The following is a 217829-nucleotide window of genomic DNA, read 5'->3' as shown; positions in this document are numbered from 1 at the left end:
GGCACTGCTCAGACCCACTGTTTACCCTCTGGGTGGAGCAGAGGGCAGCCAGGCAGTTGTAACAGGAGTCAGTGGTGGCCAGAGAGAAGTGGCTTTTGTCTTCTTCACTTTCTACTCCTCCAGTTCTCAAGCACACCAGTCCCACTGCTGTGGTGGCTGCAAAGTGCTGCTGGGGTCGAATTTACTAGATGGTGAGAGGCTGGTGAGGGAGGCTGGTCAGACCATAGGGACAGTATTTGGGACCTGCAGTGGTCTTGGTTCTTGAGAAACAGAGGGAGGGGGTTATTAGTATTTATTATCTGCTGGGCAGAGAATAATTTCCTTGGGTTAAACTCTGTGAGGCCATTTACTCTACCTCAAGACTTCTCTCCTTACTGAAGGTCAGAAAAAGAAAGATCCAGTTGAGTTTTCATTTGGGATGGGTCAGGGTGGCACAGCAGCCTCTACTTCTTGTCTTCATCTTCTACCTCACTTTCTTTGCTGGTTATTCCATGGGCCTCTTTCCTCCATTCAATTAGAGCAAAATCTTTCTTTGTCCGGTGCTCAAATGTCTTGTCTGTGTAAACATCGACCTCATGCAGCTGCCATGAGAATGAAATGAAATAAATTAAATAATCAAAGGACTTAATACAAGCTCTGCAGGCTTCCGTCTCAGGACTGAGGTTGTGTGTGTATGACCTGGGCCTTTGCACAGGGATTCAGGCTTCGAAGAGCCGATACTTGATTTAATACACTGCTGTCACTCGGGAAATTCTTAATAATTCCTGAACACGGGCCCCTCATTTTTGTTTTGCACTGAGGCCCACATAACCCATCTTGGCTCCTGTTTGGCTGTAAAGAGGCCAGACAGACCATGCTCTTCCCTTAGTACCATCCTTTAATGCAATCTTTGTTGCTGAGGATAACACGACACTTCATATTCTAAACCTTTGCCTTTGTGAAGGTGTTAGGACACCAGCCTTTCTTTCCCTCTGTTGCCACTCTAAGAAGGCTAAAAATTGGTTGCACAGGTGGTGGGCTTAAGGCTTACTATATACTACAAAGAAATTTGGGCTTAAGGCTTTCACATACTACAAAGAAATTTGACCTCTTAGGGGATTTACAGCATTTTCAGAAAGCACACCACCAGCTTTCACCTGCTTTTCTGATTTCTGGGACAAAGGAAATTCTGGAGAGAAGCAGTGAGTTCCTGTTCTCATGTTACAGAAAGAACCTTTGTGGAGTGTCATCTTTAGTCATGAATCCATAAATCCCACAAATATGTCCATGGTGCCTATGAGGTGCAAGACACTCTCTTACTCACCATGCACATGACAGACCTGGCCCCAGCCTCCTCTGAACTCCCGGTCTAGTGGGAGAGATCAGATTTACAAGTGCTGTGTATCAGTACAGGAGGAGGCTAAGTCAAGTCGGGAACAGTGGCGGGGGGGGCGGTTCTGGAGGAGGGGGACTGCTAAGTTGATAGCTGAGGGATGAAAGAAGAGGAATATGATCCCGTTTGAGCTGACTTTAGGGCTGGGTAGCTCAGGGATGAGAGACCTTGTATAGGTAGATCTACACTAGGGATGGCTTTCAGGTCAGGTTGAGCTGAGTTTGAGTGTTCTTGCTGTTGCTAACTAGCTGTGTCACCTCGGAAAAGCTACTTGACTTCTCTGAGCCTTCATTTATGAAATGGGGTTAATTATGGGACCTACTTCACCTGGCTGTGATAAAGATTAAGGAGTTGATTTCTCCCAAATCTAACACAGTGCTTGGCAAGGCTAAGTGTTAAACAAATACGGGCTATACTATTGCAAGACACATTAGCTGTTTTCCCACTTAAGACGTGAATTTCTGAAGTAACACCACAGAGACCGATTTAATAATAAGCCTGGTTTCTTGTCATTTACAGCGTGGCCACATACTCATTGCTTTTCGGGCCTCACTGTACCTGAGCAGCCTTTCCCCTCAGGAGAGGAAGGAGCTTTCTCTCGTCAGTGTGGAAACACAGCAGCCAGGTTCCTCAGAGAGGGTCCGTCAAGACATGGGATTTGCTGTGGTGGGGGAGCTGGAGAGAAATCCCAGCCATGTGTTCAGCCAAGTTACAAACAGGAAATGATGTGGTCAATCTCATAGGATTAAAACCAGGGATCCTTATTAACATGGATACTCGAGATGTTGAAGTCATGGCCCTGAGGAAGGAACTGGGAACCCCTGTAACTGGTTATATGCAGTTTATTTGTGGTTATAGCAGATACCATCTAGAGGATGCTGAACACATAAACCTCAGTACTCACCCCATCACTTGTCTCCTAATTACTGCCATCTGTTCTCCCACTGAGTTCCCAGTGACAGTCTATTTGCTCCGCGATGGCCCAACCCGGTCAGCCTGCACAACAGCAAAAACCATGAATGTTGTTTGTGGCTCCTGGCCTAACAGTCCACTCATCAGAGTCAGTTTCCTCTCAGAAACAGGATGCAGGACTGGTTTTTCTGGCCTAAGGTTTAAAGACGTTCTGAGTGTGAGGCCAGGGGCCCCTGGCTCTGATTTGGATCATCTACCTTGCAGAATTCATTCTGAAATACTGGTTTCTTAAAGCGCTTTGGATTTCCTGTCCATAGCTTCCCCCGCCCCCTCTCATTTATCCATTGACAAATAATCACAACCTCTGTGCAAAGCACTTTGGAAAAAGGCAGCTCTAGTTTCTGTCATCAAGGAGTTACAGTCTGACTGCAGAGATGGAGTGAGCTCATATGAAAGCTAGGTTTGTGCATCTGTGTCTGATATGTGGGGCATTAAATCTCTCAGTTAATGAAATAGAGGATGGGGGGCACCAGGGTGGCTCAGTTGGTTAGGCATCTATCTTTGGTTCAGGTCCTGATCTCAAGGTCCCGGGATCGAGCCCTATCTCTGGCTCCCTGCTCAGCAGTGAGTCTGCTTGTCCCTCTGCCATCCCCCCTACTTGTGCTCACTTGCACTCTCTCTCTCAAATGAATAAATAAAATCTGTAAAAAATAAAAATAAAATGAAGGATGGTATTCATGCCACAGCTTTGATTAACATATGTAATCCTAAGGTATCAATGGCCTAGAATCCAAGATTCTAATGGAAAAACCTGATTCACCACGTTGCTAAGTGTAAGTGAGTACTTAACAATGTGGATGATGATGACATGTAGGCTATCTGGTCTTTACACAGTGCACATCTCAGATATTATACATGTAATCTTCCCAGCAACACAGACGCAATTAGTCCTTTTCACAGGTGAAAATCTCAGAAAGATTGAGAGTTTTACCCAACATCACACAGCAAGAAAGTGTCAAAGCCAGTGTTGGAACTCATGTCAACCAGTGATTCGTGAAATGTGTTGCTTCTTCTCTGTGTGATGTGCATGTTGCAGACATTTTGAAGCTTGCATTCCTTCTGTAAGATGAGATAAAAAGATAATTGGGTTTACTAGAAGGATTAAAAAAAATCGATAGATTTAAACAGGCATAGAAAACTGTGGAGTTCTATTAATGTTTAATACGATAGAGAAAACTTATGGGTAATTACCCAAACTCATCTTGGGCTGTTTTATGGCAAAGCAGGCCTGGCCTCTCTATATTAGAACTGGCTGGTCACACAGGTCTCCACACGTTCAACAACTTTTGTTATATTTGCCACCACATTTGACTGGGTCACTCATTTAAGAAACATTTCTTTTTTTTTTTTTTTTTTAAATAAATTTTTATTTATTTATGATAGTCACAGAGAGAGAGAGAGGCAGAGACACAGGCAGAGGGAGAAGCAGGCTCCATGCACCAGGAGCCCGACGTGGGATTCGATCCCAGGTCTCCAGGATCGCGCCCTGGGCCAAAGGCAGGCGCCAAACCGCTGCGCCACCCAGGGATCCCTAAGAAACATTTCTTGAGCTCATTTGTGTGTCAACAAAATGCTGGGTCCTCCCTATATGACAGGACATATGTAGTCATGACAGCCACCTTCGTGGAAGCTCCTTGGAGGAGACTAGGTTAAAAACATAAAAACATAAACAAACAAAACAATACATAATTGAAAATTTTGATGCATGTTCTAAGAGGGGAAAATGTTATTATAAGAGGAAACCAAGAGGGCAGGCATAATTAAAATGGGCCAGGAAGTAACTTTTGAGGAAATAATTTGTAAACTGAAGATGAGGGGGCAGTTAATTGGTTTTGGTGAAGTCAGAATGCTCCAGGCATAAGAAAGAGCAAAATTTAAGGCCCAGAGCAAAGAAATAATAATATTACTTAATTATAGTAATTATAAAAGCTAACATTTAGTGAACTCTTATTATGTGCCAGCAACTATACTAAGTATTTTACCGGTATTATCCCATTTTATCCTCAGATGCCCTCTGGAATAGATGCTTTTTTTATTCCTCAACTATAAATGAGATCACTGAGGCTAGGGAGATTAAATAATTAAACTAAGGTCATATAGCATGGAAGTGCTGGAACCGGGCTTCAAATTCAGCCAGGATGATTCAATACTCACATTCTAAACTGCAATCTTGGTTCAACTAAATAACTAAAAGTTGGTCAGTCCATCTGTGAAGTTTCAGTTGCCAACAACTGGAACCTCCTTAGCTAGTTTAAGGAAGAAGAGATTTATCAGGTAGTCAGTGGTTTAAAGAGTGCGGAAGGAACCAGAGTGAGGCTCTTGGGCATATGGTCCAGGCAGAGCTTCCAGAGACAGTGTCCTGCTCCCAGAAACACGTTGTTTCTTCTATGACTGGGAAACCACTATTGGCTACAGGAAACCACCAAATCTGGAAGCCAGGGACTTCAGAACCGTGCTGATTCTAGCCCAGTCTGCACCAGCCAAATTGATGCCTCATCCTCTGCCTCTCCCCTCCTCAACTGAGGCCCAAAGTCAAGCGCTTGTGATTGAAAGGATGAAACCATATGCTGGTCTCTCGCTGCAAGGGGGGCAAAAGGGGAAAATGTAGTTCTTAGCTTTCCTGTCATGCAAGGCAGATGAGATGGGCATGGGTAGATGGTCCCCAGACTCCAACTGACTCAATGGGGCTGGAGTGCAGGGAGTGACAGGGAGGGGAGAGATGTAGTCAGGACCACATCAAGAGGGCCATATGGCCATGTTAAGGGATTTATATTCTATCTAGAATACAATGGGAAACAAGGCACCAGCACAGTCCAATGTTTTTAAAAGAAGATTAAAATGGCCGGAGCACATGGGTGGCTCAGTGGTTGAGTGTCTGCCTTTGGCTCAGGGCATGATCCTGGGGTCCTGGGTTGGAGTCCCATAACAGGCTCCCTGCATGGAGCCTGCTTCTCCCTCTGCCCGTGTTTCTGCCTCTCTCTCTCTCTCTCTCTGTGTCTCTCATGAATAAATAAATCAAAAAGGAAAATAAAATGGCTGACGTGTGGGAAGGAGGTTGGAGAAGACAGGAGTGGATGCAGGAAGACCATTTATAGCCTATAAGATGTAAAGAATTTGACAATTTTTTTTCAAAGATTTATTTATTTGAGAGAGAAAGAGAGAAGGAGGGGGGGAGAGAGAGCGAGAGAGCTAGTGGGGAGAGGGGCGGAGGGAGATAATCTCCAAGCCGACTCTCCGCCGGGCACCGAGCTGGCAGAGAGGCTCGATCTCATGACCCATGAGATCATGACCTGATCTGAAACCAAGAGTTGGATGCTTAACACACTGAGCCACTCAGGTGCCCCAAGAATTTGACAGGTTTTAAATATATTTTGGATATTGAAAATCAATATGATATGATGTTCTGTTATGGGAATTTGTGAAAGAAAGATGTCAAGGATGACTCAGGTGTCAGGCTTGAGAAACTGGAAAGATGGGGAAACATTTATTGAGGACTGGGGAGTGACTTGGTTGTGTGGGTCCTGGGGGAAGAAGAGGAAAACCAAGAGTTCTGTTTTGTAGATCTCAAGTTTGAGATATGTCTCAGACATGCCAGTGGGCGTGTTAAGTGGGCAGTTGTAGATGACTCCGGGGTGTGGAGAATCAGGACCAGAGGTAGAAATGTAGGAGTTGTCAGCAGATTTCTTTGAAGTCAAGAGACAGGGTGGGATCACCTCTGCATGGGCTGCAGTGGAGGAAGAGTAGAGGCATAGACTGAGCACCGAGCCACTCGGATGAGCAGGTGGGACCAGCAAAGAGGACTAAGCAAGAACCAGAGAGTCAGGAGAGAAACACAAGCGAGTTCGAGGAGGGAAAGGAGAGTATTTCATGAAGGAGAAGGTGGCCTTCTTAAGATAATGGTTGAGTGGACTAGAATGAGGGATGCTTTGGTGACTTGGTGTCGTGGAGAGGGCTGATGCCCAGAAAAGGTCTGTAGGCAGCGTTTCTGAGTCTTAGCTGAGAAGGAGAACAGCTGATAGCTGTAGGGGGCTGTGACGTCAAGGGCTGTGTTTTCAACTAGATGATACTAGAGCCTCTACAATGCTCCTGGGAGTGGTCCTGTGGAAGGGAAAGTGGAGGACTCTGCCAGAGGAGGAGCCGCCAAGTGAAGGACTGAAGTTTCTGCGAGAGACAGAGGGGACAGAGTCCTGGCCCAGAGTGCGAAGTTGCCTTTGACACTCTCTCACCAGGGAGGAGTTAATGAAGGGGAGTCACAGCCACAGCCGGCCTGGGGATTTGGTGGTCAAAGCATGTTTGGAGGCTTGTCTGTCGGTTTCTGTTTTCCCACTGAAGCTTGAGGCAAGGCTGGGGTAGCAGTGACCGGAGGAAGATATCACAGTCTGTCTGTCTGAAGAGTCAGAGCCTGGAGCTGCTAACATCCCCGCCCCCCCCCCCCAACCAGAATAACGTGCATCCTTTTGTTTAATGTTTAGGTAACGAACGGACTATTCTGATGCTTGACCCCCATACAAGGCTTTTCTATACTGACATGAGTTATCCTTTCCATCTCTGGAAACCAGAATCACCCAGCAAAACCCAAACAGTCATTTCCTTGCCATGATAAAGGAATTTAAGTTCTCTTCACTGGGCACACCAGTACACACGTGACATGTATTCACTATGAACTCCGTGTGCTCCCATTTGGGCGGAGAGAAATAGGCATGAACACAACAGCGCTAAACAGAGTGAGATGGACAGTCCTGGGGCAGGAGGCGGTGAACGTCAGCACCTAGATAATAAGGAGCCCGTTTATTCACTAGTGTATTTTGCCCCCAGTTTCTGTGTTCTTTCTGAAATCTCCAGCTGCATTATTCACAGCTTCCTTCTTCTTTCCTGCTGGGTAGAGTTACTCACTAATGAGAAATATTAGAATATTCAGAGCAGAAGGCAAGCCTCACAGAGCATCTCCTCGCAGTGGGTCCTAATAGGATGGCAGGCGGTGTCTCAACGTGGAGAAGAAAAATATCACATCCCTGAAGGCAATGAAAAGGAAACGGAGCAAGTAGCTAGCTACATAGGGCAGGGGACCCGTATCCTGGCCCCAGACAAGATGTCCGAGTGACTGTTTCCAATTGGAGGTTTCCAAGAAACTGTGATTTAGCGCTTGTTAAAAGGCCCGTGTGAGTTGTGATTGAATATGAAATGCGACACATGGTTTGCTTTATAATCCATCTGAAGCCCTTACAAAGGCCAAATGTTTTGGGAGGAAGTTTAACATTCTGGTGAAGGTCATAAAGCTCTAATGGGCAGGAAACTCAGGCAAACTTTATTAAAATATCTGTTGTTATTTCGTTCCCTGAACTAAAAGAAACCGTGGAAGCAAGAATGGGAGGAACCCAGGTAATTACATTTCACTGCTTTTCCCATTCTTTTTCTTTGATTTAGTAGTCAGTCCTTCGTAGGAATTGCTTCTGCTATGATGTTAGCATGTGGCTTGTTCACTTAGCAATCGGTGGGGGGGAAGACACGGCACCTGATGCGGTCTCCTTTTGGATGGTTTCTTGAGTTTCCCTCCCCCCCCACCTCTCTGCAACATTTGGCATCAACTTCTCTGCCACTTTGCAGAAGATTTGTCATTGTTGGTATGTGGATTTGGAAGAAAAAAACATTCCTTTTTTCTTTCTTTTTTTTTTAGTGTTTCCTTCCTTCTGTGTTTCTAATTATTGGTGTCAGACATCAATCTGGGATTCCTATTTTTGCATTTTCCTCCTTTGTAATTCACCTTGTGTAGGTTTCTGAAATCCTCAGAAACTAGAGTAGAGGAAGATTACTTTTTTACTGTTCTTTTCAAGGCCACTATTTAGTCCTTCTTTTAGCTTGTTCTAATAGGTCCAACTTGGTTTCAAATACTCTGAACATTTCTCTGAGGGTCTATCAGCCACCTTTTGCCATCAACTGAATTTATTTTAGCAACAAGAACCAAGGGGCTTTGACTATCAAGGTGTTATCCATTGGTATAGATATTACCTTTTGTGAGCCAAAGGATTTTCTAGAATCCTCCTTGAAGGCTAATCAGGACTTTAACTTGGGACAGTGCACATTGGACAGGATTCCCTTTTCCAAGGTACCTCCTCAGTGGGGAGAATTCATGGTTGAGTTCAGAATTTGCTTCATGACCCTGTTCCCACGCCTTGCCATGTGCATCCCAGGGCCCTGCTCAACAATATCCCTCAAACCCCTTCCCCACAGGAGCTCACCCGGCTCGGTATCCATTGGAAAGTGGCTCGGTTTTGTAACATGCAAAAAGGTACTGTTGGCAGGAAAATTCTTTCTCATAATCATTTCAGATAGGGACTGTCTTCTGGCAGATGGGAGGAGGGGCAAGGTGACCCGGCCGTAAGACATTCTTCTGTTCTTGTCTCTTGTGGTGTCTGAAGAGTGGCCCAACTGCTACTCGAAGGTCTGTGGAAACTTCCTTGCCATGCTGTGAACAGCATGTGCCCCCTTCTACTCCACGTTTGCTCTGCCTTTCCTTTGGCCTCCTCCTGTCCCTGGTGTGAAACCACAAACAGAGGGGGGAGTTTTTCATTTCCCTGCTGTTCTAAAACCTGTCACATGGAGAAAGGACGGTGAGGTGACAGTCAGCGTTACCTTTTCATTAATTCTAAAGTGAGAATTGGGGAGCAGTGCTTGTTTCCCCAGCCTCAACCAGGAATGGAAGAGGGTTTGGGGGCAGGTGGAAGCTCTCCACCAACAGGCTCAGGGTTGTTGGAGGTTTCTTCTTGCTATTCTGAACTCAGGCCTTCATATCCCAAACTTCCAGTTTAGTTTTTAGGGTATGTGAGGTTTTCTGGGGGCTGAGTCGGTAACTCTGGGTGTATAACCACACCTACTCCACCCCATAGATGTGTAACATTCAGAATGTTGAGGGAGTAGAGGAATGATATAGCTCCTGGGGTCTGGTTTTGTTTTGTTTTTAAATATTTTAGATACAGAGAGAGAGAGAGGCAGAGACATAGGCAGAGGGAGAAGCAGGCTCCCTGTGGGGAGCCTGACACAGGACTCAATCCCAGGACCCTGGGATCATGACCTGAGCGGAAGGCAGACACTCAACCACTGAGCCAACCAGGTGCCCCTAGGCTCTGGTCTTTATTGAATTTTCCCATTGCTTGAAACTGTGAATGTTTATAAGGTAGGATATTTGTGCATGTGTTTATCTTTTTATAATAGCAGTATTATAATCACAAATTTTGAAAACGGGATTATCTTCAGAGATACACATGAAGGAACAGAGTGGATGCCACTGTCAGACTTCCTCCCTGGCTCTGGTCGCCTTCGAGAAGCCAAAGCTGCCTCCCAGTAGGAGCTGAAACAGAACCTTGTTTTCTCTAGGCCTGAGCTCCTGGAACTCCCTAAATCTTCCCCCAAACATACCACAGATGGAAGAAACAAGAAGACAACGATAGAATGAAAGTAACCAATGCGAGTTAGGGGAAACAGAGACTGCCCCTCTTCAGAGGGTGTGGTAATGTGAGAACTAATTTATTTTCCCTAATTGAATTCCTTGGAGAGAAATTTTGCTAGAGGTAGTGGGTGGAGCAGAATTTTCTGGCTGATCAGAGGAAACACACCTCCCGTGACAGAGTCTGGGGCTCTGGGGATCATGGCCTGATGGCTGGGGCATCTCTGGTCTGGGCTTCAAGGCCTAGCTGCGGGCATAAGCTCCTGGGGAGCACAGAGGAGGTCCATTCAAACATAGCTGCTTATTTAGAATTGTGCAGTTGTTTTGGGTTTTCTGAGTTTCTCTGTGACCCGTATATTAATGCTTAGGGTATTCAGGGTAAGCAGAGCCTGCTTGAAGGCTGGGATGAGGTCCTCAGCCCTAACCCTACTGAGGGGAGAAAGCAGTGCTGTCACTAAGGAATTTGTATATTGGCTCTTCCAGGTCCTTGAGTACCTCCTCGAGTAGACTCCCTGTCTTCACGTGAGCTCCATGCACAAGCCTGTTTCTTTCTTAGGATCTGGCCAGTGATGGGCTTGTTTGTGAGTTTCAATATTCCCTCTGTCCAGAGAGGCAACTCTAATATCAATATCTAATGGACCTTGGGCTCTGCATAGAGGTGGACATTGTTTAGGCTTTGAGCCTTAGATCTGCTTGTCCCTTCTCTTTTTTCCAGGGATGAAGCTTCTGTAGCAGATGCCACTGCTATTTTAAAATTTGCTCTTTGATGGAAACTCTGGCAGGACCTGGGCATCAGGTGGGGCTTTCTTTGTTACATGCCTCTTCTTGAGGACCTCTGCTTTCTGAGATTCTGCTCTAGGAACTGATATCCTTGGCCCTACTGGCCCTGGGACCTCATGGAGAGGAGAGATGAATGTTAACCCTTTTGGCACTGGGAGTTGAATAGTAGAACCTTTCCTTTTCCAGCTCTCACTTTATCCCTCCTGCCTCTAAACTGATGCTGAGAGGTAAGAACAATGGGAGTCTGGGACCCATTTTTCACTCTCCTCTTTCTAAGCAAGTTGAAGGTATTCATTATTGAATGAATTATGTGACTTTCTGCATTGATTTAATTGTGATCTCTATTCTTTCCATGTTATCCATTGTTAATGGGGGATGGATGTATTTTCTACTGATCCTTCCTGGAAAACTCAAAGAAGCATTTTCTGTATGTGATCCTCATTGATAGTTTAGACAGTGGTCCTCTGTTGAAGAAGGACGCAGAATCTCAGATCTCTAGGAACATCTATGCTCCATTCTATGGGCTTCTGCTTTCTTAGGAGAGATGGAGTGGTATCTGATCAGAGGTTTTCAGGAGCTCAGCATTGCTCATAGATAAGTCCTAACAAAATGGGGAGGTATGGCCTAGTGACACCTGAGATGGGAAGACAGCTGATGAGTGATGCTGAGGACCTGTTTATTTCATGCTTCCACACTGAAGCATGGAGTTTGGAGGTTACTCTGGAGTCCTCTACCAGGTAACCTTCTTACAGGTAGATGGTCTGTGAGCTTTGGAGAGAAGTCCTGATCCCCCTTGCCCTGCCCAAGCTGTTCTCCTAGCCTAGATACCCTAATCTTTCCCTGGAGTTCCCATTCCTGGAGTATATCTGTTTCAATAATTGATTTAGAGAAATGGGAAGGCAAAGAAAAAGAAAAGACAAGAGTCAATCTCTTCTGTGAGCTGGATCTAGAACTCCCCTACCTGATTGATATCATGGTCTTTTTTAAGTATTGGATTCTACTTGAGGTGGTAACAAGACAGAAAGAAGACCCCAGCCCCACACAGATTATAGAAGATAGAACCAAAGCCACTGGACCCACTAAAAGGCAGAACTCAGCCAATGTTCTCCACCATCTGAAGCTCACTCCTGTCTCAGGCATATGGGCCTCAGGGATTACATGCTCCAGTCTAGGATGCCAGGTCCCCATCAGAGGATTGTGGGACAGCCACAAAGGGCCCTTGAGCACAGATGAGGGACAAAAAAAGGACAGTGAACCCACAAGCTCTCTCTTACCATCCAGTCAAGCAGGATCTACCACCAGCTCATGGCCCCTAGATCTCTCCCCTCTCCTGGTCTTTCTTATTTTCCTCAGTATATCATAAGTATATCATATATATATGATATACTTATGATATACATATATATATCTTAGTGTAATTACCAGCACCCCCCCCCCCCCCCCCACTGACCCAGATATTAGCTGCTTCCCTTTTACTTCTTAGAGATACAGACTTGGACTCCACCACTTCCACAGCTTTTGGTGACCTGAGGTGCTCTCAGGAGTTTTTACGAATCCCCAGGGAATTCTTTTAAAATTCTTAATCATGGAATCATAGAATCTATAGTGTATTTACTTGGAAACTGATCCGACTCATTAAATTTGTAAGGGTCTTATATCCATATTAATGGCTCTTTTTAATTTCCCAATTTCTTCAAAGTGTCTTTCTTCTACCATAGCCAACATCTCCAACATCCCCCACCTCTCCAGACTTTTCCTTTATATGCATTTCTTTAATTAGAAAGACAAACCATTTTCTTCTAAGAGAGTAAATTTCCAGAAGATGTAGATATTATTGTTACATTTCCCTGGGTTGGGGAATAGAAGTAAATATTTGCAGGTTGTGGAATAGAACTAGGAACGAATTGCTTTGTACAGATGGAGAAATGTCAAGGATGCATTCAGTTTTTTCTGGAAGAAGGTGGACGTGCATATGCACATACATAAATACATATTGAGCGAAGTGGGGATATCTGGCAAGTCGACATTTTCCTTTCTATGTTTTCTAACTCTGTTAGTTCACAGACTCTGTTTTGTAATGACAAGTATCCACCCAGATCCCATCAGAAACGAGCAGTTCTGAGCGCTCCTCAAACTCCACTTACTACATGAAATTATGTGGGATGGGAAAGACTGGGTATCTCTCATTCAGGTGTTCAGTTGATATACCCTGGTTAAGGCTTTTAAAAAAAAATTTTTTTAGATGGTATCCTTTATCACTGAGTGACAAAACAATTAGGAGTATATAAGCTCCTAGAAGCAGTGAAACCCTGTAAGTCATGAAGAAGACTATGAATCAAGATCAAATCCATCATCGTGGGTAAAAGGTCTTTGATACTGCCTGTGTAATTATGTACCTGACTAGAGTTTATGATATACAGGTATCAAATTACAGTCCTAGGCTACATGCTTAATAGAGTTTTTGTTGTTGTCTGCACCAGAAAGAAATGTTCAAGATTGTTATTTGAATACTACGTATTTCATAAATTCCACTATGGATTTTTTTTTTTCAAGTTGTGTGCAGAACCAGCTCTAACTGACTAAACGCTTGTTTCTGCTCCTGTTGCTTTGTATTTGTTAGAATAGGCAATTGTAACTAGCTTAACTCCAAGAAGAATAATTTCATTTGTATTGCAGGAAAAATATTGACTGGTTTCTAGTTTTATTATGGTATGTTTTCCAGTAAAAATTATTAAAACCTGTAGATAATGCTTGCCAGTGGTAATTGAATGGGTGAAATTCACTGTTAGGATTACCATCACGCCAGGGATCTCTCAGTTTATTGAACAGTTTTGGAAGCTGCCACTCTATTCTAGAAGCTCTCTAGCCAGTCATGGGTGTCGTAATGGACTGGTGCTGTAGAAAAGAGTATGTGCAAACTTGTGTGAAAGAATAATGTCAAGGGCAAACAAAAGCTCAGAAAGTTAGCAGGGCTCTGATGAACCCATAGAAATTGTGTTGGCTTTTTCAGGGATTCTTCTACTGATGACATTTTAAAAAAGAAACATACAACAAGACAGACAAACCACCCAAATCCCCCAAAGAGAAAACAAAACTAATAAAACAAAACCTTTCTGCACATTCCCACCCCCACAGGAGATGAGGCACTCTTCCACTGGAGGCTACCTAATCCCAGTGTGTCTGTGGTCACATCACCTGCTCCTCTTTTTGTCACAGCTCACTTTGCTTCCTTTATATAAGAGCATTTGTGCTTGAATTTAGGACCCATCTGGATGATCCAGATAATCTCTCTATTTCAGAATTCTTAATTTAATGACACTTGTAAAGTCCCTGTTCTCGTATCAGACAACATTCACAGGTTCCAGGAGTTAAGACCAAAATATCTTTGTGGGCCAGTATTCAATCTATCTTTGTTCTCTCTTTCTCAAATACAAGTTGGATCAACTCTCTACTTATTTTTTAAAAAATTTTTTTTTGATTTTATTTATTTATTTGAGAGAGAGAGGGAGGGAGCACAAGTTACGGGGAGGGGCAGGGGAGAGGGACGGGGACAAGCAGACTCCCTGCTGAGTGAGAAGCCTGATGATACCACAGGGCTCAATCTCAGGACTCTGAGATCCTGACCTGAGCCGAAGTCAGACTCTTAACTGACTGAGCTACCCAGGCGTCCCTCTACTTTTGTTCTCTCTCCTATTTTCCTCCTCTATTTTTTCTTCTCAATTGTATTTGTAAAACTTCTTTTGAAATTTTATTTTATTTTTAAAAATATTTATTTATTTATTTATTTTAGAAAGTGAAAGGAAGCGTGGGGGCGGGGAGAGGGAGAAAGAGAGAAAATGAATCTCCAGTAGACTGCCCGATGAGTGAGGAACCCAGTGTGGGGCTTGACTCCATGACCCTAAGATCATGATCTGAAGGGAAATCAAGAGTGGGACGCTTAACTGACCAAGGCGCCCAGGTGCCCCATCTTTTGAAATTTTAATTTCTCTTGTCATATATTTAGTTTCCCAATATTACTTCTTGCTTTCTTAATACTCTCCAAAATATAGCATTTTGTTCTTATTTCATGGGTGTATTATTTCCTCAAAAGTCTTGAGGCTATCAGTTTCCTTCATATTTAGGAGTGAGGCATCTAATGGTCACTTATGTGTAGGCCTGTTGACAGAGAAGAATGTACTGAGACTTTATGACTAGTTATTATTTTTTTTCTCAGCTGTTAATTTTCCCTGGAGAAGAAACCTCCAATATCCCACATGTAAGTTTTCATTTACTCTGCTCTGGGCATCAATTGCCATTCCTCCATTTGTTTGCCATCGTCTAGATTTTGTATTCATCTCTCACTTGGTGTTGTCCTTTTTGATAAATTGAGATAAGATTCACATAATATCAAAATAATCCTTAAAAATGTTTAATTAAAAAAAAGTTTAATTCAGGGGCATTCAATACATTCACAATGTTGTGCTCTATCTAGTTCTGAAACTTTTAAAAAATATATTTTTAAAATTTATTTGACATAGAGAGAGAAGAGAGACAGAGAGAGAGAGAGAGGGAGAGAGCGCACATGCACGAGTTGGGAGAGAGGCAGAGGGAGAGGGAGAAGCAGACTCCCCACTGAGCAGGGAGCCTGATGTGGGACTTGACACCAGGACCCTGGGATCATGACCTGAGCCAAAGACAGATGCTTAATCAACTGAGCCATCCAGGTGCCCCTAAACTTGGCTTTTCAAGTGGTCCCTTTTAAGTATTTGATTCTTATTTCTTTATTTTTTATTATTTAATTTTATTTAATTGTATATTATGTCACAATTAACTCTTAAATTAGAAAGAGTTGCCTCTAAAAATTCATCCCATCCAAGAAATCTCAGGTCCTAAGAGTATCAGACTAATTTAACAGCCCTACTATCCATCCAGTATGATTTTAGATGGTTTAATAGGGTGGGTCCTAGATACAAACTATTAGATTCATTTCATTCGGAATGTAATGTTTGATGATTTTAAAGAATTCATGCTTATTGAGTCCTTTATGATTTATTGTCTAGATAATATTATAACAATAATAATGGATTTTGAATACCAAAAAATCATTCTACAATTCCTTAATTAAAACAAATTAGGAGTTTTATTTTTTATTTTTAAAGATTTTATTTATTTATTCATGAGAGACACAGAGAGAGAGAGACAGAGACAGAGAGAGAGAGAGACAGACACAGGCAGAGGGAGAAGCAGGCTCCATGCAGGGAGCCTGATGTGGGACTTGATCCCAGGACTCCAGGACCATGCCCTGGGCTGAAGGCAGGCACTAAACCGCTGAGCCATCCAGGGATCCACAAATTAGGAGTTTTAAAATGTTTATATCTAATCCTTAAAGATTTGCATTTCTAATGCATACATGGTTATAATCATTTAGGTAGGTACAATTCATTATTCTGCTTTATTTCACATACATTGGATAATTAGCCTTTATTTTTTATGCTGTAAAATCTGCACGATCATCATGCAGTGGCTGCACTCTATTTCATTGTGTGGGCATACCATAACACACTTAATCATCCTTCTGAGGTTAAGGTTAAGAATTTGGGCTGTTTTTGGTTCTGTTGGGTCACTGTGATACTTGAATGGGGACAGGTGGCATGGAATCACACAGCATGTGCTCTTTTGGGTCTGTCTTGTTTCGTTTGGTGAAATGTCTTTGAAATTCATCCACATTGTTGTGTATATCAGTTTGGAAATTTGTTCTTTTTAGTAGCTGAGTAGTATTGCGTGGTGTGGATATTTCACAATTTGTTTATCCTTTGTATTGTTTCTACTTCTGGGCTATTATGAATAGAATTGCAACAGCTGCTGTAAATGTTTTTGCATAAGTCTTTTTTCGACATTGGCACTCAGTTCTCTTGGGAGTGTATCTAGGAGTAGAATTGCTGTGTTATAATGTAAGTGTAATTGTAAGGTTGATAAATGTGAGCAACATGGTGCTTCACGGTACTGAGTGGGATGGAAAGTATGTCAAGACCTGAGTTGAATAAATCTTTTAATTTTTCTGAACCTAATTTCATGAATCTAAAGTCAAAATTATAGTATCTACCCTGAAGAGTTTCTGTAAAGATTAGAATATGTAAAAAGTATAAAGTTCTTGGCATCAGATCTAGGGCCTGGTAGGGTATTCACTAAGTCGGAACTGTGATGATGGCCGTGGTGTTGATGAAGATGATGATTATGGTAATATAATCTTCCTATATGCACTGACGGGTTGACTTGTTGAGTTAAAAATTATAGACCTAACCTCTTTCTTTTATCCTTGAAAGAATATTTGAAAACTTCCAATAAGATCCCTTTTGTACGGTGCGTGGATAGACCTATGCTTCCCAACAGGATTCCAGCATCCTATCCCTGAAATTCGGATTTAATTTCAGATGGGGTCCAGGCATCTATTTACTTTAAGTGTGCCTCTGGTGATGTTAATCTGTGAGAGCTGAGAGCTGCTGCTTAGCAGAAGAATCCATTTACCTCTCCTCTTTTCCGACTTGGCCATTCTTTAGTTCTCCAAGGTAGCAGATTGGTTGCCTTCTTCTATATCCTTCTCTGTGCCGAGAGCTTTGTCTTAGACCCTGAAACCATCTCTGCGATTTCTGTCTTACTGGTGAGTGTCCTGTTTTCCTTTCCTCTTGTTTCTCTAACGAATCACAAGCCTTTGATTGTAAAGGCTTGCTCCCTTGTGCCTATGCTCCCCCTTGGCTGCAGGGTTTCAGTACGCCGTCTCAGTCTTCTCGAATGTCACCTTATCAATATTTTCTTCTTGTGCCTCCCTCTGTTGTTACTTTTTTATTTAAAATAAACACAAATATGGCAAACTCCTACAGCCTCTGACAGCTGGCAGCCTACATGCTTGGCTGCTTCCACCTTCGGGGTGCCGATCACTCTGGCAGACTGTTGAAAGTTGTTGTGACTTAGGGAGCAGCTGGTTTTTCTTCTCTTCCTTTCTTCCTTTTTTTTTTTTTTTTTTTAACTTTAGTGCATTTTCTCTCTTAATTATCAAGGTAAATAGATGTTTACTGTGAGAGATTTGAAGAGTTAAGTCTAAAGATCCAAAACCAACAACAAACATTTTTCATGCAATTTTCTCCTTATGTGGTCAGTTTCAGCTCCAGCAATTCTTCGTGTGTAACCTTGGGTTACTTGTCTGTTGCCTCATATGTTAAAGAGGGATGGTGGACGCCTGGGTGGCTCAGCAGTTGAGCGTCTCCCTTGGGCTCAGGTTGTGATGCTGGAGTCCCAGGATTGAGTCCCACATCAGGATCCCTGTGGAGGAGCCTATGCCTATGTCTCTGCCTCTCTCTCTTTCTGTGTCTCTCATGAATAAATAAATGAAATCTTTAAAAAAAATAAAGAGGGATGGTAACAAAAACTTGATAGTACAATGGGCAAAAGATGTGAACGATGACTCACCAAGAAGAGATTTAAATGGCCATTAAACATATAAAAAATATTCAAGTTCACCTGTCAGAAAAATGCAAATTAATGGCAAAGATTTTAAAGCTGGACAATACACTTTGTTTGTGAGGCGGGAGAACAAGCAGGCGTTCTCATATGCTGCTCAGGAGAGTGCAGAATGGCTCTCCCTTAGAGGGGGATTTGGCAATTTCCAGATGACTTCTATGTTTACAATTCGATCCCACAATCCCACTTCAAGGAATTTACTCTGAAAATGTATCTCAACAATATGAAGATAGATATGCATGAGATTACTCATGGGAGCATTATTCATAATTGCAAAACACTGAAAATAACTTAAATCTCTTAATACAGGAAATATTTATTGAATAAACTATGGAGTATTCACATCAAGGAAAATTATGCAACTGTAAGAAAGAAGGAAAAATAGCTCCATAGACCAAAATGGAGTAATTTTCTATAAAATAAAAGCAAAAGTCAAAGTAGTATATATATAACCCACTATTTTTTGTGCAAGAGGTGAGGTCAATAAGAGACTATTTATTGCAAACAGACACACACACACACACACACACAAAAATAGAATTTTGGTTTTTAAATATCATACCACAATAAAAAGAGGTATTGCTGCTTGAATTAATAATGGCTGATTCCAGGGCCAGGGAAGAGAAAAACCCAGAGGAGCCTGGAATATCTTGGATAAAAGGCAGAATGTACTTTAAAAATAATGAGAGGGTGCCTGGATGGCTCAGTTGGTTGGGGATCTGATTTTTTATTTCAGCTTGGATCATGATCTTAGGGTGGTGGGATTGAGCCCCACATTGAGCTCTGAGCTTGGTACAGTCTTCTTGAGCTTCTCTTTCTCCCTTTCCCTGCTCATGCACTCACTCATTCTCTTTTTCTAAATAAATAAATTAAATCTTTAGAAAAAATAATAATGGGAAACTGTATTAGGATTCTCCAGAGAAACAGAAACAATAGGAGATAGATAGATACACAGATAGATAAATATAGATATCTAGGACACAATACCACATACATAGTGTTCTTGCTAAAAATGAAGACAAACACAAATTGAAGAGAAATCAAATAAATATATATTTGTATATAATATAAAAACTGTATATTATAAGGAACTTAAGAATATATTTATTATACTGGATTGGTTCACGTTATTATGGTGACTAGCAAGTCCCAAGATCTGCAAGATGAGTCAGGGAGCTGTATATCCAAAGAACCAATGTTGTTCCAGTCTGAATCCGAGGCTTGAGAACCAGGAAACCTGGTTGTGTTCCAGTCCAAAGACTGGTAGGCTTGAGACCCAGGATGTGTGAATGTTTTGGTTCAAATCCAAAGGAAGAAAAATGCTGATATCCCAGTTGGAAGACTATCAGGCAAGAATATTTCACCTTACTTGGGAGAGTCAGCATTTTGTTCCATCAAGTCTTCAACTGATTGGATATGGCCCACCCATATGGAGGGCAATCTGCTTTACTCAGTCTGCTGACTTAAATGTTAACTGCACCCAAAACACCCTCACAGAAACATCCACAATAATGTTTAACAAAATATGTGGACACCCCATGGCCCAATCAAGTTGACATGTACAGTTTGACCATCAGAGGGCCTATGAATAAAATAGGAATTGTGCATCCATAGAGATAATAAATCAAGAAAGGATAAATAAGTAAAAGGAAATCTCTTCCTTAAAGGAGAAAACCAGGAACGATACTTCAGCATTTTATGACCTTTATAGTAATAGCCGATATAGACAGCTATCTATAAATAGGACAATAGTAAATGAAGGTTTGATGAAGTGAAGCAGCTATCCACACTTTTAAGGAACGCAAAAAATTAATAAATAAATAAAAAAGGTAACTTCACAGTGGAGAAAGCTGACATTACCTAATGGCTTTGGCCACATTTAACACACCGATAATGTGACAAACTAACATCATGTGCCTACTGATGTGATGCGCTGAGAGGGACACAATATTGCCTACATAGTGTTCTTGCCAAAATTGGAAACAAACACTAAAGGAGGGGAAATCTGCAAAATGCATGGCGTATTAACTTAAAGACATCAACATCATGAAAAGCTGAGGAACTCTTTCAGATTAAAGGAAACTAAAGAGATATAACATCTGAATGCAATGAATGGTCCTGGATTAGATTCTGAATCTGAAAAAAAGTTGCTATTTAGGACATTACTGGAACAATATAGTCTATAAAATGTTAGTGCAGAAGCATGAGATTTCCTGATTTGATCATTATACTGTGGTTACATAACAGAACACCCTTGTTTTAAGGAAATACACAGTGAGGTACTTAGGTGTTAAGGGTTATGATGTAGGCAGTTTACTCCAATTGCTCAGAAAATATATGTGCATGTCAAGAGAGAAAGACACAAAGAGATAGAAAGAGAGAAAGATAAAGTAAATATGGCAAAATATTAATTAAAATATAATTTAATTTACATTAAAATGTTAATATAAATTAATTAATTTATATTAACATAAATCCAAGTGATGATAGAGAAGAATTCTTTGTAGTGTTCTTGCAAGTTTTCTGTAAGTGAGAAGTTAGGTCAAAATAGTTTTAAAAATTAAAAAGAGGTCCCCAGGTGGCTCAGTCGCTTAAGTGTCTGACTCTTGGTTTCAGCTCAGGTCATGATCTCTCAGGTGGTGAGATCAAGCCCTGACTTGGGTGCCGTCTGTGCTCATCGCAGAGTTTGTTTAAGATTCCCTCCTTCTGCCCCACCCCCGACTGATGCATGGGTGTGTTCTCTCCCACAGAAAGTAAATTATCTGGGAAGTTAAAAGTTGTCCTGGGATTTGGATCTATAACTAACATGACTGTAGTGTAATGAATGGAATCAAGGGTGTGCAAGTCAAATAACCACATCCTAAATGCTTGATTACGTTCCTACCCTTGCCCAGAAGGCCACCAAAGAACAGCTTCCCACTGATTAGATGTTAAGCTAAGACATTTAGATAGAAGAGCCTTCATTTGAGTTGATCCTGAAAGTTACAAAATCAAGTTTTGTTTGTTATATAAAAATGCTGTAAAATGGTAGTTAGTTATTGATGAATCAGACATGTTTGAAAAGATGTGGCCATTTCAAATTTCTTTAAATCAGTTTTTGTCTTGGGGGCAGGTTGAAAAAAATATGTAATATAGCCTGTAACCAAAAGATCTTTTAACAGAGTGATCCTGTATTTGTGAGTGGCTAGAAAGGAAATACATTTTCCCCAGCATTAAGTTATCATTGTAAAACCAGATCATTAGTTGTAAAAGTGCTGTTAGTTTAAGGTTTAAAGGAATCGATATTGAAAAATTAAGTTTTTTGCCCCTATTTATCTCTCCAGGAAACAGTCATCATAAAATGTATTCCCTTGCCTCTTGATAGTTAGCAGATGCTACTACATCCCCATAAAACAGAGCCTAAGATGTCTAATCCTATGGGGCAGAATTTGCCATAAATGTCTGAAGTTATTTACTTGGCCAAGATTTATGTTATACATTGAAATTAAGTCTAATCTTAAAAGAAATAACCCATGTAATTAATACTTAGGCATACTAGTGAATAATTTGAAAGCATATGTTACAAATTTCTGATATAGAGTGGTAAGACAACATGCTAAAATCATGCACTGATGCATAGAAATAAAGCTCAGATGGAAGAAAGACAAAATTCCAACCCTCTTTGGAAAGTGCCATTTTTCCAAATTCCCATTTCAGTCTGTGGAGTAAGGGCCATTAATTTACATCAAAGATAACTTTTTAATTCTGAGATAAACTTGGTGATGCCTGAAAAAAAAAAAAAAAAACAGTGTGAAGGGTCTTTTTTTGCAGGCGTCTATGAAAAGGGGTGGGGAATTTCTTCAGCTCCTCTGGTGAAATTGTTTTTCCTCACTCTCCAGCTGTCCAGGACTGTTTTGTTGTGGCAGTGGTTTGGGGAGTGTGCAAAAAGCACGGTTAGTCATATTTTCAAAGCTTGCTTTATTTTGGATGATCAAGTGGCCAAATCTGTAGCTGTGAAGGTTGGCCTTTTAAGAAAGGATTTAGAATTATTTTTGCTAAAGCTCAATTGTGGCTGAAATGTCATGATTTGTTTAGGAGAAAGTCCAACTTGATGTTGATTTGCCATTCTCTTGCCATCCAAGGGCACTTCATTTAGAGATTGAGGGATTTTTCCCTTCCCACTGTCTTGTTTTGTTCTATCATTCTCTTATAAAAACAGCTCAAAAAAAAAAAAAAAAAAAAAAACCAGCTCAAAAGCATCAGCATTTGGCCAATTTGTGATCTTCTATTTTAATCATGATAGGGTGGCTTAGGATTCCCTAGTCAGATTTAAGAAGGTAGTTTCAAAAGAAAAATTCTTACTCTCTCTTTCAGCTCTCAAATCCTCCTCCTCCTTCCTAATTCCACATAGTTTTAATTATAATAAAAAATAACTAATAACATCTGAATTTTTTCAAATATAAAAGTTGGAATCTCATGCTTCAAACGTCCAATATTTATTTGGAGAAGTAAAACAAAACAAAACAAAACAAAACCTCCTTTTTGGTCCAAGGCATTGATGTATTTTAAAAAGTGTTTGATTATTCATTAATAAATATTAACATTCTTTCATATTTATGAATATTTGCAGTCTTCCTTACAACCATGCTGTTTATCTATGTTAAAGATGCTTCTAAATACCTAGTTCAATCACTTCAATTTACTGGTACTCCTGTGAACATAGAGATAACAGAACTTGCCTTCATGATTTAAATCTCTCATTTAGCTACCTCCAAATTAAAACTAAGATCCTTCTCTGCTTAAAACTAGATCACTTTATTTAGCAAAGAGGATTAAAATTTTACATCTTTATGTCATTTTTAATTGATTCCTTAAATTAAAAGTTAGCATGCCATTAGTCTCAAGCAGATATGGAAATGTCAGGCATCACTTAATCATCAATTTAAGAAATTAATCATGTTGTGGAGAAAACCCATCATATTGTGCAAAGCTTTAAAGAAAAACATGAGATTATCAGTAAATCACAAAATAGCCATTCAACATCTGATCCTAGGAAACAATACAAAATCTATCTTTTTAAATTTAAAAACTTACCTGGTTCTCATAAGGTATTTAACTATTACAAGTTTGCTGTGTTAAAGATAGCTTCTAATCCTTTTATGGGTTACATAAGCTTACCCCTTAGTTCTGTCCCAGCAGGTATATTTGCTTCTAACCTAGATTAGACCATGCTTACTCTTAGTGACTGCAAAGACAAAATGGATATCTGATATTTTTATTCTTGAAAGAAAAAGTTGCTTCCAGAAAATTAGCCTCTCTTATATTACTTACAGTTTGGAGAATGTTAGATTTTAGAGAAAAGATGCTCTTGATTTTTTTGAAGGAAAAAATGTCAGGGGAATTATATTAAGAATCACGGGTTTGGTGGCACGTGGGTGGCTTAGTCAGTTAAGCGTCGGATTCATGATTTTAGCTCAGGTCATGATATCATGGGCCATGAGATCACGCCCTGCAGTGGGCTCCGTGCTCAGCAGGGAGTCTGCTTGAGATTCTTTTCCTCTCTCCCTGTCCTCCCCCACCCAAATCAGTCAATCAAAAAAAAAAAAAAAAAAAGAAAGAAGAAAGAAAGAAAGAAAGAAAGAAAGAAAGAAAGAAAGAAAGATAGAAAGAGAAAGAAAGAAGAAAGAAAGAAAGAAAGAAAGAAAGAAAGAAAGAAAGAAAGAAAGAAAAAGAAAGAAAGAAAGAAAGGAGGAAGGAAGGAAGGAAGGAAGGAAGGAAGGAAGGAAGGAAGGAAGGAAGAAAATCGTGGTGTTAAGGGCTCCTGGGTGGCTCAGGACATGGGACTCTTGTTTTCGGCTCAGGTCATGATCTCAGGTTTGTGAGTTGGAGCCCCAGATCTGGTTGAGAGTCTTTCCTCCTCCCTCCCCCTCCGCTCCTCCTCCTGCTCCCACTCTCTCTCTCAAATAAATAAAATCTTTAAAAAAATCATGGGGTTATAAAATTCTCAGATTCAAAGTTCATATATAGAATATTTAGATATAGTACTTTCATTCTGCTACAATGGAAACCACACTAGACAGGTAGTTACAAACATCTATGCTTCAATCCCAGTCCAGCCATTTGGACTTGTGGTCATGGATCAATCATGTAACTTCTTTAGGTCAATTTCCTCATCTATAAAATCTGAAAGATAATGTCTTTTCTATTTAAGGATTAAATAAAACCACGAATGTAAATATGGAATATGAACTATGACACTATTTGTAGAGACATAAAAAAAAGCATATGCCCAATATTCTTTGAGGAGAAAGGATTAGCCCTACATTCTTTAATTCAATTTTTGGCTTTCATAAGCCCTATTTTCTTTGATTCAATCTTGGGATAATGTTATTATGACTAAAGTCAGATTGTTGAACTGGGATTTGTTACATAAGGAGATTGAGAATGTTTGCAACACATTTGCTTAGATCAGTAGTTCTCAAAGTTTTTGGTTTCAGAGTTGCTTTGCACTCTCAAAATATTTCCTCCTAGCCTGTGATTTGTGTTTTCATTCTCCTCCTCTCAAAGAGTGTAAGTTCTTAATTTTGACGAAGTCCAATATATTAAATTTGTTTTAGGCTGCTTTTGGTATTGTGTGTAAGAAATCTTTGCCTAATACAAGATCACAAAGATCTTCTCCTATGTTTTACTTTTACATGTTTTATAGTTTTGCTTTTACATTTAGGTCTATGATTCATTTTTAGCTAATTTTTTTATATAATGCAAAATATGGTTTCAATTTAAATATTCTGTACTTGGAGATCTAATTGTTCCATGGTAATTTATTGAAATGATTATTCTTTCTTCATTGAATTGACTTTGAGTCTTTGTGAAAGTTTATTTGAATATATGCATACAATTTCTGGATTTTCTATTCTACTACATTGCTCTGTTTGTCTACCATATTGTCATGATACCATAGCCATATAATTGTAGTGTAGGTGCTCCAAATTTGTCAGTTTCTATAAGGTACCTGGTAGGATTTTGATTTCATTGCATCAACTCTATGTATCAATGTGGATGAAGTGACACATTGCCAATATTAAGACTTCCAACAATTAATATGGTATCTTTCCCAATTTGTTTGGATCTTTAATTACTCTCATAAATGTTCTATAGTTTACAGTGAACAGGTCTTACATATATTCTACCAGACTTATACCTAATTTTTCATATTTTTTCTGTTAGTATTTTATCTCAATATGCAATTGTTTGTTACTAGTATTTAGAAATACAACTTTTTTATATTTATGTTGCATCCTAAAATTTTCCCAAACTCATCGGTTCTAGCAGCTTTCTTGTAAATTCCATGGGAATTTCTCCATAGACTATTATGCCAGGTGTGAATAAAGAAAGTTTCGTTTTTCTTTAAAAAAAGTATTGAAGACCCTAAAAATCTTTTGTGTATTTGAGTTACATTTATCTATATTTAGAGTACTATAAATTAAAATGGAAAAATATTAAAATATTTATTTATTTCAAAGGAGTAGCAATAAATTTATGCATGTTAACATAATAATGTTGGTGAAAAATAATCATAATTTTGAAAATGAGAAAATAATTTTAAAAGTAGTGTTGTTTTACATTTTTGCAAATCTCTTTAATGTCTGACTAAATGGAAAACAGCTGGATTTTCACTTCTGCTTCTGCATTCAATCTCTTGCAATACCACATGTCATGTAGCCTCTGAAAAACTACGTTCTATACTCAGGAGAGGATATGAATGAATAAGGGGAAAAAATCTTAATATTATTACAAAAATAATTTGACCACCTGGAGCTCCTGAAATGGTCTTGGGGCCCCCATGTATTCCTAAGTATTCTGAGGACTGCTGACTTAGAAGTTACTAAAGACGTACATTGCATCTTGTGTTGTGATGAAGGTACATTCTATCAGAATGATACCTAAATCTGATTTAGTAATCATAAAAATCTTTCTAGGCTGTTGTTTAAAGACCTGATGAGTTAATAATAATCTCCTATGAACTTAACAGTTATTCTGTTTTTTAAAGAATGGAGGTATAATTAAGATATAACATTGTGTAAGTTTAAGGTGTACAATGTGTTGATTTGATATGTGTTGTGATGTGATTACCACCATAGTGGTAGCTAAATTTAACAATTATTCTTATAGCTAAACATACTAATTTGCTTTCAGAGGAACTGAATTTTCTCTACTTCCCTTGTATAGGAAGGGATTAAAAATGTCTTTTTACAGTCAAAAAAATAACAGGACTCCTCTGATTAATTTCTCTATTGGCTTATTTGTATAATTGGTGACTAGATTACAAACTTATTTCTTCAGAGAACTTAAGAGGAACAATTTAGACACAAGTGTAAGATGTTACTATCCCACAAGCAGAGAGAGGGGCAGTGGTAGAGGGAGAGAACCTCAAGCAGATTCCCCACTGAGCACAGAGCCAGACTTGGGGCTGGATCTCATGACCCTGAGATCATGACCTGAGCTGAAATCAAGAGTCAGACACTTAACTGATTGAGCCACCCAGCTGCCCCTCAAAATATGTTTTCAAAGTATCCTAAAGCAAAAAAAAATAATAATAATACCCTAAAGCTAGTACTTTTTCTAGAAAATATTTTGAATCTGCATTGTGGAGGAAAATTTACTGTACTTAATTTTTTCATAAGTGTCTGTTTCTACATAAATGGTATGATTAATATTGATAGCTAACATTTACGGCAAATTTCTTTTTTTAAAAAAATATTTTGTTTATTTATTTGAGAGAGAGAGAGCTACAGAGAAAGAGCACAAGCAGGGGGAATGGAAGAAGCAGGCTCTCCACCAAGCAGGGAGCTGGATTCAGGGCTCAATCCCAGGACCCTGGGATCATGATCCAAATTGAGGGCAGACACTTAACCGACTGAGCCACCCAGACACCCCTGTGGCAAATTTCTTATACTGTACTTACCATGTGAGTGCTTTACATGCATTAGCTAACCTAATGGCATTTGCTCATCACTTCAGAGGTCACAGAGGACTTTTTGAGCATATTGTTCCAAAAATCCTTGTCAATTCCTGGAAGTGTCTAAAGGGTTAATCTTCATTTTATACAGCAGGTAATTGAGGATACTTCACCAAGGTCACACTGCTAGTTAATGCCAACGCTTTCCTGCTATCCTTGATTCCACTTGCATGGCTAAGCCATGCTGTTGTTCTTTTATAGATCTATTGTATAACACTAAACTGGTGAATTCAAAATATCAGCCTTCTTGGAGGTGCTTCAATAGTGAAAACGTGACATTTTATGTTGAAGTTGGAGCTTTGAATGTGAGAGTCAATAGCAGGAGTAGTTAGATCTGGGCTGGGCAGTGTACCCATTTTTCAGCATATTGGAGCAGTAGGGACCCCAACATACTGAAGACTACCCAAAACTACTCCAGATGGAAATGCTGAGACTGGTGAGCTATTCCTGCTTGTCTTCTTACAGGGGAATGAAAAGTTATGGGGTATATTGCAAAGGCACAAGCTACGTAATATGGAATCCTGGCTTGGATTCAAAGGACCTGAATTCATGGTTCATTTCCATCATGAGTTCTGGAAACTTGGGCATATCTTTGGGTTCATCTCTGTCATCCCTTGAAACTCTGTGAATACTTTCTGTAACTAGAAGCCTCAGAGACAGTCTCTTGCTAGAGAAGCACAACTAAATGTCATTGATTTTTCTGTGAGATGGACAGAATAATATCAAAGTTACAGTGTTTAAAATGCTCAAACAAGTTGATATCTATAAATTAGCTCTGGAACTGGAAGAAGCCTCCAAAACATTGCATTATGTGTATTATTTGCCATATTTAGTTAGAGTAATTAATGCTAATCTGAAGTCAGCCACATTGGAGTAAGTTAGAACATTCACATCTTTTTTTCTTTTCATGTGCTAAAAGTGATGCCCTTTGGATGCTGCAGTTTATGCATTTGAAACTCTAAGTTGGGGTAACTATAAGAACCCAGGGTTACAATACACTTGATATAATATACTTTCTATTAAAGACAGTAAAGAATCAATTCCAGAGATGTCACTATTTAAGAGGATGAAAACGTTTGACAAATATTCCCTTTGTTCTAAGATGCCTTTGCAGAAGTTGAGCAAGATAATAGATCAATGGGAAAGCCTGGACCAGGTAGGTAATAAATTCCTACTCCATTCACTGTGGCAATGAGCACTTGTTTTGCTGAAGTGTGACTGGCCAGATGTTTCATGAACAGAGTGCATTGGGGTGCCTGGGTGGCTCAGTCAGTTAAGCATCTGACTTTGGCTCAGGTCATGATCCCAGCCTCCTGGGATCAAGCTCCGAGTTGGACTCCCTCTCTGCAGGGAACCTGCTTCTCCCTTTTCCTCTGCTTACCACTTCCCCTGCATGTGCTCTCTTTTTCTCTGTCAATAAATAAATAAAATCTTAAAAAAAGGGAAAAGAGTGTGTTGAAGAATAAATTTAGGTTTTGAGTTTTTTTCTAGGTTGGCATTTCTGGGATCCATTCAGGTCTTTTTGATCCTGGTAAGCATAATTGTGACAGATCTAGATCCCATTTGGAAATAATAAAATATCTAGAGTATGTTTTAGGTTCAAACAATTACTGGTGATGTCTAGCTAAATGTCCCAGTAGATCAAAGCCCAAGGATTCTAGAAAGACTTAACATTCCCATTCCTCATAAACAAATGATTAAAAATTTTCTCATAAAAATAAATGATCAAAAAATACTTTTCATCCATGATTAGAAATAGTATTAGTGTTTGCTCCAGGCATCCAGTGCCTCCATCAACAACACTTAGCTGAAATGATCTGGAGGCACCACAATAAGAGAAACAGAAGACATCTGGATATTCTCTGTCATTTTTCAGTGATAGCATTTGTGAGAGTAGGAAATCAGATGATGGGAAGATACTGAACTGGATACCTTTATTATTGACTGTTAAAACCCCAGGGAACAGGATAAAACTACTCTGAAGACAGTGGTGTTGGTAAGTAGACTCCAGGAACCACACAGGGTGCCTACTGCAGACTCGGGCTGAATGCGAGAGTGACAGTACATTGACCAAGGCTGAGAGGAGCAAGCAGCCCTGCTGGATTATCCAAGAAACATTCAGGAGGCTGGTTGATGGCAACCGCATATACTGAGTGTTTGTAGTATGTCATCAGGGATTGGAGGGGACTGTTGAGGACCTGGTGTATCAAACCAAAATCACGACACTGAGCCAGAGACATGGGTCCCTTCCTGTGTAGAAGGATCTAGCCAATGCAAATCCAAGGTTTGTTTAAACCCTCCAGGGGCTCCCCAGTGTCCATAGTGCAAAGCCCACGCTCCCTGGCAAGACATAGAAGGCTCTCCAAACTCTAGGCCTTGCCTGCCCATCATACTTCAGCTCCCATTTCCCTGGGCTTCATGCTTAAGCTCCCCTGACGCCCAGCCTCTTTTACTTTTCTCCTCGCAGCACCCTGCTCGCATCTTCATGCCTTTGATCTTGCAGAGACTTCTTGTCAAAATGATCTCCACCTCTTTCTGTATCTGCCCTGTCCTTTTCATCCTTTGAGAGTCAGCCCTGGCACTTAGGTCCTCTGAGAAGGCTTCTCTGAATGTTCTTCTTCCGCATCTTGGTTCAGAGCATGTCCTTGATTCTCCCATAGTATCTTGTATACATCTACTATCATTTTACCCTCCACCTTCAACTATTATTATTTTTTTTTTCAACTATTATTATCATTTTGACATTTGTAGTGCCTCTTTTAGATTCGAAGTTTCTTGAGAGTAGGGACTGTGCTTTGGGGAGATAATTCTCCATGAGTGTCTTGTTTCTGCATGTCCCATCAGCAAAGGTACTGACTATCTTTGTTTTGTGTTTTGTACTACCCTTTCAAGGTTGTTTGAGCAAAAAGCCTTTCATGGTAGGTGCAGTGTCTTCCTCCAGAGCAGAGGACAGGTTTGATTATTGTCCAGTATAGTAAAGATATTGTCTTCTTCCAGGAAGAAGGGCAGGCAGGCTTATTGCCCATAATAAAATATTTAGGTTCTCTAAGTTCAAGGTTCCTCTTTTATAATGTACATCGCTGTAGATGCAAGTATCATATGACCCTCCTTACATTATCTTGTGGGTACAAATGTTCATGCATTGGCTATAGCTATTGTTGTAAGTAATAGACTATCTTTTGCCTCAGACCCATGAGTGGTTTGTCTTCCACCAGCATCCCTGAAATTGTGGCAGTCTAACTTGTTAGCTTTCAGGGAGGATAAAAATCGCAGATTCTTTATAATTGTTTACATGTGTTATATTCATTGTTATACTCCCAGCACTGAGACAGTACCCAGCATATGGTAAGTGCCTGATAAGTGTTAGATGAGTGCATGAGCTGACCTCATGCTAGAGAAAAAAAGCAAAAAAGGGAAGCACAAGGTGATCATTCCACTCAGACCCTATCTTTGTAACTACATCTCTGCTTTCTGCTTTGCCATCTCCATCATGTCTGCAATGGACTTCCCAGATGGCTCCCAGAATGTTTCCTAATTGCATTTTTGTTAATGCCAGGAGAGAGTGTGTGGACCCTTCTGTGATACTGTTTTGGAGCATGTACCCAAGCCATTGTCATCAATGCCATCTCACATGCTTACTGGGGCAAGATACAGTGATAAGTTTCATATAATTGAAGTTAAATACTCATATTTGAATTATTGGTCCTAAAATAGACAGTATAAAAAGTGTTTGTATTAAACATCTCTGCAAACCACAGAATTGTACACCATAGGGATTCAACTAAGAAGGCCATAACTAAATACTCTTAGCTTCTTGTGAACAAGGCTGGATGTATGTCATTTATGTCAAATATGCTGGAATGACTTTCTGAAAATGTGTGTTCTTATCTCATTCCCACATAGTATGGAAAATTTAGTCAAGAGTTTAGGAGGTGAAAAAGGATGAGTGAAGGCAAGTGTTCATAGCTAAGGAACCAGAGAAAGCATTGGTAGACTTCAGAAAGGCTAACTTATAATTTTTTATCTCTTATTTGAAGCCAAGTTTATTCTGTACACTTGAATGTCATATTTGCTCTTAAATATTACCACTTTATGTACAAAAATTTTGAGAAGTGTATTGATCTTACTTCAGAGAAGACCCCCAAAAGATTCCTAGACATAGGGAAATGTTTCTAATTTAAAAAAAGTAATTTTAGGAAAAGTTTAAGTAAGGAAGGGCTATTAATCCTGAGATTCAGAAGAGATAATTTGAAATTTTGAACAATGGAAACTTTAGGAAAAACAACTTTTCATTATATCCTTTCCCCCATCTCAAATGAATTTGGTTGGGTGAGTTGATTGTAAGCAGGTTGGGAACCTATAATTGTACTTGTCAGTAAAGACATGAGGTTTTCTAAATAATAATAAAGAATGCTCATCGCATGATTAGCCAGTCTTTAAATTATGCTAGATTCTTAGTGATTTCAGGCTTGTGGATAAGATTTGCCACTGGATTTTTTTTAAATCTTCAAATATTGTTATTTTCTTTTTAAAAAACCATCTTAACCATTTTTTGAGTATACAGTTCAGTGGTGTTAAGTATATTTACATTGTTGTGAAACAGATCTCCAGAACTTTTTCATCTTACATATATGAATTTCTTTATCCATTAAATAGAAACTCCTCACTTTCTCCTTCCCCCAGCTCCTGGAAACCATCACTTTCCTTTGTCCCTTTATGAATCTGACTACTTTAGATAACCTCATATAAGTAGAATCCTACAGCATTTGTCCTTCTGTGTCTGGCTTATTTCACTTAGCATAATGTCCTCAAGTTTCATTTATGTTTTAGTATATGACAGGATTCCCTTCCTTTTTAAGGCTGAATAATATTCCGTTGCATGCATATGCCACATTTTGTTTACCCATTCATCTGTTGATGAACATTTTGTTGTTTCTACCTTCTGGCAACTGTGATATGAAATACATGTATGCAGGTGTATTTTTAAGACCCTGCTTTGTAGGATTGCTGGATCGTATGTTAATTCTATGTTTAATTTAATTTTTATTTTTTTATTATTATTTTTTTAGGAAACTTCATGTCGTTTTCTATAGTGGTTGCACCATTTTCTGATCCCACCAACAGTACATAAGGGTACTGGTTTCTCTGTGTGGAGTACTTAAAGACTGTCTTTCCTCTTTGAGAGATACCGTTGCTTTTTTTTTTTTTTTAGCTTTTGAATTAAAAAAAATTATTAGACTATTTTTTAGAGCAGTTTTAGGTTCACAGCAAAACTGAGTGGAAGGATATAGAGATTTCCCTCATACCCCCTGCCTCCACACATGAATAGCCTTCCCATTATCAATATTCCCCATTAGAGTGGTACATTTATTAAAGTTGATGAACCTATATTGACACGTCTGTATCACCCAGAGTCTATAGTATACTTTGTTTTTAAAAGAATTTTATGTATGTATGTATGTATCTAGAACGTGTGAGTAGGGGAGGAGCAGAGGGAGAGGGACAAACAGACTGCTGAATTCAGAGCCCTATGTAGGGCTCAATGTCATGACCCTGAGATCATGACCTGAGCTGAAATCAAGCGTCAGATGCTTAACCAACTGAGTCACTCAGGTGCCCCATCTGTAGTTTATTTTAAAATTCACTCTTGCTTTTGTACGTTCTGGGGATTTGAACAAATTTATAAAGACATGTATCTATCATTAAAGTATCATACAGAGTAGTTTTATTGCTCTAAAAATTCTCTATGCTCCATCTATTCATCTCTCCCTGCCTTCAACTTTTGATATCTTACCGTCTCCATAGTTTTGTCTTCTCCAGAATGTCATATGGTTGTACTAATATAGTATGTAGACTTCTCAGAATGGCTTCTTTGACTTAGTAATATGTACTTGAATTTCCTCCATGTCTTTTCACGACTTGATAGTTCACTTCTTTAAGCTTTAGAGATCTAATGTGCACTGTAAGGACTGTGGACAATATTATATTATAATCATTGAACTTGCTAAGGATTAGAACTTAATTATTCCAAACACTAAAAAGAAAAGATAATTATGTAACATGATAGAGGTGCTAATTATCACCCAATGGTAATAATATTGCAATATGTAAATGTATCAAATCAACATATTGTACACCTTAAATTTACAGTGTTTTATGTCCAATATATTTCAATTAAAACACAATTCCAGTGGCTCCCTACTGCTTCAGAGGCTGAACTAGACATCTCTACTGGTGCCTAATGGTCCTGCCCAGTTGCTTTCCCATCTCCTTCCCCTATTCTTATTTGAAAAATATTTCCTCACTCCACATTGTCCTGATGTATCAACCATCTAAAACCCCTACTTCTTCCTCAGTTTTACTGCTAAAACTGATATGGAAGATTACACTCTTCTTTTTGGATTGCAAGCCATAGGAATGTAGGTCTGGGCTTCTGGCTGTCTTTTTTCCCTTAAAAAAGCCTATACAACTACACTGATCATGGTGAGCATTATATATATATATATACATATATATATATATGAAGACTGTCTATATATATATAGACATATATTTTTTTTTTCCCTTGGCCATCAGCTTCGAACCCTAACATCTTTCCTACATCAGTAACAAATGCAAGTAATTCATGTAAAGAATACCTTTAATTAATATTAAACCATATAAATTAGTGCTTTTAAAACATTCATGATGCACTAATAGCAGAAATTTAAATAAAGAAAAGAAAGGACCCCCCCCCCCTTGAAAGTTCCTGTGAGTTTTCAAGGGGGAGCAGGGCATATATGACATTTTGGTAAATTCTGTTCAAATTCTTACACAAGAAAATGGAAATATCTGACCTAAATGTCTTCGATGCTCGTGCACAACACTACCTTTTCTCGTTAAGAGTACAGTCAAGAGGAGATCCTAGGAAAGACATTTCACTAACCAAAAGTATATATATATATATATATATATATATATATATATATATATATATATAAAACCACTATTTTGTACACCTGAAACCAATATGATATTATATGTCAACTATACTTCAGTAAAAAAGAAAAAAAAAAGGAAATAAAAATTTAAAAAAGCAAAAGGAAAAGCTTGTATTTACCAGGAGAAAATAAGGTTAATATACAGAGTGAAACAAAGCAGAGCTGGTCAATGGAAGGAGAGACAACTGATGCTATGGTTTGAGCTCTTAGATCCACTCATGATATTAGAGTTGTCAGGATTAAATGAGTTAATAAATGCATGTAGGTGACCATATACATAAGGGGGTACATGTTCAATAATTGTTGGCTATCCTTAATTGCATCTCAATATACAATATTTCTCTATATATTCTTATCTTCTCCGATTGTATTGTAAGATTTTTGAGAGCAGGAAGTAGGTCTTACTCATCCCTGTCCCTCCCATGGCCTGTGCAGAGCCTAGCTTACACTAAGGTTCAGTAACCCTTGTTGCAGAGAATTTAATAGATCAGCTCATTCTGATTCCTGCAAGACCTGTACAGTATGTGATTTCAGCCTCATATTTCTAAACAAGTCTGGGATTTTGTTAGTAGATATGTGCCATTTATTTCTAAGATGTGAAAAGTATCTTTTGCCTGTGGGTTTGTTGTTTCTTTCAGAGTTCAGTATCCAGACTTGGCCTAGGTTGCCATGATTTTTTTTTTTTTTTAAATAAAGGTAACAACTATTTTTATTTGGATTTTTTCTGATATAAAATTCATTATCTTTTGAAGGAGCTGAAATTAGGAGATTTTTCTGGAGTAAAAAATACATGAAAACTCCTAACTCCTTATGTTATGTATGCTTGGAAAGATAAAATTGTTCCTGGTGCTAAGCTATGAAAGACCAAATCACTCCCAAATCTCACAGATAGCTGAAATGTAAAACATCGTAAAATTAAGTTGTTTATGTTGCCTTTGATGCATTTTTCCTTTTCCTATAAAAGATGGATATAAAAAGGATTCCTGATGATTTTTTCATGTTTTTAATGCGTGTACAGACATCCTAATGTCTGTTTACTTTAATGCTGGCATTTGAAGCTGTGTTCAAGTTAATTATTAATGAGAAAAATGCACTGCCACCAGTATTTTCAATTGTGAGGGCATGGTGAAATGGAATGTTTGTTTTCATTTCCTGCTGGAATTCAGTGGACAAATGTGGACTTGATAATGTGATAAGTAGAATTTTTAGTTTGAAATTCCCATTTCCACAATCAATAGCCTTGAAATGGAGGATGGGAGACATTGTTCTAATTGATTCAATAAAGTATATGATTTGAATATCAGCCATCATAAAATGACAGGACCTAAATTATTAATTGTTTCAGGTCTCCAGCTGGACCATTGGTTCCTGACATAAAATAAGTGCCCGGAGAAGGATCCTTTGTTAACAAGTGCATTACTTAGTGTTTGCTTGGGAAAGTCTGTCCCTTTAGTATCTCTTCCATCAGGAGCACCTTCTTCCAGCACTCTCATTGAGGTGATTTTAAAAATATATTTTACAGAGAGACTCATATCTTTTTACAAATAATAGGGTTATTTTCCTCCTTTCCAATCATCCTGCCTTATTTTTTATTCTTGATTTATGGCATTGGCTAAGATCTCTTATCCAATGTTGAATTGTGGGCAATGTAACAGGGATTTTTGTTCTGTTCCTTCTTTAGTTGTTACTAAAACTTTACCATTAAGTGCAAGATTTCTGATAGATATCTCTGATTGTATGGAAAGACTTCTATTCTATTCCTAGTTGGCTAGTAATGGTTTTACTGAATAGTGCTTTTCTGCATTTATGAAGACAATTGTGTGTGTGTTTTTTCTTCTCCTTTAAAAGACAAAACTGCTAGATGTGTTCATTTTGAACCATCCTTGCCATCCAAAAATTTGATAGATACTAGATATTGGTCCTAGTATCTATCAAAATAGGTGTAGATTTGTAAATATGTTATTTAGGATTTTGCACTTATGTTTAAGAGTGATATCAGTCTACACTCTTCTGATTTTGAGCAGAGCACACCACTCTTCTTCCTGCCTCTCTCAGGACTTATTTCATTCCCTATACACCTTGTCAGCTCCCAACCTCGAGCTCAGCAAGCCTCTGCCTCCAATACTCTTGCTGGGTTGTATTTCTGTTCTTTTCTTGCTGTATGGGGTATTTTATTTTACTTTTATGTTGCTTACTTTTTGTTTTTGTTTTAAGTTGATCTATTTAGAGTGTGACCACTTCCACTCCCTGTTGCAGCCTTGCTCCCTGTGGTCATCAGGTTTTATAGACTCAGGGGAAAACCATTTTCACAGGGCAATGTGCTCGGTGCCATCAGCAGTATTTAATAGGTGCACTCCTAATTCGCTTATGGGGGGTATTTGGTGAAGATGTTGGCGGTGCTTCTCAGAAACTGCTATATTCTATAACTGTTCAGTAAAAATTATACATGCTACAATCCAAAAGAGAATGCTAATCTTCAACACATGCTAATCTCCAAAACATTTTATGTCTTTCACATCACTCCAACCCTTCAGTTGGAAACAGAATGATTTCTTTAAAATGTAGTTTGTTTCAGCACAACAGCATATGCTTTTAGGGGCAGGATCCTTTGTTGTTCCTTTGCTTGTTTTTTTTTTTTTTTTAACATTTGGCTTTGAATTTCAACTTGTTCAAGGAGCACATTATAGAAGTTGATAATTGTCTGACTTTAACAGCCCTCATCCATTTGTGGGAGATGTAAGAGAGAGAGTGTGACTTATTTGTGTAAGCAAGTACTTCCGATTTCAAGATGTTTTGGCTAACCTAACTCTATCTTTGTCTCTCCTAGAATATGTCCAGCATAATGCTAGGCCAAGCATCATACATATACTAATTAACTCAAAGAAAATTATATTTCCTGCAGAAATTTTGAACTACATTTCAATCTAAGTTTGTTTGTTATTTTTTGCTTAGATGCTGGATGTATTTTTCTTTCTCACAGAAGTGATGGAAAACATTTATTTCTGTTTCTCGACTAATCCATACACTTTATTTAGCCCAGATGTTAGGAGAAGCACATGGACGCAACTTCCTACTATCATTCCTCTTATCAAATGGACTTCGGGTCTCAACTAATAGTATCTATGATCTTTTTCATTTCTTTGTCATTAAGATATTCACAAGCTGATAAATTTTTAAATTCAGTCTGAGAACAAAATCATCTATCACATTGTGTTGCCTAACTGTATCACTAAGGCTTTATTTCTTGCCCTTTTGACATTAGCACAGGAGTCACACAGTGTCACTGTATTTTGTTTACTAATAATTGTGTTTAGCCAACAGTGTTTGTTTACTTATAGAGAGCTTCATGTTTCTTTAAGAAGTTTCATTAATTTATTTTTTATTTTTTATTTTTTTATTTTTTTAAATTTTTTTATTTTTATTTTTTTATTTATGGTAGTCACACACAGAGAGAGAGAGAGAGAGGCAGAGACACAGGCAGAGGGAGAAGCAGGCTCCATGCACCAGGAGCCCGACGTGGGACTCGATTCCGGGTCTCCAGGATCGCGCCCTGGGCCAAAGGCAGGCGCCAAACCGCTGCGCCACCCAGGGATCCCTCATTAATTTATTATCAGAGCAAATGGGGTGAATCAAGAGATTCTAGAAGATCTTAAATTTCTGGTGATTTTGAGTAAGTATACCTAAAGTACCCATAAAGCATGTCGTAAAATAAAATAATTGTTTTCTCTCTTTTGCTTGCTTCCTAGCTTTCTTTCTTTCTTTCCTTCCTCCCTGGTGCAATTTTCTTTCCTTTTCAATTTCCTTCTCTCTTCTCATTGTTTCCAAGGAAGGGGGTATGGCATGGCAAGCTCCTGAAGGGGAACCCCATCTTGAGTGAACTGGATTTGCAGTTTGAAGCCTTGTGCTTTTGGCTAAAGTTTGGAACAACCAGACATGTCTCAATATAAACATTTCGTCCAGAGTGAGATGATACTTCGACTTCTCTATTTAGCGTCAATTTAAAAGTCAGGACAGATGGTGTGCCATTACTTTTATTCTCTGGTGGAGATGAAATACAGGAAAGTATTTTATTATGCAGTTGTTAGGGATCCAGACTTTCACCCGCCCACTGAACCCTGACATGTTTAATGACATGGATTTCTTGGGGGGGGGGTGGCGGTTTCTTGACCTGTGATATCTGAATTGGTGGGGTCACGCACTCTATGTAAATGAGACTTTTGGTGACTTTTTAAAGAGACTCAAGCACGCAACAAGCCTTGCACACTGAACAGCTAAAGTGGGGCTTGGGAACAGAAGCTCCTCTTTTGCTTTAAAGGCCGCGACGAAAGTTAAAAGGGGCCAGTTCCCCTTCCTCCTCCTTTCGGAAACGCTGAGCATCTTGTCTGAATTGGAATAGAAACCTCTCCGGGGAGGAATCTGGTTCGAAGAAAAGAGGTTCAGGAGGAGGGGAAAAGGAAAAAAAAAAAGTGTTTGAAGAGTTGGAGGGTCCAGGAGGAAAGTGTGTGAGTACGCACGCGTGGGTGCCAGCGCGCGTGCATGCCTGGGGGTGGGGGAAGCGCGCGTGTACCTGTGTGCGGCATGTGTGCGTGTGCACACACGTGCGTGGGGGTGTGGCCGCGCGCGCGCCTGCGAGTGTGTGCGGGGCGCCCGTGGGCGCCCGTGCGCGTGAGTCGGGGTCGGCGGAGCTGCAGCGCGCGTGTGCCCGGGCGCGGCGGGCGGGACAGGCGGCGCGGGCTCAGCGGTGGCGGAGCGCGGCGGCCCGAAGTGAGGCGCCTCGGCGGAGCCCGCGACCTCAGAGCGACGCCCGGGCGCGGCCGGCGGAGGGGAGCGGCCGGCAGCGGTCTCGGCCCGGCCCGGGGCCCCGCAGTCCGCGAGTGTGCGCGGCCGCCGCCGCCGCCGCCGCCGCCGCCGCCCGGGAGGGGCCCCGCAAGGACCGTGCAGTGAGTATGGGGACCTCAAGGCTCTGTTTCCCTGTGGCGTGGGGCTAAAGGCGTCTTGGTGCAAAGAAAGCGAGGACTCAGCTGACCCGAAAGACGGGAACGCCGGCTCCCGCTCCTTTCCCGGGTTGCCCTTCCTCCCGCTGCCTCCCGAAGCCCTCGCACCCGAGACGACCGGGCCGGTGACTCCCCCGCTTCCCCGGGCCCAGGGCTGCTAGCTTTGGAGCTCGGACAGGGACAGCACTACCTGTCGGCGTGTGCTTTGCGTCCTTGCTCTCCTCTGGGGTGCGAAGGTTCCGGTAGCGCCGTGCCCCAGGCTTGCCGGGGAGCCTCGGCCTCCAGGCTCCCTGCAAGAAGTGCGGAGTCCGCTTGCAAAAGTTTAATTCTCACGTCAACTCAGAGGGTGGCAGTTTGCACTGTTTAAAGAAAACCCATATGCCCACCGCAGGAGTCTCTTTATTATGTAACACGGTTTAGGAGTCTCTTCCGAAGCCATCCCCGTGGCACCCCACCGAGGAGATCACCGTTTTCAATTGTGTAATCCACCCTCTCCAGCCCAGATCAGAAGGTTTCTTCTCAGCTACGGGAAATGGTGAAAAACTTGACACCACAGATAATATCCTCCTGGTAGGAAGAAATCGAAATTTGCAGGAGGGCTGGATACCTGGCTTTGGTTTACTTCTATTTAGATATGTATTTTTAAGAGCCCGGTTTCTATTTTTATGAGGATGAGAAGGAGCGTTGGAGGGGCAAAGAAATCATTTAGTTCTCAAGTTTGAGGCTGATTTTTTTAAGTTCTTGCTGCGCATTACCCAGATTCTTTGGTGCTGTAGTGAGTAGTTTCTTTTAGTTTTCATCTGGGTCACAGAAATAATTTTCAAGGCATTTAATTTTCTTTTCTGCCTTTTTTTTTTTTTTTTTTTTTTCTTCGACTCTTGTGCTCAGTCCTGTTGCCTGGTGTGAATTACACAGCTTAAAAAGAGCATTTCCGGGGGCTGGTTGGAGTTTATGACCTGGGAATCTTGCTGGAGAGATTAACCTCTTCACGGCTGCTTCGCAGACCAGACTTAGTGATCCAAAGCCTCCTCGGGTTTCTGCTCTGGAAAACTGACACCACCATTCCTGGCTCTATTTAAAGCTTGAAGAATTACTTCCCAGTTCCCTGCCCACACTTGATAAAAGTGCCTTCAGCATGATTCTAGGAAAATGTTAACTACCTTTGCTCTCTCTCTCTCAGGGATTCTCAACACTTAGTGTGCTTAGGAACCTCTTGGGTGCTTGCTGAAAGTCAGGTGCCCAGGCCACACCCCCCAGAGGATTTTAGGCCTGGGGAGGGGCCGAGAGTATACCCAGGTGATTCCAAAGGAGATGAGATCTACATTTGGAAAAGCACTGCTCTGCGTTGTCCTTGGCAATTAAATTCTTGTCACATACTTGGTTAATATCATAATAAACTTGAATTTCAGCTGATGTTGAACATAAGTTATATGGAACATGGCTTTGCATGCTTGGCTGATACACCAGGGCTTTTAAGCAGCATTCCCACCAACTTCATCTTTGTTTCCTTGCTCTTCTTTCCATCTTTGCCTTTCCATTCCCGTGAGTGAGGAGGAGTTGGGCAAAGCTGCTTGCATGCCATGTCTTCCCCTCCCCCGTGTGTTGGGATGACCTGACCCCATATGGCCAAGCAGTGTTTGTCTTAGAAACTTTCAACCCACGGCTGTTCTCTTTATCAGCCTCCCAGGGATACTCAGCTTCTGGGGATGGGCTAGGCTGAAGGGGGCTGAGCTAAGCTGAATTATTTCTTGGGACTGTTCAGGAGGAGCCTAATTCCAAGAAACTGAGTTTCAATTAGACCAACCCATGGGATTGGGAGAAACAGGAAGTGATTCCTCCATTATGCTGAGGTCCTCGTTTGACAACATACCAAAGTAAGAACTCAGCCTCCCTCCTCATCTCCAATGACATTATATGCCGTTGTATATTTGTAGGGAAAAGAAAATAGGTGTGGTCATCAGTGTCCCTTCCTTTTTTCCCCTCTCCTCACCCCAAATGTTTGCAAGTGCCCACTATGTGCCAGGCTCCATGCTACTTTTGGAGGACTGCAGAAAGATCTGTGTGTTTGCGCACAGAGCCCTGGTCCTCAGGGTGTTTCAAGTCTTAACTGTTGCTGACCAGTCTTGGATGAGCCAGCTAATCTCTCTAAACTTCACTTCCTCTGTCAAGAAACTCCGTTGAGTTAAATGAATTTGAGTATCTTTCCAGCTCTGAAATTCTGACATTGGTGGACACGGCTGGTTTAGTCTTCTAAACACAGATAAGGGGGAATGGGAGCTTTTTAGCATTTGCTTTGAAAACAGGCCCAAAGACTTGGCTTATTGCTCTTCTGAAAATTTTTCAAAAATATCTTTTAACTTTTCTTTCTCTCATAAGAAACTGAGACCACCGGTAGAGTGAGTTAGGCAAATCCTACCTTTGCAGAGCACACAGTCATTCCTCACAACGGGGTCCTGTAACTCTCCAGAAAGGCTGTCTCTGTGGGCCAGGTTACATAGGACAGCAGCCTCTTATCTTGTCTGAATCTGGTGTCGCTAGTGCTTTGGAGAGCTGGGTGGTCTGAACAGGGCTTGACGGCTTCCATACTTGCACAGCTTGCAACCTGACCCTTTCATTCAAGTGATTTAATAGCTTTTGTGCTACCAGGTGAGAGACTCAAACGGGGACCTTTGAGGGTCTGGGGAAAAAAAAATAAAACAAAAAAACAACTCCCTAATGAAATCCGCATTTTGTCTGTACTATAGTTTCTCTCACTGCCATGACTGCAACATTTCAAAGGGTTCTAAAGCTTGGCCATCCAGATAAGGAAATATAGCTGTGATTTGTGCACTCTTCTGACAAATGTAGCTTCCAGCTGTCTGAAGATATTATGTTTGGGTGGGAAGCTACTCACTAGACGACAGAGTACAGGGATATTGCAAAGTTGGATATTTTTGACAAAAAGCTCTTGGCCTCTTGTTGGTAGGTTTACAGGAAGTGCCAAAAGAGTCTCTGGTTTCACTCTTATCCCTCCCTATTTATGGGTTGCTGATATGATGTCAAAAATAATCCTTTTATGCATCATGCAGAGGCTTCTAAGATTGTATGTCACTCTTCACTCTCAGTTTTATCCTGGAAACTTTCATATCTGGCTTCTTTAGAGCTATCTCCGTGCAGAGAACACTGGAGGACCCACTGAGCTCCGCATCCTTCCATCGGTGTTCCACATCCCTGGGATCCTATCTCTGCATTCTGCCAAGTGTTATCAGCTGCTCAGGACTTACAAATGCTCCCTAAATTCTTCGTACAATAAATGAGCCAGGACTTGATCTCATGAAGTTGTACTCCATGCCATGGGATTTTCATTCCAGGGTCTGCATTTCCTGTTGGTTTAAAAATTCTTCATTTTGTAAATGCTAAGTCCAAACCATTGTGAAGTTGGGAGAATTTCAGAAAGGATTGAAATTCCTAGAAGTGAATTCATCCAAATGTTTAAACGTTGTTGGGTATTTCCTATCAAATCTCTTTCGTAGCCCAGATTTGTTTTTCCCATTAAAATGATTCTCCTCCTTGGAAAGGCAACATGGCAGCACACAACAGTAACACTTGGATTCTGTTTTATGTAAATCTTCCTTTTTGTTGTAACGTGGTGGGATAATTCTATTTCATTCAATAAGCCTTAGTGATTATTTTGAAACCCAAAAAGTAGTATTAAATGGAGAACTAAAATGTTAAATTGGAGTGGTGTAATAGAAAAAAAAGAAAAAGAAGAAGACTCTTTGAATAAATTTCAGCTGGGTTCCAGTCCTGGGCTGCAATATTCTTTGGTTCTGTAATGCTGGCTGAGTTACTTACTAAGTTTCCTCTGAGTAAAGTGAAGATATGGACACTTAGCAGATGCTCATGAGAGCTAAAGGATATTTGGAAAGCACCTAGCATGGTCCATGATATATGACGAGTGCTCAATGAGTATTTCTTCTCTGGAAGAGCGCTAACACAGGTGTGAAGGCTGGCAAGGATCACACATGTGGCAAGCCCCTCAATTTATAGGTGAAAAGAGAAGAGAAATGGGAAATTAAGCTTTCTTCCAGATTTCATTGACGAAACAGACTAGATGTCAGCCCACCACTTCTCTGGCCTTGGTCCCACTGATTCCTTCTCCCAGATGGAACAGACTCAACAAGCTTTCGACTCTCAAAGCAATTAGTACAGAGAGCAAGGGCCAATGTTAAAACCATTCTGTCCTCATTTCTTCCTGACCCTCCAGAATGGAAGACTTTTATAGCTATTTCAGATAAATACATCAGGAAAGAAATCATTTTATTTTTTTTTGGCTGGGAGGATTTTGCTCCTTTGTAGCCAGGGGCCCAACTTCTGGGGGAAATGTTTGTTTGAGAATTTGAAACTCTGGGCTCTCCCCGTGGGCAGCCTGTGAACTATCACCAGACGAAACGACAGGCATTCAAACATGCAGTGCTCCCCCTGCTTTGCCCCCTGGTCTTTTTTTGTCTTCCACTAATTTTTTTCTTATAGGTCCAGTGTTTGCACTGTGATAAGTAAGTCACTCAACTAATATTTACTAAGCTTCTCTGTGCCAGAGCTGATGACCAGGGCAGGAGAGACTTGAGTGAGCAAAACAATCATAGTTATTATCTTCAAGAAGCTTACAGACTATGGTAAAAGGCAGACTTTTAATAAAATGACTACAAATAAACAATTAAAATGCCACTTGTGGTAAGGGTATCGCAGGATTCTATGCAAGCAGATAACACTGGTCTGGGAGGTTAAGACCTGAAGGATGCATAGAATTTGGCCAGGGGAACGAGAGTTTGGTAGAAATAGGGGAAGGGCATTCATGGCAGATGGAATAGCCGTGTATGTGTAAAACATATAAAGGCTCAGAGTGGGCAGGGTAGTGAGTTTAAGAAGGAAGAGCTGTGTGAGTAGCTTGTCAGGGGCAAGGAGGAGAATCCTGTGAGAAGAGACTGGAGAGATGGGCAGAGGACAATCACGCAGGGAAATGTAGTGTCACAGTTAAAGGAGACCTCAGAAAGCACCTAATCCACACTCTCTCCCTTCCTCTGTCTATATCTCAGCCCGTGCCATTATTGGACAACTCTAAAGGAAAATTCCTCCTAAAAGTAGAGTGCAGGGCACCTGGGTGGTGTGGTTGGTTGAGGGTCTGACTCTTGGTTTCAGCTCATGTGATCTCAGGGTCATGAGATCGAGCCTTGTGTGGGGCTCCACAGTCAACGCAGAGTTGGTTTGAGATTCTCTCCCTCTTCCCCTGCCCCTCTCATTCATGCTCTTGTTTTTTTTCTCAGGTAAGTAAATAAATCTTAAAAAAAAAAAAAAGTAGGGTACAATTCCACCTATCCAAGGTTCTGCACCCTGGACCCAGAGAGTAAAGTTATTCCTTTTTCAAATAGTTCGAAGACAGACTCTTTTTTTTCATAAATTACTGCCAAAGTAGGTCTATTCTTTCCCATTCACATGCAGTTGATTTTTTGGGAATGTAGTCTTACATTCCCAAACGTGAACTTACTAGCTTCAGTCCATTATTCCAGCCTCCGATTGTTGAGACCAACAACAATCGGTCTTGATTGTGTTCCCAGTGATAACAGTTACACTTTTGAATTTGTGCTGTTTGTTCATTGGATAAGCTTGTCTTCTCTATATTGGTTTAGGAATTTGGAAAATGATTTAGCCAGAGGAGGCCAAAAATGGAGCTATGGGCACCACTCAAGATGTTTCTTTTAAGAGAAAGGATGTCTCTAACCTCTTTTTTCCTTTTTTCTTTTTAGAGGGAAAACTAGACACATCTCTATAACCCAGACTCACAGAAATATTCAAGTTTAAATGAGAAGAGTTCAAAGATGTCAGTGTGTGAAGGCATAGTTCAACTGTATTTGCTGCTTTCATTTACTGAGACGTGTTGAGCATATATCACATGCAATAGATGCTTTGTTCTCCTGCCTTCAAAACACTTAGATGAATAGCTACTCCATCAGGTAGGATGTGATAAATGCCCCGTGATGGATTTAAATAAAATTCGATTCTTCTGAAAAGCAGGAAAGAAATATTTCCAAATGGAATGATCATATCTTAGGACATCTTGAAGGAAGTATTTCATGAGGCCTTAATACATAAGGATTTTATTTTATTTTATTATTTTTTATTTATTTATTTTTAAGATTTTATTTATTTATTCATGAGACACACAGAGAGAGAGGCAGAGACATAGGCAGAGAGAGAAACAGGATCCTGTGGGGAGCCTAATGTGGAACGTGATCCCAGGACCTCAGGATCATGACCTGAGCCAAAGGCAGATGCTCAACCACTGAGCCACCCAGGTGCCCCAATACATAAAGATTTTAATAAGGATGGAAGCAAAGACATTCCAGGCAAGGAGCAGACATGAACAGGGACATAGAGATGGGAAGGGTCCAGCAGGTCATTGTGAATGTGTAACTGGAGGCTATGGGAGAGGGTAGGACTGTGGTTTGGGAACGCATAAGTCTACAGGTGTTAGCCAAAGGCTGTGAGAGCGGAGGTGAGAAGCCAGCGGAGCTCGAAGTTTTAAGAAATGCTACATTTTTAGCAGTGCAGTGTGACCCAAAGGAGATAAAAACAAAGAGGGAAGAAATAGAATGGAGAGCAAATAAAAGAGAAAAAGGCAGTGGTTAGGTAGAAAGAGAACCGGGAGTATATTGAGGTATAGAACCCAGGAAAGAAGCAATTACCCAGAAAGTGGGTAGAGGGCACTGTTAGGTGCTCAAGATCAGAGAGGATTGTTGGAGAAAATTTCAAGTTGATATATCAATTAGCAGGTCACTGGCAGCCTTTGAGATAGCTATTTCAGTAGACTTGTGGTGGCAATCAAAATCAAGTGGTCTTAGGGAATGCAAAGTGGTGAGGGGTGAGTAGAGACTGGGATGTAGGCTAGTTGGTCAAGATGAGGCCTATGGTGGGAAAGGAGAAAAGAATATGTTTGATGAGTAGTAGGAGTAATAGTAGTGGTAGTGGTAGTGATGGTAGTAGCAGTGATCAGAACACTAACATTTATTGAACACCCACTGAGTTCTAATGTCTACATACGTATTTCTGCATTTGATTCTCACAACACAACCATAGGTTGGTGTTTCAGTCCTTTTTTTTTTTTACTGCTAAGACAACTGAGACTAAGAGAACTTAATTTGGCCAAGATGATGTCACCGGTAGGCAGCAGGACCAGCATCCAAATCTAAGGTCACCACGTCCTCAAGACTCACTGGTGTGGCTGCTCTTCTGTTTCAGGCTTGCCTTCTCCTATGGGGAGGGCCACTGGCTGCCGATTAAAGCCCATTTATCAAAGGGATAACAACAATAAAAACAAACAAGGATGGCGACGCACCTGAAGAATTGATTTCTACCAAGTATAGAATACATTTCTGGCTCATTTCTAAAATACAATATAACCTTTTTAATGTAAAGTCATTGAGTGTAGGACATGTTTATGGTTGGGGTGACTTGGTGCACCAGCAGTTCATTGTAAATTCCAGACACAAGGGCCTTTTCTCTTCCTTTCCTCTCCGGTTACTCTTCTTTCTTTCTTCTCCTTTTCTTTCAATATTTGCCTCCTCTTAAGAAAATCAGACTCCTGCTACCCACCTGTCACAGCTTGTTACTTTGATCTCTTTCTTCACTGTGGCCTCTGCTCAGGCCCATTGGCTTTCACATAGTAGATCTGCAGGAAACATCACAGCATTTTATAAGAATAATTTTGCTCGGGGATCCCTGGGTGGCTCAGTGATTTAGCGCCTGCCTTTGGCCCAGGGCGCAATCCTGGAGTCCCGGGATTGGGTCCTGTGTCGGGCTCCCTGCGCGGAGCCTGCTTCTCCCTCTGCCTGTGTCTCTGCCTCTCTCTCTCTATGTCTATCATGAATAAATAAATAAAATCTTAAAAAAAGAATAATTTTGCTCGAATATTGGAGAATAGTTGATGCCTTAAGCCCTTTGCATTCTTGGAACAATTAAAAATAACCACTGCTGGAGTTCCTGATTGGTGATTAAGAGGTCACTGGAGGTGACTTTTCAGTGCAAAAGGAACAGCAGTTGAGTGGCTATTGGACTATATTAAGTAGCTACCCAAAGACTTTCACACTGGTTTTTGTATCCTCTTCATATCTTGTTTACCATATGTATGAATTTCCTAGGGCTGCCATAACACTGGACTACAGATTTGGTGGCTTAAACAACAGAAATTTATTTTCTCACAATTCTAAAAGCTAGAAGTTTAAGAACCAGGTGTCAATAGGGTTGATCCTCCTGAGACATCTCTCCTTGGCTTGTAGAATTGATTTCTTCTCCCAGTGTCTTCACATGGTCTTCCTTCTGTCCCCATCTGTGTCTTAATTTTTTCTTTTTATAAGGACACTAATTATATTGGATTAAGAGCCACCCTAATGGCCTCATTTTAGCTTAATTACCTTGTTAAAGACTATCTCTAAATATAGTCACATTCTAGGTACTAGGGGTTAGGACTTCAATATATGTATTTGGGGAGAACAAAATTCAGCCCATAAATAATACCATGCTACCATGTCAAGGCCTCTACCTGGTATTAGTTAGCTGATCTTCCAAATTCTGAGGACATTATTACTCAGAAGGAAATAAAATAAAACCTGTGGACTTATAAATTCACATTTAGAAATCCATTTGAGTGGCTCAGTTGGTTAAGCATCTGCCTTCAGCTCTGGTCATGATTCCAGGGTCTTGGGATCAAGCTCCACATTGGGCTGTCTACTCAGGGGGGAGCCTGCTTCTCCCTCTCCCTCTGCTGCTCCCCCTGCTTGTGCACTCTCTTGCTTGCTCTCTCTCAAAAAATAAATAAAATCTTAAAAAAAGATTTGTAATACACTCTGGATTTAGAGCTTGGCTTCAGGATAAGGTGACAAGGAAACTTACTCAGGCAGGACTAGCTTTGCACTTTTAAAAATTCTTGATGAAACCCATTTTATTTTTCTCATTTGGCTACAAAACCTGCACAATGCCAGTTCAACTCTTCAGGCTAGGAGAGAGCAATGTGCTCTGTGTACTATTTTGCATTGTAGATGCTATGAGGCCTCCTACATTGATTGTTGCTGGATTGCTATATTGGAAACTCCTGGCCTTTATTTACTCTCTGATACAGAGACATTTCCTTGTCTGTAACTTTGTCAGTTGCTTTGGTGCTAGGATCCTTGTAGTTCATGGACGTCACAGGCTATGAGATGCATTGGTAGGAAGGCTCAGGTCCTCATCTGTTGTTTCCCCCACTGAAGTGTTTGCATTAAGAATGGCAAATGATGGGGTGCCTCTTCTGGCTCAGTTAGTTAAGCATCCAACTCTTGATTTCGACCCAGGTCATGATCTCAGGGTTGTGAGATCGAGCCTTGCATTGGGCTCCATGCTGAGCGTGGAGCCTGTCTTAAGATCGTCTCTTTCTCTCTCCCTCTGCCCCTCATTCCCTCCCCTCTTTTAAAAAATACGGCAAATGATGACAACCTCTTAAGCTAATAAAGATATTTTCCGAGATCATATTGGTGTTGCACAGCAGGCTTGCTGTCAAGAACAGCCTGGGGCTTGCACGCGTCATGTCTGAATAGTTAGTTCTGTGGCCAGAGAGATCCGACACCAGAACTTTAAGGTCTAAGACCTAGACTTTTCAGACTTTTAAGATTAAGACTAAGGACTTTAAGACAATGACATGGCAAGGAGCACATGTGCCCATAATGTGAGGGCAGCTGAATTTGTTAATTAACAACAATGACAACAAACACAATCTCTACAGTAACCTTGTGAAATCAGTGTTGTGGATCCTGACTGTACAGATAATGAAAACAAGTCTGAGAAGGTATAAGTAACATATTTATTTTAAGGTTGAGGTTCTTTTGCACCTTCAAAGGATTCAAAAAGTGAATGGCTTAGTCAAAGTACTTAACCCTTAGTTCAAAGGCTTAATTGAGGTCTGCCTACAAAGAGATGTGTGAACTGAAGAACATGACATAAATGTCATGCATTACTATCTGACTTTCTCTTTATATAAGAAGAAAAAAACCAGTTATTTCCTTCAAAAAACTGATCCTTGTGTTTTTTTTTTTTTTTAATTGAGTAGAAAAAGACAAATTGTATATCCAAGCAGAAGACTGGAGGTAGTGAGATGGGCTCTAGTGGACAAGATTGAAAGTCACGATTGTGGTAACAAATGTTATAAGAGGCATGAAATAATGGCCACTGTTCCATTGAGGAACTGACAAGAAAGAAACTGATACATTAGGAACACAAAAGGGAATTAGACTTTGGGATCACGCGAGAGATTTTTAATTTACAGACCAGAAGGTCTGAATGTTTGTGCTTTGCAGCAGATGATTAAGCTGACAGCCTCAAATCCCTTTCTAATCTGATCAATAATGACTTTGTAAGTAATGATTTTAGGGAGACCTATTACTTCCTGCCTAAACCCAAAAGATTATTTCCATCACGGTATGATATATCATACTATAAAAAAAAACATGGAAAAATATTAGCCTTGTGGGCAATAAAATTTGTGGTTGCAATACATGTATTTAACTGTGTCTTTAAAGAGTCACAGTGAGGGAAAAGTTGGAATGCAATGGAAACTAGTGCTAGCATAAAATTTTACTGGCTAAACTTTATGTTAATTTCTTTTATTTTAGACTGTTTCCTTTCTAACGAGTTTGCTAATTTGGGAAGCCACTGCCTCATGTCTGTACTTGTCACACATGTGACTAGCTTCCTAGGAATGGCCTCCCAGCTAGGCTGTCAGGGAGTTTCCTTCATTTCCTCTCTGTCTGGGGCCATCCTGTCTCCCTCTCCTCTTCCACTTTGCTCCCCAGTCACCTTCAAGCTGGATCTGGCTTTCAGCCTCTTCCTGGTACTGGTCTAGGTGGCACCCCAGCCCTACACCCACCACTTCATCACACCCTGATAATTTTCAGACATGCCAAAAAACCTGCCTTCAGTGTTTGGGCCCTAAAGCCCCTTTTGCCTCTTCTACTTGGAGGAGAAGAAAATAAAGTGCTGTAGTTTATTGCAGAGAACTTTTGATTTCAGATGGCTGGACCGCACCCAGACAAATCAAATCTGAAATTTGAGATGATATGTGAGTGATCTTGATAAGAAGCCAGAAATGGGACCCTGCTGGTTAGGAGTGACATTAAGGCAACTCTTTCACCTTGGTGTATTTCTGGAATATTGTCAACGATGAAGACCATCATCAGCCCTCACAAAGCCTATTTACTTCCTTCCAACAATGAAATAGGGCCGAAGCCATGAGAGTGAAGTCTCTTTCGTAGCCACTACTTTTCCTCAGGCCTCAGGAGACATGGGGTCAGCCCCCACCCTGCATAACTCTGGGGGCGCCTTTTACTTTTTGGTCTGTGAAAACAGCACCCTAGCACCCTTGGAGCATGGTTACAACACAAATAGTGCCCTGTAATTTTGGTGTACGAAACTGAAAACACCCCTTAAAGGAGTCTCAGCTCCTTTGGCCAATACTTTAGAGAACAGGTATGTTAGTGTGGTTTCCCCAGAAATATCTTCCACCATGATGAGTTTACATACTGTGCAGTGACATCACAGTGTGTACTGCATTTGTCAGCTAGTCTGGATGCTCTGCCCATGGTAAATATGTTCTCACTTCTAGACAAATGATTTGCAAGCCCACTTAAAAAAAAAAAGTCTATTTGTATCTTGGGGACTCTAAAACAGTGTTTAAACCAAGACCACTTGTGTGCGCCCTATTTGTCTTTCTTTTTAAAGAATTAATTAATTAATTAATTAATTCGTGTATTTATGAGAGAGCAGGAGGAGGGGCAGAGGGAGAGAGAGAGGGAGAGAAGCAGACTCTGTGCTGATGTGCTGAGGGCAGACAACAGGCTTGATCTCCGGATCCTGAGATCATGAAATGAGCCAAAACCAAGAGTCAGACACTTAATTGACTGAGCCACCCAGTTGCACCTATCTCTTTATTAAAACATTTCTCTGACTTGGTGGTGTCTATAATTGTTATGTGATGCCATTCTTATACATTGCTATATTCTTGCACACACATGTACTCAACAATAAGTCATCAAATCAGACATTCAGATACTTTTTATTTGCAGCCTGTAATGTTTATGGAGATTTTGTTTTTAAAGTAGTACTGAAGCATTTTTAATCTCATTGCCTAAGAGCACTCTCCCACCCTCCCACTCACCACAGCCCACCCCAAATTCTGCCAAAGTAAGCAGATTAAGTTTCCACTCATCTTAATGCAATTAAGTTCAGCGGACCACAGAGGCATCAGGGACTCATGCGTGTGCCGGAGAACTAATACTGGAGCTGGGTTAACATATGGGACCTCAGTGTGGGAGTGTCCTGTGGCCCGCAAGCCTTGCTGGCACTTGAGTAGCTGGAGATCCTGAGGAAGAACAGAGCTATACAATGTGGATAAAATCATGCTCAATTCTGAACATCAGGAAGTGCAAGGAGCAAGAAGTCACTGTGGTTTGGCTTGCTCCTTTTTTGTTGCTAATGGCACTATACTGCTCTTAAGAAAAATTTCTAGCTCTGTTGGGTGTGACTGGAGAGTCAGTTCAACATAAATCATGGAACAGGTCAAGGATGGCTCAAATAATAATTTTTTTTAATTTATAAAACTTAGTTTCTGAGCAGATTTTGGTTTACAGAAGAATTGAACAGAGTTCTCACATACACCCCATCTCCCCAGTTTCCCCAGTTACTAACATCTTGTATCAGTATGGTGTACTACCATTGATAAGCCAATTGATGAGTGAGTTATGATTATCTAAAGCTCATGGTTTCATCCAGGTTCATATGTGATGTTGTATATTCTATGAGTTTTGATGACTGTTTAATGACATGTATCCATTACAGTGGTAACTTTTCCAACAAGTTTTAGGAAAAAAAAACTGATTGGCCTGGGCAAAAAGGACTGAGTTTCCTTCAGACAGCCTGCTCTCTGTGTGGGTGCGCATGTGCATGCACCCTGGGGACTTTGGTTGAGTGGTAAGTAATACATTTACATACATTATCACATTTAACTACTTTAATGGCCCTGCAAGGTATCAATTATCGTATAGGAGAGGAGCAGAGGCCAAGGAAGAATAATGACCTTGTTCAAGGAAATAGTGGAACGGGGAGAGAGCTGGTAGATCTGATTTATAGTCTGGCCTCTGTGCCTATTACTGTTGCATTTCTTTTCTCTTGAACTGTGATCCTAGAGCAGAGCATTAAACTCCCCTTGCTTCCTCCTCCTCCTTGTCTTGTACATCCTTTCAAAGTTATTTATAAAAAGCAAATATTTGTGAAACAAACAAATATTTGTTAAATAAAGTGATGTGTAGGTCACAGCTGAACATCAGAATTGTGCTAAGATCCTCAGCAGAGAAGAAAGGAAAGCCTCTCATTAGAGTTCTCATAAGTTTAATTGTTCGTTGGTTTTAAGAATTGCCATTTTTTAAGGGTTCATTTTCTTGTAGTGACACTCATCTCCTTAAAGGGCAGGTACAGGCAGCTAGGTGATGGCAAGAGATGTTCACTTGGCAAATCTTGCTGGGATTGAAGGCTTTGCCCATGTTCTGGAAGGCCTGCTCCCAGGAAAAGTACTCTCAAACAATTGTCTGGGTCTCCTTACTGCCAGGATCCATGTATACCACTTGTAGGTTTTTTTTTTTTTTAACTTTACTACAGTACTTGATATTATGATGTGCTTTCCATAATCTGCTTGTATAAGTGAATAAAGCAGCAGGCCAAGCAATTCTTTAACCTTTGGCAAATCACTCAGCCCCTTAAGGCCACTACTTCCTCACCTTGACCTCTATGTGTGTGCTGGAGTGTAGAGCATGGGGTTCAGGAACATGGGCTTTTGGAGCCTGTCTGCTGGGATTGGAATGCCAGCTCAATCATTTATTAGTATTTGCCTTGGACAAATTATTTACCTTAGAATCAGAATCCTTAGAATAGAATCCACTCCAAAGGTGGTTGTGAAACAGGCTCAGATGCAAAGTAAATGCATAACACCTGATGATGATAATGCTGGTTTAAGTAAAATTTGGAGGAGAAGCTCCTTTCAACCCTAGAATTCTGTGATTTTCTATGTACTGTGACTTAATCTCAAGCAACATTTCATTTTTTTTTTTATCATTTATCACCTGGTTTCTTAAGTCATCAAAAGCATTTCTAATACAACTCAAAACCACTATAAGATACCATTTCACATCAGTGAGAATGGCTAAAATTAACAAGTCAGGAAACAACAAATGTTGACAAGGATGCAGAGAAAGGGGAACCCTTGTACACTGCTGGTGGGAATGCAAGCTGGTGCAGCCACTCTGGAAAACAGTATGGAGGTTCCCCAAAAAGTTAAAATAGAGCTACCTTATGACCCAGCAATTAGACTACTAGATATTTGCCCCAAAGATCAGATGTAATGATCCGAAGGGCACCTGAACCCCAATGTTTATAGCAGCAATATCCACAATAGTCAAACTATGGAAAGAGCCCAAATGTCCATTGACAGATGAATGGATAAAGAAGATGTGGTGTACACGCACACACACACACACACACACACACACACACACAGTGGAAGACTATTCAGCCATCAAAAAAGAAATCTTGCCATTTGCAATGACGTGGATGAAACTAGAAGGTATTATGCTAGGTGAAATAAGTCAATCAGAGAAAGACAATTATATAATTTCACTCTTATGTGGAATTTAAGAAACAAAACAGAGCAGCACAGGGGAAGGGAGGGAAAACTAAAGGCAAAATCAGAGAGAGAGACAAACCATCAGAGACTTTAATCATAGGAGACAAACTGAGGCTTGCTGGAGGTGAGGTGGTAGGGGGAAGGTTTACCTGGGTGATAGACATTAAGGAGGGCACATGATGTAATGAGCACTGGTGTTATATACAACTGATGAAACACTGAACTCTACCCTGAAACTAATAATACACTATATGTTAATTAATTGAATTTAAATTAAAAACAGAGTCTATAACTATCCGTAGAAGAAAGAAGACTGAATATTAACAGTATTGTCTCTGCATGTTAGAATTTTGGATAGTTTTTATTTTCTTCTGTTTATTTCTCAGATTTTCTTTTTTTTTTTTAAGATTTTATTTATTTATTCATGAGAATACACCGAGAGGAGAGAGAGAGAGGCAGAGACACAGGCAGAGGGAGGAGCAGGCTCCATGCAGGGAGCCTGACATGGGATTCGATCCCCGGTCTCCAGGATCAGGCCCTGGGCTGTAGGCGGCGCTAAACTGCTGAGCCACCAGGGCTGCCCTATTTCTCAGATTTTCTACAATGAACTTGTACTATTTTAAAAATTGAGAAAATAAATATTATTTTTACAAAACTTCAGGTGTACTATGGGTTTACCTGGTCATTTCCTTATTGTTAGACATTTGGGTTTACCAGTTTGGGGTAATGAGTATCTTTGTTCATAAAGTATTTTCCAAATTCATACTTATTTCCTTAAAAATATTGCCTTTAAAAAAAAGCATTTCCATTTCAGCAGATTTTTTAACAGGACTATTTGTGATGGTTGGCCTCTTTTCTGCACCAGACATCTGTGATTTTGGATTTTATCATTAGCTATGGCATGCAAGTAAGATGGTCTGCGTTATTGTAGCATCGCTCAAGGAGCTATGCTTGGTAGGTTTTGTTTTTTTTTTTTTGTTTTTTTTCTTAAGATTTATTTATTTGAGAGATGGCAAGAGAGAGCAGCAGGGAAGGGGCAGAGGGAAAGGGAGAGAGAATCTCAGCCAGACTCTACTCTGAGTGTGGAGCCTAACTCGGGGCTTGATCCCACAACCCTGAGATCACAACCTGAGCTGAAATCAAGAGTCAGACCCTTAACCACACTGTACCACCCAGACATCACACTGGGTAGTTTTCTGAATGTTGAGCAATCCTATTCACCATAAAGTAGTTCATCTTGAAAAGTACAAGTTCTTTAAGTGTAAACTGCTGAGTTTGATGAACTCATTAGAGCATTTTGCTCATATGCCATTGTAGCAATATCATTTTGTATTGTAAAGTATTTGATTAGGAATCTCTTGCAGACCTCAATTTCTCAAAGGTAGGGGCTATACCTTAGTGAACTGACACAAGTCAGCTACCTCTCCACTCATTTACACAAAAAACATGTTTCTGACATAACATCTGCTTGTTGGTTCTCTGATTCTTTCTCTTCATCTTCAACCATGCCCCTTTCGCCTTTCTAAATAAATCCTGTTTGTTCTAATCCAGCTCTCTCCCCTTGTAGGAGACCTCCCCTCTGCCCAGTCTGAGTCAAATGTCACCCTCCTATTTACTCCTGTAGCACACAATGCATTCCACCATTAGAGCACTACCCACTCTTTTTTAATTCATAGTTTGTATGTCTGTCCTTCTCCATTACACTATAAACTCTCTAAGAGCAAGATTTTTTTTTTGTCTTTGTAATCCTAGCCCTTATAGCCCTCGTCACAAAGTGGGTATTCTACAACTGCTTATGCCTTACTTAGAAGAACAAGTGAATTTGTCCTATTCAAACAGAGAACCAGGTATTCTAAAAAGGGGATTGTTTCCAGAAGATGAACTTCTGAACATGACTTCCTGTGAATTGAAACAGAATCTCACTTCTGGACAACTTGGTATTTGATAGTGAGTTAGAAGATGCAGAATTGGGGATCCCTGGGTGGCGCAGCGGTTTAGCGCCTGCCTTTGGCCCAGGGCGCGATCCTGGAGACCTGGGATCGAATCCCACTTCGGGCTCCTGGTGCATGGAGCCTGCTTCTCCCTCTGCTTGTGTCTCTGCCTCTCTCTCTCCCTCTCTGTGTGACTATCATAAAAAAAAAAAAAGAAGAAGATGCAAAATTCACTCAAGAAGAGGAAAACCAATTTTGATAGGGTGACTCTGGGTGGGAAGGTCCTAAGTGTAAGAAGTCTGGGTGTGTACACATGGTTAGTACCAGTTACAGTCAACCAGAGTGAATGTGAATGGTTTTCATTCTGTTTAAGTTATTCAATTAAAACAAGCTGTTGTGAAAGTTTGTCTGATACATCCCTCTGGCTAAAAGCAAAGTGAATGTAAATTATGGCCATTCCTAATCTTCAAGGAAATGCCTTTGATGGTTAAAGAAACTTCAATAGTCATTAAAAACAACTGTAAATCGAGGGCACAAAACCATTATCCTCTCTGCCATCCATTTTCTCTACCTTTGAAGGGAGTTTTAGTGGAAGATCTTTGTAGAGAAAGGCCAGATGTCTGGTTTCCAAAGAGTGGTCTGGAATTTGGATTTCTGATGTAGACTTCATTAAGTATGATTTTATCAGGTGTGACCAGAAATTTTGAGATACCGTGTTGCCATTCTATATTTCAGTCATTTTTAACTCTTCAACCTAGTGTTTCTTGAGTGATGTTTCAAAGAACCTGGGTTTTGTATGGGGGTGGGGCGGGTTTTCTGTTCATTTGCAAACTTCAGGCTGAAAGTTTTTCTTTACTCAGGACTTCTTAGAGCCTCTGATATGCTCATATCGCATTGTGAACCTTAAATAAAAAACTTCAGCATTCTGTGCTTCAGATAGATTTGGATATAGAAGACATTTATTTTTGTGTGAAAAACTTTTAACTTCCCCCAAATGTGTATTTTAATAAACACAATTTGCAAAATGTGGCCTCTGCTGGTTGGATAGGCATTGAACTGTTGAAAAATCTGAGAATGGTAACCTTCTAATGAATTTGTGTGGTGGTCAAAGATCCATCTTTGCAACCTTGGTCTTGACAGAATAGCCTGAGGGAAGGCTTTCTCTCCTTAGTTTTGGGAGTCTGTCAGGACTTGCTGAATTCAGGGAAGAAAGAGTACTGAAAGGGATGTTTCTGGACCAAGCATCTGTGATTTAAGCGAGCTGCATGGATAGTGGACATTGCTGTGGTCTGGATGTTATGAGAACTAAGTTTCCAAACCAGGCTTGGTCTCCAGATACCTATGTAATCTTTATGTTGAGAAACAGATTAAAGGAGACAATTTAGGTGACACAAACAAACTTTATTTAACACTTTATGAAGTGGACGGTCTCAGAGAACTGCAGAATGGGGGCAGAAGGCAAGAAGTTTTTATAGGATAAAGAATAAAGAACAAGGAAGAAACAATTAGAGAATATCTGACTGGGTGGGGCCACACCGCCAACCTTGTTTGGAGTGAGAAGTCTCAGAGTTGGCTTGGTGTTTGGGGATTGGAAGATTGAATAGACTGTGTGTCTGGTCAAGCAGAGCATTTACAGGGATATGAAAATTATCTAAATTTTGGTTTGCTGATGTGGTATGCTAGGTAGGATTGCCTAGATATGTATTTCATCTTGTGCCTAGAAATGTATTTCAGCATTGGTAAAGTCATTTAACTGCCACAGGACTTTCTTCTGTAAAATGAAGGGGCTTCTAGAAGAGAAAGTACAAATGATTGTTGCAAAAACCTAAATCTCAAGTAAGCAAAGGAATGCAAGTTAAAATAGTGACAGGATACAACATTTCACTTGGGAAGTGAGTAAAGATTAAAGGGATGATGTGGAATGTGGGCAAGACTAGTAAGGATGTCCAATTAGCACCATCTTTCTAGAAAGCATGCATATCAGGGAGCCTCAAAATAAATTGATACTCTTTGATCCTGTAGTTCCACAGCTAGAAAACTATGAAAAGGAAAGAAATAGGAAAATCAACTAATGTATAGCTAAGGGGTTTTCATCACAATCCACTGATATGGTAAGTGCTTCAACATAACAATAGAATGATGGTAGAAATCATAGTATATTCATGTCTTGGATAGAATGCACAAATGAAAAGTAAGATCACAAGGAATATTTAATAATATGGAGGATGCTTAAACTAGAATGTTACGTTACTAGGAAAGGATGGTCCATGCTCTTTTTATAGTATGATTTTAATTAACTTTAAAAATTGTATATACATACACATAAGGATGTTTTCTTTGGGTTTTAGGAAAGTGTATTTTTTCCCCTTTCTTTATGTTTCTTTATTTTTATCCTTTAGCATGTATTTCTTTTATATGCATAATGAACATGTATTTCTTCAATATACATAAAGGGGTTTATTTTCATAAAAGCAAATAAATTGATGAAAAAAATGAAGGATATGGGCTATTTGATTTCTAAAGTTTCTCCCAAACCATACATTCTGTGATTTAGATTGCATTTTAGAAAAAAATTGCAGAGTGGAGGAAACACAGTGTTATAAACAGAATCAACACATATTTTATTGATTTAATAGACTGGAATTTTGAGGAGGCCTGTTTGCCTTGAGGCCTTTAAATTGTGCTGCTAGTGTGATGAGTTGGAACGCTATGAGATTCAAGATTTGCTTAGTTGGGGCATCTGCATTAATTATCTCCTCTTAAAGTAACAGCCACTTCTTTGAGAGAGCATTGCCTTCAGTGAAACTTTAACTAGGCAAGAGTCATTAGTTGCTGTCGGGAACTCTAAAGAAAATCTCTAAGGGTAAACAGGCTTCAAGAAAATGACCCCGGGGGATTGGGTAGTGAAGCCATTGCAAGGAGTCTAAGATTTTTGTGGTGATGTGAAGCAGTATAATGTAGCGTGGTTAAGTGCCTGGGTCCTGGAGTCAGACAAAACTAAGTTGCAGTAACAAGGACACAGACTCTGGAGTCAAGCTGATGACCTGATGACTGCGGGCAAGTTACTTACCGTCTTTGCATCTCATTTTCCAAACCTGTAAAATCACCATCTACCTCCTAAAACTGTTGCAGAAATTAAACAAAGATAATATATTTGAAGTACTTTAAATGATGCCTGCCCCTCAGTAAGCAGTTAGTAAATGTTAATTCTAATTAGGATTATTTTGTCATTTCAGAACAATAGTAGAAAATGCTTTGTAGGGTTTGTTGTGAGAAATAAATGAAAACATACACATAAAAATAGAGCCTAGTGCCTGTTTATAGCAGGTAATCAAAAAATGAAGAAAGGAAGACACAAATTATTTGTTAAAGAAAAAACAATCTTAGAAGTCACAAGCTATTTCTTCTGCATGATTCTATTCTCCCTATTTGAGAGAAATCTCTGGAAATCCTGAGTTGGGCAAGATTGCAGAAGATTTTCATTCTTGGCGGGGGGGGGGGGGGGGGGGAGGAGGTCATTGAACAGTTGAAGCTCCATAAGAGGTTATGAGTTTCTCAAAGAGAAGAACCATTTTTATGACTGTGTCTTCCCAGTGCTTCTTTTTGTAGTCTATATGGTTCAACTGTTCTCTGTTGGAGAGAATAGAATGAGACAGCCAGCGTACAGGAGAAAAAAGCCCTTTGCTGGGACTCCAAGACCCACTTCCCCCAGGCTCTGCTGCTTCTGGCTATGACCTCGGGGAGGTCTTAGAATGTTGATTCCCTTTTGCCTAAAACAAGGAGCAACTAGACTTCTCTGTCCCTCTCTCAGAGGTGCTAAGGTCAGAGGGGGCAGTGCATCTGAAGTCTTTGGTAAAGTCTAAGTCTTAATTTCCTCAACTAGAACAAAGAAGAGAACCACTTGGTCTGAGTGTGGATAGCTAGTCCTTTTCAAGATACAGTTGCCCTGATTGTCAGCTAATTGCTCCTTAGTGAATCAGTTTATGTCATATATGGTTTGGAGTCAATTCAGTTGTCCCATGGATAATTCTAACTACAAGTTTATGCTTTAAATTTTTACATTTGATTTATAGGAATTACTTGGAAACTTGGTTTGGGTGAAAATAATGATGATTTTAAAAATCCATCAAAAATTCTACGATAGTATTATAAGATTCTAATGTGAAGGAGAAGTTAGAAAACTCTTACTGGCTTTCTTCGTCGTTCTAGGCAAAATCTCTCTATGTTTGGGTGGGTGGGAATGGGTTGATTCTGAGTTGGTCATTTTTAATTTAAATCCACTTTATTAAAAAAAATAAAAAAATAAAAAAATAAATAAATCCACTTTATTTTCACCCCCCATTTTCAGATTTGTGTATTTATATTTAAATTGAAGTATAATTAACATCCGCATTGTATTAGTGTCATCTGTACAAAATGATTCAACGTTTCTGTGCATTACTCAGTGCTCATCACAATAAGTGTACTCTTAATCCTCTTTACCTCTTTTATCCATTCCTCCACCGATCTTCCATCTGGCAACCACCAGTTTGTTCTTTATATTTAAGAGCCTACTTTTTTGTTTATCTTTTTTTATTTGGTCCATTTGTTTTGTTTTTTAAATTCCACATAGGAGTGAAATCAAATTGTATTTGTCTTTCCTTGACTTATTTCACTTACCATAACTGTCTAACACCATCCATGTTGTTGCAAATGGCAAGATCTCATTCTTTTTTATAGCTAGTAATGTTCCATTTTTTAAATTTTTAAAAAATTTTTAAAAAAATTAAAAAAATTTTTTCTTTTTCTTTTTTATTTATTTTATTTTATTTTTTATTTTTTGTAATGTTCCATTGTAGTTATATACATCTTTATCCATTCATCATCTATCAATGGGCCCTTGGATTGCTTCCATATTTTGGCTACTGTAAATAATGCTGCAGTAAACATATGGGTGCACATATCATAGGGTCAATTCTTTCAGGTTTATTTTCATTTTTAAAGACTTGAGGGTACTTGTAAAACAGAGAAGATAAAAGGTTCCATTGTTTATATCATCTTCCCTTGATTGGTAACAATGATCTGGATCACAGGAGAAGAGTATCAGGCTACATATGTGAGTCCTGCACACAGCAAAGCAAGCCAGCAAAGAGCTATGATAGATTATTGTGCTGGCACAAGAGGGGGAAGGTACATTCCTTGCATTGCATAGCTACCACTGCAGCATTTTAGAAAAGAATAGTAGTAAATACGATTCTTATCAGGGTACATCATTACCATTGATCATTGAAAATTTCTATTGCAGAGAGAGCCTGGGAGTACAGCTAGGGTCCATTCTTTTATTGATGTGTACAGAATATCCTAGATAAGTGACAGGAGGATCATGTTTTTATTAACATAAAGAATACATGCTCCTAAGGTTAAGCCAAATATGTAATTATGAAGTAAATACTAGCTCATATTCCTTAACCCCCTTTGCACCAGGAAATGTTACTAAATTACTTTCTTCTGTTCAGGAAATTTACCAAGAAAGAAAAGTTGATTAGAGAAACATTTTTGAAATTTATGAGGAAAAACTCAAAGCAGAGTGGTTTACCACTGTTCAGAACATCTTTTCACTCATTTTTATTGCCTTGTATAGATATTACTTAGGATACCGAATTTCCACAAGAAGGAAAAAGGCAATGGCAAGAACGTGTTCTGTAAGAACAGAACTGCCTCTGTGGCTGTGACATGAGGATTTTGAAATGCCGAGAAGTAGCTGAACCACAGGCAAGCAGAGACAGGATTTGTTTCTATTACAAGGTCAGATTAAATCTACAGTGGCTAAAAGTCAGTTTATAAGCTTCCTTGAAGAATTTAGTCACCTTTATGCTTGCACATCTGAGTGCTCCAGCTGATTCTGCCGACCCTGGGGGATGCCCACATGAGCAATCTGAGTGAGCTGTGAGCAGATGGATTCTGAGGATCTGACTGGGCTCTATGCTGGGGACCAGGCAACAGACTTCTCAAGATGAGCTATAACAGGGTATTGTCAAGTAAATGTTGGTTACCTCTAGACATCATAATTTTGTATCAGAGAGGACAGTTACTACCATTTAATTTAAGGGGGATAGATAAAAGACCCATCATCATCTATGAAATTTTATGTGATTCAAAGCCTCAATTTCCTTGGCTATTCTGTGGTTTTTGTTTGTTTGTTCAGTCTTTTCTTCTCCACTTGTTCATCCAAATCCTTCTCTTTCTCCCTTCCTTTGCTGCCTTCTTCAAGTGAAAAATCAGAGCAATATTTTCCATGGAATGTCCACATACCTGGTATTCCTCAACACCAAGAGAAAAATACAAGAGCAAAGTCTGAATGTAAATAGAACACAAATACAACGTACTCTTTTTAATCTTCACTGAGCTTAATTTTGCAGACTTCACCTAGGCCTCACTGACTAAAGGATGTTTGGTTTTGAGTTTAGAAATTGTTGCTCCTGGACCCTTCTTTTCCTTCCAGTTGTATTGCTTCAAGTTGTTTCTGAAATACTGAAATTCAGTTTTTACTACTACGGCCTGTCTTAAGATTATGAGGAAGAAAGAGTAAATGAGAATAGAAATTGAACACACTCTGACTTGTACTGAACCTGATTCTGCCACCGTCACCAAGACCCAAGTCCTGCTGCTCTGTTTTTCTCAAGACAAGCTTTATTCTTATTCCTTTCGTATATTTTGTAATAATAATGCTACATTTGTATGGGGCTTTATAATAGAATATTTCTACATGGATTATTTCATTTAGTCTCACAGAGAAACTGGAAGTGGGAGGATGGATAGCTCTGTTTTATTTATTTATTTATTTATTTATTTATTTATCTATTTATTTATTTATTTACTTATTTATTTATGATAGAGAGAGAGAGAGGCAGAGGGAGAAGCAGGCTCCATGCCGGGAGCCTGAGGTGGGACTCGATCCCGGGACTCCAGGATCGCGCCCTGGGCCAAAGGCAGGCGTGAAACCGCTGAGCCACCCAGGGATCCCCGATAGCTCTGTTTTTAAAAGAGGAAATCAATGTTCATAAGAATCAAGATTCAGATCTGGACTTTCAGAATTCGGATCCACTCTTTTCACATCAGTGGGGCTCAGGGAGCCACAGAAATAGATTTCCTCCTCTTTCTCTCATGTCTCTTCCTTGTGGATAAACATTAGGATCTTGGTCTGTGTACTTATCTGCTGATTAAGAACTTATTATGAAAAAAAAAGAACTTATTATGATACAATTAGAGCATGAGCTATTGCCCCATATGCTATTAGGTAAGAAGGTACACTAGTTGATTAGTGATTAAACTAAATTAAGTTAATAGAAAAACTTGAAGAATAAGGTGATGATTGAAACTATAGTTACAGTTCAGTCAGGGGTACCCAGATAAACCCCAAATAACAGTGGGTTAAACAAGAAAGACGTTTACATTCTCTGCCATGTAAAATTCTGGAAGAATGGGCTGGTATAATGACTCTACTTTTGAAATGTTCCAGAGACTCAGGGCCCTTCTAGCTCAGAGCTCTGCCAGCCCATGGTGTGGTCCTGGGCGACAAGATGGAGAGAATCATAAAGATAAATCCATGAATAAAAAAGATGAAAATTCTCACCTTTATGAGGGGGACAGTAACAAATGATATAAACAGGTAACTGTATTATTAGGTAGTTATAAGGACTAAGGTTGAAATCAAACCAGAAAAGGATGCTGGAGATGGGAGTGTCAAAATTATAAGGGGGTGGTTAGGTGTGGTACATTGCAGATGTGACATTTGATAGGAAACTGGCAGCCAGTGAGGTGAGAAGAAGGATATCCAAGGGAATAATGTGCCAGAGTAAGTGCGGGTGGGGTAGAGTGGGTGTGTGTTCGGGACGATTGCAAGAGCAGAAGGCTAATCTTTGATATGTTTTAGGAAAAGCAAAGATGCTAGTAGGGCTAGAGCAGAGGAAGTGAAAGGAAGACAAGCAGAAGAGGAGGTGAGAGAAGTAAGGGAGAAACACATCACATACACGGTTGCCTTATGGCTTTTACTCTAAGATGAGAAGCCATTGGAGTTTTGGGGTGTGGAAGGGACCTAAGTAGTATTTAATAGGAGCCTTGGCTGCCATGCTGAAGAGTTCCTAGGAGTAAGGCAAAAGGAGAAGCAGGGTGGTCAAATAGGTTGCTATTTGCAATCATCCAGCAGAGAGTTGACAGAGGCTTGCACTTTGGTAACAATAATGGAAGTGAGAAGTGGTTAGAGTCTGGATACGTTTTGAAAAAGAGTGCATTCAATTGATACTGCCATGTAAGCAAATTACTGCAAACTTAGTGGCTTAAAGCAACACAAATTCCTTACCTGACAGTTGACGTTGGTCGGGAGTCTGGGCACAGCTTACCTGGATTCCCTACTTCAGCCTGTAATCAAGGCATCAGCTGGATGCCAGTCTTATCCAGAGGCTTGATTTAGGATGAATCTTCTTCCAAGCTCATTTGGGCTGTAGGCAGAATTCATTTTCTTTTGACACTGGAACTTATGGAGGCTTGCCTCTTCAAGTTCAGCAGGAGAGCTGGCAGCAGGCACCTCCCCCCCCCCCCCACATCCCAGCCAGTGCCACATCCTCTGCAGGTGGAGTCATCAGCCTCCCATCCCCACATGTCCTCCCTGTTGGCACTGCTCAGGCCAGAGGGCAGAGCACAGAGGTTTCCCTACACTCTACCTCCCTTCGCAGAACACTCCCAGGCTTGGAATTTTTCTATAGGTTTGGAGTGGGGAGGGTTCCAGGGAGGGTACCCGGACAATAAAGAGATTAGATCCCCCTCCCCAAAAATTAACGCTCTCCAGAGCCCCAGTCTGCTAAGAGAGATTCTTACATTACATAGTGTAACCATGGGAACGACATCTCATCACCTGTTCCTTATTCTGTTGGTTGGGAGCCTCACAGGTTCTGCTGTCACTCAAGGGGAGGGAATTTCTGGGTGCCAGGAGGCTGGAATTATTGGAGGTCACTGTAAGGTGTGTCCACTGCAATGAACAAGCAGAATTTTGTTGCTGTTGTTTAGCTGTAGACCAAACACTGAGACAAAGGAGAGAACAGCTGAAAAGTTCGATGCCATTAACTGAAATTGGGGAGAGAGAGGGAGGGAAGACCAAGAGCACAAATTTGGCAACATAAAGAATGAGATGCCCATTAAATACCCCCAGGGAGATGTTGCAGAGACAGTGGCATATGGAATCCAGAGTTAAGGAAGGAGGTTTGAGATATAAATTTGGGACTCATTAGTATATAAATGGTATTTAAAGCAAAGGAATGAGATCACTAGGGAGTGAGGGTAGACGAAAAACAGGTCCAAGGACTGGGCCCTAGGTTCCCCACATTAAAAAGTCGGATCTAGGAAGAAGCAGTAAAGGAGAAGGAAAGTAATAGTGAGATAAGAGGGGTGCATGAGCATGTGCCACCCTTACAGCCTTTACAGGTTGACTTAGTTCTTTAAAAATCTCAGAAAGCAAAGTTTCTTCCCCTTATCTCTCTGTTTTGGGAAACACTTAGCCACCCTTTTCTCTCTGAATGTGCTGCCTTTTTTGAGTGGTCTTAGATGCCAAATGTGAATGGAAAAACCAGGTTTGACCTTGTTGTGTAGGTTCAACAACCAGGTTTGCTTTTCTGCCCAAATAAACCAACTCAATTCAGCCAGAACGTGGATGACACTGTCAGTGGGAGTGTGGGAACTGTTTTAGTTTGAGATTGACACCAAAAAAAAAAAAAAAAAAAGGCTGCTTGATATCGGGTGACACATGGCATGTACTACCTCAAAAGTAAGTGGTTTCAAACAATGACAAGAGAATGAGTCTTTCCTTGATGTATTAGATGTGAATACTGGAGGCATTTTTGTGTACGCCCTTTGGTCAAACATTTATTTGAGTACCCATTGATTATGCACAGAAATTTATTGAAATCATTAAAATGTAAAGACTTCCTATGGGCGTAATAAACCACCATTTGTCCACCCAACCATACCCTGCACTTAAGGATTTATTGCAATACAGTTTACTTTGCAGAGTCATTTCTGTTAGTATGGAACCCAGAGCAATAATCTTGAAATTCTAAGTGGTTAAAGTAGAAACAAAGACCCCATTTGTTCAAATTCAGTACATCATAATGTAATTAGCGTCATCGATAATGCAAATATGTACGTATACCTCGACTCATTAGCTGTGTCTACTGAAGCTATGTGACTTGATTCTTAGTCCCTTTGACATATAACTGAGAACTCCCAATGTTCACTTAGAAAAATATCTGTTCTCCAATGTCCACTCAAGTGTTTCACAGGTGTCTTAGTTGCTCAGCAAAGTCAGAGCTGTGCTCACGGAACAAATTATGAAGCTCGTTTCTTAGTTGGGCCATGATTTTGAATTAATCAGCTTTTGAAACAGTGTACACATAGTTCTGTCAGCTGTCTTATACAAATTAGGTTATAGTCCCCATTTCACAGATGAGGAAACAGAAGAAGAGCCCAACTCCCTATGAACACAGCCGTCCAAATGCTGCACTTGGGCACTTGGTCAGCGAGGCTGGTGGGCTCCTGTGGGACCACACAAGTGACATCCCAATGGGGGCATGTTGAGCCCGGAAACGGGAATCGCAAGCAGGCTAATGAAATGGCTTCATTGCCTTTCAGACAGGCCTGGAGGTCAAATTAGTTTATTTGTTTTTAATTTAGCTGAAATTATAGGCTGGTTGAAAGATTCTTTTGCCTGCAGGGATCTTTTGAATAGCCATACAAACCTTTTGGTCTCTCTCTCTCGCTCACTTTCCTCCTCTCCTCTCATTTGCAGGATTAGAAAAGCACTTGGGAGGCACATTCATCTTGCCGGCGTTGTCAGGAGTGATCAGCGAGTTTTATTAAAAGCCCTGGGGTTGCCTGAAAAGCCTCCTTGTCTGAGTTGGAAATGAAAGGGACATGTTAAGATCTTGGGGCACATTGTCAGGACCCCTTGCCCTGCCCCTTGGACTATGAGCTAACATCCCTGGAGGAAGCACAGAAACCCTCCTTTGTTGAAGGGATTTCACTGGTGGACAAACCGAGTTGGCCCCTGACAGCATGAGCTCTCCGAATTGGAGTGGGCACAGTGCCTTGCTGTTGTTGCTGCTGCTGCTTCTCCTAAACTGGGCCAGTCCCTCCTTCATCAGCCTTAACCGTGGGGTCAGGGTGATGAAGGGCAGCTCTGCCTTCCTGTTGGGAGATGATCTGAAGTTTGCCATCCCCAAAGAAAAAGATGCTTGCAAAGTGGAAGTTGTGATGAACGAGCCAATGACCCAAAGGGTCGGGAAACTCACTCCACAGGTAGGTCATACCTGAGATTTTTCTATTCAGTCATGTGTATGAATGTGAGTGAGTGAGTGAGTGAGTGAGTGACTGTGTGTGTGTGTGTGTGTGTGTGTGTGAGAGAGAGAGAGAGAGAGAGAGAGAGAGAGAGAGAAAGAAAAAAAACAGAACAGGGACAGCCTTCCAAGGGCTGGAGCGGGCTATCTCCTGTGTGATGTGATAAGGTCAGTCTTTATGGGATTATTCCTGCCCCAAATGATCTCATCCATTGCTGGTCAGAGTGCCTTTGAAGAAGATCTCAAGATTTCAAGATGTGTTTTAGACTGTTCTTGTGATCACAGAGTAGCAAAAGTAAAATGTGAAGACATTTTCATCTGTTTCCATCACTGGAACATTCCGTTGAGTGAGAGGAGAGATATGGAAAAAGGGGTGAAAATACTTCACCTTAAATACTCATTGTTCTTCAAAAATGTCTAGAAAATTTTAGTCAAAATCTTGGAGACCTTGTCGTTTGAGAGTATTCTATGCGCAGTCCTCTCATAGGATGAAGTTACCTTGTAAGTCATGGGTTAAAAAAAAAAAAGTCCGTATTATCACATATTGTCTTTGCTTGAAGTAGGAGTTTATCTTTATACAAAATAGGAAATTGGTTCTGGTTTTATGACTTGTCTCTGCTGTGGTTTAACTTCCTCCCAAAGCAGGCAATTCTGAGAATGTTTAGCATTGGTTGCTGCTGCTGCTGTTTCTGGAAAAATGCACCGTTATTTGTGAACTGTGAAATGTTAATTTTCTTCTTCTCCATTTGGCTAAAGAAACTTATTCCAGGAAGTTACTCAACAGAAGTATCAGACAATGTAGAGACAAACTAAAGAGACTAAGATGCTAACTCACGTGGTTATCGCCAGCCGCCCCATTTACTGCATGCAGAGTCCAGTCCAGTTCTGAAACACATCGCAATTCTATGGTGGGCTCTCACTTAGGGAGTATTCCTGATGTGATAGCAACCAAATGTCTCTCTCCAGTTTCCCATGAGATTTTCTTTTGTCAGCTAGAGCTTCTGATGGGCACCTGTAAACGGTCTGAATATAATAATGGCCCCAGCTCCTAAGGGGCCATATTCCCAAGTGCTTGGGAATTGCAACATCTTCACACTTCCCTCCCAACACGATTTGCACTGCAAAAGTGTGGGTGTGTTTTAAGATTTTGTTTATTTATTTGAGAGACAGAGAGAGCATGAGCAGGGGGAGGGGCAAGCGGACTCCCTGCTGAGCTTGGAGCCCAACACTGGGCTCTATCCCAGCACCTTGAGATCATGACCTGAGTCCAAGTCAGATACTTAGTGACTGAGCCACATCAGTGACAGTGTGTTTGATTGAACTTACCCAGTCAGGGAAAGAGGAGAGACCTGGGATAGCTCATACCTGGAACCCAGATGCGCTAAATGCAATGAGTAGATGACATGAAAAAGATTAGCTGCAGAAAATGAAGTCCTAACTAGGTGTGCATTTGTTAAAAGCAAATCCTTGGCATTTGGGGAAGCAATAGAGGACCCTAATCCTAAACAGTGGGGTCATGGCTCCACTGATATGTGTGGGTGCCTTATAAAGTTGTGAACTCATCATTTGGTACCCCTTCCAATCAATATTATTTTTAAAAAATTGTCTAACATTTATTTAGAAGTGAGATTATTTTGGAGGGGAAGAGAAAAAAAATTCTCCCTCATGTACACTGGGGCAACCTATGGTCCAGGTGTATTATCTCTGGCTCTAAGCAAGCAAAACAAAAGCCCCATTCTTCAGCAGATTCTCCCTCCTTAGAAAGTAATTTGGGGAGAATAAACTTTTCCTTAAGTCATCCTTGAGTAGTAACCTCTCCCCATCCCAAATAGCCTATGACTTATAAGCATATGTATAGTAGTTTCTCTACAAGAAACAAAGTTGTTTCCATTGTATATTTTTGGTGATGTTTTAATGGTCTTCACCATCTGGCTGGCTCTGAGATGCTAGAGAGCAAATGGGGATCCAAGTGACTACAACGAGGTAAAACACTTATTTGGGGATCAAGGGTTGTAAGAGATCTCCAAGTCATCTCCATTCCAAACTTCCTTTGATTTTAAAGCAAAAATCCAGTTACTAGAAGAATATGGGGGCGGGGGGGAGGCACCTGGGTGGCTCAGTCAGTTAAGCTTCTGCCTTTGGTTCAGGTCATGATCCCAGGGTCTTGGGATTGAGTCCTGCATCAGGCTCCCTGCTCAGCCAGTAGCCTGCTTTTCCTTCTGCTTGCCACTCCCCCTGCCTGTGCTCACTCTTTCTCTGACACATAAACAAATAAATAAAATATTTTTTTAAAAGAAAGAATATGAACAAAAAAATCAATAAAAGAAAGAATATGGAGCAGAAACAACATGATTTAGGGAGGTCTCTACCGGTAGGCCAGGGATGGGGCTTCAAAGTCTCAACTGGTCCTTTCGCGTGCTGTGGCTTAGTGCAAGAAGATGTTCAGTGAGCACATTTCTGGAGGTTGATGTGGCATCACAAGTGGATTTATATGGTCTAAAGTAAATATGGGACTTGTATTTTCTAAAATTTATTGTGTGAAAAAAGGAGGCAGTTGAACTGTGGAGTTTCATTATCTTTCTGTCAGATATTTGTACCGTAAGAAAATCTATGCATCCAGAAAACTTTGTTTCTCAAACTTCCAGATGATCTTCCTAGTTTATTATGATAATTTCAACAGAAGCCAGATTCCTAAGTAAAGTCTGGTTTTGGGGGGAATGTGTGCTTATTTTTAAGTCAACCCTCCCCCAAGGATGTATTTCTTATGGCATTTTTGAAATTAAGCATAGCCAAATGCACACATACACACAAAGTGTAAACATTATTCTTTAATAGCACTTACCAGTAAGTTGAAAGCAAGGCTTATGTGAACCCATTTCTAGCGAGATGACTGTATTAACAGCACCCTGCTGTGTAATGAACAGTTTTATTTGATTTGCACAGAAAATGTTTTGTTTAACATCTGTTCAATTAGTGTTTTCATTTCATTACTGAAGTTTGTCTTAGAACCAACAGGTTCATTTTCCTATTGGATATTTGGAAAGGGATTTCAATTGGCGCACACCAGTACCTTCTGTTTAGATAACCCTCTTGATATAGTCAATTAGATAAGGTCGGTGGCAATATGTTTTCCTCATGTTTTAGGACAAGACTTCCTCACACACAGCACTTCTCACACCTGTTTCAAAGCAAGAAATTTCCTGGGTGGAAAAGCACCTCAGTTTAGAGCTGAGCTTGCTTTTTTGAATCGGAAATACAGCCGTAAGAAAACATCTCTAACTTGAACCCCGTTTACTGTCATTAAAGTGAGTAATGAGTTAGGAATGTGTGACAATTTAATTATAAATTGTAATTGAAAAGCAGTTGAAGTGGAAAAAAACCAAGGCTAGACAGTAATTAGAAAAGGATTTAGCTCTCCTTTGTTTTAGTTAGTAAATTTATGGACAATTATGGTTGTCGCCTTTTATAAAAGGAAAACATATTACAAAACATAAAACAGATGTTTCTTTTAACAAAGCAGATTGTCTCTTTATCACCATGACTATTTGTCAATGATATGGGGAAGGTCTTTCCTTTATCTCCTTCCTTGTTGTCAATTAAAAAGAGGAACCGACGATGTCTGTGGGAAAAGAAGATCATTTGTATTAGTAATAAAGTCTTCTCAGAGAGGACAAAGTTGCCTGTAAATGATTGAGCCTGTGACAAAGTATATGCTAAACACCATGAGCTCAACAGTGACAGTGTGCAAATACCTCAAGGCTATTTCTTAACACTGTTCCAAGTCAGGTTGTGTAGAATGAAGGTCATGCTGTGGTTGGGAGAGAAAATTCTTCTTTCAAGAATTAGGGTTCCCAAAATACGACACTTAGCAATTTCCTTAATTGTTCTGAGTGAGGTGACTCAGTTAATTATAATTTTGTTTGAATAGAAGAAATTACCATTAGCATGCTATTTGTCTCATCAACCATTCCTCCTATGACTAACCAGTAGCGCAGTCTTTTGCAAGTGTATGAGAAGCAACTGCCAAGTCATGTTTGGCTCTGATCAGCCACAATAGTGTCCATAGTCAGTAGCTTCATTCTTGAATGTAAAAATGCTATTTGGAAAAGAAAGAAATAAAAGGAGAAGAAAAAGATATATAATATATAGTGTGTTTGTGTGAGGGGTAATGCACACCTTTTCATGCATACACACAAGTAGACCTCTCTAACTCAATTACTATGAACGATGAAGGGTGTGGGTGTATGATACTTTGATAAATTGAATGATATTTTAAATGTACTATTGACTGTAAACAAATAATCATTTCAAGAGATAATTGCTCCTTAATATATCTGCTTGATCTGCTTGGATTTTCATAGTTTAGGTATTCTCAAAATAAGACACAACTATGTAAGCAGGATGGTGAGTGGGCACGGGGGTTGGGTGGAGGTGGTGGTGGGTACAATATACACATGCGCATGTACACACACACGTAGATGCCCCCAACTAACAGACCATAATTACCCCAGGCGGTACTCTACTGCCAGAAAAATCAAATCTTGTACCATTATTTTTCACAAATATTTATTCATTTCTTCACATGAACTAGGTCTTTGACTGCCATTTCCTTCCCAATGAAGTAAAGTATATTCACAATGGTTGCCCGATTCTTGATGAAGATACAGTGAAGCTTAGACTTTACAGGTAAGCAGCACACATAACCATTCTATGTTACTTCTTAGGGCTTTTCCTCTTGATAGGCATTATCATGAGACTAGTTACTAGATTCCAAACAAGAAAATAATCAGTAGAAATTGGGGACCTAAGTAGATGAGGCAAGAACTGAGGTCCACTTTCAACTATATTTGTATCATCTTCCTGGGGGCTTTTCTGTGACAAATTTCAGTCCTGTTCCCCTTTACAGTTGTTGTGCAGATCCACCCTCCTACTTATGATGAAAAATGAAAATTACAAAATACAAATTCTTAGTGAGAACTAGGAAAATATATTCCAAAATTGAATGATATTCTTCATTTTGATTATCAGCTGCTTGGTTAATAAGAAGTAGAGTATCTTCTAAGTGTAAACATATTAAATGATAAAATTGTTTAAAAAGTCAATTACAGAGTTAAGTACAGAGTGATCGTGTAAGCTAGCAGTTCTACTCTTAAATATATACATAAGGGAAATAAAAACATTTATTTCCACAAAAACTTACAGACAGATATTCATGCAGCATTATTCATAATAGCTAAAACGTTGAAACAACCCAACCAGTGAATGTATAAACAAAAGATGGTGTATCCATACAATGGAATGTTATTCAGCCATAAAACAGAATGAAGTACTGATAGATGCTACTACAGCATGGATGAACCTTGAAACCATCATGCTAAATAAAAGATGCCAGACACAAAAGGTCACATACCTTTTCTGGAAAAGGCAAACCCGTAATATGCAGAAAGCAGATTAGCAGTTGCCAGGGCTAGGGGAAGGGCAAATGGGGAGTGATTGCTAGTGGATATGGATTTCTTGTTGAGTTGATAAAATTTTCTGGGATTGGGTGGTTGTGATGGTTGCATAACCTTGTGAATATACTAAAAACCACTGAGTCATGTACTTTAAAAAGGTGAATTTTATAGTATGTGAATTATATCTCAATAAAAATTAGTTTAAAAATTAAGCTCATGGTTATGGTATTGCTCACTTCGTAGAGGTAACTGACAATGCTGTAGGTGGAGTAGGCTTTTAGATAGATTTTTACTTGGTTTTATTGCTGTTATGACTATATGGCTAAAATATCTTAGTGTGAATTTCCCTTGGGTACTATACTATTGCGAAGAGTTTTGTGGAAGACACTGGGACAGTGACTCATTCTATAGAGAGTTATGATCACCTACTATCACCGAGCATAGGAAGCACAAAGGCAAGGATGCATAGGTTTTTGGTGCTCATAATCTGATGCAGAATATGGGCAGATAATTAATAACACAAAAAGTGCTGAAAGGTGTGAACAAAGCACTGTGCTCAAAACATGAAATAGTGTCCAAGGATTCCTTATCACCAGCATATTGGCTGTTTGGTCTTTCTAAGACTTTAGAGTTAAAAAACGAACTTTGGACAGCTTGCCTGGAAGGGCTGAAAAAGCTGGTGGATTGTGGATCCTCCTACTTCTTTCTTGAGTTTTGAAGGCACAGCCAGGGTAGAGTAGCAGGCGAGAAAGGCTGACGCAGAGGAGCTGTGGTTCCTCTTGGTCTCGAGGACATTTGATATAGAATACTCAGAGAAGTCGGAGGCAGAAAATCAGAAAACATGCTTTCCCCGCCTTGCCTCCTCTTCAGCCCTTTTGGTGAGCAGTTCCCCCTCTGTAACATGGAATTACCAGTGTCTCTCATAGGTTTCTGAAGAACAGAAAGATGTTGATGCTTCAGAAACGCCTCACCCTTTCACTCCTGAATCAAAACTCAATCCATAAATTACACAGGCTTGGTACTCTTAAATTATACATGTGCTAGAAGTGAGATTCTGAGCTCCCGGCTGTCATTACATATCAGCATGGCTGATGGATTTGCAAGAAGGTGTTGAAAGAAAGCTCATTGGCCAGGGAGATGGCAGAAAAAAGAATTGACCCCAAGATGAGGAGAGGAAAGGAAAAGAACAGAGATTGGGGGTACGGTATATAGCAGAATCCAAACTCTCCCCCTTACGCACATTTTGTAAAGGTCAATCCTTGGATACCGGAAGTACCTGAGCGCTAGTAAATATGGCCTTTGCTGTGTTCTCTCCACAGATTTACTGAGACAGATACCTTCACGGAAACCTTTATCCTGAGGGTCTATCTCCTGGAACCAGACTGTAACATCATCCGTAAGAGTAACAATGTACTGGAGGTGTCAGAATTCTACGGCCTGTCCGGAGCCATTGATAAGAACCTGCTCAGATTTGATTACGAGAGGACGGCTGGCCTGGAGTGTACGGTCAGGCTGGATCCCGTGGGGAGCCGGCTGCCAGCCCACGGTCAGGTGGTCCTGCTGGAGCCTCGGCCAGAGAAACCTCGGGGAGATCAGCCACACAGTTTTTTCCCCAAGTCTCGTATGTATGTTTTAATACATATCTGAACGTTGCTAGGCCTGACAAAAACTTCTGTAAATAGTCAGTTTCCACTGCGACAAAAAATTTTTGCTTGATATAAGGATTTGTCGCTGGTTGAAAACTGTAGGCTCGTGGCTAAGAGTACAGACTTTGGAATCAGTAAGACTTGAGTTTCAAACCTCCTCTGCTCTTTATTTCCTGGGGTGATTTTAGTTAAGTTACTTAACCTGGCTAAGCCTCCATGAAATGGGCTAGGATAGCTCTCCACAGGGTTGAGGCAAGATGGAGTAAATGAGATCCCATGCACAAAGTGTGCTTCACATGGTGTTGGGCTCTTGGCAGGTGCTCAGTGACCGTCAGCTGTTGTTATTCATAGTAACAATGACAACGGTCGTAAGAGTAATTGGTGCATTTATTAAGTATGATTTGATTACAAATAAGTTTGAGGTAGAGCAGGTGGGCAGTTAGCTATGGTTTAAATCAGGAGAAGTTAATAGATAACGTTCCTTCTGCTATTCATTTAATCAGTATATTTTGGGCACCTCCTCTGTGCTTAATAATGCTCTAGGCACTATATGAAGACAATCACAGTCATAGGAATACTTGCATTTGGGCAATAATTTACAGCTAAGGACGTGATTATGCATGAGTCTTCTCATTTAGTGTTCACAACTGTCTGGTTAAGAAATAGAATACTGATTTTGTACATCAAGGAAATGTACAAAAGCCCACTCGAAAAATACGTGGCCTGTGGGTGTCACCCCACAACAGTGAAATGAAGCTGGGCAGAGATACACTATTGCAGAGATGATTGTGGTCTTTAGTGGGAGAGAGCAGGTTGGTTCAGGTGGTCAAAGCATACTTAAAAGAGGGTTTAGTAAAAAGACTAAGGGGACCTGGAAAGGTATCAGGACTCAGGGGTGTGATGAGCACAGTGGGAAGAGAATTTGAGTGAGTAGAACAGCATTGGAGTGAGATCATGACAGACCCCTGGATGTGGATGCTGTGATGGAAGGCTGGCAGTGGAGTATGGAAGGCCAGTCATGATCCATTGGCCTATGTGTCAGGAATATTCAGTCATCAGAACACATATTTTATTACTTTTCTCTCAGTGTAACTTTTGGTGGGCAGGGAGCTCAGGAGACAACTGGTCAAACATTCTTCTCAGGAAAAGAAATTCAGGGGTTGTAGAGTAATGCCAACCCCCTCCTTGAATGATTAGAGGGTATGTGTGGGTATTCTTGAGGCAGTGAGAGGGAGTCAGTATCCATGGAGGGAGGATTGGTTTTTTAATTTTACAATCATGCTCTAGTGACTGTCTCAACTCAGTTGCTGAACATTCTAGAACTGGGAACAGAGCTGAGGTGTCCAGGTGGAAGCTGTGCCCTGGGACTGAAGAAAATGGGAAGTGTCAATGTGAGCTGTGAGGAGTTCCTGTTGATGGGGCTTCATTATCAACACACAGATCCCCCTTCTCCCAACATCGACTACATCTCCATCCAGGTGGACCTCACAGATGGCAGGAGCAAAATCGTATACAAGGTAGAACTGGGGGTTATGTGTCTGTGTCCTAGGATGACCTACCTGCTGCAAGAGAGCCACTTCCATGGTGGTGCTCATGTTGGCTGCCATGCCACGGACAGTTTCTCCCCTATTATGGGTGGGACTCCCCTTAATAGAACTAGAACTTCAGGCTTGTTGATTTTGCCAGCAAGTGCTTAACCCCAGAGCTATGTGCAGAATATCAGTGTATGATTTCTTGTCGCTGGCTCTCTTCTAGCTTTGCCAACACTAAGGCAATGGAGGAAGGGCTGGGGCCAACCATGCTATCCTTCTTTCTCCTCTCCTTCAGTCTTCTTTAGCTTGTCATATGGTCTTTTGTAGCACCCTCTCTTTGAGGTTTCATTCGCTCCTTCTTTGTTTGAACCTCTTTTCACCGTTAGAAGAAATCATGGGGCCCACACGTCAACCAGCAAGGCCACAGGAAACAGGGAGCAAGGAGAGGCTCAGTTTCATTATTATGGGCATAGCAGATTATATCCTTTTCCCTCTTCCAGGCTCTGAGATGGAAGACCAGGTCATCAAGGAGACAGGTCCCCTACAGCCTTCTCTATCTTTCAGTTTCAGTTAAATTGTCCTCCTGCCCTTTCCTCTTGTTAATCTCTTCACACTGAAATGAAGGTAGAAGATGAAATCAGTTTATATGAAATATTTAACACGCTACTCAACTGATTTATACACTGTATAATTTGTTTATTTGGGTGAGTGGGGCAACTATGTACCAGCTGAAACAGCTTGGATTTTGTGCTGGTATAAAATGATCCAAGATTACATTCATGAGGGCAGCCTGGGTGGCTCAGCGGTTTAGCGCCTGCCTTCGGCCCAGGGCATGATCCTGGAGTCCTGGGATCTAGTCCCACATTGGGCTCCCTGTGTGGAGCCTGCTTCTCTCTCTGCCTGTGTCTCTGCGTCTCTCTCCGTGTGTCTCTCATGAGTAAATAAATAAAATCTTAAAAAAAAAAAAAGATTACATTCATGAAAGACCTCCATCTTTCAAAATTTGGCTTCTCACAGGATTTCTCCCAAGAAACTCAGATTAGGGAACACTGTCACTCCCACAGAATTGATAAGATAAAACATGATAAGAAAATGACAAGACAGGATCAGAGAATTTTAGAGTTGAGATGAAAAAAAAACCAACTTTGAGATGGTCTGGTCAAATTGATTAGGCAAATCACTTGATGAATTTTAAAGGATAGATTTCTGAGCCTAACATCGACAGCTAAGAGCATGAACACTGGGCCCAGTTTGCCTGGGCTCAAATGTCTGATTAACTAGCTTTTGACCATGAATTTTATGCCTCATTTAAAAAATCTTAAGATGGAGATAATAGAATCTACTTCTTAGGGTAATTGAGAGAAATAAATGAGATAATACTTATAAAGCACTTGTCATGAAGCCTGGTACATAGTTAGTACTGTGCATATTTTGCTAGCTAAAAAAGTGACCTAGGAAAAAATGGATCATCAGCTATGTTTGGGAATAACTGGCCTAGCCCAAACGTCTTGTGTGGTGGTGGTCAGAGAAAGTGCATACTGTGCCTGTACATACACGGCCGTTTTATGACTGAGTCAAGACTAAATTCTAGGTCTAACTATTAGTAGATGTCTTCTCATCTTTTTGACACAAAAATATTTTTTAATTTAATTTATTTTATTTTGAGAGAGAGGGAGAGAGTGGGGGAGTGTGGGACCACAGAGAACAAAAGCGACAATCTCAAGCAGGCTCCATGCTCAGTGCAGAGTCTGCCTGATGCAGGGCTCAATCTCAGGACCTGAGATCACAATTCAAGCCAAAATCGAGTCAGATGCTTAACTGACTGAGCCACCCAGAAGCCCCAAAACTTCACTTTTATTGCTATCTTACCTCCATTAAAAAATTAGGCTCATTTTTCTTCCTGAACAGATTTTTCTTTTTTACCTCTCTATACTGAGTTAGGGTTTTATTTGTTTCTATTTTTAGATCAGTTTGCCATTTTACCCCTTAAAATGACCTTCTTGTTTTATTAATTAACCCACTCCATAGTCAATTTGGCATGCCATAAAACACATTCTTTTATGGATATCAAAGTAATATGTTCACTGTGGAGAATACTTTTTTAAAAAGTCAGAAAGCAAAATAGGTTCTATTTCTTCCACTTTATGCACACACACATACACACACTCATGGTAAGGAGTCGTTTGCACCAGTGTTGGATCTGCTTTATGGATCTGAACTTATACTATATTTGAAGTTTTAAAATATTGTCATTTTATTATTTTTTTGCTTGTACAGTCCAGCCTCATCAAGTGACTAAATGACTATTTCATCCATGATTTCTTCTAGATTCTTAAGGTTTTCTTGTTTACATTAGCCTTTTAAATCAATCTGAAATGAATTTTAGCATACTGTGAAACACGGAACAGGTTTTTTTTTCTCAAATAGCCAAAATTTTCAGCACTATTTGTTGAATAAGGATTTCTGTTTCTCATTGATTTTTGTTGCTTCTATTGTATAGAAAGGTGTTAACGTATACGATTTCAAGTCTAGCTCTTTTGTTCCTTAGATTTACCACCTTATTCCTGTGCCAGTATCAGTTATCCTAAATCTAAAAGGTCAATAATACACTTTAATATTTTACAGGCAAGTTCTTCCTTATTACTTATCTTCAACGTTTTCTTATCCATTCTCACCTAATCTTAGTTCTCAATAAAGAATTAATCCATTTATATTCATTAAAGAAAAGGCCTTAAGTATTTTTTTATCAGAATTGGGTCATAACTATAAAGTATTTTGGAAATAATTGGAATATTAGAGCATTTACCATATTGAGCCTTCTCATCCAGAAATGAGGGGCCTCACTTCATCTAAGCAAACATTCTTTGATATGTTTCTGTAAAATTTGCAGTTTTCTTCATGTAAGTTGAGCATACCTAATAAGTCCAGTCCTAGGCAGTTTGCTTTTGGGAAATTACTGTGAATAAACACTTTCCACCTTCATTTTATCTTCTCATTGGTTACTGATGATAAATGGGAAAACTATTTTTTGGTATAATTTTCTTTTATCTGGCTTCTTTCTTGAATTCAATTATTCTAAGAATTTTTAAGTTCTTTGAGCCTTTGAAGACCTAATTATATCTCTCAGTAATGATGATAATTTTGTCCTTTCTTTTTCAGGAATTAGTCCTCTTATTTTTGCTCTATTCCCCACTAGTTTGGCCAGTATAATATTAAGTATAATGCTTCTTATAATAATCTTTGTCATATATTTTATCATTTAACTACCCACACTGTTCTTTTTTAATGTTTTTTTGCCATGATTCATCTTTCTTTGAAAGTACTATGGTCACATCTGCTTTTTTCTTTACATGATAACTTTTGATCAACCTTTTACTTTTAATCTTTGTATGTAATTTTATTTTAAATGTCTCTCCTATAAGACACATGTAATTAGAGGTATAATTTCAGAATATTTGTCTTGAACATGGGAATATAAGCTATAGTTTTACAATGGATATGTATTTTTTTCTATCATCTTTTTATTTTTTAAACATTTTATTTATTTGAGAGAGAGAGAGAGAGGAATGAGAGCGTGAGCACAAGTTGGGGGAGGGACAGAGGGAGAAACAGACTCCTCACTGAGCAGGGAGCCCAACGCGGAGCTCAGTCCCAGGACCCTGGGATCATGACCTGAACTGAAGGCAGATGCTTAACCAATGGAGCCACCGAGGTGCCCCTATTATCTTGTTTTATGCTTTCTGGCTAATAAAAAAAAATCATCTTACAATAGAGATTATATTTTCTATGCCTTTTCCTTCACTCATCTGAGAGTCTTTTATCCCACTTTATGTTTTACTGGGATTTATTTCCAAAACTTAAAGCATTGTTTAACTTGTTTTTTTAACACTTAAGATAAAAAAATGAAACGAGGTCCCTTAGGTCCTTCCTATATATGATGAGGAGTGATCCTATTTATCCTTTCTCCTGGTGATTGCCCACCTTCCAGGCTTTGTTTATACAATCTGCAATTTTAGCTCTGGCATTTGGTTGTTATCCCTGTTATTTCTTTTTTAAAATATTTATTTATTTATTCATGAGAGACACAGAGAGAGGCAGAGACACAGGCAGAGGGAGAGGCAGGCTCCCTGCGGGGAGCCCGATGTGGGACTCAATCCCAGGACCCTGGATCAGATGTTCAACCATTGAGCCATCCAGGTGTCCCATACCTGTTATTTTTTAAATCATCTATCTTTTATTTCAAATAAGCTCTTTTGACACTTCTCTCCATTTTGTTAAGATGTTTAAAATAACATCTTTCTTTAGGCTTAACTCTAGGCTTAAATGGTCTTGCTGTTCAGCACCAGTCCTTACATACAGTGATTTTCCCATTCTTGAAATTTCAAAATTATTACTCTTTAAATAATTTCTTTTTAAGTAGGCTCCACATCCAGCATGGAGCCCAATCTAGGGCTTGAACTCATGACCCTGAGATCAAGACCTGAGCTGAGACCAAGAGCTGAACTGAGATCAAGAGTCTGATGCTTAACTGAGCCACCTAGGCACCCCTTTAAATGTTTTTTTTTTTTTAAATGGCATGTAAAGAATAGATACTTTAAACACTGAGATGTCTCAGCATATCATTAATTTGTCTTCATTAAGCATGCAGTGGGAGAGGAGAGGAGTTGATTTCCTTTTCTCTTTGTTCCTCTTCTCTCTTCTGAGTTTTGCTGGCTAGTTTCAGAACTTATGGTCTTGGGATGGGTGCTTTGTGGGGAGCATTGGGGAGAGAGGGTTTTGATCAGAAACTGATAGAATATGACGTCATGCTGTATAATTCTGGCAAGTGTTTCCAGCTGATTCTTTGTCTCCAGAACAAATTTTGATTTCTCTGGGGATTCCCCCATCCTGGAGGTCTCTTTCTGGTGGATCTCATTTCCTGAGAAATGATCTCATTGCATTTCTTGCCTGAATATTCACTTGCAATTCCTCCCACAGCTCTAGGATGATTTCCACCTTCAGCGGCCTGCTGCTGGGATTCTTTGGCTTCTCATGGATGTACCCAAAAGGTCAGAGTCCAGGATGACTCCAGACCAATCCTCTGTCCCACTTGCCCATATCTGGGAACTCTCATATATTTTCTTCTGCCACAAACAAGGACTATAGGGAGATCCCAGAAGAAGCACCATTATTCTTCTGTGTCTGGCTACTTAGCTTACTCCTATAAGAGCCCAGCATCAGTCCCTTGTGTTCTTATCTGTGAAAGATACATTGTAAGGCTGGCCTTAAGGAAACTTCTCTCCTGACAAGTGAGACAGAGGTAGCATTGCCCACCTTTCCCCTCCATGGGGGTATGTGAGGTTGGGGATGGAGGGAGTAACTCAGCATAGCAAAGCGGTCTTCTTTACAAATAGATTTTTCTCTTACCCTTCTCAACCCTTTTCTGTTCTTCTAGTGGGTGAGAGGGTTCTAGACCAGTTCCAGACAGTTTGCGTTTATAAATTCTTCCTAGAGTATTGGTATCACATTCACTTTGATATCTGATATTTCTTTCATTGGAACTTAAGTTGAGACTGAGCCAAAAAAAATTCCATTTTCAACATTTTGTTATATATAGATTACAACTTCTAGTCCAATGTCCAGTGTTCAGGATATTGGATGTGACTTTTATCATTTAGTGTTGTTCTTAACAGTCCCATGATAACCAGCATCTTCTGCTCTGAGGATTCTTTCTCATAGCGCCTGTTGACACCTCAGATCCCAAGATGCAATTTCCTGGTTTCTCTGGAGATCCTCATTACTGGGGCCTTTTGCTCATAGCTCTCTCATTTGAGGAGGATGCATTTCTAGCCTGACTGGTAACTTTTTTAAATTACCTACTCCTCACTTGGGGACTCAGGGTCTTAACTAACTAGACAACCGAGCCACCATCCTTCAGTTGCATGAGTACTGAGTTATAGAGACATTTCCCTTCATCTTGCCTTAGCCATCTTTAAAACCATATGACAGGAAGTGGGTACAGCAGCCAGAGGAGGTTGGTAGCATGTGCCAGGCACTGCTGAGTGCTTTACTTTGGCTATCTCACTTAATCCTTGGGGGTTAATCCTTGGGGGTTCACTATTTCCATGTTACAAATGGGGGGAAAATATTTAGGAGTTAAATATCCTGTTTAAATAAAATCACACAAATCATAAGTGCTAGAGATAGTGTCAAAGGGCAGTTACTTCCTTTTTTCTTTTTTAAAGATTTTGTTAGAGAGAAAGAGCAGGGGCAGAGGGAGAAGCAACCCCCCCCCCCCACCATGGAGCAGGGACCCCAATTTGTGGCTCCATCCCAGGACCCTGGGATCATGACCTGAGCCAAAGGCAGGCGCTTAACTGACTGAGCCACCTAAGCATCCCAGGACAGCTCCTTCTGATGCCAAAATGAATATCCCTTTTCAACCCTGGCTACATATTAGACTCACCGGAGAACTTTAAAAATACCAATTTTCTGGTCCCTTTTGGGGAACAATTAAATTAGAACCTGCAGAGATGAAAAAAAAAAAAAAAAAAAAAGAACCTGCAGAGATGGAGCTTCGGCATCAGTATATGTTTAAAACTCTGCAATGATTCTAATGTGCAGCCAGGCTTCAAGTCATTTCCGGACACACCATACTATTAACCATGTATGTGATAGCTTCATTCATATTACTTCCCCTTTGTATTTTCTTTCCCCTTCAAAAGTCAGAGAGCACGTGGTTGCCCGTCTATATCAGACCTGGCATTCCTAATCAGATTCCAAGGGCTGCGTTCATGGCCATGTTTACTCTGGAAGTGGATCAGTTCATCCTGACCTCTTTGACTACATCTGTTCTGGATTGTGAAGAGGACGAGACCCCGAAGTCCTTGCTGGTGTTTAACATTACTAAAGCGCCACTCCAGGGCTACGTGACTCATCTCTGGGATCACACCAGACCGGTCTCCTCATTCACCTGGAAAGATCTCAGTGACCTGCAGATAGCCTATCAACCACCGAATAGCAGCCATTCTGTGCGGAGACATTACGAGGTAAGAAAAAAAGGAGACAGAGCGTCAGCCTATTTGGTTTCCAGAGTTATTGGAGAGGGAGGCCACTTCCCCTCACCTTCAGTCTAGTTTGTAGGGTCAGTGCCTCAGAGGAGAATCAATCACTGTAAATCTGGGCCACACTCAGATGCCAAGAGGAGCCAGGTGATGCAAATTAATAAACCCACGGGTTAGGGGGTGGGGAACGGAGACTGTGGGGGAGCAGAAGAAAGAGCTGCAGCTTCGGAGGCAGCTGCACCCAAGCTCAGGTGATTGCTGCCCTGTTTGAAAACAAATATGGACACACCCAGGGTAGCCTTAGCTCTTGTTCTTTCAGAGGAGTTGGAAATCTGTAAGTTTTTTTGTGAAAATGTTTCAATTTCTAAATATGGAATACATATTAAAAGTTCTAAAACAAACAAACAAAAAGTTCTAAAACATACTGTGGCAGCTACAAAATTGTATGTCTGAGGGCCACATTTGGCCCAGAGCTCACCAGTTTGAGAACTCTTGTGTCCTTAATGTCCTTTCTACAATACATAGACCATGGAAGTTAGAGATGACTCTGTCCACAATCCTTTCACTAACAAACTCTGTTTTAAAAAAATATTTATTCATTTGAGAGAGAGAGCACAAGTTGGAGGAGTAGGGAGAGGGAGAGGGAGAGAGAATCTCAAGCAGACCTCATGCTGAGTGTGGAGTCCAATTTGGAGCTCGATCCCATGAACCCAAGATTATGACCTGAGCTGAGCTCAGGTCACTCAACCCCCTGTGCCACCCAAGTGCCCCTCATTAATAAATTCTATTCCCTCTTGTTTGGAGGAGTGTTTTACTGGGATCCTAAATTTTAATGAGTAACACTGACTCCAGGTAGGAGATTCTATAATCTCTTTGGAGAACTAATTTCCCTATCAAACACTTTCCTGTCAGAAAAGTCCTCTTTCTGTCTAACCTAAGTACTTTCTGCTGCTATTCCAGGCTCTTTCATCTTTGTTTTGGTTGGGAGTTGAGAACAGCTGGTTACAGTCTGTGCGTAATAACCCTTACCAAACTTACCTACCAGCAAGTTGATTTGAACATGAACAGGATGGAAAGTTTAAATGAGCAGATTGATACAGACTTGACTTCAGGTTTATTAAGGAAAATGAGTGTCCCTGGGGTTCCAAATTGTCCTCCATCTAATTTAGGCATTTTCAGCATTTAGCCTCCAGGGCAGACAAAAGACTTCAGGCTGTAAATGACATGCTTTGCCCTTTGCTTTTTTTTTTTTTTTTTTTTTCATAATAGTAAGTGACAGCTGTTTTTTTCTTTCTTGCTCTCACTTCTCATTCCTTCCATATTATAAAGTAATTTCTCTTTAGACGTCTGGTTTTACCCTGAACTCATAAATAAAGCACAGCTACTCAGGCCGCTTCATGTGTCTTTTCCAGCATTGTATAATGTAATCTTAAAGCAGAACCTGTCCAAATATGTGATTTTGTTGTTGTTGTTGTTAGAAGGTGACTTTTTAATTTTCTCAGTGGCGATTAGATGCTTTGCAGATTATGTGGGTTGGAAGCCCTCGGCTCTTTCAGCCACCTGGAGTGGGACCGCTGAGAGCAGAACAATGGCCAACCCTTCCGAGGACTGTAATGCCAAGGTGGTCCGTTCTTTCAGCCATGAAAATTCAAACTCATTTTATTAGGTACTCTGTTGGTTTGAGAACAGTGTTTCTTAGTGAGCATGTGACATATGATTTTATATGGCTCGACCTAATAGATATTTACATTACATCTCCAAAAGACATCTCCACCTGGGTATGGTTTCATTTTCAGTCTGTTACTTTGGCAGTCTTGAATCTCTTTCTTTTGTTGGTAGTATTTGCTGATATGTTGCCATTTGATCATTTATCCTCTCTGATGACCAAATGGACATCATTGTCAAATGGACATTTTTCAAAAGTAGGCATATGCCTTCCATTTCTGTGTTATACGTTATCCTCCCATGTCAGCATCTCATGCAATGTGTGCATAACACATAATAAGGTTCAAAACTTCTCTTCCTTCTGCCCCTCACTCCCTGCCTCCCCTCAACCCCTGCTCGGGCTCTCTCTCTCAAATAAATAAATAAATAAATAAATAAATAAATAAATAAATAAATAAATAAAATCTTTAAAAATACCATATCATATAGCACCATTTATTACTGATGGATTTCATGGAGGCAAATAAAATCTGGATATTTAAAACTATATTTGGAGAGATAGATGCCTCTGGACCAGGGTCTCTTACAGGCAGTACATTGGCATTTTGCACTGGATAATTCTATATTGTGGGGTCTGTCCTGTGCATGGAGCATCCCTGGCCTCTATCCACTATTAGTGGTCAGTAGTACCACCCACCATGAATACCCACTTTTGAGACCAGAAATGTCTCCAGCTATTCCCAAATGTCTCCTGGGGTGGGGGTGGGGGGAACAAAGTCTCCCTCAGTTAAAATCCACTGCTCTAGACCCTATGCCTTTGCAAGAGCTGGATTGGTCTGATGCTGGTCTCCTGAGCAATTGCAGGAATCTTTCTCCAGCATATTTGCTTTCAGGTTAAAAGCTTCTTTTATGGAAAGGAAAATTTAAAAATACTGTTAACTAAGGAATAAGATCTAGAGCCTGAAATTGTGAGCTCAGGTTGCCAAAAATGAGATCAGGTGGGGCACCTGGGTGGTTCAGTCCATTAAGCATCTAACTCTTGATTTCAGCTCAGGTCATGATCTCAGGGTTGTGAGATGGAGCCCTGTGTTGGGCTCCATACTCAGCGGGGAGTCTGCTTCTCTCCCCCCACATCCCCTCCCCCTGCTCTCTCTCTCTTTCTTTCTCTCTCTCTCTCACTCTCTGTCTCTAAAATAAATAAGTAAATTGTTTAAAAAGAGGGATCAGGCAACAGCAGAAACCTAAATCTGTTTTGCCTCCATCTGTGGTGTATAGTGTATACCCCAGGGAATAATGGTATTTTATGCTATAAATTGTCAATGTGTGATTCTTATGCAACTGTTTGTTTACAGGTGGAGGTGGAGGTTTACGACTTCTTCTTTGAAAGGAGTGCGCCTATTACGGTCCACATCTCCATCAGAACAGCAGATACAAATGCCCCGAGAGTGTCCTGGAACACAGGTGAAACTCAGTATAGGGCGTCAAGCAACATAGCCCTGAAGGGAAGGCAGGAAAGTTTATGGGTTGGGAAAGTAAGGTTGTTTTCTTCCCATTTCACACATGAAGCAACTGAAACCCAGACAAGTTAAGGGAATCAGATGGTTGTTTTTGTTTTGTTTTGTTTTTCCTACTGGCAGGGTGAGAAATTTAAATCCAGGATTCCTGTGTGGTGAAGCCAAGTCTTTCCTTTGTAGGAAATAAGCCAGAAGGACACCTTTCAACTGAATGAGGCAAAAAAGTGACTCTTTGTGATATTAAACTATAGTTGGACATAGAGAGAAAAAGTCTCCAACTCTGACTATTCAGAGGAAAGAAAGGAAGCTGTAGACTAATTCATTGTCCTGTTTTTAGGACATGCAAGGATGCCATAATACATGAATAAGAGCTTTAACTGCTTTGTTTTAAAAGAAGGTCACTTGTGAGTGGTCTTATAATGCAATGTGTATATTTAGATCAGATGTAAATGGGGAATGTGAATGAAGATTTTCTCCTTTCCCACTGATCCCATTGATAGCATTCAAAACATACTTATAAGTGATGGTGGTAGGCTCTGTTAAGGGGAAAATATTTGTGTCTGATTTAAGTCCCCAGGTTGTGGCTTACACACACACACACACACTCACTCACATGCCCTTGCACGAGGGTACCCACACACATGTTTGTATGTGTGTGAGCTTCAGGTGTGTGGAGAACATGGATTGAGCAGTCTTGCAGATTCTACGTCCCATTCTACCTCTGTAAGAGGGATAATGAAAGAAAAGAAGGAATTGATAACATGAAGTTTAGTAATGATCACATATTAAGTGGATTACTGCTTGAACATAAAGATTTAATACTCTGTATTATCTGTAAAACTCAAGCTGGTTAAGAGAGCTCAAAATCTGGTTTTGGCTATTTGGATATGAGAATCTTTTTTAAAATGAATTTTTACCTATTATGAACTTAATATATGTTCGTCATTGAAAACTTGGAAAGTGGGGATCCCTGGGTGGCGCAGCGGTTTGGCGCCTGCCTTTGGCCCAGGGCGCGATCCTGGAGACCCAGGATCGAATCCCATGTCGGGCTCCCGGTGCATGGATCCTGCTTCTCCTTCTGCCTATGTCTCTGTCTCTCTCTCTCTCTCTGTGTGACTATCATAAATAAATAAAAATTAAAAAAAAAAAAAAAGAAAACTTGGAAAGTGTATTAAGCAATAGGAATGAATGAATGGGTAATAATAATAATGATGGTAACAATGATGAATGGATAGTAATGAGTAAATGAATGAAACAGTAATGAATCAATAAAATCATTTATTACCACCATGAAGACAGAACCACTGTTAATATTTTGCTGTATATACTTCTAGTCTTCTTGTTTGCTCTTCTGCTGTCTCCCATGATGCCTGGTACTGTGCTGTGCCATACACTCTTGGCTTCAAAACCCTTATTACCAGTCACAGTCATAGAGATTCTTTTTTTTTTTTTTTTTTAATTTTTAAGTAGGCTCCACACCCAGCATGGAGCCCAGTGTGGGGCTTGAACTCATGACCCTGAGGTCAAGACCTGAACCAAGACAAAGAGTAATAAGATGCTTCACCAATTGAGGCACCCAGGCGCCCTTAACAGAAATTATTTATAAGTGCTTGTCCTTTCTCCCTTCTTTCCTCCCTTCTTTCTTTCTTTTCTTCCTCCATCCCTTCTTCCCCCCCTTTTCTTTCTCTCTCTCTCCTTCTTCATACTATATGTCCTATCCCAAGTTCCCTAGCCAGCAGTCCTTGAGGCAGGTCATATGCACTAACCCTATACTGAAAACAAGAAGAGGAAAAGGAAATTGTGGGGAACAAATAAAAAGGTGGCATGACAAAGTTTATGAGAAAGTGAAGTTGATTGTTAGCCATGCTGGTGTCTCCAGAAGGAGATGGAACCACTGTGTGTGGTCAGTCAGGGGTGGGATGGGGGAGGGGTGAATAGTCTCTCTCTTAGCTGCTTTCCATCTCCTGTCTCACTGTGGTCAGTTTGCCTCAATGGATGTCGACTCGCCACATGTCCATGATGTGCTACCTGGCCCCTCTTTGTGACTACTATACAAACTCCCTGTGTCCCTTGGTGTAGGACCTGGCCATGGTCACAAGGGTAAGTCATGCCAAAACCTGGCCCTTGCCCAAGAGAATGGTTGAGCCAACCAGCCATATCAGTAGATGAGGCAAAGGTGGCAGCCAGAACTTTATAATTGTGGGGACTCTGGGGACCCTTGTGGGCCTGCTGCTGCAGGAAAGGGGGCACATGGTCACAGCCAGGGAGGCAGGGAAAGCTGGGCAGGTTTGAAAGGGAGTGTAACCCAGTCCATCCATACACTGCCTCTAAGTTTTATCTACTTGGTTCCTTAAGAAGCTTTGCTCCCTTTTAAGATTCTTTGCAATCTGACAACTCCCGGATCTACTGAATAATGGGAATGGTTGGTGATGCTCAGCTCCCTGTTTTAACTGGAGTGTTCCAGCCAGGATCTGTATTCTTGCTGCTCTGAGTAGCAATTACCCTCCAGCATGCTGGGTCCAAGGAGAAGATTTTATTGCATTTCCTTTAGTTAAATTCAGTCCTCATTGCAAAGTGTCAGACACTTCATGTCTAATACCCTTAAACACTCCCCTAGCGTAGTAGCTCCATATTTGCACATTTAACCACTTTACATTCTCTGTCCTGTGAGCTACTCTTGTACTCTTAACTCACATGTAAAAGCTCTTCTGATTCTTTTGCTCGCTAAAATTACCTGGATGCCATCTTCGAAAAATTTCTTGTGGACATTTTTGAATGAGAGAACACTGAGAACATCTATTCTTTCCTTTAATATTTATATTCTGGCATCACCATGCCTCCAATGGATATATAAGGAACCAGTTGTCAGATTGGAGTTAATAGTATGAAAAGTATATTTTCCTGCACCTGGGTGGTGCAGTTGGTTAAATGTCTGACTCTTGGCTTCAGCTCAGGTCATGATCTCAGGGTCATGAGATTGAGCCCCACATAGGGCTCTATGCTGAGTGTGGAGTTGGCTGGAGTTTCCCTCTCCCTCTACTTCTCCTTCTGGTTCTCCCTTCTGCACTCTTTCTCTCAAATAAATAAACAAACAAATAAATAAATAAATAAATCTTAGAAAAAGAAAATATTACCAAAAATAAAAGCTAAATTCCAATTTCTTGAAAAGCTTTCAAAGATACAATTTTCAGCTAGTTTTGTGAGTGAAAATTCATTAATCTTGTCTTAAAATAGGCATGTTGGCATGTCATAGAACTTTCAGGACAGTTTTCTATTTTCTCTTGTAGGTCTGAGTCTTCTAGAGGGGCAATCTCGGGCCATCACTTGGGAACAGTTTCAGATTGTCGACAATGATGACATCCATGCTGTCCAGCTGGTCACCGTGGGCGGCCTGCAGCATGGACAACTTACACTCAGAGGTGAAATATCAGCCTCTCTAATCTAGAAGAGAACCCAAGAAATAGTCTCTCCAAAGGCAAATCATATTTAACAGGATGTACATAGCATCTTTTGGTCCTCATTTCTTTCTCTTTTTTTCTCCCAAGTTTTAATTTAAATTCTAGTTGATTAACATATAGTGTAATATTGGTTTAGAAGTAGAATTTAATGATTCATTAATTACATATAACATCCAGTGCTCATCACAAGTGTCTTCCTTAATACCATCCTCCACCTACCTCCCCTCCATTAACCCTCAGTTTGTTCTCTATAGTTAAGAGTTTCTTAATGTTTCCTTCCCTCTCTTTTTCCCCCCTCCCTCTATGTTCATGTTTTGTTTCTTATATTCCACATGTGAGTGAAATCATATGGTATTTGTCTTTCTCTGATTGACTTATTTTGCTTAGCATAATATACTCTAGCTCCATCCATGTCATTGCGAATGGCAAGATGTCATTCTTGCCAAGATGGCTGAGTATTATTCCAGTGTGTGTGTGTGTGTGTGTGTGTGTATACCACACCATTGTGTGTACACAACTTCTTTATCCATCAGTCGGTGGACATTTGGGCTCTTTCCATAATTTGGCTATAGTTGACAATACTGCTATAAACATCGGAGTGTATATACCCTTTTGAATCAGTATTTTTTTTCTTTTTTTTTTTTTAAATCAGTATTTTTGTATACATTGAGTAAATACCTCGTAGTGCAATTGCTGGGTCATGGGTAGTTCTATTTTTAACTTTTTGGGGAAACTTAATACTGTTTTCCAGAGTGGTTACACCAGTTTGTATTCCCACCAACAGTGCAAGAGGGTCCCCCTTTATCCACATCCTCGCCAACATCTACTGTTTCTTATGTTGTTCATTTTAGCCATTTTGACAGGTATGGAGTGGTATCTCTTCATAGTTTTGATTTGTATTTCCCTGATGTTGAGTGATGTTGAGCATCTTTTCATGTGTCTGTTGGCCATCTGTGGATCTTCTTTGGAAAAATGTCTATTCATGTCTTATGCCTATTTGTTAAGTGGATTATTTGTTTTTTGGGTGTCAAGTTTGTTATATATATTAGATACTAACCCTTTATCAGATATGTCATTTGCAAATATTTTCTCCCTTTCTGTAGATTGCCTTTTAGTTTTGTGGATTGTTTCCTTCACTGTGCAGAAGCTTTTTGTCTTGATGAAGTCCTAATAGTTCATTTTTGCTTTTGTTTCCTTTGCCTCTGGAGATGCGTCTAGTAAGAAGTTACTGTGACTGAAGTTAAAAAGATTGTTGCTTGTGTTCTCCTCTAGGATTTTGATTGTTTCTTGTATCACATTTAGGTCTTTCATCCATTTTGAATTGATTTTTGTGTATGGTATAAGAAAGTGGTCCATTTTCATCCTTTTGTATGTTACTGTCCAATTTTCCCAACACCAATTGTTGAAAAGACTATCTTTTTTCTATTGGATATTCTTTTCTGTTTTGTTAAAGATTAGCTGACCATAGAGTTGAGGGTCCATTTATGTGTTTTCTATTCTATTCCATTGATCTGTGTGTCTGTTTTTGTGCTAGTACCATACTGTCTTGATGATTACAGCTTTGTAATACAGCTTGAAGTCAGGAATTGTGACGCCTCCAGTTTTGCTTTTCTCTTTCAAGATTGTTTTAGTAATTCAGGGTCTTCTGTGGTTCTATACAAATTTTAGAATTGTTTGTTCTAGCTCTGGGAAAAATGCTAGTGGTATTTTGATGGAGATTGCATCAAATATGTTGATTGCTTTGGGTAGCATAGATATTTTAATATTTGTTCTTCCAGTCCATAAGCATGGAACATTTTTCCATTTCTTTGTGTTATCTTCAATCTCTTTCATAAGTGTTCTGTAGTTTTCAGAGTACAGATCTTGTACCTCTTTCGTAGGTTTATTCTTAGATATCTTAGGGTTTTTTTGCAATTGTAAATGGGATTGATTCCTTGATTTCTCTTTCTGCTGCTTCATTATCGGTGTATAGAAATTCAACAGATTTCTGTACCTTGATTTTGTATCCTACAACTTTGCTAAATTCATCTGTCAGTTCTAACAATATTTTGGTGGAAACTTTTGAGTTTTCTCCATGGAACCATCTGCAAATAGTGAAAATTTGACTTCTTCCTTGATAATTTGGGTGCCTTTTATTTCTTGTTGTCTGATTGCTGAAGCTAGGACTTCCAGTACTGTGTTAAATAACAATGGTCAGAGTGGACATCCTTGTCTTGTTCCTGATCGTAGAGGAAAAGCTTTTAGTTTTTCCCCATTAGGGATGATACTTGCTGTGAGTCTTTTGTATATGGTCTTTATGATATTGAGGTATGTTCCCTCTATCCCTACTTTGTTGAGTATATTTATCAAGAATGAATGCTGTATTTTGTCAAATCTTTTTCTGAACCTATTGGGAGGATCATATGATTCTTATCCTTTCTTTTATTAATGTGGCATATTATGTTGACTAATTTGCAAATGTTGAACCACCAGTGCAGCCTAGGAATAAATCTCACTTAATCATGGTGACTGATTCTTCTAATGTACTGTTGGATTTGACTTGCTAGTGTCTTGTTGAGAATTTTTGCATCATCAGGGATATTGGCCTGTAATTCTCTTTTTTAGTGCAGTCGTTATCTGGTTTTGGAATCAAGGTAATTCTAGTCTTATAGAAGGAGTTTGGAAGTTTTCTTACCATTCCTACTTTTTGGCACAATTTGAGAAGAATAGGTATTAACTCTAATTTAAAAGTCTGATAGAATTCCCCTGGGAAGCCATCTTGCCCTGGACTTTTATTTGTTGGGAGATGTTTTATTACTAATTCAATTTCTTTGCTGGTTATGGGTCTGTTCAAATTTTCTATTTCTTTCTGTTTCAGTTTTGGCAGTTTGTATGTTTCTAGGAATTTGTCCATTTCTTCCAGATTGCTGTTTGTTGGCATGTAATTTTTCATAATATTCTCTTTTGATTACTTGTATTTCTGTGGTGTTGGTTATGATCACTCCTCTCTAATTTGTGATTTTATTTATTTGTGTACTTTCTATTTTCTTTTTTAATAAGTCTGGCAAGGGGCTTAACAATTTTATTAATTCTTTCAAAGAACCAGCTCCTGGTTTCGTTGATCTGTTTTACAGTGGATTTTTTGTTTGTTTGTTTCTATATCATTTATTTCCATTCTTCTACTGGCTTTAGTTGCTCTTTTAGGTTATGTATTTGAGACTTTTCTTGTTTCTTGAGAAAGGCTTATATTGTTAGATACTTCCCTCTTTTAACCACTTTCATTGCATTTCAGGCTTTAGACTGTTGTGTTTTCATTTTCACTTCTTTCCATATATTTATTTCTTCCTTAATTTCCTGTTTAACCCATTCATTCTTCAAAGGGATGTTTTTATCTCTCCATGTATTTGTAGTTTTTCTAAATTTTTTCTTGTGGTTGACTTCAAATTTCATAGTGTTGTGGTCTGAAAATATACATGATATGATCTCAATACTTTTGTAATTGTTGAGGCTGATTTGTGATCCAGTCTGTGATTTGCTCTGGAGAATGTTCCATGTGCACTCAAAAGGAATGCATATTCTGCTGCTTTAGGATGAAATGTTCTGAATATATCTGTTAAGTCCATCCAGTCCAGTATGTCATTCAAAGCCATTGTTTCCTTGTTGATTTTCTGCTTGGGTGATCTGTCCATTGCTGTAAATGGGGTATTAAAGTCCCCTATTATTATTATATTATTATCAATGAGTTTCTTTATGTTATTAACTGATTTATGTATTTAGGTGCTTCCAAGTTGGGGGCATAAATATTTACAGTTGTTAGATCATCTTGTTGGATAGAGCCCTTAATGATGATATAGTATCCTTCTTCATCTCTTGTTACAGTCATTAATTTAAAATCTAGTTTTTCTGATGTAAGTATGGCTACTCCGGTTTCTTTTAACATCCATTAGCATGATAGATGGTTCTCCAAGATCTCACTTTCAATCTGCAGGTTACTTTTGGTCTAAAATGAGTCTCTTGTAGGCAGCATATAGGTGGATCTTGTTTTTTTTGTTTTTTTTTTTTAGATTTTATTTATTTATTAATGAGAGACACAGAGAGAGAGAGAAAGAGAGAGAGAGAGGCAGAGACACAGGCACAGGGAGAAGCAGGCTCCATGCAGGGAGCCCGATGTGGGACCCATCCCGTGTCTCCAGGATCACACCCTGGGCCAAAGGCAGTGCTAAACCGCTGAGCCACCTGGGCTGCCCGGATATTGTTTTTTTAATACATTCTGATACCCTGTGTCTTCTGATTGGAGCATTTAGTCCATTTATATTCAGAGTGGTTTTTGATAGATTTGAATTTATTTATATTTATATTGTATTATAAATCCATTGTATTACCTGTACAATTGGTGTTTCTGGAGATTGTCTCTATTCCTTTCTAGTCTTTGTTGCTTTTGGTCATTCTTTCTAACTCAAAGAGTCCCCTTTAGTATTTCTTGCAGGGTTGGTTTAGTGGTCATGAACTCCCATAGTTTTTGTTTGTCTGGGAAACTCTATCTCTCCTCTATTCTGAATGACAGCTTTGCTGGATAAAGTATTCTTGGCTGCATATTTTTCTCATTCAGGATGTTGAATATATCATGATACTTTATTCTGGCCTGCCAGATTTCTGTGGAGAGATCTGCTGTGAACCTGATTTGTCTTCTCTTATAGTTAGGGATTTCTTTTCCCTTGCTGCTTTCAGGATTCTTTTCTTATCTCTGTATTTTGCAGATTTTAGATGATATATCTTGGTGTTGGCTTGCTTTTGTTGATTTTGATGGGAGTTTTGGTACCTCCTGGATTTGGATATCTCTTTCCTCCCCCAGATTAGGGAAGTTTTTAGCTATAATTTGTTCAAATTAGCCTTCTGTCTTAGGCCTCATTTCTAAATGAATTGTCATGTCTAGAAAATCTGGGGATCTTGAAGGCATTAGCGTCTGTGTTAGGATGCTCACATCAGTGGATGACTATTTATTTATTTATTGAAGGGGCAGGGGGAGAGGGAGAAAGAGAACCTCAGGCAGACTCCCCACTGAATGTGAGTCCATTGCAGGGCTCAATCCCAGGACCTTGAGATCCTCATCTGAATCAAAATCAAGTGTCAGACTCTTAACTGACTCAGCTATCCAGATGCCTCTGGATGACCTTTTATGAGTAGCATCTCGTGCTTGGCTCATCGTTTAAATCTCAGATCTCCTTCTAAATATATGCTTAAACTGATGATCTTATCCCAGTTGGAAGACAAAATATTTCCCTGATTCACAAAATTGTGATGAGAAACAGAAAAACTTTGCTTTTTTAATACTTGGTAATCATTCTGATATTATATTGTTAGTAGCATTGTGTTATTATGTTAACTGTGTTATAATTATAAGGATGGTAGTTAACAAGGTATTAGCCCTAATAAAAATAATATTCATATCATATGATAATATAGTCCATTTCTTGTAGTGAGCTTAGAGGAATTAATTCAATTATACTCTTGGTATTCCTAAGTATAAAACAGAAAGAGAGCTCTTATTTATTATCATTTGTAATTGGGAATTCTGAAATAAAAAATAAAATGATAAATTCTCTTGCCCAATCCCAGGAAAGTAGGAGGTCAGCATAAGCCTGGGTGTATCAATTAGGGTGGATATTCAGCTGCATGGAATGGAAACCCATTTTCCATTTTAAATAACCCAGTTATTTAAAAATTCAAGAGTTATTTTCCTCATGTGACAAATTTGCCCAGAGGTAGGCATTCTAGATCCATGATTCCAGGACCTCTTTCTGCTCTGACAGTGGTCACCGGTTGGTGCCTATATCTCCAGACTTTGGGTCTGCATTCTAGGAAGGAAGAAGGAGAAGGGACAAGTTACGTCAATTAATTTACTTTCTTTAATAACTTTTTGCTGGAACCTGATACGTGGGTTCCACTTAAATCTACCAAGTCACGTACTACCCCCTAGATGGAATGAAGTGTGGGAACCTGAGTATTTTTAAATGATCATAATGCTATTCCAAATAAAACTAGATTCTGATACTGGTGAAAAATCAGAAAGTGACTACTGAGCAAGTAACCTGTAGTATCTATTATACAAATGTTTAATCACTTATTCCAGTGAGGGCTTTAAAACAGTATGAGGAGTATACTGGGGCACCTGCCATCAAGAATTGTAATCATTTATGCAGAGTGAAGCAATGTTTATTAATACTGTAGAAATGAAGAGTAGAGTGGTAGCCCATGATGATGTTGTGGCTCAGAGGAGGTAGAAAATAGTACTAATATTTTTTTTCTTTGTCCTAGATACTGTACAAAGCATTATACATACTCTACCTTATATTAGCTTTATGAAATGAGGTACAGTTATTATTCCCACTTTACAAATGGAGAACTTGAGATTTAGATAACTTGACCTGTCTAAGGTGATGTACCTAAAAAGTGACTGAACTGGGATTTGAACCTGGGCCATTTGATATCAGAGCTCTAGCTCTTGGTCAATAAGCAAGTGATTCTCAAACTTTAGCATGTGTTAGACTCTTCAGGAGGTTTGGTAAAATACAGATTGCTGGGGCTCACCTCCAGAACTTGGCATTTCTAATGACTTCCCAGATGGTACTGCTGCTCCTGGTTCGAAATTGCCCATCTAAGTAGTGCTGCCTTGTAGGATGATAACAATGAGTTTGATAATAATTAACATATTTTGTAGGCTTACTGTTCTTTAGGTTCTCTCATCCTTACTAGGGAATATGAGATATGTATGATTGTCCCTGTTTTATAGATGCTTTCACTACAGCTGCTCCTTCTGCACCCCTCATTCAGTCAGCTCCATCTCTGCTCTCTCCATCAGGCGGCAAAGGATTTCTCTTCACTGTGGCTGACCTTCAGGCTGGAGTTGTTCGCTATCATCATGATGATAGTGACTCCACCAAAGATTTTGTGATCTTCAGGATATTCGATGGCCATCACAGCATCCGCCATAAGTTTCCCATCAACATTTTGCCCAAAGATGACAGTCCCCCATTTCTCATAAGCAATGTTGTGATTGAACTGGAGGAAGGGCAGACCATACTGATCCAGAGTTCTATGCTGAGAGCATCAGACATGGACTCCAGTGATGACTACATCTATTTTAATATCACGAAACCTCCTCAGGCTGGAGAGATCATGAAGAAGCCAGGGCCAGGACTGATAGGTAAGTTTTGAATAAAGAATTTTGGTGTCAGAATTTGTACAAGGGTGGACATCAAGTTTATGAGGTAAGATATTCCCATTTTATGGATGGGAAGCCTGATACTTAGAAAAGTTAAACTGATCTATTCAAATTTGTGCATCTAGCAAGTTCCAGAGCTGAACCTCAAGGTAACCATTACCCTATGAAAAATTAAGTCTGCCAAGCACGATGATAGAACAAATAAGTTTGAAGAGAAGTGTTTGGCCTCTTCTAAATTATTGATAAAATAATTTCACAAATAACATTTGTTTATGCTTTATTAGAATAATTTCATAGCGTAATTTCAAGACTACTTGAAGTAGTCAGGAATAACAAAATAGGTATCAAGTATTAGTGTTATTTAAGAATGTTTCTTAAAAATATTTTTGTAATGCTAATTTTTCTACCTTTTTTAAGGCAGGTGTAGCAACTTTAATTTTTCTACTTATTATTTATAAGCTTTGTTAGAAGTATTTATGAAGATTTCTGGGATACATACACCATGGTAGGCAGAGAACCCTTTGGAAACAGGTCCAGTATCTTTTTACCCCAATATCTGAAAGATTGTTACAAAAGTATGTGGTGTTTTGTGGACCCAATAGGCTATCCTGTCCCTGGCTTCCTTCAGAGGGATCTATTTAATGGCATCATTTACTATCGTCACTTTGGTGGAGAGGTCTTTGAAGACTCTTTTGAATTTGTCCTGTGGGACAGCCATGAACCTCCAAATTTCTCAGTGCCACAGGTAAGAGGCCATCTCTGAATACTATCCTTAAGTATTATCCACAGATGTCCATTCTGGGAGGTGTCTTTTTTTTTCATTCTGGGAGGTGTCTTTTTTTTCATTCTGGGAGGTGTTATTAGAAACTACATAAAAGCAGGTTTTGAGGTTCAAAGTTGAGAAGCAATGGATTCAACAAGATTAAGTCAATTTCTTTGCAACAAGACTTCTCTACCATTTTCTTTCCTAATAAGTCTTGTCAATTATTGTACTTGTAAATTATTGTATTTGTAAATATTGCATTTGTAAGTTCTTTGTCAAAACTCCATGTATGCAATTTCTCAAAATCATTTCACCATGGGGCTCTTTTATACAGAATAGACTCCCAGAATTTGCTGACCTTATAACATGAAGAAAACACTGGCATTTTGTGTGTAGTGGTTGCAGTATAGTCTCTGAAGTTACACTGCCCGTGTTTCTCTCCTGTCCTTGACCCTAGCTAACTGATTGACCTGTTCCTCAGTTTCCTCATCCTTAAAATAGATAAGAATACAACTTCCTTATAGAACAATTGTGAGGGTAAGTGAGATAATCACATATAAAGTACTGAGAAGTTTCTGGCACATGGCAAGTGCTCAATAGATAAATGAGCTTTTGAAGAACTGTAAGTTTTGTTGATTCTGAAAAACTAGAAGTTTTACCACCACTCAAGTATATCATATACGTATATAGGATGCAGAAATAAGTATAAGGAGGCATTCTCATATAGAAATTACAAATTACAGAATATGGAGTTAGCATTGGATCTGGACAACTATAAACTATAAAAGAGTAGGCTCCATGCAAAGAGAGGATGACTGGTGGTAGGGATGGAAAAAGACAGTTGAAAATAAGTGATCACTTACTATACATGGTTCTTTTTGCTAGGCATTTTATACCTATGATCTTGGAAGGTGGCATGTATAGAGACCTAAGCAAATCTAGGACCAGCCCTAGAATGATTTTTTTAAAAGATTTGTTTGTTTATTTTAGAGCGGGAGAGGGCTAAAGGGAGAGGGAGAAGGAGGAAGCAAACTCCCCGCTGGGTGGGGAGCCTGATGCAGGGCTCCATCTCACGACCTTGAGATCATGACTTGAACTGAAGTCAAGAGTCAGAGGTTTAGGGGGATCCCTGGGTGGCTCAGGGCGTGATCCTAGAGTTCCAAGATCGAGTCCCACATCGGGCTCCCTGCATGGAGCCTGCTTCTCCCTCCGCCTGTGTCTCTGCCCCTCTCTTTCTCTTTATCTCTCTGTCTCTGTCTCTGTGTCTCTCATGAATAAAAAAAAAAAAAAAAAAACTTAAAAAAAAAAGAGTCGGAGGTTTAACAGACCAAGCCACTCAGGTGCCCCTCTAAAATGATTTCTTAAAGCATGTATCCCTATTGGGTATATAATGCTTCTCATAATATCACAGTCACCCACATTAGCTGCTACATAGGTTATTGAGCTATTTTTATCTGTTTGCCAAAACAAAGAGATACAAAAAAGGACAGTCAGGAAGAATCACACCAGAGAACACAGAAACTAAAGGAACTAGGTGATCCCTGGAAAGAGAATGGAGAATGAATGAGAAAATTCTTAATTCATCTGCATATTGAATTGATTCTTTTACGAATAACAACTCTCTTTTTTCATCAATGTATTATTGCCATTTCTAGATTGCATTTTTGCTTGAGACCTTAGTTGACTTGATAATCGCAAATGGCTACTACTAACAGGATTTATTTTTAAAATCTCCTATTGTATCTATACAAACTGATCTGTTTCTTTTTTTTTTTTTTAACTGATCTGTTTCTGACTAGAATACCATATCACTTTTAGCAGACTATGTGTCCTTTAAAAAACTGAAAGCTCAGGACTTCTTTTTCCTTTTCTGCTATTATCTATTTTATACATCATAGGTATAGATTTACTTATATTTATCTCATATTTATAGATCAAATGGAGATGTGAAATCTTTCTATAATAAGATAATGAAAACCTTATTGAATGAGAATATTTCTAAATCTTGGCAAATAAGTCAGACCAAACTCTCTAGATACAGTTACAAGTTTATTCCCTATGATGGATGGATTTCTAAAGAAAAGGTCATAATTATGTTTTTTTTTCCTTTGGTTTCATCTTCATAATCTGTGTTGAGAAAGAGATACAGAGAGAGACAGAATCTATGAATTTGCTGTAAGAATCAAAGAGTCAGCCACATTCTTGTAACTGAGGATAATTAAAACCTGTTAATACAGTGGCAGAGTGTTTGGTGGCATTCCTCTGGCATCCATCCCCTCCCCCCCCACTTCTGATTAGTGACAGCTTTAGCTTAGTCCTTGTCCAGACTATGAACCTACTTTTAGCTATAACATCACTTGTTCCAGGAATCCTTCTCCGATGCCCCTCATTCCATAACTCCCCCAGGCTGGGTCAGGTTGCCCTTTAATATGATCCAATATCAAATAACCATAATGTGAGGCCATTCATTATTTGTCTTATTGGATCAGCTGTGAGCTTATTGATGGCAGGAATCACAAATTATCTCTGCATCTTCAGACTTTGGTATCAGACTCAAAGTAGAACCTCAAGAATTGTTTTTTTGTGTGTGTGCCAAAATGAACTCTGATTCTTTCCATTTTTATCAAAAGTAAGAGAATATAAGAAGATTGAAACATTTGGTAGGAACTGGGGAGGGAGTAACATAGGGAGGGAATAAGTATAAAGCTTTATTCTTCAGAGTTTCTAGGAATTAGTATGTGCACAGCAACAAAACAAGTATTTTGTGTATGTGTGCTGGTAAATGTTTTTGTATTGTAAACCCCCAATATCATCATCAAAATTCTAATTTTTAAGAAACTTACATGATCAAAATTTAGTCTACTTGATGATTTCATCTTCAATTTGTACAAGTATGTAGTCATGTCTTACAGATAAAAATTCAGCAAAACCTGTAAAATAGTCAACAAAATCTGCAATCCACCATTAACTGAAAGTCCAGATAAAAAAGGTTGCATGATGGGAGCTTTTGTGATCAGAAGGTACTGTGCTCACCAACAATTAAAGTAGGGCCCGAGATTGCTTAAGCCACACTGTTGGAAAACTTTGTTTTACAGAGACAGAAAGCAAAGATATCCTCAGGTGAGACACAATGCACATAAAGCAGGAAAGAAGTTATGTAAGCAGAGATGCCCTTTCCGTCCTCTCATCCTCTACTGAGCACTCTTCTATGAGGTTGACTGACACACCAACAGTATATCTACACATTAGCAGGAAAACCTTTCCCTCTTTCTATTTTGGTTGTCATTACTGTCATCAAATAAAGCCTCACGCACTCAATGTTTTTTGAAAAATATTCTCTTCTTTCTCTTTCTTACTAGAGGCCTTTATAGGGTTTAAGTTGTAAGAGATCTTAAACCAGGAGAAAGTGATATTAGAAGTAAAGTGGGATGGATGAAGGGATGGGTGAACTAGGTGATGGGGATTAAGGAGTGTACGTGTTGTGATGAGCACCAGATGATTAAAATAAAAACTTAAAAACAAAGTAAAATGGAGAATGCAAAATAAGGATAGATGAGAGAAACAGAAAGAGCACTAAGAAACTGGGGAAGAAAGGAAGCGGGTACCACAAAGTCCTGTGAGTCAAGTGAAAGGAAGCAACTGGATGTGACTAGATGAGAGAACAGGCACGCAGGGCAAGGGCATTTGTCAGAAGTCAGACTGGAAAATGAGGTGGGTAAAACTAACATTGATAGTAGTTCCTGGGACTGAGAAATAGCACTGGATAATCTCAACAGAAGATACAAGATAAAAGAATCAGGCAAGAATCAAAACTGAGACAAAAAGATCAAAAACCCAGTCTTGTAAGAAAGTCAGATACTAGCTGTTGGAGTACCATATATTGAGTCTGATTCTGAGGGTCAAGGTCAGGCTTTGTTATTTTGTATACTGATTTATCACTTTATTTTTTTTTTTTTTTTTTTTTTTTTTTTTTTTTTTAATTTTTATTTATTTATGATAGTCACATAGAGAGAGAGAGGCAGAGACACAGGCAGAGGAAGAAGCAGGCTCCATGCACCGGGAGCCCGACGTGGGATTCGATCCTGAGTCTCCAGGATCGCGCCCTGGGCCAAAGGCAGGCGCCAAACCGATGCGCCACCCAGGGATCCCTGATTTATCACTTTATATTCAAATTCTCTCTAAGACTATTTGCAGGTGCCTATGGCCATAAATAGACTGGAGGGATGTAGGAGCCAGCAGCAAGAGCTGAGCGGTTGGACACTAGTTTTTCACTGTTTGGGAATGGGTGTTCAATAATGTCTTTTTTATAACCAAATTTCAGTACAATGAGAATTCTTTATTTCTCTATGGAGCTTGTTAAAATAGGATTTTTCTTACCCACAGACACACATACAATAATTGTTTAAACATGCATAAATATGTAAAGATACATCAACTTAAGTGATCATAAAGCATGTTGAAAAATGTGCCCACCAAGAATTACTACAGGGGTATAAAAAAGCATGCTTGTACATTCTTTTTACACAAAGAACACATTGGAGAATAAATTAGCATGGAAAATGGTCTCTTTGAAGGCACAATAACTATTGTTTCCATATTAAATCCAGTTTTTCAATTAAGTGGAGCCTCGCTGATGCACACTATGGCTGGGAGGTCCCATAGAGAATTTCTGAACTTTGTAGATTAGCAAAAAACTATAATTGGAAAAAAATTGTGACACAGACTCCAGGAGACTGGAGAAATGACTGTCATTGTGTTCTTTTATTTTAATAACTGGTTCTAGTTTTTAATTATCGAAATACTTCATAATGGAGTAGTAAATATTTTGTGTGCTTTTGTAGCAGTAAAGAAGGATGAAGACAGGGAATTAATTAATTGAGCACCTACTACCAGGTATTTATTCACTGTGCTACTAGAGAGAAAAACTCAGCTCCAAAGGAGTTAAATTATTTGCCTGATGGTGCATAGCTTGTCAGTGGCTGAGCTGATGTCCCAGGCTTTATCATTGCAAGAGCTTAACCATGTTTTAGTTATTGCTTTGTACATAAATTTAAAAAGGAATTTTCTTCATTTTCAAATTAAGTATTGTGAACACCATTATTGTAGAAAAACTGGCATTGCTGATGTGTGCTTTGGTAACAATATTAAAATAATTAGAAGCAGGGTAAGAATACTCTTATGCATCAAGCTGTGCACAGATCCATGATGCCAAACAAACGTCCCATTTTGAGAGAGAGTTAGTAATTGCTTTCTCACAACCAGTCATGGATTATTGTAAAAAAAAAAAAAAAAGATAAATGTGATGATAAAATCTGTTTGGCAAAGTTGCCGTATCCTCTTACATGATCCCAAACCTGTGAGCATGATTTTAAGAATTTTAGAAGTCACAGATAGGGCATGTTGGCTGAGTTAGCAAACATGGATGAAGTATCTTCTCCTTACAAAATACCATGCCAGTTGTTGTATAGCAACCAAAATTAACATAATATTTATTGAGCACCTACTGTGTGCCAGACATTTTATCCATATAGTGATATTTGACCCTCATAACAACTCTGCGGTGGTTGTTACACTTAACTACCCAATAAAATCGACACTCAAAAAAGTTGAGTGACTTGTTCAAGGTTAAGAGCTACTAAGTGGTATACTCTGCATTTCAACTGTCTGTCCACTGACAAATCCCACATGGTTTGCAGTATACTATGATTCTCCCTTTGTGGACGTTTCAGCCTAGAAGAGACAGACATGTGAACTACTAATACTACCAGACAATGAAATAATAATATTTGTTGAGGGATAAACAAAATTCAGAAACAATTCCAACTGAGAAATTGAGCAAAGTTGTTTTTTTAAAGATTCATTTATTTTAGAGAGAGAGGGAGAGGAGGTGGGGGGAGAGAGAGAGCACACATGCATGCATGTGTGTGAGGAGGGGAGGATGAGGCATGGAGGGAGACTCAAGCAGACTCCCCATTGAGCATGGAGCCTGATGTGGGGCTCAGTCTCATGACCTGGAAACCATGATCTGAGCTGAAATCAAGAGTCTGAGGTGTAACGCACTGAGCCACTCAGGTGCCCTGAGAAATTGGGCAAAGTTTTAAGAGCCCTGAAAGGTAAGAGAGCCTCAAGTTTTGGGAGAAAGCAGGAGAAAAGCTTTGCAGATTGAAGAAACAGCATGGTCCAGATCATAGAGGCCTGCTTGAGAACTACAACCTGATACCTTATGTGCATCTAGACTCCTGGGTTAGCATCAGAAGGTGGTAAAAGATGAAGTTGAAAAATGAGTGTGTCTAAACTGTGGAGGTCCCAGGTGCTATGCTGAGGAGTTTGAACAATTTAATCCTTCCTGAGTGGTGGCTTAGGCTTTTGAGGAGATGAATGACTGATTTGACTTGCAATTTTCTTTTAAAAGAGAACACTAGAGGTATGTAAAGTCTAGATTCGGTCTGGGAGTTAGGGTTCACAGGAAGGTGTTGCAATAACGTAGGGAAGAAATGACGAGAGCTGGAGCTAGACCAGTAAGAGTGGGAATGACAGTTGTGGAGGGAGCAGAAAGTGGTCATGGTATAGGAAATTTTGTTAGCAGACACTCTGGGCCTTGGAGATGTGTTATGGGTCAGTGGAGAAGGAGGAACCAAAAGTTATGACAAGGATTCTAGGATCAATGACTGAGTGGAAGGTGGTAGCAAAAGAAAGCACAGTTTGTTGGTAGGAGGGAGAAATAGAAGTAAAATCGGGACCCTGTTATGTGCCTGTTCCCTAGCATTAGTGACTGCATTAACTGTAGTTGTGATAATTATATTCTTAAAACATAACACAAAATGGGTAAGAATGTTCTATTTTTGGACCATGTTCTTATTAGCTCCTGAATCATTTCAGGGGAAGTATATTATAAATGGGAGTTTTTGAAAAGCATCTTCACCATGACTGGGTGATTGTGGGGTGTTTTCTTTGGTGTCCTTTGGTATTTCAAATTAATGGCACAGATCATTTCTTTCCAGGTGGTGACCATCCATATCACTCCAGTGGATGACCAACTTCCAAAGGAGGCTCCTGGAGTTTCTCGGCATTTGGTTGTCAAGGAAACTGAGGTGGCCTACATAACTAAGAAACATCTACATTTTATAGATACAGAATATAACAGGGAGCTTCTCTACACGATAACGACACCTCCGTTTTTCTCTTTCGGCCACAGGTATCTCTTGAGAAGTCATCACCTGGGCTATTTGTTGAGGGTTGTGTCCAAGGATTGAGTCGCAAGTGTCCATATACAGTACTGTGATTAAATTGCTCTGTTGATCAGACATGAATTTGTGTTCAATTCCACATTTACTGTAATCTCAAACTTATCTCATACCTCCCTTCAAAAGCTGTATTAATTGGTAAGTGACCTGCCACTTGTAGTGTCTTCAGCTTAGGTAAGCTTAAAGCAATCTTTAATCTTTTTTTCATACAACATTTCTTTCTTTTGTAAAGAGCATGTTATTTTTGTCTTTTTAATAAAATTTATTGAATCTTCATAACACTATTTTCAGATATTACAGGCCACAAAATGGTCATATTCTCTAATCTCAATTAGAAAAGTGGCATGAATATACCTGAGGCTTGTGTCATGTACATGATAGCAAGGAAACATTTTTTTTTTTTAGGATGAGAAGAAGCAAGGAAACATTTTTTAGGCTGAGAAGAACAATTTCTTTTCATGAGATCAAAGTAGAAAATTCTGTACATACTTTCTGCAGTCATGAGAATGACATTGATGATTCTGGACTGAAGGCTAGAACCCCCCCCCCAACAGGAAAGGAGAATATGAAGATTTTGATTTTCTCTTACAATGGGCTTTTTTAGCTTTAGAAAATTTGGTTGTGGGCTATTTGACTTAATGTTTCTTGCTTGGAAAATTAGCTGATGTGTCCTTCTGTATTTCTCTCTAGACATCTGGATGCTGGGAAATTAATTATGGTGGATAGCATTTCAAAGCTAACTAAAAATTCTGCAGCCCGAGGGCTGAGATCATTCACTCAGGTATGATGCTATGCTAAAATCTTGACAAACGTGATGGAGGTGTCTTCTGAGAGAAGGGATGGCACTCCTAGTGTTGCACTTGAGAATGTTGGCCTTTGACATCTGTCAAAAGCATCAAATGCCTCATGTCTACTTCTTCCTGCTTCCATATATTTGTTAAGCATGTGATATCTATTTGAAAATGCTTCATTGCATTGGATATGATTTCCAAATCTTATTATAACTCAACACAGCCTTTGGCTTCGTTTTATCAGCAGCAGGGCTCTGATTAACGGATCTGGTGGTGCCTAGGTTTTATTCCATCACATTCAGGTCACTCAAGATCCACTGTATTAGTTTCCTAGTGCTGCCGTAGATACTACAAACTGGGTGGCTTACAACAACAGAGATTTACTGTCTCAAAGTTCTGGAGCCTGGATGTCTGAAATCAAGGTGTCTGCAGGGCCACCTTGAAACCCTGTAGTGAAAGCCTTCCTTGTCTCCTCCTTAGACTTTTGGATCACCACCCCAGTCTGCTTCTGTTATCCTATGGCCATCTTTTCTCTGTGTGTCTCTCTCTTCTTCTGTGGACACGAGTTACATTCCATGAAGGGCTCACCCTTCCGTGTGACCTTATCTTAACTACTTACAGCTGCAATAACCCCATTCCCAAATAAGGTCATATTCTGAGGTACTAGAGGTTAGGACTTTAACATATCTTTTTTTTTAAAAAAAGATTTTATTTATTTATTCATGAAAGACACATGAGAAACACAGGCAGTGAGAGAAGCAGGCTCCATGCAGGGAGCCTGATGTGGAACGTGATCCCGGGACTCCAGGATCACGCCCTGGGCTGAAGGCGGCGCTAAACCACTGAGCCGCTCAGGGATTCCCTAACAAACCTTTTTTTTTTTTTTTTGAGGGGAACTACTACCTTCCAAAATCCTTCACTAACCTTCTCCCTGTTCCTGTGGACTGTACCCTGAATACTCCCCCGAGAGTCACAGTAATGGTGATGAATACTTAGGCAGCAGCTACCCCTGCCCAGAGGGTTAATTCTGCCTAATTTCACTGTAGTTAGATGTTGCAAATAAGTGTGTAAACCCCATGTGCTCAGTACTAGTATTTTATTATTTTATTTATTTTAGTGATAAAGAATCGAGGCCTTGCAAGTTTAAGTACTTTGACCAATATCACACAGCTAATTTATTGCAAAGCTGGGTTGAAATTCACATCCGCGGTCTTTTATAGAGTTGGCTGGCTTCAAGCGCTTGACATATTTACTTAATTCCTTTGTTCTTTTCCGTCCTGGTTTTAGAAAATGTGATTTCTAAAACAGAGCTTTTTGGGATCTTCAAATTGATGATGTTGGCACTTCCAATGTTCTGTGTCAATGTGATGGCTCTTGGAGACCTAGTTCTCTGAAAGTCTCTGATCCTTGCAGATGGGTGCCCACATTTCCATCTCGATTTTCTTTGCAGCATGCTGTAAACCACATGAAAGTGGCCTACAAGCCACCCATGCAAGATATGGGCCTCAATCCAGGATATGTTCAGTTTGCATTTTCCATCAGTAACCAGCATGGAGGCACTTTGCATGGGATCTGCTTTAACATCACAATTCTTCCAGTGGACAATCAAGTTCCTAAGGTATGTACGATGTTTGATGTGAAAGACAAAAAGGAGGGAAGACCTAAAGAAAGAAAAGAAGACTCCAAGACTTATTGGAAATGCTAACTTTTCATTAGCTATTTTATAGAACTATTTAATTTTCCAGCTACAGTGTAGGAAAAAAAGCTTTTACCTCCCCATGGGACTTTCAGTCTAAAAGGTGAGATTTTCCAGTTGCTGAATTTGGCATTATTTTCAAAGCTTTATCAAAACCTCTTTCATTTCATTTCCTTTCTGCTAAGTCTCACATGCTGATCAGGGGAAGGGGATTAAGTTATGGGTCTCTTAGCAACTGGAAGGACTTATTTGTTCTCTTTGCAGGCCAACTATATGCTCACTAATCTAAATAAGCTTTTTAATTTTTCAAATGAATTAAGATGAGTCCTTCCATCCTCTCCTATCTCAGCCTTAGTGTTGACATAAGCATTCAAGCGTTTGGGTATCTCATTAAAACTGAACTACAAAGGCGATGCTACTTTCTGCATCTGATCTGTGAGGCTGGACTTCATATTGACAGTTTGTTTCAAACCCCATTAGAGGGCTAGACTTCATTCATGTGGCTATTCCTGGACTCATTTTCCCCTCAGGAGTGGCAAGACAAAGTAAGATTACCTATATATCAGGAACAAGAGAGATGACAACCCATACATGTCTCACCCCTCTGGAAAGATGTCACCTTCCAAGTACCTACCTGGAAGACAGCCAGGAGTCCTGAGGCTCCCTTTCCGGGTCTCTCCTCCCCATCTCTACACCTGCCCAAAGCTGGAGGCTAGAGGTCTCACTCTGAAGACCAAGGGGCTTACCCAACCCATAGAACTGTTCTGATAGAGCCAAATGATACTTTTAATTAGTGAGTTGCCAACATTTACACATCAGGAAGTTTCACATCAAGTCTGAATTTCTAGCTTCACTTGAAAATTTGGAAGCTCTAGCAGCAGTGAACTCACTTGCCCCCAGCAGCAGTTGCCAGGGCTTGCTCTCCAGTCTCAAAAGGCCCCACGTAGCCCAGTGCACTCATTTACATCACTGACCTGCCCCCTCAGGCCTCTGAACTTGCAACTTTTGGCAAAAGATGCACTAAAGGTCTTACACAGAAGACAAAAGAATCCGAACTATATTCTTTGATTCCTTCCCTGTCAGGGACCAGATCACATTCCCTGTGGAGGGAGTAGTTTATTATGTCTGTTAATTTGATTAGATTTTATTCAGACCATTCTTTCTGTATATGAGATACATGCCCTGAACTAGCCCAGCATCTAAAGAAGCCAAAGCTTTTTCTAAAACAGTCATGGAGAGAAATAGTGCTTTATGCAAAGCAATCCAAACCTCTTGCTAGAGAAAAATGATTTATGGAGAGAATTAGAAATGATGAAAGGAACAGTTATCTTCCTCTTTTGAAGGTAGATGGAATAGTTATGAGGACTCAGGGCTAATGTGGCATAGTGGTTTCTTTTTCCTATAGTGTATGGGACAAATGAAATCATACCTTAGAGAACTGAGAATATTATAAATAAAGTTAAATGAGTAGCTGCAGTGAAACCAGTCATGAGTGATTGGTTTCCTGGTGTGAAATACCTGCAGATAGCTGAGTTGAGTGATAACCACTAGGTGATCATAATATGATGCTAGCAGGAAGACCCCCAAAACCTAAGCACTGGGTTTAGGCAGAGACAGAAAAGTTAGTGATGAATGAGTTGGAGCAAATTAGCATTATGCTTTTATTTTTTGAAAGTTGACCTAAAATACATTTATAATTTAAAACCACAGAATATAGCAGAATATATCCCTTGAAATATTAGCATCTTGGAGTATTAATTGATGCAACTAGAGAATCAATGAAGCTGGCAGACATGGACCTTGTTTAAAAATAATGCTCCTCTTTTAATAACAGGAGTATTATTTCTTTCTTTCTCCTCCAAACAGTAAAAATATAGGAGTAAGGCATGTGGGAAGGATGGGGGTGAAGGTAGTTGTAGGGAAAGAAGGCTCTTGTTTTATGTTTTCCTTTGCTAGTAGAAGTAATGTATTGAAGAATAGAAAGCAACTGTCTCAGGGTGGTTGGTCTCAGAATTTTCGTGAGCAGGGGCTGCTTTGGGGCAGCTGTGACCTGGTGGGCAGGAGGATAGAGCAGGTCTCCAAGTGAAGGCTATGACTTCTCCTTGCTCACTTCCATTTCCTCTGCCCATCTCCTCACACCCTGCCCTTTTTATTTAATGAGCTCTGTCTTCAGTGATAGCTCATAGAACAAGGCTTCGAATGTTTTCTTCCTTCTTTTTAGGTGTTTACCAACCCCCTAAGAGTGGCTGAGGGAGCTCAATGTGTCATCAGCACAGAAGATGTTCTGATTTCTGATGTGGATACCAAACTGGACAGCATCTACCTCTCCCTACAAAGACTGCCTCAGTGTGGAAGAGTGGAGCTGGATGGATTTCCTCTAAACATAGGAGACATATTTTCTTGGGGAGACCTCCATGCCTTAAAAGTTAGGTTAGAACATTTCCTGGATCTCTTTTTTGATATGCTTTGGCATTCATCTGGATCAGTTGTGAGGCAAAGTAAGGGAAAGAAGTTTGTTCCATTTTTTCAGGGGTACCAGCATGCCAATTAATACTTTCAAGGTTTGGTTGAAAATTAGAAATGACAATCTTTTAATTTCTCTCCAGACATTTTCTTTCCATCTGGCTTTCTCTATCGGTGGGAATTATTTTTTGAATATTTGAACAACAGGAATTAATTACTATGAATATTAATTTGCTGTAACTATACATGTCACAAGAGGTAATAGCCAAACTGAATGAATGTAGACTAAAATAATCTATATGGCTAAGCTACATAGTTGAACTCAGCTTTAAAGAAGGTCAGTTTCACAACCCTGGAAATTCTGGGATAAAAATCTGTTGATCAACATCTTTAGTGTAAATTTTTATCTCATTCTACTGAGAATGGACTTGCAAGCAAACATGTAGGGTAGGCTAGGGAGGTAGGGCATGGAGTAGTACTTGGGTCTTTGGCAGTCAAAAATAGAACAATTCACTTTTTATGGTCCAACAGCAGTTCCCCTCACCTTGAGGTTTTTCATTTCTTCTATCTACTGCAGTTCTGTAAAAAACGTTCCTACAAAATCTAGTAAAATGCCTTCTCTATAAAACAATGGAAAATACTCAAAAGCAAAGGTCAGGTAGAGATATATTAGTTGACTTATCATTTATAAGTTCAAGTTGTAAATGGGAATTTTGATCCTTCCCAAAGTATTCGGCATCAAATGCTTAATTCCACACTTGGAAGTTGACTAGGAGTTCAGATTTGTACATAGGAAGATCAATTTCATCTGAGATTTAGTTTAGTTTAGCATTGTTTATTTACAGTCTCCAGTATCTTGACCTCTTTTCACTACTCACTTCTATCCTTATTAAAATTTCATTTTTTAAGAGATCTCAGGTTTTAGCTACATGTTAGAACAAGAAGTCTGTTTAGGTAATTCTTACTAGGGAGTGAATGATGGATGGAAGAAAAAGTACTAGTATTTGCCAGCAAGGATTCTTCCATAGACTTGCATTTATGTTTTTTCCCCTAATTAATCTTTACAGTAATCAAGCCTGACATGGGAGATGGTTGTATTCTCATATTATAATTGAAGAAACTAAGAGGTTGAGGTCACTCAGTATATGGAGGAGTCTGGTTTTGTTCTGTATGACAACATAGCCATACCTTTGGATATGTATTCCTATATCCACTTGGTCCTTTTAGGGGTATTAGCATGGTAAGATAGGATTAGTACATTATCACATATCTATTTTTGATGAAAATATCAGGGATCATAGGAGGCAGTGTGTGGGAGGATACTGGGGATGGGAGGTGGACTTTCTTTGCCATTGGAATGAAATCTCAAACCTGAGTCCCTACCCAGTGTATGGGTGGGTCTAGCCCTGAGTAAAACACCTTTTAGACCTGGGATTTTTTCATATGTAAGTGTTATACATGTTTGATATACTATATTTCTTTTTTTAGATTTATCTGTTTGAGAGAGGGAGAGTATGTGTACATGAGCAGGGGGAGGAGCAGAGGGAAAAGGATAGAGAGAACCTCAGGCAGACTCCCCACTGAGTGCGAGCCCAATGCAAGGCTCAAGCCAAGAACCTTGAGATCCATGACCTGAGCTGAAATGAAGAGTCAGATGCTCAACCACTGGGCCACAAGGGCGCCCCTCAGTATACTATTTTTATGTAACTTTAAATTTCATTTCCTAGCGCTTATTTCCTATTGTGAACAAATCACTGATAAGCTAAAAATTTGGCTCAGTTCAACAGCTATTTAGAACTTACCATGTATCACTACAGTGGCTGGAGAGTAGATGAAAAGTCTTGAATTAGATAATTCCGTTATAAAGCTTGACTGAGAATTAAAGGAAAATAGGGCTAATGCTAAGCCAAGGAAAAATATTTTTAAGTCTGGAGAGATTAGAAAATCTTTATAGATTGAGTGGAAGAGAGCTAGTAAATAGAAAAGGGAAAATGGAGGGAGAGAGGCAATAAGTAATTCATAGATTAGAGTTTTAGAGAAGAGCTGGGTAGATTGAAAGCACAAGCAGAAAGATTAGTAGGCATAAGAGGAGGGGAGAAGGGGGCTCATCGAGATTCATAGAGTGTCTTACTCTTACCTGTCTGATGTCTTCTCAGTAACCCCTGACACCAGCCTTGTTTTACATAAGTAAGCATAACTACACCAACTGGTTCCCATTGCCATGGTGGCAACTTGAAGGGAAGGTTTTGGATTTGGGGACAAATTATGAATGCATATAACACATTCTTCCAGGGTGGAGCCATTTTTACATTCAGGGATACTTGGGTAGTTAAGTATGTGACTTCATGATTAAGCTATGTTTTTTGTTATTCATTTATTGACCATGTGGCAAAGCCATGGAAGAGCTTTTGTGTCAGGCATGCCCTACTGTCACAGTGGCCATGAGGGGATAATGGCACATATCATCCCTACAGGTATCAGCATGATGGATCTGAGATACTTCAGGATGACATATTCTTGGAGGTCACAGATGGCACGAATTCAGCAGAATTTATTCTACACATTGAGGTGGGTAGAACGTTTACTCCCTGGTTCATATAGAAATGAACCATCTGGTTTGGAAGCCTCTTTTATGGAGGGGAGAGAGAGCACATGTATGCGAGTAGGGTGGGGAGGAATAGAGGGAAAGGGAGAGAATCTTAAGCACAGGACTTGATCCCATGACTCTAAGATCATGATCTGAGCCAAAATCAAGAGTTGGATACCCAAATGACTGAGCCACCAGGTACCCCTGGTTTGGAAGTTTCTTTTTTTTTTTTTTAAAGATTTTATTTATTTATGCATGAGAGAGAGGGGCAGAGACATAGGCAGAGAGACAAGCAGGCTCCCTGTGGGGAGCCTGATGTAGGGCTCGATCCCAGGACCCCAGGAACATGACCTGAGCCGAAGGCAGACACTCAATCACTGAGCCACCCAGGTGCCCCTATTTGGAAGTCTCTTAAGAGTTCCTGATAGAACTTGAAACATGTCGACTCCAAACAAAAGTATACTTGTTTACATCTGAATGTCTCAGGACAGGCAATAGACAACAAAATTATACTGGTGAAAAGGGCATAATACTTTTTCTTTCTAATCCATTTAAAGATTAAACCACTCTGATCTCAAACCTAGATACTTAATTTAAAAAGATGTGGTATATATATATATATATATATATATATATATATATATATATATATATATATATAATGGAATACTACTCAGCCATCAAAAATGACATATTGCCGTTTGCAACCATGTGGATAGAACTATAGGGTATTACACTAAGTAAAATAAATTGTTCAGAGAAAGACAGTTATCATATGATCTCACTCATATGTGGAATTTAAGAAACAAAACAGAGGATCATAGGGGAAGGGAGAAAAAAAACAAAATCAGAGAGGGAGAAAAACCATAAGAGACTCTTAATCATAGGAAACAAACTGAAGGTTGCTAGAGGGAAAGGGGGTATGAGGTAACTGGGTGATGGAAATTAAGGACATGTGATTTAATAAGCATTGGGTATTATATAAGACTGATGAATCATTAACCTCTACCTCAGAAACTAGTAATGTATTATATGTTAACTAATTGAATTTAAATAAAACCCCCAATTGGTTCTATGCATAAATTGATTCTAATATTTTTGAGCTATAACACTCAGAAATATTTATTTAGCAACTGGCTGGATTAGGCTAGCATCACTGGGCTTTTCCTTCTTGTGTGGAAGAAGCCATGTATGTAGTGCCCCTTTGTGAATTCCTGTACCATATACTCCTTTCTGAGATATATTCGAAATGATTTTTCCCCCTTTTGACAAATGATGAAAAATTTGCACATAAATGTTGATGGGAATCCCTGCATGTCTCTGTTGAGTGACCACTTAAATCCATAAACAAAATTCATAGGATTTGCAAGTATTTATAGTTAGTGACAAAGGAAGGTATGCTGAAAGAATTATCATGCCCCAGAAAGAACCACTAATGACTTTTATCTACCAAATATTTCTGTTTGAAATTTGTCAGATCTTTGTGATATGAAATTATTATTAGTGGTAATAATGTGTTTGTATGGTATTTTATGGTTAGTAATTAATTTAGGTTGATTATATCCATCTATTATTTTTAAGTAGATGAAGAAGAAATTATCTCCATTTTAAGGCAAGGAAACTTAAGTTCAAGAAGTTTCCATGACTTTCCCCAAATCATTCGACTATGTAAGCAGTCTGTTTATTGTGAATTTTTAGACAAAAAGGGCCATGCCCTTGGAAGCCAATTAGAAGTACAGGTAACTTTTGGACAATTATGTGTGATTGTTTTCTATCCAGGAAGAATGTTAAATTCTGTTGCCTTTGGGCTTTATTATCCTTTGAAAACTGAGGCTATTATGTGTTTTGTAAGGTGGTCATCATGGATGTATTGGTGCCATTCATAGATAGAGTCAGGAACAGTAATAAAGAGGGTCCTTAATGAATCCACTCAGAGGACTTGAACAAAGATATTGTTCCCTAATAAGCCAATAGAAAATAGAATACAGTATTGCATACTTTTTTTACCTTTGATTAAATAAATAAATCTGAGTTTTTATTACCCCATCTACCCTTTAAAGGAAAATATGAAAATAATTTCATATATACTTATTGTAGAGTTGTTAGCCTGTTTAAATAACAGGGTATCCAGAGCATAAATACATATTTACCTTCATTCATTTATTTACTCTATAAATATTTAAGAAATGCTTTCTATATGCCAGTGCCTATGATAGATGCTTGAGATACGATGATGAACATGACAAAGAAAGTCTCTGTTCAGTTAGAGATTATAGGCAGGGGGTGAAGGCAGACATTAAGTAGATTATCACTGAAATAATTAAAATATGGATATATCTACAAGTAAATGAGGTGCTAAAAGAGAGTAAATGGTAGAAGTCCCTAAATGAGTCTGAGTTGTCTAAGAAGTTTTCCATGAAGAATCCAAATGTAATCTGAAGGAGAGGGTAGGCAAGCCAGGAGCTGAGGCAGGGTCTACAGAGCCACAGGGCAGAGAGAGCATGCAGAGATGGTGCAAAGACCCAAGATGGGAGGAACTCAGTGTCTTTGGGTGAAAAGGCAGTGGGGTGGCAAAGGCCCGCAATTACATGAAGTGAGGCCTAATACATTCCTAATACAGTCCTAGGAAGCTGCTGCTTGTCCCCATATGGCAGTGACTTGATGAAAGCCACATTTTAAAAGGTGAAAGATATACACAATCTAAAGAGAAACAGAGTTATGAAAGCCACATTTTAAAAAGATCACCATGGCTCAAGTGAAGGGGCCTGAAATGTGGGATTGAGAGTATCTGCAGGTTGGACTTGATAACTAAATGTGTAGCAGATACACCAAGTTGAGACCATGAACTCAGAGGCAGAAAGTCCTTCATTCTTGCCTTTTTGGGGTCCCTGGGTGGCTCAGTCAGTTCAGCTTCTGACTCTTGATTTTAGCTTAGGTCATAATCTCAGGGTCAGGAGATCAAGCCCTGTGTCAGCCTCCATGCTTAGCACAGAGTCTGCTTGAGATTCTCTCTCCTTCTTCCTCTGTCCCTCCCCCCAGTCATGCTCTCTCTCTTTCTCAAATAAATAAATTTTTTAAAACATTTTAAAAAAATAAAGGACTTGCCTTTTCAAGTGTCTGGGTGATTCCTTTAGATTCAGAGAGCCAGAGTGATTCCATATTGCTCTTCTTTCCTTTCTACTTAGAGCTTTATTTTCATACAGTGAGAGAAAAATGTTTCATCAAGTTGAAGTCTGGGATTGATTTAATGGTTATGGAGTTTCAGAGTTAACTCAAAATATTTGAAATAAGCTGTTGCTTATTATAAGTTTAGAGAAACTTCCTGGGTGGCAGGAAGTTGAGGGTGGAGGAAAGCTTTGTAATTGCCAAATAATTTGAAATATAAATAACTCTGATGTGGTAAATGTAAATGCATCAGACCACAAGGACCAGATTTCCTCTAGAATATGTGTGAATTTAACGAAGGAGGATAGGGACTTCAGTGAAGACTGATTTGTATTACATTTATATTTTGTCTGTCTAGAAATAAATGAGAGCTTTGAGTCCCAAACCATAACCATACTCTTCCATTTCTACCTAAAATGTCTCTCATGTTGGCCATTTCTTGCAAGATGGTTCATATGGGGAAAAGACACAGCCTGCTTGGCCAAATTCCACGGTTATTGTTTCATGTGTCTGGAAGATTGAAAATGCCTGTCATTCCAACTATGAGCTATGGTTTAACAGTTGGGCAATTTGTCATTGCTTTCTTTTTCTTGAAAACATGCATTCCCCCCAACCAGGTATTCCCTGTAAATGATGAGCTACCAATCCTAAAGACTGACCTCATTCCCATGATGCATTGCTCAGAGGGCGAAGAGGTAGTCATCACCTCTGAATACATTTTTGCTACTGATGTGGACAGTGATGACTTGAAACTGATGTTTGTGATTGCTCAAAAGCCTCAACATGGGGTGGTGAGGAAGGCTGGAGTCACAGTGGATCAGTTCTCTCAGGGAGATGTCATCTCGGGGGCTGTGACGTACAAACACACGGGTAAGTGACCACACGGCGACTAGTGTGTGAGCGGATGCAAGCACCACAACAGTCATAACGCTCCTTTTTGCTGGGGGCTCTGATAATCTAAAAGTCTTAACGCTTGTTTCTGTTAAAAAAAGCAACAACAGTAGCAGCAGCCTGTAACCCATTTTATAAGCATAATCACCATATTTAGAAGGATTTCTGATCTCAGTAACATAGTGAATTTCCAAGAGTGGAGAAGGAGCACCTATTATTGCTGTTTTGTTCCTGATGCTTCTACTGAGACCTTTAATTCACCCTGGGTCGTTTGCATTCCCTTTTTGGTCAATTCAAAAAAGACTTCATTTGACCATCACAGCTTTGGGATCCATAAATCATAGCAGAAATGCTTGAAGTAAGCACCCTAAGATAATTATATTGCTAATTTTAATAGGCATCTGGCTGGCTTGATCCATAGAGCATGGGACTCTTGATCTTGGAGTTATAGGTTCGAGCCCCATTTTGGGCACTGAGATTACTTAATAAAAAAGATTTTTTAAAAAACACAAGTTTACTTGATTACCATCAAGTTCCTAAGGAGTAACTTTTTTGTCTTTTGAATTCCTGAAAAGCAAAGGTGATATCTTATGGTTTTGAATAATCCCACAGCATTAGACAGCAATGAACACAGAGTAATGATACAGTAAAAGCTTGTTTATTAGCATTGTTCTTTCATTTCTGGCATCACATTATATTGTTACCCAGATGGCATTTGTCTGCATGTCAAATGTACAAATAAGAAAAATATTAACTTAGCATCTGTTATCTGCAAGACACACTACTGGGCACTGTGGGCTACAAAGGAGTATAATCCAGACTCAGCTGCAAAGGACTTTCAATTTAAATGGGTAGACAGACTCACTCACGTGTCACATATCTGTACCTCATCAGTCTTTGCCTCTTGCACGTCTTCTGATCTCTGGTTTGAGTGCACTTCCTCGGTAATAATACTGTATACTTCCTCTAAACACTTTTTATTGCCACTCGATTACAGTTTCATGTGTACTCATCCATATGCTGTTCTCGTGTGTAGATTCCATGGGAAGCAGGATGGGGATAGAAGGCCAGGTAGGGCACAGGGAATAAGAGGTTTCAGAACTCAAATCACTTCCTTATTTGAAAACACATGGAGAATACAAGCAGTCAGTGTGAGAGCCTTGAGGAACCCAGAGTAGGGAGAGTGAGATAGAAAAGGCTTAATTGGAAATGGGGAGGGGGCATAGTGTGAAATAGTATTTTTATCTGTACTTTGGAAAACCATGATTTAGTAAGATACCAGTTGTTTTATGGCCAGTTAGTTAGTATGGCACATTTTAATCACTGTGCCGGACATCTCTTGAAAAAATGGTATCCCTTTATCTTCCTAAGTGTGTTTAGTCTTAGGAAGGGTTTCACTGGTTATTGCCCTGTCCTGGGGAGCAGAGTCCACTTGCCCGATGTCTTTCAAGGGTCCACACCTGGGTGCCTCATTCGGATTTCCTCAATAGGTCTCAGATAGACTGGCAGAAAAGGGGTGTAGCCCGATAACTGTTGGTTTTCATATAAATTTAACATCGGTGGCAGGCTAAAGCAGCATAGATAAATTGGGGGTGAGATGAATCTGTCTTCTCTTCCAGTGCTTTGCTCCAAGTGCTAAACAGCAGGTGTCCATCTTTATATCTCTTCCAGCGTGATGGCCACATAAGGAAGTATGAACTAATTTTTTTAGAACACTAGGCAAATTACTTGAGATAGATGGGTATTTTGTTGTTGTTGTGTTACTATATTAGCAGAAATACTTCCAATTCAGAAGATGGTTTGTTATTTGAATGATGTGTTTCCTTGTAATGTTCTAGTAATTACTCAATTGGTAATTATTTAGCATTGCCTGGGAGAGAGTATAAGGACCACACAGTACTGGAGGACCTAAAGTTTTAGTGGCTCTGCTTTACCTTTATGTGTTGATTATAAAGGCTACCTGAGAATAATTTTGTCACCATTATTTTTTTTGCTTTCCATGATGATAAAAATAATACTACATGCCATTAAAAAAAAACTTGGAAAGCATGGAAAATAATAATGAAGTTTTGAAAAATCACCTATCTACCTCTCAAAACTGGTCACTGTTGACATTTCAGTATTACAGTACTTTGTTTTCTTTCTTCTGATCATAAGTTTTTACATAGTTGCCTATCATGTATGTGCAGTTTTGTTAATTACTTTTTTCATTGAGCTTGTGAGCTAAAAATTTATTAAGATATTTATTAAATGTTATGAAGTTCTTGTAAATGTAAGTTTTAATAATTGAATAATATTTGATGATGTAAAGTTACATCATCAGAGAATCTGCTCTTCTCCCAACATTAAACATGAAGTCATTCCAACAAAAATTTTTAAATAACATTGTGGTCAACCATTTTAAATATAAATCACACGCTAAGACTATTCCATTTGAGGCAGAGAATTCTCCACCCATGATGCTCAGCCTGGCTTTTCTGTAAATGTATCCAACACTTCATTATATTTGAAATTACAGTTACGGAAGGCACTATGTTTGCTTTTTTTTTTTTTTTTTTCTTTAAAAAAGCTGTTTATTCTTCCTTGGAATGATTTTTCCACTTCTCTTCTTGGCTCTCTCTCCTTGCAGATTCTCCTTTCTCCATCCCAGTTCTCTCCTTCATCTGCCTGGTAAAGTACTCATCACTTAATGCTCAGGATAAAGCCAGCAGAGCCATCTGGAAAGACTTCTTAGACTTTCTCTGCCATGTGTGCCCTGCCCCCACACCCCTGTCCGCCAGAACTTTCATCTTTCTTCACTTGCAGCTCCGTGTACATAGTCAGGCTGAGATATAGGAATTTTCCATTTAATTAGTAAAAAAATGAGTTCATGGTGGCAATTTCACATGGTTCCTCTTAATACATACATACACCTGTGATACTCTAACAAGCTGCTTTTCTTTCTTTGCCATGAGATTGTGTCAGTGCCTGGCCCATAATAGGTCTTTTGGCATTTGACATTCTTTTGAACTGATTTTGATGCTTTCAAAATGTCTGCCTGATTCTCTGCTGAAGAACCCAGAACACTAATTATCACACAAGAACCGTTAAATATATATTTATCAAATGAATGAGGAATAAATAGGCTTTATTCCAATTTATTTTTAAATAAATATGAATAAATGAGAGGCATCTTATAATTGTTACTACTCCTAAACTTAAAGGCAGATTATTTAATTCTAATTCTCTCCACTTCAACTTTATTTTTTCTTACAAGCCCAGTTTTCTCATTCTTCAATCATTGGTTGCTCCGTAATATCATCTCTTGATTTTCCTTGTCATTATTTTAAGTGGGTAGAATAATGCCAAGAACAGTACAGTGTATATTTGACCAATGTGTCTTGTGAAAAGACCAATGACATCCCTGATCTCTTGTGCTCTGGTCTCATCAAAATTCCAAACGAAATTGCTTCCTTCTTGGCACTTTCAATGTTATGCATGAGAAGTACCAAAAGCGCATCTGCAGAACATTTCTGTTCCCTGGATCTTCTACCTCTGTGCTGTTAGTTAACCAAGAGCAGATTGGCTGGTTTGCTGATAAACTATCTAATCCTCACATTTTTTTCCCTTCTACCTCTTGCTGCTTCAGTTGGGGCCATATTAAATCCCACATGCATACCCCTAAAGAGTAAAAGGAAAACAAAAATAAATGCCACCTTTTTCCCCATGTCCTGTTGCCCTTTTGTTAATGTCTTGGCTATTATTTAATAAGGAAAATATTGAAACGAATGACAAAAATGTGGCTCATCTTTCTATTTCACCTTCCCAGCTTCTTCCGTTGCTCCTAACTGTGGTGGCATGGTTGATGGTTGTTCGTTTAAGGTAGTTGATGTAAATGGGAAGACAATCCAGTTGGAAGGACAAGGGTGCCTTCTGCTCTCCCTGAGGTTGGTCCTAACACTAGACAATCAGGAAGGAAGAATGAAACCATCACTAGTCAAGCTTTTTGCCTCTCCTTGTTCATTTGTGAACTGTCAGACCCTTGTTAGCCTCTTTTTTGCCCCTCCATATGGTGAGAGATGGCTGGCCAGGATTTCACCAGAGGCAACAGATGGGCAAGCATTTTTTCATTATTTTCACAACTATTTCCTTTCATAGAGATAAAATTGAATTTTGCAGGTTACCCACCTAGATTTCCTTCCTTGCCATTGTACACATGTAGTAGAGAGGTAAGTTGGTTTCATCTTAGTATTCTATATTTTTATAGAGTCAGTTTTCAACTGTAGTTGTGTCTTCCAGGTGGTGAGATTGGCCTGGTGCCTTGTTTTGATACCATTACATTGGTGGTTTCGGATGAAGAAGCTGGCCCTTTTGTGAATGGCTGTTGCTACAATGGGCCTCATCCATCTATTCCTCTTCATGAGTCCTTTCCAGTGTATGACCTCAACATCACAGTACATCCAGTGGACAACCAGTCACCTTCAATCGCAATAGGTGACAATGTTTTTTTTCTACTAATGTTCCATCATCTCATCTGTGTCATACCTGTGGTTTAGTGAAGAATTGAACTTGAATTATAGTTAAAATAGGAAACTACCATGCAGAATTGTCTGAGAATTGCCTCAACACAAATTTGCAGAAAACTCCATATGTTTAAAAGATTACAAGGCAAAAGAATTTATTTGTTTAAAAATATGGATAATTCTGTATGGAGAGAGAATGTGTGTTAGTGAGTGAGTGTGTGTGTGTGTGTGTGTGTGTGTGTGTGTGGGAGGGGATGAGGACAACATTGGAATCCTCAAATACTCTGGTTTTATTTCACGTGGGAAAATATCATTTGCCTGCTAGAGAGGGAGTAATTTATTTTATCCATAATAATTTCTATTAGAGTAGAATGAAAATACCAGAGAGACCATTTATATACATTTAACCTTATTTGCTTTTTAGAAAGTCATCGCTTCATAGGCATTATGTATATGTTTTGTCTCTTAGAAAAAAAATACAAGCATATGTATGGATGTTATTGTAATTTGCAAACTATCTCCCAAGCAATGTTCTGGAAAGGAAGCATTATCCCTGCAGAATAATTAAGCACCAAGGCATGAAAAAATGTTCGTTATGAGCAATTCATAATAGCTCGCAGGCAATTAACGCTCTGACAAACAGAGGTAACAACTGATCTTGAGGAGTACATAAACTACATTTAGTGGCTTATCATTAAAACAGTTTGGCAGTTCTTATTTTCATTTGTCACTTCTATAGACACACAAGGGAAATCAGAGTTCCTTGAGAATGACTAAAGGGCTGTACTAGAGCATTTAGTATTTCTGCTGTCTTTCCATTATTGTTTGGCTTGCTTGTCCAAGAAAAAAAATATAATTCCACAAGTCAAATTAAATTCCACCCATTACCCCCGAATATTTTCACTGTAAGGAGAAATTATGCCAAAGGAAATGAACAACTCCCATGGAAGTATATTTGCATATGGGAGGCTTCTCTGAATTGGAATTGCAATCACTCCCTTTTGTCTTCACTATTCTGATTAGAGGATTTCACGCTAAGTCATAATTGCGTTGTTATTTGCATGCAGGTACCATGTTTGTGGTAGATGAGGGTTTCTCCGCAGCCGTTACCATTAACCATTTGTCCGCCACTGACCCTGACACTGCAACAGATGACTTGGAATTTGTTTTGGTTTCTCCTCCCCAGTTTGGCTACCTTGAAAACACACTTCCTTCTGCAGGTTTTGAAAAAAGCAATATGGGCATAAGCATAGGTAAGTCATTACTTTGTGACCAGAGATAACCCACCTATGTCTACAGATCTCACTGGCCAGATCATGCTCAATGACTGGGTAGGAACTTAAAAATGTTCAAAACATTATGTACACTCAAGATATTATTATTATTATAGTGGATACTTTTGAATATTATTGTTTCTCATTTTGATTTTCAATTTGAATTGCCCCATGTATGTGAGTTACTTCAAAATAAGTGGAGATTTCACTTATGAAAACTCTAAGAATAAATATGGAAGAAAGAATGTTTTAAAAGACCTTCATTGCAACACGAAATACTGTAATAGAATTTAGATTTATCTTGAAGTTGGATTTATCTTTGATAGATTTATTCTATCAAATCTGGTGGGAGCTCATAAGTCTCCTTCTCTCAATCTTTTAGCATTTTTAATAGACATTGGTAGAAAAGATTAGGACATGTATCATGGGTGTAACAGAGAGAGAGCCTGAAATGTTGAAGGTGATGGCTTTAATTTTGAAACTAAAATGTGTCTCAGATATTTATTTTTATTTTTAAAGATTTTATTTATTTATTTGAGAGAGTTCAGAGCTAGAGAGAAAGAAAGAACACAAGCAAGTGGAGCAGGAGAGGAAGAAGCAGACTCACCACTGAGCAGGGACCCAGTGTGGGGCTCGATGCCAGGACCCCCGGATCATGACCCAAGCCGAAGGCAGACTCTTAACCAACCGAGCCATCCAGGAGCCCTGTGTATCAGATATTTAAATAGCTCTTGTATTTCAGGCAATAACAACCAAAACAAAAACAGACATCAAAACCAAAACTATTCAAATACAACACCATTTATTTATTCAAAGACAACACTTTAGAAATAAATGAACTAAACTATTCTTTAAGTACCTTTGAGGCATATCCAGTTTAAATATGAGAGAGGCTAGTTTTACGATTAATTGCACTAATAGAATGACTGACTGCATAGGAAAAAAAAGATCCAACTACATGCTGCCTACAAGAGACTAACTTCAGCTTCAAGGGCACACAGGCTCAAAATGAAGGGATGGAAACAATATTCCATGCAAATGGAAACCAATAGAGAGAAGGGGTACTTATAACCGATAAAATAGACCTTCAGTCAAAACTGAAACAAGAGACAAAGGTCACTGTAAAATGATAAAGGGGTCATTTCATCAAGTGAATATAATAATTGTAAATTTATGTGCATACAACACTGGAGCACCCTATATTTAAAAATATACCAACAGATCTGAAGGAAGTAATGGCAATAATGCAGTAATAGTAGGGGACTTCAGTACTCTACTTTCAACAATGGATAGATCATCTGGACAGAAAATCAATAGGGAAACAGTGGAATTAAACTGTACATTAGACCAAATGAACCCAGTGGACAAATACAGTAGTACATTCCATCCAACAGAAGCATAATGCACAGTTTTCTCAAGCATGTATGGAACATTCTCCAGGATAGATTATATGAAGTGTCACAAAACAAGTCTTAGCAAATTTTAAAAGATTGAAATCATACCAAATATTTTTTCTGACCATAATAGTATGAAATTAAAATCAATAAAAGGAGGAAAAGTAGAAAATTCACAAATATGTGTAAATTAAGATACTGCTGAACAACCAATGAATGGGTCAAAGATGAAATTTTCTACAAGTCCTGAGTTCTGATCACAAGGGAAATTTTTTTTCTTTTTTTTCTTTCTCTTTTAATTGTATCTATATGAGAAGACGGATGTTAGCAAAACCTTTGTGGCAATCATTTCACAATACATGTAAACCAAACCATCATGCTCTACACAGTGATGTATGCCAATTATTTCTTAATAAAACTGGGAAAAAGAAATTTTAAAAATTTTGAAACAAAATGCAAGCACAACACACCAAAATATCTGAAATTCAGCAAAAGCAGTGTTAAAAGGGAAGTTTATAGTGATAAGTACTTAAATTAAAAAAAAAACAAAAAACAACAACTCAAATAAACAACCTAACTTTATAACTCAAAGAACTAGAAAAATATAAACAAAATAAGTCGGGACGCCTGGGTGACTCAACAGTTTAGCGCCTGCCTTCGGCCCAGGGCATGATCCTGGAGTCCTAGGATCAAGTCCTGCATCGGGTTCGTTCCCTGCATGGAGCCTGCTTCTCCCTCTGCCTGTGTCTCTGCCTCTCTCTCTCTCTCTCTGTCTTTCATGAATAAATAAATACAATCTTTTTAAAAATCTTTAAAAATAAAAAGAACAAAATAAGTCCAAAGTTGGCAGAAAGAAGGAGACAACAAAGATTATGGTAAAAGTAAGTGAAATAGAGATTAAAAAAACAATAGAAAAGATTAATGAAACTAGGACATGGTCTTTCAGAAGCATAAACAAAACCTCAAAAGCAAAAGCAAACCTTCACCTAGACTTACCATGAAACAGAGACAACTCAAATAAAATTTGAAATGAAAGAAGAGATATTACAGCTGATACCACAGATATACAAAGGATCGTAAAGAGACTACTATGAACAATTATACATCAACAAATTAGACAACCTAAAAGAAAAAGATTAATTCCTAGGAACAGACAACCTACCAAGTCTGAATCATGAAGAACTAGAAACCTTGAAAAGACTGATAACAAATAAAGAGATTTAATCAGTAATCCAAAACAACCTAACAAAGAAAATCCCAGAACCAGATATTTTTACAGGTTCTATCAAAATTTTAAAGAAAAATTAACAGTATTCTCAAATTCTTGCAAAAAATTGAATAGAAGGGAAAACTCCCAAACTCATTTTATAAGACCAGCATTACCCTGATACCAAAACCAGGTAAGGATACCATTAAAAAAACCACAAACCAACAATATCCCTGAAGAATATAGATGTAAAAATTTCTCCCAAAATATTAACAAACTGAATTCAGTAGCACATTAAAAGAATCATACACCATGATCAAAAGGAAATTATACCTAAGATAGTAAGGATAGTCAACATATGCAAAGCAATAAATATGATACACCAAATTGATAGGAAGATACAAATTCTATGATGATCTCTATAGATGCTGAAAAGGCATTTGATAAAATTCAACAATGTTTTATGATAAAAACTCTCAACAAATTGGGTATAGAAGGAACATACCTAAACATAATAAAGGCCATATGTGATAAATTCACAACTAGCATCATACTTAGCAGTGAAAGGTTAAAAACTTTCTAAGATGACCAAAACAAGTGTGCCCATGCTTACTGTTCCTATTCAACATAGTACTGAAAGTCCCAGCCAGAGTAATTAGGCAAGAAAAAGAAATAAAAAGCATCAAAATAAAAGGGAGAAGTAAAATTGGCTCTGTTTGTGAATGATATTATATGGAAAATTTTTAAAGATTTTACCAAAAACCTGTTAGAACAACTCAGCAAATTAAGTAGTTTTAGGATACAAAATCAGGGATCCCTGGGTGCGCAGTGGTTTGGCGCCTGCCTTTGGCCCAGGGCGCGATCCTGGAGACCCGGGATCGAATCCCACGTCGGGCTCCCGGTGCGTGGAGCCTGCTTCTCCCTCTGCCCATGTCTCTGCCTCTCTCTCTCTCTCTGGGTGTGTGACTATCATAAATAAATTTAAAAAAATTAAAAAAAAAAGGATACAAAATCAACAGAAAAAGATCAGTTGTATTCTATACATCAATGATGAACTATCTGAAAAAGAAATAGAGAAAACAATTTCATTTACAATAGCATAGAAAACAATAAAATGCTTAGGAATAAGTTTAACCAAGAAACTGAAAGACTTATACACCAAAAACTTTAAGACAGAGTTGATATCCTGATGGAAGAAATTGTAAAAGGCATAAACAAATGGAAAGATATATTCATGAATTGAACGTGTTAATGTTAAAAAGTCCATACTACCCAAAGCCATCTATAGATTCAAGGCAGTCACTACCAAAATTCAAATGACATTTTTCACAGAAGTAGAACAATCGATCCTAAAAGTCTTTTGAACCACAAAAGATCTTAAATTGCCAAAGCAATTTTGAGAAAGAACAAAGCTGAAGTCATCATGTTTTCTGATTTCAAACTGAATTACAAAGCTATAGTGATCAAAACAGGATGGCATTGACATAAAAACAGGCACATAGATCAATAGAACAGTATAGAGAACTCAGAAGTAAAACGACTCATATTTGGTCATTTAATTTACATCAAAGGAGCCAAGAATATACACTGGGAAAAGGACAATAAATGGTGTTGGGAAAATTGGACAGCCACACACAAAGGAATGAAAATGACCAACCAATGACTTACACTGTACAAAAAATTATCTCAAAATAGATTAAAGACTTCAAACCTGAGATTGTAAAACTCCTAGAAGAAAACATACGTGGTAAGTTCCTTGACATAGGGCTTGGCAATGTTTTTTTGGATTCAACACCAAAAGCAAAGGCAACAAATGCAAAAATCAACAAAGAAAGACCACATCAAACTAACAGACTTCTGCAGAGCAAAAGAAACATTCAACAAAATGGAAAGGCAACCTGCAGAATGGGAGAAAATATTTGTACGCCATATATCTGATAAGGGATTTATGCCTAAAATGTATAAGGTACTCAGGCAACTCAATAGCAAAGGAGCCCAAATAATCTGATTTTAAAATGGGCAGAAGACTTGAGTAGACATCTCTCCGAAGAAGACAGACAAATGGCAAACAAGTATGCGAAAATGTGCTCAGCATCACTCATCATCAGGGAAATGTCAGTCTAAACCACAATGAGACGTCACCTCCCACCCGTTAGAATAGCTTTTATCAAAAAGACAAGAGATAACAAATGATGGTGAGGATGTGGAGAAAGGTAACACTTGTGCACTGTTGGTAGGAATGTAAATTAGTACAGCCACTATGGAGATTTCTCAAAAAATTAAGAATGGAACTGCCATGTGATCCAGCAATTCCATTTCTGGGTATATATCGAAAGGAAATGAAAATGGGGTATCAAAGAGATATCTATACTCCCATGTTCATTGCAACATTATTCACAATAGCCAACACATGAAAACAACCTAAGTGATCAGTGATGGATGAATGGATAAAGAAAATGTGATCTTGGGGCAGCCCAAGTGGCTGAGCGGTTTAGCACTGCCTTCAGCCCAGGGCCTGATCCTGGAGACCTGGGATCGAGTCCCACGTCGGGCTCCCTGCATGGAGCCTTCTTCTCCCTCTGCCTGTGTCTCTGCCTCTCTCTCTATCTCTCATGAATAAATAAATAAAATCTTTTTTTTTTTTTTTAAAGAAAATGTGATCTAAACACATAATAGAATAGTATTCTGCTGTAACAAGAAGGAAATCCTGTCATTCTCAACAACACACATGGACCTTGCGGGCATTATGCTAAGTGAAATACATTAGGGAAAGACAAATACCATATGATCTCACTTATATGTGGAATCTAAGACCATTAAACTCAAAGAAACAGTAGAATAGTGGTTACCAGGGGCTGAAGGGTGGGGGAAATGGAGAGATGTTGATTAAAAGGTGCAAATTTATGTAAAATCCAGGGATTTGAGGTACAGCATGGTGACTATAGTTAATACTCTATTATATACTTGAAAGGTGATTTGAAAGTAGAGTTTTAATGTTCTCACTATGACAACAACAAAATGGTAATCACATGAAGTGAATGATGTGTTAACTAAACTTATTGTGGTAACATTTTATAGTATGTGTATATCAAATCATGACATTGTAAAACTTAAACTTACAATGTCATATGTCAGTTATATCTCAGTAAAGCTGGGAGAAGAGATTTATTGCATTAAAGGTATGCAATTTGGCCTGCGACCTAATGCTCAACCTAGAGCATTTTTCTCTTTTGATTTAAGGTAATGTCAAAATACCAAAACAGCTAATTCCATTCAATCCAACCTGTTGCTTGACATCAATTAGGCAAGTGATTGACTGACTCTTGTTTTGCGTTTACATGAAAGAGAGAGTCTCTTTCTTATTCAAGTATTATAAGAACTCTTCATATAGGAGCAGTGGTTTTAATCAAGGGAAGGTCTCTCTTACATTCGTTCCAACTATATAAAGAACAGTCATGAAGTCCCTACACATCCTGCTTAGCAGTTATCGGCCTTCTGTTCTCCATGCAAATTTTATTCCTTCCTTATGGTTTATGGATATCTGTTTTTATGTTGATGGCTGACAGACATTATAGCAGCTCCTGATAGCTAATTCTGAAGTCAGCCGTGATGATCTCTTATTTGCTTTTCTGAGAAATAGGCTATTGGGTTAAGGATTAAGAGCCAGTTGCTTGGGAAAAAATGTTTTTCTTATTTACCTGCTCCCTGTTGATGTGCTCTAGCTTCGTTCCCGTGGAGAGACATGAAGGCTTTGCACATTAACTATGTGCAGGCTAGGCATCTAAGGATGGAACCGACGGCTGACCAGTTCATGGTGTATGTCACAGATGGGAAGCAACGCTCCTTGGAGATACCATTTTACATTATAATCAACCCCATGAATGATGAAGCTCCTGACTTTGTAGTGCAGAATATTACTGTAAGAAAGATAACAGAATTTTCCATTTCTTTTTTTTTTATCATTTTCTGATTTTATTATGCACTTAATACATTAAGTTGATAAGGAATGGGGAGAGCAGTAATCTATATTATATAATGCAATTACTTGAAAAATATTATCCTAATAATAATGATGGTATGATTATAAGTGCTAACATATAGAATTGCATGGATGCAATTAAGTTGCATATATATAGGATGGAGTACTTACTAGGTTGTAGGTACTATTTCAAGTCCTTTACATGTGCTTGTTTTTAATACTTACAAGGTTTTTAGGATGATGGTATTATTATGCCTTTTAGTAGCTAAAAAAAAAAAATGAGGCACAATGAGGTTAATTTATTGGCCAAAGATCACAGAACTTGGAAATAAGTGGCATATAGGGAATGGTACATAGGGGATTTGCACCCAGGCAGTTTGATTCCATAGCATGGCCTCTTAACCAAAGGACTCTTAATTCACATATATAAGGCATCTTTTTATATAGCTACTTTTTAAAAGATTTATTTATTTTGCTAGAAAAGGAGAGAGAGAGAGAGAGAATATGAGTGGGAGAGGCAGAGGGAGAGAGGCAGGGAGAGAATCCTCAATCAGACTCTGCTGAGCTTGGAGCCTGACACAGGGCTCCATCTCACTACTCTGAGATCAGGGCCTGACCCGAAAGCAAGAAACCACCTGTGCACCCCTTTATATAGCTATTTATAAAGATATATGGAATGAAAAAATTCAATTTGAATCATTTTTTATGTAGTTTTAAAGCTATCTTTCTATGATGTTTGTTTTATTTAAAAATTCAGATAGTTAAAATGGCCATGATATCACTTCTCAGATAACACCCGTTGTCCTAATTCACATGTATTAAAGCATATTTTTATGTAGCTGTTTTCTAAAAGCTATTTTTATACTGCCTTTAAAAATATAATAATATGGGCAGCCTGGGTGGCTCAGGGGCTTAGCCCCGCCTTCAGCCCCAGAGCCTGATCCTGGAGATCTGGGATTGAGTCCCATGTCGGGCTCCTTGTATGGAGCCTGCTTCTCCCTCTGCCTGTGTCTGCCTCTCTCTCTCTCTCTCCTGAATAAATAAAGTATAAAATAAAATAAAAGTATAATAATAAAAATACATGGTCATGCAATTTAGAATAGTGAAAAACATATGCAATGAAATATGGCAGTCTCTCTCTTCTGTAGCCTCTACCTACAGCCACTCCCATTGATTGAGTTTTAGTAATTCTTCAAAAATAACTTGTGCACATGCCAGTGATTTGTGTGTATGTGTGTGTGTGTATAATATATATGCAATTTTTCTGTATTTACTTATAAATCAGGGATCCTATTATGCCTACTATTCTGCTTTTAAAAAATCTAATTAGGGAATCCGTGGGTGGCTCAGTGATTTAGCGCCTGCCTTCAGCCCAGGGCGTGATCCTGGAGTCCCGGGATCGAGTCCCACATCAGGCTCCCTGCATGGAGCCTGCTTCTCCCTCTGCCTGTGTTTTGTCTCTGCCTCACTGTCTTTCTGTGTCTCTCATGAATAAATAAGTAAAATCTTTTTTAAAAAATCTATTTAAATATATTGGAAACCTTTTCATATCAGCATAATAATCTTTTAAAACAATTCTATTTTTTACATATGATTAATTAAGACATGTGTACCACAAATCTTGGTTAAACGGATCAGCATAGGCTTTGGAGTAAGAGGGACTTGGGTGCTGCCGTTTACTGGTTGTAGGGTCCTGGATAAATTATTTCTCTCTATCTTTCTGTTTCCTTATCTGCAAACTGTGTATCAAATCCTTAAGGGGTACCTATGATGATCAATGTCGTCAGGCTCATACTAGACCCTTAATAAATAGGTACTGTTTGTATTATTGCTGTTATGTTGGGCATCTTTTTTCGGACATTTACCAAAGCAAATATTATCTATTTTGAAACCATTATCTAGTCTTATTTGTCACTAAATATTATCAAATTCTAAATACAAAAGGCTTCATTTGATCTGAATTTTCTACTGTCTCTTCATGGTATATGAGAGTCATCTCATGAAGAGATTTAAGAGCCAGCTCCTATACTTCCTCTTCTGTTGGCACATGAGTTTCTCTAGAGAGCACTTCAGTAATTACGAGAGAGAGGAAAAACTCTACAAATGAGTCTTCTATACCTACCTCTATTGTCACGCATCTATCAAGAGTTGGAGTTTCTGAAATAATTAGGCCACTGGGAAATTGTCCCTTGCTCTTCTTGGAAAGTAATCATACTTATATTACCTGTTCACTCCTTAGGGAAGCTGTTGAAGAGTAACAAATATGGAGGCCCATGTATTACTGGCAGAGCTGACTTTCATCTTTAAATGATTTTTAAAAATAGTCATATTTAGCTTGCTTTTTTGGGGAAAAGTGTATTTCTTGTAGACAGTTGAGCTTCCATCAAGTTGGGCTGCAACTTGCAAAAAACGATGAGGTTTTAGTTTAAGATATTATAATCCATTTCAAACTGCTCTTCTAGTGAGTTGCTGCATTTTGTGTATATTGATCTAAACCTTTCATTTGTGATCTCAATAGATTCATTGTGCAAAAAAGAATCCCAATTTTTCCAATGAAATGTCCCAGTTATATTGTAAAGTAATTTACCATTTTCTAAAGAAGAAAGCCATATATATAGTGAGCCCAAGTCCTAAGCTTGATTGAAAAGCTTGATATTTTAGGTTGCTTTATTAAAATTCTTGGAGAAAAAGGCAAGTCACCATCAAAGATGATTTCACAATTACATCATTGCACATTAAATTATGATGCCATCTTAGTCCTCAGTAAGGACTAAGATACAAGAAACCAGCATCATTTTAGCCCAAGTATCAGAATGGCAAGTGATTCTTCTTCACTTCACTAGACACTGGTAGCAGGAAGGCTGTCTCAGTAAGAGAGGCTGCAGAGAAAGGGCATTTTCACAAATCTAACCAATATGTATCCTTTAAGGCTACATGCCCACTCTACCATGAAGACATCTCTGGTCTTCTCCACCCTTTTGCACTTCTTGTTTGTCTATATTTAGTAGCCCTAAATAATTTTCTTCCTTGCATTATAATTATTGATGGACAGGCCTTCATGGTTTCATCTGACTTTGATTCTTTAGAATCTTCTTATTCCCCACAGCATGAGACCCAGTGCATTGCAGATTACCGATAAGCATCTGTTAAGTGTATACACTCTGATTGTTTAGATCTTGCTATGTTTCAAAAGAGGAAACAAGTATTTCTTTGTTCTCTTTATTCTTGCCATGAGAAAAAGATTGAGACAGCTAAGTACCATGTCAAGTTATAAATGGCTAGATCCCACCCGAAATGAAAATAGTCAGTTCTCTTTGTCCTTAAAGGATTATAAAACCTGAGGTGGGGGATAGGGGTGGGAGGAGTTATTTCAGGAAAATTGAGGCATAAGGACTGTGGAGAGGTGCGGGACCCAGAATTAAACTAAACACTATTATGTATCCAGAAGCATCCTTCTCAATTATTGTTGATTACAATTGAAATACAGAAGGTTTTCCTGCAATGGCAAAATAGAAACATAAAATACCCCTGGTGCACAGAACACACATTCGTACCATTTCTAATGCAGAAAAGAGAATTGTGAAAGCAACATGGTTCAGGAAGTTAAAATAACAGATTAGGATCTGAAGGTGAAGGGTCCACATTTAGTTTTACAGTTGAACTCTTGACTTCCGGAAAGCAAGCATTCTTTTGATTGCTTTTCCCCTGATTTTTGAATTATCAGGAAAAAAGGTGTGTGTGTGTGTCCTTAATGGTAATGAATAAACTGCTTTGAAATCTTCAGAGAAAACCTGAGAGAGATTAATAGATTTATCCTTTTCTTCTAAGCTCATGTTAAACAAGCTATTTCTTTTTATGACTCATTACACATAAATTTCAGAGAAAATTTGCAGTAGGATATCTTAAACTTATTTCTTTTGAGCAATTTGCTAAAAGAAAGACAAATTTTAGTTCTACACAACTGACTTTCTGACTTGCTTTTGCTTAGGTGTGTGAGGGTCAGATGAAAGAACTGGAATCCTCCACCATCAATGCAGCTGACCTGGATGTTCCCAAAGACCCCTTGCTGTTCAGCATCACTCATAAACCACGCCATGGCCTCCTCATCAACAGGGTGCTTAGCAAAGACTTTCCTCAAAATAAGCAGTCTGTCAACCCTGGCCAGAAGCACGAACTTGTTCAGAACTTTTCCTTGGAACTTCTCAAGAAAGGTAGATTATGTTCTATTTATATTCATTTATTTTTGTTGATTTAATAATGTTGTCCATAAAAGATAATAATAAATCTTATATATAGGAAGTGAAGAAATAGCATTCAACTGCTTTATTCATTTATCCCTCAAGGGTTTTCTCTGGGCTCTGGGTTAATATAGGGCATGAAGCCTCAGAGATAGTGGGTAGTTGAAAAGGAGATATGTTTTCTTTCACTTTGGGAGCATCACTAAAAATGATATTTGTGGGGCACTGGGATGGCTCAGTCAGTTAAGTGTCTGACCCTTGATTTTGGCTCAGGTCATGATCTTGTGGTTGTGGGATTGCGCCCTACATTGGGCTCTATGCTCAGTGGGGAGTCGGCTTGAGATTCTCTCTTTCCTCTCCCTCTACCCCTTCCCCTGCTCATGCTCTCCCTCTCTCTCAAGGAAATAAATAAATCTTTAAAGAAAATGACATTTGTGCATTTGTGATTTTGGGTATTTTAGCTCCAACTTTTTCATGTTGTAATAAAAAATTCCTTTTTAAAACTACTGAGATCATGGAACCTAAATTTGAAGAGATTTGTCGGCCAAAATTTCTATGTTTGAAACAAATATAGAACCACATATAATAGCTCATTATTCTCTGTGGAGATAATTTGTTCTTTAAGGAAGTGACACATTGGAATAGCAGCCTGAATTATTTTTTAATTACTCTTTTTAAAAAATCAATTTTATCCCATTTTCCAAATATAAACATACTTTTAGATGTAGGAGAAAAGGGTGGTTCTAGAATCACTGCCTACTTTCACTCTCCTTCCTGCCTTTACATATTGTTTCCCCAATCTGAACCCTGTTTGCTAGGCTAACCAACACCATGCCTTCAGAACCAGGTAACTTCTGACCTCCCCGTGGAGCCTCCCCCTACACCAGGCTTTCTAGACCATCTCTTTCCCATGCTGGCTCCATCCAGCACTGGTTCAGCACTTTTTAAATTTTTCCATTCCCCAGCCAGGGCAAGCTCTCTGCCCCAAAGTTTATTTTGTAATAGTTGTACAGTGTCCTGGCACGTTTGAATTTGAAAAGTTAATTCATATATTTCTCAGTTTTTATCAATTGCAAAGAAAGAAATTCTGGGGCTTAAGAGATGATATTACCGAATCAACAACCGTGTGTATCAAATAATACAATATGTTTTTACAGTGGTTATTTTTTTTCAAATTTGACAAAGGAAAATGAATAATCAAATTTTACTCTCAAGAAAGCCTGCTTTTAATTGGATATTATTATTTAAATATTATATTATTTGGTTAATAAGCATGCATATTGGTAAAGTTTGCAATATACAATGATTTTGAAGAAAAAATGGTTTACATAAATTAATACTTTGGTCAATAGCTTGGTAACATTCTCAGAGATTAGATTTTTGTCTTCATTTTATTTTTGATTCATTTATGGTTACATTTTTAAAAAAACTTTAATATATTCTCACATACATCCTCCCATGCCAAACATACAGAACTTATAAAACTGCCACCACATTATGTAATGTTTTTTTCTTATCAACTATAATAAACTTCTTACCTTTTAGATGCTAATTGAAAAGATGGTTTGTAATAACTAGCTTTTCATTGTATAGGAGAACTACACTGTAATTTTATATATCTTCTATTTTTAAATGTGCAGATAGCTTTTCATTTCTTGATATTACAGGTTATACATAAACGTATTTTACATATGTTTTTGTAATATAAATCTTAGACCATATCTCTTAGAATTTTTTGGCATAAATTTTTATAATGAAATTACTTGGTAAAAAAAAGGTGACCATTTATAATATTTTTAGGGGAAAATTGCCATTGCATGATATACATGGGCATGCCTATTTTCCTAATCAAGAGAGGATATTTTTTAAAACTTTTGCATGTTTGATAGTCAATAACAGTCTCTCACTGTTATCTTAATTTGAAATTTTTAGATTATGAGTAATATTTACCAAACTTTTGTATTTATTGACCATCTATGTTTCACCTTTTGTAAAATGCTTGATAATGTCCTTTGCTCATTTTTCCATTGATTTATATCAACTTATAAGAGATGATTAAATATTAATGTTTCGGTTTTTTGTCACATGTTACAGATATGTTTTTCTCTATTTTATTTGCCTTTTAATTCATAGTCTTAAGTACAGAACTCATAAATTATGAGTGGTGTAATTCATCATTATTTTTCTTTCCTTTTTTTTGTTTTTGTATTAGGAAGATGTTCTACATTCAGAAATAAGATATTTACTTGTGTTTTCTTCCAAATATTTTAAAACATCTTTATTGAGATATAATTCACATGCCATAATATCCACCCATTTAAAGTCTACAATTCAGAGGTTCTTTTAGATATTCATCATCATGATCATTTAGAGAACACTTTTATCATCCCCCAAAAGAAATACTATACTCATTAGCAGTTATTCTCATCCTTTTCTTCGTCAACCCTTGGCAACCAGTAACCTATTTTTTATCTTTATAGATTTGTTTATTCTGACATTTCAGAATCATATAAATAGAATATATGACCTTTTATAAGGGTCTCTTTTATTTAACATAATGTTTTCAAGATTCATTCACATTGCAGCATGAGTCACTACTGTGCCATTCCTTGTTACTGCTAAATAATATTTCATTGTATGGACATACTGCATTTATTTAATCCATTCATCAGTTGATGGATATTTGGGTCTATTCTGTTTTTGCTGTTAACCTTCATGTATACATTTTTGTATGGGTATATACTTAGATTTCTCTTAGGTCTGTATCTAGGAGTAGAACTGCTGGGTCATATGATAACTCTATGTTTAACATTTTGAGGAACTGCTAGACTGTTTTCCAAATTAGTGGCATCAGTTAACATTTCTACCAGTAATGTAAGAGAGTTCCAATTTCTCTGTATCCTCACCAATGTTTGTTACTATCTATCTTTTTATGATAGCCATTCCGGTGGGTGAGAGATAGTATCTCATTGTGATTTTGATTTCATTTCCCTAATAGCTAATAGTGTTCGGTATCTTTTCATGAGTTTATTGGCTATTTGTCTATGTTCTTATATCTTCTTTGGAAAAAGGTCTACTCAAATCTTTTGCCAATTTTATAATTGCGTTGTTTTTTTAATCACTGAGTTATAAGAGTTCTTCATATATTTGGGATACTAGACCCTCCCTTATCAGGTATATGATTTGTAAATATTTTCTCCAGTGCTGTGGGCTGTTGTTTTGCTTTCTTGATAGTGTCATTTTAATTTTGATGAGATCTAAATTATCTGCCTTTTTTGGTTTTGTTTTGGTCACTTGTGCTTTTGGTGTCTTATCTAGAAACCATTGCCTAACTCAGAGTCACAAAAGATTTACTCTTAGGTTTTCTTCCAACAGTTTTTCTGGTTTAGCTCTCATATTTAGGTCTATTATCCATTTGGAGTTCATTTTTGTATGTAATGTGAGGTAGAGATCCAACTTCGTTCTATTGTCTGTGGCTTTTTAGTTGTCCCAGCATGATTTATTTGAAAAGGCCACTTTTTTCCCCTTGAATAGTTTTTGTACCCTTGATGAGAATAAGTTGCGTGTAATGTATGGATTCATTTGTGGACTCTCTTCTGTTAGATTAGTCTATATCTATTCTATGCCAGTTCCACATTGTCTTGATTACTGTAGTTTTGTAGTAAGTTTTGAAAATGGGAAATGTGAGTCTCCAACTTTGTTCTTTTTCAAGATTGTTTTGGCTATTCTGGGTCTCTTACATTTTCATATGAATGCTGTTTGGTTTTTAAAAAGTAGTTTTATATTTAAGTTTTGATTCATCTAGAATTTATTTTGGTTATTGGCTTGAAGTAGGTATCAAACTATAATTTTCCCTAAGTAATGAACCACTGTTCTCATACAGTTTATTAAATAATATATGCTTTCCTCACTGATTTCTAAATAAGATCCTTATCAAATACTAAAGTATTTAAATATGAATTTTTAACAAATTAAAAGGCTAGTCTTGCTTCATAAAAGTTTAATTTTATCCTATTACGCTGATTAGTGAACTCTTGCTGCTGATACCAATACCTTGGAAATTAAAAGATTAAGTGTGTTTTGGAATGGTTTAATCATAAGAAAGATTTACTTTCTCTCTTTTTCCCCCTTCTTCCAGGAATGAAGTTGATGTATGTGCATGATGACTCAGAGACTCTTGCTGATGACTTTACAATCCAGTTGTCAGATGGGAAACATAAGATATTAAAAACCATTTCAGTAGAGATCACCCCAGTTAATGATGAGAAACCAATGCTGAGCAAGTAAGCTACCCGAAAAGAGTCCCTTTCAGATGTTCTAGAAAATTCTGTGGTCCGGAAGACTAGGTACAAATGTAATATGTGTCTTCCAGAGAAAAACAAGTCTTTGACAGTTCCCGTCTATCACAACTTGTCCCACCTGCTCAGGCACCTAGAACTTTTGGTACAAATGGTAGTTAATGTAACAACTCCTTAGCAGTTGTTAAATTCACCCTTTAATTATTTGATTTTCCTCTAAAAATTCCAGTTAGCTTTAAATAATTAAGAATGACTCCACCTTCTGTGTGGAATGAATAGTGTACTGAGTAAACACATGTGTACATACACACCAAAGTGTAATAGATGTATAGACTTAACTAAAGTGTGATAATATTAACTGCAGACAGTCCTCCCTGTGGATTTGACCAAACTTTTAACTAAGAGTGGCTGAGGGAAACATATAAATGCCATTTCTTTCATCATCTTGGTATTTCATGATCCACCACTCCTCTGTGTTCCTTATGGATTGGTACTACCTTGCTACCTGATAGCAAAATGATCACTCATGTGATCTTTTAAAAGTTCTGAGCTAATATTAATTGCAAATCGTCTCAGTGTCTCCCTCTGTAGTTGATCACCTTGATCAGAGAGTGCAGAGTCTCCCATCAGTTATATTTCTGTAGCTCCAGCTATTTCTCTTATTACTGGCAACTGTACATATCTATATGAGGGTAAACCTTGAGAAGGCCCAGCTCTCTGGTGCTAGGTGCAGAGATGTGTCTGCTTCTTGGGACCTCTTTGACTGCTTCATCTCTGTATTCAATGGCACAGCAGTGAGAGGCATTGAGCAGACAGTCTGAGTTTTTATCAGGGAGCCAACAGCTTCCTGAAGGTGTGTAAACCCCCAAAGCCTCCTCTACTTTGCAGGAAAGACACAAACAAGTCCCTTCTGATCCTGCCATTTTTCATGGGCCACCAGTATGTGAAATACTGATGATAGTTTTTTGGAGGGTTGCATCACAGACATCAGTTCCACAAAAAAGATGCAGCAGGTTCTGCTTTCTGCTCTACTTTCTATTGTCTAGTTAGAATGTTGGACTGGTATGACCATAATTTGTAAAATGAAACTATGAAGAGTATTGCAGTATTAAGTAACCTCTTTCTGATGACCTCACTGTATCTAAGAGGAAGGGAGAGAAGTGTAAACTGGTGTCTATTAAGTGCTCACTCTGTGACAGACACTGTTTTGAATCCTTTTACAGATATTTCCTTAAATTTCCACTAAAATTATGGGAAATAAGTGTTGTTATCCTTACTGAGAAAACTGAGACCAGACAGGTCACATAATGGGGCACTTACTCAACTCTGATCTCCTGTTTCTTGCTATGCTCTTGCTATTAAACTGCCTGACATAGTTTTATCTACAGAATCACCAAATCTCCTTTGCTCTGTTTCCAGATCCCCTCTTTTTCTTTCTTTTCTTTTTTCACTCTCTCCTATAGAGGGGAAGTTCTATTGCTTCTTCTTTCGTTTCCACGTGTGTCCTTGGGTAGATCACCTCTTGCCTCCTCCCAGAATGTGCTCCATGATTTTCTTCTCTTAGATCTCTAGTCCCTGCCTTCTCATTCCTTCTGTTAACAAGACAAGGGTCATAGTTAGTGGTGAAGAGAGCAGATTCTGGAGCCAGACTGCCTTGGTTCAGCTGCTAACCAGTTGTGTGGCCTTGAAAATGTCACTTCACCTCTCTCTACCTTTTAATCAACTTATTTGTTGGTGGAGAGTATAACAGTATCCTCTTCATAGGGTCTTTGCAGGGATTAAATGAATTAAAATATGTAAAAGCACGTGAAAGACTGGCTAATATACAGAAAGCACTCCTAAGTGCTAGTTATTACCATTATTAACAGGTATTCTCATTCTAAAACCACAAAGATGACCCAGTTCCTCATTTATTTTAGTGCCAAACTATTTGGAGGAATAGCTTGTGCTTCATCCATTTCTGCCCAACCTCCCCCACTTTATTAAAACTACTCCCTTAAACATTACCTTTGACCTTCCTACTGAATTGAATGGTTCATCTTACCTTGCTGGTCCCTGTTAGATTTTGACACCATTTCTTTGGTGTTCCTTTTGATGCTATGGTAGATGCTTTTGGTTCTCTGAGTCATGCTCCCTTAGTCCCCCCTCTGATTGTAATTGCTCTTGTGGAACACACTATGCACACTCTCAGGGTTCCATTACCAGTGCCTCAGTGCATCGCTCCCCTTCTTGTGTGGCTTAGGGCTTTCTCTGAAGTAGCACTGACCCATTTGGCTCATGTCCAGAAACAGCAGAAGACACTCTGATGGTAGCTCCCAACCTATGAGATAAATAAATGTCCTGTACTCCCATCCTTCAGAAGCACAATTTGAAGCATATTCTATATGATTCTTCAAAAGATCCCCAGCAGCATTGAGTGCCATAGTAGTAAAAACACCTTTTGTTACCTTATTCCTTCTGCCTCTGTCTCGTTCCTCACTTCTCTCTCTTGCTTCCTGGGATCACTTCCCAAATAAATTACCTTCACCATAGTCCTTGTCCCACGGTCTCTTTCAACATAAGTCAGACTATGACATACTTTCTTCTCCTTTGGCCCCTCTGTTATCTCATTCTGACACTTTCCCTCCTCCCAGACTCCTTATCTTCTTCCTCACATTGGCTTCCTTCCTGTTTTGATTAATCTGGTTCTATTAATGGCACCACTAATCTCCATAGTCAACCAGTCAACTGATTCATTAACCTTCTAGAGTAATGGGATTAGTATTTTCTAAGAATGAGGTGGGCAAAAATCACCTTCTACTGCCAGGGAAGATGTCAGTCCTGGAGAGGCAATAAAGTCACCAGGTAAAAGAGGTTACAACTGACATGCCTGGGCTCTGAATTGTCAACAGGAGCATGGAAGGTTATTGGAATGCCAGTTGATGCTACTTAAATGTCCTTCATTATCTGCATCCCAAGGAAACTTCACCAGTTTTTATCAGAAACCAAACTGTCCAGTTAGACAGCGTTTGGCCATGTGTGGTGACCAAAACTGAAGGCTAGAAACCGGTGGAAAGAAATCCCTTCCCCACCTTGGTTAGACCAAGGAAAATGGCTCTATTGGCTGGGAAAGGAGTAGCAGCATAGAGGAACTGCAAAGTCATGGTAGCAGCATTTATGGTAGAAGCAGCAGCTACTCATCCCAGCTTTGTCGTCAGGATGCCAGGGGCAAACCTGGTAGCTGTAACACTTGGGAAAGATCAGTCACTGTGAAGAGAATGCTCGCTACCTAGAAGTGTTACCAGGGCAAGGAAGAATAACGTAGAGGGCCATGGATTGCCTAAGTATCTCCAGATTCATAATGGTATTTCATAAAGGGTACCAGGACACCAGTGGCTAAGCCATTGAATTTCTTTAAGTAAGTTTTTGTAAATTTAGAATATAAATTAGAAGGTAAAATTAGAATGATAGTATCTTGCTTACTTATGGCATGGAGATATTGTACCAAGCGAAATATTGGAAATAAAATCATTTTATGAAATAAATTACAACATAAAATGGTAAAGTTCAATGAATAGAAGCAATGAGAATTATTTACTTCACACCATACTTGTTGGTAATTATCTTTTAGACTTTCATGTGTAAAGTGAAATGAGAGAGCCTATTTCTCAAGTCCAACTCATCATTTTCAGTACTTTGGATAGGGATTACATTCCCTAATTGTTGAAGAGTCAGAACTGTAATAGTCATTGTGAATGACCATCCTATCAACCTAGACATCTTCCTTTTTACAGGAAGGCTGAAATTACAATGAAAATGGGTGAAACTCGAATTATTTCTAGTGCTGTTCTTTCAGCCATAGATAAAGACTCACCCAGGGAGAAGATTTACTATTTATTTGAAAGGCTTCCACAAAATGGGCAACTTCAACTTAAGGTTAGTAGCCTTTTTACTTTTACTTTTCAAAACTCATGTAGCAGGTATAAATTTTCTTGATACACTGACTTCTATAACTGAATCTATCCTCTAATAGCTGTATTTTGCCCAGAGGTAGAAAATTTAATTTTGTTAGTTTGAGGTGAATTCACACCATTCTAAATTTTCTTACTCAACTCAGGCCAAATTCGACCAATATTAGGGTTCTTTGTTGTTCCTGCTCCCCTGGGATTGTACCTAAATTTTTGAGAGAGGGGCTGGCGAGGGTAAAGCAAATTGTCTAATGGCTGATGAGAACCAGGAGATATCTTAATTATCACCAGATTTTTAAAAAATTTCTTTTTTTAAAGGATTATATTTATTTATTCATGAGAGATACACAGAGAGAGACACAGGCAGTAGGAGAAGCAGGCTTCCCTCAGGGAGCCTAATGTGGGACTTGATCCCAGGACTCCGAGATCAAAACCTCAACCACTGAGGCACCCAGGCATCCCTTAAAAATTTTTTTCAAACAGACTTTGCAGAGCTGTTGTTGTGGATATTAACAATCTGATTCTCAAGTTTATATGGAGAGGCAAAATGCACAAAATAGTAAACAAAAAGGAGAAAAAAATTAAAGGAATAGGACTTACTATAAAGTCGCTTTAATTTAGTTAGCGTGGATTTGGTGAAAGAACAGACAACTAAATCAGTGGAACAGAACAGAGAGCCCAGACGTAGACCATTATAAAAATATAGTCAACAGATCTTTGGCAAAAGAGCAGAGGCAATAGAATGGAGAAAAGATAGTCTTTTAACAAATGGTGCTCACCAGTCTGATTCAGACTGTGTGCATGATGCCCAAGGAATAGCCCAACACAAATTATAGATCAGTCACTTGAAAAGATCCCTTGAGTAATCCATCAAAATGTTTGTTTGAATGATGGATTAAGGCTAGCAACAACAACCACCAACCATCCCCAATGTGATTATTTGACTGAATGCTTAACTTTTAATGTAATGGAGACAGTCCTAGAAGAGCAGCGAGGATTCATTCTGCCTGGAACAGCTTGATTGTCTTAGATCGTAGGCACCATAGAGAATCAGAGTGAAGAGCAATCACTGATTTAAATTGAGGTACAGCTGTGTCCTTATTTCATTTCAAAGGGTAATGAAGCAGAAATGCAGTGAGAGCTCACACATTTGGGTAGCATGGGAAGCGAAGTGTTTTGGGTATGTGAAAATCCAGATGGGTCCAGGTTCCCAGGATGGCACCACATAGTTCTCTCCCAGCTCCCTTGGGCTTTGCCAAATCTCTCCAAGACGATGAATCAGGATTCTAGGACTCCTGGACTTTCTCAAGGGTTCTTGTGTTCTTGTTGGCTTTCCTTATTTTGCTCCACCTTGAGTCTGACTCTTATTTTCTTCTCCTTTGGGGCTTGCAAATGATTTTGTTAAGTCAGAGCTGGCATTGGGAGTGCAAATGGGGAATTGCATGGAGATGAGAGATAGGAAAAGATATATTCTTTTGTATTTACTTTCTCAGAAAAGATTATTAAAGAAAAAAGTTAAATAGAATTGCAGGCTATGCAGTTTAAAACCCGAAAGAGACTGTTTTGAAAACTAAATCTGCAAATAGATCATATGATAGAAACACATAATGACCTTAATTATTACAATGTAACTAACTTTTACTTACTGAGGCAGAAAATACCTCTGTACAAACATCAGATGAGCAGAAATTTTAAAGAGGTAGAAACTTTGTAAAATAGGTCTAAAAGGAAGCGGTAACACAATGAGAGGAGGAGAGGGCAAAGCATTTTTGTCAGGAACTGGGAGTCTGGAATAATCTGTCAAAGGAAAGAAAAATAACACAAGGATTTAAATTTTTATTTTAGTCTCTTAAGCCAAACAAGGAAAAATACAAGATAATATCGTAGAGTAAATTTGTAAGATGACATTCTTCTTGAATTATGTCAAATGACTTTTATGAGCTATTCTTAGGGAAAGCTATTGTATCTTCAGAGAAAAACAAGAAAAAATTATAAATCCGATAGAGATTTATCATTATTATCAAGAACTCTCAGTTGTCAGTTCCCCCTAGCATAAGAACCTTTTTAAATTGAGAACACCATAATTTCTGCACTGAGTTCAGTATATATTTTTTAAAGATTTTATTTATTTATTCATGGGAGACAGAGAGAGAGAGAGAGAGAGAGAGAGAGAGAGAGAGAGGCATAGAGACAGGCAGAGGAAGAAGCAGGCTCCATGCAGGGAGCCCGACGTGGGACTCGATCCCAGGTCTCCAGGATCACACCCTGGGCTGAAGGCGGCGCTAAACTGCTGAGCCACCCGGGCTGCCCCCAAGTTCAATATAGAATATATGGTTAGTCGATGTTAGCTGGTTTTTAGAAGATTCTGATAAAAAAAAAATAATATGTGATATTTTCAGTTATTTTTTGCTGACTTAAGACATACAGAGAGGGAATGATTGGGATTTTGATCATTTTCTTTGAGCTTCAGTAAGGCTGGAAAAATGTGGCAGGAGTCAATACATCTGTTTTTGTTTTATCTATTTCAGATAAGTCCAGTGATAAGCCAGCTTGAAAAAATAGTTTGATTAATTATATAATGATAGGAACTAAAAAAAAAAAGGAAACCCCTCAAATGAAACATATTTAATTTTTAAAGAATCAATTTCAGCAGCTCGATTACCCACCTGCTCTCATTAATTGGAATATTTAATCAGCTATGATTGCTTATGATAAATACCTTGGAAGTAGCACTGCTGTTGAATTGCCACAGAACTGTCAAAAATCCTTTGGTGGAAGGTAGTTTTTCCCCCAAGGTTTTAATTTGTTTCAATTTATTTCTTTGAAAGGAAAAAATATAAGGTAAAATTGCAAAAAAAAAAAAAAAAAAAAAAAGCATCTGGAGTTTCCCTGAAATATCACTTATATTGGAGGTTTACAGGGGTATGGAAAATGTCCACTAACATAGCTTGGAAAGAAAAAACCGTGAGCAGCTGACTAACTCTGCCACCTTTCAGACAGGGAGGGACTGGGTCCCTCTCTACCCTGGCATGAAGTGCACTCAGGAAGAAGTGGATTTGAACTTGCTGAGATACACACACACCGGGGCAATGGATTCCCAGGACCAAGACAGCTTTACCTTCTACCTCTGGGATGGTGACAACAGATCACCGGCATTTGACTGTCACATCACCATCAAGGATATGGGAAAAGGTAAAATATCCCTCTCCAGGTTTATTGGGACTATGTTATATAACCAGAAGTGAGCTCATGTAAGCACTCAAAGGATTTCAACTAACTCCTTTCTTTCCTTCCTTCCTTCCTTCCTTCCTTCCTTCCTTCCTTCCTTCCTTCCTTCCTTCCTTCCTTCCTTCCTTTCTTCCTTCTCCCTTTCTACCTCCCTCTCCTTTTGCTTTTCTTCCTTCCATCCTTTGTACCTGAAATTCCATCATGTATGATTTGCTTCTCTGACTCCCCACCTGTTCTCCCGGGAAGCTGTAAGCTTCATGAGAATAGCCCATTCTACTTGTTGTTTTTAGTATTTCAGAAAGCCTATTGGAAATCCAGCCTTACTCACAATGTGGCGGCACAGGCTGCTTTAAGAGTCAGGGATTTCTGCTCTAAGTAAAATTTTACCAAATCAATGTGATAACTAATTTTATTCACAGGAAGTGAAATATTACTTGAAAATGAAGTTTCAGAGGAAAAACTTTTCCAATATAATAATACAAAGAAATAAAAACATATTTTAAAATTTAAAAATCATAAAAAGGAAGGTGGTCATTAAAAAGGTTAGACCGTTGCTCTCTTCACTTTGAAAGCACTAATACCGACTCTTCTAGGGACAAGAGAGAACACAAGGAGATACTAAGCTTCTCTTGAATTAGCAGACCCTTTGTATAGTAGGACTCAGGAACCTCAGTAGCATATAAATGGTAGAAGGAGGAGGGTGAAAAAAATACTGGGAAGGAAGCACAACCAACAGTTGGACAGTTGATGCCCAATTGTCACTGCCCCATAATTTTTCTTGGAGTTTATGTGAGGAAGGTATGTTCATTTCTTGTTCATCCATATGGTCCCAAAATCTCTATATTCCTAGGCCCATGCATATTCTTGAATCTTCAGTGCATCCCTGATTGACAGAATGCTTCCTTTTTCACCTTGCTGCCAGGAAGCTCAGAATGGCAGTACAACTCTTACATCAAGGGTGTCATAGAATTACAATTGTTTTGAATCTTTCTCTTTTTAATTTCAGTCAGCATGATAGATTTTGAGATGTTTATTTGGGGCTCTAAAATAACTATTTTATTATTTGCTTGTTTCTGGTTGTAAAATATCTTCCTTGAAGATGTCTAATAATAAGTGACCCTTAGAGAAGCTAATTATTACCATACCATACCTCTTACTTTCTGCAAAAGTAAGACTACTGTGGTTATCATCAACATATGTCCAGACAGGGGCACCTGGGTGGCTCAGTGGTTGAGCGTCTGCCTTCAGCTCAGGTCATGATCCCGGGATCCTGGGATTGAGTCCCGCATGGGGCTCCCCGCGGGAAGTCTGCTTCTCCCATCTGCCTGTGTCTCTGTCTCTTTCTCTGCATCTCTCATGAATAATATATATATATCCCCAGGCAAAATGTAATGCAAGTCCTATATTAGTGCAGACAGCTAATGTATTAGGATAGACTGCCCTTGGCTAAGCACAGAACATTCACTGAAGTGGAGGAGATATCTGTTCTATATAGCCATCTTGGGATTTTTTCCAACTAGAGGTCCTTCATCTCCGAAGGCCTTGGAGTCACTCCAGAAGTGAAACATAGAGGAAAATAAGAGGATGCCTGGCCTGGGCTTAGAGGCACTTGTCTTCTGCACATCCGGGTGGCTGAATCATAGTCCCAAGCGATATTAAGGGCGGGTGGGTAGTGGAAACTATAGTGGTATGCCCAGGAAGTGAGGTTGGTGAGTCCCTGGCCAGTCTCTGTGACAACTGACATGGGATTCTTTTCCAAAAGGATTTGTGAACACTTATATTAAACAGATACATTAACTGACTAGCATTTTCAGAAGTTCCAAATTCCTTCTTTGTTCCTTTTTACATCATGGTTTATATCTATACAATGTTGAACTTAAAAAAAAAATCTTAGTGTGAATCTTCTCAGATTGTAGCATAATTTTATAACTGTCGGTCATCTCTGAGGAAAACTACACTGAATAATTAAAGCATAATCCTAATATTGAGCATTTGGGTTATCTCCATTTGAGAGCAATTATGAATAACATCAGGCCTTCTGATTGTTCCATGTCTTGTGATTTGCACACTGGCAAAAATGATGTGGAGCTCTTTGAGAGAAGCTTAAAAGGACATGGTTTGTAGTTGACGTTGAACCATACTCTGCTGTCACAGTGCTGAAAGACTGCATTGAGGGAAAGCCCAGATGCTCTTCCTCCCTCAGATCTATCTTCTGCTCCTGATGAAGCATTCTGTGGATGATTTTGAATCCTCAGCTTTGTTCATTCCTCTTACTCCCTTGGTGTATTGACTCCCAGGAGGCAAGCCCCATCTGGGGCTCAGGTTTTGATTTAAAGTTAGGATGATCTTTGATTCTCCATTGCACTTAAGTTGGATAGCATTTTGAGTTAAAAGCACCAATAATCTACCAAAAAGACCAATTCGATCATCTGAAGCAGAGTTTCTCAGTCTTAGCACTATTGATATTTTGGGATAGATCCCAAATAGAATAGTTCATATTCTTTGTTGTAATGGACTTTCTTTTGCATTATAGAATGTTTAGAAGCATCTCTGGCCTCTAGCTATTAGAAGACTATAGGAACTCCCAGATAAAACCACCAAAAATGTCTCCAGACAATGCCAAATGTCCCCAGGGCACTAAAGTTGCCACTCATTGAGAACCACTGGTCTAGTGGTATCTCCTTGATATTTTATTTTTTTGTTTCCTCATGGGACTGAATGTCTTCTCAAATTTTATTGACAATTTGTATTTTTTACATTTAGAAATAGCTCGGCATTTACTTCACACATATTTCCTCTTGGATATTTATTCTTTTTGCATTGATATTTAAGAGCTCTGATGTATTACAGAGAAGCAACAAAATAATCTAGTGTAGATTATTAGTAGAAACTCAATATTGGAGTTATGATCATTTTTTAAATGAATGATGTGAACAAAATTGGACTATAATTTTTAGTTTGTAAAACTGTGCCATTAGTCCACATGTGACCCACTTCTCCTTCACTCACTTAAGCAATTCATACACTCATTCATTTACTCTCTTTTAAATACATAATACACACCTGTGCCACCACCATACAATTCAAGGACTGGAATGTTGACAGTAATAAACATCTACCTCTGTGCTCTTCCCATACTTCAGAGAGAACCATCATCCTGAATTTTGTGTTCATATTCTTACTCTTGTTTATTATTTTCTGGGACTTGCTCAGGCAAAGAGCAAAGGTTAACAAGCTGCATCTGTGTTGCTGCATATAGTTCTAGTTCATTTTGCTGCCATATAAAATTCAGTTGGACCACAGTTTGTTTACGTATTTACCTTTAGGGTTGTCTCCAGCATTTTCAATTACAGTAGTGCTGTAGTGACCATTCTGGTACCCATCTCCTGGGCGTCACTGTACGTTTCTCTCTAGCACACAGCTGGAGTGGAATCTCGGGGTCAAGAAGTATGTGAATATTCTACTCTTTATAGAATAATGCCAAATCATGTGCCAGTTTACATTCCTACCAGAATTGTATGCGAGATTCTACATCCTCTTCAACACTTGTTGTCATAAGATACTAATTTTTTGCAGATCAGAGAGTTACAAGATGGTTATAACTTCTTGCCATCTTGATTTGTGTTTCCACTGATTATTAATAATATTGAGCATCTTTTTGGATTTTTATTGGCCATATGTGTTTCCCCCGCTGTATCATAACTGGTCCTGTGTTTTGCCTAATTCTTTTATTAGCCGTAATTATATCAACCTTTCTATAGCATATTAGTTTTTATTTCTGCAGTTTCGACTTTGGTTTTTTTTATCTATATCTTGGACTTTTTTTTTTTTTTAATTTGGGTCTTGACCACAAGTTCTTCTGCTACACAGGTGATATTGTCATCCTTGTGAAACCGCTGGTGGTGTCTAAAGGTGATCGAGGTTTCTTGACGACCACCACTCTCCTTGCTGTGGATGGAACAGACAAACCTGAGGAACTACTCTATGTCATCACCTCCCCTCCGCGGTATGGCCAGGTCCAGTATGTCCGCTATCCTGGAGTTCCCATTACAAGCTTCAGCCAAATGGACATAGCAGGACAGACAGTCTGCTATGTACATAAGAGTAAGGCAGCTGTCTCCCGTGACACCTTCAGGTGAGCTCCAAAGAAACTTTTCAGAACCCCCTTCCCTGGATTAATGCTTAGATAGATAAAAGGAGGCAGAAAATGAGTTCTTTTCCAACTCTGATATAGGAATGATCTAATACTGCCTAGATGTATGAAAGGTGGAGGTGTACAATTAATTGGACAACAGCAAAGCAATAAATTAGAGCCTGTTGTTTAAAAATAGAGCATATCTAAATGCCAGCTGTTCTAGGGGGAGGAATATAAACACCTGAGAGTCCCAGCTAAGGAGAGACGTAGAAAACTAACTCACCGCTTTTTGGGGGATATCTTTATCTGTCTGAGGAAAGGTATTTCCTCATTTGGCACAAACATTTGGCACAAACAGACACTGCCTTTTGACACAACATATTCCAGGAACTATATCATAAATCATGTTGTCATAAAGTGGATCATGTTTCCCCATAGAAACAATGTTATAATTGGAGGCTGTGTACCTGTTTATGAATTCTGTATCAAATAAATCATTGGGATGAATAACAATCTGGTGAGAAGACAAAGGTATGACATTAATGAAAGTCTGCATTCATTTAAAATACTGAAATCTGTTTCCAGTCATAAAAAGCAAGACAAACTCTAGAGGAGCTACCAACCATTTAGCAATTCTTAAAGCTGGCTGATCTTGAGGTCTTTAATAGAAATCCAGATCCCCAGGGCTGGGATACGAATCTTGGAGGGGCCCTAAATGGCTCTATTGGTTGAACATCCAACTCTTATTTCAGCTCAGGTCATGATCTCAGGTTTGTGAGATGGAGCCTCGTATTGGGCTCCACACTGGGCATGGAACCTGTTTAAGATTCTCTCTCCCGATCTCCCTCTGCCATGCCCTCACTCCCACCTGGCTTGTGCTTGCTCACTCTCTCTCTCTGTCAGAAAAATAAAAATAATCTAAGAAATCTCAGTTGGACTAGCCCTTGGGAGAATCATCGTACATACACAGTCCTGTATTTTACCAATTAACATGGAGGCCCTGAGACCATTGGTTCATTTGACATATTTGAAGAGCTTCTGACTCCCAGTACCATTTTCACCATGTCAGAATACAACTTCCAATGGAGTTTCTGGCTGGCTCAGCCAGAAGAGCGTGCAACTCTTGATCTTGGGGTCATGAATTTGAACCCCACGTTGGGTGTAGAGATTACTTACAAATAAAATCTTAAAAAAAGAATATAACCTTCAAAAGAGCACTATAAACTAATGTAGATGCAGAATGCTCCTCTATTATTTTTTGGGTTCCCAAGAATTATCAAGTGCACTGACACACTCATGTTCAAATACCATTCTCCTCTATCCTACATCTTCTCTCTCTAAATTCAGTATGTCTGCCGTGATAAACATTATTTAAATGTCAGCAAAGATGATTTTGCTTGCCTTATGGATTTATGATTTGGAAAGATGATTGGGACCATCAACTGTTAAAAAATTGAGGGGAAGTTTGAACTAATATATTCTTTTTTTTTCTCTTGACAAATGTCCTTAACAAGTAGATAATCATTTGATTGATCAATATCTAAATAACAATTCAGTGCTTGATAATGCTGGGCATTAACTAAAATGTCAGATGTGTGGATTCCTTTTCATGCTGATTCTTTTGCTCCAGAAGTGGTCCAGTATAGTTGTTAAGACACAGGCTTGGGGTCAATTACCATCTCCAATACTTACCATTCTGTGGTCAAATCACACATCCTCCTGTGCTCTTGTGTCCTCTTTGTGAAAAGAAATGATGCTCACAATACTTACTCGTTTCACAGGGTGGTGGGAAGTTTGAATGAGTTTATGCATGTACTTATAAAAAATATGTGGTACATACGAAGAATGAGATAAATAAGTGTTAGCTGCTCTTTTTACTACTATTATTGTTGTAATATTGTTCCTATTATTATTGATTATATTCTTTCCTTGGCCCCTTTTTTTCTGCCAATGTTTATAATACCAAGATTAATCTTGAAGGAGAAAAGAAATTACAAAGAAGACTGATGATCTTTTTTTCCTAGTTACTTATGAAGGTTGGGTGCTTCTTGGCTTAATACATGTATATCAGATTCAGGGCTTTTGATTTTACATCCATTTCTGGAACTGCTTGCTCCTGTCCATTCCCACTTTCCCCAGTCAATGCCCAACGGAGAGACTGCTGAAGATGTTAATGACTGTTTGGAGAAACCAGTGACCCTACTAGAGAAGTCAATCAATGAATGCATATAGATGTTCAGAAGTCAAGCTTACAAATTAATCAGATGGAGATGATGTGCAGAGAATGAAATACAGAATTTCTGTATGTGAGGATTGATGATACTCTAAAAATTTCCTAATCCACATGCATAGAATACTAGATGACATTTTAGAAATCATTTATCCTAGGAATTTTTAATTTTTATTTATTATTTTTTAGGAGGAGGAGGGGCAGAGGGAGAGAGTGAGAGAGAGAATCGTAAGTGGCTCCATGCCCAGTGCAGAGCCTCACATGGGGATTGACCCCACAACCCTGAGATCATGACCTGAGCTGAAACCAAGAGTTGGATGCTTAACTGACTGAGCCACCCAGGCACCCCAAGAGTTTTTATTTGAATTTTTAAAATATTTAGATCTTCTAGAGATTTACTGGGAAGACTGATAAAAATATATTCTTGATTCTCACTCCAGAGGTGACTTTGTAAGTCCAGTCTTGGGTCAGAGATCTGTATTTTTCAAAGTTCTCTAGGGGATTCTGCTGCAGTCAGGACTAGTAATCACTGGGCTGGTCCAATCTATTGTTCCAAATACATTCAAAGGTGCTTTGAGGATTTACAGAAGCCCTCTTGGGGCCTCCTGGAGACACCACACAAAGGAGCTGAATTGGTGAGGCTCTGAGATCTTCATCCCAACTTACTGATAGAGCTGTTTTGTTTTGTTTGTTTTGCACACTAGGTTCCTGGGCAGGGTTTTCTTTTAGCAAAAAGGCTGTGGCTCTAATTCCCAAAGTGAGTAATTTGTACCACCAGTGATACAAAGATGCAAAATGATGTGGGTTTGGGAGAAAGCAGTGAATGACAGGGAATCCAGAGTGAGAACTACTCCATTGTAGTTCTGTCAATCCTCCTGATTATTTCAAGAAAGGAGTCTCAGGCTGGGGCTCATGTGTTCTTAGTAGCTTTTCAGTATTGTTTTCCTATTTTTTAGCAGACAGCCGTGGGTTCCAGGCCATTGGGCCACAATACCTAGCTAGAATTAAAAACATTATTTACTTGTATTTATTTTTGTAGTATTTATGGTGATTAAGTTTTTAGTAGTAAAAACATTCAGCTTTTCCAGCTAAAAGATTTCCTTTTAAATACATTTCTTTAAGTACAAGAGTGAGTTGATCTAAAGCAAAATAGTAAGTCATAAGGGTACAGGTAGTACAGAAATATGGCAAAAATTATAAAGGTGTTGTTTGAATGACTCAAGTAGGAAACAAGGGTTGAAAAACATTGGTTTAGTCTCGTGCCTTCAATTTATGCATAGGAAAGCAAGAATTGCTTGAATACCTGCAATGCATCAGGCGGTGTACTAGGCTTTTTTTTTTTTTTTGTCCATCATTTTCCTTAAGCCTTACGCCACTACCTTGAGAGAAATGATTTGTTCCCGCTTTATGCATGAGAAAACCAAGGTTCAAAGAGGCGCAGAAAGTTGTCTAAATTTATGTAACTTAGTATCAGAGCTGAATTGGAGAAAAGATCTTTTTAAGAGATTTTTCCATTGCACCAAAAATTCATGGTGAATATGCACCTGTGGGAAGAAACCTCCTCAATGTGTCCTTCTGATGTTTGGCCAGCAGTTTTACATATTTATAATGGAAGAGCCTAACATCTGCCCAAGACCCTTGTTTTAATCTTGTCATTTCACGAACCCAATCATGGGCTGCTGTGTTTTTTGTCAAGCGGAGCTAAACCAAAGCTGAAAGTCTGTTTTAATGAAAGTGAGATGGTGGTGCTTTTTAAAAATTAAATCTATGCAACCAATCTAATCACCTAAATTTATGTTGCTTGCTGTTAAATCTGGCAAGGAATTTGGCTGGGTAGAAGAGATAAATTCTATGGCAGAGGATTTTTCCCCCTTCTCTTTTTAATGTAAGATATGGCAGCATTAATTAAACTGGGGAGTTTAATGGTCAGATTTTACCTTCTGCAAAAATATTTTGTGAATCATAAATTTCTCCTGCATTGTTTGGTGCTGCTGGCCTGGAAGAAAGATTTGGCAGCACATTCTAGGACAGATGACACCAAGTGATTAGCAAGCTGACTTCAGCTGCTGGCAGCCGGGTACTAAAAGAACATGCTAATGTCCTCCATTTTGACATGCTGGCTGGACTTTTTTTTTTTTTTTTTTCTTTCTGAGGAACTGGCTCTATTTATGATTCCATTTTTATCTTTTAAATGCCATGACAGATGGCAGATTCTTCAGCCAACTCTATTGCCAGGAAATGCAGAAAGCCTGAAAGCACCATGGTAATGGTGAAATCAGACCAGGCAGGCACCCCAGACAAATCTGAGAGTCATTCCCCAAATTTCAGGAGAACACTGGTCATCCTGGCTGAGGGTCTTTTCAGTGGGGTATGGGGGGCATAAGGGAAATTAAACAAAGACGGATCCACAGAAGAAGCTGCCACCTCAATAGCACGGCTTCTTAACCTTGGAATGGATGCCATCATTGCAATGGCACCGTTGTTTTAAAACTCAAAAACAGATTTGGAAGGGTTCTTTGGGGGTGGTGGGGGAGAGCATTTGGAGGATCATCTGGTCCACCTTGGCGGACACGAACAGCACTGACCTCGTTGCCCTTGTTGTGCTAGGCTTATTCTGACTGGGAAGCCAACCATGACCATTCACCCTGTCTCCCTGTGATAATGTTTCTCTGCCTGTGACTAGTTTGCATTGTTACTCGTGAAAGTGCCATGATGGGTCTGGTCCAGTCACGTTTAGAAATTTCATCCTTTTCACCACTGGCTTATTACCTTTCGGTCAGCACAGACAGCTGCCTCGGGGTCCCAGCTGGGAACACTGGCCTCAGTAAACATATTTCTTACTCTTATATGGTCTCTGGCTTGCTTGCCCTCATTCCCATCTGTCTGATGGCAGGTTGCCGATTTCCGACGTGGTCAGATCCCCATCATCAGGCAGGGAGGAGTCTGAGACGGACAGCCTGAATCCTAAGACAACTTCAGTGTCCTCACGTGGGTCATGCATTCAGAGATAATTACGGCCGTCCTGAGACTGAGCTTGAGGTGTTCTCAGAATTCAGTCTCTATGGGGGAAAGTCAGAATGCCCCCCGTGACTCACTCAAGCCCCCCCTTGAAGCTCCTTACTCCTGATCCCCATCCCTCCCCTTCTTTCCCCTTTCTTCCCCACCCATAATTTGACATGAGTTTAATGGGGTATAAATTTCTTTAATTCCATGATTAATACTAAAAATGAAAGTCCTTTGGCTTAAATTTGTGCTCAACTATAAACAGCTGACTTAAAACTTTCCCCCAAGAGCACATTTTGAGATAGGGATCTGATAGGAAAAAGAGAGCCACTTTATTTGAAATGGGAGGCGTGAAATATGTTTTTGGAGGAGGAGAGCGGAGAAAAGAGAAATTGGAGGTAGTGAGGGAATGCTTTGTCTCCTTATTTTACTTCGGGTTAGATGATAGGCTCCAGGGAGGAAACCCAAAAAAGTAACAGGAAAACAACGGAATAAAATCATAATTCCACGAAAAGCTCTCCCTGAGAAATAGATCATAATCTTCATCATAAAAATGCATATCATTTGACACTTGAAACTGCTGAAGTGACTAACAAAATCGAAGAACACAGTTATTTTTCTGGATGCATCTCTTTTTCCTTTTTTCAAAAATAACTAATTGTGTGAACACTCATGATCCAGCAGTGAAATTGTCCTATTTGCTTAGAACATACCTAGCAAACGTGATTGTTTTGTTTTAAGGAAACTGATTTCGCTCAATGTACAATTCTAAAGTTGGTGTCTTTATTCAGACTGTAAAAATAATGCTGTGGAGGAGAAAACAGGTTACATTCTTTAGAAGTCAAAGTGTGCTACATGTCAAGAATTCGCTTTATTTGTAATATTCCACTTAGCAATTTCCCTTAGCAAAAAAAGAATAGGTTCGTTTTTCTATGCATCACATACTATTTTCCTTGTAGGCAGTCTTATAAGCTAGATAATTAGAAAGCCCAAAAATTTTAGTAAAATCTGTGCTCAGCCGAACTCCTGTTCATTTCCTTTTCATACAGCTGCTCCTTTACACTGAGCCCTCTGCCTCAGGCAGGCTGGTCGACTGTTTGTGCTCATACAACCTGGTTTCAGGTTCTCTTGTGTTCAAAAGCAGAGCATTGACCCTTAAACCCTCAAGGACAAGACACATTTTACAAAAAATAAAGAACTAGTTAGTCAAATTTGTCAGATGAGTAAAACAAATATAAACCTCATATCTTCTCTAGTTTTTTTTTTTTAAAAAAAAAAGAACCTCCAAAGAAAATTCTTCTATAATTTCAGGTTATATTCTGCTATATTCTGCAAAAAAAAATTCTTTTTAGAGGGTTTTTTAATTTTTTATTTTATTTTATTTTTTTACAACTATGGACTATAAGAGTATCTTCTCCATGAATATTTCTAGCAACCATAGTACATGGAGAAAAACTAACAGGTACAACTCCACGATTATTTCAAAGTACGTCTCTTTGGTCTATAGTGAATTCATCAACTCCACTTGAGAGTGGTGATTTGCTAGCTTTTTGGAGTTTCAGTGGTGCATTTGGTTTCCTTAATTTCATGATACTCTCAGTTGTCCTTCAAATCAAACTTACGCATCGATACGTTTGAAAGACCATTTCGATTTGTTGTATTTTGACATTGGCAGTGGTGGGTGGAATGTGATGTGGTGATCAATAAACATCAAAAGCACATTATGGTATCACAAATCCAAGGGTGTGTGAGGGATTTTGCACACCTTGGATTGATATCATTTGAGCTTTCTCTTTATCATTCTGCAGTGGTGTTCAGGTACCACAAGTCTGGCTTTGTGGTTTGTTAAACCGGCCTGAATTAAAAACTCTGTAGGAGCAGGAGATAAGGGGTCCAGAAACCTGGTTCTCATCTCAGCTCTGTCTCCTACCTACCTTATGATCTCCCACTACATTCTGTACCTTTCTGCTCTAATTTCTTTTTTCTTTAAATTAGGTAATTAATCCTTAGTTAGCGCTATTACTTCCATATATATTGTGAGGGGCAAAAGTAAAAGCACAAGAAAAATATGAAGGTTTAGAGAATCTCATGATGTTTTAAAGTTGGCTGGTCCTTAGCAATTGTCTGGTCCAATCTTTTACCTTCCAGAAGGGTGAAAATGAGACCTGAGGAGGGGAAATGAGTTAGGCATGATGACATGGCTGAGTACTGTGATTTTAAGAAATTTGCCATGAAAATACATGAATAAAATGAAATAGCCAAAATCAGCCACTGGATTGGCCCCCAGTTATCAGTCTTGAAAGCTTACCTTATTTACAAAGAAAATGTAGTTATGAAATTATAAATATATAAAATGAGTCTACTCTTCAAACCAATGCAAGGGGTCTACTTGTATGCAAAATACCTATTTAGGGCAAGGAATTATACTAAATGCTGACGAGCCTGAGAAATCTCAATGGCAGACTTGGCCTGTTCTAGGGACGCCTGGGTGGCTCAGCGGTTGAGCATCGGCCTTCAGCTCAGGGCATGATCCTGGGGTCCTGGGATCGAGTTCCACATTGGGCTCCCCACAGGGAGCCTGCTTCTCCCTCTGCCTATGTTTCTGCCTCTCTTTGTGTCTCTCATGAATAAATAAATAAAATCTTAAAAAGAAAAAAAGAATTGGCCTGCTCTATTACATGAGTCTGCTGCCATTGTTGTCAAAAAAATAATTTTGGGTGTAGAATGTTATAGGTAATATGTGTGTTACCTGGTGACTGGTTTAATGGATAGAATGGTGTCCTTCTGAAAGATCTACCCTTGGGTTTTCATTTGAGTCTCACCAGGACATGTCCTTTAGTAAAAGGTGTGTATTATTTCATTCCAGTAGATGGTGACACAAGATTCCATGCTGAAGGCTGCCCTTGCCTCTCTTTGCCAGATTCATCGTCAGCAATGGCCTGCAGACCAAACGTGGGGTGTTTGAGATCATACTGGAGACCATGGACAGAGCCTTACCCGTGGTGACCAGGAACAGGGGGCTGAGACTGGACGAAGGGACCACGGGCCTGCTCTCCCCTGACATCCTCCAGCTGACCGACCCTGACACCCCAGCGGAGAACCTCACCTTCATGTTGGCCCAGCTCCCACAACACGGCCAGCTTTACCTGCGGGGGACAGTGCTGCTTCAACACAACTTCACCCAGCAGGACGTGGACAGCAGGAATGTGGCCTATAGGCACTTGGGAGGAGACTCCCAGGTGGACTGCTTTACGTTTGTGGCCACCGATAGTACGAACCAAGGCTTCGTTGTGGATGGGAGAGTGGGACAAGAACCTGTATCATTCACCATCCAGGCAAGTATGACAAAGCCACAGGTTCCTGGGACACATGTAGAGAAAACCACTTTCCTCCTTTCCTTCCTTCATTCAAATGTATGCTGTGCGAGGTGTGTCTCTGGCATGCCAGGCACTAAGCAAGGCACTGGGCATAGTAATATGGACAAGACAGGTGCAGTCCCTCCATGCAGGCTCTGACCAAGAGTCTGTGGCAGGACAGGTAGAAACAGAAAGCATGGGCTTTGGAGTCAGGCTTGACTAGGTTGGAATTTATTGGCCTGGTTTGCCATTTATTAGCTGTATGACCTTAAGAAGTCCTTTAACTCTTAGGATTTGACCTCCTGTCCTTAGAAAATTATGCTTTATGGCATTGTGATAAGAATAAAATCAGACTAGGTACTGCAGGCACTAGCATATTTCCTGAAATATATTAGATATTCAATATCTTGTAACTACTGTTGTAATACTTATTAGGACGATACCTCTTGGTCCACATCATCTGCTGGCATTTTAATGATTTTTGATGGAACACGTGAAAACGTACAAGGCAGCCTCAATATTACACGTGAAACAATGATGGGGAAACACTTGTAGCAGCTACAAGTGTTGGAGTATTAGGTCAGACCCATTTCAAGGAAAGCTTATTTCTTTCTTAAGAAGAGGGGAGTTTTATTATTTGCATTTAATAGGTGTTCACAAGTTCACAAGGTAAATAATTCGATCGAAACCATGTAAGACCCCCACTCCAGTCTTTCTGATCCCCCAATTCTGTGCCCTTCCTCTGGCACTACTCTGCCACAGTTGTGTTGTCTATTAGGATGATTTGGGGAGGGCATAATGTGTTTTTCCTTTTTTAGTCAGAACACATTAAGCACATTCTGTTTCTTATACCCTTGAATCCACTCTCTTGAATGTAGTTTATCTTGTTCTACACACTTCTACCAACTGTAGAAAAGATAAATCTGAGTGTCACTGAAGGATACCTTCTGATTATGTAAATAATCATAATTTTCCGGTGCTCTTTAGTCTCTGTATTGGTGAGCATTTTCCAGAGGAACATCACAAATAGGATGTATATAGAGAAAGAGAAGTAAAAAAGAAAGAGAGATTTATTTTCAGGAATTGGCTCACCATTTGGGGTCTGACATGTCCAAAACCTGCAAGGCAGGCCAGCAGAATGGAAATCCCAGGAGGAATGGATGTTTGTTGCAATCCTGAAGGCAGTCTGGAGGTAGAATTGCTTCCTATCTAGGGGACTTCAGTCTTCTCTCTTAAAGTCTTCAACTGATTGGACAAGGCCCACCCACACTATGCAGTGTTATCTGCGTTACTCAAAGTCAACTGACTGAAGTGCTGATCACAACTAAAAGATACCTTCACAACAATATCTAGCCTGCTGTTTGACCAAACGATGAGCATCATAGCCAGCAAAGTTGACACATAAAATTAACCATCACTGTCTCTAGGTGAACTCTAGTAGAAAGTAGGGAAGAATGATAACATAGAGTGGATGCTGATATCATTGACACAGTATGAAAGAAATACTTTGTATATAGTAAAATTATGTGGTTTTTTCAATTATATGTTTTGTTATTTGTCTCATCCCACTCTTCAATCTAGTAGTATGTTTTTTTCCTGACTCTTGACTCCCCAGACTAGGTAGAAAAATGTCATTGTACTGTCTAACCAGTAATACTTTTCTTGATCTATTTGGCTGCAAATTTGTAGGAGTTATACGTTGTAAGTACAGGCATATGGGTTCCAGAGTAGAGAAGGAAAAGGGAGAATTTAGAAGAAATATCAAACTTAAATGAGGCCTGACCCAACACCAACACTCATATTACAGAGCAGTTATTGTAAGAGAGTGATCTCTTGGAAGTTGCAGAATTTACTGATAGGAAAATGTGGATAGAAGTTGTAAAGGTTCTTTTTCATCCAAAGTACAAGGTTTTCTTGTATTTTCATAAAATACAATTATGTATAGACAAGGAAAGCCTCAAGCTTTTTTCCATAATTCCTCCAAATTTTCTAGCCTTTCTTAGCAGAGAGGTCAGGTAGTTTAGGAAGTAAGTGACTGCTGCCCCTCAGTCTCTTGCCTTCAGGAGCTTCTTTGGTAAGGCAGTATAAAGTCTACCACCACTGAAAAATGAGTTGGTCCAGAAAAATCTACCAACTGTGAGTATACTACTGTTATGGTCTCAGCCTCAGTGAGACTGAGGGCAAAGCCAGTAGGCTTCACAAGTGTAAAACACAGTTGTGTTTCACTGATACCAGTGTGCACAACCTGACATTCCTGTTGTAGGGAATCCTGTCTATCCGACCAGGATACTGCACCTTGCCACAGTGATTCTTTTACTCTTCTCTAAGTGGGGACAGGGCTGGCGGTGAGGGAGAAAGGACCAGTGCCACTGCTTCCTATGGTTTACACATGTCTGAGACGATTTTCAGTGAATCCAATACAAGTCTTCAAAGGATGTAGTCTTCTTTTTTTAAAAAAAAGTGCCTTGGACTCCAATATTTTAAAATGCTTCTGATATACTAAGCCAGAAGACCTGTTTTTGAAGAAGCCAGAAATTTAATGAGATTAGGGAAGTGTGACCAGAGACACTACAGAGAACCACGTTACCAGGGTTTTTATTTTAAAAATATTTTTTAGGGATCCCTGGGTGGCGCAGCGGTTTGGTGCCTGCCTTTGGCCCAGGGCGCGATCCTGGAGACCCGGGATCGAATCCCACGTCGGGCTTCCGGTGCATGGAGCCTGCTTCTCCCTCTGCCTATGTCTCTGCCTCTCTCTCTTTCTCTCTCTGTGACTGTCATGAATAAATAAAAATTTAGAAAAAAAAAATATTTTTAAAAATATATTAAATATATATATATTTTTAGAAAGAAACCAGAAGTGTAATGATATTCAGGCAAGTGTGACCAAAGACACAAGAGGGAACCATGTAACTAAAGTTTTTATTTTTAAAATATTTTTAAAAATAGGGCAGCCCCGGTGGTGCAGCGGTTTAGCGCCGCCTGCAGCCCAGGGCATGATCCTGGAGACCCTGGATCGAGTCCCACGTCAGGCTCTCTGCATGGAGCCTGCTTCTCCCTCTGCCTGTGTCTCTGCCTCTCTCTCTCTCTCTGTGTCTCTATGAATAAATAAATAAAAAAATCTTTAAAAAAATATTTTTAAAAATATACTTTATTTTTATTTTGTTTTATTTTATATGTATTAAAATATTTTTAAAGTATTCTTGAAAATATATTTTTTAAACAAATGATCACAACAGGCATTTATTCCTTTTGTAACACTTTTGTTTTTAAGGAAAATACAACATAAAAAAACTCCACACCTGCACTCAGCGTGTTATAATTCTGAGGATTTCTTTCATAGTTCCAAGTATTGTTATTTTTCCTCAGCTGCCATTCACCATCCCTCTTACTGGCCATCATACTTGAAGGAGCTTCTCCCCCAAAAGGCTATGATAACTATTTGACTCCCCACCTCCCACCCAATTGCACAACTCTGAGGTTGCCATCCACAGTTTATAGGAGAGGAGAATGGCTGTAACTTTTGAAAATTGTTATTGCTTTTTTTGTTTGTAAAATAATTGTTTATTGTAAATAATCTTATAAGATACAGAAAGGGACCAGAAAAAAGTCTTTCCCAATCATACCACTCAAAGATAACTAATTTTGGTGACTTCTTTTCATTTTTTTATTCTGTGCAATTAAAACTGGGAGGATATTATATGTACAATCAAGCATATTGTCTGTCTCCAGTCTTGATTATTTTATGAAAATCTAATGTCATTAGATCTTTCTTGAAAACATAATTTTTCAAGGCTGAATGGCCCTCAGTGTTAGGTAGAGATGATTTATAAATCCCGTGTTGCCCTTTTAATTTTATGGATTTTTTTATTAATTGTATTTAGTAAAAACATACATATATATACCCATACACATTCTGTGTACGCATCTAATTATTTCTGCAGGACATACTAAAAAAAGTGAAATTTTTGGATCAGAGTATATATACATTTTACATATATGTATACGCATGCATATACAAATTTGTCTCCAGAAAATTTTCACTGATTTGAACCCCTATCAGCAAAATATAAAAAAGTGTCTTCCTCCAAACAGTTACCAACATGTTGTATGATTATTTTTGTTAGTAAAAAAGAACCTTGCCAATCTGAGAGGGAAAGAAATATTTGATTGTTACAAAACTCCATATAGAAATACATAACTAAGCCTGATATTTTCCCCACCCCAAAACAAATGAACAGGTTTGTGTAAATGCTCCCAGAATTTTGTCTATTTATGTGTGAACATATGGATGAACAAAAATGATATTATAGTCATCTCCTGTTCTGCAAGTTACTGGTTTTTGGTTTTGTTTTTTTTACCAGTTAACACTAAGTTGTGGAAATTCTCTATTTTCAGTTCCTCCTACCTCAATTTTTTTTTAAATAGGTGGATAACAGTTTATTTCATCCTATACAAAAATATATACATAATCTTGTCAGGGCACTTACTCTTTACTTAGCTAAGGTGAACCCAGATTTATAATGGTATCATTTTTGGGCAAATGAAGTTAAGAATTGAATGATTAGGAGTAAAGGGAATGGACACCATGTTACTGTGCCTGTTTTCCAGTATCAGTAGTAAACGGTTTTTATCCATGCTGACCTGCTTCTTCCCTAACTTCCATTTGCAAGATGGACCAAGCTTCATACCGTACCTGACTGCAACCCCTTGTGATGTTTGAACCCATATGCCTCTTGCATTCATGAGTAATTCCACCTCCACTATCTTTGTAAATTGAGTCTACCTGTTTAGTTACCTGGTTCTCATCCTTAGTGAAACAAATATGTAAATGCCTATACTTGCTTTTCATTTTTCTCCTACTGAAGTATTTCTGTTTTTTTATTTTGTTTTTGTTTTGTTTTGTTTTGTTTTTAAGAGAGAGACAGAAACAGGGGAGGGACAGGGAGAGGAACAGAAAGACTTCTTAAGCAGGTTCCATGCTCAGCACAGAGCTGACTCAGGGCTCAATCTCACCATCCCGAGATCAAGAGTTGGATGCTTAACCAACTGAGCCACCCAGGCACCCCAGTATTTCTGTTTTTAATTTAACGTTTATGGCATTTGAACAAAGCAGTGCCCCAAAAATGTTCAATGCATTTGTGATGTATATCCTTATGTATATCTTTATAACCTTATTTCTGTATACCACTAAACACTGGGAACATGGGAGGATCTTCCTCTGGAGCTAATGTTAAGTTTTCAATACAATTTTTTTGTAAGACTTCATTTATTTATTTATAAGAGACACACAGAGAGAGGCAGAGACATAGGCAAAGGGAGAAGAAGCCTCCCTGAGGGGAGCTTGATGCAGGACTCCTTCCCAACACCCCAGGATCACGCCCTGAACCAAAGGCAGTCACTCAACCACTGAGCACCCAGGTGCCCCTGCAATACAATTCTTGGGTCAATTTTAATGTATTCATTCAACAAATATTCCCTGAGCTGCTCTTAGGGTTCAGGCACAGTGCCAGGTGCACAGAATAGAGAGAGGAGGAGGGGTGGAGACATAATGTCTGCCATCAGAGAGCTTGTGTCCTAATAGAAGAGTCAGACAATGAACAATTAACAAAGCTGGGTCAGAATTTACAATAGAAAGTCAGCCTCTATTTCAGCCATTGTGATATTTACTGAGTATTCTGTGAACAAGCCAGCCGTTAGCAGAAATGAACAAATGAGGAGGATAAAGAATCTGAAATTTGGGCTAGATTATCATTGTGAACCATTAAGACCCTCTCTCTGGTGATTAGAGGTGAGAAACCTTTGTATAAGATTGTATGTAATTATTGACTATCCAGGTTGACCAGTTGGACAAAACAGCCCCCCACATCACACATTTGCATTCCCCTTCTCAAGTGGTGCTCCTGAAAAATGGCTGTTACGGGATTTACCTCACTTCCCATGTGCTGAAGGCATCGGACCCTGACACCAATGACGATCTGATCATCTTTAAGATTTTACGAGGCCCCCAACATGGACATCTGGAGAACACAACCACAGGTACTGCCTTCCTTAATCCTTATAATTGCTCGCTTTAAAGTACCCTGTAGCTGGCAAGGCTAGAGAGTAATTGAATTAAGTATAGGCCCATTTGGTAAACACTCCCCAGGGCTTACCGATAGATGCAGTTTATAAATCAATATTGGTGCAAAAGAGAGTTTGAGGTTGAGCTTTCCTAAATTCATCTTGAGTGGAAGAATCAAATACTGATACGCAGCTGTGTATTGTTCACAATTCTTTTTAACAGCCAGATTGTGATATATTCAGAAGAACACACAGTGTCAGGACCAATTTCATATTTGTGACTAATTTTTTTTTCTATTAGTAATTCTAAGTGATGTCAGTTTAAAAAAATTGGGAGGAGTATGATGGCTTCTCGGGACTGTATATTATTTCTGCTTTTTGAAGACAATGATCAAAATACATCACTAAAAAGGATGGCACAGAATTAGAGATTTTATTACTGTATCTTCCTACTCTCCCTCTATTTTTATATTTTCTTTAAGGCACAATATTTCTGAGCCAATTTAAGTTTAAAAGCCTAATTTAAGTTTATTGCATAGGAGTTTTAAGATACTTGCAATAACGTTAATTTCTTAAAAATATATAGTTTGGCTGTTTTTAAAGCTGTGCTTAAAATAAAATAACCATATAATTTATCAGCTTTTATTTAATATTTTGTTTGATTCCTGTGAAATTCATTCATTTCTTTTTTGTAGGTGAATTTATCCATGAGAAATTTGTCCAAAAGGACTTAAACAGTAAGACCATTCTTTACGTCATAAACCCATCTTTGGATGTGAATTCAGATATCATGGAATTCCAAATCATGGACCCCACAGGGAACTCTGCTACTCCTCAAATGTAAATTATTTTGCTTATTCAGTGGTCCTGTTTATAATGTCCCGAATATATCTAGTTATGAATGTGAAATATTGTTTTTCAAGCAGAATCCAAAGATAAATTGATAGGCCATTTCAGAAGCCATAGAACCGATTTTGGAGAAAGAATTTTCTTTCTAATGTGTGATCATGGGAAAGCCAGCAGCCTCATAGGGTATGGGGATATTAAAAAGTTAAATTATAGAGTGCTGGATAATTCATATTACTTACGTAAATACATACACCTTTGCACACAGAGTGGTTTCTGTCTTGACAATTCACTCACATCCAGGACTGGGCTTGCAAGCTCATGTACAAATCATGCAGCAAGAGGTCACTCTAGGACTGCGTTAGTAACCAGTCTTCTAAAATACCTACAGCAGGAAAAATGGGGCAGTCAGGAAGGGTTAGCAAAATATCTCTTCCCTCCAAAGAAACCCAAAAAACGAAATGATTACTTGTGACTGTGCCTGTTAGTTAATAAAACGATCACAGGTAAGATGAAGATCGTGTAAAGGGGAAAATAGACTTGGAGAAATACTAAGTGACACTTTGAAATCGTAGAAAATGTAGAACCAGACCATCCTAATATTTCTGACTGAGCCCCTGTTCTAAACTTCTCTTGAATGTAGACCTTGAATAATTTACCAGCTATCAGATAATCACAGAAATGTTAGAGTCCAATTCTTGTGCTATGTTTTTCTTTTGAAATTTAACACCCTTCCCAGTCACCTCATAGAAAAGTTGCTCATTTATCCTAATTTCGGTATTTGCCATAACCTGGTCAAGCCACACATCATCATAAGCGAGTACAGCCCCTTTATGGGCCTTTCATGACATGATATGGACAAAGAAGAAAAAAGCAAATTCACCTCTGTTCTCTCCATTCTTACTTTCTCTGACTAAATTATAGTTCCAACACTTGCCAGCAGAGGTCTCTATAGTCATTGTTAGAAAAATGCATCCTCTTAGCAAAATTCATGGAGTCCTGCCTCCATTTGGCCTGATAACAGATAATACCTGGCCCAGATTCATAACCTTCACAGATTTTTATCAAGTGGCTATTATGTGCCAGGTTCACAGTACTAGATGCTGGGGAAATAGGCATGAACAAGGAAGACCTGGGCCCTGACAGTAAAATGTAATCATAAGCTTATAAAACTAAAATGGAAGACCACCACCCATTAAACTGATCTTATTCAAGAGAAATGATTCCTTGGCATTACAATCTTTATATAAAATTTATTGCCTAATTGCAATTTCAGACAAATGTCTTCCAATTCCCAAGAAAATGAAAAAAAAAAAAAAAACTCTGCTCCAAAATCATTAATAAATTGATTACATTTTTAATAATTCAACTAAAGAACGGGACTATTGACCAGACTTGTTTTTGACCTAATGCTGACCACTGCTCCTCTACCTATAAACATAGCATGGTTGACAGGAATTTTTCTCTCCCTCAGTGGTGCTAGATTGATACTGCTTCAACTGCACACCCTTTTTATTCCTCATCGTTACCAAAGATGTTGCTTTTGAAGATGGTTTATGTTTTTAAATAATTCTCAGATTCATAGGAGAATCACAGAGGAATTTATAGCCTTAATTAAGGCTATTTTAAATAGACTCCTCCTTCTGTGATACAACTTTCATGTACCTGAAGATATTTGTAATTCAGCTTGAAATGATTGGAACCAGTGGAAGGAGATGATGCAAATATGCCTACTAAGGGTTAACTCAGAAGTTATTTTGATTTGATTCTGATATATATTGTTTTCTTTGGAGTGGTAGGGGGAGATAGATATTACTCAGCACTTACCTTCATAATTTCTTAATGGTATAGTTGTCCCTAACCTCATTTGTAAGTAGATGGTTTTTGGAACAAGAAACCCATTATTTCTGTAAGAAACAATAATGTGAATAGTCACCTTTCCAAAACAGCCCGTAAGAACCTAGTTACATGTACTGTATATGTTATAGGTATTTGCAACACAATTGTTTTCTACTCCATTTCTTTTTTTTTTTTTTTTTAAGATTTTACTGATTTATTTGAGAGAGAGAGAGAGAGAGCACACAAGCTGGGGGAGGGGCAAAGGGAGAGGAAGAAGCAGACTCCGATGCAGGACTTGATCCCAAGACCCCAGAATCATGACCTGAGCTGAAGGCAGACACTTAACGGACTGAGCTACCCAGGCACCCCTCTACTCTGTTTCATTGCTCTTCACAACCACCAATGAGTTAGGTACCACCATAATCCAGAATTTATAGGCAAGAAAACTGAAGCATGGAGATAGGAGGTGACCTTTCTAGGCTCATGCAACTAATTCTGGGATTCAGGCCCAGGAAAGGTGGCCCTAGAGTCCACCATTTTCCTTATTGCACTAAGGAACTTCTTGCCCACTCTTAACCAGTCAACTCAACTGGCCTATCAGGAAAGGAGCAGCAGACTTATCTCCCTTCTTTCTCTCTAGTCATTGGCCACCCAAGAAAGGAGGAATACATACTCTTCAAGGACATTAGGTTTCGGGGGTTTTTTTAAAGTAGTGAATTACAGATATTGATATTAATGTGCCTCCATGTCCAACACACGGGGACACTGGGAATTATGGTATAGATAACAAACAATAGGCCACTGGACTTAGAGCCGAAGAACAGGACTCTAGCTTTGGGTCTGCCATTGACCTAGGTGACTGTGCAAGCCTTAGTTATCTCTTCTGTCAGATGAGGGCGATACCACAATTTGTTTGGAGAAACAAATGAGATAAAACATGTGAGCACATCTTACATATTTAAAGTCCTTGACAAATGTAACTTGCAGTGGTGATTGCTGTTGTTCATTCATATGAGTAGAAGATTGACGGTTTGAAGGGGTATCCCGGAGACATTTGGTGGCCCATCTCTAATTGGAAATCGATTCTGGAATGATTCACAAAGTAAACAGTCAACATGCTTTTTAATCAATAAGCTTTATGTAATTTTATGTTCTTGTTTAGTTTAGGATTAATGGATTAATATTACGTGTATTTAGAGGGCTGAAAACCTTCTGTAATAAAGCTAAAGGGAATATTGGGTACAATCTGGAGAGAAAGGAGGCTCTTTTAAAAACCAAGAAGGACTCCTGTTTAGAATCTTGATTGATAGTAAGTTTTTGCTACTAAAATGTTGCTATCGCAGCATTTCTATAGAATATCAGTTCTGAAGGGTCAATAGATATTCCATTAGAAAAGGTGTTAGGAAATCTTGATTTAATCAAGTTGTTGCTAGCTAGCTAGCTTGCTTGCATGCTGTTTAAGTGCATCACATCCCAGAATCATGGAGATGCTTGTATGGAGTGGGAATCTCTGAGATGGAGATATAGTACGTGGCATATCTCAATTTGATTTGCCTCTAGAACAATCACCACCCTACCCCAGAATAGCTCATGGGAGAAATTTTTCATGGAATACATTTGGGAGACATTTTATTGTAAATAGAAGTTATTTTATAACACTGAAATTCATGGAAATTTGCATAAAGATTTAAATTTGGCTAAGTGCCTAAATTTCAGGCACTGTGCTAGGTGCTTTCACATATGTTGTCTAATTTAATCTACAAAATACAGTCCTCTGAGGGTGATAAGGAAATCAGGCTCAAAGCATTTAAGTAATTGGCCAGAAGTCACGAAATGAATGAATGGCAGATCTGAAAGTGAATTCTGACCTCATGACTTCAAAGTGGGCGCTCATCTTATTGGCTCGTGCCTTGGCATGACTCACTCACATGACGTCGTATCTGTTCTCTAGCCCTGTTCCAGTCTCAAAATAGTGTGCAGAGCTCCCAAACTCAGCTACATAGGACTCACACTGGTCCTCAAAAATGCCTGTGCAGATCACAGAATGCAGCCAACTTCTGACCAAGGCAGTTTATTCACACATCTTCTACATTGACCTCTTTACTGTGCCCACTGGAAAAAAAAAAAAAAAAAAGTGAACTTCAAAAGAAAAGTTGACCCGTGGTGAAATTCTTCATCACTGGGTTGCTTCTCCTGCTGCTGCACGATTCCAAGGACTGATTCTTCTCCTCCCTCTGGCTACCTTTATTCATTCCTGCCTTTGAAAGAGAAGGGACAAAAGAAATCAAACAGTAAAGGAATTTGTAACAGGCCAACTCAGCAATGTTTTAGCAACTTTTATGAAACACCTTGCAGGGGAAGAGGTTGAAACCGTTGGTGAAGTAAAGCTTTCATGTTACCTGCAAGCCAGAAGTTAAAGTATTTGTCTCTGGATAGATCTAAAAAATCACAGAGTAAGGGAAGGGAATTGGCACTTATTAAGCACCCACTGTGTACAGGTGCTTTATACATATTAACGAATTTTAATTTTCATCATTTGACATGAGTATGATTCTCATTTTAAAACTGATGAAAACTGAGGCCTCAGGAGACTGGGTAACTGACCAGAATCACACACTAATAAATGGTTGCAAGATGTGTCTAACTCCAAAGCTCTTGTTTTGGATACTCAGAGTGCTGCCTCCTGGCTAAACACTGTTTTCCCATTACCACGAGGGAAAGACAAAATGGAAAACACAGGTGTTCATAGCATGAGATTATGGAGATTAATAACATCCTCTTTGAATTGATAAGCCTTAGAATACCCAGAAAAATATTTTTTAGCCTTTCAATTTTCTTAAGTCATATGCTACTTGATTATACATGAAGATCTAGTTGGAAGAATAATTAGTCACAATTTTACTTCTATAAAACTTTCAGTGAGAAACTCAAAATACTTAATGAGTATTCATTAAGGCTCATTTAACCCCTTTGAAGTATAGACTCATCATCATTTACACTTTGTGAAGTGAGGAAACTGAGGCATAGAGCAGCTAAGTGCCTTTTTCACACGCACTTGTTAACCTAGATTAATGTCCCAAATCTCAAACTAGGGTTTGAATCCTAAGTGTTTCTTTCAGTTAATTGTTCATTCATATGACTCAAGTAGCTACAAAATGAAATATCAGAAAGTATATATGTATATATATATATATATATAATTTTTATTCTTATTTTTATTTTTTTACAGCAGCACTGTTGACAATTTGGGCCAGGTAATTTCTTTGTCGTGGACTGGGAGGCAAGCCAAGGGCAGGTAGAGTGTCCTGTGCATTGCAGGATGTTTACAGCATCTCTGGTCTCTACCCACAAAATGCCATTATCACCCTCTTCCCAGTTGTGACAATCAAAGCTGTATCTAGACGTTGCCAAAAGTTGAGAATCATGCACATATCTTAGAAAATACCATACATATGTATTAAGCAATCATGCTTTATGGTCAAATACTCTTTTATCAGCGCCATCTTTCTCAATACTCTAATAAAGTACAATAATAGCCAAAGAATCCAGAGTAAGAGCTGGAAAGAACATGTGAGGATCATTTATCCTAACATTTTTTTCAAATGTTGTGAAATATGATGTTGATAGGGCTGGGGAGACGAAAGGTTCTGGTGGTCAATTTAGCTTGGGAAACAGTGGGTAAACAAGTTCCCTTCATTCATTGAACAAATATCTATCAAGCACTTACTGTCAGCCACTCTCCAAGGGACATGGGAATATATCAGTGAACCAAAGACTTCTGTGTACTTGGGAGCATGCTTCATATCTAAATAAATTAAATAGTATATTCTACATGATACTGCTTTGGAAAATGAAAAAGTTGGTTGGGATAAGGGGACTCACAGGTGCTGGAATTTAGGGATGGATTGCAATTTTAAATTGGGTGTTTAAATGGCTTTTCTTATATTCATAGCAAAAGTTAGAGAAACATCAACAAAATGGTAGCTGAGAATCAACCGATTATGTGAAATATACAATAAAAGTGTAGTATATCTAATATTATTACTTATAAATTTTGTCCTATACATTCTTAAATCAGTATTAAACACACACACGTGCGCGCACGCACACACCTCTTCCCTCCAGAGTCCATTGTTAAAATATTTATAACCATGTCACTGCTTATATGAATAAATAAAATATAGCAAGGAAAAATGTAAATTTAAAATATATGCTAAAGGAAAACAAATGAAAAGGCATAAAAATGGAGACAGGAAACAAAGCAACACAGTCTTCTTGTGCCACACTTTGAGATTGTGTTGTGCGTGGCAGAGGGACCAGAGGTCCTGTGATCTCCAACCCAGTTTAATCTCCACTGACCAATCCTACGTCTTCCGGTCACAGTAGTGGCTTTTGGGAATTCAAATTCAGTTTCCTCATTAAATAAATTTTTCTATTGTAATAAGTATCCCACAGTCACTGAGGGAGGAGTTTCTTGAGGATGACTTACCTCTGAGGATGAGTTACCTCTAAGGGACATTTGGAAATTTCTAGAAATAGTTTTATTTTCTTAAGATTTTATTTATTTGAAAGAAAGGGAGAGCACAAGCAAAGTGAGGGGCAGAGAGAGAAGCAGACTCCCTGCTGAGTAGAGAGCCCAATGCTGGACTCGATCCCAGGACCCCAGGATCATGACCTGAGCTGAAGGCAGACGCTTAACCAACTGAGCCACCCAGGCATCCCTGGAAACAGTTTTAATTTGGAGGGGCTGATGTGATTGCATCTAGTGGGCAGAGGAGAGGGATGATGCTAACCATCTTGCAATGCACAGGATAGCCTCAGCAACAAAGAACTGTCTGGTCCCAAGGTCAGTAGTGTCCAGGTTGAAAAACCATGACCTAGGGGCTCAAGGAGTTCTCACTTCTTGCTAAATGACTTGAAATGATCGCCATATGGGTTTGACATAAAGTATGTCCAGGAACTTCATTTCTGATCTTAGATTGAGCTTTGCCCAATGGTGACAAGAAAAGGAAGGAATCATTAAAATGTGAAGACTCGACTCAAGTCTTGTCTACATGACCCCTTCACATTCAGAGCTTTCAAAATTTCTCTCATGGTCTCCTGCATCTGGTTGTCTGTATGATGCCCAGCGAACAGCTGTGTGACTTCATGCAGGGGGAATTCCTAAGTGATTGACTACATCTCTTTTCTTCTAGGTGTTTGCATAGAATTTAAGCTACAAGCCTCAGCAATAGAAAGATCTCAAATTCAGTACTGCAAAACCCAAACACATTCAAAACATGTGTTGCACATATCCTGTCGGTGTGCATGTGCTTTGTGATTTAAATATTTTTCCGAAAAATATATAGCATGACTTAGTTTCATGGCTTTTCAATAGATCTTTATTATTTGTAGGTAGGAATTTTAAGACAAGAAACTAGAACATTGTGTAATGACAACTTTATCCTGTAAGCAATATGCCGCATTCTAATTGTGCATCAGGGAAATGCATGCACTTTCCCAAACACCAAAGCCCTTTATGGTTTGAAACTGAACAGCACTCTCCATGGTCCCTTTATGGATCCAGATCAGCAATCAAATTGCATTTAGCTTTAGCCTTGAGGTCACCTGGATCTGCAGAGTGACAATGATGAATTTTTGCTTGTCATGGTTCCCATTAGCAGTGGATGGATGGATGGATCCTCAGGAGATTGGATGTTGAAACTCATTTAAACCTTAGTGAGACTTAGCTGAAATCCACCCATCTTTATCTATTCCATTCATTCCCACTGCTCTTCTTTCCTTTCTGTTTCATCTCTCTGTCCTTTCCCCTAATCCGTCTTGTTGATTTTTTTCTCCCTTCTCACTTAGCGGGGTCCTGAAGGAATTCTTTGCCACATGTTATTTTTATTGGCATTTATAATAGCCTTGTCGCTTGTTATCTTGTGATTCTTTAAGCATAGCCATTTATGTCTTTATTTCTTGACTGCTCCATGCCAGATTTGAATTCAGTTACAGCAAAGACCCACGAGTATCCCAGTATTTCTAATATGAGGATTCTGTTTTCATGTCGAAATTTTATAAAGCCCAGCATGCCAGTAACAATAAATTTCATATGTATCGATTGAATAAACATGTATGTTCATAGAGATTCATGAACCTCTACCATAATTCCATGCCCCCAAACTACCTTGCCTCACTGGCCCCTGGTCCTTGGAGTAAGAGAAAGAGAGTGCATTTGAGTTTATCTTGCTGGTGCACTTAGAGTATATGACTGTGACACATGATTGGTACAAAGACATCAAGTGGATAGTAAGGGATAAACATACTCTCTAATATGAATGGTCTCCACGAAAGCCTGGAGAACCTTGTGAAACCCGTGCCCTACATGGCAGTACCCAGAATTTCTAGTTGTGTGAGGAAAATATTGTAAAAAATGTATTAAGAAATCTAGAAGACAGAGCCTACATCTGAGTGGAAGATTGGGAAAACAGTAAGACAACCACTGAGAGTTTTGCCAATGTAGAAATAAAGGAAAATGAGAGAAACAAAAGTAACAGAAGAAGTGTATTGGATGATCATAGTGAAGATTGCTTGTGTCTTATACAATCATGTCTCTGATTTTCTCTGGTTTTCTGAAAAAGAGAAAAAAAGTTTCTCTATTATGAGGAGTAGACAGTTTCCATCTGATGTTGGGCTTGCTAAATCTACTGTGGGAAAAACACCACCCCCTATTTATCAGGTTTATTCAGTTGTATAGCTGCATGCAAGCTACATGTCGGTTGGCCCTTTTATATGCACAGAAGAAGGAACAGATTATGATTGTAAAACCCATGCACATTGTAATTCCTAGGCATATCCTGAAAGGTAACCAGTTATTAAAACTGAACCCAAGTTCAGAGATGATCTGTGTCTGGAACCTTCTTGATGTACCAGCAAAGGCCAAAAAAATAAGAGAGAAGATTTCTTTATCAATATCCTTTCCAGAAATAAATGTTCCCTTGAATTTTATCACTGCTGGTTCCTTCAGAGCATTCACATTGGAGTCCCTCTGGCAGGCTTTTAACCTTGGTTTCTGCATTTGTAAAACAGAATTCTAATACTTACTCTTTCTACCTCACAGCATTGTTGTAAGCATCAGATGAGATTGTTAGTAAAAGTTCTTTTTGAACTAAAATGTACCAAATAAGCATAAGGAATTTTTAGCAGTGGTGTAGGCTGATGAACCACTTCTGTCACCATGATATGAGCCAGTGGTTCAATCTCCTACCAAGCAGAGGATCCCTACAGGCATTTACCAAAATGTTTTTCCTTTTCTTTTCCTTTCATTTACAGTTTGGAACTGAAATGGTCTCATATTGAGTGGTCACAGACGGAATTTGAGGTCTGCGAGAGTGTGGGCATGTTGCCCTTGGAAATTACCAGAAGGGGATATTCCATGGACTCAGCCTTCGTGAGTGTAAAGGTAACAAGTCAAAAATGTAAACTGTTGGGCTAAAATTTGGGTTGCTGTTTGGTGCCTTTGATTATTTTCTTAAAAAGAAAACGAGAGTAACAAAGGAAATTTCAATTTGCTGAATTATCGCCTTATTTTAGAGATTTTACATCTAATGTTTTCTGTCCTTTCACCCTTGATCTAGCTTAATTAGTTTCTAGATGAGATATTTCAGACCCATTTTTTAGTTTTTACATCTGGTCATTGAGCCTTGAAGCTTGACTTTACAGGGAGATAAATCCAACCTGGTGACCTCGGGCCAAACTCTGTTTTGGAAAAGAAAGTGTGTATGCAAGACATCCTGTGAGGTCTCCAGAGCAAAGTGCAGCCCCCAGATGGCTTTCTCTTAGTATGCCACCAGGATCACTTCCTGTGGTCCAGGGGATGAGGGAAATCAAGGGGCAAACTTATCTTAAGAGTCACCTAAGTTAAAATTAAGAGAGCATATATCAACCCAGGCCTCCGAAATATAAAGAAAATTCAGTAATCACTTTAAAATTAGTCAACTGGTTATTCCTTTCCATTGGCATGTACCAGGGAGCACAACCTATGGCTTCCAGAATTGAAGGATTTTTTTGGGAATTGCTATCATAGTAACACTTCAAGAGAATGACAGCTTGAAAGCTTTTATGAACTAACAGTAGTGAACGAGCCTTGAAGACTCCACTCCTCAATCTGATGAAAGGGGAGTGATATTAGCTTCTGGAAAAAAGGTCCATCTCAGTTCAGTCGCAATTATATTAATAAATTCAAATCACCCTCAGAGCCTTGTGCACTTAAATCCTACCATATCCACATTTGGTATTTACCTGTCCAATAGGCAAAAGCTCTTTTTCCCAGTGGATGTTTTATTGTTATTGAAACATCAGACAACTTGGAATGCCCTATAATTTCCCAACAGATTGTTCATGCAAATGAAATCTGCCTGAATGGTTTTTAAATAATGCTTTGGTCTTCTATAGAAAACGCCATATGCTCGAGTCTAGAGTTTTGGGCCACATACCATTTACCTGGCCAGGTAGAAAGAACATATGTGGTGTGACATGGAACACTTTTGTCTACTTAAGCTGAACGCATACCGTGAACCTACAGGCCTTCATCAGACACAGCCCTGAGCCCTCAGGGACAGCTCCACCCAGAGTGCAGGTGCCACTGTTACCCAGAGCATATTGGCTACTGGATCAGAGGCAGAGGAAGGGAAAGCACGTTGACTTGTGTTGTTTGCCCCAGTTTGAATCGTGCACCTTCACCAGGCTGATTGCTCCAACCAGCTTGCCTCAGACCGTTCCTTTTCCCACACAGGAGTCTGTTAGCTCAGTGGTGGTAAATACTAAGTAATTGTATGTGCAAGAGCCATGCGGAGAAATGTGACTTCCAGCATATGGTGGATACAGGTGTACAATGGGCTGCCTTTTCACAATGAAAGGTTGTTCAGGAGGAGCCTTGGCATTGTAGGCAAAGAACAAATGGAGGCTTCAGAGGAAATACTCTCTTCAGCACAGTTTCCACTGCAGACCCATTAGCAGATCTTAGGGCTTTTGGTGATGAACGGAGGTAATGTCTAAAGCCATAAAAATAGGAACGTTTACCTTTTCAATTGTGCACTTCATTTCTTTGTATGAAAGTGAAGAAATAGAGTCACCCATTTTCTCGGCCATCTTACGTGTCTAAAAAAGGGCAAAGTGACCCCTGCCTATCATGGTTACATGGGATTCTCATTTGATGACTTCTTTTTCAAACTGGTCAAGGACACTGTTCTTAACATGGATTTAGACTCCCTCTGGGGAAGATAAGGCCATGGCTTGAGAGCCCTAAATCACCTCTGGTTTTTAGCCCTGAGAGTGGGGAACAGGAGATCAGTAAATAGTCTCTGTAAACTAGCACCATTTTTGTTGTTGTTGCTAACTTACTTGATGGAGCCTCAAAAGCCCTCAGTTGTGTGTGTATGGGTTGATTTTGTGTGGCCGTTCACCAGGTCTGCCATCCCCAGTGAGCTCTTCTTCATTTCTGTGAAGAGGGGTGGTTTCATCCGGATAGGAAAATGGACCAAACTTATATATGGTCAACTTGTCTAAGGCGTCAGTGCCCTGAAACTCACAGGATACCCCAAAGCTACTTGTTGGGAGCACCTGCTATTGCTTCTTCTCCCCCTCTCTTTCCTCTGAGGCACAATTTCAAAGCCAGCTTGGGAAAGAAGGAAGGTAATAAATGGACACTCGTAATGAAGAGAAAAATATTATTTAAAATTTATTTTGCTTTCTTCAATGACTGAATTATTTATAAAAATGTGAAAAAGGAAAAAAGTTAACTTTAAGGAAGATCATGTAGCCTAAATCTAAAATGGTTTATTATAATTAAAGAAAAAACTTTATGTTAAAAACAGATTTACAAGCATGGCTTTGGTGTGGTGCCTGGCTGGCTCAGTCAGTAGAACATGCAACTCTTGGTCTTGGAGTCATGAGTTCAAGCCCCATGTTGGATATACAGCCTTCTTAAAAAAACAAGGATAAGTTTAGTCTATTATGATATTAGACTAGATGTTTCTCAATTAAAATATATTTTTATTAAAAAAGGACATTTGTCCCTTTTAAGGTCAACCAGGTGTCAGCTACAGTTGGAAAAGACTTCACTCTGACTCCATCTAAACTGATTCAGTTTGACCCAGGTACGTTTCATGTCTACAGTTTGTTTCCTATTTTTGTAGGAGTGTGTGGAGATCATGGGGACCCTCTTCAGCCACTTCAAGAGAGATCAGGTTGGACTTGAAGTTTTGTCCTTCATTTTTCACTTTATCACAAGTGAATATTTATTTAAAATGAGAAGAAAGCCTATAACAAATATAAAGTATCAAAGCAAACACCCAAAAAATCCAGAAAAGAGTGTCATTTGAAAAATTATTTGGGGGCACCTGGGTGGCTCAGTTGATTAAGCATCTGACTTTTAATTTTGGCTCAGGTCATAAGATCGAGACTCACATCAGGCTCCATACTGGTTGTGGAGCCTGCTCAAGAAAGATTCTCTTTCTCCCTTTCTCTTTGCCCCTTTCCCTCCTAAAAACAAACAAACCAAAAACCAAAACAAAACAAAACAAAACAAAAAACAAATAAATAATTACTTGGAGTCCCTAACACAAAGCTGAATTGAACTGTCTCGTATTTTGATGGAAATTTTCAGAAAGTCATGTTTGCCTCAGGTCATTTCTAAATGTTTTCTCTTGGAATAGGTTGATATGAGGAGATTCCAGGAAGATTAATTAGATAGCACATATTTTGTTTTGAATCAGTGGAAAAATTTTGCCAGGTGCAAAAGGGAATATAAAAGTATGGCGCCTGCCCTTAAAGGTGTTCTCATGTGGGAGACAGAGACATGAAAACAACTCACTAACAGTATGTTGGGACCCAAAAGATGAGCCATTGTTCTGGTTAAGGGAAATTCTGGAAAACTTCCCAGAAGAGATGGTGTTTTGAATAAGTAGAAGAAGAAGAAGACTTTAGGGTGGAGGACCAACACACTTTTGGGGAGCTGTGTCTAAAGCACTGAGGCTGGAGCCACACCTCCCTTCCCTGGCTTCTGTAGAAGGGGCAGGTAGCTCTCCTTCACTGCATGGTTCTCTCTTTCCCTCTGGTCTGGGATGGACATGGATCACCTGGCCACTGACATGGAAAAGGCCTTGAGAAGCAGCCAGGGCCTGTGACTTCGTGCTCTCCTCGGAGGAGGTATTCTGCACTCTGAGAACATTCCACCGAGTCAAAACCCTTGCCATTATCTACCACTGTCATGTGATATTCCAAAGGCAGAACAGAATGGCTTAAATATCAGCACCACTACAAATTTGACAACCTTAATAGTAAACATAGAAAAGAAGTGCCCTTGAGCAGACATTTCTCCATAGAAGGCCTACACATGGCAAATGTGAAAAATAAATGAAAAATGTTCCACATCACTTGCCATCAGGGAAATACAAATCAAAACCACAGTGAGGAACGCCTGGGTGGCTCAGTGGTTGAGTGTCTGCCTTCGGCCCAGGGTGTGATCCTGGAGTCCCAGGATCGAGTCCCACATCAGGCTCTCCGCAGGGAGCCTGCTTCTCCCTCTGCCTATGCCTCTGCCTCTCTATCTCTTTGTGTCTCTTGTCTCTCATGAATAAATAAATAAAATTTTTTTTTTATTTTAAAAAATAAAAAACAAAAAACCCAAAACCATAATGAGATACCACTTTACACTGGTGAGAATGGCTAAAATTAACAAGTCAGGAAACAACAAATATTGGTGAAGATGTGGAGAAAGGGGAACCCTCTTGCACTATTGGTGGGAATGCAAGCTGGTGCACCTACTCTGGAAAACAGTGTGGAAGTTCCTCAAGAAGTTAAAAATAGACCTACCCTATGACCCAGCAATTGCACTACTGGGTATTTACCCCTAAGGTAAAAATGTGATGAACCAAAGGGGCACCTGTACCCAATGTTCATAGCACTGCAATGTCCACAATAGCCAAACTGTGGAAGGAGCTGAGATGTCCTTCAACATATGAATGGATAAAGAAGATGTGGTATATGTACACAATGGAATATTACTCAGCCATCAGAAAGGACGAATGCCTCCATTTGCTTCACTGTGGATGGAACTGGAGGGTATTATGCTGATTGAAATAAGTCAATTAGAGGAAGATAATTATCATATGGTTTCAATCATATGTAGAATATAAGAAATAGTGAAAGGGGCCAGAAGGGAAGGGAGGAAACTGAGTGGTGAAAAATTAAAGAGGAAGACAAACTATGAGAGACTCCTAACTCTGGGAAACAAAGGGTTGCAAAAGGGGAGGTTGATAGGGGATGGAATAACTGGGTGATGGACATTAAGGGGGGCACATGATGAGATGAGCACTGGGTGTTATATGTTGGCAAATTGAATTTAAATTTAAAAAAATTAAAAAAGAAAAATTACAGATATTAAAAAGAAGAAAGAAAAGAAATACCTTCCTGCCATTCACCACAAGTAGGATGATGTTTTGTGACTAGTTTGCTAAGGCTGCCCTCACAAAATATCACAAACCCAGTAGCTTAAAAACAGAAATTTATTTTTTCACAGTTCTGGAGGCTACAAGTTCAAGATCAAGGGGTCAGCAGAGTTGATTCCTTCTGTGAGAGAGAATCTGTCCCATGCCTGTCTTCCATGCCCCGGTGATTTGCTGGAATCTTTGGCATTCCTTGGCTTCTGCTGGATCTACACCAGTCTCTGCCCTTGTCCCCACATGGCTTTCTTTGTGCCTGTGTCTGTGTCTAGATTTCCCCTTTTAATAAGGACATCACTCATAATGGATTAGAGGCCCCTCTAGTACAATTTTATCTTAACTAGTTACATCTGTAATGACCTTATTTCAAATAAGGTCAAGTTCTGATGTACTAGGAATTAACATTTCAACGTAAAGATTTTGAGTGACCCAATTCAACCTATAACAATGACCCTTAAATTTGACATGAAACTACCCAAATACAATGATTGTCCTCCTACCCATGATTATTTACATTTCTGCCTTGTGTGAGTTTGTTCCTCAAGTGACCTATTTTGTAGAAGAGCTATTCCCATTATGTATTTGATGATTATCCCAGGTTGCTTCAGGCTCTTGTGCTCTGGTTAACCTTAAGATTCTGATGCATTTGCACTGTGTGTGTCCTTTTCATATTTCATGTTAAGGCAGTTCAAACCTTTCCATTTTTTGAGGAGTCAAGAGTCTTTGTTATATGTTGTCTCTATTATTTGCGGTCTGTTTATCACAAGATTTGAACTGATTGGGCTTTCAGTAAATATTGAGCAGCCTGCCAGGTCTCTGGATTGATTACAACTAGCAAGTATCACACTTAGAGGGGACTCTGAAATCCACCTCTCAGAGGTTCAACTGGATAAGATAAAGACCAATTTGTCTAGAAGAGTTTATTTTGAATAGATACTGATGACTTCTGGAGGCTCTAACTGGTCATGATCTTAGGGACTATTTAGACATTTTAAGGAAAAAAAATCTCATAAGTTAAAAAGAAACAATATTTGCCTGTTCATTGTTTGGGAATTTACTAGCCAGAAATGGTTTCATAAGCTGAGGTCTTATTTTAGAGTATTTTAAAGTTCCTATGTCCACAGGTCCTGTAAATGTTTATTTACTCCTGTATCCTTAATACTTGCCTCTTCTGGGTCTGGCGTCCCCACGCCCACGCCCACTGCTTCTGCCCCAGGCAATCTGTTTGTTTCTTCAAAAATGTAGCCTCCGTGATGGACGAAGAACGGAGTGAGAATTCAGACAGTGGGATATTCTAAGATTTGAGAACTTTGGGGAGGGTGCTGGAGAGAAACGGGTAACGTCTCAGTCTAGTGAACTACGACGCCTTGCTGCCATTATACTGAACCCCAAACTAATCCTGCCTACTTTGCATTCAGCTCTTGTGACTGAGTCGAAGTGTAAATATTCTGAAGAAAATGATTGTTTTCCTTTTAAGTATGTGTTCTTGAAAGGTTTGCTGCTTTCTTAATTGGGACTAAATCATTCCTGAGAGTCAAAATGTTTTCCAAAGGAACAGATCTCTAACATGGCATTTACTAAAAAACATTGAGAAAATGTCTTTCAATAATGAAATCTGCTTTGCAGGAAAATATCCAGTAATTGACCACTCTGTAAAGTGGGCTATGTCTGCATAAAATGACACCTTTTCCTCAGCACCTTTTGTTTTATGGGAACAGGAGGCTGGTGCAAGCCTTCTGAAATTGCTTATAATCTCGGTGATTTAACAACTACTTTGCACCTTGAAAATGGGAGAGGAAGGAAAAAGAAAAACCCAGAAAGTTCTTACTTCCAATCTCATTAACCTAGAAAAGTTGGTTCTATATGCACACCTGGTAGGCATAGAAACAAAATTGAAATGCAAGCAAGCCAATCAGAAGGTTACTTAAATTAAATTTGGAATAGATTTGCTCTAACCGTCTGGTTCTACTCCATTAGGTCTTAGAAAAACTTTAATTTAGGGGGAGGGAGTGGGCAAGAGGGAGAAAGGGTACTATAATTTTTAAAAAATGATTCTTACAATAAGAGGGCAATTAGTTGGGACTTGGCATTTTTTGCATGTATCAGATTTTTATTTGAATAATGCTGAACTTTTTGGACTTTGAGAGTCAAAACAGTTCTTTGAACATTAAACTTCTTAGCATTCAAGAACTTTCTTCACTGTCTGGTCTCTTATCCCTTCATGCCAGGTTTATTACAAAAGCTGCCTATGCAGTCTCTCTACTTCTAGCCTCTTTACCAGTCTTCCTGGGCCCTTAAATCTTCCTGCATAACACTGAGATAGATTTTTCTAAGCCCTCATTTTCAAGAGTCTTCCCTGTTGCCAATGGTTTAGAGTCTGAATCCAGCCACCTGGTGTCCAGGGTTCTCTGCTCCCTGGCCACAGACTGCCCCCTGCTTTCTTACCACCTCTCTGATGTGAGCTCCGCTGCAGCCAGCTAATTCGCTCATTCTCTATGCAAGGCCTTGGCTCTGCTACCTTCCTGCCTTTGCTTATGCTGTTTTCTCACTCCCTCCCTCCAAAACCTTCCAACTCTGGAGCCTCCATACATGTTGTATTTACCATCTAGTCTGTATCTTGGCAGCTAATCATATGTAGCCTTGAATAGTGGACTCTTCTGGCATTTACATCTTCTCTTTTCCAAGATATTTTAAATTCCTTTATGTCAGGGTTTGCTGATGTTATACCCGTGGTATCCTCCATAGCATCTATAGCAAAGGTAAGTACGTAATAGATACAAAATGTATATTTTGATGGGTCGATCTGTCCACCTATGAGGTGGGAGTTATATGGAATTTTATGTTTGGTGTTTCAACTTCTGTTTTTGCAAAGACTAGGAAAGTAATTGATTTATGAATTCACTTGATACTGAAAACTTAACAAACCACCTGTCAGCCTGGTTTTTTTAAATTAAATTATTTCAAATACACTTCATTTTTTTTCCCTCTAAGTGCAGCCAGGAGTGAGATAAGTGAACAGTTTCATCTTTCCATTGGATTCTGTGGGGGATTGAGGAAACTTTGATTAGATCATGAAATCTGTATGTGACACATCTTCAAAAAGGAGGCTGTCATATAGATGGCACAATAGAGAGGCATAAATCTGCAGCAAACAATGTGCATGGAGAAAGGATTCCAGATTTTCAGAAGAGAAAGCTAGAAAAAAAATGTTTGACTGCTTATACATAGATGGGTTTATGGGAATAAAAGCCCTCAAATAGCCAATGAGTAAATGCCAGGGAGTAAAAGCTTTCAAAACTTAGTCCTAGAAAGTTAAACCATAAATTTGTTAACTTTTTTTTCCCCTTCAACTTGAGCCTTTTTTTCTCTACAAAATAGTACTTTTTTTTTTTTTTTTTTCCTTCCACCACCTTGTCTTCTAAATAAACTAAGGGGGTTATCCTGTAATCCGCGTCATGGTAACTAGTCAGGGTTAGACAATCTCACAAGTTTCTTCCAGCTTGAATATTTGTGTTTCTGGGGTTCCATTGCATCCCATCTTCACAGTGACAGAATGGCTCTGGATGTGCTTGTAGCATCAAAACGGTTCGGTGTTTGGTTCACAAAGTTACTATGAACGAAGCTTGATTGTAGCTGCATGAGCAGGGGCAGACAGAAAGAGAAAAAAAAATTGGCTCAGTCTGTTTCTAAAACCCCCAACCCATAAATCCTCTCGAGGAGGATATCAAATATTGAGTATTACATCATTAGAAAAAGCATTTGTGGGCTAGAAGGATCTCAGGAAGTCAAGCAGCCGATGGAGGCAGCTGTCTTTAGAAATCAATCATTTCAAGGGTTCCATGAATAGCATGAAGTACCATCCAATAATCACTTTTAACTGTCTGTACAAACCTCTTAGGATTTTTGAAACTATTAAGATTTGAAGATTACAGTACTTGTTTCTTGAGAAGGGGCAGGTCGGGGGAAAAAAAGTAAGTCTTGGATCTCATCTCCTAACCATTTTTGTTGTCGTTGTTCATCCTTTGCATAATGCAGCTTACTTTTTTGTTACAGTGTTTGCATTGAAACGGAATCATCATTGTCCAGGAACAAACGTGGTCTTTTAATATTATTTGGGAGAACAGCAGGACTTCAGTGAGTTGGTAGCAGTACAATAGCTCACTTAGGCTACTGCAGCCGAGCTGTAGACATGTTAATTAATATATTTCTCTGACACCTAGGTGATTGAAATAGCAATTAAAGAGTAATTAAAATGTTTACTTCTTGTAGGAATGTCAACTAAGATGTGGAATATAGCAATTACCTATGACGGATTAGAGGAAGACGATGAGGCCTTTGAAGTAATTCTGAACTCCCCTGTGAATGCAGTTCTTGGCACCAAGACAAAAGCTGCAGTGAAAATTTTGGACTCAAAAGGAGGTATTCTTTTGATCCTCATCTTGAAATCAGGAGCGGTCCTGGCGCATAGCTGCTTGCTTTCAACAGCCAATGTGCTTGATAACGCCTTCAAATCAAAATGCTTAATTTCTTGTCAAGAAAGCAACCTCAGTCATATTGTAGGTCCTTTATTCTGGTTTCTGCTTCATATGGTTTTCCTCCCGCTAAGAGCTAGCGTTTGAGAAAAGCAACAAGTCAGTGGCATAGTTGGTTTCGTTTTTTTTTCCCCCTACCCGTTTGTTGTTCTCACCAAGGGGGAAACAACATTGGTGAGAATCTATCGACAATTATTTTCCCCCAGCATTTGTGGGGCTGTAATTATCTTCCTCTGTTGAAGAGAGCTCTTAATGCCTCAAATCTGAGCCCCCACTGTAGTGTGACCAGGAAAATTCTGAGAGGAAGGAATGGAGAAAAATAGATGTGAAAGATACAGCTGGCTGGGGGATTCGAGAGCAGCTGGAGAATATTAATGAATAACCTCGGGTTGTGGAGCCAAGTATAGGTCCTGGATGATATATGCAAAAGAACAACCTGTGAACTAAATAAAATAAAACCAAGCACAGTCCTGGGTGCTCTGATTTTTTTTTCCTGCCAAAGACTTTCTACTTAGGTGTCCATTTAGCATTTGACGAGTGTCCAGTTACCATGTGTGGACTTAGACCTATGAGGTTACACCTGCTGTACCTATGGTACGTTTTCCCCACCTGAAATCCACTCTCACCTCTTCTCTTTCTCATCCTGTAATAAAGATAACCACTATCCCCTTTCCTTTATAATACTCCTATTTCAACAATGTCTTCCCCCACCACCTTTAAGGCCAAATTCATTCCTTTTTCAGTAGACTTTTCTGGTCACAGTTAGTACATAAAATATATGAAAATACACACTTTACACATGAAGTACAAAATGTCCACACACGAGGGTCGTGGGTTGAGATATTTGTCATACTAACTGGAAATGTTTCCAATAGAAGTCTCTCCGTTAAGATTTCCTGGATCTTTGTTCTGTAACAGTTGAATGCTAATTTTTATAACTGTTACTTGATTTCACTTCTTCAAACAATTCCAGTTTCTACCTGTAGGAGACTGGGGAAAGGATGAACACTTTGAAGTGTTTATAGAATGATACTTGATCAGTGAATAAATCTGAGGAATGCTGTGACATGAAGAAAGGTGAGGCAGTTTCCCCAGTATATGGTATGATTAGAAAATTATGACAATGGTTTTCATCTGTGGTTTGTGAAATCAATTTCATGACTTTATAATCACCCTGTAGAGGTGCAGAAGGGCACAGCTCTCCTGCGTGGAAACTGATGAAGAGTAAAGGAGTTTCTGGCAAATGGCAAAAAGGCAACATCTGGTGGGAAAACCATCCATCTAAGTTTAATGACAAGTGCTGCAGGGGCTGTGTCGATGCGATCACTTATCTGTTTGTGTACAATGAACTGACCTGCCATCTTTCATGCCTCCAGGACAGTGTCATCCTTCATATTCCTTCAACCCAAACAAGCACAATGCAAGGGAGAAGGGCATTTGGCACCCGCTGTCCCCAGGGTCTTCCTCATCCACCACTTCTGGTTCCTTTCATCTGGAAAGAAGACCCCTTCCATCTTCCAAGCGGCCAGCAGTCACTAGGGGAGACACCGGGCAGGGCTTTGATTCTGCAGATCCGTCTCGTATGAAGCTTGGGACCCAAGGGAATGGCAAAACAGTGAGGATGGGGAACTTCTGGGATGTGGTGTGTGGAGTACATTGTAAAACAATAAAAAAAAATTAATAAGTGTTCTGAAACACTGAAGAAGCTGATTTGCATAATGAAGGGGAGCCATGATTCCTTTCACAAGTATGCAATTCCCCCCCTTTTTTAAAGATTTTGTTTTTAGGGATCCCTAGGTGGCGTAACGGTTTGGCGCCTGCCTTTGGCCCAGGGCGCGATCCTGGAGACCCGGGATCGAATCCCACATCGGGCTCCCGGTGTATGGAGCCTGCTTCTCCCTCTGCCTATGTCTCTGCCTCTCTCTCTCTCTCTCTCTCTCTGTGACTATCATAAATAAATAAATAAAAATTAAAAAAAAAATAAAGATTTTGTTTTTAAGTAATCTCTACATCCAACATGGAGCTTGAACTTACAACCCTGAGATCAAGAGTCTCATGTTCCAGGCGGCCTGGGTGGCTCAGCGGTTTAGCGCCGCCTTCAGCTCAGGGCCTGATCCTGGAGACCCAGGGTCAAGTCCCATGTCGGGCTCCCTGCATGGAGCCTGCTTCTCCCTCTGCCTCTCTCTCTCTCTCTCTCTCTCTCTCTCTGTGTCTCTCATTAATAAATAAAATTAAAAAAAAAAAATCTCATGCTCCACCAACTAAGCCAACCAGGTGCCCCAAGGCAGTGCCTTTTGTATACAGATATCATAATGCTGCCCGCTTCCTTAATCTGTACTAATTGAGGTGATAGATATACTGACCCATCCATATGATTTCTGCTTTGGTTCCTTTTGTGATCGAAGCAGGGAATAACCAGTGACCCTGGGACAGAATGAGATTAAGTGATCTATTTGAGTGTGGCAACCGTGGCTTTGACCTTTATTATTAGCACAGGATTCTAACTGGCACACACTCATGAGTGTATGTGTGTGTATGTTTTCTTGGACCTCTGTGTACTATAGATATATCAAGAAAATAAGTCTTTTCTCTATAACTGAAACTTTGAATGTATGAATCAATACTGGTAAGTGGTGATTGGGTCCAGTGATTTTTAAAAATTCTAATGATTTGGGCATGTAAAGTCTTAGGACATAAAACATATGTTTTAACATTTTTTAGACACAAGATCTTACTGAAAGGGTTTTACCCTGTTGCTAGTTATTATTCAAGCCAATTTTGCTCATATGTTGTATTTTGTTGATTTCAGGTTCTTCCATCCTCTGTTTATAGAAATGGAACCGACATCATCTATCATGTAAGTGTAATCTGAGAAACTTGCTAAATTTCTTGTATTTGTGGATGCAAAATAGTCAGTGAAACTATTTTTTAATGTCTTCCATATTTATGTATTTCTCTTAAAGGCCTGTTTTGACATTTGCTTCTGAGGCTTGGGTGTTCAGGAAGAAAACCTTTTATCTTTCTGCTTTAGCCCAATTTTTTGATTGTTCATTTTTCCAGCAAACGTTTTTGTTTGCTACCTGGCTATTTGCTTTCTCTTTATTTGTGTTTTCTGGTTTCCTCAAGTATCATGGAATGGTTTCCCAGAAGCTGGAGGGAGACAGTTCTCCATCTCGCAAAAGGAAGGCCAAAGTAGCCATCACCAGTCTGCCACAAAAGACAAGCCAAGTGGCAGCGCTGCCTCAAGCAGATAAGATGGAATCCACAAGTGACTCACACTTCTCCAGACAGGTAGGAAAATCTCTTTACTTCCTATTCATCTTACAACAGGCTATTTGCTGGGCCACAAAACAGCCTGCAGGCTTGGGGATCCTTTGCTGAACACAAAGGCTACCCAACAAATGAAGACCTCAAGGAGGTGAGTGAGCGACCCAGCTTCTTTACGTCAAATCTGCAATCCCTCTCCTTCCCATAGGACCGATTGCCCTCAATTCCAAAGGACTGCACACTGGAATTAAAGGGACTTCTCCACTTCCACGAAAGCCTCCGGAAGCTGTACAAGTGTGATGGAATTACCTGGAAAGCCTGGAGCCCCCAAACCGAGGTGGGACACAGGAGCCACAAAGTATCTTTGTGCGATGCTCTGCGATAAGCCAAGGAACGGGAAATGATCTGACTACTCATGCTAGGTCTACCTGCCTTGGAAGGTGAAGAGGCAAACAGGCCTGAGTGGTATTTTACGAATCACAAACTACAATCGTTAATCGATGCGATTTAAGGAGGTCATCAGAATGTTAAAAGTGCAAAATGAAACAGTGTCAACTTTAGTAGTGTTTTCTGTGAAAAGCCATCACATTTCTCAAGGTGTAGCATTGGGATAAGGGCTGACCTCCTTTCTGGTGCCAGAACCACTCTAGTCAAGCCGGGGGACTCATAGGACTCCTTATGCTGAGAGCAGATTCTAGATTTTAAAGACCGTTCTGATGTGAACATGCACAATTATATTTCAGGAGGTGGAAGGTGAAGCCTGCCCAGCTGGGTGGCACCATCATTCAGGCTACTGCCACTCTTTGGTCACAGAGCAGAAGGGCACCTGGAGCACTGCTGCCCGAGCTTGCAAGGAACAGTAAGAAACCCTATTTCACCTTAATTAGTGTTTTCTTCCCTCCTGTCTCTTTTCTCACCCAGCTGCAGGGTCACTTCATTCATTCGAGTGCTAAGTGTCTGATATCTACTTGGTTTGGTTTCAGGAACCCTAGGAGAGTTCTGTAGTCCAGAAAGATTGAGCTTAATAGTATATTTTGATGTATCTCTTTATGTGACAACTGTGCCATTGCTGAAATTCTATTTTTTTAGCTTCTCCTGATCTTTTGAAGAAAGGCAGAAGGAGCTTTTCCAAGTCAGCAGCACTGCAGGTTTTGTCTTCTTTTTTTTTTTTTTTTAATTAAGTAGGGATTCCTGCCCACTAATCTGAAAATACATAGCAATGAAAGGTCCTAAGGTATCAGACCTATGACAGTGTAAGAGACATTGATGGTTATGAAACCAGACAATTTGGACAAAGGGTCAGTGGATAATGGAACACTTAGTGAAGGATGACTTGTGATCAAATAATGACAACAAAATTTATCTAGCCTGGAAGGACTTTAAAGATGCATAAATACCTATCCCTGATACCACCCCTGCTTTTTGCCCACCTATAGGCATATAACTCTAACACCTATAGTCACCTATAGTATATAACTCTCCAGAACAATGCAATTAGACTAAGATCCCCCATGGTTGGAAATTGAGACTAAAGAAGTCTCTAGTGAATAGCAGTCAGATCTTGCACTTTATCAAATTCAAAAATTTATGCTCATCTAAAAACACTGTAGAGAGTGAAAGAGCAAGGCACCTGTGGGGCTCAGTGGTTGAGCGTCTGCCTTCAGCTCAGGGCATGATCCTGGGGTCCTGGGATCGAGTGCCGCATAGGGCTTCCCTCAGGGAGCCTGCTTCTCCCTCTGCCTATGTCTCTGCCTCTCACCCCGTGTCTCTCATGAATAAATAAATAGAATCGTTATTAAAAAGAAAGTGAAAGTGCACACCACATTTGGGAAAGCTTATCTCCAGTTGTCCATCTGATCTAGGTCTCAAATAGAGAAAATACAAACGCTTCCTATAAATCAATAACAAAAAGACAACCTGATTTAAAAAATAGCAAAGCAGGGATGCCTGGGTGGCTCAGAGTTTGAGCATCTGCCTTTGGCTCAGGTTGTGATCCTGGAGACCTGGGATCAAGTCCCACGTCGGGCTCCCTGCATGGAGCCTGCTTCTCCCTCTGCCTATGTCTCTGCCTCTCTCTCTCTCTCTCTCTCTCTCTCTGTGTCTTTCATAAATAAATTAAAAAATCTAAAGCAAATAGCAAAGGACTTGAAGATTTCATCAGAAAAGATACATAATTGGTCGATAAGTGCATGAAAAGATGTACCACCAGGGAAGTGTGAATGAAAACCACAATGAAATACCACTTCAGACTCACTATAAAATCACAAAGACTGACGTTACCAAATACTGCAGAGCAAATGGAGTTCTCATGGTTGCTGGTGGAAGTGAAAATGGTACAACCACTTTGTAGTGCCATTGGGCAGTTTCTTATAAAGTTATGTGCATTTTCCTATGACCTAACATCTCTCCTCCTAGGTATTTACACAAGAGAAATAAAAATATATTGCTAGAGGAGCACCTAGCTAGTGCAGTTGGAGGGGCATGTTACTCTTGATCTTGAGGTTATGAGTTTGAGCCCCACGTTGGGAGTAGAGATTACTTAAATAGATAAAACTTAACCAAAAAAATGTGCACTAAAAATACATTTACAAGAATTCATAGCAACTTTTTAAATAATAATAGTTTGCATCATTTGTCTTTTTGTTGTTGATTTATGAGGGTTCTTTATATTTTCTCCATCAACAAGGAAACACATTTTCTTGACAATTTATTTTATAAATGATAAAATGGAATGAACTACTAAAACTTCCAACCATGTGAATAAATCTCAAAAACATTGGGATCCCTGGGTGGCGTAGCGGTTTGGCGCCTGCCTTTGGCCCAGGGCACGATCCTGGAGACCCGGGATCGAATCCCACGTCGGGCTCCCGGTGCGTGGAGCCTGCTTCTCCCTCGGCCTGTGTCTCTGCCTCTCTCTCTCTCTGTGACTATCATAAATAAAAAAATATAAAAAAATAAAAAAAAACATGTAGAGAGGAAGCAAGCCAACATAAAAGAGTACATATTATATGATTTCATTTATATGAATAGGAAAAGCTAATTTGTTAGTTGGTGTTAGAAATTAAAAAAAAAAAACAATTATCTCTGGGAGGGATTGTAGGGTGACTAAAAAGCACGAGGTAAATTCTAGAATGATGGAGATGTTCTATGTCTTGCTCTGGGTGGTTCTTACATGGATATACACAATTGTCAAAATTCATTGAATTGAATACTTAAAAATTTATGCATTTTACTGTATGTAAAATATAACTAGATTTTTATTTTTTAGAAGATTTATTTATTTATTTATTCATTTGAGAGAGAGAAAGAGAGAGCATGCAAGAGCAGGGTGGGGAGGAACAGAGGGAGAGGGAGAGAGAATCTTAAGCAGACTCTGTGCTGACTATGGAACCCAACACAGGGCTTGATCTCACAACCATAAGATCACCACCTGAGCTGAAATCAAGAGTTGGGCACTTAACTGACCATGCCACCCAAGCACCCCATAACTAGATTTTTATAAAGCTAATAAATATTTTAAAAGTTTGGGGCATCAGGGTGGCTCAGTCGGTTAAGCATCTGTCTCTGGCTCAGGTCATGACCCCAAAGTCCTGTGATCAAGCCTGTGATCAGGCTCCCTGCTCAGTGGGGAGTCTGCTTCTCCCTCTTCATCTGCCCCTCTCTTCTACTTGTGCTCACTCAAGTGCGCTTTCTCAAATGAGTAAATAAAACCTTTAGAAAAATATATTTTAAGTCTTTTAAAAAACTGGTCAAATCTACCACCCTTTTTTTACTGATATATCTCATATCTTAAGTATAAGTAAGAATCTATAGAGGTTAATAGGTGTCTTTCAGGTTTTTGTTGATGAGCAGGTGATATAAAATAAGTTAAACTATTTTTTAAGATTTTATAAATAATTATTGTTTAAATACATATGTTCCCATAATGCTGTATGTTAAGGAACAATGAAGACATTCTTCCAAATTATTGGGTGTCCTACTTTTATTTAAAATTTGCCTTGATGCATTGATAGCTCAGGTAGGAATAGCAGTATAGATTTTTTTTCTCCTTGAGGAAAGAGCTCTGGTGCAGAATGAAAAGCTCTCTGATGTAGCAAGAAGACTACTGCAATATATTATGAAGAGGAGAGTATGGTTTCTATGCTGACAAAAATGAGGGGGAGTACAGAAGTGCAGGTATACTGTAGCCAAGGTTACTATAATCAAACTGCCACTGGGATTTGTTGGTAAACTACAGATGAACAGAGCAACAGAACTTCAGACCTTAAGTTTGAAGGTAGCCTTATTGTTTGTCTTCCAGTGGTACTAAATGACAGTGCAAGTAACTCTTCTGGCCTCTAATGAAGCTTTAACTGGTTGGTTCTTCATGTTATGAGAAAAGTAAAGACAACGTGTATTAAGTGGTATCTTTCCATCCATTCATCAATGTTGGCATAAGGTCACCAAGTATCTTTTCCTAGAAGGGCTGTTCTTTACTCTGATATTATGATCTTCTAGCCTTTTGAGAAATGACTCAAAACTCATGTCTTTTGAAATAATGGCAGTTTTTATAGTAGTATTGATATCTTCAGGGTGACCAACCTACATTAGTCCCCCAATATATTTTTTATTTTATTTTATTTTTTTATTTTTTTATTTTTTTATTTTTTATTTTTTTTATTTATGATAGTCACAGAGAGAGAGAGAGAGAGGCAGAGACACAGGCAGAGGGAGAAGCAGGCTCCATGCACCGGGAGCCCGATGTGGGATTCGATCCCAGGTCTCCAGGATCGCGCCCTGGGCCAAAGGCAGGCGCCAAACCACTGCGCCACCCAGGGATCCCTATTTTTTATTTTATTGATCCATCTAATTGCAGCTGGGTTTTAATAGTGAGTACAAAGAGTAGGAAGACTAGTTATACATCTATTAATCTCATCATAAATCTGTTAATATTATACAATTCACTCATCCCAGTAATAAACTTGAGGCCAAAATTAATTTAAAAGTCTAGCTACTTCCTCATGCATTTGACCTGAGATGTCATATGCAACTTGGCTTTAAGCGCGTTTATACTCTGACCCTTTTACAGAAGGCTGACCTAGTTCGACGTGCCTCCCTGCCAATAACACCTTCCGTGTATATTACACTGTATGGTTTACAGAATTCTTTCACGTACCACGTATACTGGGTTATTTGATCTTCCCATCACTTCTGTGAGGAAATCAGGTATTATTATCTACATTCTTCAGATAAAAGAGATTTGGGGAAGCAAGATCACTTGCTTGTGGCTCTAAGCAAGTAAGTGGAAGCGACAGGACTTCATTTTCTATGATACTCTCCAAAATAGCTCCATAAAGATCTGTGACGAGCACACCTATGTTAACTTTATGTTGAACTAACTTAAAGTAGGTTTCAAAACTATGTATTAGTATTTTGTATCTTTCACATCAAAGACATATTATGATTTTTATTAAATTATAGGACCTAAGTGTCTTTTGGATTGAAATCAAAGTAACCTTTTAGAGCAAACCCAAGGTATCATCAGGTTCTCTGTTTATAAATTCATTCATTCAACAAATATTTGTTTGGACAATTAATGTACTGGAAATGTCTAGACCAGCCTGTGTCTTAAAGTATTATCCCCCAGTACTGGCCCCACAACTAAATCATTCTTCATTCATCAATGAGCTTCAGAGAAATTGACACCATCTCTCTCCAGATGCAGCTGTCTTGTATGGTGTCTTTGAACCCTGCATTTTACATCAGTAACATGTCATACAATCCTGACAATTCCTTCCCACATCTTCTTCTCACAAAGCTCTGTTAAGAATGTAGAAGTCATTGGGGCACCTGGGTGGCTCAGTCAGTTGAGCATCGGACTCTTGGTTTCGGCTCTGGTCGTGATCTCAGGGTCGTGATCTCAGGGTCAAGAGATTGGACTCTGCATGAGGCCACCGATCAATGGGGAGTCTCCTTGAGATTCTCTCTCTCCTTCTGTCCCTTGCCCTGCTGTCTCTCTATCTATAAATAAATAAATAAATTAATTAATTAATTAAATCTTAAAGAAAAAGGAATGCAAAAGTTGCTGAATTTAAATGGCAGCATTTACCTTTTGTTAAGTTGATGTCTTACGATAGATCCAATTAAGAAGCTCTCTGGACCTAAATGTAAATAATGTGATTTACAAGCCATATTTGTTAATTGCATATGTAAGAAATATACTATTTCGTATTTAGAAATAGTATAAATGGAAGGATATTTTGAGCTAGAATAGCTTATAAAATCTATTGTAATGATGATGGAAAATTTGTCTTCCCTATTAATTCAGGGGTATTTTTTTTTTAATTTTTATTTATGATAGTCACACAGAGAGAGAGAGAGAGAGAGAAAGAGAGAGAGAGAGGCAGAGACATAGGCAGAGGGAGAAGCAGGCTCCATGCACCGGGAGCCCGACGTGGGATTCGATCCCGGGTCTCCAGGATCGCGCCCTGGGCCAAAGGCAGGCGCTAAACCGCTGCGCCACCCAGGGATCCCCTAATTCAGGGGTATTAAAGATCATACATAATAGATCAAATATGATATTATAAGCTGGTTGAGAAGCAATTTTTTCATATTATTTTGAAGATATTTTGATAAACTCTAGTCTCATGGAATTGTTTTAAGTTCTAGAATGGTGATATCTTTTAAGATATAAAACTGAGAGAACTTCCAGAACAAAAAAATAGTTTTTAGGGACAATTGGAATTTTTCCATCATATTTTAGAAAAAGACTAATTATGTGTCTATCAGTAATAAAACTACTTCAAATTACACATTATCCGTTTACCAGATTTGTCCAGAACTTAAAACATCTATCAAATACTATTTCTGATGGTATCCAGGATTTGTAAAAGAGGTAAAGAAAATATATATGATGTAAGATTTTTAAAATATCATAAAAGCTTTCAACTTTCATTTTTTATATAAAAGTGAGTATGAATACTTGATCTGATTTGTGTGATACTCAATACGCATTGTATTTCAAAAGGATGAGAATGATTACTCCAAGAACAGTTGATACTAGTTACAGACATTTCAAAAAATATCTAGCAATAAGTTAAAAGCAAACTAAAAAGAAAAATAAAAGATCTCCATATTCCTTTGGTTCAGTCTTTGTAAAAGAAGTATTTTTGGACAGCAAGGCCACTCTTCAGTATAATTTTATTGTGAACCCCAGGACCTCCTCTACCATTAAACCTGTTTTTTTCACCTGTTGGGGCTCCCTACCTCCCTTCTCTGGCCCCATTACTTTTCAGGTTAATTATGTTCTCTTCTTTTCCACCCTCTTTGTCTTGAAAAACAGGCATTCTTCACTGTTTTGTACACCTGAATTCAATATAACCCTGTATATTAACAATACTGGAATTAAAATTAAAAACTTAATTAAAAATATATATAAAAGGAAGAAAAATAGGTATTCTCCTAGGAATTAGCCATTGCTTCTATGATATAAAATGTATAGTTTCGACATTTCACAACCTGGCTATTTACCTTCTCATGGATTAATTTTAGGAAATGGTTTTAGATTTTATAATTAGAATTAATATTAGTATGTTTTGGTATCAGGCATCATTAGTCAATTCTGGGCTGTATTTCCTGGGGTTCCCTTCCCTGAAGGTCCTTTACAGAGGGTCATTTACAGCACCCACATTTCAAAAAGAACAGCAAATTTTGCTTTCCTCCTTGTCCCTAATCAGATTGCTAATTCAACTCAATCTTTATCTCCAATCTCCTTTCTTCTCCATTGGTGTTTTATTATTTTTCCAACCCAGAGGAGCTAGACTCCTAGATTAGGTATTTCTTGAATTTACATATTGTAATCTCATCTGCTCATTTCCTTAGGCAGTCATTGTACATTTGGTAATTCTATTATTATAAATCATTATCTTAAAAAAACCATTTTGTTTTCCACAGGAGTGTCTGGAACCCCTGCTGGCCTATCCTTAAAGAGTTACTCTGAAATACATCTATACTTAATCAAAAACATTTCAAAGTAGATGTTTATTTCTTTAGCTAGAAAGATTAGTTTGTTTTTAATGCTACACTTTGAACACCTTCAAATTTCAGAGCTTTCAAAAGACTTTTATTTATGTGTTTCCCTCTATATTTTCTTTTTTAATCTCTCTCTATACATATCCATATAGAAAATGTTCACACTATTTGGTGTGTATATTGGCATAAAAGAAAAGGAATGTCTTTGTAAAATAATCAACATACCAGTGCCTAAATATTTCTTTTATAAATAACTATAGTCTAACATTTTACCTATCCTAAACACAGCTATATTCCCATCTTGCTCTTTGGGGGCTTTTTGCTTCTTGGAGAGACAAATCAAACTAGTACTTGACCAGCTAAAATGGCTTTTACAAAGTGTGCTTTCACGATAGTTTCAAGAATCTTAAAGCAGGAGGAGATGTTAAATATCCTTGAATAAAACGTGTTAATTCGTAATGATGAAGGTGAGGCTAAAGTTACAGCCATAAGAAAATTAGGGGCAGAAGAGGAAGAGAACTCAGATCTCTAGTGCTTTGTTCAATATACCATATTGACTGAGGCAGCCCCTCGAGCCTTCCCTCGGCCTACACATAACACACATTTGGTATTCTGCGTTCTAAACCCTCAGCACGTTGGAATTACCAAATTGGATGTGAGAGGAAGGGAAGAAATTGTGCTATCGTGTCTGCTGTGACTGTCAGACAGGAGATGACAGTAAATAATGAGGTCGGATTCAATCACAAAACCCAAATCCAGCAGCCTGAGGACATTCAGAGAAGGGGTAAAGAGACTTACATACCTCAGAAGTCCTAGAAGTCACCACTGCATGATAGAATGATTAAGTACTGGTTTCTATTTTTTTATTTTTTAAGATTTATTTATTCATGAGAGACACACAGAGAGAAGCAGAGACATAAGCAGAGGGAGAAACAGGCTCCCTGTAGGGAGCCCAATGTGAGACTCTATCCCAGGACCCCAGGATCACAACCTGAGCTGAAGGCAGACGCTCAACCACAGAGCCACACAGGTGCCCCTGTACAGGTTTTAATGGGGAAAAAAATCATTAAGAAATGGATAAATTGTGTTCACCATATGTGATCTTGAAAAGCAAAGAAATGGATCTGAAGTTTGGAAAGACATGGGCAAAATGAATAAAATATCAATGGATGTTAACCAGACAAGATCATGGTGACTTTGTTTCTTGTTTGAAACTTTCTGTATTAAAAAAAGAAGAAGTAGAAAGGAAAAAAATAATCATTAGCTTTTTACTTAAGACATTTTTAAAAAGCTTTTAATGGGCACCATTGGGGAATTAAAACTATCAAATATTGCTTATAAGAATAATTCAGCTACCAGCAAAAATAATTCATGAATAATTCTTATTCTGTTTATAGAATAAAACTGTCCTAATAAAGCATCAAATCTATCATCAAAAAGATGAGAGATAACAATTGCTGGTGAGGATGTGGAAAAGAGGAATCCCTTGTGTATAGCGACGGAATGCGAATTGGCACAGCCACTATGGAAAACAGAATGGAGGATCCTCAAAAGACTAAAAATATAACTACCATATGATCCAGCAGTTGCACTTCTGGCAATATATCTGAAGGAAAACAAAACAGTATTTTGAAGAGATATCTACACCCTTATGTTTATAGCATGTTTATTAATTATAATAGCCAAGACATGGAAATGAACCAAGTGTCCATCGACAAATGAATGAAGAAGTTGTGATACACACATGCATGCGCACGTGCGACACACACACACATACTGGGATATTATTCAGTCATTAAAAAGAAGATCCTGCTGTTTGTAACAACATAATTATCATTGAGGATTACACTAAGTAAAATAAGCCAGATACAGAAAGCCAAATACTATATAGAGACTTAGAACAAAACAAAAAAACAAACTTGGGATGCCTGGGTGGCTCAGCAGTTGAGCGTCTGCCTTCAGCTCAGGGCATGATTGGGATCAAGTCCCACATGGGGCTCCCTGCCTGGAGCCAGCTTCTCCCTCTGCCTATGTCTCTACCTCTCTCTCTGTGTCTCTCATGAATAAATAAGTAAAATCTTTTTTAAAAACTCCGGGCAGCCCACGTGGCTCAGCAGTTTAGTGCTGCCTTCAGCCCAGGGCCTGATCCTGGAGACCTGGGATCAAGTCCCACGTCGGGCTCCCTGCATGTGTCTCTGCCTCTCTCTCTCTCCCCGTGTCTCTCATGAATGAATAAACAAATAAAAATCTTAAATAAAAAAATAAAATAAAATAAAAAATAAAAACTCCTAGAAAAAAGATCAGATGTGATTAGCATAGGCCAGAGATATGAGGTGGGGTCATTGGACAAAAGTGGTCAAAAGGCAAACTTTTGGTTATAAGATAATTAAATACTGGGATATAAAGTACAACATGATGAGTATAGCTAACACTGCTATATGGTATATTTGGAAGTTATTGAGAGTAAATCCCAAGAGTTCTCATCACAAGGAAATCAATTGTTTTTCTTTTCTTTCTTTCTTTTTTTGTTTTTTTGACATCTAAATGAAATGAGAGATGCTGACTAAATTTATTGTGATCACTTCACAATATATATAAGTCAAATCATTATGTTATGCAGTTTAAACATAAAAACAATTCTATTTTGGGGGAAAATATTTATATATGCTTATAGGAACACATGCTTTAACTTCTACAACACCTATGAAGTTTCAACAGTGAGACCATGCTCATTTTACTGAGTCTGACAACAATTATTGGGGTAGTTGATTAAATATACCAAGTGTAGGGACGCCTGGGTGGCTCAGCAGTTGAGCACCTGCCTTCACACCTAGGGCATGATCCTGGAGTCCTGGATCGAGTCCTGCATCGGGCTTCCTGCATGGAGCCTGCTTCTCTCTCTGCCTGTGTCTCTGCCTCTGTGTGTGTGTGTGTGTGTATGTGTCTCATGAATAAATAAATAAAATCTTTATATATATATATATATATATATATATATATATATATATATATCTCAAGTGTAAAACATCATCCTCCCATGGACCAGATAATTGTTTTTATCTGAATAGTTTGGGTTGCCTTACTGATCAAATTAACTGGATATTTGTCAAATTTATGCCATTCAGAGGTATATTCCCCATGAGAGTAGTAATATTTTGGCATTAATTTTTATAAGTAGGTAGTTGCTGATTTTTCTAAAACGATGTTTAAAACCTATTGAATTTTGTGATTCAATCCAGATAATATATATATTAAAAAAATCTCACTTTCTTTGCTGTCACCTATCCCACCTTACAGATAGTCATTAAAGAAAAATAATAGAGTATTCCAAATCCTGGAAAGTTCTAGCTACACTATGCTTTTTTTTTCTATTTTTAACCGATTTGATTTCTGTGTTGAATTTCATATCAATGGGAATGTTGGATTCCTTATCACTAATGCTTTCCTTTTTGTTTGTTTGCTTGTAGTCACCGAGGCAGCCTTGTAACTGTTCTCTCCAAGCAGCACATGCGATGGCTTTGGGACATCAGTGGAAGAAGGCCCTTCTGGATAGGCAAGTGTTTGTGCTGTATTGACAACAGGAGGGTGAGGACATCAAGAGGGCATTGCCTTCCCATGGGCCAAATAACTGTGCTTTTTCAGTAACAAGCAACAGTTAGATGGTTGGATGGTCTATTTTTTTTTCTTTTCTGGAGGGGCTGCCCAGTGGACAGTCTGTCTTTTAAAACTCATCTTAATCACACAACAGTTTGATTTGTAGATATCTATCTCAAAGAAATAATAAGGGATGTGGTTTGGTTTATAGGTAAGAGAATTCAATGACCAGTATTTCTAAAAGTAAAAAATTAGCAAGAGCTATAAACAGGGGATAGTTAAATAAATATGGTGTAGTCATACGAAGGAATATTTACTATTTAATACTTTGTAAGGCCTGAATAGTAAAGATGTGACGAAGTGCTTTATGTTTATTATTTCATTCAAGAAATATATGTTGGAAGCATATCATATATAAAATATGTAGTATATTTGTGACAGGGTGCTAAGTAAAAAAGCAGAATCCACAGCCATATGAAGTAAAAAATAATGTGGAATAAAAAATTGTTATACATGTGATATGTGTATACATACATGTGCATGTGATATATACAAATACATATATAAAAAAATATACCAAAGATTTAGAAATGTTTACCTCTATTGACAATTATAGGTGGATCTTAATTTTATCCCTTGTTTTCTGAAGTTTTAATATCCTCTTCAATTTTAATAATAATACAAATCTCTTAAGATTCTATTTTTAGGAGTAGAATTCTAGGAGCACATCAAAATATTTTCACCATCTGTCCTTGAAGATATTGGATTTTAGGGAACTATAGTAAACTCAACGTTGGCTTCTCAAAATCTCTGTAATACTTAGTAGATCTCTAACTTGGGAAATTCTCTGAGAGTTAAAGCTGGAGGAGACACTTTCTCTGCTTCCACAGCAACTCATCTCAAGCCTCGATTCCCACAGAGTACTTAGGCATAACACATCCTGATCAATAATGCAAGGAAACCATCCAGAAGGTGATCTTACTCCATTTTATTCTGTCCTCAAAATACTAAGGGAGAATCACTTGGGACGAGGTTATAGGCCATGCAACTAAGACTGTCTTCCTGGTTGAGTTTGGTTGGGAGATGCCAGCCAGATCATGCTGTCATAGGTGACTTTTTTCACATTGTAGCCTCTTTATTTCTACTATTAAGGAAAGTGAGGAGGAGGACTATTCCTTTAAGAAAAATGACAAAAGCTTTGCAACACTGAAGTGTAATTTGTAAAATTGCCAGTGGGAATAGAGAGGCAAGTTGAGAAAAGCTGCTTTTTTGTTGGAATTTTAGCAGGCTGAAAAATCTTACGTTCCAGACTAAAAATAATACCTAGTTAAGCTACTTTCAAATATGAAAACCAAGACAGTTAAATAGCAAGAAAGAACAATAGACAAAAGTGTACCTGTTTCCCTGGGGTAGGAGTTCTGACTGTAGAATAATGTGAATAATAATTACTGTGTACTAAACATGTATGTATGCCACCAACTTTATCTTACATACTACTTAAATTATCTTATTTAATACTTAAAACAGCCCTTGATAAACTATTTTTATTCCCATTTCTTAGATGAGGAAATGAAAATTTAGAGTGGTTAAGTGACCTGCCAAAAGTTGCCCAACTAGTCAGTTATAGATCTAGGATTTGGATTTGGATCTGCCTGACTCCAAGCCATATGTTCTTTCTTTTTAAAATTTTTTGGATTTTAATTTTTTAAGACTTTATTTATTTGAGAGAGAAAGAGAGAATGAATGTGTGGAGGGGAGGGGCAGAAGGAGAGGGACCCCAAGATCATGACACAAGCTAAAGGCAGGTGCTTAACTGACTGAGCCATCCAGGTACCCCTCAAAGCCATATGCTCTTAACTGCATTTTAGGATTCCCAGGCCTTTTTCTGTGTTTTAAAATGTAGGCCTGTATTTGTGGTTACTGAGCTTAGAGCAATAGAGTGATAACGATATCTGAGCATAAATGTAATATTGGCACATTCTTTGATTCACCTTAGGTTTGAATGACCAAGTGCATGCTGGCCACTGGGAGTGGATCGGCGGGGAACCTGTCACCTTCACCAACTGGAGGAAAGGGCCCCCTCAACGTTTAAAGCATGGCAAGGACTGTGTTTTGGCTCAAAGACAAGGGAAATGGCAAGTGCAGGACTGTAGGAAGGGCAAACCTCACAATTACGTGTGCTCCAGGAAACTCCAGATGTAACTGGCCTGTATTACAGGTGCCCACTTGGGATCTCTCACCTATTTATTTACGAGATTTGTACATATTGTTCAATAGAAAATAAGGTGTCATGGCTGACTTGGTACATTTCTTTTTTCATAGTATAGGAGTGATTCTATCTAGTAAAAAAGAAACCTTGAAGAATAGTTCCAGGAAGATGGATCAATGAATATTTCTTTCAGGAAGAGGTACAATGCTTAGATCTCAACACCTTCCGAAATAAATGCCTACAGTCTTATATGGTACAAGATTAGCTTATTCTGGGATACTCTCACCCTGACCGCACTCCATATCTGAGTCAGTACCAAGTCCATGGTCCCTGGATTGTTTTGTCCCAAGACCTCAAGCGAATCCACTCTGAAATCTGTGCTGCAGCTGCTTCTACCACTTCCACCGGAGTAAAGCCAACCCTACGGGCTCATTAAATCACTGTGGAACTGCAAAGTGTTGCATTGTCCTTTTGGAGCCCTTTCGAATGTGAAACCTGAGATAAGAGGCTTGTGGATAGAAAGGAGAATGCTCTGTGGTAGAAGAGCAAAGCTTTAGATAAGAAAATCTTGTAGATAGAAGCTCATTTGCAAAGCTCTAGTTCAGGTAAGAATTCTGAGGCTACCTGTCCTTCAGGGGTCAACCTATCCCTCAAGAGACAGATCTCTTTTTTCCAATAAAAATGTTGGCATCATACCATCCCAGAGTTAATCATTAAGTTTCCCCCTGCCTTCCAGATTCATGAGAAATTTGAAGTAATGTGAATTCTCTTTCATTTACGTATAGGGTACCGACTAGCATTTTGCAAGGACGTTTATTATAGAGTAGATATGAGTGATGGTTAACACATGGAAGAGAAATACTGCTTCCTCTGAAGGGTCTCAATGAACTGTGTTGATGAACAAAGAAAAATCATACTGAAAGCAGAGCCCTTGAAAACCTATATTCTCAGAACGGATTTTGATACAATTTTGAGCCCTTAAATCTCTAATATTTATAGAAATGGCATGCTTACCTGATTCTCTAACATAAAGATCCCTTATTAATTTATAATATCGGCCGAATGAAACATTTCTTTTTTCTACCAGTGAAGCATGTTGCAGCTTTACAGGAACTCCCTTCGGAAATCAAGATTTAATTACAGGAAATTAGAAATTTATTTCTGAAGCATTTGCTCAATTTTTCCTCTTTTCATAATCACTGAAAAATACGGTTGTGCCAAATGGAACTTGCTTTATGAGTAATTCAGTGTAGTTTCAGAGTCAAAACAGGGTTACCAAGTAGACTAAAGCTTTGGTGCAGGTTTTATTATAATAACACATTCAGTAAAGTGAAAATAAATGGAAGAAATTCAGTCCAGTTTCTGGATATAAGACATGACAAACTTGTTTCATTTCTGCTCACTTATCAAAATTTTTGTAATTAGAAATAATTACAAAGAAAAGTTGGGATAACGTTTAGGCAGGCCTACCTTTTACTTAAATTTAAAAGGCACATTGGACTTGGGAGGCTCCTTTAGGTATTCCAGGTAGGCTCTGAACTGATACAACATGCAGGTCTTTCCTATGACACAAGCACTCTCTGGTATTTAACCAAAAGATGGAAAAACCCACCCTCCATACCCTCTCCACTCCTTTCTGATCCACTGGGGTCTGCAGCGTGGGGAAGTGAGATGCCAGGTAATGCAGCAAAGAGTTGTTTATGTAAAGAGTGATATCCTAGGAGGGAAAGTAAAAGTTCAAGAAATGAAGAGTTCAGGGGCCACTCCTACTAGAACTCCAGAGCTCTAGTAACTATTTAAGGCTGGGAATCCAGATCCAAGACTGTTAAGTAGAACCTGGTCAGCATGGTAGATTTTATTATACCTTGTTGCAACAATGATGTTTAAGTGTAATTGCAAATGCTAGCACAAAGAGAGAATGCTTTGATTTTTGTAGCAACTAGAAATACTGGAATAATATTTTTAAATGTTCCTGATCATAAAAGCATCAATCAGGTTGTAAAATGCAAGTAATTGACTGAGGATACAAAGAAAAATTCAAGCAAGTTGGGGTGCTGAGCAATATTTATCATGACCTTCGTTTCTTTCTCATCATTGGGCTTTGACTTCAGGGGAGAAAAGAAGTAAATGATCAACATCATAAAAGTAAAAGACAAGGGGGGACCTGGCTGGCTCAGTTCGTGGAAAATTTGATTCTTGATCTCAGGGTTATGAGTTCAAAAACCATGTTGAGTGTAGAGATTACTTAAAAATAAAATCTTTAATAAAAAAAAAAAAAAGTAAAGGATGGTCCTGGTTCTCTCCACCTAGGTTGGTCACTGTCACCCGTCAGGTTCTGGTGGGAGCAGGAAGGAAGGAAATGGAATAATGGTAAAAGGGGAATGGGTGATCATGGGAGAGAAGAGGGGAGAGAGGTGAGAAGGGTTGGGCAGGAAGAGATGGGGCAGATGATAGCTAAAAAGGAGAGCATCAGAAAGACGGACTTCCATGCCACCCAGCTCTTCTCCCCAGACTTGAATACTGACTCAGGAACCGTCCCCCTCTTCAGGGGTATCAGTCCAGCTAAGTAGTGTGTAGCTTTTCAGAATCCTGTGATTTTTGTCCTTTAACAACAACATTCATATGTATACTGCATATATTTTACTGAACATAAAAGCATATGATAATTATTTCATCTCCTTCCAAGGTGTGGTAACAATGAACCAGGTGACATTTATTTACATTTCTGTTTTTGTTTATTTTTAATACAAAGAGAACATGCACATATTTTCATTAACACTATGGCTTGTATAATTCAAACCAGGAGGAACTGGTGCTGATTAATTTTGGCAGCAAAGGAACCTATGAAATGTACTGTCTTAAATACTACTACTATTGTAACAAAATTAATAAAATGAAACTATTTTTACTTCTGAGCTACTGTTGCTTTAGTTGTTAACATTTTATATTTACCCATTGTAAGAAGGGATAGAAAAGGAAACTCAACATGTCTTTTTTTTATCCTTGCTGTTTAAATCAGCCTTTAGTTACATGGCTTTTAGTCATCTACCCAGCCACCCAGCCATCTATCCATCTACTATTTATTCAACGAATATTAAATATCCAGTGCCAACCCCTCACCTAGTCTAGATACTGGAGATACTACTGTGAATGGGATAGGAAAATAAAAGTATAAAAGCATAGTGGATACGTGCAAAGTTCTAATAGTTTTTTTTTTTTTTAAGCGTGAAACTTTTTATCAGGGAGGAAGTCACAGTGGAATTCATTGATCACATTATCCCTTTTCAGAATTGAAGGGAAACACACCCCAATACAAACAGCTCAGGCTGTCTTTTGTTATATTTCTCTCCTGATTAAGAAACTGGTATTACTTCCTGTATTTATGATCAGGTCAAACGGTTACAGATAGCAGCTGTCCCAAATTTCCTGTCTCCAGATCAAGTTAGGAACTAAAGTTTTCAAATCTAGCTGCCTGATTTTTTGCAACAAGACAAGCAATGTTTTGCAACAAGAGGTACACAAGTATGGGTCTCTGTGTCTTTGAGATTCCTGGAGTAACAGGAATAAAAAAGAGAACAATGATACTATCTCACCTAATATCCTTATTGTAGTCCCGGGACAATGAAGTCTTTAGGAGTTAAAGTGGGAAGAGATTAGCACTTGAATAGAGACTTCCAAATCGTTGGCTGAATATCTTCAAGTTATTCTACATATTCTAATTATTACTGCTCTGAGCAAATGGTCTGCTTACATTCCAGTAAAATATCTTTGAATAATAAGTACGATAAAATTGACATATGCTTGACAACATTATTGTAAGTAAAAGAGGATGGACGGGAAAAGCCACGTAGTACATGATCCATTTGTATGAAATGTCTAAAACAGGCAGGTCTACAAAGGCAGAAAGCAGATTTGCGGTTGTCAGGGGGTGGGGGGAGGGGAAATTGAAACTAACAATGGCTACAGGGTTTCTTTTTGAGGGTAGGGAAATGATCTGGAATTAGACAGTGGGGATGGTTGTACAACATAGTGAATACACTAAAAAAACCACTGAAGTGTGCACTTCAAAATGGTGACTATTACAGGAAATATATCTCAATAAAAATACTATTAAAAATTGCCAAATAAAAATTTATTTTAGAAAGCTGTAAATGGGTTGATATATTTGCTGTGTGTTTATCTGACTCATCCAAGATACTTTTTCCAGTCTTTGCTTCGTGTCTCACCCAGGTTTTTGTTTATTTATCTAGTTGGTTAAGGGGAAGAGCATGTTGATTGGATGTACTGTTTAACTTACAGTACAGCTTTATTGATCTTCCTCCTTTCTCCCCATTAATCATGAGAGGGCTATTACTGATGGCAGAGTGTGTCTGGATATGTGTAATGTCCAGAATGCCATGATTTTCTAAAATTAATTCTACAAGTCTTTAGAACAGGATCATGCAGGAAATGAATATACCCTCCTCGTAACTTACACATATAACTGTTCATTTTGAACAGTTTTTATAGGTCTTATATTCTGCTAGGCAATAAAGTCTAGTTTATCTTAAGACAGAAAGGAACAAAAATCAACCAACACTTCCATTAGGGCCTTATGGTAACCCGCAATACTTTTTCCAAGCAATGAATAAGAGTTCACCTTTTGCTTCTATCCCCATCTGTATTTTTGCTTCCCAAAGGCCATCAATCCCAACTCAGTCTACAGGAAAAAAAAGGAAAAATATATGCCATCCCAAAACAGTCAAAACAAAGCTGAAGTGGCTATATTAATATCGGGGTAGATTTTAGAGCAACCAAGTTTGAAGGAGTTTATTTTATAAATTTAAAGGAGTCAATACATCCAGAAGACATAATACTTCTAACATATATGTATCTACTAACAATGTTTAGAAATACATGAAGCAAAAACTGATACAATTAAACAAATCTATAATAATAGTTAGAAATATTAAGACCCTCTCAATAATTGGTAGAACAAGTAAGCAGAAAATCAGTAAGGATTTAGAAGTGTGAACATTGTTAACCAAATTAACCTGACATTGGGGGATCCCTGGGTGGCTCAGCGGTTTAGCGTCTGCCTTTGGCCTAGGACGCGATCCTGGGGTTCCAGGATCGAGTTCCGCTTCAGGCTCCCGGCATGGAGCCTGATTCTCCCTCTGCCTCTGTCTCTGCCTCTCTCTCTCTCTCTCTCTCTGTGTCTATCATGAACAAATAAATAAATATATCTTTAAAAAAAAATTAACCTGACATTGCTAGAACACTCTACACAACAACAGCAGAGGAGACATTCTTCTCAAGTGCACAGGGAACATTTACTGGGGTGAACTATATTCTGGGACATAAAATGAGTCTCAATAAATTTAAAGGGATTTAAGTTATACAAAGTATGTTCTCTGATCATAAGGGAGTTAAATTAGAAATCTATAACAGCTATCCCTGGAAAACCCCTAACGTTTGGAAACTAAGTTATAAACTTACTCAACTCATGGGGTAAAGAAGAAATCAAAGGGCAAATTAAAAAGTCTGATGACTTTTTAATAAATGAAAACCATGGGGGCACCTAGGTAGTTCAGTAGGTTAAATGTCCAACTCTTGATTTCAGCTCAGGTTGTGATCTCCAGGTTGTGGGATCCAGCTCTGCATGGGGCCCTGTGCTCAGGGTGGAATCTGCTTGAGATTCTCTCTCTCTCCCGCTGCCCCTCCCCCTGCTCATGTTCTCTCTCAATTAATTAATTAATTGCAAAAATATTTTTAAAATGTAAACAACATATTAAAGTTTGTGGGATGCCCTTAAAGAATTATGTAAGGGAAATTTTATTGCATTAAATGTCTATATTCCAAAGAAGAAAGGTTTTAACTTCAACTTCCACCTTAAGAAACTAGGCGGGGGGATCCCTGGGTGGTGCAGCAGTTTAGCGCCTGCCTTTGGCCCAGGGCGCGATCCTGGAGACCCGGGATTGAATCCCACGTCGGGCTCCCTGCATGGAGCCTGCTTCTCCCTCTGCCTGTGTCTCTGCCTCTCTCTCTCTCTGTGTGTGTGACTATCATAAATAAATAAAAAATTAAAAAAAAAAAAACTAGGGGGAAAAAAGACAGAAGAAGTAAGGATATACATAATATCAGAGTAGAAATCAATGAAACCAAAAGCTAGTTCTTTAAGAATATTGATAAAATTGGTAAATCTCTAACTGGACCAATCAGGAAAAAAATGAAAGGACACAGATTACCAAGTCCCAGAGAGCTTCACTATTGAATTTTGCAAATATTCAAGGAAGGAATAGTGCCAATTCTACAAACACCCAGAAAATCTCAAAAGAATACTTTCTGATTTATTCTGAGGCCAGTGTTACTTTGATACCAAACTATACAAAAATATTATAAGAACACTACAGACCAATATCCCTCATGAATATAGATAGAAAAATTCTAAGCAAAAATTAATTCGAAGTCAACAATATATACAAAAGAATAATACATCTTGATCAAGCTACTAAGAAAATGACAGGCCACAGTCTGGAAGAAAATATTTACTGTGCATTTCTGTAATAAAAGACTTAAATCCATATTACACAAAACAGATCCTCAAAAATCAGTAATAAGTTTTCTTAAAATGGGCAGAAGCTTTGAACAATACATCACCAAAGATGGCAAATAAGTAAATGAAAATATGTCAACATATTAATCATTGGTTATTAAAAATCATAAATTAAAGCTGTAATGAGAGAGTATTACACACCTATTAGAATGGCTCAAATTATAAAGACTGACTGACCTTAGCAAGTGTTGGTGAGGAATTAGAACTCTTATACACCACTGGTGAAATCTAAAGTAGTCCAACCAATCTGGAAAACAATTTAGTGGTTTCTTAAAAAGTTAAACATATAACTACCATGTGATCCAGCCATTTTATTCCTAGGTATTCACCCTAGAGAAAAGAACGCATATTTCCATTCAAAGACTTACATGAATGTCATTGCAACTTTATTTGTAACAGTCTAAACTATAAACAACCAAATGTCCATTATCATGTGAGTGGATAAACAAATCATAGTATATCCTTGCAATGAAATCTATTTAGGAATAAAAACAAATGAGATATTGCTACAGCATCGTGGATGATTCTTAAAATAATTAGACTGAGTCAAAGAGCCTGAGAAAGAATACATAATGTATATGTACTTTATTTATAGAAAATTCTAGAAAGTGCAAACTTTATCTATGGTAACAGAAAGCAAGTCAGGTGTTACCTGGGAACGGGAGAGTAGGACAGGAAAAGAGAGAGGAAAGGATTGAAAAGGGAAAAAGGAAACTTTTAGGGATGATGGATATATTCATGCTCTTGATTGTGGCAATATTTTCACAGGTATACATACTTTATTTTTTTAAGATTATCTTTATTTATTCATGAGAGGCAGAGAGGCAGAGACACAGGCAGAGGGAGAAGCACACTCCCTGTGGGGAGCCGGATCTGGGACTCAATCCCAAGACCCTGGGATCACGACTGGAGCCAAAGGCAGATGCTCAACCACTGAACCCCAGGTGCCCCAAATTATACACTTTAAAATATACTTATTGTATGTCTACTGCATTTCAATAAAGCTGTTTAAGGAAACAATAGTTTCTACAACATGGAAAATTTTCAAAAAAAGAACTAGCATAACGATATCCTCATTTCTGGGCAGTAAGATATTGGTGTAAAATCGTGAGACTTAAATATCCAACGACAGAAGAATACTTAATGGAAAATTATATTGTCTCCATTAAAGTGGTAATTTTATCACGTAATGTTGTTTTAAAACAACAGAATATAAAATAATATATGCACCATTTTAATAGCTACACATCAGAAAGCAAGCTGACAGGAGAGAAGCATGGTGGGTTTATATCATGATGCCACCATTAACTCATTATGTATTTTAAATTCTTTAAGCTTAGGTTTCTCATCTATGGGGATAACAGTTAACTTCTGGAAAAATTGTTGTGAAAATTAGATGTGAAACTATAAAGAATATGCCTGGAACATAGTAGGTACTCAGTAAAAGATACCTTCTTAAAAGCTGTTGTGTGAGTGTGTGTGAGACAGAAAGAGAGAGAGAGATGCAAAGTACTGGAAGAGAGGGACAATTTTTTTTTTTTTTTTAAGATCTATTTATTTGAGAGAGAGAGCATGAGGAGGTCGACTGGGAGGAGAGGAAGGAGGGAAGAGCGGGGGAGAGGCAGAGGGAGAGAGACGAGCAGACTCCACACTGAAGGCAGGGCTCGATCCCAGGATCCCAAGATCATGACCTGAGCCAAAGAAAGATGCTTAACTGACTGAGCCACCCAGGCGCCCCAAGAGAGTGACAATTTTAAACAGTCCCTGTGCTCACCAGTAAACAGGGAAGGAAGGTCTGGGGGTGGGAGAGTTGAGATTTTAAAGTTCCGTATGACAAGTGAGAACATTCCCACATGTTAGGACATTTGTGTTGATCATGGAAATGTTTCCAGTTTTTGGAGAAATCCAGATGACCAAGGAAGCCCTTTTTAAAACCCCAATATGTCCTCATTTCAGACATGATCTATGATACACAAATCTCATTATGAAGAGAGACATGCTAGCAGATGGTTTTTCACATGACAGAAAGAATTGTTTGTTGCTAAGGACTTGAGAGATCATTCTTTCTCAGAATGGCTCCTCACGGAGCCATGTTTTGAAAACCTCCTTTAGAAATTCAGTATTTAAGGAATATACTTGTGCCACGTACTGAGGATCCATCATGCCCCCAGATGAACACGTGAAGAATTAAATGGTACTAAATGGAGAGAAATATAGTTCAGGTTGTATAGGAGTCAGCAAGGATTCAGGCCAGAAGTGAAAAGACAGGAAAAAAACAGCAAAATCTGGCTCACAGGAAATCTCTGTGCCTGTGTATTTCCTACCCACCAGAATCCTTGGGTCATTTTAGTGATTAGTCTCAAATAACGAGCTTCTTAGAGTTTCAGATTTGAACCAAGAATTGAACTTTTGCAAATCTGACCAAGGCCTGCCTGGCTGGATGGCCTCCTTGGGGCCTGGGGTCAGGTTCACATCAGAAGGCGAGTCTTACTGGAAAGTTCTGCTTTGCTTTTGCATTTTATTGTCATGATTTTTCACAGTTTGTCTCGTGTCACCTTGTTACTTAATTCCCACACCTCCAAGGGAAAAGGAAAAATGTGTAATATTTTCATATTTATGTTACAGATACTTAACATTATGTTTCTGCATAGGTGTTGCCAAGATAGTCAAGCCAACCTTTATTTATGGAGGGTAGAGAATATAAATCTGTCCAAAATCGTTCACGAAATGAAGGACTTAATATTTCCAGAGTTGATTTTGGTGCCCACTCTTGGAGAGTCTTAGGAAAGGGTTGTCAATACAAGGTGTCATTGTTTTAGGTTTCCTATCCGCGAGTTGCTTTTTTTCCTTCAACTTCCCTCTCTTTTGGCAACTTCTCCTTGCATTCTGTCCTACATTTGGCCCCGAGTCAGTTGAAAAGCTTTGCAAGTTGATTTTCCATTCCCATCTGAATTTTAGCTTAGCTGTGGAACTGTTTTCCATGTGTTTTTAATCATTTGTCCATGTGTTATGAGCTTATAGGGACAATATGGTTCCCCCAAGCTGCCTGCATTGTATAAGCAGAAACTGGCAAGGTAGCCAGTAGGGAAATGGTTTTCAGACAGATGCCCCCTACACTCATTTCTGTTGGTGATACACCACCTCCATCTTCCAACCGGAGGAAAACAATTTACAAGCTGCACAAGTCACCTAATGCCGATAGAGTCCTCTGGCAGGAGCTACCTTTTCTAGGAGTATAATTATTCTCCAGGAGAGTCTCGCCTAGGAACTGTGGCTGGTATGACAAAGTTCAAAGACCTACTCTGAGGCTGCAGCCAGGCAATAAAGAAAGGTTTATTCTGAGTCTTCCCAGATTCCGTGGAAATTTGATTTTAAAATAGAGTCTGAACACAGAGAATTAAGGGTAAGTTCTCTAGGACAGAGAGATAGCTCTCAGAAAGTAAAGCTCAATAGGGCCCCACGTCAGAGGTTTCTGTCCACATTTTTATTGGATTCAGTAAGTTAAAGCATTCATTAACCTCCTAAGTGTCAAGCAAGAGATCAGGAACAGAAAAGACACAGATAAATGCATTTAACAAAACTCCCTGGGAGCAGCCCGGGTGGCTCAGCGGTTTAGTGCTGCTTCAGCCTCGGTGTGATCCTGGAGACCCGGATTGAATCCCACGTCGGGCTCCCTGTGTGGAAGCCTGCTTCTCCCTCTGCCTGTGTCTGTTCCTCTCTCTCGCTCTCTAATAAATAAATAAAATCTTAAAAAAAAAAAAAAAAACTGTTTTCAGCTGCTGACAATGCCATCTCTAGCAAGCACAGACCCAGCCTCTGGGGAGCCTTCTCTCCTTGGTTTAGGAGGACACATATGCACTCAAATTAAACCAAGTCTGGGGAATCGCTAAATGGCCAAGTAACAAAGAGACCTGGCTTCCAGAAACCCAAAGAAACTCTGGTGTTCTGGGTGAGACAGCTCCTCGTAAATCCTCCACTCCCCAGGGAGCTGGCCGGATGGCAATTCTGCTCTTCTAGCTTAAAGCTTCAGGATTTTCATAGCTGTTTTGCCTACTCTGATCTCCTTTTCTCCATTTTTTAAAAGATTTTATTTATTTATTCATGAGAGATACAGAGAGAGGCAGAGACACAGGCAGACGGAGAAGCAGGCTCCCTGCTGGGGAGAGCCTATTGTGAGACTTGATCCCAGGACCCCGGGATCATGACCTGAGCCAAAGGCAGACACTCAACTATTGAGCCACCCAGGTGACTTTTTCTCCATTTTGTTGAGGACCAAATTTGTGAGAGCTGAGTTCAATGTTGCAGAGATTTGCAACAGCTATGAGGAAGCATGGGTGATCCTGGGAAGGATTATTTAAGGAAGCCCTGAAGCAAAAGTCTGCCTACAGGGGGTTGACCTGTCAGGGGGTTGTGAGAACATGGAGATTGAGCAGTTCTTTCCAAGGCAGAAGACAATGCCAGAGTGTGAAACCTGAAAACTTACAAGAAATCAAGAGACATATTTAAAAGATTCAAAATAAGTAAGATTGTAGAAATGCTAGTGGGAGGCAGCCAGTGGAGTAGAAGGTTGATGGGGGAGTGATATTCACTATGGTAGGTTGGAAAGGGTAGAATCCAAGAGCAGAGTGGGAAGGAGAAATGAATCAATGCGGGGTGACGGTCAAGTGGGAGGGAACTCACCCTTCCGCCCACTTCCATCTTCCTCTGTGGAAGAAGGGAGGAGATCATCTACTGAAGACGATAGAAGAGGTAGAAGGGCCTAAGGCTGGAGATACTTAGAGAAGATTTTTAAAAAATCCACAGAGGAATGGAGACAGAGTTGATGAGAGTAATAGGAGAAAGACTGCTGGGCAGAACTGAGGGTTCAGTTAGGAAGGGGGGTAGTTACTTTATAAGGAACCAATATTTGTCACTTCATTGTCCTCCCTGCCAGCATTCTGCAACCTGGACGTGGCCCAGGGGAGGTGACGGCTTGAAGTTCGGTTGGAACTTCACCAGTTGGGTGTTAGAGAAGTACAAAGGGGCAAGGGAGTCGGGAAGATTCCACAAGTGTGAAGCGATGGGCCCTGAATCCAACCTGGATGGGAGGAGAAGGAGAGCCGAGACAGTCATTTTTAAAACCAATTTTTTGAACATCTACCACACAGAAAGAACTAGGATGGTTATTTTACCTTCTAAGGCCTGAGATGGTGATTCCAGAAGACACAGCCTTACTTCCATGGGCTTTAAAATCTCCAGTGGAAAAAAAATAAAAATAAAATAAAATAAAAAATAAATAAATAAAAAATAAATAAAAAATAAAAAAAATAAAATCTCCAGTGGAGATAGATGTTACACAAATGTTCACACACAATCATCACTTCGCTAGAACCGTGATGGGCCTGTTATGAGGGTAACGGGGAAAGCAGGGAGCCGCCGTACAGAAGGGAAGCCACAGAATACGGTCGTGGGAGAGTGGAATGAGAAGTCCACCACCTGGAGGGGTAGCCATTCCTGATAAGAACCATGAGAGACCCCTAACTCTGGGAACCAAAGGGTTGTGGAAGGGGAGGTGGGCGGGGGATGGGGTAGCTGGGTGACCGGCACTGAGGAGGCCACTTGATGGGATGAGACTGGGTATTATACTACATGTTAGCAGATTGAATTTAAATTAAAAAAAAAAAAAAAAAAAAAACCACCACAGGAGTTGAAGTGTCAGGGGGATGGAGAGGCCAGGGGGACACTGGGGTCATCAGATCTGGGTTAGGGTTCTGAATGGGGTGTCATGTCATGCTGATGACCAGTTAGACCCATCCGTGTGGACACTGACATCGCTCAGGGTGAGGGCAGAATTATGGGTACAAAGAAGGGCAATGAGCTGGAGGTGGAAAGCAGGGCAGGCGGGATTGTCCCTGGAGAGGTTTAGGGCCCTGGAGCCCCCGAAATCTTGTAGCTTACAAGCTGGAAGGCAGAGTCGGGAATCAGATAAGGGTATTCTGGCTTCCAGTCCAGTTACTTCCACTGACATTACTCTCCCCGAGAGCAGCCCTCTGCAGAATGAGATGTGATCGAGGTAAATGTTACGGGTGGGGAAGAGGCGCCCGGCAGAGGCTCAGCATCAGTGCCCGCACCTGGGCGGTGGGGAGGCCGTGGGCGGTGGGGACAGGTGGGCAGCGGGAGGTGGGGCACACGGCAATGTCGCCTCTGTGGCCCTAGTCTTCTTTTAGATTTACAGGAGCCCTCGCTACCAACCGGGTGAGTAGCTGCTTAGTCACATCGTATATGACGGGTGCGCACGGTGATGGGTATATCCCCAGTTTCTCCATGGTAGGGGAGCGATTGGGGCACAGAGTGGGTCATTGACACTGGAAATGGAGTAATCTGACCCTAAAAAGTAACTTGGTGATCAGTGCCTTAAAGTGAAAAAAGAATTTTTGAGGGATCCCTGGGTGGCGCAGCGGTTTGGCGCCTGCCTTTGGCCCAGGGCGCCATCCTGGAGACCCGGGATCGAATCCCATATCGGGCTCCCGGTGCATGGAGCCTGCTTCTCCCTCTGCCTGTGCCTCTGCCTCTCTCTCTCTGTGACTATCATAAATAAATAAAAAAAAATTAAAAAAAAAAAAGAATTTTTGAGCCATGCTACACCACTTGATATACGTCCTTTTCTATTGGCTCCATGTTTTGTTCTCTTTGAGGGAGGGATGTAGGATTTTGCTATGGGGACCATAATGAAATGACCCAGAGGGGGTGGCTTAACCGACAGTAATTTTTCTTCTCACTTTTCTGGAGGCTGGAAGTTCGAAATCTGGGTTTCCTTCTGGGAGTTCTCTCCTTGGCGGGCAGATTGCCGTGCCTCCTGATGTCTCCACATTGTCTCTTTTCTGCGTCTCTGTCTTCATCTCTTTTTCTCATGAGGACACCCGTCTTACTGGATTGGGGTCCACCCTAATGGCTTCATTCTACCTTCATCTTTTCTTCTCAAAGCCTTCTCTTCAAATATGGTCATATTCTGAGGGACTAGAGAGTTGAGTCTGTAACATGTGAATTTTGGGGGGAACACATTTCAGCCTGTAACAGGTGACAATTTTTAAAGCTTGAATATAAGCTTGATATAAGTTGCTATCAGTGGTTGCCTCCATGGCAAGACAGGAAGACTGGGAAGTCACAGGAAGATTTACCTTTAATTGTATACTGTTTTGCCTTGAGGTTTGTTACTGCAAATATTCATCACATAATCAAAAGTGAAAGAAAGGGGTACCCGGGTGGCTCAGTGGTTGAGTGTCTGCCTTTGGCTCAGGGCGTGACCCCAGGGTCCTGGAATTGAGTCCTGCATCGGGCTCCCCTGCTTTTCTCTCTGCTTGTGTCTCTGCCTCTCTATCTCTCTCTGTGTCTCTCATGAATAAATAAAATCTTTTTAAAAAATGAAAGAAAATTATTGCATTTATTGCACATCCTTATATTCAGCACCTTTGTTTGTTTGTTTAGGAGAGAGAGAAAGAGAATAGGGAGGGGGTGGGAGGGGGTGAGGGGCAGAAGGAGAGGGAGAAAGCAAATCTTAAGCCAGCTCCACACTGAGCTCAATCTGAGGGCCCTGAGATCATGACCTGAACTGAAATTAAGAGTCAGATGTTTAACCAGCTGAGCCACCCAGGCACCCCTCAACACCTATTTATTGACTAAAATTAAAATTAACACAAACACAGCGTGACAGTCCACTGTACCTTTGGAATTTGGATCTACTTGAAAGTCCTAGATCGGTACAGGAAAGGCGCCTGCCAAGGTTTTCTTGCATAACTTATCCTCAGTAAACTAGTCTCCCCCTATCAACTGCAAATTCCAGTGGGCCTGGGCAAGGACAGCCTCACCCTTGTACCTCTGGGCCCACGTGCGGAGCTGGCACTCAAACGTAAGCTTTATGAATGAGCGGAGCAGCGAGCCCAATAAGCGGAGCAGCTTTGGGGAACGGGTTCTTCCTATGTGCTGGTTCTGCAGAAAGTGGCAGGGACGGGAGTGATGATGATGCTATGCTTTGAATAATTTACTAAAACCAAATAAAGATAAAATATTTAAGGGGAAAATCGCTTACCCTAATTTTCCTTATTCCTTATTCTTTGGGAGGAAAAAAGAAGATTCTGCTTCCTTTTGAGTTCTTTTAAAATAATTCAACTCCATACAACTCTATTGCATTTCCATATTTGGGGAGGAGAGGTAGCTAGGAAGCAGTGGCATGCAGATTTCACTCGCAAATCCATTCACCGAAATTCCCTTCTTTGCCTCCCAATTTACCTCCACCTCCACCCTGACACTACCTCTCACCTCTTGTTGTAGGCCTGGGGTTTGCAGACTTAGCTTCTTTGTTTCCCCTCTGAGAGCACTGGACATTTTACGGCTCCCTCCTGAGAGTCTAAGAGAGGGATGGAAAAATGTGGCTGCTGTCTTTTCTCGGGAACAGTGGCAGCTTCACCCGACCCTGAAGGCACTGCAGTGTCCGGGAAACCAGGTCAAGTTGAAAGCAGAGTTCAGATGAGGCCGAGCATGGGTTGTTAAGTGAGAATGAATGAATGACGGCGTTAGGTCCTCTGGTTCTCATGCAGGCCTGAGGTTGTCCCAGGAAGTGCACTTAGCAGGTTGGGGCTTGTGTCAGCGCAGGCCTGCCTCTCACTCTGGCATTTGGTACTAAGTACACCAACCATCTGCGGTGCCCTCTCCACACTACTGCTCCCTGCTGAGTCTGGAGACACCCCCCCACCTTGCTCCATTTGGCTTCATCCAAACCAGGAGGTAACTAGATGCCTGTGTCACTGTAGACCCACAGAAACAGCATATTTTTTTAAAGTCTTCCAATTTTTCAGGAAATCGAAAATTCCTTTAAAAAAAAGATTTTATTCATTTATTCATGAGAGACACACACATAGAGAGAGAGAGAGAGAGAGGCAGAGACACAGGCAGAGGGAGAAGCAGGCTCCATGCAGGGAGCCCGATGCGTGACTCGATCCCAGGTCTCCAGGATCAGGCCCTGGGCTGAAGGCGGCGCTAAACTGCTGAGCCTCCCGGGCTACCCAGAAGCAGCATATTTTTGTTAAAAGCTGCAAACTGTTTATGCTCTTAAGAGTAAACCATATGTACCACATACATAGTTTTAGATTTAATGAAAGGACACAGTGGTGAAAGGTGAATGGCATCCGCCCTTAGCTGTGAGAGACAGGGGGTGAAAACAGACTTATGTTCTCATCACAGAAGGCTTTACTTTGCTAACTTTATCCTTCAACATATTGGTACATTTTCTCAACAGGAATGACAGAACAGAAAAGCAAATTCTGTATGAGTAATTTTTATTTATTTTTTGAGGTTTTATTTATTTATTTGAAAGTGAGAGATATATATAGAGAGAGAACACGAGCCAGGGGGAAGGGGCAGAGGGAGGTGGAGAAGCAGACTCCCCACTGAGCAGGGGGCCCAACGTGGGACTCGATCCCAGGATCCCAGGATCATAATCTGAGCTGCAGGCAGACCCTGAACTGAATGAGCCACCCAGGTGCCCCTGCTTGAGTCACTTTTAAATGATCAAACACCAAAATTAGTATCAGAAGAAAGAGAGTTTAGGGCTACGGGAAGATTAAAGATGGATAACTAAGATCCATATGGCTAATATAATTCAATTACAAAATATACAATACCGCTAGACTATAAAACCTGCTTGAGGGCAGGAGCCAAGCTCTTATCACTTTCTATCATCTTCTAGTATCTACCATGATGTTTTGCCCACAAAGTGAGTCTATCACAAATTTTAATTCAACGGAAATTATTTGAATGTATCCTTTGTGCAGGGCAACCTGAGATCCTGAGTAGAATCTCTAGGACAGCCTTTGGCTTGGAGGAATACTAGACACTGTGATTGATGGCAATGGGACTACAGCCATTGTAAAGTAAGGCTTAAAAGAAATTGGGAAACATAGATGGTCTCCAGGCCATATTTATAATCAGGGCAGAGTGGCCAGCTCTGGACAGCCTATTTCATTGGATAGTTAGCGGCAATCAAAAAATTCAAATAGAAGGCAACTTTAAAAAATACTTTAAAAGAAATGGCAAATACTAATGCTCATTTGGTATGGATCAAGTATATCTTGATTCATATTAGCCCAGGTCCCATGGATATTTGGTACAGGCAAAAGATGTTTCTTCTGAAAGAATTCTGGAAAATGATGGTCCATTTAAAAATAGTTTATTATTGTTAATAAAGGAACTTATTTCAGGCTTTATGTCACAGAAATCAGGCATGACTATTAAAAAGAACACAAATGTTTGGAAAAAAGATTACAATGGGTCAATTCTTGGAAAGAAAGCTTGATCAGAATGGAAATGCGACAATGTTCCAGGATTATGTGTGTTACTAAAAGCAAAGAATATGACAACTATATATATTTTTATATGATAACTATATTAAAAGAGAAGAAAAATAAAAAATAAAAGAGAAGAAATATAAGCAAGTATGGGATTGATTTCCAGTGGAAATACTATTTAAATGGTGTGGAGGGTCAATTGGATTCAATTCTGGGGTTTCAATTTTGTGGAGCTGTTTCTTTCTCACACCCTTGCATGATTTATAACATTTTTGAATGATAGTCTTGTCATCTAATAAATTTTCTTTTGATTCCTGAAGATGCATGTTTGTTTCCGTCTTAATTTAACCTGGATCAATTATTGTGGAATAAAGAAGACGATGTGGATTCTGTAAGGTGAAGAACTGACCAGCCAGTTTCAGGCCCTGAGCTATCAAATCTGATTCTTAGAATCCACGTTCTCAAGTCTGGCTCTTTGTTTAGAGAAAGAAAAAAACCAATAGGGTGGCTTGAGGGAGACATTTCCCCATCTTCACTGAAGACTGATGAGCGATGTATTACTGAGGATCCTGTTGAGAAATTTGTGAACAATTGAAAGAGTTTATCTGATGGCCGACCAGTTGTGAAATTTAGCATCAAGTATTTGATTCTTAAAGGAAGAAGATTTATTTGGGAATTGTGAGTTTCCTTGTGTGGAAAAGGAGAACGTATTCCCTTTATTCTGTTTCCATACAAAAATCAACAACCCCAACCACATCTAAGTAAGAAGGAGAGTTCTCTGCTCAACAAAGTTAACATTCTAGTTCTTCCTTTTCCTTCCTTTTATCTTTGATATATGGCTGCCTGTGTGTGTGGTTGTGTGTGTGTGTGTGTGTGCACTTAGAGCCTAATGGCCTGAGCTTTTACTAAATGTATGCCTTTAATTTTTATCTGATATTCTTCTGTCATAAAAACCTATCTTGTCTTTTCTATCCCAATACAAAGCAGATGCATGACAAATGTTTGTTGACTCTGGTCCTTCTTCTAATAACTGATGGGAAATCCAGGAAAAGAATGTGTTGTTTTCTCAAATACTGCTCTGTAAATCTCAGACGATAAAGTGCCAGCTAAT

At 39.1% G+C, this 217829-nt stretch overlaps 1 protein-coding gene and 1 long non-coding RNA gene across 11 annotated transcripts; one reads left to right on the top strand and one right to left on the bottom strand.

Moving 5' to 3' along the window:
- The first annotated feature begins 37851 nt into the window (after nt 1-37851).
- Nucleotides 37852-202719, top strand: FREM1 (FRAS1 related extracellular matrix 1). Of its 10 annotated transcripts, none has more exons than XM_077912003.1 (37): nt 37867-38539; nt 66513-67021; nt 71651-71745; nt 73832-74133; nt 75479-75675; nt 82395-82718; nt 85751-85859; nt 89200-89331; nt 96209-96553; nt 97174-97316; nt 104336-104529; nt 105269-105359; nt 106820-106987; nt 109287-109495; nt 112003-112096; nt 115898-116150; nt 120450-120644; nt 121741-121926; nt 128271-128467; nt 132516-132738; nt 136904-137048; nt 140837-140978; nt 144007-144202; nt 148109-148373; nt 156527-156941; nt 162797-162998; nt 163718-163862; nt 173022-173151; nt 175774-175846; nt 182462-182611; nt 184101-184339; nt 185534-185581; nt 185851-186015; nt 186200-186328; nt 186735-186850; nt 197469-197554; nt 199592-202719. In XM_077912003.1, exons 2-37 carry the CDS (start codon nt 66779-66781, stop codon nt 199795-199797), a joined length of 6552 nt encoding a protein of 2183 aa, XP_077768129.1. In that variant the 5' UTR covers nt 37867-38539; nt 66513-66778; the 3' UTR covers nt 199798-202719. The 10 variants fall into 10 exon arrangements, 7 of the variants coding, with proteins under 7 accessions (XP_077768135.1, XP_077768134.1, XP_077768133.1 ...); XM_077912004.1 differs by lacking the exon at nt 37867-38539 and adding an exon at nt 38860-38977; XM_077912005.1 differs by lacking the exon at nt 37867-38539 and adding an exon at nt 44821-45021.
- LOC144322224 (uncharacterized) lies at nt 38053-40241 on the bottom strand. The gene is made up of 2 exons (XR_013387807.1): nt 39222-40241; nt 38053-38453 (listed from the first exon to the last, which is right to left on the bottom strand). It is a non-coding gene; the product is annotated as an uncharacterized LOC144322224 (long non-coding RNA).
- Nucleotides 202720-217829: the final 15110 nt, after the last annotated feature.

Source organism: Canis aureus, chromosome 10 (genome assembly GCF_053574225.1).
Source record: "Canis aureus isolate CA01 chromosome 10, VMU_Caureus_v.1.0, whole genome shotgun sequence".
Lineage (NCBI taxonomy): Eukaryota > Metazoa > Chordata > Mammalia > Carnivora > Canidae > Canis > Canis aureus.
The sequence above is the reverse complement of the archived record's forward strand: the minus strand, read 5'-3'. Positions and strand labels throughout refer to the sequence as shown.

What these genes read in the sequence shown, in the direction of transcription:
- FREM1 (XM_077912003.1), top strand. Translation starts at nt 66,779, where the DNA reads ATGAGCTCTCCGAATTGGAGTGGGCACAGTGCCTTGCTGTTGTTGCTG. An exon ending in CAATATGGGCATAAGCATAG is followed by an intron (nt 121,927 to 128,270) that starts GTAAGTCATTAC and finishes GATGTGCTCTAG; the next exon opens with CTTCGTTCCCGTGGAGAGAC. An exon ending in GTCTCCCGTGACACCTTCAG is followed by an intron (nt 148,374 to 156,526) that starts GTGAGCTCCAAA and finishes TCTCTTTGCCAG; the next exon opens with ATTCATCGTCAGCAATGGCC.